At 53.2% G+C, this 278,063-nt stretch overlaps 10 protein-coding genes, 1 long non-coding RNA gene and 1 pseudogene across 36 annotated transcripts in view; 7 read left to right on the top strand and 5 right to left on the bottom strand.

Moving 5' to 3' along the window:
* The window catches only part of ESPN (espin), a 32,777-nt gene extending 183 nt beyond the window's left edge, over positions 1-32,594 (top strand). Inside the window, exons 1-15 of one of the 4 annotated variants that reach the window (XM_033844084.2) lie at positions 1-1,495; positions 4,549-4,742; positions 14,927-15,113; positions 15,239-15,421; positions 15,570-15,701; positions 18,149-18,350; positions 19,544-19,815; positions 22,440-22,601; positions 22,692-22,887; positions 24,221-24,247; positions 25,359-25,504; positions 25,581-25,844; positions 30,397-30,476; positions 30,567-30,578; positions 31,688-32,594. The exon at positions 1-1,495 is cut by the window's left edge and continues 183 nt beyond it. In XM_033844084.2, coding sequence (XP_033699975.1) covers positions 1,202-1,495; positions 4,549-4,742; positions 14,927-15,113; positions 15,239-15,421; positions 15,570-15,701; positions 18,149-18,350; positions 19,544-19,815; positions 22,440-22,601; positions 22,692-22,887; positions 24,221-24,247; positions 25,359-25,504; positions 25,581-25,844; positions 30,397-30,476; positions 30,567-30,578; positions 31,688-31,835 — 2,499 coding nt within the window. In that variant the 5' untranslated portion in view covers positions 1-1,201 and the 3' untranslated portion in view covers positions 31,836-32,594. Of the gene's footprint in view, positions 1,496-4,548; positions 4,743-14,926; positions 15,114-15,238; positions 15,422-15,569; positions 15,702-18,148; positions 18,351-19,543; positions 19,816-22,439; positions 22,888-24,220; positions 24,248-25,358; positions 25,505-25,580; positions 25,845-27,650; positions 29,891-30,396; positions 30,477-30,566; positions 30,579-31,687 lie in introns of those variants that run through there. The other 3 variants (XM_073796790.1, XM_073796786.1, XM_033844081.2) reach the window with 3 other exon arrangements.
* A 203-nt stretch (positions 32,595-32,797) lies between these two features.
* Positions 32,798-37,752, bottom strand: TNFRSF25 (TNF receptor superfamily member 25). 2 transcript variants are annotated; one of them, XM_073796829.1, is made up of 10 exons: positions 37,086-37,752; positions 36,450-36,567; positions 36,129-36,263; positions 35,615-35,782; positions 35,443-35,521; positions 34,637-34,692; positions 34,431-34,550; positions 34,207-34,244; positions 33,558-33,738; positions 32,798-33,386 (listed from the first exon to the last, which is right to left on the bottom strand). In XM_073796829.1, the coding sequence occupies exons 1-10, from the start codon at positions 37,125-37,127 to the stop codon at positions 33,064-33,066; spliced, it is 1,260 nt and encodes a 419-aa protein (XP_073652930.1). In that variant the 5' UTR covers positions 37,128-37,752; the 3' UTR covers positions 32,798-33,063. The 2 variants fall into 2 exon arrangements, with proteins under 2 accessions (XP_073652930.1, XP_033699984.1); XM_033844093.2 differs by having other exon boundaries at positions 34,431-34,538.
* Positions 37,753-37,904: 152 nt separating this feature from the next.
* Positions 37,905-66,553, bottom strand: PLEKHG5 (pleckstrin homology and RhoGEF domain containing G5). 11 transcript variants are annotated; one of them, XM_033844065.2, is made up of 23 exons: positions 66,395-66,534; positions 65,415-65,491; positions 64,656-64,740; positions 48,051-48,180; positions 47,043-47,145; positions 46,598-46,658; positions 46,148-46,239; positions 45,563-45,699; positions 45,137-45,282; positions 44,346-44,558; positions 44,076-44,267; positions 43,677-43,772; positions 42,933-42,983; positions 42,428-42,577; positions 41,965-42,075; positions 41,673-41,822; positions 41,452-41,589; positions 41,166-41,285; positions 40,427-40,559; positions 40,218-40,333; positions 39,945-40,126; positions 38,699-39,475; positions 37,905-38,449 (listed from the first exon to the last, which is right to left on the bottom strand). In XM_033844065.2, the coding sequence occupies exons 4-23, from the start codon at positions 48,091-48,093 to the stop codon at positions 38,440-38,442; spliced, it is 3,021 nt and encodes a 1,006-aa protein (XP_033699956.1). In that variant the 5' UTR covers positions 48,094-48,180; positions 64,656-64,740; positions 65,415-65,491; positions 66,395-66,534; the 3' UTR covers positions 37,905-38,439. The 11 variants fall into 11 exon arrangements, with proteins under 11 accessions (XP_033699956.1, XP_033699946.1, XP_073652928.1 ...); XM_033844055.2 differs by lacking the exon at positions 64,656-64,740 and having other exon boundaries at positions 66,395-66,553; XM_073796827.1 differs by lacking the exon at positions 47,043-47,145 and having other exon boundaries at positions 66,395-66,533.
* Positions 66,554-89,539: 22,986 nt separating this feature from the next.
* On the bottom strand, positions 89,540-110,511 carry NOL9 (nucleolar protein 9). The gene is made up of 12 exons (XM_004317737.4): positions 110,115-110,511; positions 109,075-109,294; positions 108,426-108,553; positions 105,009-105,144; positions 104,789-104,885; positions 104,153-104,250; positions 97,912-98,073; positions 97,426-97,723; positions 96,945-97,056; positions 94,561-94,738; positions 93,115-93,248; positions 89,540-92,512 (listed from the first exon to the last, which is right to left on the bottom strand). The coding sequence occupies exons 1-12, from the start codon at positions 110,472-110,474 to the stop codon at positions 92,363-92,365; spliced, it is 2,073 nt and encodes a 690-aa protein (XP_004317785.1). The 5' UTR covers positions 110,475-110,511; the 3' UTR covers positions 89,540-92,362.
* On the top strand, positions 110,484-120,486 carry TAS1R1 (taste 1 receptor member 1). Its single transcript, XM_033844031.2, is given in 8 exon segments — positions 110,484-111,653; positions 113,609-113,914; positions 115,933-116,689; positions 117,148-117,236; positions 117,238-117,355; positions 117,883-118,003; positions 119,260-119,692; positions 119,694-120,486. Coding segments are annotated over 8 exon segments (2,511 nt in total). The 5' UTR covers positions 110,484-111,462; the 3' UTR covers positions 120,190-120,486.
* Positions 120,487-120,673: 187 nt separating this feature from the next.
* Positions 120,674-128,224, top strand: ZBTB48 (zinc finger and BTB domain containing 48). Of its 4 annotated transcripts, none has more exons than XM_033843995.2 (11): positions 120,674-120,769; positions 121,362-122,058; positions 122,544-122,785; positions 124,958-125,069; positions 125,694-125,786; positions 126,131-126,217; positions 126,418-126,572; positions 127,043-127,179; positions 127,250-127,414; positions 127,665-127,753; positions 127,852-128,224. In XM_033843995.2, the coding sequence occupies exons 2-11, from the start codon at positions 121,369-121,371 to the stop codon at positions 128,146-128,148; spliced, it is 2,067 nt and encodes a 688-aa protein (XP_033699886.1). In that variant the 5' UTR covers positions 120,674-120,769; positions 121,362-121,368; the 3' UTR covers positions 128,149-128,224. The 4 variants fall into 4 exon arrangements, with proteins under 4 accessions (XP_033699886.1, XP_033699879.1, XP_033699867.1 ...); XM_033843988.2 differs by having other exon boundaries at positions 124,955-125,069; XM_033843976.2 differs by having other exon boundaries at positions 127,250-127,753.
* A 1,902-nt stretch (positions 128,225-130,126) lies between these two features.
* On the bottom strand, positions 130,127-142,845 carry KLHL21 (kelch like family member 21). The gene is made up of 4 exons (XM_033844008.2): positions 141,695-142,845; positions 138,821-139,226; positions 135,404-135,476; positions 130,127-133,404 (listed from the first exon to the last, which is right to left on the bottom strand). The coding sequence occupies exons 1-4, from the start codon at positions 142,713-142,715 to the stop codon at positions 133,111-133,113; spliced, it is 1,794 nt and encodes a 597-aa protein (XP_033699899.1). The 5' UTR covers positions 142,716-142,845; the 3' UTR covers positions 130,127-133,110.
* Positions 142,846-143,045: 200 nt separating this feature from the next.
* LOC109549271 (uncharacterized) lies at positions 143,046-145,668 on the top strand. The gene is made up of 2 exons (XR_002175510.3): positions 143,046-143,244; positions 144,138-145,668. It is a non-coding gene; the product is annotated as an uncharacterized lncRNA (long non-coding RNA).
* Positions 145,669-149,373: 3,705 nt separating this feature from the next.
* PHF13 (PHD finger protein 13) lies at positions 149,374-157,135 on the top strand. Its single transcript, XM_033843968.2, has 4 exons — positions 149,374-149,552; positions 151,947-152,048; positions 153,463-153,997; positions 154,423-157,135. Exons 1-4 carry the CDS (start codon positions 149,514-149,516, stop codon positions 154,647-154,649), a joined length of 903 nt encoding a protein of 300 aa, XP_033699859.1. The 5' UTR covers positions 149,374-149,513; the 3' UTR covers positions 154,650-157,135.
* Positions 157,136-158,005: 870 nt separating this feature from the next.
* THAP3 (THAP domain containing 3) lies at positions 158,006-164,497 on the top strand. Of its 9 annotated transcripts, XR_012328254.1 has the most exons (6): positions 158,007-158,139; positions 160,693-160,885; positions 161,083-161,335; positions 163,066-163,128; positions 163,461-163,565; positions 163,800-163,831. XR_012328254.1 is itself a non-coding variant. In XM_019930944.2 (5 exons), exons 2-5 carry the CDS (start codon positions 158,598-158,600, stop codon positions 164,058-164,060), a joined length of 873 nt encoding a protein of 290 aa, XP_019786503.1. In that variant the 5' UTR covers positions 158,006-158,139; positions 158,549-158,597; the 3' UTR covers positions 164,061-164,497. The 9 variants fall into 9 exon arrangements, 8 of the variants coding, with proteins under 8 accessions (XP_019786503.1, XP_004317784.2, XP_073652857.1 ...); XM_019930944.2 differs by lacking the exon at positions 161,083-161,335 and adding an exon at positions 158,549-158,614 and having other exon boundaries at positions 158,006-158,139; positions 163,461-164,497; XM_004317736.4 differs by lacking the exon at positions 161,083-161,335 and having other exon boundaries at positions 163,800-164,497.
* Positions 164,498-164,857: 360 nt separating this feature from the next.
* DNAJC11 (DnaJ heat shock protein family (Hsp40) member C11) lies at positions 164,858-236,022 on the bottom strand. Its single transcript, XM_033843914.2, has 16 exons — positions 235,867-236,022; positions 211,179-211,308; positions 208,836-208,909; positions 200,538-200,639; positions 180,953-181,081; positions 179,880-180,002; positions 178,941-179,014; positions 175,843-176,032; positions 175,234-175,319; positions 174,813-174,929; positions 169,702-169,857; positions 168,553-168,622; positions 167,716-167,773; positions 167,443-167,585; positions 166,612-166,741; positions 164,858-166,198 (listed from the first exon to the last, which is right to left on the bottom strand). The coding sequence occupies exons 1-16, from the start codon at positions 235,936-235,938 to the stop codon at positions 166,173-166,175; spliced, it is 1,680 nt and encodes a 559-aa protein (XP_033699805.1). The 5' UTR covers positions 235,939-236,022; the 3' UTR covers positions 164,858-166,172.
* On the top strand, positions 205,154-205,684 carry LOC101333192 (protein tyrosine phosphatase type IVA 1 pseudogene; annotated as a pseudogene).
* Positions 236,023-278,063: the final 42,041 nt, after the last annotated feature.

Below are 278,063 nucleotides of genomic sequence, written 5' to 3'. Positions count from 1 at the left end.
CCTGTCCCCTTGGGGAGGGGTCCTGGCCCTGCTCTCCGGGCAGCTGCTCTGGCGCACCTCCCCATTGCCCCCCAGCCCTTGCTTTCCCGTCTCTCTCCATTCGGCAGCCCCGGGCCCTCGAGCTCACGATTGACTCCCCCACCTCAGACAGACAGCCAGCGGCAGCTCTGGGTGCTCTCTGAGGCCAGGGTCTCTAGATCCGGAAACCGGAGCCCACCAGGCATTACTGTCCTTTTCCCCTTCTCTCCCTCCCTGCCTCGGGGAGGATACGTGGGCAGTTCTTGGGGGTCTGGAGGGACCGAGGAGAGCTGAGCGCCCAGCACCCATGGCCACCTGCCAGGGCATAGACCCAGAGCCCCAGAGCCCCTGAGGGACTTGTTAGGCCTGTTCCTAGCACACGGCCTTTGCCCTTGAAGTCTCGCACGCCTGGAATGCGCCTACGTACGCACCTTTGAATAAAGCCCAGCCCACCGCACCTCCCCTTTCCCCGACTGCCCACGTAGCCCCTACAACTTACTAAGTCCCCGTTTTCCTGCTCTGATCACACTTGTCACTCTCTGGAACTGCGGTCATCGTTTGCTGGCTCGTGTCCCCCAGCGCCTAGGAACTGGCACTGAGTGGATGAATCAGTTCGTCTGGGGGCTCTGCCCGCCAGCGCATGGACGGCTCTGATCACCGGGGTCTGCTTTTTTTTTTTAATATTTTGGCTGCACGGCGCGGCCTGTGGGATCTTATTTCTCCGAGTAGGGATCGAACCCGCGCCCCACGCATTGGGAGCGCCGATTCTTGACCACTGTACGAGCAAGGGAAGTCCCGGGGTCTGCTTTTCGACCGGAGGTAAATATGGAGAGAAGTCCCTGGGCGCACCGCCTCTGTCACCGGAGTCCGGCCCTCGGCGCTGCTGCGGCTGGCGGGCGGGCGGGGGACTCGGACCGCGGCGGGCGGGGCCGGGCGGAGGCGGCGCGGGGGGCGGGCCCGAGGCTTAGGCTGGGCGCCGCGGGGGCCCCCAGCCCCAGAGCGCGGCGGAGGCGGAGCGGAGCGGGCGAGGCAGCGCGGGGCCGAGGCCGGGCCGGCAGCCGCTCCGCCTCCCCACTCGCAGGCCCCGACGGTCGCGCCGCGGGCTCTCCCGGTGCCCGAGGACAGACGCATGGCGCCCCGGGAGCCGCGCTGAGCCCCGGGTCGCGGCGCCGCGGGCGGCACCATGGCCCTGGAGCGGACGCTTCAGGCGGCGCGCCAGGGCGACCTGGACGTGCTGAGGTCCCTGCACGCCGCCCGCCTGCTGGGGCCCTCGCTGCGCGACCCGCTGGACGCGTTGCCAGTGCACCACGCGGCCCGCGCCGGCAAGCTGCATTGTCTGCGCTTCCTGGTGGAGGAGGCCGGTCTGCCCGCAGCGGCCAGCGCGCGCAACGGCGCCACGCCGGCCCACGACGCCGCCGCCACCGGCCACCTCAGCTGCCTAATGTGGCTGCTCTCTCAGGGCGGCTGCAGAGTGCAGGTGAGTCCGCGCCGCGCACGGGGCACCCGGGGGGGCTTTCTCCCCAGGAGAGAGTTCTGGTCTGGAGCCCTCGGGTCTTAAGGGGGGTGGGCTTGGGAGCTCCCTCCAGAGGGCTTGGGGCGGGGTGGGCTCCCCGGGTTGAGAGTACCCGGGCAGATGCCCTGGCAATCCCTGGCCACTGCCTAGAAGAGCATCTGGGTGATAGGAAACCAGAATGGAATGGGGCTCAACTGGGGGGTGGGGGAAACACAGTGATCCAGGGAGTCCTGGAGAGTGGGCAGGGGAGGGGGACAAAGGGCCTGGAGTCAGAAGCCCATGTCCTCCAGGATCAGGTCTGGGAAGTGGCAGGGGGCCGGGGTGGGGTGGGGGCGGTTTGCACAAAATCCTACAGCCCACCCCAGGCTGAGGTGCGTGTGCCCCTAAGGCGAGGGGAGGGTGGAGGCTGGTAATGGGGGGGGCCTCCCAAGGACCTGAGCTGATCCCAGGACATCGGCACCTTCTGGCCTCCCACCTGCTTCAGCCCAGCCCGAGTCTTCCTGCCCTGAGACCCCAGTGGGTCTCAGTCAATGGCCACCAGGCTGGTGTTAGCCAACCTGGCCTCTCCTGATCTGGAGAAGGCAGCTCAGGCCCTCACGTGTAGCTCTCCTGCTGAATCCTGCTGGACGCAGAGCATCCAGCAGGTTCCAGGCCCGGGGATTCAGGTGCGCCCCTGATCTCCGGGAGCCGCCAGTCCACGGGGGCAGTGAACAGCAAGCACACAGTCTAGAAAGTAAACCAGGTAACGCCAGGTACTGCTAGGCCACGTGGTGGGGAGCGACGGGAGCTGCGTGGGCAAGGTGGCCAGGGAAGGCCCCTCCGTGGAGTGACCTCTGAAGGGAGTCTCGGCTGATGGGAGGGAAGTGGCCAGGTGATGACCAGAGAACTCCAAGCCCAAGGAGCAGGGAGTACAAAGCCCTGAGGGGGACGCATCTTGTCCTGTAGCAGGGACGGCAGGGAGGCGAGCGTGTTTGCAGCGGGGTGAGGGAGGGAGAAAACCGCAGGGCCGGGTCCCAGAGGGTCTCATAGGCTGGCGTTAGGAATTTGCCCGATACTGTGGTTGCAGGGCAAAGCCAGTGGAGGGAGGAACAGAACTGATTTCCCACTTACAAGGACCACTGTGTTAACTCGATACAGAAGGAGAGGAAGCAGGGCCGACTCTGAGCTGGCTGGCTGTGTCCTGGCAGTGCCCAGACCCCATCCCCCCACCTCCTGGCCTCAGGATGGCCAGGCCTCCCATCCCACCCTTCCTGGGAGATGGCCTGGCCCCTTATCTCTGGGCTAGCTCTGTTATCAGGAGTTCCTGGCACATGGTCCCTGCCCACTCTTTTGGGAGGTGGCATGCCTTCCCGATCCCGGTGTCCGACCTTGGCCAGAAGCCTCCCCAGCACAAGGAGCAGGCGGCCTTGTGCCCGGCTTATCAAGTCTCCCACCCTCTTGCCCCAGCGGCTTGGGTGCTGGGGGCGAAGTGTGTGTGTAGGGGGAGGATGACCTAGATCCGGGGCCCTGCTCAGCTCAGGGAGATAAGCAGCTTTAGGGTACGGGCCATAGCACGTGAGGCTCCTGGGGCCTACGTAGCTGTTGGAGCTTGGAGACAGGTCAGAGGCCTGTGATTCTCTCCTTACTGCCACCCTCACCCAGAGGCCCAGAGCCATCAGGACCCCCTGGAGCCTCAGACCCACAATCCCCAAGGCCAGTGGGAAGTGAGGGCCTTTCTCAAGAGCTGGGGCGCAGGGCATACTTCACTATGGGCCTGTCTGGGTCACCCCTAGCCAGCCTTTTCCCCTGGGCTCAGGAGGACAGACTGCACCTGTCTCTGGTTTTCCCCAGGCATTCCACACACAGAGGAGTCTCAGCATCGTCCTCCGCTTCCTCTGGACTGTTTTCTCTGCCCCCCCTTCCTCCCTGCCTCTCTTCTTGCCCAACAGCCGGTCTGTTTGCCCCCCACCCCGTAGCCCCTAACTGTGACCTCCCCGTCGTGCCCCTGGGCCCTGTTCCCTCTGTCCCCTCTTTTCCCTGCATTTCTTAGAGGAGCTTCAGAGGTTCTCATGCTACTGAGATTCACCTTCCTTAAGCTCAGGGTCTCTCCAGCACCCCCTGCCTCGGCCACACCTGTTCCCAAATGCCCTCTCTCGGGGCGGGGGCGGAGGTCCACGGCTGCCCCACCCCCTTCCCCGAGCCCCTGCCCAGCTCCCTGCCCACCTCTCCGTCCCCCCACGTGCTTAGTGCTGGGAGCTCATTCTGTTCTAGAACCGGTGCCCACTGTCCCAAACTCCCAGCCTCTGAGTCCAGCCTTCTGGGTGTCTGTCCGTCTTGGCCTGCAGGTCACATAAGCAGCGTTTGCCAACCCCCTCCCGCAAGAGACACGCACACCTGGATGTTCACGGAAGACGCATTCAACACTCCTGGGCCTAAACCATCAGCCCCTTTGGGGTGCCTGGGAGGGGTCTTGCCCAAGCCCTTCCCAGGGGCTGCCTCTATCCCACACGTACCACCACTGGCTGACTGCCCCGGCACTGCCCACCAGTAGCCAGCGGCAAGGACAGGGGGCTGTTCGGGGCAGGGGGCTGGGAGCAGGGAGTCCGCTGGTGATGGGGCAGTTCTCTGCACTGAGGTTGGGTCGTTGGACATGCGTCAACCCGGAGGCCTCTCCCCTTGTGAGACCTGGGGACGAAGAGAGGGAGCAGGCAGGGGTTGGGCGCAGGGGCTGCTCCCCCGACCCCTGACAGCAGGGCCCAACAGCCCACTCTTCCTGGCCCAGCGGCTCCCTCAGGTGTCCCCTGAGCACCTGGGTGACAGGCAGGTGCTCCTGCTGGGGCGATGACAGCGTGCCCTGCGGGCCTCAGAAAGCCCAGCATGGATGGCATCGTGCTGCCGCTATGGACTGAGCTTCAAAGAGGGCCAGTCAGGTGCCTGAGGACAGAACTGCCCCAGTGGCTGGTGGGATGCAGGACGCGGTCCGAGCGGGGGGTGGGGGCAGGGCCAGGCCTTAGGACTAACGGGCTCTCCTCCCACAGGACAGAGACAACTCTGGTGCCACAGTCCTGCACCTGGCTGCCCGCTTCGGCCACCCCGAGGTGGTGAACTGGCTGCTGCGTCACGGCGGTGGGGACCCCACCGTGGCCACAGACACAGGCGCCCTGCCTCTTCACTACGCCGCCGCCAAAGGAGACTTCCCCTCCCTGAGGCTCCTCGTCGGCCACCACCCTGAGTAAGGACCCTCCGCTTCAGGGGGCCTCTGGGTGGGGCGGGCCAGGGCTCTGGGGGGTGCCTGTAGTCGGCCCTGCCCCTCCAGCACGCCGGGGGAATTAGTGCTTCTGGGCCATCCCCGTGGCCAGGGGCCTGGCCAGAGACAGCTCCCACCGAAGCTGAAAGTTCTCCCCTCCTGGTGGGCAGACACAGGCCCCAGAGCCCTGCAAGCAGACACTCCCCCGGTACGAGCTGCACTCGAGCCGCAGCGGCTGTGCACGCAGACCCCTTGTGCGTCTCCAGGGTGCTTCCAGCCTGCAGCAGGCGGCTCTCCGGCTCTGACCTGTGCTAATCTGCAAGACTGTCCTAAGGGGGACGTAGGGGTGAAGAGCGTCTCCTCGACCCCCAGTCAAGAAGGAGGGGGAGCCACGTCAGTTACCCAGCAGTGATGGGAGACTCCTGGGCCCTCAGCCCCCGCCTGTCAGAGGGCAGCTTGTCCTCTCCTGTGGCCGGTCAGCTCATTCCCACTCGCCAGGGGGATGGGGCTCCCGAACCTCCCCGGCCCTCGCGAGGAGAGCGGCTGGTCTGAGAACGCAGCTGAGCAGTGGGCTGGGCACGCCCCAGGGTGGGATGGGGTGTGCAGAAGAATGGGGTTCACTGAAGAGCACGGGAGTCGTGGGGACGGGGTCCTGGGGGAGGGAGGGAGCCAGGTGCACCCAGAGGGAGGCAGGGGTCCTGGGGGAAAGCCACCCAGACCCTGTCTGAGGGAGTGGGACATCAGTGGCCCTGGGGCTCTGCCTGGTGACCTTCGTCAGTTCAAGGGGGTACCTGGGAAATAAGTGGTGACAGAGGACCCAGCCTCAGGAGGAGAGCAGTCACAGGGCGGGAGGGTCTGTCCTTACCCCTGGCTCCACTCCTAAGGGTGCCTGCCCGGCCACTGGGCACCAGGGAGCAGCAGGAGGCCAGCCTGGCCCCGTGGCCCGCTGGCAGGGTGGCTGCGTCTGGCAGCCCCTGGGGTGCAGGCATGCCGGTGTGGATCCAGAGCAGCTCAAAGCCCCCAGGCCGGGACCAGGACGGCTGAGCCTGGCTCATTCTTGCTAAGCAAGGGGTTCCCTGGTTTGATTCGTGCAAGACCAGCCGGGGGTCTCCTCACAGCCATCCCTGCCAGAGGCCACTGGGCACCACTCTGGCGTGAACCCTCTGCTCCTGGACGAGCTAAGGTCTGGGTCACACCCAAATCAGTGGGATTTCAAGGAGGAGGCCCCAAACACCCTCGAGTGCAGGCTCCCAACCTGCAGCCAGCAGCACCCTGGGGGTCTGGTCGCAGACTCGACATAGACTCCCCAGGTAGGGGCTGGGGCGCTGCCCCGTGCATGTCCCCACCCCCCACCCAGGTGGTTCTGACACCACCCCCTCACTTATCACTTATCACGGAGGACACTGGGGCCCTAAGAGGAGAGAGGCAGCCTCCTCTCGCACCCGCCGGCCTCCCCCATCACGCATGATGGGCCCCAGGAAGTCAGGCTGGTGGCCATGCCAACTTAGCTCCAATGGTGTGAACTGAGGGGGCTCTGCCCCGCCCCGGGAAGTGCTGGTGGGGGGCAGGGGTGAAGCCCCAGCCTGGCCCCTGAGCCCCTCCTCCCTGAGAAGTCTGGGGCCTACGATGAGCCTCCATGGGCTGGGGTTCCAGCCTTAGGAAGCCTCTGGCTGTGCTGGGGACACCCTCGAAGGCTCAGGGCCCGGGGGACCCTGGTGCTCCCAGGCCAGGCTGTGGTGCTGGCCGTGATTGGGCCCTGGCACCAGCTCTGTGGCCACCAGCCCCCCATGAATCTCAGGGAAGCGGACAGAGGCCTGGGGCTCCATTCCCACAGTGACGACGCGTGACCTGGCTGATAAGGAGGCACTTTTGTGTGATTGCCAGGCTGGGCTCAGGCAGGAGGGGGTGCTGGGCATTGAGGTAGGGCCTGCTGGCGGGGGGCTTTGGGGGCCAGTGCCCACACCCTAACTCGGAAGTAGAGACTCATGCCCTCCAAGGCGGGGGACCCCAGGGCTGGGAGCTGGGGAGGGGCACAGGTGCAGGCTGCCCCAGGCCACAGGGTGCAGTCAGGGGACCCAGGCAGCCTAGCTGTAGAGGCCTCCGTTGCCCTGCTCTCCTGAGCCTCCCTGGCCTGCTGTGAAACACTGTGAATTATTCACAAGGGCTCAGCTCTCCCTGGCGGCAGGTGATGGAGGGAGAGCTCCTACCGGTGGGAAACCCGATCCTGCCCGGGAGGCTGTGGGCAGCCATGAGCCACGGCCATGACAAGCTGCAGAGGCGCAGGAGGGCTGGGCGGCCTCGGGGGAGGGCCCAGCTAATGCTGGGCGGCACCTTGGGGAATTAGAAAGGACTGCAGGAACGGCCTGTACCCACTCACCCCTCCTCCAGTCTCTCCCAGTCCACTGGGCAAGTCTTCCCAGAGGCAGAGGAATTGCCACCGTGACCTCGGGGCTGCTGCCCCATGGGACCCTCCCTCTGAGCCCCCTGGGGAAAAGAGTCCTTCAGCTAGAAACACGGGGCTGGCAGGAGCTGGGCTGGGGCTGTTTCAGGCCCTGGGTCTGAGGGAGGTAGAGTCAGGAGGGTCAGCCCTCCTGGCCAGGGGCACTAGTGGCCGGTGGAGCAGAGCCACGAGTCCACGTCCCCATTTGGGGCTCAGAAGGGACAGGAGCAGGTAGCCCTCAGAGCTCCTGACCATCCTGCCAGCAGGGTCCTGGGGCCCAGGAACTATCTCACGCCTTGACCATGTGCTTGCTGGGGGCCTCAGTAAGCAGAGGGGAGCCCTGGGCTCAGCTGGGACCCTTAGGCCTGAGCACTGAGGCTGGGAGGGCTGGGGGCAGGGCCCACCGTGGTCTACCAGTCATAGAGAGCTGGAAAACCAGTCTGCGCAAAGGTTTCGGACCAGCTCCCACCTGCTGAATGCCTCCTAGGGGTCTGACACCAAGCAGTAGTCTGAGCCTCACCTGCTACTAGGCAGTAGCTCTGTAATCAGCCCATTTTACAGATTGACTCATCTAACTAATGTTTCTTGAGCACCTGTTCTGGGCCAGGCAATATTCCAAGTGTCAGGGATACATCGGTGAACCAAACAGACAAATGTCCCTGCCTCACGGTGCTGCAGATACAGAAATGGTGTCTCCGAGAGGCTAACTGACCACCCGGGGTCCCACCAGCTCCCTGTGTGGCCTTGGCCAAACTGCACCTCCTCTCTGGGTCTGTCTCCCATTCCTGGGCCAGGCGCTCACCTCTGAGGGCCTTTTCAAGTTCACCTGGGTGGCCCCCTTTTCCTTCCTTACTGCCAAGCTTCATGGAGCCTGGCTCCTCCTGGGGTCCTGTCCAGCTGGAAGGGTTCAGGCAGCCCCTGCCTTGAACAGGAAACCTTAGCTGCTCACCTATTAGGGAGCCCCAGGCCTATGGCTCAGCTCCCCCTTAGAAGGCCTGGGCCTGGGGCTGCCCTTCCCTGCCGGGCACTTGTTGGTGTTCTGGGCAGCGGGGCCTGGGGGGAGCCACACTGGCACACTGGGGACCCTAACCCAGGTGGAGGCTCTGAGAAAGGAGGGGCCTGGTGGAGTCATGAGAAGCCCCTCTCAGTGGGGACAGCCTTCACCTCCCCCGGTGACTCCTGGTCCAAGCCTGTCATGTCACTGGGGCCCCAGCTGGCCTCTCTGCCCTCCCCCTGCCTGCTTCCTGTCTGGCTGTGCCCACCTTGGAGACCACAAGTCAGATCCCCAGACCGGCCACAGGCTTCTCTCTCACGGACAGGGAAAGCTGCTTCCTCACAGCAGCCCAGAGGCCCTCCTCGCTCTGGCACCCCCGTACCTGACCTCCACCTCCTCTATTGCTACCTCCTGGGCTTCCTGTTGCTCCTGCCCTCCGACCTTTGGCCTTTGCACAGGCCAGTCCCACTGCCTCACTCTCTTCCCCAGAGAGCCCACAGCCGCTCCCTTCTCCCCTTCAAGGCTTTGCTCCGACTCCGCTTCTCAGTAAGGCCGGCCCCAGGCCTCCTTCAGATCAGCACCTGCCCCAGAAGACACACGCCCTCCCTCCCAGGCTTCCTCTCCCGCCTCCTCTCCCCCACACCGCACCCTCCTCGTTACCTGGCATTACTTTCTGTGCATCTCAGCACATCCTCTTACCGTCTGTCTCCCCGGGCAATGAGAACATCTCTTCTTCCACATCCTGTATGCCCAGTGCCTGATACTCAGTAAATACTCACTGAAGGACTGAGGAGTCTGGGATCCCTGGGTCTTGTCCGGCCCTGCAAGCAGCTCACTGCCCGTGACCTCAGAGAGAACTCCCTTCTGGGCCTCCCAGGGCCCGCCTGGCAAACGGACCAGCTGAGGCCACGTGCGAGGAGGCATCACAGAGCTCCGGGCCTGGCTGCCCGTCTCGCTCACTCCCACATTTATCCAGTCAACGATTAGCATCCACATGTACCCTAAGTGCCCAGCCCCGCTAGCGTTAGGGATGTAGTGAGTCCTCACGACTTCATGGAGACAACTTGGGGGGCTCCCAGGGGCAAAGAAGGAGCCAGGTCAAGGGCACGTGTGCACGCAGAGACGTTCTTGCTTATTTTCCAGTGTGTCGGGGTGTGTCCGGCAGCCCTGGTGGAACCAAGCTTGAGTGGGCAGGTCTCCACTGTGTTCAAGCTCTGCCCCGCCCTGGCGTGTGGCAGCCTCGTGATGTGTGTCCCTGGAATGCATGAAAAAAGTGCCAAGGCAATTCAAAGGGGACAAGTGCTAGGAAGTGAAACGGGGTATTCGTAGGAAGTGGTTGGGGGTTTCTTTAAATTGAGGGGGTCCAGGAAGGCCCCACTGAGGAGGCGAGAGCTGAATGGGAGAGGACCAGCCATGCCAAGACCTGGCCTGGGAGCGTTGCAGGTGGAACTGGCCGGGGCAGAGGCCTGAGGGGGGGTCCCGCTTGGCCTCATCGCGAGCCAGGAGGGCCTGGAAGGCTGGGAGAATTGCAGACCAGAGTGAAGGCTTCTGGGGATAGTCCAGGCTGGCTGATGGATTGGGTGTAAAGCTGGCTGTTCTAGAATCTTCCTCAAATCAGGGCTGCATTGCTTCACTGGGCCAGGCCTCATTTGGGTTCATTTCAAATAAGTCAGGAGGCGTGATTAGAGGATAAGGGAGGTAGAAACGCCAAAGGCTCCGAGTCTTTGTTCAGGGCGGACTCACCTCACAGCCAGATCTAATCCTTGTGGAGATCATCCCCTAGCAGACCTCCCTTGGGGCAGAAATGATTGCCAGTGGGGAGGGCCACTGGAAATGCTGTTCTTTGACCGGAGTCTGCTTCTGTGGGCAGGTCAGTCCTTGTTCCTAGTGGCAACGGTCACAGTAAGGTGGCAGCAATCTTGGACGGAGATTTCTATCAAACCTTTACAAGCATTCCATGTTTCTTTTGTGTCATCAGGGTGACTTGCTTAATAGTTACAGTTTGTCCATATCATCTTTGTTCCCAAGAGGAAGAAAAGTATCATTATGTGATGGTTGCTAGGGAGACGCAGACTTGTAAAAACTCAAGGGTCCAGTGTTGCCAAAGACTCAGGGGAGGGTGGCCTGGTGTCCTTCACTGAAATGGGGACAGTAAGGGGGGAAGGTGGTTTGAGGGAGAGTGTGGAGAGATTTGCTCCATGTAAAGGCAGGTAAAGGGGAAATTCCCTGGCGGTCCAGTGGTTAGGACGCCTTGCTTTCACTGCCAAGGGCGCAGGTTGATCCCTGGTCGGGGAACTAAGACCCCGAAAGCTGGGTGGCATGGTCAAAAAGTTTTTTTGTTTTTTGTGGTACACGGGCCTCTCACTGTTGTGGCCTCTCCCGTTGCGGAGCACAGGCTCTGGACTCACAGGCTCAGCGGCCATGGCTCGCGGGCCCAGCCGCTCCGCGGCATGTGGGATCTTCCCGAACTGGGACATGAACCCGTGTCCCCTGCATCGGTAGGCGGACTCTCAACCACTGCGCCACCAGGGAAGCCCCAAAAAGTTTTTTTAATTTAAAAAAAAAAAGGCAGGTGAAATTCAAGAAGCTGCTCAATGCATAGATGGCTGAGTGAGCTGCGCGCTGGTGCAGGGGCCGCAGGTGCTCCAGGTCCAAGCTGGGGGGAGCGGCACTGGGGCAGGTGACCTATACCCCTGGGAAGTAGATGACCTCACCAGGGGCAGAGTGTGTTTAGAAAGGAGGTCCTGGGGCACCCCAACATTTGGAGATTGGGCAAGGGTCGAGGGCCCATCCAGGGAGGCTGAGAAGGCCTGGTGTGTGCTTGTCCGTAGCCAAGAGGAGCAGGTGTTCGGTGGGGTGAGGGGCGCCTTTTAGGGCGTGGCCACGTCAGTCTCGAGGCCGGTAGTTTGGAGGTGACGGTGTGAGGGGGCTGGCGGGTCAGGCTGTGGCAGCGGTACCAGGAAGCCAAGCCCTGCTTTCCCTGGGAGGAACCTTGCAATTTTCAAAGATTCCTCTTCTGTCTCTCACAAGAGGCTTGGAGAGGCAACAGCTGTGATGCCCATTGGCCATATGTGGAAACTGAGGCTGGGGGGGGGGGTGCTAGAGAACGCCCCAGGGCCCTGCACAGTGAGCCACAGAGTTGGGGTGGTGGGTGGAGGCCAGGGCCAAGAGTAGGGGCTGGGGCTGGACCGGTCACCCATGGCGTCACTATGGCTAGAACTCGATGGGTTGGAGCCGGGCGGGTCCTGAGGCCAGAGGTCTCCCGAGACCCCATCCCTCTGCTCTAGGCAGCGACTCCGCAGCAGAAATGCTGCCCGGCCTGACCCATGCTTGTCGGGGCCTGGACACCCCAGGTCAGCAGTGCTCCCACAGAGGCACAGGGAGGAGGGATCCTAAAATACAGCGACGGCGCCAGGCCTTGCTGAGGGCTCTGCAAGCGTGTCTCAGCAACGATCATTATCCCCACGCGTGGACGGCTTTGTGAACAGAGATGGGAGGCGAGACACCACTTGTGGGTGGCACACACGCCAGGTCCTTCTCACACTGGGTCCCCCTCTGCCTCTCAAGGGATCCTAGCCCTCTGTGCCTCAGTTTCCTCATCTGTAAAAGGGGAACGATTCTGACACCTACCGGGTACGGTCTTTAGGAGGAGTAGATAGAGACCATGTGTACTTCGCGCATCCCAGTGCTTGGCACAGAGCAGTTTGTTCAGTAGATGGTGCCCACTGTCACTGTTATCCGTCATCGTCATCTCTACTACTATATAAATTCACTCTCTCTCCATCTAAATTCATTAATTTAAAGACTAGTGTTGGGAATTGCCTGGCGGTCCAGTGGTTAGGACTTGGCGCTTTCACAGCCGGGGCCCGGGTTCGATCCCTGGTCAGGGAACTAGGATCCCACAAGCGCTGCCAAAAAAAAAGAAAAAAAAGGACGAAATTCATTAATTTACTTTGTTCCTGTGTGTGTATATATATATATATATATATATATATATATATATGTTTTTTATCTTTTGGCCACGCTGCACAGCATATGGGATCTTAGTTCCCCAACCAGGGATTGAACCTGCACTCCCTGCATTGGAAGCATGGAGTCTTAACCCCTGGACCGCCAAGGAAGTCCCTCCTCCATATTTTTAGAGTTTACCCCAGTGCGTATGAGGGTGCCCATTCTTCTTGCCTCCAGGTCGACACAGAAGAAAGGAACAAGACCAGGACCCCCTTTCCCACCCCGGCTCATCAGCAAATCTGCCCCGTATTCTGGGGTCTCCCAGGCTGGGGGCTGTGACTCCCGTATGGGTTACTGAGCGCTCCCTCCGTACCAGGGATGCCAGCTGGGGTTGTCAGCCAGGGGCCTGGCAGGAGGCTGTGAGCACAGCTTCCCCCTCCTGCCCGGCTCCTGCTCTGTGCCAGCTTATCAGACCTTCTGAGACCTCCTCAGGCTGGCTGGGCACCCGTGGGTCATGGATCCCAGCCAGGCGGGGTGGACTGGGAGAACAGGGCTGCCGGCAGATCCGGCGCCCTGAGCTGCGTACACTGCCTCAGGCCTCCCCCGAGACAGCCCGGTGGGCCCTGGGCGGTGGCCCCTCCAGTCTCCAAGCCCCAGGACCCCAGCACTCGCTGCACCTTGGTTACGGGGTGAATAATTCAGGCCATCGAGTGTCGGTCATGAAATATTAAACGGGCCGTTCCTGACGCACCAGCTTGTGAAAGTGGGAGCGGGGCAGTGCTGGCACCGGGGCGTGGAGGCCGGTGGCCGAGAGCCAGCGCGTTCCTGAGGTGCGGCGTGTGGGCGCGACGCTGTCTGCCCCTGTGCGCTGTGCTCGGCGCACCACTGCGCCCCCGACACGGGTGGGGTATTGGCAGGCAGCCGGGCACCGTCCCAGACTCGGTGTCAGCCCCGAAGTGGCAGCTCTGTGCCTGAGGAGGGGCTGTTCCCACGTCAGGAGGACGAAGAGAGCTGGGGCTGCGTGCCTGGTGGGCGCTGCAAGCCTCCTGGGGTCAGGGGTCAGGGGTCAGGCAAGTGGAAAGGGATGGGGTTTTAGGGACAGGGAGAGGTCAGACAGGAGGGTCCGAGGGGTGTGTCAGAGCGAGGGGCCGAGTCGTGGGTGGCTGACAAGAGGGTGGGTGAGGGGGCAGATGGAGGAGGAGTGGGTGGCCTGGTGCCCACGTTACCTACACGCGGCTGACACTTAGATGAGGGAGGGAGGGCATGGGTGGTGGGGGTGGAGCGTGTGATCGAGGTCGTGAGCAAATAGATGGGAGAGGCGGGTGGGTGGGAGGATATGAAGTCGGACGAAGAACTGCGCTTCCTGGGGCCCAGAGGGCTGATCCAGCCCAGAGGGACTCAGCTCCGACTCCCTACCCCCGCACCCTCTGTGTCCCAGACCCGCTGCGAGCTCCTCTGCCTGGGCCTAGATTGTGGCTCCACCTAGTGTCTAGATCTGGTAACTGCACCCTGGCGTCCACACACATTGTGAAGTCAGAAAAACTGAGGCTGAGCCAGTGGCAGGGACAGCTTCCCTATTTCCCAGCAGCACTCCACTTCATGGGACTGATTCCCCAGTTAGGACCCTTCTGTGGGAGCTGGGGAGCAGGGATGGGGGGCAGTGACAGCTGCAAGCTAGGCCCGAGGGAAGGCTGAGGGAGTGAAGACATGGATGGCCCTTCCCCCAATCCCTCTCCTCCATCCCTTCGTACCTGCTGTGCGTCCGGGCCTGCATCACACAGACGGATTGTGCTCCGGTGCCACTTACCAGCCGTGTGACCTTTGGCAAGTCACAGCCCCTGGGCCTCAATTGTCCCACTGCAAAATAGGGATGACAGTAGGACCTAAGTTAGGACATGCAGTGAGGACCTGCGTGCTAGTGTCGTAACGCAGGGGAGGTGCTCAGTGGCCAGTGGCACCCGTCGTGTTGCCAGGCTGATGGCAACCACAACCAGAATATTCCACTGAATTTTAATTTCAGATAAACAACGAATAACGGTTTAGTGTATGCACATCCCGTGCCACATTGGGGGTAGACTTACACTAGAAAATTATTTGTTGTTTATCTGAAATTCAGATCGTAACTGGGCATCTTGTGTTTTACCTGGTGACACTACCACTCTGCCTTCTGGGAATTCAGTCTTCTGGGGGTGGCAGAGGCCAAAATAAGTTACGATCGAGCATGACAGGTGGCCCATGGAGTGAGCCCAGGGCAGAGTATGAGGCACAGAGGTGGGAAAGGCCTGTTCTGCTGGAGAAATCAGGGCAGGCCTCATGAAGGAGGGATCTGTACCGAGTCTTCAAGAGAGACGGGAAGGGCATTCCAGACAGAGGGGGGACATGATCAAAGGTACAGAGGTCCGACAGCAGGTGTGAGGACGCACACTGACTGTGGGTCAGTGTGGCTGAAAAGGTAGGGGGAGGCCAGGTCACCGCATCCCTGTAGACCTTGGTAAAAAGGTGGGCTATTTACTGAGGGCAGAGACTAGCTCAGTCAAATGTGCATTGCAGAAAGAAGGCTGCCGGGGGGAGGCGGGGAGCAAGCCAGAGGGCCTCCCCCACACCCAGGGAGGCTGGCACAAGACTGAGTCCAGAGGGAGTTGGGCAGCCGGGTCCAGCCACTAGGTTTTTCTCCAACCCACCCTCCCAGCCCTCCAGACCTCCCCGGAAGCGGGTGAGGGGTGAAGAAAGCTTTGGAGGGGGACGGGCACTGAGAGCCCGCGGTGGGTGCTGCGTCTTCCGCAGGGGAGTGAATGCCCAAACCAAGAACGGTGCCACGCCCCTGTACCTGGCGTGCCAGGAGGGCCACCTGGAGGTGACGCAGTACCTGGTGCAGGAGTGCGGCGCGGACCCGCACCTGAGCGCCCACGACGGCATGACCCCTCTGCACGCCGCGGCGCAGATGGGCCACAGCCCGGTCATCGTGTGGCTGGTGAGCTCGGGGACAGGTCGGGGTTGGGGCCTGGGAGAGGCGGGGCCTGTACGGGATGGGGGCGGGGCCAAGAGGGGCCTGGCGCCCAGCCCCCGCCCCTCTGTGCTCCGTCCCCTCCCCCCCAGGTGAGCTGCACCGACGTAAGCCTGTCGGAGCAGGACAAGGACGGCGCCACGGCCATGCATTTCGCGGCGAGCCGCGGTCACGCCAAAGTGCTCAGCTGGCTCCTGCTGCACGGCGGCGAGATCTCGGCCGACCTGTGGGGCGGGACCCCGCTGCATGACGCCGCCGAGAACGGGGAGCTGGAGGTGAGGGCGGGCCGGGGGCGTGGCCGGGAGGCCGGGCGAGCGCGGGAGGGGCGGGCGTCCTCTGCTGGCGCCGCGCTCTCAGCACAGCGCTGCCCAAGCGCCGGGGTCCCGGCTGTCGGCCGGGGGTCCTCACTGCGCGCCCCTGCAGTGCTGCCAGATCCTGGTAGTGAACGGCGCGGAGCTGGACGTCCGCGACCGAGACGGGTACACGGCCGCCGACCTCGCGGACTACAACGGCCACAGCCACTGCACCCGCTACCTGCGCACCGTGGAGAACCTGGTACGCCCCGGGCTCTGCTCCCCCGCGTTACTGCATTTCCCCCCACAGCTTGCCCCCACCTCCCCGCAGGGGTAGGTGTTGTTACTCTTTTTACCACGGAGGAAGCTGCGGTTCAGGGAAGTGAGGCCCCTTGCCCGGGGTCACAGGAGTAAGTGCCCTAGACCACTACCCCACGTGACCTCTCAGGCCAGAACCACTGACCATTGGGGAGTGAGGGTGTGCGGGCAGAAATATCGAGGGAAGGAGGACCAGCCTCGTCCTGATGAGAACCAAGGCTCGGAGAAACAACGACACTTACACACCAGTGGGAACAGTAAAGTGCATTCACCTGCCCACAGGTATTAACTAGCTCCTTTAACTCTCACCACCACACTCTGAGGTAGGGAGTGCTCGTAGCCCCATTTCACAGGTGAGTAAACTGAGTCTTGGGGAGACCCAATCACCCAATCATTAAATGGTGGAGCCCTGGTGTCCAGGCCTGGAGCTACCGCTCTTCACCACTACTCTGTATGTTTGCTCACTGCGTGGCTACTTCATAATTGAAAACCTGTGTTAGTGTTTTCAGATTATTTTATTATGGTTACAAAGCCACGAAGGAACCCACTGGGACTTGAGCGCAGATGTGGGTGGCTCCCAGTCCTGGGCTCTGGCTCCTCTGGTGCAACGTCTGCTTTGGCGCAGGAGGGAGGAAAGAGGGCTGGCTTCACAGGCATCTTCAGAAGGGGGGCAGCCTGGCCACGAGAGGGGCTGCGGAATGAGGCTGGAGGAGAGAAGGCCGATGACCCCCTGCCCAGAGCATTGTCTGCCCTGTCGTCGAGCATATGGGGGCACCCTGGTTCTGGGGACTCCAGAGCACAGCAAGGCCCAGGGGTCAGAGATGGCATCCGGCCCCAAGGAAGAACTCCCCCCAGAAAGGGCCATCCGGAGAAAGTAGTGGTCCACAGAGCCCCAGCGCCCTCTGGCGCCCCCTGATGGAGGCTTTAGCTTCAGGCAATGAGCAAACAAGCACCACTCCTTGAATTCTGACCCCGGTAAGGTACCCTACCCTGCCTAGTGCTTTACGATGTAATCTCAGTTCATCTTCACAGCGAATTAGTACTAACAGCTGACACATATGGCGTTTACTGGCTACCACGCCCTGGTACTTCACTAACTTCTAAAATCTTTGTTATAACATAATGGGGCAGGCAGTGCTGTTATACCCACCTACAGATGAAGAAACTCAGGTACAGACAGAGAGGACAAGTGATGGAAAGGTCATGTAGCTAGTAAGTGGAGGAGATGAAATTTGAAGCCGTCCCCCCAGGCTGCAAAGCCTTTGCCCCTAACCTTTGTCAGGGCTGGGCAAGTACCCACCTCAGCCAGCCAAGCAAAGAGCATGTTCGGGCTGCCCTCCCCAAGCCCAGCTCCTATGGCTCCCCTTGTCTCAGGGGTTAAGGCAGCAGGGCCTGGCCCCCCCGAACTGGGTGGAGTGTGGAGGACCTGGCCCCCTCACAAGGCGGGCCCAGCTGCGGCAGTGACGGTTCAAGCCATGGAGGATACTGGCCCAGAAAAGGCAAACACTCCCGCAGAGCCCCTAATTACGGGGCCAATGAGCATGGCCGCTTACCAGCCGTTACCTGGTGCCAGGCCGGCCTCCCGTTCCCGGGGGACCTGTGACAGTTCTCAGGCAGGGAGGAGCTGGCCTGGGCCGGAGGCAGCCAGCAAGCGAGCCGCAGCCTTGCCGGCAGCAGGGCCAGCATGGGCAACGTAAGCAGGGCCCCCACCCCAGCCCGCTCCCTGGAGGGAGGGTCAGGCCTGTGGGCAGGGGAGAGGCAGTGGTGGGGGGTGGCTAAGCTCAGGTTGCCCCCCCAGCTCAGCTGGGCCACCCCAGGCCCCGTCCTTTCCCCAAAGACCCCATCAGGAGACAGGGGCTAGGCTCATGTTGGGATTCGTCCCAGTCCGGCAAGGAGAGACAGGGTGGTTGCTGGCCAGGTCGGGAGTTCAGTCTTTCCTGCACGTTGGAGGTGCCGTGCACCCCTCCCCTATCCCCAGCTACTGCAAATGCTCCCACCCGCTGCAGCAGCGCCGGTGCCTCCTCGCCACGCTGGAGCCTGGCCCTCTGCCCACTGATGAGAAAGGAGTAAGGCTGGTGCCGTGGCCGCCCTCGCTTGGGGTCCAGCCCAGCGTCCTCCCTCTCTTCTGAGCAGAGCCTCTCAACCCCCCTGAGCAGAGACCAGCCAGGGCTGGGAGTTTTCCAGGAATCCGTGGTCCTGCCACTGCGGGGGTGGGTTTGAATCTTAGCCTGGGAAGAACCTGAGAGATGATGGGGAAGGGAGCCCAGAGAGGGAAGTGGCTTGACCGAGGTCACACAGCGAGGGTGTGTGAGGGTGCCCGAGCAGGACCCTGGCCCAGGGTGCGCTGGTCTTTGGAGCGGGGTTGCCCTCACAGCCCCCTCTCCCGCTCAGAGCGTGGAGCACCGTGTGCTGTCACGGGATCCATCCGCTGACCTGGAGACCAAGCAGCCTGACTCGGGCATGTCCTCACCCAACACCACCACGTCGGTCCAGCCACCAAACTTTGACCTCAGCTCGCCGGCCAGCACCCTGTCCAACTACGGGTCCTGCTCCTCCGGCCACTCCAGCATCAAGGGCCGGCGCCCCCCACGTGGTGAGTGGGCCTGGGGAGAGGGGGGAGGGAGAGCCAACTGGAGCCAGACCACTGCGCCCTGAGGACCATCCCTGAGCCCACTCTGCCCGCAGCTGACACTGGAGGCTGCCCAGGTCACCAGGAGGGCTGGTTCTGGGGAGGACAGGTGACACTCACGCTTGTGGGTGTCCATCACAGACATGCCTGTACATCCACAGGTACCCTCCCGCCAACAAAAGCCGCAAGCAGCCCGCACGCAGTTCAGTGTCGTCACTCACACGCACACACAATGTTCCCCAGACGCTACACACACCTACCCACACTCAAGAGTGCACACCTACACGTGTACACACAGCATACAGGTGTGAATGCACAACCACACGTACAGAACCACACAGACACCTACGCTACATGTGTGCACTCATGCACCCCAGGTCCACAGACCAGTGCAAACACATTCACAAGTACAAAGAAGGGCTTCCCTGGTGGCGCAGTGGTTGAGAGTCCGCCTGCCGATGCAGGGGACACGGGTTCATGCCCCGGTCCGGGAGGATCCCACGTGCCGCGGAGCGGCTGGGCCCGTGAGCCATGGCCGCTGCGCCTGCGCATCCGGAGCCTGTGCTCCGCAACGGGAGAGGCCACAACAGTGAGAGGCCCGCGTACCGCAAAAAAAAAAAAAAAATAAGTACAAAGAAGCACGTACACACATTCAGGAACATACACGAATGCACACTCAGGCAGAAGCCAGGCACACATGCTCACATATGCTGACCACGCCCTGAGCTTAGGTGTCTGTCCACCTGCGATGCCGGCTTTACGCCGCCAGGTGGTGGCCTGCAGAGCTGCTGGGGCCCCCTGCAAAGATGCGGTGTGGCCGTTGGTACCGCGCCGCCTGCCCGGCCACATCTGCCCCGAGGAGCCACCCCTCCACCCTCCAGGTGGCTGTGCTCCGCAGCCCTGTCTTGGAGCCCGCGGCCTCCTGCCAGTTCCGCTCAAACCTGAGCACAGGCCTTTCCCCAACGAGTGCAGGGCTGCAGGTGGGCAGGGCCAGGGCGAAGGTGGGCCCGGCCCTGCGGGGCCCACGGTGGGGCCGTGTCAGGCTGCACCTGGAGCCTGCCTACTCCCGTGGCACGTTGTTTCCAGGCAGGAGGGGGTCTTGGGCCTGGGGGCAGCCTCTTTGCAAACTCCCAAACCCAGCCTTCCCTCTGTCCCAGGGCTTCCCAGCACGAGAGCTGCAGACATACAGAGCTACATGGACATGCTGAGCCCAGAGCCGGGCCTGCCCCGGAGCAGGATGGAGAGACCCAAAGCACCACCGCCACCACCCAGCTTCCCTCCACCATTCTCACCCCCAGGCACCCAGATGCCCCCACCCCCGCCAGGCTACCCAGCTCCCAAGCCCCCCGCGGGGCTACAAGCAGCTGACATCTACACGCAGACGAAGAACAAACTCCGCCATGTGGAGACCGAGGCCTTCAAGAAGGAGGTAGTGAACCCTCCCCAACCTGCCTGCCCTCCGGCCCCGGGAGTGGGCGGATGGGGGGGCAGCAGAGGCCAACAGGTGGCCCGGCTCCTGGGTACAGGGCGGGCGGCGGGGGCGGGGGGAGGTGGTCCCTGGTCCAATGGCCTGTTCAGGAGTCAAAGCTTCCGGTCAGCCCCATGGCGGCTCAGGGCTGAGCACTGGGGACAGAGAGATGAGGAAGACAAAGCCAGCACCCTCTGGGGACTTGGGGGGCAGGGCGGGGGGAAGGAACACATACCCAGACAGCCATGCCTCCCCGGGAGCTGGGTCCGCACCACCCCTTGCACAGGTGGCAGGGAGCTCACGGAGTCGGCAGAGCACACGTGCAAACTGCTCCCCCACGGGCGTTCTCGCGCCCAGCTCCGGGCTCAGGTGGGGAGAGGGCCCCAGGGAGTGTCTGCAGGTGGGAGATGCAGGCAGTGTGAAGGTGAGGGCTAGGAGGAGGGTGGAGGCCAGGGGAGGGGGCACCCGCAGGGCTCAGCACCCTCTCAGCATCGGGGGCTGGACGCGGGGGTAGCATGGAGGCTGGCTCCCCAGTTTGGGGCTTCAGCTCCCAGGTGGGTAGACAAGCCAGTCCTGAGATGGGCGCCCTGGGAGAAGCAGGCTTGTAAGAAGGGGCCGAATCCGGTGCGGGCACTTTGAGTGTGGGGTGCCCGCCTGTGGGTGCAGGGCCTGTGGGTTCCTGGCCGAGGCTTTGGAGCAGGGGAGGGAGCAGAGGGCTGGTCTGCACAGCTCTGAGAGTCCTGGGCAAGGAGGCCCAGAGGAAGCCCTGGGGTTCTAGTCAAGAGGACAGAGGGAGGCTGGTCTGAGGCCGCAGGGGAGGGCAGCCTGAGCCCCCCTAGGGTCCTGTGGGAACCCTGACCTTGTAGTTCTCTCTCGAGCCCAAGGCAGGCTGCCCCAGGGCCGAGCTCAGTACACAGTTCCCACAGGTGACCCACATCGCAGGGCCACCGGCTGGGGGAAGGGGAGGACACAGCTCCACTGCAGGTCTTCTTGCTACCTCAGACCAGGCTCTCAGTGGGTTCCTCTTTCATCTCCAGAAGGTGAAGGTGGCCCAGGAGAGGCCTGCAGGGGGCCTAGGGCCAGCAGACTTTGCAGGCCAGGCGTGTGGGCCCTGCCCCAAGCCACAGGACAGGCGGCCCCTCCCCTGAGCCAGAACACCAGGACTGCGAGGTGCCGTGCCTCTCCCGTTGTGTGCGTGCCCGGCGGCAGGCGCTGGGCCGCTCCACAAGGGCCCTTTGTGTGCCCCGCGCCCCCCTCCACTCCCCGGCTTTTTCCGGACCGCGGGCAGGAGCAGGGTCGTGGTGTCCGCGCCTCGGGGATGCAGGGGGCGCCGAGGGGGCAGGCTGGCCCAGAAAACAAATCCCGCGGTGTCGCGTTTCCTTGCAACGTGAGCCCGGCCGGGTGGGGCTTGGAGGGTCCGGGGCCACCGTGGGGACGCTCGGACTGGGGGTGGGGCAGGGGACAGCCCCTGCCAGGTGACTTGGCCTTTGGCCCTTGCGCCTCCTGTCTTTCTTCCCGGGCTGGGCTTAGTGGGGGGCAGATGCGACGGAGTGGGCGGCCCGCGCTGTCACCCGAGCCCGGCCTGCCGCCCCTGAAACCTGAGGCTTGGGCGCGGGTGTCGGTGTCCCTTACGCAGCCGGCGATGGTTTCCAGATGCGGGAGGGAAAGGGCGGGGGCGTGACCCGGAACCCGGGGGGCCAGACGTGGGGGGCTCCACTGCCCATGGTGAGGCGCAAATTCTGTCTCTGGCGGATGGAGGGGGTGAGTGGGGGGATGAAGCCTTGGGTGCTCAGCCCAGAACGGAGGGAGAGAGGCGCAGGGGGGTGGGGCCACATCTGGCCTGTGGGGTAGGCGCGGCGCAGCAGCCAGGTGTTGGCGGAGCAGGGGGCGCCCCCGTGGCATTCCCGGCTGCTGGGGGTTTCGGCCCGGGATTGGCAGGCCCTGGGTGATGTCAGGCCGACAGAGCTCTCAGGCGCTCATAGGCGCGGGCGGGCGGGCTGGGCTGTAACCTGAGAGGAAGGATCAGGTAGCGCAGGTGTCGAGTCCATGCCGCCCCCGCTGCCAGGTGCACAGCGGGGGCCACCAGCACGGTCGCAGGTAGGAGCAGCCCCAGGCCGGGGCCGGGCGACTGAGGGCCCTGGGCGAGCAGTGGACTTCCTCGGGGCGGAACTCCCCAAAGGAGTGTTGCGCGAAGCCTTGGTTTCGCGTGGGACCGTCTGGTCGCCGGGAGTGGGGTACGGCTGAGGCCTTAGCGCTGCCTAAGCTGGGAGCTACCCCTTCTCCAGCTCCCCCTGGCGTTTGGGCTGGGCCACCCCGCCCCTCGGCCCGCCCCTTCTAGCCACAGTGGGGGCCCCTGCGCCCCTTGGCCCGCGCCCAGAGCCCCTCCCTGTGGGGCCGACCGAGAGTGCCCTTTCACCGAGGCCCGCAGGACCCTCGCCCCATCCCCGCTCTGAGAACAGAAGGGTCTGGGACCGCGGCTGGCCACGAGCCCCCGGAAGGTTAAGAGTTGGGGAGGCGGGGAGAGGGATGTGGGAGGCGGAAAAGACAAGTGCCTGAAGCTCACTTCGCCCGCTGTCTTCCCGCAGCTGAGCTCCCGCGACGGCCGCAACGGGCTGCGGAGGCAGGACTCCAGCCGCAAGCCCCGCGCCTTCAGCAAGCAGCCCAGCACGGGGGACTACTACCGCCAGCTGGGCCGCTACCCCGGGGAGCCGCTGGCCGCGCGCCCGGGCATGGCGCACAGCGAGGAGGTGCGTGCCCGCCAGCCCGCACCCGCAGGCCGCCCGGGACCCGGCCGGGCCGCCCGCGTCTCACTCGCTGGCCCCTCCGCTCCCCCGCAGGCGGCGCTGCTCCCCGGGAACCACGTGCACAACGGCTGCGGCGCGGACCCCAAGACGTCCAGGGAGCTGCCCCCGCCGCCCCCGCCGCCGCCGCCCCTGCCCGAGGCCCTGAGCTCGCCGCCGCCCGCTCCTCCTCTGCCCTTCGAGGGCTCTGGCCCTGGCTGCGGGCAGCGTCGCTCCTCCTCGTCTACTGGCAGTGAGTAGGGGCGGGTTGATGGGTGGGGGGCGGCGCTAGCCCTGAAGGGGGAGGGAAACCAAGACCCCCCCCCTCCCGCCACCGCCCCGGGCAGCTGCCACTGCCCTGGTGCTTCCTCTTTTGCTCTTTGATCTTTCTGCAGCCCCACCCCAATGAGGACTTGACCCTAAGGGGAGGCTTGGGGTTGCTTTAGGTCCTGCCAGAGCAGGACAGGGCTGTGTGACCTGGGGCAAGTCCCCTTCCCTCTCTGGCCCTGCCTTCCACCCAGTAGGGAAGGCCTCCCAGCTCTGGTGGCTGCTGTTTCTGATGAGCTGGTGGTGCTAGAGGGAAACTCAGAGAAGTAGAATTAGCTTCAAGGAGGCAGGGTTGCTGGCCAACCTTCTTCCTGCCCCACATCTATCCTGAGTCACTCTTCCACTCCTGGCTGCTTTCCCTTGTTCTCCCAAGCTAGCTACGGCCCCGGGCCTGGCTATAGGGTCAAGGCCAGTAACCCGTCATACTCTGCCCTCCCCCTCCTGGTGAATCCCCGAGCATCCTTTTTTAAGAGCTAGACTGGTGACCAGGATTCCTGGGCTTCTCTTCTGAAATGCGGGACAGTCTCCTGCACGCCGGGGCTCCTGGAAGGCCCAGGAGGTGGTATCTGGGTGCTGATGCTTCCATTCCAGCCCGGCAGGGGGTGGCCAAGCTGCTCTCCTCACGCAGCCACTCGGTTCGGGGACCATGCTTACTGGTAGCATCCAAAGCTTCATTTCCCTGGCTAGGGATGCAAGGCTGCAGTAGCGTCCAGGGTAGGGCCAGCCTGGGCTCCTTGGGGTACCTGTGGAGCCGCAGCCCCTGCAGACCACAGCCCATGGTAGCATGTCCACTGTCAGCTGAGCGTCCAGAAAGGCCCCCAGCTTTGAGGTCAGTGCCTTCCCGTGGCAGCCTGGAGCAAGGCTGAAACTAGGAACAGAAGAAAAATAGACTCTGGGCTTCTCCAGACAGCCCTTCGCAGCAGAGCCTGGGCTGGGTGCCCTATCCCATCCCAATGCCAAGATTGAGGCCCTTGCTAGGGGGTCCAGGGCCAATGGCAGCCCAGCCCAGTCCTCAGGGGCACCAACAAAGCTGGGAACTGAGCGGACCACCCTTGTGGAGCCCCAGAGCAGCCTGAGCCAGGGTCAGACGGACCGGAAAGTTCCTCCTCTCACCACCACCACCCCGCCCCGCCCACCCCCGCGCATCTCCCCTCCTCCTGTCCTCCCTGGCCCTCTCTTGCTCTCTGTGATGTCCTAGCCTCACCCCAGCCCCCTCCCTCTCCTAACTTCGCTGTCACTTCTCTCCTCTCGGCCCCTAGAAGTGAGAGTGCTGAGACACAGGAAGAGTGAGTAGCTGCGTGCGCGGCTCCTGGCTGAGGCGCGGGGGCGGGACACAGGGCATGCTCAGGAAAAGCCAGGCTGACGGGCTGGAGTCTTGAGGAAAGGACGGGACCAGGGGCCGGCAGGCGAGGGGTCCTGGACACTACAGGTTCTACCCGCATTCTGTGCCGGGCAGACGGTTTTGCCTAAAGAAATGAGCCCGCAGCCGGCGCCCACCGGCACTTTTCCCTTTCTCCCCTCCCACTACCGCGCTCTGGGATCCCCAGCCCGGGGAACCCAGAAGCTGTTGGCCCCCTTTTTCCCCCTCACCCAGCCCTGACCCCTTCCTCAGTCTCTAAAGACAACCCTCCCCCAACTCCATTCGCCTCCGCCGGCCTCGTCGGAAAATGCAAACTCCGCGCCGTGCATTTGCATGTCGTCCGCCTGGCCCCTCGTCCTGAGTGCCCCGACCCTATATCCTTAGTAAGGTCTCGGCTTCCCCGGGTCCGCCAGAGCTGCGCTGTGCTTGCCATAAGTGTGCTCCGTCTGGGCTTTTGCAACCAGTGCGTCTGCGCGTGTGTCTGTCTGTGGGTGTGTGGGGGGGAGGGGGCCGGCTGGCTTCTGGCATCCAGGGTCCCGAGTCTATAGCCATGGAAGCCCCAGGTGACTCAGTCCAAGGGTCGCTGGGGTTTGCTGGTGCAGAGAGATGGCCAGGGGGAGACTCCACCCTGGCGGGGCAGGGCCGGGGAAGCCGGGACAAAGGTCGGGTGGCTGGCCCCAGGTAGTGTTCTGGAGCTCGGCAGTCAGTGCGCTGGGCTGGGCGAAGATATACGCTAGAGGCCCCAGGGCCGGCCCAGGAGCCATCATGAACTCCCAGGGGCCTCCAGGCGGGGGCTCCACACCCCGTGAGTAGGGCCGGGAGGATGGAGGGGCTGCGCGGGCTGCCAGCTGAGGACCCGCCTCTGGGGTCCCAGAGAGCTGCCTGCGGGACCCGGAACCTGGAGAGCTGCCCTCTGAGCCCAAGGGAAGGCCCCGGCCTGCGCTGACTTGGGGAAGGGGGCAGCGATGGGCAGGTAGGGGGTGGCGGGGACGCGGGCCTCACACCAGGCCAACGTCTCCTCTCCTGCCTCCGCGCAGGCACCAAGTCTTTCAACATGATGTCCCCGACGGGCGACAACTCAGAGCTACTGGCTGAGATCAAGGCGGGCAAGAGTCTGAAGCCGACGCCGCAGAGCAAGGGGCTGACCACGGTGTTCTCGGGCAGTGGGCAGCCGGCCTCCCAGGTAGGCGATGCGACAGACGCCCCAGCCCCTCGACCCCGCCCACCCGGCACTCAGCCCCGCCGCTTCTCCCCCGCAGCCCGACTCGCCGCTGCCGCCGGCCTCGCCGGCACCGTCACGGGCCCGGAGCCCCACCCCGCCGGCCGCGGGGTCCCAGCCACTGCTCAACGGCAGCGTGGCGCCGGCGCCGCCTGCCACCCCTGCGCCGGGCGTGCAGCTCGACGTGGAGGCGCTCATCCCCACGCACGACGAGCAGGGCCGGCCCATCCCCGAGTGGAAGCGCCAGGTCATGGTGCGCAAGCTGCAGCTGAAGATGCAGGAGGAGGAGGAACAGAGGCGGAAGGTGGGCGGGGTTGGGCTTCCAGAGGGCCCTGGGGTCCGCACCTGGGTCCACAGCCCATGTCCCACAGCATCCCCCAATCTGCCCGGGACCTTTCAGCCTCAGACGGCTCCCATTACCTTTGGGAAAAAGCACGATTGGACCACCACCCCTCTCCTGGGCTGGTTCCCAGTCTCCACCACCAGCACCACCCCACAACAGCCTGTCCTTTAATGCGATGGCAGTGTTAATCAAAGTCTAAGATGCCCCCAAATCGCCCGTGATCTTATTAAAATGCTTTTTCTGATTCAGGTGCTCTGGGTGGGGATGGGATTCTGCGCTTCTGACAAGCTCCCGGGTGAGGTTGACTCATCCAAGGGACCACATGAGTAACCGAGAGGCTTTTGGTTGTAGTCAGACTGGCGTGGGCTCTTTCCCTGAACTACCACTTTCCACTGATACTGAGCCTCGTCCAGCCTCGGGTTTCTCATCTGTCGGATGGGTTGATCATCCCTGGCTGGCAGGATAGTTTGCCATTGATCTGCTCAACAGACATCCCCCTGGCGCCGTCTATGTGTTACACACTGTTGTCGCCTCTGGGGATTCACGGTGAATATGTCAGGGCCGGTGGGGGTGGGGGGTGTCAACCAACAAGCAAGTACAGCACCTTAGTCGAGTGATAAGTGGCCCCAAGGAGACAAAACAGGGCAATGTGAGAGAGTGAGCAAGTGGGCAGGTGCTCTGATGGGGAGGGCAGAGGACTGGGGCAGCCCTGAACCGACCATCCTGTTTGGGTTTGGGGTGGTGGTAGGGGAGGAGAAAGTGATGTCTCAGGTAGACTTGAAAGATGAGGAAGAAGTGGACAGGGGAAGAAGTGGGTCAAAGAGTGAGCAGGAAGGACCGGGGAGGCCTGACGGTCAGAGTGGGTGTGGCAGCTCCAAGACATTACCACTGAAGGGGGTGGAGTGGAGACGTCAGGAGTGGCCAGATAACTAAGGCCTGGCCTTGAAGACAATGGACTTTCTCCTGGAGTAGTGGGGAGCCTGGGAGTGGGGTTAAGCAGAGAAGTTGGCATCGTCATGTTTGTATTTGGGAAACATCTTTGTGTGGGGGGCGGTGGTGGGCCGGGATGAACTGGGAGGCCAGTGAGGGGGTGATGGCAGCCCCTCCCCCCCACCTGGGCTGGAAAAACCCGGCACTAAAATGAGGAACAGATGAGACTATGAGTGCCTGGCAAGCCTAGCTCTGTAAGTTGTGTTATTATTCCAGGAGTCAGAGAGGGTGGGAAGAGGGGTGAAAGCCACAGCTTCAGCCACTTTAAGGACCTCTCATTCAGCAGTAAAACTGACAGCACGGACAGGGAGGTCTTGGGCCTCAGGGGAGTTTGATTAGGGGTCATCCGCCTGGGGTGAGGCGCGGCCTTGCTGGGATCTGGCCTCGAAATCGCAGACCTTGGATGGGGAGGGAGAGGGCTGCCGTCCGTCGCAGCTTCAACGCCTTTTGCATGTTCCTTTGGTGGTGTAATGAGCGAGCAAGCCAGGTGTGGAGACCCCATCTGCCGGCCCTGCCTCTGCAACAGCGCCCAACGACCGGCTCTGTCCCTGCCAGCGACCAGAGTGGACACTGCCCAGCGCCTGGAGCGGCGGCCTGGGCCGAAGCCTCGTCCCACTGTAATTGCCCGCCGGCCAGGCGCGGCCCGTCCCTGCAAACGCAGCCCCGCGGAGCCATTACACCACCCGGGACATGCAAAAGGCGCCCCCGGCGGCCGCTGCGGGAGCCGGGCCAGAGGGAGACGCGCCTCCCTCCCCTCTCTTGTCTTCCCCGCCTTAGCTGACGGCCGCCAGCTCGTGCTGCTACCCCCGCGAGGGCTGGAGGTACTCCCGCGAGTACAACGGCATCCTCGGGCCCTTCGGCGAGCTCATGACCGAGGCCGACATCCTCCGCATCGAGCAGCAAATCGAGAACCTGCAAGTGTTGCACAAGGCGCAGAAGCTGGAGGCGCGCCTGGAGCAGCTGGAGTTGGAGCTGGAGCAGCTGCTGCCCATCTCGGCCGCCCTGTCGGCGCCGCGCTTCACCGTCGACCCGCGCCGCATGCACGGCCGCGCCGCCAGCCTGCCTGCCTGGTGCAGCAAGATCTCCAAGCTGCTCAAGAGCATGGCCACGCTGCTGGCCGCGCTGGGGGGACGGCCCGCGCACCTGGCCGAGCTACTTGCCGCCGACACAGGCCAGCCACTGCCGCCGCTGACCGACGCCCCCTGGCGGCCGGGCCCGCTCTGCTTGGGCCGCTCGCATTCGCTCAGCTGGTGCCGTGAGGCCGTGGCGCGCGAGATCCTCGAGTGCGGCGTCTCGGTGCGGCACCTCCGCGCCACCTACGAGCGGCGCGCCCAGGGCTCGGCGCCGGCGCGCGGCCCGCCCCGAAAGCTCTCTCTGCCCGCCGGCGCCCCGCGCCGCGAGCCCATCCTCGAGGAGGACTACGTGGTGGCCGGTACCGGCGAGCCAAGCGCCGCCGCCGCCAACGGCCTGCTGGCCGCGGGGGAGCCCCTGAGCGTCCTGGGCCCACCCGAGGCGCCAGGACGCCAGGCGGCGCTGCCCGAGCCCGAGCAGTTGGCGCGCAGGCCGCCACCCTCCACTGAGCTGCGAGGCGTCCAGGACTACATCGACATGCGCAAGGAGCGCATCGTCTACCTTTTCCTGGAGCACTGGCGCAAGTGGACCTTCCGCGGCCCCGGGCGCCACGCCCAGGTGCGCCTGCGCAGACTGCTGCCCCGCGTGGTGGCCGCCGGCGCCGACCCCGGCCCGGAGGCAGCCGACGCCTCCCAACCGCCGGCGGGCGATGGCCCGGACGAGCGGCTGCTGCGCCTGCTGAAGCAGCGGCAGGTGGTGGGCAAGCTGCTGGGCCACTGGCGGAGCCTGCTGCGGCAGGTGCCGGCGCGCCCGCCTCGCGGCCCGGGCCTGTCACACGGCTTATACTGGCCCGAGCACTTCTTGCCGCCCCTCGACGGCGGCGCGCCCCGGCGCTACGACAGCCTCACGCTCGACCTCTTCATGCTCGGCTACTTCCAGCTGCTCGAAATGGGCCTGAGCCGCGAGGAGCGCAAGTTTCGCCACCTGCTGTGCTACGAGATGTTCGACCGGCTGGGCAGCCACCCTTGGGAGCTCATCCGTCTCTTCCACCGCGTGGTACTCGAGGAGGTGGAGGCCGGCCGGCGCGGCTGGAGCGACGGCTTCGAGGACCTCAGGCGCCAGTTCTTCGGAGACACCCCGGAGGCTGAGCCGGCCCGGGAAGAAAAGGTGGAGAAAGAGCAAAAGGAAGGGACAGAGAAGGAAGAGAGGGAGCCGACCGAAGAGGCCGCTCCAGCTCAGACGGGCGACTGGCCAGAAGGGCAGCCAGAGGCGCCGGCCCCTGAGCCGCAGCCCCCGTCCCCACCCCCGCCAGCCGCGCCTCCCCCGACGTCGGCCCCTCCTAGTTCCGAAGCCCCCGCCGAAGAACCCCTGGAGCTGGTATCTGAGATGGGCGAGTTCAGCAATGAGGACATCTGCCGGTACATCGACCGCAGCTTCTCCTTCTGGAAGGAGAAGGAGGCAGAGCTTTTTGACATCTGAGCCGCAGAATTCGGAATTTACCCTCAAGCGTCTTAACCCGGGCCTGGATGCCTGTCTGATGCCCTCCAGAGGTCAGAATACGGCAGGAAGAAACCAGGACAGGACGAGTGGCCTTGGAAAAGCCCGAGTGCCCAGAACCAGGCTGCCTCAGCCTTTGAGATCCCACGGTGGCCGGTTGTGGGGTGTTGGCCGGAATGGGCTGGGCACGGCACAGAGCCAACCAGGTGTCCCCCTCTGGCTCTCCAGCGATGCCTGGCTCCGTGTGGAGCCAGGTGGAAGCAGCAGCCCCTCTGAGTGTGGGACTGTGGGTCCCCCTTGGGGCAGTGTGGCTCTCTTTCTTTCTTTGGTTTTTCACTGGAGTTCATAGCTACCTCTTTGGCTGAGGTCAAGGGAGCCACACGTGCAGTGTTCGTGTGACGTGTCCAGACCCTTTCTCCTCTGTAACATGCAAGTAATAAAACACTTTGCTGTAAGCTGCCTGTGTTGGATGCCCCCACCCCCATGTCATTGCAGCCACACGATTGTAGAGCTAGCGTCTACCCGCTCTCAGAATAGGACAGGCATGGAAGAGAAAGTCCTTCACAGTGGAACCAGGGACCGGCCTGAGCCTCTCTGAGCAGGCAGGATCTGTGGAGGCCCACGTATGAGTCTGCCCAGAGATTCTGGGCCAGGGGCCTGGAGCCATCTATCCACCCCACCCTGCCCCCCGCCCCCCACCCTGGGGAGTCTCCCCCTCTGCTGCTCTCCTACGCCTCCTACACTCAGCTCTGACCTCTCTGGTGCCGCCTCTGGGACACGGGGGCCTGAGTCCCCATCCATTTGCCCTATAGAAGGGCATCAAAAGAGTCTCTTGTTGCGACCCCATCTGTGTCCCGTTGTCCCTGACTCAGGCAGCTCCCCTGGGTGGGGGAACACCCCCGCTGACCCCGTGTCCCAGCCCATGCTGGCCCTGAAGCCTTGTGCTGTGTTTCAGGAGAAGGAGGAGGAGGCCTGGCTGGCCAGCATGCCCGCCTGGAGGCGGGACATCCTGCGGAAGAAGCTGGAAGAGGAGAGGTGAGCTGAGGAAGATGCGGGGCTTGGCAGGGTGTCTTGAGCGTGTCCCTGAGGTGGTGGTGCCAACTAACGCCATCTCTTTTCTTCCAGGGAGCAGAAGCGGTGAGTGTGGGGCTGGGCCCAACCTGTGTCCCCTCCCCCCACCCAGTCACAGTCCTTTGGCCCCTTCCTCCAGCCCCAATCTTGAGCGCATCCCCTTGTCACTCAGCCCTGTTAGCACAGTGTCTTTGCTCCCAGTAATGCCGCCAGACCCCTCTTCCCCAGCAACTTACCCACTGCACCTCAAAGTCTTGCTCTTACGCTGTAATGACCTGTCGCCAGTTACCCAGCCCCCATCTCCCGTTAACCTAGCCTTTCTGCCTTGCAGTTAACCCAGCCTCAGTATCGATAACCTAGAGCATCTGCCCCTCAGATCTTCAGTTTCTGCCCTCAGTAATCTAGCCGAGTGCTGTCTGATAGATGTATCAGTTGAGCCACATATATGATATTAAATTCCGCCGCCACTGAAAAAATAAAAAGATGAGTGAACTTAATAGTCTATCTTACTGAACCCAATAATAATAATTATGAAAATCATTGAGACGTCTTACACTCTTTTTTAAAACTAAGTCTGCGAGATGCGATGAGCATTTGCACCTACAGTGCATCTCAGTCCCAACATTTCGTATGCTCAAACAGCCACACGTACTGAGCGGCTACCTCATCAGCAGTGCAGATCGAGCCATGGTCTAATAACCTGTCCCTAATCACCCACCCCTGTCTCCCAATGATGTGGCCCCTCTGTTCCCCAGCAGCCCAACCCCAGTCCCCGGGAACTTGGGTCCTAGCCCCTGCACCACGCCCTCCTCACTCTCTGTCACACTGTGACCCAGCACCTCTGTTTCCAGTAACACCCCCAGCCAGCAATAACCCAGCTACAGCCTCTCGCTTTCCCAGCTCCTGTGCGTCCCCCAGTGACCCCAGTCTGCCCCCAGTCAAGCTCCTCTGTCCCCAGCAATCCTGCCCACATGCCTCCTAACCCACCCCCTGTCCCCAGTCACCTTCTACCCCTACAACCCATTGCCCTGCCCACCATTCATGAGTGCCTCTGTCCCCAGCAACCCAGCCCCTGCCCTCAGTAACCCACTCCTTGCCACCGGTGACCCCCCCAAATGGGGCCTGGCCCACCCTCTCACCCTTGCCCGGGACTGTGCCCCCCACCCCATGCCCAGGAAAGAGGAGGAACGACAGAAGCAGGAGGAGATGCAGCGGGAGAAAGAGCAGTCGGAGAAGCTGCGGACGCTCGGCTACGACGAGAGCAAGCTGGCGCCCTGGCAGCGACAGATCATCCTGAAGAAGGGGGACATCGCTAAGTACTAGACGCCGCCCTCCTGCTCGCAGCCTCGCGAGCTTGGGGCCGCCCCCAGACCCCGCCCCAGCCTGCCAGGCCCGGGCCGAAGGGCTGGGAGCCGCGCCGCCCTCCCCTCCCGCGCTGGAACCCCTCCTTGACCCCTACCCCGGGCACCCCCCTTCCCCCGCACCCGCATCCCCAGCCCCGGGCGACGCTGGAGCGCGCCCGCCGCCGCAGTCGCCCAGAAAAAGTGCCCAAGCTGTTGACGCAAAAAGACGCTGCTTATTTGCATGCCTACTTACGTATATTTGCATGTTCGTTGAATGTCAAAGTGTGCAGAGCTCTCCCTAGCCCCGTGGGTGGTGACCTTGGTTTCCTGCGGGTCGCGCGCCCTGCTGCCGCCCCCTCCCCTGCACCCCGGAACCCGCGTCGCTGGCGCATCCTGGGCGGAGGCAGGCCCCGCGCTCGGGGAAGGGGTTTTCCTCTCTCCCTGACCCAGATCAGCGCCCGGCCTAGCCCCGGCCGCATTTCCCATCCCCGCCGAGGGTTTCCTCTCAGTCATTTGTTTACCAGAAACGATGAAAACTGCAAACTGCCCGTCGGGACAGCGTTGCCGCTCCCGGCGCCCCACCTCCAAGTCTGCGCGCCGTCCCCAGCCAGGCCCCGCACTCCCCGGACGCTTTCACGGTCCTGGTGGAGTGAGTGGAGGACGAGGGATCCTGAAGCTGTGTCTCCAACTGCTGCCTCCCCGGTCCCTGCCATCTCACACCCGCATTAAAGCTCTCTCAGCCGCCCGGGGCTCATGCTCACTCTAACTCGTCGTCACCGCGACTTCCTCTCCTCGGGGTAACTGGGCCACGGCGGAGCTGGAGGGGCAGGCTTGGGCTAAGGGCCACACTGGCCTCCGCCGTGGGTGGCAAGACTTCCGGCCCTTTCGACGCCCCTGGGAAAACCAAGCCTGGGCCACTTAACACCCCCAGTCCCGCGGAAACACCAAGCAGCAGCTTTTCTTCATAGATTTTTAATAATACCAAGGCCTCAGCCAAACACAGGCCGAAAAACAGCTGATGGTCGTTGGTGCTTCCTCGCCTTAACTGGAACCTTGGGGGCGCACAGGGGTGAGGCTGGCTGGTGCTGCTACGCAGGGCCGTGCCAGGGGCTTAATAAGTGACATTAAATGTCTACACGCATAAGTAACCGTACTTAGGGCTTCTGCAAGGGCCACCAGAGCCTCGCAGTGGCGGGTGGGCCCCGGCGTCACGGGCCACGCTGCAGGCGGCTCCGCAGGTCCTCGGCGCAGCCGTCCAGCCCCATGCGCTCCAGGGCGGCGTAGACGGCGCCCAAGCCCGCGGGCTGCTGCTGGCGCCAGCGCTTGAGCATCTCGTACTGCTGGTCGCGGAAGCGCCCGACCTCCACCTCCACCGCCTCGATCTCCGCCTCGCGCAGCCCCAGCGTGCGCACGAACTCCTTCCAGCGCCGCGCGGGCACCGCGTCCATCACGTCGTAGAGCTGCGGGCCCGGCTGGAGCATGGCGGCCGCCGAGCCTGCAGGGCGCGCCGGCGAGGGCGGGGGCGGCGGGCCTGCGGCCAGAGAGAGCCAATGGGGAATGCGGGCAGGGGCCCCGCCGGGCAGGGAGGTCCGCCTGGTCAGTTAGGGGACGGGAAGTGGGCAAGTGGCCTCAGGAAAGCACAGCTTATCACCGCGGACTCAGGAGAATGGGGTCAAGGCCTCAGGCCCCTGAAATCCCTTACCAAGAGCTCTGCTGGGCAGCTGGTCCCAGGACCACGTCACCTCTGGGCAGGGTGCCTCCTGGGCCTGGGGAGAGCCAGAGGTCCAGCTGCTGCCTATCAGCTGGACGGTGCAGACCTTCTCGCCGCTGCTGGGTGTTACCAGAAGGGTGGAGCTGCTGTCCGGGGGTGAGAGGTGGGCGGCCTGGAAGCCAAGAGAGGCCCCAGGTCAGCCTCGCTTGCCTGACTCTGGGGTCTCTGGCCGGGGGTGGGCATCCCTGGCTCAGTCAGCAAACATCCCGTGGTGCCACCTCCCCCGGTGGCCATGCTCTCTCACTGTGACCCAGTAGAAGAGCTATCCTGCCTGGAACGCCCTGCCCCTGCTGCCCTCTCCTTGTTCCGCCAGCCCTGGTAGAGGCCTCACCGTGGTGACACTCCTCCTACTGAGCTGTTCGCTCCTGTTTACCTGTCTGGACCCCCGTAGACTCAGAGCCACCTGAGGACGGGCCCTGAGCTGCTCTCACTCGCTGATAACTCAGCACATGTGTTCGTGAGGTCTACTCCGTGCCAGCTACCAGGCGCCGCGCTGGGATCACGAGTTATAATAAGGCCCAATCGCTCAGCTCCGGAAGGCTTGTTCACGCTCATCCTAGAACACTACTGAGAATCTTACCTGCAGCGAGGTCAGGGCCTCCACCCCAGCTTCACCTGCTGAGAGACACCAAGAGAGTTTAATCAGCAACCAGGCAAGGCTCCGGAACCTGCGTCCCTCAGCACCCACTCCCAGCGCTCCCTGCCTCAGTTTTCCCCCACTGGATCAGGCTGAATGGGCTCTGGGCTACCCACCCTGACCCCAGGCCTCTAGGAACGTGGGCGCGCGCGCGCACGTGCGCTTACCAGGAACTATGGCCTTGCAAAGCTGGCAGCGGCGGTATGTGTAGGTCAGGGTGGCACCAAGCAGGAGTGGGACCACCAGGGCTGCCAGGAGCACCTGGACCCAGAACACTGAAAGAGCAGCTGGTGGGTGGCGGGTGGTAGCCGTCCCCCACCCTCCCCTCGGCCCATCCCAGCTCTCCCACTGGCATCTCCATTTCACCACCTACCCTGCCTCCAGCCACAGACAGCCACACAGGGCCCAGGACAGCCCCCAAGGGTGCTCCTGCAAGGGGAGGGGATGCGGTGGAGGGTGAGGGAGTACACACCGGGGGGAGGGGGTGGGACTGCTCAGGACCACCTGACATCTTCTCCATCCTGGAGGCCCTTCCCTGCTGAAAGCCTCACTCTACCCAAGAATGTTCCCCAAGTACTGCTGAAACGTCACTGGTGTCCATAACAGTAACAACAAACACTACTTACTGAGCTTCTTCTAGACTAGACTGAGGGTCACCAGAATGTCAACTCTGGGATTTGCCTGTTTTGTTCCCTGTTGTTTCCCCAGCACCTAGAACGGTGTCTGGAAATGATAGAAGCTCAAGAAACACTTGTGGAGCAGATGCGTGAATAAAGTTAGTCACCCCTTAATCAGAGCCCTGGGGAGAGCCACTAACACTCCCACGTTCAGATGGGGAGCCCACAGATTGGAGAGGTGAAGTAACTCGCCCAAGATCCCTCTGAGAACAAGGGGCAGATCTTGAGTCTCAGCCCAAGCTTTGAAACATATTAACGCGACTCTCTCTGTAAGTGACACATCCTATCCTTAACGTAGGGCTGGAAGGAAAGTATGACATAAAGGGAAGATATGCCCCCTTATTTATCTGACATAAGGTGAATTCAAATTTCTCTTTACCATCCAGTGTTTGCCTGAGGTGGGACCCACTTACCATAGGGTCAAGCCCCCTCCTCCCTGACCCTCGATCCCCACTCTGCTCCCAGCCTCCCTTCCCCCAGCCCAGGGCAGCCAGGAAGTTACGTGGGACAGGACACGCAGCTGTTGCCGTATTCATAGAAGCCGGGCAGGCAGGTCCCACAGTGAGTGTCTCCGCTGGAACCTGTGGTCCGGGAGGTGGTGCGGGTCAGGACGGGAGAGAAGGAGGCAGGGGAAGGGGGTGTGGGAGTAGACGGCCCGGATCGGGGGTACCCACAGGGGGCCCGCGTGCGGCGGTGCACGGCCTCACAGTCTGGGCACGGGTGGCAGCGAAAGGGAGAGCTGTGGGGACACTGGCTGACGACGCAGTCCATGAACCAGCCTGGCTTGCAGCCACAGTGGGTGTCCGCCACCGCAGAGCAGTTCTTCAGGGCCACCTGGGAGGCTGGCAGGGGAGACGGGGGAGAGCAGAGGCTGTCAGAGCCAAAGAGCCCCACAGAGAGGCAGCACAGGTCCCCTGGAGAATGGAGATGAGGAGACCAGAGACAGGGCCACCCCCAACGTGAGAGAAATGTGGAGATCACCACAGAGCAGAAGCTGGAAGGTCACCAGGATGAGAGGGCACAAAGGCATCCTGAGGCAGGACCAGGGTAGAGGGCCCCAGGGTGGGGTGCGCACAGGGCTCTCCCAGCCAAAGGCTGGGCTCGAGCCAGCCACTTTCTTCAGAAGGACCCCAGCCAGGGCTTGTCCTCCAGAGCCGCCCTGCCCCCAAGCACCAGGCAGCCCCGCACCTTCCTCATCACAGGCCTGGCAGCGGGCACAGCGGGTCTTGTGGTGGTTCTCCCAGGCCAGGAAGGTGCCCCGGGGGCACGGGAGACAGGTGGAGATGCCACAGGGCTTTGTGCAGGGGGCCTTCAAGTAGTGCCCTGTGGAACCCAGCCTGGGGTCAAAGAGGGCTGCCACCTCCCTATCCCGGGCTCCCTACTTCCCTCCCAGCCTCCCCTCGCCCCATCCCTGGCCTGCCTACCACCACTCCCCAGCCCTCCTGACCCCCGCCTGCCCCATCGGCCCTCACTTCCTGCCACGTCCCTCCCACTCCTTCAGCCGCTCACCTGCTGGGCAGCCCCCGCAGCAGACCAGACCACTCCTCATCTGGAAGCTGTGCACACAGTCACACCTGGGGCTGGGAGCGCTGCCCTGGCCCTGGGCACCCAGCAGCAGGAGGAGGGCCTGGGGGACAGGGGCTGCTGGCTCCCAGCCTGGCTGCCCAGGCCGGGGGCTCTCTCTACCCGGTCTCCCCAGCCTTCAGGGGCCCCAGCACTTGCCCACAGAGCAGCCCACTTCTCAGGTTCTTGCCCCAAAGGGGTGCCCATCGGTGGGGCTCTGGACTAACTTCCTTCCCCTGTGCACAGACCAGGCTTGGCAGGGGCAGAGAAGAGGGTTCCCGCCAGCCCCTCCCTCAAGACTGGGCAGCAGGTGGTCCCCACCCCCACCCACGCCCTTGCTAAGGTGGGGGGCCCTGATCTTTCTCTGCCTGGGGACCCCAGATCCCTCCCGCCCCGAGAGGGTGTTTCCTCCCGGCTGAACCTCTAACTTAGGTCGGAAGAGGGGCCGGCCCAGCCCCCAGCGAGGCAGGATCGGAGGCTCCTATCCCCATCCCCACCCCATCCCCGCGTCCCCTTCCTCCGCCGCCTCGGGGACTCAGGCCCCGGCCAGGCTCGAGGTCGTGCCCCCGCGACCCCACTCACCGCAGCCAGCGCCGCCGCACACGCCCCGGGCCGCGGCTCCATGGCCCTGGGCGCCACGCTGGGCCCTCGACCCGACCCGGTCTTCCCCGCTCCGCCCGCCACGGGTAGGGCCCAGGCCGGCGCCCGCAGGCCCGCCCCGCCCACCCCGCGCCGCCCGAAGAGCCCGCCTAGGGGGAGGGGAGGGGGAGGGGGAGGGGGAGGGCGCAGGGCGGGGCCGCCGGTACCAGGAAGCGAGCCCCCAGGCCGAAGCCCGCACCTGAGCTCACCTGAGGCGGTTGGTGGGCAAGGTGCACACAGCACAGGGCTGCAGCCAGGCCCCACGCCTGGGTGCTAGCTTCAACCCTGAGACCACCGCTTCCTAGGGAGGCGACCTCCCCTCTCTGGGCCTCAGAGCCCGCCCTCAGCCATGAGGGGTTGGGCCAGAAGTACCCAGGTGGGAGACCCACCCTCCCCACGTACTGCGTGGCGTCCCCCCGCCCTGGAGGGGAGTCCTAGGGGGCACTTTCAGCAGAGCCTGAGACCACGGCCCACCCTGGCATAAGCTCAGAGGGGTGGCTCAGGGCGGGGCTCTCTAAGGTACCACGTGGGGGAGGGCACCTCGTGGGGGGCTCTAGTGGTGGGCCTCATGTCTGCGGCAGGGGACAGGGGTTGATCTTGGGAGTACTAGTCAGGCGATCTCCGCCCGACTAATTCACTTCTGCTCCCACAGTCTCTTCCAGCGGGGCCCCACCAGAGGGAGGGGGCGGGAGCCCAGGGAGGCACCCAAGTGCACCTGAGTCCAGAAAGGGGGGCGTTCCAAAAGCAAAGGACTCTTTCCGGTGGAGTATATACAAGTCTTTATAAAAGAATCAAAAGCTCAATAAATATGCAACTTTACACAGAGCCCAGCCCAGGTCTGGGTGGGTGGGTGGGTGGGAGGGAGGGAGGGGGGGAGGGAGGGAGGGAGGCGAGGGCAGGGGAACCGTCCCATTGGGGCCAGATGAGGGTGGAGGTGGGAAGGGCTGCCTGGGATCCCAGCCCTGGAGCCCAGCCCAGAGGCTTGGAGCTGGTGACTCCGGGGGTATTGGGCAGGGGACCCTGCCTAGGCTGGGGGGCGGAGGCACAGGCAGGTTAGTGACAGTGGTGGCTGTAACAGGGCCCTGCAGCCTGGGCCTGGGCCTCTGCTGAGCCCTCCTCCACTTCCAGCCAGTCTGGCAAAGTGCAAATTGGGCCCTGGGGGCGGTGGCAGGGGTCCTGCCCAGCACTCTGGCTGGGGCACACATAAGGCAGCAGCTGGAGCAGGGGCCGGCACACCCCAGGAGGCGTGCTGTCTGCTGTCCCTTGGTCAGTGGCACCCCTGGGAGCCTCCCTCTGCTCAGACCTCCCTGCAGTGGAGAGGAGGGGAGAGATGGGCCTTCCTTGGCTGAAGGCATCCGGAGGGGCTCCAGCCACCCTGTCCTCCCGACCGGAATCCTCAGGCCTCTTCTTCACCACTGCCCACTGTTTCCTCCTCACTAGGTGCTGAGGCTGGTCTCAGGCTCCCTCTCCCCCACCCGTCCCCAAATGCCATCTGCTCCCCGCCATGATAGTGCCCCCAGCACACTGGGCCACCTGTCCCAGGCCAGGCCACTCACGAGGCAGTGAGGGTGGAGTTAAGCAGCAGGGTGGTCCTGATTCGGTAGAGCTGGGCCAACGTCAGCTTCCTGTGCTGGGCAGAGGTCCCTGGGGGGGGCTCAGGCTGGACCCTGGGTGAGGCCCCCGAGGACAGCTCTCTGCTCCTCCTGATGGGTCCTTTGGGCTCCCCAGCTGGGCAGCCGGCTCCACCCTCCAGCTCTGACAGCTCGTGGCCACTGCCAGGGCCTGGTGCCCCCTGGCAATCCCAGCTGGGCCCAGCTTCCTGAGGGGAGCCCTGAGTCCTGGTGCCAGGGACGGTAGCAGCCAAGCAGAGTTCCGACAGGCTGCGGCTAGGGGCTGGGGGCGCTCCACGGGTGGTGGCCCCCGACAGCAGCTGGAGGAGACTGGCCTCAGATTTGGACTTGAGCAGGTGGGGCAGACAGGGCAGCAGCTGGACAGGAGTGCGTCGGCGGAGGCGGGGCGAGGGTGGGGGTGAAGGGGCTCGCGATGACTCTGGGGGCCGGAGTGCTGGCTCCACCGTAGGGGCTGGGGCCATAAAGTCTTGCAGGGAGGTCGGGGAGAGGGTGCCGTAGGCGGAGTCTATAGAGCAGGAGCGGCCATCCACTGGGCCCAGGGGCAGCAGCTCGCTGGTGGGTGTGACAGACGAGGCAGTGGTGCCGAGAGAGGTCTCGTCTGATTGGGAGCTGAAGGGGCCGCCCTCGAACTCGGGAGAGGACAGCATCCCCCCAGGCTCCACCACCACCATGGCCAGGGTCTCCGTGGAGCCATCCGAGACACTGTGGAGCCGAGAGGAGAGTCAGCCCAGCCCAAGGAAACCGCGATGGCCTGGTGCAGCCCATGCTGGGCACTGCAGAAGTCTACAGCCTCTGCCCTCCTGGAGCTCAAGGCTCAAGAGATGGCAAGCAGGTGGCACCTGAGCCCGCAACACAGGTATCAGTAATGGTGTCTGTCGCGACCACAGCATCTCCTGTTGGATACGGTCTAAGAATCTTGAGCTCAGCTCCAGGCAGCTACCACTAATGTATCAGATTTGGCACTCAAGTTGAAAACCGTTTGCCATCCTCCCCTGGACTCTGGTGGGAGACAGAGCCCCCGTCCCCACCCCCACTGGGTTCACATCATAAAGCCATTCAGAGGAAAGGGGTGTGACCAAGCCCTGTCCAGTGCTAATGGCCTCGGGGTCCAGAGTCCTGGCTGGAGTACCTGCCCTGCTCTGGCTTGCTGGGGGGTCCTGGGCGAACGTACCAGCGCTGCGAGTCGAGGCTGCTGCTGCTTTTGCGCAGGGCGGTAGGGGAACTGGCAGCCGACGCGCTGCTCTCCCCTCCTTCCTCGTCCTCGTCCTCCGGCCCGTCCTCCTCCTCTTCCAGGCTCTGCAGGTGCTGCTGGCTGCCTGGGTGCTCCTGCACACGCAGCTGCTGAAGCTGGCTCTGCGGGGGTGGGTGCGCAGGGCCCCAGCGGGCTGTAAGCAGCGGTCCCCACCAGGCTGCCCTGCCAGCCTGCCCACCGCTCTGCTCTCACCTGGGCATCGTAGATGGCGTCCACCCAGCCACGGCACAAAGCCTGGCCGCTGGCCTGGAACGTGTAGGCCCCCACAGCACTGTGGAACTCGTTCAGGTAGATGAGAAGGAAGGACCCTGGTTAGGAAGGGCTCGCCTCAGTGCTGGCTGAGACCACGGCCCCCGCCCGTCCCAGGCCCTGCCCAGGGCCGGCGGGGCCGGGCTCCTCACCAGGGTCCCGAAGCTCCCGGCACACGATCTTTTCCACCAGCAGTGGTGGCCTGATCACCTTGGTCCTCTCTGCCTTCTTCACTGCCTTGGTCACCAAGAGCAGGTCGGTGAAGAGGAAGCAGTACACGTCCATCTGGGGGATGGGAGGCCGTGGGATCAGAAGCCAGAGGTCAGGGCCAGGGCAGGGACCCTCAGCCTGTCTGCGGCCACACCCTCTCCTGGGGGTACTGGTGTCAAACACCTCCCTTCCCCCACTCCCCACGAATCTGAGAGTAAACTTCAAATGAAGGGCGAGCCGAGTTTCTTTCATCAAGCTATATACTTCTGATTTATGCCCATTAAAAGTTTACATTAAAGAGGAAAAGGAAGGTGGTTTTAAAATCACGCTTTGTAGGCTCCGGGTTACACAGTGCCTGAAACATTCCTAGCTCAGTAGCAAGACGCTGGGCTGTTCCTGTCCTGCTCACGGAAGGTGCCCCCTCCTTCCCACCAGGAACACATGTGGCACTGGCAAGTGGGCAAGAATGGCACCTGAGGGGCTGCGACCCGGCTGCTGTATTTGTAAAGAGTAAACTGCAGCCAGATAATCCCTCAGACGATCACAAAAGTCACCAGTTCTTAACTTGCCACCCAGGTGACTGGGCCCCTAAGAATCACAAGCGGTCCCAAGGAAGGGGTGTTCGAAACCCACAGGGTGAGAGGGGGTGGGGCGAGGGCCCTGGGTGTGGGGTGGAGTCACCTTGCTGTCCTTCCCCTCCTTCATCCTCAGGCTCCCTTCCAGCAGCAGCTGGCGTGTCTCCTCAGGGGAGGCGCCAGGGATGGGTGCTGTCAGGTCCAGATGTAGAAATTCCTTCAGGAGCTGGGGGTTTGGGGGGGCAGGTGCAGGAGAGGTCAGAGTCTGCCTCCTCATCTCAGCGGGGAGTCCTCCAGAGAGATTCCCAGCGTAGCCTCCCGTCTGTCTGCCAGTTTGGCCCTTCCTCGCTCCCAGCAGGGCCAGCGACCCCCGCACAGACGGAGGCGCCCACCTTGTCCACCTCGTCGTTGCTGCCCTCCACCACCTCATAGGCGTCGATGCGGCTCACCACGGCCGCCAGCCGCTGCCTCTCCTGTCGCTGCCGCATGCACGCGTTCACGTGGTGGATGAAGCGCTCCACCGAGCCGATCTACGGGTGGGCCAGGGCAGTTCAGGTACAGGGCCGGGAGGGGCCGCAAGCCAGGGAAGGCCCCTGCCCGCCGCTCCAGTTACCATGGTGACGACGGCCTCCTTGGCGCGCGGCTCGTCGGTCTTCCTTAGCACCGACTTGAGCAGCAGCGGGTACTTGGTGAGCCGCTGGTGGGGCTTGGCCAGCATGTCGCTCAGCTTCAGCCGCTGGCACTGCTGGTGCTTCTCGGCCCACTGCGGCGGAGAGGGGGAGGCGGGGGCGGGGCTCATGGCAGGCCACGCCCAGCGCCAGCCCCCCCCCCCCCCCCGCACCTGCCGCCCAGGTGGGCCCACCGTCCTGTGCCCGGGCCCAGCAGCGAGCCCCACCCGCCCTCACCGTGACGTAGGCCCGGAAGAGGTCGTTGTCGCGTAGTAGGCCCCGCATGTACTCCATGCAGCCCTCCTCCTCCATACAGTATCGGATGTAGGGCTTGAAGAGGGAGCCGAACTGGCGCAGGGCGAACAAGCACAGCACCCGTTACCGCGCACTCCCCGAGGGCTGGGCCCGACAGGCACTCGCTCTTCCTTACTGCCTTTCGCGACCACCGCAGGGGGCAAGCTTATCCTTGTTTTCCACGTGAGGAAACTGAGCCTCAGCGAAAGCGATCACCCTCGGCCAGGTAGCAACGGTACACGGCCAGGTGGAGTTCACACCAGGGCAACCGATTCTGAATTCCACGCCTCTGACCACTAAGGGTCATTCGGGCCATCGGTCAGGGGGAGGCTAGGGTGGTGGGCAGACAGCATCGACGCCCCAGCCCCGCCTCAGTGTCCCTGCCTGCGTCCGACCCGGCCCGTACCATCTTAAAGCCTTTGAGGAAATCCCCGGGCTGCAGCAGCGCCCGCGTGCGCCGCGCCTTCTCCAGCACTGGCGCCATCACGCTGCCCCACAGCCCGCGGTGCAGCCGCGCGATCTCCGGGACGTTGCTGAACAGGCGCTCCGCCTCCACCTGTGGGTGGGCGGGAGGTGCGTTCGGCCCCGCCCCTCTACCGGGCCCCGCCCCTAACCATCCCTCTCCCCTCCCCTCCCACCATCCGTAGGCCCCGCTCCCACCTTTCTTCAGCACGCCCCCATCCCCACCCCCTGGTTCCAGGCCCCGCCCCCTCACACACGCCGTCGTTGGCTCCGCCCCCGGCCGCCCCACTCTTTCTGCAGCCCCAGCCCCACCCCCTGAGGCCAGGCCCCACCCCTCACCTACTCCACCAGTCAGCCCCCGCCCCTGTCTGTCCCCTCCCTTGCTCCAGCCCCTCCCCCTCCCCGCTACTTTCTGGTACTGTCCCCCCCACCCCCAGGCCCTGTCGCACCTCACACAGCAGCCCTGACTCTTGCAGATTCAGGAGGCAGCACAGGAACAGCTGTGGGGGGCAGGGAGCACTGCAGCTGGTGGGGGGGGTCCCAGTCCCGACGCCCCACCCAGACTCTTAGGCTCCCCTCTACCCCTTCCCCATCCTGGGAGTGCCTGAGGCAGCCTGGGACAGAGAGGGTTCACGCTTTGAGAAAAGACGTTCCCCATGGCCCACCTGGGGGTGCCCCTGCCCAGGCCCCTCCTGGAGGGAAGCTCTGGGACACTGCCCTTGCAGCCACACCTGGAACTCTCTCCTCCACCTGTGCCCTGGCTCAGTCCGGAGTTTCTGCCCGGAGGGTGCCTTCCTTGAACCCACAAGCCCAGGACAGGTGCTCCCCCAAGGTCGAAGTCCCTACACACAGCCCCCAGTGCCTACCCATTCTGCCTCCTCGTCTAGGGTGTGGGCTGCTGGGCACCTGGCACATAGCAGGTGTTTAGAAACAGCCGATGAAAGGATGAGTCAAAGGATGAGGTCTGTATTACTCAGCTCAACCTGGCAAACTCGCCCCAAGCCCCCTCGCAGGTTCCCCGGGACCTCTGGGAATCACCTCCACCCCAGGGTGTGGCCCTTCTCCCACTTCCCTTCCCCTCTGTTGCTTGGCACCTCCTTCTTCTGCAAAGGCCCAAACTCTGCTCAGGGGCACCCAGAGGAGGCCACGGGGGGCGGGTAGGCGGGGTGGCTCTGGGCCCACCCCATACTCACGTTGGTGATCACCCTCAGTTTCTTAATGTAGGAGGCCTCTGTGTGCAGAAGCTCCCACACCGCCTCCTGCTGGTGGCACTGCCGCCGGGTCAGCTTCTGTGGGAAGGGCAGGGTATCTCCAGGAACCCCCACGTGTGCCGGGATGGCCGGAGCAGGGGGAGAAGGGTGAACGGCCCTGCACGCAACCTTTTTCCCAGCTGAGACACAGAGGTCCCCCAAGTTCTGGGCCAGGCACAGTTTCACCTTGCCTGAGTTCCTCCAAAGCGGGTTAACGGTGAGAGCAGCCTGGCAGGGCTGTCCCATGGAACATCCCGTCGCCCTAGGAAGGGCCCCGTGGAGCAGGGGGATAACGTGCCCCTTTCCCTGAGGAGGGAGGGGAAGGCCTCGGGCGGCACCCACCTCGTGGCCATCGATGAGCTCCCGCCAGCTGTCCTCCAGCCGCAGGCAGGCGTCGTCCTCGTACTCCTCTTCTTCGTCACCTTCTTCCTCCCATGAGTCATGGTCAAAGCACAGCCTCCGGGGCAGCCTGGGCAGCCCGAAGAGGCTGTAGGCGTGCAGCTTGCCCTCCAGCTGCTCCAGCTTGGCCACCTCCTGAAAGGAGGCCTGTGGTCAGGGTCGGGGGTCAAGGCCAGCCAGCTGCCCTGCCCCAGGGCCCACGGGCCCACATACCCGGCCGAAGGCGCTGGTGCTGGGGCCTGAGCTGAAGAAGCCGCTGAAGCGACTGGCCGCCCGGTTCTTCCAGCTGTCACTGCCGCCACTGCTGCTGCTGCCGCTACTGCTGCCGCTGGGCAGAGAGCAGCTGGAGGGCGCTGGGGGCTCCTGCCCAGGGATGCTCGCCTCCCCCAGAAACTCCGACATGTTCTTGCGTCGGCGGCCAGGGGCCTGGTCAGGGAGCGGGCGTCAGGGCCAGACCCCCACAGCCCCACCCCATGCTGGGTTTCCAGGACCTCAGCCAGCCTGGGAGGCAGGAGGGTCTCTGCACACCCCCGCACCCTGGGGCGCCGCCTCTCCTGAGACCTACACGTGCTCTGGGGGCCGGAAGGTCCAGACAGACACAGCTGGATCCCCCTCCCGCCTGCCGCCCCAGCCAGCAGCATGAAGCAGGTGGGGAGAACACACAGAGGCACACACACACACTCAGACGCACTCAGCAGCCCAGGTCCAAGTGGATCCCCGACACACACTCATGAACACAACCAGTGACACACAAAAGTCGCGCTCCCCACGCGATGTCTGCTTAGACACACACACACACACAGACTCCTCGGGCACAAGCAGACTCTCAGAGACGAGGCCCATCACCGTGGGGTATGGTTAGATCCAGGGAGGGCCCCGTATCCTCAAAGCCAGCCCCATTTCCCAGAAGCGGAAAGTAAAGCCCCCAGAGGGAGCAGCGAGGCGCCCAGGTGACCTCCCCCTGGCCCCTCGCCGTCCCCAGGCCTGACACAGCCCCTCCTCACCAGGATGTCCAGGCTCTCCCGGCGGCTCTGCGGGTCCACACGCTCCTGGGTGGGGGGCCCGGCCCCGGCTGGCCGCAGGATTGGCAGACTCAGGGACTTGGAGTCCTTCACCCCCTGCTCCACCTTCCCCTCGTCCCCTGGCTTGGCTGGGGTGGCATTAGGGACAAGTAGAGGTCCTCAACGCCCAGGCCCAGTGGAGAAGGGGGCCCCAGTACCCTCTCCCCCAAGGATCCAAACAAGGCCTGGCTGCCCTCCCCTGAAGCCCCGCCCTGCCAACGCCTGGCACTGCCGCCCAGCAGAGACACCTGTATGGTAATGAGCTTGCTCAAGGCCATGGCCAATGGGAACCTGAGCCTGGGAAGAAGCACCCTCCCCAAGGGCCCCAGCCATGCCCCAGCTACCTGGCCCATCTAGTCATCTGCTCACCTTTGACCCGCAGGTAGTGTCCCCCGAACCTGTAGGCCTCAAAGGTGAGGGACAGGGGCGTGTTGGACTGGTCCAGGTAGATATCCACTTTGCCCAGCGCAATGCCCTTCCTTTCAAATACTGGCAGCAGCACCTCCCTGCCCGGGACAGGAGGTGCGCGTGTGCTGGGGGCAGTCACGCGAACCTCCACCCTGTCCACAGCCCCAGCGCCACCCTGCCCGCCCAAAGGGAAAAGGAGACACCCAGGGGATCACACACAGGTCCGTGCGCACACACACACCTGTCCACAGAGGTTCACGCTCCTGTATGCGTCTACACATGAGACAACACGCCCCTGCCCTCACACGTTCACGTCTGCACACCAGGGCAGACAGACACCATTGCGTGTCCGTCGACACCCGTTCACCCCCGCAGGACTAGGCCACGCGCAGGGGCTGGGACACAAACACGGCACCCAGGCCCTCACTGCACATGGGTGGGGTGCCCACAGGTGGGGGACATGCTTGTTCACAGGCCACCACACACAGTCACACCTGCAGGAGGCCACATCTGCCCCCCAGCCCCGTTCTCCCCACCAAGCCCTACCCCAGCGACTTCTTCTTCATGGCTGGTACGATCTCTGTCTCGATATCCACGTTCAGGTCAAATTTCAGCGTGAAGCACTCCTTGCTTGGGTCCTGACAGGACAGGGGGTCTCAGTTCTGCACCCCTCGCCCCCTAGCCTCCCCACCCCAGGGTTCCGGATGGGAGCCCCAGCAGGGAAGTGAACGCAGGGATCTCCCAGCCCTCTCCGTCCCAGGGAGGCACCCGGCATCCCTCCGTGGAGGCAGGGGCTGCTGGAGCATCCCCCACCCGGGCTAAGGTAAGCAGGGCTGGGCTACAGGGCTGGGTGGCAAGGGAGGGACACGTTCACTCCAGGCCCCCTCCCTGGTCCTGGAACTTAGAGCAGACGGGCCCAGCCTCGGGAATGGAGGAAAGGGCCCGGGAGGGGCAGAGGCTGTGGGCGCCTGCTCTGCCGGCCTGGGGGCTCCTTACATCTGTGTGTCTCCTCCAGGCTTTCTTCTTGGAGAGCTTCAGGCCTGTGCTCTTCCGGTCCCTGCAAGGAAGCCGGTGAGGGCAGAGGTTGGAGGCATGGGTGGGCGCTCACCAGGCTGGGATATGGGCGGGCCCCAGCTGGCTGCCCACCCCTTGCTGGTCCTAGGAGACCAGGTAACTCAGGTTCGCTCAGGCACGCCAGGACTCACGAGGGGCTGTTCGCCCTCTGGTGGCCGACCTGGGAGTCACACCCAGCGGTACCTCGTCAGGTAGAGTCTGATCCCAGAAGCCCTGGAGGCTCACCCTCCAGGAATCCGGGCAGCAGCAGGGGCCAGGCGGGGTCTCCAGTCAGCTCTGCTGAAGCCTCTGGTCCCTGGCTCTGTGATCTGAGACCCAGCCTTGGGACCCCCCGGGTGTCTGCCGTGCCCACCAACCCCTCACCTACCCCTTGCCATCCACAGAGCTCTCTTCCTCCTCCTCTATGTCCACTGCAGGGCTGGTGCGCGGGGGGCATGACCGGGTGGACACATTCCGAGCCAGGACAGAGCCTTCGGTGTAAAGTGGGAGTGGGGTTGTGCCCGCTCCCTCCCTGGCCCCCTCCTTAGCCTCCCAACACGGCCGACTCCAGAGGGACCAGGGCCTGCTACCGACCTTCGGACCCCACCCCAAACTAGCCAGGGCCCCTCAGTTCTGTGAGGGGAGGGACTCAGTCACCGCTTATCATCATCCACCCCCAGACTCAAAAAGACACAAGGGCCCTGGGATGACACCCCAGGTGATGCCCTGCCCCCAGTACAAGTCTGCCTCAGTTTACCCATCTATTAAATAGGGATAAAGAAGCCCTGCCTCTGGGATTGTTGCAGGAAGGAACCAAAGTCCATGGCTCTTTCTTGCAGGCGTCCCCTCCCCCACCACGGTGACCACACCCAAAGTCCCAGGAGGCCCTGGCAGAGGGGACGAGTCCTTTGGTCCCTCTGACCAGCTGGGAAAGTAGACCAGAGCCACCCCAGCACAGCCAGTTGGCAGTAGGCCGGGGCCAGGTCCCTTTTCAGCAGGAGGGGTTTCTTGTTTCCTGCTGCAAGTTCCTTCCGACCTGCGCATCCCCACCCCACCCTCTGCTCACTGGCTGCCTGGCAGGAGAATCTGCCCAGAGATCCCCTGCCCTGAGGACAAGAGGGCAGGGACAGAGGCGGGGGCAGCTGTGGGAGGTGCAGACCCATCGAGAAGGACCCGGCACCTGGTGGAGACAGACCCGCCTTCGAGCTGGGCCGGTCCCCAACTTTTTCTCCTGTTAAAAAACTTGTGGAACAAAAGGGACGGCAGTGGACTTGGGTTTCATCGTTTACAGTCAACTCGTGTCCTTCTGATGGCCCTGTCGTGATGCCGACAGTTAGCAGGCCACTGTGCCCCCAGGCAGGGAGCTCTAGGGGCTGGGCGCCCTCCCCGTGCTCACCTTGGGGGGGCAGGTCAAAGCGGACGTGCCCATCATAATGCATGGCACCGTGGAACTTGCTGTCACAGGCCTCGCAGAGGCTGAGGGGGCCCCGGCGGTGCAGCTGCTGGCAGTCGGCGTGGTGGCATATCTGTGAGGGGAAGGATGGGGGGGTGGGGTGGACCCAGACCACTGCAGTACGCGGGGCTCCTGGCCCCTATGGGGGCGACTCTTCAGGTCCGACCATCCACGCCCCACAGAGTGCCCGTCAAATGCTTCCCGAGCGCCTGCTAGGTGTCCATTCTGGGAGATGCAGAGAAAGCAAAGCCCTGCCCGCAAGGAACGCGATGCCGAAGGGGAGACTTCAAGTAGGTAACCACGGGCGGGTGCTCCCAGGCCTCTTCCGGAGCGCACGCAGAAAGGGCACCAAAAAGTGGAGCTGGGGCTGGCAGCTGGTTTGCCCAACGCAGTGTCTGAAACAGAATACCTCCCCCTCCTCCCTGCCCGGGGCCTCTGCCCTCGATTCTATGACCTGTGTGGCCCCCGAACAGCTGACCCCGCCTGGATTTGTAAGTTAGGGTGTGAAGGGGACTATGGAGGATTCAGGGAATGGTGTTGGCTTCTGGGTGCCTATGTGGTACCCAAGGCCCGTTGCTTAGTGACAGGATCCCAGACTTACCCAATCGCCCCAGGCTACTCTCATCCCCACCACCATGGATGACTGTCCTATCTTCTCCATCCCCCAGCCCTCCCTAACTCACTCCCCACCAACCCGACTGCCTACTTTTCTAGGGAAACAGAAGCCATCAGAAGGCGGTCCATGAGCTCCTACCACCACGTCCACCCCCCTGCCCCGGGCTGCAGGGGCTTTGCCCTGCTCCAATCCCAGGCCAGTTTTCCACCGAAACCCCCCTCTCCAGCCTAAGAACCAGGACCCCGCTCAGCATTCATCCCTCTCACTGGATCATTCCCACGGGCAAACCACGCTGTTTCTCTCCTTCCCTTTACAGCTAAACTCACCCCTTCCTGTTCTTTCCTCCCATTACCCTCTATTTTCTTTCTCCCTGAATTTTTGTTTCAAAATATTTCAAACCTACAGAAAGTTATAAGAATAGTACAATGACATCCATACACCCTTCTGGCTTCCCCAGTTGTTCACATTTGCCACACTGGCTCATGACCCCCTTCCCCTGGGGAGGAAATCATGACACCACCTGAGAACACAGACCTGCTCATGCAGAACCACAACACAACTGTCACACTCGGGAAACTGAGCAATGATACTTAGTCCACCTAGAGTCTACCATGGCATTTTCCCCACTGTCTAAATAATGTCCTTTATAGATTTTTTTTCCCACATGGGATCCAATCAAGGTTCACACGTACATTTGGTTTTGTCTGTTTATCCCTTTAAGAATGAATGCCCAGGGACTTCCCCGGTGGCGCAGTGGATAAGACTCCACGCTCCCAATGCAGGGGGCCCGGGCTTGATCCCTGGTCAGGGAACTAGATCCCACATGCATGCCTCACCTAGGACTTCGCATGCCACAACTAAAGAGCCTGTATGCCGCAACTAAGGAGCCTGCCCACCACAACTAAGGAGCCCACATGCTGCAACTAAGGAGCTGGCAAGCCGCAACTAAAGAGTCCACCTGCCACAACTAAGCCCCGGTGCAAAATAAATAAACATTAAAAAAAAAAAAAAAAGAATGAATGCCCAGGACTTCCCTGGTAGTCTAGTGGTTGAGAATCCCCCTTCCAATGCAGGGGACGCGGGTTCGATCCCTGGTCAGGGAACTAAGATCCCACATGCTGCGGGGCAACTAAGCCGGCATGCCATAACTGAGACCCGATGAGCCAAAAATAAATAAATAAATAAATATTAAAAAAAAAGAATGAACGCCCTAGTTTTTCCCCCCCATCTTTCATGACACTGATATATTTGAAGCAGCCAGGCCAGCTGGCAGAAAGGTCCTCCACGTGGACTTGTCTGGAGGTCTGGGGTAGTTTCAGGCTGAGTATTTGGGCCAGGACGCCAGAGGGTGGACTGTGTCCTCCTCAGCGTGCCCTGGTGTCAGGTCACCTGGGGATCTCGCTGTACTTTGTAAAGTCGCATTCTCTCTTTGTAATGAGGAAGTCATCTTGGGGTGACACTTTGAGATACCCTGCTCCCCAGCAGTCGCACACTCCAGGGCTTTAGCCCTTGTTGATGGCTTTTGCCTAAATCAATTATTACTACGATGGCTGCAATTGGAGATTTTCTAATTCTTCCATTTTCCCTCAGACCCTCTCCCATCAAGCTTTGGCCCCCTCCCCAACTCACTCTTCTCAGGTCCCCAGTGATGTCCACGTTTCTGAGTCCTCTCATCTGTTCTCCCAGGACCCAGCATTTGACACAGGTGGTCTCTTGGGAACCATTTCTTCCTCGTCCCCCAGGACCCGTGCTCTGCTGGTTCCCTCCCCTTTCAGTCCCCTTGCCTCCTTCCTGCTCTCGCACCATCCGTGGACCCCTTCTCATTTTATCCACATCCACCCTCCAGTGACTCAGTCACTCTCATGGGGAGGGCTCCCACAGTGAACTCTCCAGTCGGGACCAAGCAGCTCAAACTTAAAACGTCTGCACAGGGACTTCCCTAGTGGCGCAGTGGTTAAGAATCCACCTGCCAATGGAGACCCGGTCCAGGAGGATCCCACGTGCCTCGGAGCAACTAAGCCCATGCGCCACAACTACCGAGCCTGCGCTCTAGAGCCCACGAGCCACAACTACTGAGCCCGCGAGCCACAACTACTGAAGCCCACACGCCTAGAGCCCGTGCTCCGCAACAAGAGAAACCACCGCGATGAGAAGCTCGCACACTGCAACGAGGAGTAGCCCCCGCTCGTGCAGAACTAGAGAAAGCCCATGCACAGCAATGAAAACCCAACCCAGACAAAAATAAATACATTTATAAAAAAAATAAAACGTCTGCATGAGCTCCTGAACTTTTCCACGCAGCACCGTCCATCTCAGTTACTAGCAACGCCTTCCGGGGGTGGTGATGTTATGGGTTGAATTGTGTCCCTCAGAAAGACAGGTTCAGTCCTAACCCCCAGCGCCACAGAACGTGACCTTATTGGAAAGATGGGCATTGCAGATGTCATTCGTTAAGTTGAGGTCATACTGGGGTCTGCAATCATACAGCATAGAGTATGGAGTAACCGTATGACTACTGTCCTTAAAAGAAGAGGAGAAGAGACACAGAGATGGGACACCCAGGGAGGAGGCCATGTGACAATGGAGGCAGCAACGAGACTGATGCACCTACAAGCCAAGGAACACTGAGGAGCTCCTAGACGTGCCAGAAGCTGTGAGAAGCAAGGGAGGATCCTACGCTGGAGGCTTCAGCGGGAGCACGGCCGGCCCACACCTTAATTGCAGACTTCTGGCCTCAGAACTGAGAGAACAAGCTTCTGTTGCTCTAAAGCCACCCTGATGTGTGACGGCAGCCCCAGGACAAGAATACGTTAGGCCAAACACCTTGGGGACACCCATGATCTTTCTGTTACTCCCCCACTCAGGCAAACACTTCTGCGGGCTCCACCCGCAGACATTAAATCCTTAGCTTCAACCCGGCCACCCTCTCCAGGCTACCTCGGGCCCGGCCCCGGCCCCCTGGGCCTCTCAGCGGGGTGACAAGGCCTCAGAGCCGGTCTCCCTGCTTCCGCCCTTGACCCCAGTCTGCTCTCCGTGAGCGGCCACAGGGGACCCAGGTCAAAGAGGAGTCACACGTACCTCCTCAAAACCCCACAGCGGCTGCCCATCTCCTGCCGAGGCTGGTGACCTCAGGGGCCTCCGCTCCTGCTCTCCCATCCTGGCTCTGTCCACCGCGCCCACCAGCCTCCCGCCTTCCGATGTGCTTCTTCGGACGTGCTCCACCGCTGAGCCTGGGCTTCTGCTAATCCCCCAGCCTGAAATGCTTTTCCTCAGACGCTAAGATAACCAACCAGCCGCCTCCCTTCCTGCAGACCTTCACTCACAAGTCCTCGTCTCACCCTTCTAAGGTTTCATTCCTCTGCGCTCCCGGTCACCTCCTCCACCCCGCCGCCCTTCTCTCCTGCAGGCTTCCCACTGGTGGACAGTCCGTGCGCTTCACTTTGTTGCCTCCACACCGCCAGCACTACAAGGACAGCAATTTTGGCCCGTCGGGCTGGCTGCCTGGTGGCCAGTCCTAGCCGCTCAATAAATACTGGTTCAATTATTAAGTAGCGTGATGGAGGATCACTGGAGATCTTGGCTGGAGAGAGTCCGATCAGAGATTTTCAAGATGACAGACAGGGTGAGGATGGGTTAGACAGCAGAGAAAGTGGCCCGAGAGAGGAGGAAAGAGGGAGCTGAAAAAGTCTGATCATTGATAACATGGTCCTCATGTGCCTGGGGCTGCACTGGGGGAATCCTCATCCCAGAAGGTGGGGGCTACGATTGTCTGTACTTTACAGATGAGGAAAGTGAGGCTCAGAGTGCTTAAGTAACTTGTCTAAGGTCACACAGCCAGTGGAGTCAGGACTTGAACCCAGGGTATGTAGCTTCAGAGCCCACATTTTCACCACATTCACACCATCTCTTGGGCAGTGGAGAAGGGAGCGAGGAGTGGGGGAGGCTGGCTTCGGGCCAGCCTGGGGGGCTAAGGAGACAAGAGGAAATCAGTTACATTGAATAGTTTTATGGTTGGTGTTTTGGCTCTTGTGTCCCTTCCACTCCTCCATCACACAGAAAGGGGACACGGACACAGAAATGACAGCTGGCAGGAGGCAGACTACAGAAGCCACTTGCTCCAGGGGGGTCTGGCTTCTGGGGGGCTGGGCCCTGGGCATTATGGCCCATATTCCCGATGGCAGCCAGAGCACCAGGCGCCCCACACTTCCACACCCTTCTTGAGGGGTCTTCAAGTGTGTTCTCGGCGCTGGAGGCAAGGGTGAGGGGCACTCCAAGCAGAGCAGCTGTTTCTATCTTCACTTGATCTACTGCTAAAGTGTGAGGACTCCCCTGGCGATCCAGCGATTAAGACTCCGCGCTTCCACTGCCGGGGGCACGGGTTCAATCCCTGGTCGGGGAACTAAGATCCTGCACGCCGCGTGGTGTGGCCAAAAGACTAAACAAACAAACCAACCTAAACTTTTTTTTTTTTTTTGCGGTACACGGGCCTCTCACTGTTGTGGCCTCTCCCGTTGCGCAGCACAGGCTCCGGACGCGCAGGTCCAGCGGCCATGGCTCACGGGCCCAGCCGCTCCGCGGCATGTGGGATCCTCCCGGACCGGGGCACGAACCCGCGTCCCCTGCATCGGCAGGCAGACTCTCAACCACTGCGCCACCAGGGAAGCCCCCAAAACATTTTTTAAAAAGTGTGAAAACCCCTATTCTCCTCCATGGCTCTGCCCCCCACCCTGTGGCATCCCCGGGGCACTTCTGACAGAGGGCCTAGCTTTGCAGATGCTGGGACCCACGGCCGTGAGCATCACCTCTTGACAACAAATCTGGGGAAAGCACTTGTCTTTTCCTCCCAGGAGTCCCACAGCCTGCCAGCTCGGCCAGCCCTCTTACCCTCTGTGTCCAGCCTGGCAGCCAGGCTGGCACAGGTGCCCCCCTGACCCCTTCCAGGCCTCTCGCCATTTCCCTGACAGCTTCATTTTTCTGGTTCTAGGCTTGGCATTGGGCAGTGGGACTGCGGACCTACCAGCTGCCCAGGCCCTGGTCTCCTGCCTGGACATGGCAGGAGCCATGCTAGGTTGTAAAGGTTTGGGTGGGGGCGGTCTCTGGGACCCTTCCAGCCCAAGTCCCTGGTTCTGTGCCACAATTTCGTTTTTAAACCAATCCAGTATATAGATGGCAGATTTCACAGAGATTCACTCTTTAAGGCAGATTTAGCATTCAACAAATATTTATCAAGCACCTTTTATGTACCCTGCCCTGCAAAGACACTGGGCTGGAGAGACTCGGGAATATTCATTTCCCAGCACCGTGCTGGGCCTTGTTTAACTCCGCCACAGCTTCTCCTTCTCCTCTTGCTACTACTATTACTACCAGACACTAATGCTAATAATAATGACGGGAACCCAGCTGGTGGCTGACCCCCTCTGCTCCCATCCTCCCAGCAGCCCCCAGGCTCAGGGACACCAGGGGCGATGTGAGTCAGGCCCAGGATCTGAAGCAGGTGAGTATTCAGCAGGTTTGGTTGAGGATGAAGTTCCGAGAAGCCCCCTCGGGCGGGCAGAGCCCACACTGTTTGCTCCCCACCCCTTCTCTCACCTCCATCCCCTCCGGGGTTGGGGGTCTCCCCAGCACTATAGCAGGGCAGCCCCTTCCCAAAGCCAGATTCTTGGGCCTCTTCTCTCAGACCCAGGGTCTACTCCCCACCTCCTTGCTGCCCACCACGCCCACCCTCTGAGGGTAACAGCACCCCAGCCAGCCAGAGACAGACAGCAGGGTCCAGGACCAAAGGTCCCCAGGACTCAGCCAGAGAGGGGCGAGCCCACCAGATAGAACAGCCAGGTCACGCTGCATCTCCACAGCCAAAGAATGGACCACAATTTTACAAATAACGGGGGGCCGGGCCCTTTGGGGATCATGGTCTAGGCTGATCCCCACAGGGATGGGGGCACAAGAAGTCAGTCTTCCCTGTCACACCAGGGTGTTGGCCAGAGGCAGGAGTAGGAGGGGTGTGGGCAGGGCCTGCAGAGGAAGGAAAGGGGGAGGGGTGGCCCAGTCCAGGGCCTGGGACCCACAGGTGTGTCCGGAGTCAGCCCCAGACACAAAAGGCCAGGCGCTGGCGGTCTCCTCCGCTGCCTGGCACCCTTGGTGCCGGGGTGGGGGACACATCCCAGGCCCCCAGGCCCTCATCGCCCCCCACACCCCCGCGGTGTGCACCCGGGGCAGGGGTCTCGGCCGCCGCCTGTCCATCCGCTTAGAGACGCGCGCGGACGAGGGCGCGCGCACCCGCCCCGGCCTCCCCGCCCGGCCCCCCGCTCCCCTACCTGGTCTTCCCCGTGGCGGCCACGACCCCCCACCCAGCCGGGCTCGGAGTCCCGGGAGGGCAGCCCGGGGCTCGGCCTGGAGGCCGCGCGGCGCCCGGAGACGCCGGGTCCCGTCCCCATGGCGGCCGGAGGAAGCGGCGGTCTGCGCCGCCCGCCGGACAAAGCGCGGAGCCCCGCTTCCTGCCATTGTGCGGCCGCGCCCGCCCGCTGAGCGCGCCGGGACCCCGGGGGCGGGGAACACCCACCCTCCCGCCCGCAGCCCGGCTCTGACCCCCGGCCCAAAGGTCCTGGGCTCAGAGGGTCCCTCCCGGACCTCCTCCTTCCTCCAGGGGAACTCCTTGGATGCTGGGGGCAGGGGGCCCGCCGGTGACAAACGCCCTCGCCTTGACTGCGGAATCCCGGCCCCCGCCCAGTCCCGCGGGCGCCCCACTCTGCTCAGACCTCCATCCCGACCCCAACGCAAACGGCTGGGGCACAGGAGATCCCTCCCGGCCGAAAGGGCATCTCAGTCCCTTCCCCCAGCCCTGGGGACCCCCGCCCCAGAGCCTCAGCCCGGGGGACCTCTATCCCCTCCCCTGAGGGAGCTCCCTTAATGCTGGCGGCAGAAAAGGGGGGACCAGACCAGGGACACATCCCTCTCTGGGTCCTCAGACCCCCGCTCCCTGTCCAGCCCCGAGGACATCTGTCTCTGCTCTGACCACCGACTTCCCCGCCTCAGCCACAGCCGGCGCTCAGAGGCCCTCCTGGGGGTCCTCTTAGTGCCCGCCCACAATCCAAGCGACCCCCGGCTCAGAGCCTGAGCCCGGGGGACCCCCGCTCCCACTGCCCAGGCCAGTGGTGCTGGCAGAGGAGCAGAGGGGCGCCGGTGACCACAGGTGGAGGCGGCGGGCAGAAGGCAGGCGCGCGGGGCGGAGAGGGTAGTCCTTGGGGAGCCTCCAGGAGCACAGTGAGACGGGGGTGTCGCGGAAAACCCCGCAGCCCAACTCAGCTTTCTGTGAGGCCCCTGCTGCTGCGGGCTGGTCCCTCCGGCCCAGGGGCCACGCGGGAGCTTCCGGGTGCCCTACCGCCAGGGGGCGCTCATCAGAGACTGGCGAGGACGCAGACCAGGATTGGGGTGCCGGGGTCCCCACTGTAGGTTGTCAAAGCGCTTTTATACTCATTCCCGGGAGGCGGAGGCGGGCACTGTTATCTTCATTCATCGCGTGGCGGATAAAGTGAGGGAAAAGTCCACAGGCAGGACTGACACCCAGACTTTTGACTCTGAGGTTCTGGAATGGCCTCCCTGGGGAACTCCTCAGGACCCATGGGGGAGGGGGACATGCTGTCATCAGCCCCCCCCCCCATCCCCTAGTCAGCTCCCCCTCAATCTGGTTCTGGGTGGAAAGAGGGTGGGAGAGCAGCAATTTATTCGGGCCAGGAGCTTTCCAGGACCCCCTCTGCTCCCAAATCCTGGGCCATCCCCCTGTCCACACCACTGGCAGATCTCTTGTAAACTAAAGCCTGATCATGTCACTCCTCCACAAACCCTCCTGTGGCTTCCCATCTTGCTTAAAATAAAATCCCAACTGTGGCCTGGCTCCTACCGTGCCGTCTGGCCAGTTCCACAGGGTGGTCCACCGTGCTGGATTCCTTCATCCCTACAACTCACCAAGCTCAGAGCCTGCACCTCTGCATTCTCTGTCTGGGACACAATGTGCCCCTGATCTTCCAACAGCTGGCACTGGGCCCCACCTTAACTGCTACCTCCCAAGGAGGCCTTCACCCGTCTCTCAAAATAAATAGCCCCTTATCCTGGAACTCTCAAACCCCTTACATTGAATTATTTCCTCCGAAGCAGCTATTACTACCTGAAATTATTTTATTTCTTTGTTCATTTCTTGATTATCACTTTTCCCTGCTAGACTATCCTCTCCAGTGGCCAGGAGTCTTGGCTGTCTGGCCCACGCTTCATCCTCGGCACTTAGAATAGTCCTGGCCACCGTAGATGCTCTGTGCAGACTAGATGATAAATGGATGAATGAAAGCAGAGGAAGGGGCTTCGTGCCAGAGGAGGCCACTGGGGCCTGAAAGGTCTTGGCCAGGATGTCCCTTTCTGTGGCCAACAGTCAACAAAGCGTTCCCCACTGCCTGTCCACAGGTTCTCTCCTTCCTCCTAGCATCCACGACCTTGGCTTGCTGGCCCCAGGCAGGTCCGTTTCCACCTCAAAGCTTGGAGGTGTTGCGCATGCCCCCTGCCCCTACTGCTGCCCCCCGTGGCCAGCCGCTGAGCAGTCCCAAGTGCCCAGGCCTGTGCCAAGTCCTGTTCACTCTTCTAAAAGACCATAAGGAGGAAACACTGGTACTACCCCCATTCAACAGACAAAGAAACTGAGGTTCGGAAAGGTAAAGTGACTTGTACTAACAGCAGATGCCCACTGGACCACTACCCATGTGCCTCAGGCACAGGGAAGGCATGGGGACATGAAGGCCAGCCAAGTGGTGGTTTGGGCAGCAGGGCCTTGAGGTCCACCCCCTTGGGGACAGGGCAGATCCCCAAGCCCACTGGCCTAGGGTAACCAGGTTGCATCAAGTGGAGACCATCAGGGCTGGGCCAGGGCAGGTCACCAGAGGTCACCTGAGTGACCAGGTTCTGGCCACCCTGAATCATGCTCCTGCCTGGGTCCTCCATCCAGGGCTGGGGCTGCTCCTTAGAAAGCCAGAGCCAAGAGTGCAGGGTCAAGGAACCTGCAGAGCAGGGGAGGAAAGGCACCCCAGGCCCCTGCACCAGGGGAGGGAGGAGGCCTCATCAGGCTCTGAGGTTCCCACCTCCTCTCTACACAAGAGAGCTGAAATGGCCCATGCGCAGGCCCAAAAGGTCCCGGCCCCTGACTCCCTGGGGAGGGGGCCCCTCCCCAGCCCAGCCGCAGCTCCAGGCTCATGAGTCAGGACTGGCTTGTTGAAACTGATACCGAGAAACCAGATGCTGGGGCTGATGAATAATGGAGTCACCAAGGCAGGAGCCCCCCTCCCACTCCCGCCCAGCACCACCTCCCCAGCCCCAGAAAAGCAGAGGCCTGTGGGCATCCCCTCCCCCACAGTGGGCTGGGGCCCCAGCCTGGTCTGCAGTGGGAGAGGGAGCTCCTTGTCTAGGAGAGGTCACAGGTCTGGGCCAACGTCTGGAGCCAGTTCTGTGCTCTGTCCACAGAAGACTGGCCTAGAACCAGGAGTTGGGGCTCCCTAGCCAGGGGGATACCCCTGCCCAGGGGCTCCCTATCCGAGCTAAGCTCCCCTGGGAGACTACCAGCCCCAGGGCCCCATCTGGTACCTTGGAAATCCAGGGGTGGAGGCCGCACGCGTGGGCACGTCGGCCGGTGGGGAGCCAGCTCTGCCAGGCTGCTCTCCTGCTCCCAGCGGCCCACCTGGCTCCTCCCTGCCCCTAGGCCTCGGCCTCACCCCTCATCCTGGGGTCCACCCGGGCGCAGAGCCTGCCCTAAGGCCCTGCCCTGTGCAGGGCAGATGGCAGGGGTGTAGCGCCTCTCTGCAGGCCAGCCCTACTGCACCAGCTGCAGAAGCCAGCAAGGCCCCTTCCTCCCCAGGGAGCCGAACAGCTGGGACTGGTCGGTGCTAGGGGGAGAAGGAAAGGCTGTGGTTCATGAACTTCACCTCCTGCCCAGTCCCTGCACAGGACCCCGGCGTGGCAGCCTGTGCCCTTCTCCTGGCGCCTCTTTCTTCAGAGCCACACAAAAGGCTCCTTGGGAGGGAGTGGGGCAGAGAGCACAGGCCTGGGCTGCGGGAGACCTGCTTCTGGGGCCCATCTACCCCTCTGCCCTTCCCCACCTGTGTGAAGAGGGCACTGGCCAGTTCTCTAGAATTTTCTATCTAGGGATGGCTGCTGGGTCCCATTGTGTGCCTGGACTCTGGCAAAGGGGCAGAGAAATAGTGAGATCCTCCTAGAGCCCCCCAAACCTGGGGAAGGCAATGGAGGAATCTGTGGGGCCCTGGGCCCCCTGGGCCTCCAAGTCCTCAGTCTTTCATCAAGGTGGGCCAGGGCCTCTCCTGGCTTCGTGGGTCCTGTCCCTCTGCCCTTCCCCCTAGCGGGGGCCAGGCTTGGCCCAGGCTGCCTGAGGTGCAGACTCTCGCGCCCCCTACCGGCCTCGAGAGGGCTTTCCGCCTGGGACCGACTCGGACGCCCAGATGGGGCAAGGTCGCCGAAACCACCCAACCAAGCCGCGCCAAAGCCCCTTCAGATGCCCTCGCCCCACCAGCAGCCCTCACACCAGGGCTGGGGCCCTGCAGACTCCTCACGACCATGTCTCCCAGCCGACCGCACCCTAGAGTCACTGTGGAGGCGGGCGCTGGAGCCCATTCCACCCTCAAGTAAGCGGAGGCAAGGCCAGTGGCGCCCATCGACACCCACCTGCTGGCCTAGGACTGTGCGGGACCCTCCACCCAGGGTTCTATCCATTCATTCAGGGAGAGTCTTGGCGCCCGGACCCACCCCCGTCCGGACCCCAGCTTCCCCGTGAGACTCACCTAGGGACAAGGTTCTCCTCCCCAGTGGCTGGGGCTCGGGCCAAGGCTGCCAGAGTCCGACGGGGCCGCGGGGAGAGGGGGACCGGAGCCGCCCGGCGGGCTCGGTCCGCTCTGCGCCGGCTAGGGGCGCTGGGCGTAGGGGAATTACGGTAGGCCGGCGCGGGCGCTACCACCTGGGCGGGCCGGGACGTACCATCGGCGCGCCCGGCTGGGACGGGGGAGGGTCTGCGGTCCCGGGAAGGGCCCGGCGCTCCACCCGGCGGCCCAGGGGGGTGGCAGGAGGGCCGGCCGGCGCTTGGAGCGAATCTAGGGTCCGCGCTGTGGACAGAGGGGAGGAGGCGCTTGTCACTGTTTCCGAGGGGGCTGCCCTTTACAGACCTGCGAAAAGTTCAAAGTCTGTAGTCTTTAACCTGGGCTTGAAGACCCGAGCTCGCCCGCCCCCGCCTAGGGCCCGCGGCGGGACGCTGCCCCCGGGGTCCAGGCGGGGTGGGGGGGAACCCGCAGGCCCAGCCCGTCCCGGGAATCGCCCCAAGCCAGGCTCGCTTCCGCTGGATTCTGAACGGCGCCCTCCGCGGCGCCTGAGAAACGGGCCCGCCTTGCTCCGTGCCTCCCTCTTTTTTCCTGGCCCACGCCTAGCAGGTCCTGAAAAAGGGGGCCATTCCGCCCTTTGGTGGTTCCCAGCATCTTGAGTTTAGAATAACTCTGCCCTCAGGACTGGAGGTGGAGATAGTGTCTGGGGACACAGGGATCCCACTGAGAAGGCAGGCCACCCAGCCCCAGGCACACCTCCCCGCTTCCCTAATTACCGAAGCTAGCAGGTGGGCGTGGTTGGACTGGGACCCCCGCGGGAGCCTCCGGGTTCAGGCCTACCTGCATTTTGCCAATTCTAGACCACCTCCGTCAGGCCCCTCACCAGGCCTGGGCCTCCAGGCTGCTGGAGCCCCCTCCTAATGGGAGCTACCCTCCTTGTCAGCACTGACCTTCCTGGGGCTGGTCCACACCAGAGCAGCTCATCTCCGCCAGGCAGCATGAGGTGGGTCCTCTGTCTCTGCCTCTTGGGCACCCCAGGCCTTCACCTTCTCCCCTCCAAATTACTTAGCCAAAGCCCCCAAATTCCCCTTGCATTGCTCCTCTGGTCCTGCCCCATTCTCCAGCTGCACACTGGACTGCCCCCTGTCTACAGCTGACTAGCATCTCCACAGACCAGCCACCTCCAGAGATCCCCAGAATCTGGCCATTCTCTAGGGCACCCTGGCTGGCCTCCTACCTCTTACCCCCAAAGCATTGCCCAGGAGAATAGGTCACTCCCTCTCCCATTATTCACTACATCCTGCCCATTCTTTCTCCACAGGGACCTCAGATCCACCCCTTCCTCTGCCCTGTGGCCACTGGTCTTCATCTGACAACCCCTCCCCTAGACACACACACCACCCTCCCGACTCATCCCTGCCACCTCACAGCCCACTGTTAAGCTGGAAGAGAGCTCTGAAGTCATCAAATTGAATCTCCACTCTCTCCGCTTAAATACTTCTAGGGGTGGGGTACTCACTATCTATACATCAGGGAACAGCTTCAGCTGTTGGAAACTCTTGCCTATACTGAACAAAAGCTCACCTCCCTGCCAGGCCCCTTGGGACCCATGCAGAAAAACCCACCTCCCTTTCCTCCTGACAGTTCCTTAGAAATGATAGGCTCTGAGGACAGACAGACCTGGTTGAGTTCTGGCCTTGCCTGGGCAAGTCATCGCACCTCCCTGTTTCTCAGTGTCTTGTCTCTAAAATGGAGATGGGGTGGTCCCTACTGCACAGGGTGCGGGTGAGGACTAGATGAGGTCCCTGTGGTGAGGCACTAAAGCAGGGCCTGGCACACAGTAGGTGCTGAGTAAACGGCGGCTGCTAGAACTAATACCTTTAAGGATGGTGTCCTAGCGTCCCATCTCCAGGATAAACACCCCCAAGTCTTCTGCCCCCTCAAATGTGGTCCCCTAGGCCAGTGTCAGCCCTCCTCCATGTCCCCTTGTGACCCGAGGTGCCCTGTACAGACTTTCATCGGAGTGCCCAGCTCAAGGGAGCCCAGACTCTGCCCCGTGGTTAACTTGCAGCAGGGCGGGGCCACCCACCGTGTCACCACCCGGCACCCTGGGAGAGAGGGAGCAAACACTTCCTCCGTCTCCCCGACAGGACACCTGCCCTGGGAACCGGACAGATGTGCAATAAACATTTGTCTGGCTGGGTGGGGTTGGCTGGGGTCTGGGATGGAGCCCAAGGAGGTCTCAGATCTCAGGGAGGGGAAGGAGGACACGCACGAAGTCTAGGGGTTTCTCTCCCCCTGCAAGGAAGATGGACACGTGGTTGCAGATAGCATCCTCTTGAGCACCTGCAGCAAGCCACACTGTGCTAAGCAGTTCACACGTAAACCCTCTTTTTCACCCTTGTTGCAACTTGAGAAAACTCAGTTTCCAGATGAGGAAACTGAGGCTCAAAGAGGTGTAGTGACTTGCCCAGGGTCATGCAGCGGGAAAGGGGTGGGCTGTGACCCTGGAGCTCCCAGGTGTGGGCTACTCTATACATCTTCATCCTGGGGAAGGGTAGGGACACACCTTCCCTCCGGTCATCCCCAAGGCAGGTAATCCAGACGCCTCACCTGGACATCAGGGTGTTCCCTCTTCAGCTTTGCCTCCCTTTCCCCAGCCCCTCCTCAGCCCTGCTCGCTCCTTACATCCTCAGAAAGCCTCCTGGCTCACTCAGCTTTCTTCCAGCTCAATACCCCCTCATTTCTCTGGACACCAGCAGCCTCCTCCAGGAAGCCCATCCTGGTTATCCCCATCCTTCTAGAGTGAACTCCAGGGACAGGAGGTAGGGGTGAGGTGGCTGATTTATCTCAAAAGCCCCAGCACCCAGGAGAGGCTCAAATAAAACCTCAAGGGTGGGGCTTCCCTGGTGGTGCAGTGGTTAAGAATCCGCCTGCCAACGCGGGGGACACGGGTTTGAGCCCTGGTCCGGGAAGATCCTACATGCCATGGAGCAACTAAGCCCGTGCGCCACAGCTACTGAGCCTGAGTTCTAGAGCCCATGAGCCACAACTACTGAGCCCATGTGCCACAACTACTGAAGCCCACGCACCTAGAGCCCAGGTTCCGCAACAAGAGAAGCTACTGCAATAAGAAGCCTGCGCACCGCAATGAGGAGTAGCCCCCGCTCACCTCAACTAGAGAAGGCTGGTGCTCGAGCAACAAAGACCAACGCAGCCAAAAATATAAACAAATAAATAAATAAACAAACAAACAAAAAAAACCCTCAAGGGTGGGCCAGGAAGTGGAAGGGTCCAGCCCTGTTGGAAGATGGCCCTTCAGGGTAGCCTGGGGGGCCAGTTTGACAAACCCTAGTCCTCACTTCCCTCCTCCTCCCAGTGGGGCTGGGATGCAGCTCCAGGAGGGCAGAACCTTTGCTCCCTGGAGATCTCCAGGGCCTAGAACCAGGTGTGGCACAGCAGGTGCTTAAAGCTGATTTGGTGACTGAATAAATGACGTCATCTCCTTCAGAAAGCTAGTCACATCCTGCTAGCCGTTCCTCGAATGGCTGGGGAGGAGAGGGAGAACGATGCTCTCCGTCTCACTCCAGGCCAAGCTGTGCCAGTCATGCTGTGGGATGTGGGCAAGTTCTTTCGTCTCTCTGAGCCTCAGTTTCCTTATGTTTCACATGGGAATAATAATAATGCATTTCTTCTGAGGTTCCCTCGAGGGTTCAGTGAGACAAGCATGAGGGCCCAACAACCTGCCTGCTGGTTATTATTATCACCAACAATAGGATATTCTGGAACTTCCCTGGTGGTCCAGTGGTTGCGACCCACGCTTCCACTGCAGGGGGCACCGGTTCGATCTCTGGTCGGGGAACTAAGATCCTACGTGCCACACGGTACGGCCAGAAAATAGAAAACAACAATAGGATATTCTTCGCTCCTCCTTCTCACCAGACCTGGGTGTCATTCACCTCCTCTCACCCTCTGCTCCAGCCTGCTCATACCCTTGGCAAGACCTGCCTCCCACCCCTTCTTTCCTGCCTCTGTACTTCTGCCTGTGGCAGTCCCCCCTTCCTGGAGGGCCCTTGCCTTCTGCTCTGCCTATCTATGTTTTCACTTCCACCAGAGGTCACCTCCTCCGGGATGTCCTCCCTGACTAGCCCTTCTCCCTCTGATGGCTCAGGCATCCTTGTCCCCCAGGTCTGTGTCATTTGTCCCAGAGTGGGTCCCACCAGTGACAGGACTTGGGCTCTCCCCCTGCAGGCTGGGTGACCCTCTGGCTGCTGGTGCCAATGTCAGCCATGCTGAGTTGCAGGCAGCCCAGGGCTGGGACCTGGAAGCTGCAGAGGGCCCACACATGCTCTGACACCAGCTCTCATCTCACAGGCCTCACCCCTGGCCCTTCCTGCGGCAGCTTGTGGGCCCGCCCCAGGAGGAGCAGCTGCCCACAGGAGAGGCTGGGACAGTGTGGCCTGGCCCCCTTTGTCATCCCTGCGGGTCAGGCAGAGGGCCCAAGGCTTTGCAGGCCCCTGGCAGGATGTAACTGAGGATAACTGAGGCCAGTTTGTTGCCAGGAGCCCCCATATGGGGGAGAGGCAACCAGCCAACACCAGAGCCCCGATGCCAGGCACCAACCGTGCCAGCAGATTGCATCTGACATCACAGCCACCCCCTTGCCTGGTGACCACGGCAACTGGAAGCCTCCCCCTCCTCTCCCCGCCCGCGGAACAGTCCTCCACGTTCCTTCTAACCGTGGTCTTCCTGTGCAGAATGTAAGCGCGTGTGTCTGGATGGAGGGGGGTAACAGGGTGGCATTTTTAATTTCCTGCAGCTGGCAGAGCTGAGCTACACAGTGGTTAGGAACAGGGCTCTGGCACCATACAGATCTGGGTTCTGGGTTCCAATCTCAGCTCTACCACATCCTAGCGATGTGTTCTTAGATGGGCTGCTACCTCTCAACTATAAATGAGAATAATGACAGGACAGATGTCAGAAGGCTAGAGGGAAGAGACAGAGTCCTCAGTGCCCACAGTGAGTTGTGGCAGTTACAACTATTGTCACTCAAATGCGTGCTGGGAAGGGCCAAACCTGGGTTCAAACCCTTGCTCGGTCTCTCCTGAGCTGTGGGGCCTCCTCCAAGTCACAGGACCTCTCTGAACCTTGGTATCTTCATCTGGAAAACAGGGCAATGACCGACACCTTCCCAGCAGAGCTGCCACAGCACAGAAGGCACAGAGCCCAGCACGAACCAGGCAGAAGTGCCCCGCCGTCACTGCTATCCTTATCCCTCTTGTTTTGTCCACTCGTAGCTCCCAAGTCCTGACACTCCACGACCAGTTGGTCCCTTCTTCCCTTTGTCATCCCCAGGCCCATAGTCACTATCACAAAGTCCCAAAGTGTCCCTGACCCATGCCCAGGCCTGAAGAGTGGCCTGGTGCCCCAGGAAGAGTGCCCGTTGGGCACTGGAATGGAACCTTGGTGGGGGGTGGGAGGGGGGGTGTCCCTTCTTGCTGATTCTCAGTTTCCTCATCTGTGACATAGAGCGGCAGCTCCCGTCACCTCAGGGCTGTAAGGACTGCAGTGCAGGAAAGGGCTCTGGGGCACCCCTGCTCCAGCTGCCCTTGCAGAAGTCCCCCCCGCTCCACTGTTTCTGAACTGGGGTCAGCCCCTCTGCCTCCTAAGCCAGCCACCCTGCGGCCCTGCCCACCCCTGAACCCACACGACCCTGTAGCCAGGCCAGCTGCACCCCTGCCAGGGCCCTGTGGATTTCCGGGCCTGGACAGCAAGTGCGGTTAGAGCCCTGTCCCCTCTGCCCCCAGCTGCTCCCCGGCCCTCCGGCCACCCTACCTTAGCCGCCCGCCCCTTGTCCATGCAGTCGGGGTTCTCACAGCACAGCCCCTTCTCTTCAGCCAGGCTCCGGTCTTCTGAAAAGGAGAGAAGAGGGTTACTAGTCGGGCGGGGCCCAGGGAGGGTGCGCCCAGGCTGGGGCACCCAGGCTCCCCGGGGCCCCAGGAGCCTCCCGACCAGAGGATGGGTGGGGCCGTCTCCTCAATGCACCCTTCAAAGGAGGGCAGTGTCCCTTTCTCTTTTAAATGCCAACTTATCTGCACTGGAATCTGTTAGCAGAGCCCTTTTCTTGTAGCAGCTCCCCAGGGAAAGTATCCAGATTCCAGGGGGAGAAAACGTCTTTGGAAATGAGCAGCTCCCTCTCTCTGTACCACTAGTCTGGGGAGGGGGGTGGCTCAGTGACCTTGGGGCCCCAGGGTTCCTGGGGGATCCCTGCAAGACTACGGGGGGAAGGGGGATGCCAGGGGCCCAAGATCCCTTCCTATCCCTGTCCTCCACATCGCTGCCTCTATTGATGGTCTCCCCCGCAAAATCCTGGGGTGGTCCCCCTCACCCGCTGTCCGTCTTTGACCCAGCATTTGGTCCCCTCCAAGCTAGCTGCCTCTCCTCCTGGGGCACAGCAGCGGAGGGGACAAGGAAGGGGGGAAAGAGGCTGCCCGCCCCGGTCAGCTTGCAGGGCCAGGGGAAGGGGTGATGAAGCGCGCCCCGACACGGGGCACAGTTTGGACCCCCGCATCCCTGATTCCGAGACCGGCGTCTACCTCCCACCGCGAGCAGGCCTTCCCCAAAGGAGGCGGCAGGCTGAGCCCCCGCCTGCCGAGGGGAAGGAGCTGGCCCTGCCCTCCCATTGATCCTCCCCCGCCCCAAACTCCCCGGCCTGCCCGCGATGCCCCTCGCCCGCGCCCCTCCCCGAGCCGACGCGGAGGCGGCCAGGCCCGCCGGCCTGCATGGCGAGGCCCGGCCGGGGGCCCCGCACTCACCCATGGAAGAGGCGCCGGGAGGCCGGGAACGCGGGCGGTGCGGGGGGGCGCCGCGGGCCAGGGGCGAGCGCAACGGCGGCGTGGGGCGGACGCCGGCCGAGCGCCGGGGGAGAGGCCGGAGCGCCGCGGCCGCGGGACCCTCTGCGGCTAGAGGCGGGGCGGGGCAGGTGGGCGGTGGGAGGAGCCGAGCGGCGGCCCCGCCTGCGGAGGGCGGGACTCCGTGCCCCGCCCCCTGCGCCCCTCAGCCTGGACCCCCGCTGGGCAGAGCCTGCCCCCGGGCAAGGGGTATCTGCCGGGAGGACGCGACCCATCCTCCCTCCCCACAACTGGAGCCTTCCCCTCCTCTCTGAAAAGTCGTGGGTGTGACCAAAGGCCATCCCTCCGCCCCTCAACTCCCTCAGCCTCCCAGCCACCTCAAAAGAAAACACCTCTGTTTTTGATGTGGTCTGGAGACATTTTCTCAATCTCCTGGAAAGTGGGAATGAAGGCATTTTAGACAACTCTGCTATTTCTCCTGGCCCCAAAGGTACCGTCTAAGTGGAAACGGTGCCTTCTTGTAGATAGGCATGCAGGTCAGGACAGATCTCTGCACCCTCTGTCCTCCACCCGCAGCAGAGGACCCTCTCCTCCTTTAGAGATGCTGTCGGCTGTGGGGGTAAGGGTTCCGTAAATGGAGCGGGCTTGGTGGCTACTGTTGTTTTATTACTATCATCTCTGTGTTGGTTAGCATTTTAAAAACTTTATGGAAGTATAAAATAAATATGTACAGAACAGTGCAGCTCTCATGGGTACACAGCTCAGAAAATTTTCACAAAACGTATTTTTACAAAATAACCAGCCCGCAGGTTAAGAAGCAGAGCACCGCCAGCCCCCCTGCAGGAGGCTCCCTCATGGGAGCTGCCAGCCACTCCCCACCCCCCAGGGGGTGCTGTCCTGACCTCTGTCTCAATTAGTTTTGCCTGGTCTTGTACTTTCATTCAATTAGTTTTGCCTGGTCTTGTACTTTATGTAAATAGCACCACGAGATACTTGGACAACATTTTAGTGTTTACAAAACACTTTTCACTTCAGAAATGGAGCCTGGGGGAGGTGGCCAAGACTCTCCCAAGGGACTCAGAGTTCTCCTGAGCCTGCGTAGACCCCATCCCACCTGCAGGTTGGTGCTGGGAGGCTCTGGGTAGATGAGATCCAGGTATGGAAGACCCAGTTTCCCATGGGACCCGGGTCTCTCTCCCAAAGTCTCCCCTGGCCCCTTCCCCAACCAGAGTAGGGTGCCTGCCTTTCTACGCGCATCTATTTCATGGGCTGGCCCTGGGGACTCAGGGGTGACCAGGACCCCATCCCTGCCCTCAGGGACTTGTGACAGAGGGCACTGTGATGGATCCCAAGTCTTCTGGGTTCTCTGGATTCACTCAGCAAACATACAGCAAGGGTCCTCTGAGGGCTCACCATGTATCTAGCCCCAAGCTGGGCACTGGGGACCCATTGGTGACCCTGACAAGTCTTGGGGGCCTAATGTGGGGCCCGGCACGGCCGGGGCGAGGAGGCTGAGGGAGCAGCTGCACAAGAGGCCTTGCTCGGTGTTCCGAAGCTTCCAGGCTGAGAGGGAAGCGACAGCACAGGGTCCCCCAGTGTCCCCCAGTCTGCTGTTTGTGCAGTGGGAACCTGGCGTTCTGAGAAGGGCCCCTGCTAGTTCTCAGGACTCTCAGGCGGGCCCTGCCTCACTCAGTTCACAGAATCACACAGTTCTGATTTCCCTCTCGGAATCTCAGCTGTCTGAAGGGCTAGAGATGCCTGTCCTGCCTCTAGCCCGGAGGCAGGGGCAGCTGAGCGGGGAAACAGCCCTGTGAGGACCCTGACGGGGTCCCTGGGGTCAGCGATCCTGCTGGCCCTGCCCCAGCCCTGCCTGTCAAGCCGTAGCTGGCTCAAGGGTCGGGTGGGAAGCAGGGCTCTTCTCCACCACCCGGCAGCAGCTCCTCTGCCATCTGGATTTCCAGGGACCTGGAGACCGCAGCCAGCTTTGGGGGAGTTGCCCATGCACCCTACCTGAATCTGGGGAACTCAGCCAAATGAGGTCTGCTTGTAACCCTGAGTCCCTGGGTTCTCACAACTCAGGGCCTGGGGTTGGGTTCTAACCCCCTTTGTCCCAAGACTTCTGGATTCTGGTCCTAAATTCAGCAGGCTCTGGGCTACTTACGCCACCACAGGGTCCTGGAGCTGCCTTGCCAGCCCTCTGGGTCCTGCCATGACCGCCCCAGGCCACAGCCACTCCAGGGCCAGACTCCCCTCGGCCACTGTGGGGTGGTCGTGGGGTCTGGAGTCCTTTGTCCTGGTTCTTCCAAGCACTGGAGTTCTACCTGGCTAACCTCTCTGGCCTCTAGCATCCCCCCAACCCCGCCGCCCTCCCACCCTCCCCCAGCCCCCCCTCCATTTTCAGTTCCCTCAAGGTGCTCAGTCTGCTTTCTAGACGCCCCCTCTGCGGACTGCTCAGGCCCGGCCCCTCTGGAATCTAGTTTCCCCGCACTCCACATGAAAGCTACAGCCTCCTAGAGCCCCTAGGTGTGCTTCTCTCCCCAGAGACTCCAAACACAGGAACGTCGCTGAGGACCCTGCTAGCTCTCAGGGCCCAGAGACGGGCCTCTGGGGGCCAGGGAGGAATCAGGCATCGGGACGGGCTGTCCCCACCCCAGGCCTGCCATGGGCTCCCCTCTGACAAGTTGCCCGGTTTGCAGCCCTGCAGAATGGGTGGGTGTGGTAAGGGGGAGATGTCGTACCAGGTGGTACATACCCTGGACATAGTTGATTGGGCCAGAGGTGGCCGCCTGGGCCAGCCTGTTCAATTAGACTTGCTCTCTTGAGAATTTGAATTGAGACGGGCAACTCCTATTGGGCCCTGGAGCCCTGAGGTCACAGAAAGTCAGTCTGAGTGGGTACGCTCCCAGGGGCCGCCTCCACCACCTGCCCTCGCTCCCCCCAGGGTCCCCGCCCCGGAGTACCCCTCTGGCTGCTGGCCCTTGGCCAGCCCCAGGCAGACCTGGAACCTGGAAATTGCCCACCCCCAGGGTGCCAGATGTCGTCTCTCTGGGTCTGAAACAGCCCAGCTGCCCTCCTGGCCTCCTCGGGCCCCTGCGGCTCCCAGCATCCTGGGGAAAGCCAGGGCCCCTCAGCCAGGCAGACAAGCCCACATGCCAGCGTCCCCCACCCTCTATCTTAGTCACACGATGCCGCTTTTCCTTCTCCAACACGATCTCTACGACAACTGGCCGGCAGGGCGCCTGGGCAGAAGCCGGCCGGCAGACATGTTTTGCTTGGCGAAGCGCAGTGCTTCAAAAGAATTTGAATTGGTTGCCAACTTTGAAAAGTCAGATTTCACATAAAAATCCAGATTTCTGGCTTCCATGGACAAACCAGAGGAGCCTGGCAGCTCTGGACCCATATTCCTGATGGCTCCAGCTCCCCAGTTGTGTCTGCCTTAGACTGGCACACACCCTTCCACCCTCCACAGTCCCCACCACTCCCTATCGCCTCACTCCAGCCCCCTCCCTCTGTTACTCACTACCTCCCCTGGGACGGAACTGAGCTTCTGACCGCGGCCCAGCCCTTCCTGGTTCTGTTCCTCTGCCTCTGCCACATCCTTCCCATCGCTGTCTACTGTCAACTGACATCCTGCCCACTCTCTAAGGCCCAAGTTGAATGCAGCGACCTTCCGGAAGGCCTCTCGATCTCAGAATATCCAAATTCCAGATGAATCGCTCCCTCCGAGATCCCACTGTCCTGGGATGGGCCTTTGAATTGACCTGTTATTTTGGACCTCTCTTCCCCACCAGATTGCTCCAGAAACACCTGCCTATAACCATAGCTCTGACCTACCCAGCACCTGCTGGGCGCTCTGTGCTTTTCACACATGGTCTCATTTCACTGTCAAACCCTCTGCAGCATGGGCTAACCCCAGAGGACAGCTGCTGGCCACTGTAGCTACTGAGCATGTGCAATGGGGCTCATCCAAACTGAGATGCTATACATGTGAAATACACAGCAGATTTTGAAGATTTCGTGCAAGAAAAAAAAAAAAACAATGTAAAATCACATTGATGCGGACTTCCTGACGGTCCAGTGGTTAAGACTCCGTGCTTCCACTGCAAGGGGCGTGGGTTCGATCCCTGGTTGGGGAATTAAGATCTCACATGCCGTGCGGCACAGCCAAAAAGCAAAATAAAATCAAATCTCATTGAGGATTTTTTTATACGGATTACAAGTTGAAATGATAATGTTTTTGAAATAGACTGGGTTGATTAAATATACTCTTAAAATTCATTTCACTTGCTTGTTTTTAGGTTTTTTGTTTTTTTGCTTTTTGTTTTTAATGTGGCTAGTAAAAAAATTTAAATGATGAAAGTTCTAGGGGATAGCACTGTTCTAAACAACTGAGAGAAGAAAGTGTGTTGATTGTTGCCCATTTTGCAGATGAGGAAACTGAGGCCCAGAGGGCTGGGCGACTTGCCCAAGGTCATGCAGCTAGTGTGTGATGAGCCTGGGACTTGAGCCTAGGACTGGAAGACTCCAAGTCTGTGCTCCTAACCAACAGGCCACACTGCCCCTAAGGTGCCCCCATGGTTCCTGACATGGTTAGGTGCTTGGCACACATAAAATGATCCCCCCATTGTCACATAAGACCCCTTTTCCCAGCTGGCTGCAGGCTGAGACAAGCGTACCACCCTTGTCATTCCTCAGGGGAGCCCCTCACCTCTGAGCACCCCCTGGCATAATGAACCTCAAGAAGACAGAGCTTCCCTGCCCATCACCTGCCAACCCCAGGCCTGGCCTGGCAAAGGCTGCCCCTCCCAGGAAGCAGCTGTGGCCTTGAATGCCCCCTCCCACGCAAACCCAGCCCTCCTGGGAGCCTATCTATCGTTGGGCAGCTGCTGCGGGCTGTGCTAGGACTGAACCCCGTCATCAGGGCAGCTTGCAGAAGGGCAAGATTTGACCCAAACCTGCCCGAGAGCCAGAGGGGTGTGTCCTGGGCAAATGGCTGCTGACCCCAGGAACCATCCGCCTCTCCCTACCCCAGACTCTGGTCAGAGCATCACAGGTGGCCTGGGAAAGAAATGTGGTCCCCTTCCCAAAGCCCCATGTAGCATTGTGGGGTAGGGCCGTCAAGTGGGGACCCAGCTGGAGGAAGGAGCCCGGACCATGGTCTCTGATGCTGTCCCTGCCTGCAGCCCAGACTGAAGATGTCATCGTCCCCTGGAGCCTAGAGACCCCCAAGCACTGCCCCGCCCGCCCACACGCCTCGGACTCAGTAAGAAGAGGTGGGAGGACACATTCAGAATCCCTTTCTGGGGCCCAAGAAACCATCCACACAGTTCCTGCCCACAGGCCTGGAGCCCGCCTGCCACTTCCTCTGGCCGAGGCTGTTGTGGGCACCTGCCCATTTGCCCACTGCCACGGGCTTCCCCCCAGGCTCCTCGGAGGAACAGAGAGTGGCTGCGAGAAAAGCAAGAGCAGGACTGCGGAAAGGGGCGTGATTCCCGTTCGGGACAATCACGCTCCGGGCACGAGCCCCACCCCATCGCGCTGGGACCCACCACCCACCCATACTGGGCCCAGGCCAGGGGCTGGCAGGGTGCAGAGGACAGAGCCCACATAGACAGCTGTGTGCCCGCTCTCCCACCCGCCTGCCTCAGCTCGCCCCCGAGGCCGGCTCACGCGCCGTGACCCACGCACCGTGTGCTGGGACCTCTTTCCCAGCCGGGGCCAAGAGGCACGGGGTCGTGATGGTGGGCCTGGTCCTGCGGCTCTGAGGCGGAGGGCGGGAACTGTGGATCTGGGTACCACCACTCACCACCCCACTGAGCCTTGCCTTCCCTTCCAGAGCAAAGGAAGGGGCCACCAAGAATGGTCCCTGCCTCCAAAGGTGGGCGTGAAGACTCTAGGAGCCAAGGGAAGTCTTGGCACGGGGCAAGTGCCCGCTAACTGTGAGCTGTGAGGCCCCACAGATGGCAGGGACTGCTTGCCTGGAGTGGCTGGGGGCAGGGGAGCAGGAGCGCACTTCACAGGGGCTGCCCCAAAGCCCCGGGAATGGGTGAGGGCCCAGCAGCAGGAAAGCTTGGCACTTTGCAGTGACTGAGATGAAGAGGATACATAGCAAGAGGGGGACAGACCCCTGCTTGGCCTCCCTGGCTTGTGTCTGGGACTCGCTGTGTGACCTCATGCCGGACCTCAGCCACCTTCCCTGCCTCAGTAGACAGGAACCTGCCAGGTGAAGCCGTACAAGCAGACAGGACTCAGTCTGCCCCCCAGGCCACTTTCCCAACCCACCCTCTGGTTCCAGAACAGTGCCCGGCTGAAAGAGACGGGGAGCTTTCTGCCAGGCTGGCCCGCGCCTGCCCCGTGCGGTCCTCGTGCTTCCCCCTGCTCCATGCCCTGCCCAGCCTCCTGCACAGGTGGGCGCTGTGCCCACCCCACCCCTCCAAGCAGCCACATCCCTCCGTCCACTTTGGCCAACGGGACAGGTTGCCCAGAGGGGCCCCCTCTCAGGTTCGACAGCTGTCGTTTATGCCCACCAGGCATCCATTCTCCCCCTTGAGAGCAGCATTGCCTGCCCTGCTTTGTGGAACCCGTGCCCCACGTGGTCTCTTTCTGTGGTGGATCCCAGGCCTAGCCATCACTTTCCGTGCCCTCTGGCTGCAGGGAGGGGTCAGGGAAGGACCACGCCAGGCTGGGAAGTTGTGTCCCTGAGAGGCTCCTGCTTCTCCAGGCCTGTGGCCTGGGGTGGGGGCGTGCCAGAGCCTGGGGCCCCAGATGAGGCCAACAGAGGAGATAAATGAGGCCCGAGACACCGCACCCTGCTGGCTTCTGCCAGCCAGACCTGGGCTTCCATCACTGGCACTGGTGTCCTGACAGAAGCGGAGTCGCCAACCCAAGGCTGAACGTTCTGCTGGGCCACTCATTAGCGGAGCTATGATAAAACAGCAATGATAACAGCCAGCGTGGACCATGCCCTTGTTCTGTGGCGTGCGGGGTTTGAAGGGCTCCATGTGTCACCCCAGCAAGTCCTCTCAGCCACCGCACGACACCACCTGTATCTTTATCCCCACTGACACGGCCAGCTCAGCCTCCAAACACCGGTCGCCGGGCTCAGCACCCCGCACCACCCGTGCTGCCTCTCGGGGGGCTTAATCTCTCTGTGTTTCTGTTCCCTTACCTGCAATGGGGATAATACGAGAAAGGGCACATGTCCTGGGGCCTCGAACATGAGCATTCCAGAAAGACTCGTCCCACCACCTGGCCCTGATCTTGGAGGCAGAGGACCGAGGCAGAGACCAGGCCTGAAGCCCAGAGCCAGGCCCAGCTGCCCTGCTCCCAGCCCAGCTGCCGGGCCCACGCTGCCTGGCTTGGCCTGCCCTGTCTGCCCCCGAGGCCCCCAGGGTCCTCGTGCTCAGGCCCCTCTCCTCCACCAGCAGCGGCTCTCAGGAGGGCCTTGTCCCCCCACCGCTGCTGATGTGACGGGCAGCAGCATGTGCATGGTGAGCAGGCCGCAGGCTCCGGCCAGAGGGCGGCGGCAGGGTAGACCAGCTGTCCGGACCTCCTGCGCGCCCTTCTGGGAAAGTGGAACTGCACCTACCCCCGAGGTCCTCAATGATGTCCAGGGTGGAACTCCAGGAGAAGCGCTCCACGGCCCCCAGCTCCAGCTCGGCCAGGGAACCGGGCAGGGCCTCCAGCGCATAGGCACCCCGCTTCTTCCAGTAGAGAAACATGCTGAGGCCCGGGGAGGCCTCCCCGCCGGGCCCGTGCCCTCAGAGGCTGGGCGGCCCCGGGGACCCGGGTCCCCGAGGCCTGGACACAGTGGGTGCAGGGTCTGCAGAGGGGCTGTAGAGACCCTGGGGCTGGCCACAGGCCGGCGAGCACGACCCTCCCTGGGGAGGGGAGCATGCTGGGAGCGGCCGGGGGCCTCAGAGCTGACCAATGGCCAGGGCCCCAGCCCCACACAAAGCGCCTTTCTTCCCCTCCTACAGACATTTTACAAATTTCAACTTCCCGGCCCCCTCGGAGCCCCCCCCAAGGGGATGGGCTGGCCGTCTGGGGACGGCAGAGGCCCGGAAAAGAGTCCGATTGTTCCGTGATCTCTGTGCTAAGATAAGTTTTCAGAGGAGAAAAATGTGCTGCTCCAGGAGCAGTTCCAGCCCCCCACTCCTGACCTCTGACCCCAGCCCCCAGCCCCAGCGGGGCCCTGCAGGATTTCTCAGTGGGGAGTGGAAGCACCCATGGGGTGCTGTGGAATGACCCCAGAGCTGTTTTCAGCTGCCTGGCTGGGCCCCCTCCCCAGGAAGCACGAGGCGTGGCTCCCAGCTCCCCAGAGCAAAGGCCCCAGGGAGGCCTCCAAGGGTCAGAGGGCAGGAGCTGCGGGCCAGGCCTCAGCCTCAGCCTCAGCTGCCAATGAGGCCCCGCATCTGCCCTCTGGGCTCTCACCAAGGGCCCTCCCTCGCCGGGGTGGCCAAGCTTCCTCAGGCTGCCCACCCACCCCGCCTCCCTCCCCAGACTGTGTCACCTACACCAACGGCTGCACCACACATGAAGCCCTGGGCAGGCCTCAAAGGCCTCGGGCATCGTCACAGAGCTTCACAGCCCCCTGCTCAGTGGGCAGAGGGTGGGGTGCGGGCAGGGAGGTCAGAAGGCCGGTGGCTGGAGGAACCAGCTGGTGCAGAGCACAGATGAGGCGCAGAGGAAGACACTGGCTCAGCTGATAAGCAGCAGGGCTTGAATTTGAACCCAGGACTATCTAGTCTCAAAGCCAGCTTGGGGGCCCAGACAGCTACCTGGGGGAGAAGGTCTGGTGGTCGGAGGGCAAAGGGGTGGCCCTGTGGGAATCCAGCCCGGATGGGGGAAGGGCACCTTGCTTGTCCCCCCAGCCAGCCTCTGCCACGTTGCTGAGCGCCCTCTGTGTGACCCTGCCACGGCTCCCCAACCTTCCGGGGTCCCGAAGGAGCTAGCCTGGGTGGGGGCAGAGCTGGCCGCCCCCAACCCTGGCCCGACCAGTTGCCTGGCGACAGAGAGGCACGAGGCCCAGACAAGGGGAATTGGCAGCAGAAGGCTCGACTTTCCGGGTGGGGGGCACCCCAGGGCTGTGGCGGGGTGGAGGCTGGTAGGGGTAGCCGACCAGGCAGCCTGCACACCCCCAGCTGAGGGCTAAGGTGCCAAGAGGCAGCTCAAGTGATTCAAACCAGATGCCTGCCTGCCTGCCCGCCTGCCCACCCTCCTCCTCCGGCCCAGGGCCAGGGCCAGGGCCAGGCCCAGACGAATGCGGCCAGGCCCTCTGGTCCTTAATCACTGGCACCCACGTAGCCTGGGCCCACACGAGGTGGGGGGCACCCTGGCTCGTGTTTACAGGCAAGTGGCCAGTGTGTGGGTGCCAGACCAATGTCGGGGGAGCGAGATGATTTGTCCCCGGCAGCCATGGCTGGTCTCGGCGCCCACCGGGAGGGGCCGGGGCTGCACAGTGAGCAGTGCTCCCCGAGCGTTACCTAGTCCAGATGCCTCTGTGTCTAGGCCTGGAGGGACTACACTTGGCTGTGGTTTCAAAACTGCAAGCCCCAAACCCACCCCGCCCGGAGGCTGGTGGGAGATGCTTCCTAACCCCTGCTTTGGGTGAACACAAGAAGCCCCCCGACCACACACACACACCTGCGGAAGCCCTACTCCGTGTCTGCTTGTGCTCAAGCCCGGGATGCTGCACAGCTGGGCCTGGCTGTGCCCCTCCCCCTCCCCACCCGGGGCACATACAGCCTCCTCCCAGAGGTTCTCTCTGTCCCCACATGTGCCTTCTGCCTCCTACCACCCTGCCTTGGCTTGTGGCAGGCCTGCTGCCTGGTGTCCTCCTCTGGCTCCACGGAGAGTCACCCACCCTCCTCCTGTCCAGGCTAGAGGCCTGCATCCCCGACCTTGCCTCCATCCTCCCTGTGCAGGAGAGCAGGGGGGTCCGGGCAGGCCCACCCGGGCTGGTAAAAGGGCCCCCAGGGTGTCCCAGGGGGGCCCAGCAGCCCTCATCACCATGCTGCAGGTGTCAAAGGCAGGTGGACACACCTGGGCCTTTTACTGGGTCTGGGGGAAACCAGGAAGCTAGCCAACTAGTGATGCCGCTTACAAACGTGGGGAGAGGGCTCTTCACCGCCTCTGAGGGAGCTGGGGTGCGGCATGGCCGTCGTGTATGCTGCTGTGCTCCCAGCCCCAGGTGGACAGAGTGATGACAGTTACTGTGGACCAGATGCCACACTGAGCATCATTCCTACGTTAGCTCCTTTAAGCCTCACATCAGCCCCATGAGGCCTCACATCAGCCCCATGTCTGAGATGGAGAAGCTGAGGCCAGGGGCCACTTACTTGTCCAGGGCCACCCAGAGTGGGCAGGGGGCAAACCAGGGTGAACTCCAGAGCTGTGCTCTCACTGCTAGGCTGCACTCTCTGGCCCTTGATGACGAGTCACCGGGTACAGATGGGGACGCAGTCACCGGGTACAGATGGGGGCCCAGGGTCCAGAGGGAGGCAGGGCGGCCCCGAGCTGGAAGCACATCCTCCCACAGTCCCAGGCCCACCTCTCCTGCCTGGCTCCTCCTGGAAGCTCATGACCTCTGCACGGGACGATCCCAGGGAGCCAGGAGACCAATGGCTCGTGCCCTCCTCTCGGCATGCCCGACCCCAAACCCAAAGGTTTGTCCCCACTGCCGTGAGCTCCCACTGGCCAGGGACCAGGGCTAGGACGGGCAGAGGGCCGGGGAGCTGGAGACCCGAGGCAGCTTCATCCAGTTCCTGGCAATGGCCTTGGACATGGGGAGGGGGTCGAGCCCTCCGCAAACTGCAGCTGTTTCCTTGAGAGTGGAAGTGCCGTGTGGAGGCCAAGCAGGAGCCCCGAGAGGCCCACGGAGTGAGGGGCTAAGAGAGGAAGAGGGGCAGGTGGCCCAAGCCGGCCATCAACCCCCACGCCAGCTGCCTCCCAGCCAGCCACGGCCGACAGAGACCTTGGCCTTGGGGGGAACCTTCCCTTCCTGAGTTCACCAACCAGGGGTCCCTGGGCCCCCTAGATGCCCCTTCCCCCTTCAGCCCTGGCTGACCCCTTTCCCACCAGGATGACTGAGGGCAGCTCCCTGAGGAGTAGACTGGTCCAGGTTCCTGCCTCTGGCTCACTAGCTGGGTAGCCCTGGGCTTGACACTTCCTGAAGCCTCAGTTTCCACATCTGTGAAACGGGGTAAGGAGAGAGGCCGCCCCCACCCCCCGACCACTGTATTGTCTCCAAAAGATCCCACTCACCTGGGGCTAAGCAGAGAGCAAGTGCTTGCCCCACGGGGATGAAGACCTGGGGGGGTCCCTGCCTTCTGCTAAGAGGCCCTGCCCCTCCCCCGCACCAGGTAAGGTCCTCCGTGACCCTCTGTGGTGCCCTGAGCTCCCCCAGTAGCAGGTGACCACATCTTTCCTCCACCTTCCGGAGTCTGGGGAGGACTGTCTGGACCCCCAGGGCAGACTGGGAGCACCATCTTTGGGGGGGGGAGGGGGTGGCCTGTAACAGAGCCGACACGGCAGGGCGGTGCCCAGTGCCAGCTGTGCAGCTTGCGTGAGAAGCGGCCGCACGGGCTGTGCTGTGCTTAAGTGCTCCCAGGTCAGACTGCAGAGCCTGTTAGGAATTATGTCTGGCCGGCCAGCCAGAGGCCCGTTATATAAGGTGGCGCAGGGCAGGCCCTAGCCACCCCTAACCCCCGGCTCCCCAGCTCCCCAGCCGCTGCTCCACTGGCCAAGCCTGAGAGGAGACGTGTCCCACTGACCCCCTTCCACCCGCCCCACGCACATAGCACGCCAGACCTCCGGCTCCAGGTGAAAAGGATCTGCTCCCACCTGCCAGAGCACGCGGCAAGGACCTTCCAGGGCCACAGCCCGGTAGGGGCCCCTGTGGGGTGGAGGCCACCCCCAGGCAGCAGGCACGCACCTGGGGCTGGCACCTGCAAGAGGGGTGAACAGTGGGGCCTGGCATGGGCGGCACAGACCCCCAGCCCCCTGACACACACACACAGACCAAACCGTTCTGAAGGCTGGATACACAGGCCTGAAGCCTCGGCCGCCTGCGGGTCCGTCAGTTTGGAAGGTGCCGAGGTCACCTGGTTGAGAGCCAGCCTGGCCCTTAAGCCGCTGCCAGGCCGCTGCCCCAGGCCCTCTCCCATGACACCTCCCCACGGCCCCCAGCTACTGCGGCCCACCGCCCACCAGAGCAGGCTGCGTGCACCACGCCCGGAGGGGCCTGGCACAGCGTGGGTCTCCCCACACCCCTGCGGGGCCCACACAGCCCTTTCTCAAACCCTCGGGGGCCCCAGGGGCTGGGACTGAGACTTGTGAGGTGTTGGACATAACAGGGCCCAGGACTCAGGATGGGGTTGCAGAGCCCGGGACTGAGGCGGGCAGGGCCCCACGGTGGGCTTCTTCCCCATCCCCAGGGTGGGCACCACGGGTAGCTCCTCGGCAGCGCCCCCCACAGCTGGGCTGTGCCAGCACTCGGAGTGTGGACGTGTGTGAGCCAACACCGTCACCACCGCCAGGGGACAGAGCTGTGCCGGCAGGGAGCCCTGTGCCCGGCACTGAAGAGGCTGGGCCCCTGCGGCCCTGGGCGGGGACCCTGTGCTGCTTACACCCTGGCACTCCAACACGAACCCCTCAGAAGCAGAGGCTCCCGCTCGGCCAGGGACCCTGTCTCAGTCCTGGTTCTCCAGCTGCTGGCTGGGCACACAGTAGGGACACTGACATTAGCCAAGTCCCCTTGTGTGCCAGGCCCGGGACCCAGAGCCTTCAACATGGAGCTCCTTCAAGTTGCCTAATGATGCTGTCATCGTGTTACTATCCCCGCATCGTCCAGAGCAGGAAGCTGAGGCGCGGGGGGGCCTGCAGACCTGACCAGGTCAGCCGGGAAGTGGGCGGGTGGTACTGCCAGAGTCCCCTCGCCACCCCCCAACTCCATGCCACCCTCGGTTCCCTCTGTGGCCAAGATATTCAAGTTCCACGTGCCACGAGGATCCAGTCAACAAACAGCCCTCCCTGCCCATCGCCGCCAGCATCCCGAGCTGAGCGCAGGGGCTCGGGGGCCCCATCTCGGGGGCCCATCACAGTGACCCTCCCTTCCCCAAATGCACCCCTGCTTCAGGACTCTGGGGGCCCTTCAGGCTTAGACAAGCCTCCCTGACCTTTTCTTTTTTTTTTTTTTTGCGGTACGCGGGCCTCTCACTGTCGTGGCCTCTCCCGTTGCGGAGCACAGGCTCTGGACGCGCAGGCTCAGTGGCCATGGCTCACGGGCTTAGTTGCTCCGCGGCATGTGGGATCCACCCAGACCGGGGCACAAACCCATGTCCCCTGCATCGGCAGGTGGACTCTCAACCACTGCGCCACCAGGGAAGCCCCTCCCTGACCTTTGAGCCCACTGATCACGATCCTGGAAGTAAATGGGCCCCCTCCTGGGCTCCCCTGCGTGTGTATGTGGCGGGGGAGGGGGGACAGCCAGACAACAGGCCCCTCAGACCCAGGCAACTCCCCAGAGGCAAAGGGGTGGGAGGCCTAGTCACTGCCCAGCATCTGGCCTGGCCATCCTCACCCACCCATCTACCCACCATGGCCTGGGGACAAGCACACCCTGGGGCGGGCTGGCCACAGACCAGCCGCCCACGCCATTCTCAGCTCTGCGGCTAGAATGCCCTGGCCCCCGCTCAGGCGACCACCACCATGTCTGGGGCCCCTGCCTCGCTCCTGTCCCTCCAAGTAAGCCTCCAGAATGCAGCCTGGCACCTGGGTTCAGATCCCAGCTCCTGCTGGCTGTGCAGCCTTGGGCAAGTTGCTTAGCCTCTCTGGGCCTCAGTTCCCTCGTCTATCCAGTGAGGGTACTCACAGGACTACCTCCCAGGGTTGCTGTGGGGATTAAACGCCTTAATCCGGAAGAGCGGCCTCCACACTCAGGCCCCGGGTGGGAGCTCCACGGACGGTGACAGCAAGAATACAAAGCACGGGGACCTCCCTGGTGGTCCAGTGGTAAAGAACCCGCCTTCCAACGCAGGGGACGTGGGTTCAATCCCCGATCAGGGAACTAAGATCCCACATGCCACGGGGCAACTAAGCCCGTGTGGCACAACTACTGAGCTCATGTGCCTCAACAAGAGAGCCCGTGTGCCACAAACTACAGAGCCCATGCACCCTGGAACCCTCACGCCACAACTAAAGAGAGAAAAGCCGTATGCCACAACTCGAGAGAAGCCCGCTCACTGCAACAAACACCCAATGCAGCCAAAAAATAAATAAATAAATAAATAAAATTAAAAAAAAAAAGAGTACAAAGCAAGGGACTTCCCTGGTAGTCCAGTGGTTAGGGTTCCGCGCTTTCACTGCTGAGGGCCTGGCTTCGATCCCTGGGTCGGGGAGCTAGGATCCCGCAAACCACGTGGCATGGCCAAAAAAAAAAAAAAAAAAGCAAATCTGAAAATGTCCCCGCTGTAATTAAAAATCTGCTCCCCACCCCCTGTGGGGCAAGGCCACCCGCCCTGTCATGGCTGCTCAGGCCTTCCCGGACCTGCCTCCACCCACAGCTCCCTGGCGGACTGATGGCGTCATCCCCCAGCCACAGAGCCAGGCCGCCCTTTGGTTCTGCCTCTGTTGCAGGTGACCACACGGAAAGGTGCAGTCTGGATCCATCAGGACTGGGAGCCCCTTGAAGCAGCTACTGGCTTAATTCTCCCCTGAACACAGGGCCCAGGCCAGCCTCGCCCAGAGCAGGTGCCAGGAGAATGCTCATTGACTTGAACTTGGATCCGTCCATAACCAACCATCTCTCGCAGGGTCAACTTCTGAATACCTCAAAACTCAGTCCAGTAAAGGTGGCAGGGAGGATTCCAGCTCAGAGGGCAGCCCACAGGCCTGGACACCTGGCCTGGGGTCAGATCTGACCACCCCACGGGAGGAGCAGAGACCCTGCTAGACCCAGGCACTCTTCAGCTGGTGCGCCAGGGTTTTCCCAGCCTGGGGAGGGGGGAGAGGAGGAAGTGGGGGCTTGCCTGTATCCCCAGGACTGTCTGTGGTGATGGCAGGATGGCCACATTCCAGTCTTGCTGCCAGCTGCTGGCCACTGCAGACTTTTAAACCTGGCCAGACAGTCTGAGAGGCTGGGCCTTCTTGAGGGCCAAGTCTGTCCAAGGAACAAAGGCTTCTGAGCCAGGCTCCCAACCACAGAAAAGACTGGCCAGCCTTCCAGGACAGCTGGAATTTCAAAATATCTAACCTATTGTTGGAACACCAATCCCAATGGTTGGAAACTATTGTTGCTGTCCCCTTGGACACCCCCAGCAGAGACCCAGGTTGCCTGGGACAGGTTTTGTCTCCCTGTTGGCCCTTGGAGGCCAGAGACCCCTCCTTCTCCCAAGCCCAGGATGTAGGCCCAGCCTACAGAGGCAGTTTCTGGGCAGGGCAGCAGCTGGGTCTTAGCCTGTCATGGCTTTGTAGTAGATGCTGGTGAGCCTCCCATTGGGCCTGGAGAGGTGTTGCCTGGGTCCTGTTCATTTGTATCTCAGAAAAATAGAGCAGGTAATGGACAGAGAGTGACCACGCGTGTGTGCGTGCGTGTATGTGTGCACACGCGGGCACATTATTTTAGATACTTCTCTCTGAGGAAGGTGACTTTCAGCAGAGACTGGAATGATGTGAGGGAGCTCGCCATGCAGATATTTGAGAAAACAACAAGTGCAAAGGCCCCGAGGTAGGGACATATATTGTGTTCTAGTTAAGGTGACCAACTGATGCAATTTGCCTCGCCCAGACTAAGAGGATTTCCGGGACACAGGACTGTTAGTTTTAAAACCAGGATAAGTCGGTCACCCTAGCGAAGAGACTTCAAGGAGGCGACTGTGGCTGGCGCAGGGTAAGCACGGGGCGGAGATAAAGTCAGAGAGGTGACAGAGCATCGGGTCCTGCACAGTCCTGTGAGGACTTTGCCTTTCTTCATTCTGAGGGAGACGGGACCATCAGATTTGTGAGGGTTTTGTTTTTGTTTTTGTTTTATTTACTTTTGGCTGCGTCGGGTCTTAGCTGCGGCACATGGGATCTTCGCTGAGGCGCTCGGGCTTCTCTCTAGTTGTGGCGTGCCGGTTTTCTCTCTCTAGTTGTGGCGTGTGGGTTCCATAGCACGTGGGCTCTGTGGTTTGCAGCAAGCAGGCTCAGTTGCCCCGCGGCATGTGGGATCTTAGTTCACCAGCCAGGGATCGAACCTGCGTCCCCTGCATTGTAAGGTGGATTCTTTACCACTGGACCACCAGGGAAGTCCCATCGGAGTTTTTTTTTTAAACAGAGGAGGAACATGATCTGACTTAGATTTTAAGAGGCTATTATCACAGAAGTAATTACAGGTGAAATGCGAGGAGCTTATGACCATGAGGGGATTCTACGAGGGTACAAGGGACCTCCCGACCCTGTTGTGGCTCTGAGTTGGCCACAGAAAGCCTCTGCCTTACCTCATTATGATTCTAACAAACTTTAGTTTCCTGTGCTTTAAAAACACACAATGGGGACTTCCCTGGTGGCGCAGTGGGTAAGGCTCCACACTCCCGATGCAGGGGGCCTGGATTCGATCCTTGGTCAGGGAACTAGATCCCACATGCGTGCTGCAACTAAGAGTTTGCCTGCCACAACTAAGGAGCCCGCATGCCGCAACAAAGACCTGGCGCAACCAAATAAATAAACAAATATTTAAAAACACATCACGGGGAATTCCCTGGCGGTCCAGTGGTTAGGACTCCATGCTTGCACTGTAGTGGAGACGGGTTCGATCCCTGGTCAGGGAACTGAGATCCTGCATACCAGGTGGCATGGCCAAAAGAAAAAAAAAAAAGATATAGTTCATACAAATAGTTTACAAAAAAACTCATAAAAACACACCATTGGGCTTCCCTGGTGGCGCAGTGGTTGAGAGTCCACCTGCCGATGCAGGGGACACGGGTTCGTGCCCCGGTCCGGGAGGATCCCACATGCCACGGAGCGGCTGGGCCCGTGAGCCATGGCCACTGAGCCTGCGCGTCCGGAGCCTGTGCTCTGCAACGGGAGAGGCCACAACAGTGAGAGGCCCGTGTACCGCAAAAAAAAAAAACAACAAAAAAAACACCATGGTTTTGGAAACAACAGGTATAAAGAGACAATATGCTAAATGCTTTGAACATTTTGCTCCTTCAGTGGAGACTCTCCTTCCTACAATTGTGGATTAGGTAAATCAGACCAAACTTCCCTCTTGGGCCAACCAAAAAAGCTGGGTGAAAAAAAATTGTTTTTAATCTTAAAAACATCAAACCCCACGAAACACAAAAGAGGAGGATCTAGGGAGATAAACAGACAGTTTTGCTCTCAGGGTATTTATGCATTCTGAAGAAAGAGGTGGGAAACAGCTTCACTTCTAAAAGCTTTATGGAGCTAGGGGAAAAAATCAAAGTCCAGGGAACCTCAGGCCTGAGTTTGGATCAAAGTTATCCCAGACTGGTAGTGTTTCCAAGCATACGGCAGAAGCATATGAACATCCTGTGTCATCCTAGGCCTCAAATTTTTCTTGCAAATAAGTTTAAAAATACAATGTCCAACACACAGTCAAAGATAACCAGGCACACAAGTAACTAAGACCCCGTGTCTGAGAACCAACAGAAACACAAAAACTTGAGGTACTGGAATTACCAGACACAGACTCAAACACTGCCTCCTCTGAGCTCCACAAAACCCTGGGTGGTAGATACGGCTGTTGACTCCACTTGAAAGATAATGAAATTAAAGCTCAGAAGGCTAGTGACTTGCCATCATCCAGCTAGTAAGTAGGAGAGTTGTGATTGAATATAGGTCAGTTGCTTCTGTAATCTGTGCTGTTAAAAACTTACTACATAAGAGGGTCCTTAGGAGGACCGTGGAGTGCTGTCCCATGGAAGTTCTAGAGGCATGATGTCAGAGCCTGCAGCTGCCCTTGCACCTTGGCCAAGAGCCACAGCATTTCAGTAATAGGGGTGGACAGAGAAGAGAAGTGCCTGAGACCATGTAAGGGGACACCTGCCCAGCCACCCACCCTTATGTGTCAGGGATGGGCTCATGGAAAATGATGACCAGGAGACATAGAAAGAAGGACTGAAATACTCTGCTGATGGGGGAATAATTGGCTTTTCTGGATGACAACTTGGAAATGGGCATTAAAATGCAAAATGCTCAGCCCCTTCCACCCAACAATTCTACTTCCAGAAATTTATTCTATAGATACTCTTTCACAAGTCCACAGAGATACAGGTGTAAGAATGCTCACTACAGCATCATTTGCAGGAGTAAAAAACCGGAAACAACCCCAAATGTCCACTCATAGAGAGCTGGTTTATTTATTTATTTTTTATTAAAAAATTTTTTTGGATTAAGTGCACCTTTTATTTTATTTATTTTATTTATTTATTTTTGCCATGCGGCTTGTGGGATCTTAATTCCCTTAATTTCACTGTTGAACCCGTGCCCTCAGCAGTGAAAGCAGCGAGCCCTAACCACTGGACTGGAGGGAATTATCTAAAGAGATAGTCTTTTTTTTTTTTTGGCCTCGCCATGTGGCTTGCAGGATAGATTCCTGACCAGCGATTGAACCCAGGCCGCAGCAGTGAAAGCCCGGAATCCTAACCACTAGGCAACCAGGAAACTCAAGGGCTAGTTTAAAAATTAAGGTATAGGGACTTCTCTGGCAGTGCAGTGGTTAAGAATCCGCCTGCCAATGCAGGGGACATGGGTCCGAGCCCTGGTCCGGGAAGATCCCACATGCCACGGAGCAACTAAGCCAGTGCGCGACAACTACTGAGTCTGTGCTCTAGAGCCCACGAGCCACAACTACTGAGCCCATGTGCTACAACTACTGAAGCCAGCACTCCTAGAGCCTCTGCTCTGCAGCAAAGAGTAGCCCCCGCTCACCACAACTAGAGAAAGCCCGTGCACCTCAACGAAGACCCAACGTAGCCAATAAATAAATAAATTTATTAAAAAAAAAAAAAGTAAGGTATATCCATATGAACCATGAAGCCATTAAAAAGAATGAGGTAGATTTTCATGTATTGGCATTTTTAATGTCCAAAATATAGTATTAATTGGCAAAAGCAATTGCAAAAATGCATATTTTCTTCAATTTCATTTCAACATTTTTACATAGACACATATTTAGGTATGTGCACTGTGTACATATTCATAGAAAAAAATCTGAAATGCAACTGGAAATAACAGAAAATCAGGACTTGTATCTTCATTATTTGTGTACTGTTTGAGAATGACAATGTATTATTTGTATAAGCAGAACAAAGTAAACACAGGCATACATGTGTGTGCATATGTATATATATTCATATGCTAATTTAAAGGCCTTAAACAATCACCTTTCACCTGCAATGTTGTAAAAGCCTCCTGATTCTTCGGCTCTTTATTTGCCACGTTCTCCTTCTCAAACTCCCCCAAACCCACTCTCCAAACTGCTATCGAAAAGGATTTTCTTAAAATGCAAGTCAGAAAACGCTACCTACCCTGCTAAAAATGCTTAAACGCTCATCACGCCAAGGATGAAATCTGAAGTCCGCAAGACGCTCGACCGTCCTCTCTACGGATTGACCTCTGCCCCGTCTCTTTAGAGCTCTCCCCTCCAGCAGCCCCTACAACGCTCTCCCACCCCTCAGTCATCCCACTGACTGTCCCAGTCAGGCTGCACGCAATGCCGTTTCTAGCCCCTGTTTTCCTCTCTTCCTGAAATGACCTGTCTACCCCGACTCTTTACCCAGCTGACTCCAGTTTATCCTTCAGGTGATGTCACTTCAGGAAATCCCCAAGATTGGTGGTGTCGTAAGAGGAATCTTACGTGTGAACCTGTTAACCCGCAATTGCTCTATTTAACACACATCAAACTACTTTTCAATTTCCTGCTGACACATCCGCGTCACTCATTAGTGAGATTCTAGAAGGACGGGCGTGTATCTTGCTCCCGGCCATCTCCCCAGCCCCTGGCACAATGCCCAGTGATTAACGTGTTCAGTAACTATTTGGACATTGATTACATGAGGAACTATGACACACTGAAGCTTATTAAACTTTAAAACTTGGAAATACAGCAAAAGCAAAACTAGTTTTTTTTGTTTTTTTTTTTCTTTTTCGGCTGAGCAGCGAGGCTTGTGGAATCTTAGTCCCCCGACCAGGGATTGAACCTGGTCCCTCAGCAGTGAAAGTGCAGAGTCTTAGCCACTGCACCGCCAGGGAATTCCCACTAGCTGTCCTTTTACTGTCAAAGAAAAGAAAAAAAGAAAGGCAGAAAGAAAGAAAACTAATAATAAAGGGCTTAAAGACACAATCAGGGAATTCCCCGGTTGTCCAGTGGTGAGGACTCCGCACTTCCACTGCCATGGGCCAGGGTTCGATCCCTGGTCAGGGAACTAAGGTCCCACAAGCCGCATGGTGTGGCCTCCCCCAAATTTTTTAAATGACACAATCAGGCTGAAGCAGCACAGATGGCCATTCTCTGATGTCCATGTGGCAGCCATGATTTTGGGGACCCCCCCAGAAGGCCTAGAGCCTATATTTCACCCAAGCCTGGAAACAATCTCCCCAGGGCGAGTGAGCAGTGAGGGACCTTGAGTTAACTGGACATCGGTCACTGGGGTTCGTGTATGAGGGTGACAGGCCCGCTAAGGTGAATGGCACACGTTCGTCTTACTCTCTGGCCACTCAAGGCGGAGACCCCAGCGTGGTAGTTAAGCTTCACTTGGGGGTGTGAGCCAGAGGAGGGCTACATCAGCAGCTCAGACCCTTCCCGGGGTGGAGACAACCCTGCAGTGAGGCCTGGGTGGGTGCTAGGAGTTCTGTGTGACTCACTGTCTGCTTCCTAAATCTGTCTTGGGCCAACCGTGGGGCTGGGGGGGAGGGGGAGACAGATGAAGGTCGGAATGAGGGCTCTTATGGGAGCGCAGAGGGGTCAGTGACTAACACACCCTCAGGCCCTTTCTCTCTGGCCAGGAATGGGGTGTTTTCCAGGCCAGGTCTCTGATTCTGGGGCGCTGGAAGGCTGTTTGATTCCATGAACGCCATTCCTGACCCCCTCTGCCAAAACGCGTCATGGCACGAATCAAAAGTGAACTTACAAATATTGACGGTTTAGGAGGCATTTCACAGCCCTTCTTGAGAGACGTACAAACACGGTTGGGAACCTATCCCTGACCATCCTGGCAAGGGGGACACAACTTTAATGCACAAAACTGAAGGTTTCAAGGTCTGGGGACCCCTTTCCCCACCCCGACCTTCCACCTCCCAGGAGAGGAAGCTGGGGAGCAGCTTCCCCCCACCCCCGACCCCGCCACTGGCCCCTCCGCGGCAGCTGCCAGTGGAATCTCTCTTCACTCGGGACCCTGTTCTTTCTTCTTTCAGGGCTTGGAAGGCTGAAACCAAAAGCCTCCTTCCTCTGCCTTCTCAGAAGACAGGACACTATCTGCACCTAGATCAGAGATGATGGCTAACGCTCACCGGGCGACCCCTGTCTTCCACGCTCTCAAATTCATTAAATCACTGTGAAGGAGAAAATGTGGCCAGCCTGCAGGAGGGGTTCTTAAAGGGCCCAGGCGAATTCACCAAGCAGCCCCTCCAAGACCCACAAAATCTCTTCTCACTCTGCCGTCCACCCTCCTTTCTGGACCGAAGAGGAAGAAAACACACTCACCGCTTCCTGGACGAAGGCTGAGCCAGCCGCGAGGTGGAGACCCATATTTTGTCAGGACTGAATTCATGTTTGACCTCTGGGGTGGTGGCACCTTGCCTGGCCCTTGAGCCACGTGCTCGACCCACAGTCCCTGTCCCTCTCTGCCCAGCTGCAGTCCCAACACTGGAGGGCTTCTCCCAGACTCAGCCCCAACCTTAATTTCTCCAGCTGAATCGTCTGCACAGAAAACCACCGAGCTCTCAGCCCTGCCAATTCTCTTCTCCGACACAGGCCCCCTGGGCGCTGTATATTTGAACGTATGGACTCTGTGGCCGCGGTTTGCACTGTTTCCTTGCCGGTGGTTTCCTCCCCTTGGATTTTCCATCCCCAAGTACCCATATGCTCCCTGGCACGCACTCCTCACACCGCTGGCTGCCTCAGAGGGTGCCTTCCCTCCTTTCCCAGAAAGCAGTGCCACGAAGACCCTCGTCTCTGCAATGCCAACAGCCAGCAGCAGCCCCCCGCTGGATTCCTCGGTCAGGAGGAAGGCCTGCAAGTGTGGTGGCTTCTTCCTGCCCGGCCGACATGCACAGCCCGGAGACAAGCCCAGGTCCGAAGCATTAGAAAAACCCAAGCCACAGTCCGCTGAGCAGCACAGCAGCATCGGGGCCAGTCGCCATGGCAACCCTTGGCTTCCCAGCCCAACACATTGTCTGCCTGGCTCGGCTGTTTGCCGATTCCCAAGACTGCTTACTCAGCTCCCGGGATCTCCAGATTGGACCTGCTGCCCCTCAACTCCAAGTGCGGCTCCTTTCAGACTGCTCCCTCACCCCGCGGCCCACCCTCTGCCCCATTCTTTTCCTGGCAAAGCCCTGGAAATAACTTTAACGCAGCCAAGGCTTTCTGGAGGCCCTACCTCACGTGGCTCTTCCCCTACTGCACAGATGGCCCCCATATTTATTTTAGCCACTGTTCAGGCTTGGCCTGTCAGCCAAGTCTCGTTGCCTCTACCAGGCCCCACCCTGGGAGCGAGGGCCGAGGGGCTGAGCTCTCGCTCTCGGAGAGGCGGTTACAGACACAGACCCCCGGCTGGCTGGCTAGCTTTCTTTCTATTTGAACTCTTCTGGGAGCAAAATTCTTTTCCCTGCTAATATACTCTCAAAGATAGTCCAGAAACCATTTAACTTACATACATGGGCCCCAAAGGAAAAATGACGATGAACTCCCACTGGAGTTTATCCCGCTCAATACTGAAACAGAGAAAAGGTGCCGGGCACTTGCTGGGGTTTCCTGTCTTCCCCACTATGGCGCCCAGATTTCACTACCCCCTTTCGATGTTTTCCCCATAATTTCTACTAAACATTTAAATAATTTCCGAGAATAAAATGGTCTATCTATGTACGTAAGAAAATCACACAATTAAATTCACATTCTCAAAAATATTTAATGATACAGAAGTTCACATATTAAGTGAAAAGAGCTGGATAGAAACCACACATACAGTTGGACACCAGTTTTATAAAACAAACACACACGTGCATTTTAGAAAAACACTGGACGAGACAGCATCCCAGCATCCACAGGGAGTCCGTGGTGGGGACTTCAGGATCATTTCCTACATGGTGAACTGGTCACACAATTTTAAAAGCAGTTAGCAGGGTTTATGAGAAACTCCCAGGAGCGGGTGATCGGTGGAAGCCCTGGGACCTTCCTCTCCGGAGCCCTGGGCAGGACCCACAGCAGGAAGAATGCTGTTAAGGGAAACCTGCCCGGGGACCGCCAGGTAAGGTGGTTTCCGGTGCCGACAGTTTCTGCTTTGTCCCAGTGTGACTGTGAGGGATACGATCGTGGTCCTGCCTTCTGGATTTACAACCCTTAGAGACAGGCCGCATGCTAAGAGTTACTGCTTCGCCTGCTGTAGACACGCCTCTCGCCCTCCTCACGCAGGGGCCCCGAGGGAAGTGCTATCCGCCCATCTTAGAGGACACAGGCTCAGGTTAAATACGCCCTCAGAGCTACACTGCTAGCCAGTGGCCCAGCCAGAAGGTGAACTCAGAGCTCCAACATCAAAGCCTGCTGCCTTAACCACGACATGGCCTCAACCAAATCTAAGGGAAACAACTACCAGACGCTTTAATAATCACCGTCCCACGTCCCTTGGTCCTCTCGCCGTCTGTCGGGCAGAAACTTGAGTGCCCAGAAGGGTGAGGACCCGCCTGTCACAGGGACCCCAGGAGCGGCAGCGGCAGCTTAATTTTCTTAAAATAAGCATGTACTGCTTTAAAAATCACACACAGAAATGACTGAGTTTTTGTTAAGAGCATCTCCAACGCAGAACTCTCACTACCCGTCCTGAGCCATCACAGACAGTGGAAATGCCAGAAAGCCCAAACCATCGCCACTGATAATCCAACACACCAGGTGGCTGCGCCGTTGCCAGTCTGACTGGCACACCTGGAGCTGACCACAGCGCCCTGTCTCCAGCATCTCTGGATGCTGACAGAGGCCTAGGTGGGCTCCTCGGCCAGGCCATCTCCAGCCTCCGTAAGGCCAGCTGACCAATGGCTGACAGCTCCCTCTAGCGGCAACGTTTGTTTTCTTTACCGATGGGGACTGAAGCCCGCAGCCTTAATGGCCAGCAGGAAACAGGCTAAAAGCGAGCCTGGATTTAATGAAAACGCAAATGACGGGCCACCACTTGCTGCTAAAGACCTACAGTATTATTGTAAAGGTACAGGAACTTGGGAAGGAGGCAAAAAGTTGATGGTGGATTGTCTGTTAATAGTCTTTGCAAGGCCAAGAAAGAAAACCATGTACAAGTTAAATTTAGATATAAATAAGAAGCAACTAAGAAGCTAGACATTAGGGTGGGGGGGTGGGATGAACTGGGCGATTGGGATTGACATGTATACACTAATATGTATAAAATGGATAACTAATGAGAACCTGCTGTATAAAAAAATAAATAAATTTTTTTTAAAAAAGAAGCCCTTCCTGCAGGGCCCCCTTTGTTCCTCTGGTAGAAAGAATCACAGTAAATACAAGTCTCCGTATGCAAATTAAATGGTTCCCACCGCAAAAAAAAGGAAGCTAGACATTAAATGGTCTCTAGGGTATCACACCTGATCCTGGATGGTGACAAGGGCTCTACAAGATGAGATGAGAAGCCATGTGAGTACTTAAGACAATGACAGTCAACGGTTTAAATGAACATAAACATTAAAACCCACACATCATAATAGCTGTCCTTCAACACATTCTGCTAGGAAGTTGGAATTCACACCACCAGTTTGAAAGGCTACCTCAATGTCCTAAACGCAGAAATGGTGACCTGACCTGGCTGTCCGGATTGTTTACCAAAACCACTTCCAACCTGGGAGGTTAAAGAATCCTGACCACCAGGAAGAAGATGGAGTTCCATCGTTGGCCCCAAAGCCCCCTGGGAGAACAGCACCATCACTGACACAGAGTTCAGGTCCAGCCACCGAGCCCAAGAGCATGAGCTGCTCCCCCGGTCCTTCTTCCGAACAGCCTAGTGTCCGGCTCTGCCCACTGTGCGTTTTTAATCTCAGATGTGAAGTCAATTAGGACAAATCTGGTTTTAAAGAGGCCCCAAGACAGGCTTCCTGGATTTGAGAGCATTTTTTCAGCATCAGATTTTAAAAAGGAAGAAGAAGAAGGGCTCTGGAGTCAAACTTTTATCTCTGAAACATTGATTAACTTTAACAGACCAAACAGAGGCTTAACCCTTGGCCCACACGCATGGACGGGGTTGGAGAGCATCCAACGCGCAGGGATGGGAACGCCCCCCGCCCCGGGGGAAGGACCACAGGGCGCCACCACATTCCGCTACGCCCTCCATCCTGCTGGCCAGACTGCCTTCCTCCTTAGGACGTTTCTGTGGCTCCCATTACTCTATTTTTATCCAGATGCCAACAACCAGGTCCGGCAAAAACTTTATGAGGAATCTACCATGTTCTTTCTGTTTCAATGGCGCACAAACTTTCCCCTGCTGCTTTATTCCCTTAGAAAATAAAACAGAAGACCAGGGCAAACCTCTAGGTCATGTCGACTTAAGAACAGACTTAAATGTACTCTAAACATATCCATGAGTTATGCAGCGTTGTGCTACGTCAGCACACCGTTCCGTTCGTGGCCACAGAACCCCATCGGTCCGCTGGCGCCGGCCTGGAGACAGAGTCAAGCTCTCAGAAGAAAAGGTCCTTCCCTGATTAAGAACATCAGGATCAGTTTGTTTTTCGATAGAATTTAGGTTTGGGGTGTAATTTCTCTTTACGTGTTTCCTCAACTTCTCTTGCTCCAATTTTCTCTGATGCTCCAGGAAGTTTAAAATTATAATCTGTTGTGATGTAAGGTATTGTCCCTTCGAGCCCACGCTGAAATGGAAACACAGAGAAAATACTTCAAATCCAGCGAAGATGGAAGGAAGACAGTGTTAAAAGTGAGAGTCTGAGGAAGGTCCTCTCACTCCTAAGACACTCGGCTCCGCTCCCCTGGAAGGGCCCACTTACAATTCAACCCCACAAACACATCAAACAGCATGAGAATGGGGGTGGGGACTTCTCTCTCAAACAGGCAGAACGAGCCGGTGGGGAGGGGGACACTGGTGCCTCCCCAGCTGCCTGCAGGTCCTGCCATTTGGTTTGGGGCCACACGGATGCCCTTGGCCAACGTGACCCTCCATGGCCTTCCCACGGGGACCCCTGAAGACTGTCTTCAGGGAGGGCTCATCATGGGGACGCCACCTCTGCTCTTTTCTCCCACACGCACGTCTGCAATGTCGGCTCCACCACGGGGCTCCTGGCCGTGCGTGATGGCGACTCTGGGCCCCAGACCTTTAGGCCACGCTGACACACCACCATGGGGTGTGAGCTCCCCAGACAATAACCTGCTCCCCCGTGACTCTCGCCCCGACTTCAGGCCCCCACTGTGGACACGGCCAGCGAGCTCCAGGGCTGCCCCCGGGGGCCGTACTCACCTGGCTCTTGAGAACACACTGTGGAATGGAAATGGTTCCAACCAGCAGACAGTTCACGTTTCTTAGCTCTTCCGGGGGCACAGGAGTGAGGATGTGGTAAAGCCTCTTCTCCATGTCGATCCCTCTACAAATTCCTTGAAAGCACACAAAACACACAAAAATCACCCTTTCTGGAAGATATCAAACTTCCCCACCACTCAGAATTGTAGAATGGCTTTTAAAATAAGAGTTTCAAGTTCAACTGTGTTTTGCTTTAAAAATACCAAGTGGCATATGTGAATATCTGAAGACTGTTGGTACCCTTCTCCTAGTTCAGCTGTGAGAAACCCAAGTCCTACACTGTCTTAACTAAGGCGCACCTGGGCCAGGGAGAAAGCCACCAGTGGGGAATGCAAAGATGACTCAGCCTCTCCCCACCACCAATCCCTTCTTTACGGTCTGTACTAAAGCATACGAGTTCTGTGGAAATGCTTTCGAGAAGTTCAGTGTTGTATAAATCAAGAACACATATTAACTGAGGGTTCTGCTAATCTTGAGGTGTGTAGGCCCAGCCCCCTTCCAGAAGTATACACTGACAGTTACTGATCTCAGTGAGCCGGGGGACGATCACGTGAGGCAGGTTTGGTGAGGGACGCAGGGACCCAAGGCTGCCAGGCACCATGAGGCTGGGTCCACATGCTGGACCTGTGCGAAGGGACGCACCAGGATGCAGTGTGATCTCGTATGTGCTCAGATCACCCCTAACCGTGGGGAGTCCAGTTACACAGCTTTTCCACTAGTTCAGGGCAAGAAATGAGACGGGCGTGGTGAGAAGAGGTGAGATGGAGGAGTCTGACTTTCTGAAAACGAAACCACCAGGCCTGCGAGTGGGCTGGATGTGGAGAATGAAAGCAAGGGGGTGCCAAGGAGGACCCAGGGGCCTGACCCAAACACCAGAGTACATCTTCAAAGGACTGTTCATGGCCTGGGAACTGGGGATGGTGTGGGCTGGGAGGAGATCTGGGGAGAACATCAGGGAAGGGGTAGAAGGACCTATCAGGACTCAGTTTGGGACCCAAGTCTTAGGTGCCAGCGAGACATCCAAGCGGAGAAGTGCCGCGCTCACACGGGCTTGGAGCTCTGATGCGCCGCTGTGCTGGAGAGGCCCCACGGACGTCAGCCTAAGATGGACTCAGAGCCCCAGCAGTGGGTGGGAGGGCCCACGGAAAACATGTCAGATGAGAAGGAGGCCGTGACCAGGCCCTTAGGAATCTTGGAGGAGAAGCAGAGAAAGGACCGCTTCTTTCCTGCCCTCCAGCCCGCAGAGCCCGCTATACAGAAGACAGAGAAGCTAAGCTCGCTGGCCACGCCAGCCAAGTGACGGCGACAAGGTCAAGCCCAGCCATCGACAGTTAAGAAGCGGGTCAGTTTCAGTAGGTTTACAGACAGTGTCCCTCTCAGACTCACCAAACCCCAAACAATCACAGATGGGCGTCTGGGCAAGCAGGATGGGCCCACTTGCATATCCTCTGACATCATCCAGGATCTTGCAAAGCCCAACCCAGCTGGCGTTCACAGCGTATAATATGTGGGTAGGAGCGACATCAGCGTGGATAATCCGGAGTGCCACGGCATTGAAAGGGACCTGAAAGATACATGCGCATCCCCCTCTATGAATTCTACTTGAAAGACTACTTTTAATTTTTACAAGTCGACTCACCAGCTATCTGACGTTCTATCTGCCAAACCACCTACCAAGAAATATCTAAACAGAATGCGAACACCAACCAGCATCTGTTCAGTGCTTCACCGTTCTAATACAGAGAACCTAGGAAACTTAAACAAAGCTCCTGTATACCAGCAATACCTGCTAGAAATCTAAACTGAATGCCTGGAACTTTGTCTACAGAGACACAATGAGATGCAAGTTTGGAGACATCCTACATGAGCCGAAGTTGACGGAGGGAGACTATGGAAACCCCTCACTGAGGTCTCCTGATGGGAGAAAGTAAAAATCCATTCAGCGAGAAAAAGCCTCCATTCACTCCCTAATTTAATTATTGCAATAAGAAAAATGGATTGCATTCCCGGAGCATGAGGTAAATAATTACTTTTAACATGTAACTTTCTGGGTAATTTCAAACTTTTAAAGTAGAAAAACTTTTTTTTTTTTAATTTTATTTTTGGCTGCGTTGGGTCTTTGTTGCTGCACATGGGCTTTCTCTAGTTGCAAGGAGTGGGGGCTACTCTTCGTTGCGGTGCGCGGGCTCTAGGCACTTGGGCTTCAGTAGTTGTGGCGCGCGGGTTCAGTAGTTGTGGCTCGCGGGCTTAGTTGCTCTGCGGCATGTGGGATCTACCTGGACCAGGGCTCAAACTTGTGTCCCCTGCATTGGCAGGCGGATTCTTAACCACTGTGCCACCAGGGAAGTCCCCCTCACATTTGTTTTTGAAGCCTAAATAATATGTATAACAAAATGCTTTTCTGGGGACTTCCCTGGTGGCGCAGTCATTAAGAATGACTGCCACAACTACTGAAGTCAGTGCACCTAGAGCCTGTGCTCTGCAACAAAAGAAGCCACCACAACGAGAAGCCCACACACGGCAATGAAGAGTAGCCCCCACTCACCGCAAGCAGAGAAAAGCCTGCGCAGCAACGAAGACCTAATACAGCCAAATAAATAGAATTTAAAAAAAATTGTTTAAAAAACAAATGTGAATTTGTAACAAAAGGCAGTTTAAATTACTGGCAGCTAAGTTTCACGTTCAGTTATAGAGCATCGTCAAGTGAGTAAATTGCAGTAAATCAACCAAAACTCCATTAAACCAACTGCCTTAGGTTGTTCAGTGGAGATGACATGGAAGCCTGGAGCCAATCTCTCCATCAGGCTCAGGAATCGCATCCTTGCCCCCCAGGTCACAGCCCCTGCCTGTGCAACCTCAGGCCAGTGTGTCTGCCTGGCTGTGCCCGGTTTTCTACACTGTAAGCGGGGTCTATAACAGCACCTCCCCGGCAGGCTGCCACCCCAGGTAATGTGCTCGGCAGAGCGCGCGGCACAGCGGGTGCTCAGCGCTGCACAGGCCACGCAGCAGAGCTGAGTACCCTGGGCTCTAGAGTCAGGCCGCCTGGGCGCCAGTCCCAGCCCAGACTTTTCCTATGGGCCTTTGGGCAAGCTGACTCAGTGCCCCCGGTCTCAGTTCTGCCGTCTGTAAAGTGCGGATAATAACAGCGCCTCGGTGAGTAAAGGAGTTAACCCAGGCTTAGGAGAGAGCACAGCACAGGGTGAGCACTTAGAAATGCTACCTGTTGCTGTTTCATTCTGTCATCATTTGGAATCCTAACGTTATGGTGGTTTCTTCCCAAATGAACTTCTTCAGAGGTTGGAATCCAAGATGCATATACCCTCGTGCCAGAATCTACGTGCGACGATGTGTGAAACAGCTTAGGAGTGTTCTCCGGGCGCCAGGCCCTGCTGTGAGCACTCGTGAAGCCCGCACAAGCGTTCTGCGAGGTCTGGCACCGCTGTTCCCAGCTGAGAGCCCAAGCTGCACCCAGCCCGTCAGTGCAAGGGCGGAGATGGGCTGCCAGGGCGTAATCCCAGTGCCAGGCCCAGCACAGCAGTGAAGAGCTCGGCTCTGGAGCTGGGCTGCCTGGCTCTGTGGCCAGCTGTGCCACTCACACTGGATCACTCAGCTCCCTCTGTAAAGCGGGGACAGTCACCAAATCTACACCACAGGGCTGCCCTGAGGACTAAATGAGTGAGGCGCTATGAAGTGGTCCAGGTGCTCTTGGCACACAGGCACGGGCGTGTTTAAGTAACCCAAATAAAGACAATTCCAAGCGTTCAGATCACCTGATAGGGTGTCAGACCATGTAAGGGACACAGTGGCTTTGGCACTGGGGGCTGCAGCTGGCCAAGGTAACTCAGCACTGCCAACTCGCGAAGGACTTTGTTATGTGATTCTCTGAAAAGGAAATCACAACGAGGTAAACAGAGATTTAACCTTCCAGGCCCACCTCCCACTAGAGACATCACACAGATTCTACGCACACAGCCCATGTTCCAACCTTAGCATCTGCAGACCCTGCCCTTCCATAACCCCCCTGGAAATCCTTCAAGTCAAAGGCCCTGGCAAGCAGACCTGGAAGCCAATTCTGGATGTTTCCACTGGCAAAGTAACCATTCAGAAAATAACTTGACTCTCTTTCATAAATAGATAGCTGTGACAGAGATCTGAAAAATTTTAGAGGACTATTCCTTTGAAGGAATTGAGGACAGAAGGCCTTGTAAGACTGAAGAAAACTAACTTCTCCAGCCATGACGCTTTGCTTACCTATTTCTTGGAGTTTTTCCAGACACAAACTCCGACTTAACGGACATCAGTTTGAATCCAGTAAACAGAAGTGGATTCTCCTTTTCTTCGTCAGCAAATTCTAAACTGTCTGCAAATTCTGCCAGGTGGAATCCTCTGTTTCTGACTTTGGACGTGCTCTTTGTGTACAAGCCGTCCATGTTGTCCACGTAGCTTGGGCTGAGGTCTGGCATGTACCTACCCCGGTCGGAGCTGAACTGAACGACGTGGCTGGGCGACAGCAGTCGGATCAGGTCAATAAGAAGCAAGAGACCCTCGTCTACGAGGAAGGAGACCACGGGAGCACAGTTAGCGCACAGAGAGGCGATGCACTCCTGCAAAAAGCTGGACTGCTTCTGAGACAAGGAATTGCCCCAAAACCGGGCTTCGGCACTAATGTCTGGAAACCACACACTTATCCCCACTGCCCAACCCTCCCGTCCAACCCATGCGCCTCGGCGGGCTTACCTGCCACCCAGCCCATCGTGTTGACGATAAGAGGGGACTCTCTCTTGTAGGAGCTGAACACATACTTTATTATCTCAATATAATTTTCAAAGCTGTTTTTACAAGAAGGCTTCCCATAATAGACCATTTTCTGGGGTGTCCTCTGGTGGGTGAAAGGTGGTCCTAAGACGATAAAGATGAGCGTCATCGATCTGGGAGAACCTAAGAGGCGGCGAGGGTTTTGGTCCAGCCATCGTCACTGACGAAGCTCCTCAGGAAATCCGAGCCCGTCCTACCACTAGGAATAGCTTTCGAAGTCTAAGCTTTCAACTTCATACAAAGACACGCTCACGATTACGTACACAGTTAACCCCAACTAAGTCCTAATACAGCCACTCACTCAACAAACATTTACTGGACACCTACTGAATGCTGGGCATTGTCCTAGATACTTAGGACATTTCTGTGAACTGAAGAAACATCCCTACAGGGCTTACACACTAAGGAAACGACGATTAGTAACAGCAGCAGTCACCTGTTGGACTACAGTACTGTGTCCTACGTATGCTAGACACACAGTCTCTAGTTTTCATAAACACCCTGTGAGACAGGAAGCATTACTTTCCCCCATTTTTACAGACAAGGAAATTGAGAAAGAGATTAACCTGACCAAGGTCGCACAGCTAGTAGAAATCAGCTGGACTTGAACTCAGGTGGTCCAGCTCCAGAGCTGATACTCCCTAATCACAACAGCAGTCTGTCCATCCCCTCTGGCTGGGGCCAGCGCCCACAGCAGACAGGTGGCCAGGACGACATCGCAACACAGTTGGCGGGGCAAGGGCCTTGGTCAATGCGGTTGGGGCGAGGCCGCCTGGGAAAGAGCTGGCGAGGCTCCCCTCCAGGTCGGGGCCAGGGGATTCGGGGCAGCCCACAACAGAGAGGGTGGCCTGCGTAGTCGAGGGACTGAGCCAATACAAGGGGACTGAGCAAATATGTGAATATACTGCAAATAATGGCAGCCAGGGTTCTTACCATCAGAGAAGGAACTTACAAATACGGAAGGGGGAAGGCTACCTAGAATGAACCCTGGGTGCTAGATTAGAATCGCAATGATCAGTGCAGGGAACTCCCTGGCGGTCCAGGGGTTAGGACTCCACGCTTCCACTGCAGGGGGCCCAGGTTTGATCCCTGGTCAGGGAACTAAGATCCCGCAAGCCACGTGGTATGGCCAAAAAAAAAAAAAAAAAAGATCAGTGCAAACTCATGGCTCTTAATAAACAGACAGATAGAGATAGACACAGAAATATGTGCACACACACACATATATACGTACATACATGACATGCGTGGGTTTAAGCATATGCGTATTCCCTAACTCTGTCCACGGAGAGGATCTAGAAGAAATGACACCCAGAAGAAGATAAAAATAGCACACCTAGTGAGAGTGGAAAACCCTGGCAAACACTATCTTAACCAACTGATCAAAGCTAACATGTCTGGCAACAGGACAAACTGACAGCATGTTGATATGACACACGGAGAACAGCGTCACTTCTAAATCGAACCACAGCGGAGCCTACAAACGTACCCTTCGAATTGTCAAGGTCATAAAAGATAAGAAAAGCCGGAGGAACTGTTCCAGACTAAAGGGGACTAAAGATTTGTAAGTACACACTGGGCCTACACAGATGATTGGAACAGTGGACAAAATCGAGTAACCACACTGTAGCAAATGTTACTACCCTGATTCTGGTGGTTGTACTATGATTACACAGCAGTGTCCTTGTTTTTAGAAATACCCACTGAAATACTAAGGGATAAAAAAGGAAAAAAAATTAAATTAAGTAGAGAAAATGTAAAAGAGGAACAACGAAAACAGCTAAAGAGCTAAGTCTAAACAATTTTTCTTTTTTGGCTGCGCTGTGTGGCTTGCAGGATCTCAGTTCCCAGACCAGGGACTGAACCCAGGCCATGGCAGTGAAAGCCTGGAATCCTAAACATTAGGTCACTAGGGGCCTCCCCTAAACATTTTTTTTTTTTTAACATCTTTATTGGAGCATAATTGCTTTATAATGGTGTGTTAGTTTCTGCTTTATAACAAAGTGAATCAGCTATACATATACAGATATTCCCATATCTCCTCCCTCTTGCGTCTCCCTCCCACCCTCCCTATCCCAACCTAAACACGTATTTTTTAGAAAGCTGTTAAAATAAAGTAAATGTATTTAAAAATTCTTACTGACTAAAAGCGTGTTAAATCGCTAATATATCTAGCAACCTAATGTGATACCGTCTGCTTCCTTTAAAAATCAACTTAACAAAAGTCACACAATTACCTGAACAGGAACAGAAAAAGCATTTGACAAAATCCAACATCCTTCCATGATAAAAAACATTTCACAGACTAGGAATAGAAGACAACTTCTTCAACCTGACAGAGGTAAAGTGAAAAAGCCACAGCTAACATTTTGCTTAATGGTAAAAGACTGTACGCATTACCTCCAAGATCAGGAACAAGAAAATGATGTTTACTTTCTATTCAACACTGTATTAAAGGTTCTAGCCAGAGGTACCAGACAAGAAAAAGAAATAAAAGGCATCCAACTTGGAAATGAAGAGATAAAACTATCTCTATTCACAGATGACATGACCTTATATATAGAAAATCCCAAAGAATTCACAAGAATGCTACTAGAGGTAATAAAGGAATTCAGTAAAGTTACAGGGCATAAGATCAAAACACAGAAGTCAGTTATGCTTCTATACACCAGCAATTAGCAATATGAAAAGGAAATTAGAATAGCAATTCCACTTACAATAACTAAAAGAATTAAATCCTTAGGAATAAATCTAACCAAGGAGGTAAAATACTGCTTAAAGAAATTAAAAAGGGAGTTTCCCTGGTGGCGCAGTGGTTAAGAATCTGCCTGTCAATGCAGGGGACACGGGTTCGAGCCCTGGTCCGGGAAGATCCCACATGCCGCGGAGCAACTAAGCCCGTGCGCCACAACTACTGAGCCTGCGCTCTAGAGCCCGCAAGCCCCAACTACTGAAGCCTGTGTGCCACAACTACTGAAGCCCGCATGCCTAGAGCCTGTGCTCTGCAACAAGAGAAGCCACCGCAATGAGAAGCCCGCGCACCGCAACAAAGAGTAGCCCCCGCTCTCAGCAACTAGAGAAAAACGGCATGCAAGCAAAGACACAATGCAGCCAAAAAAAAAATTAAATTAAATTAAATGAATGAATAAATAAATTTATTTTTTAAAAAAAAGGGACTTCCCTAGTGGTCCAGTGGGTAAGACTCTGTGCTCCCAATGCAGGGGGTCCGGGTTCAATCCCTGGTCGGGGAACTAGATCTCGCATGCCACAACTAAAAGTCTGCATGCCGCAACTAAAGATACCCTATGCTGCAAGGAAGATCCCGTGTGCCGCAACTAAGACCTATGACCTGGCGCAGCCAAAATAAATAAACAAATATGAAAAAAAAAAGAAAAGAAATTAAAGAAGACCTAAAAAATTACAGACTGAAAACAATCCCTATCAAAATTCTAATAGCCTTTTCCCCAGAAATGGAAAAGCCTATTCTCAAATTCATATGGAATTGCAAAGGGTCCCAAAAGGCCAAACAATCTTGAAAAAGAATAAAGTTGGAGCACTCCCATTTCCCAACTTTTAACCTACTACAAAGGTACAGTAATTAAAAGTGTGGTGCTGGCCTAAGGGCAGACATAAACCAAAGGAATAGAATAAAGAGTCCAGAATGATTTTCAACATGGGTGCCAAGATCACTCAGTGGGGGAAGGACAACAAACGGATATTGGAAAACTGGACATGCACGTGCAAAAGAACAAAGTTGGACCCTCCCTTGTATCATACACAAAAATTAACTCAAAATGGATCAAAGACCTAAGTGTTAGAGCAAAAACTGACAAAATTCCTAGAAGTAAGGAATTAACATCCAGAATATATAAAGAACTCTTAAATTCAACAAAAACAAAGAACCCAATTCAAAAATGGGCAAAGGGGGACTTCCCTGGTGGCGCAGTGGTTAAGAATCCACCTGCCAATGCAGAGGACACAGGTTTGAGCCCTGGTCCGGGAAGATCTCACATGCCACAGAGCAACTAAGCCCATGCGCCACAGCTACTGAGCCCCCGTGCCACAACTACCGAAGTCCGCGCACCTAGAGCCCGCACTCCGCAACAAGAGAAGCCACTGCAATGAGACGCCCGTGCACTGCCCACCCTCGCCGCAACTAGAGAAAGCCCACGTGCAGCAACGAAGACACAACGCAGCCAAAAATAAACAAATTAATTAATTAATTAAAAAGATGGGCAAAGGACTAAACTAGACATTTCTCCAAAGCAGATGTACAAATGGCCAATAAGCACATGAAAAGATGCTCAACTCCATTAGTCATTAGGGAAATGCAAATCAAGACCAAAAAGAGATATCACTTCGCATCCACAAGAAAGGTCATAATTAAAATAACAAAAATTGGGACTTCCCTGGTGGTCCAGTAGTTAAGAATCCGCCTTCCAATGCAGGACACGGGTTCCATCCCTGGCTGGAGAACTAAGATCCCACATGCCCTGGGGCAACTAAGCCCGCACGCTCCACAGCCTGCACACCACAACTACTTTGTTCAAGATCACAATAGGCAGAAAATGAAAACAATCCAAGTGTCCATCAACAGTTAAAAGGATAAACAAAATGTGACATAATGGAATAATTTTCAGCCATAAAGAGGAATTACTTTTGACATATGCTACAATACGAACAGACCTTAAAACCTTTATGCTTAGTGAAAAAAGCCTGACACAGAAGGACAAATATTGCATGATTCCACTTATATGAGGTGCCTAAATTAGGCAAATTCATAGGAACCGAAAGTAGGCTGGCGGTACCTAAGGGCTGTGGGGGACTGGGGTGGGGAATGGGCTACTGTTTAACAGGTATAGCATTTCAGTTTGGGACAGTGAAAAAGTTTTGGAGGTAGATAGCGGTGGTGGTTACACAACACTAGGAATGTATTTAATGCCACCGAACTGTACACATGAATAGTTAAAATGATAAATCTCATATTATGTATATTTTTGTATTAAAAAAAAGCAGTGTGGGAGTTCCCTGGTGGCCTAGTGGTTAGGATTCCAGGCTTTCACTGCCGTGGCCAGAGTTCAATCCCTGGTTGGGGAACTGAGACCTTGCAAAGCCTCAAGGCAAAGCCAAAAAAAAAAAAAAGGCAATGTGGGACTCTGATTTGGATTCTGAAATATAAAAAGGATATTAGTAGGATAACTGATGAATTCTGAAAAAAGACCTATAGATTAGTTAATAGTATTATATCAATAGTTAACAGTATTAAATCAATGTCAATTTTTTTTTTTTTTTTTTGTGGTACGTGGGCCTCTCACCGCTGCAGCCTCTCCCATTGCGGAGCACAGGCTCCAGACACGCAGGCTCAGCGGTCATGGCTCACGGGCCCAGCTGCTCCGCGGCATGTGGGATCCTCCCAGACCGGGGCACGAACCCGTGTCCCCTGCATCGGCAGGCGGACTCTTAACCACTGCGCCACCAGGGAAGCCCCAATGTCAATTTCTTGATTTAGATCATTGTATAGGGTTATATAAGATGTTAATATTACTGAAAACTGTTTCCAATTTACATAAAATAAAATGGATGGGAATTCCACTTACTAAAATGGAACCCTAGAAAGGTCTTATTGGGTTTTTGTTTTTGTTTTTTTGAGGCTAGAGGAATAGTTATGGGAAGACCATGAGTTTGGGAGTGGGGGAGAATGTTCTTTTTTTTATATTTTATACTTTTGTATGCTTTGAAATTTTTTTTTAAACAATACTTTTTTTTATTATTTATTTTATTTATCTATCCTTGGCTGCTTGGCCATGTTGGGTCTTCATTGCTATGCGCGGGCTTTCTCCAGTTGCCGCGAGCGGGGGCTACTCTTCGTTGCGGTGCACGGACTTCTCATTGCGGTGGCTTCTCTTGTTGCGGAGCACAGGCTCTAGGTGCGCGGGCTTCAACAGTTGTGGCTCGTGGGCTCTAGAGCGCAGGCTCAGTAGTTGTGGCGCACAGGCTCCGTGGTATGTGGGATCTTCCCGGACCAGGGCTCGAACCCGTGTCCCCTGCATTGGCAGGCGGATTCTTATCCACTGCGCCACCAGGGAAGCCCTCTTTGAACTTTCTGTATCATTACTTTCGCACTGTATAAAACCAAGACATTTAAAAAGTATATAATACATACCTAGAACCGGTTCTGTAACATTAAGTAGAGAAATGCAACCTGGTGGAGTAAATTCTGTCTGTCCCAGATCACATTCCAAATAGTCAATGCAGGATATACTGAAAATTTAAAAGAAAGAAAGAAAATCTTAACAAGTTTCACTGTGCCCAAAGGGTAAATCAGATTGTAAAGATTCTAAGTGAGGCACAGGCATAATCCACCCCATGCAGCCTCATAGGCAGGACGCTCCGAAGACGACAACCAACACAGCAGAAGGACGGTAAAGAGAAAATGGGACGCAGGCAAGGCCACAGTGTCCACTCAACAGGTGGATAAAATTTTGCCTTTCTTAACATTTTATTTTTAAAATACAACAGAATTTATCCCTACCCTGACTCTCTGGATTTGGACAAATACATTTTCAGAGAGCAAGTGACAACTCCCACGAGCTCACCGACAGGGAAGGTGGGTATACCTGAGAGCGCCATCACTTCACCCCAAAACCTGGTATAACCAGACGGCCTCACTCAGCTGAGTGGCTTTGCAGGGTTGTATATAATCTCTACTTAGGAGTCAGGATGCATTCCCATCTAGTTTCTCAAATCAAAAATCCTACTTCCTGACAAAAATCTAGCAATATGTCAAAAATACGCTTACCTATTTAACAACTGGTTAATCAGGTATCTAATAAATGTTGACTTTCCAATGTCCTGAGAGCCACAAACCAGAATGACAGGGCAGCCGTCTGCTTCTTCTGGAGGTGAAACAAACATTGACCCCTAAAATTAGCCATCTTCTTTAGGACGCTAATCATCAACAGTAACCCCCTGAGGCTTTGGTGGATAAACGCTAGACTGTATCGGTACCTATTACTCACCACAAGAAATGCTGACTAACTCTTCCATGACTGAAAAGGCACTCTCGGTTAAACGAAGGCCGTTTTTTTTCCTCTCTCTTCTAATGCCGACAGATTTCAAGGCGAAATACTCAGAGTTAATCTGGAAAGTTGGAATCTGAAAGTAACAATGTAAACTTTAAGAAAAGATGAAAACAAGCACACTTCTTTTTCTCCAGTTCTAAATTAATAAGACTTATGTAGTTGTGAGCTACAAAAGATAAATTTGATCCCTCCCTTTCTCTCACCCCCCCAAATCCAACCCTCCGGTAAGTCTTGTTGACTCCCAAAGCTGTCCATGTCTCTATTTTCATAGCTTACGCTTACTACCAAGCTGCCACCACCTCTGCAGGAGACTCCAGAGAAAAAGAAAATGCATGAAAATTTAAAAGTGATGGCCACAAGGGGCTTCCCTGGTGGCGCAGTGGTTGAGAGTCCGCCTGCCGATGCAGGGGACGCGGGTTCCTGCCCCGGTCTGGGAGGATCCCACATGCCGCGGAGCAGCTGGGCCCGTGAGCCATGGCCGCTAAGCCTGCGCGTCCGGAGCCTGTGCTCCGCGGCGGGAGAGGCCACAACAGTGAGAGGCCCGCGTACCGAAAAAAAAAAAAAAAAAAAAAAAAAAAGTGATGGCCACAAGAAAAATTCAACCGAAGATGCCAGCTGTAGAACAGGTTAGTGATTTGGAATAAAGTCAAGACAGTCTCCAAAAACATCAAGCAAAAAGACAAAGAGTTGAAAGGAGGGACTCCCCTGGTGGTCCAGCAGTAAAGAATCTGCTCTCCAATGCAGGTGATGGGCGTTCGAGCCCTGGTCGGGGAACTGAGAGCCCACATGCTGTGGGACAACTAAGCCAGCACGCCACAACTACTGAGCTCACGTGCCTCAACTAGAGCCCGCGTGCTGCAAACTACAGAGCCCATGCACTCTGGAGCCTGCGTGCCACAACTAGAGAGCGAGAGGAAAAGAAAAACCCACCGCCACTAGATAGAAGCCCGCGCACCGCAACGAACCACCCACGTGCCGCAACTAAGACCCGACGCAGCAAAAAACAAATAAATAATAAATAAATCTTTAAAAAAAGAGAGTTGAAAGGATGTGGAAGGTGGAGACATGAAGTCCGATGGCATTCTGGCAGAAGTAGCAGGAAACCACAGGAAAGCCACTGGAGGAATGAGAGCAGGGCCCTGGCAGAAGCAAGTGGGTCTCAGATGGAATAAGGGAGGACCCAGGAAGAGACCCCACCCATGATCACATCCGCATGCAATTCATCAACCCTGAGGAGAAGGACCTCATAAAAGGAGCAAGGGGCTTCCCTGGTGGCGCAGTGGTTGAGAGTCCACCTGCCGATGCAGGGGACACAGACGGGTTCGTGCCCCGGTCCGGGAGGATCCCACATGCCGCGGAGCGGCTAGCCCCGTGAGCCATGGCTGCCGAGCCTGCGCGTCTGGAGCCTGTGCTAGGCAACGGGAGAGGCCACAACAGTGAGAGGCCTGCGTGCCGCAAAAAAAAAAAGGAGCAAGAATCAGCCTGGGGTGAGGATTCCTAGCAGGTATTCTGGATTCTAGAAAACAGTGGAGCAAGTCCTTCAAGGTTTCTAGGAAAACTTCTGTGAACCTGTAATTCTACACTCCGCTCAACTATCAATCACTGAGGGAAGAACAAGTACATCTTATAAAATGAGATAAGCGAAAGTTTACTATTTGCCTTATATGAAAATATAATTCCAGAATGTGTTAACGCGTAAGTGTGGAAAGGAAAGTTATCCAACAAAGATCATAAGGAGGATAAACAGTGCTGGTTGGGAAAGTCGCAGGGACAAAACAAAAGCTGAAAATAAATGAAAAAAGAATGAGTTTGATCGTGGCATCTGAAACATTCACTTGGTAACAAGGGATTTCCATTCCCTTCTCTATGGCTCCGACCAAGCTGCTGGATTCTGTACTAGATTAAATTTACATGACACAAGAGCTCATTCATTGTCCTGCCCTTGTTTCATATCTTCCAGCCTCCAACCCCCTCCTACTCCCTAGGTGATAACCTTGAACCATTTCACAGCATAAGGGGAAGCAATCAGAAGAGACCTTCCCCTTGCCTCTGGCTCTGTCCCAGGCACTGCCTTCGGCCACTCTGAAGGAACTGCCTCTGCTCCTAAGGCCAACCCTCCACACAGACACCAGAACCCGTCCCTCGCGGTCCAACCCCCCACCTCGCTCCAGCCATCCTCTCCCTCATGCACCAGCGCGCTCTCCCGGGGATCTTTCCCACCTGCCGTGTTCAATCACGAGGTTGTTTTCCATCCACCTGCACAAAAACCAGAACTCTCTAGTTCGTGTTCACTCCTCCCACCACTGTTTCATTTCTTTCTTCCCTTTAACAGCTAAACTCTCTAAAAGCAAAATCCCTTACTACTAAACCCTTGAGTTCCGCTCTTCCCCAGGTCTTGACCCCATTCCAGTCAGGCCAGCCCCCTCAGCAATGCAGTGAAACCACTCTTGTCCAGATGGTGATTCTGCACCCAAGTTCCCTTCTCAGGCCTCATCTCACCATCAGCTGCAGCAGGGCCTCCAGTCCTCCAGCGGCTCCCCGACCACGCCCACCTGCTGTGCTCAGTCTTTGTTGCTCTGGGCTCAGACCCTGAACCTTCTCGTTTTTACCTGTATCAACTCCTTGGCGTTACTATCCTGTCTCATGGGCTCCAGAACCCTCTTCTGCTGAAAGCTCCCAAATTTACATTCCCAACCTCCTCTCTGAACTTGACTCTCACACTGAACCTCCCACTTGACATCTCCAGCTGAATGTCTAAGAGGCATCTTTAAGCTGCAGATTTAAGTCTCCTCCCACAGCGCCCCGTCTCCGTGCACCCAAGCACTCACACCTCACACCCAGTCTGTCTGATTTCCTATAGAGTTGACTCGGTCTACTGGCTCGTGGGAGATAATTATAGTGACCGACCCGACTTCAGGAAATTAATACTAAGGGCAGCAAAAATTTGGAGGTGAAGAGAGAGATGGGATAAAGTGTAAGTACACTGAAATTACTCATTCTCATTCAGAGTTTAGAGAAAATTCATACTGTCTCAAGTTAGTAAATCAAAATATAAAGATAACCAGTTAAAAAAATATAAAGATAACCACTGAAGAAATATCAAAAGGCATTTAACCAACTATAGTAGAAAACGATGACTTTCTCTGGGGAATGAAGCTAAGGGGGGTAGGAGAGACAATTTTCACGATATAGCCTTCTATACTGACTACTTTTACTTTACACACATGTCACATTCTGTACGACTTACAGCACAATGTGACAGACAGACTGATCTTCCAAAGGGGCATCCTACATAGTCATCTGACTGTTTTGGTGAAAGTAATTAGCAAAACTCTGAATGAAAACTGGTTCTACCTCTTGTACGAAAACGTAAGATAAACCTGGATGGCTGATTATGAAGTTCACAGTGGAGGTTTTCAGACGTTCCAGCAACAGAATGGAACACAGAGGAGAAAAATTCTTCATCAAACAGTATCTGTCATCTGTAAAGAGAGATATAAACTACCTTAGAAATAGCACACCATTAAACTCTATGCCCTTTAGGACCTCCCTCTCCTCTGCTAAATTCCAAACTTTTGGAGACTAGGAATTATGTTTGAGAGACTTTTCCAGGAGGCCATATTGCATGATAGGAGCACACCTGGGTGGAGAAGTCAATCCAGGTTGGCTACCTAAATGCTGTGTGGCCTTGGGCAACTTTTCTCATCTGTAAAATCGTGAAAACAATAGCTTCACTCTCAAGACCCTGGTGAGAGTTTAAATAGATACAGTAAAGAGTACAAGTTGTAGGCCATAGTAAGCATCTGAAAATTATTCGCCTTGGGATTTCCCCGGCCGTCCAGGGGTTTAGACTCTGCGCTTCCAATGCAGGGGGCACGGGTTCAATCCCTGGTCGGGGAACTAAGATCCCACATGCCGGGCAGCGCAGCCAAAAAAAAAAAAAAAAAAATTATTCACGTTATTATGATACATCCTTAGTAAATCACGCAGTTTTTTTCATTACCTTGGTTCAGATAAGATCTGAGCAAACTTCGGGCTTCCCTTTTCATCTCCTTCTTGCTTTTCTCATGCACTGAGTAATGAACTGCATTGATAGTCAGGCGACAGTGGGTATAGGTAGAGAAGACGTTTTGGGCAGGTTGGCCTTGGCTGATGGTAAAACCAAACACCTGCACCTGGCCATAGAGGCAGGTCACACGACAGATCCCGCTAAAAGTAAAGCCCTAGAGGGAAAGAAAAAATAAAGGAAGAAATAAGGTTACAGATTCTGTTACCAATGACAGAAAACTTCTAAGATCTTAACTGGCTACTCAGACATCAAAAGGAGACTGATTTCCAAGTAACAGAATACCTTGTAGGTGACTATCTAGTATTTTAAACTAATAGATTAAAATATTAATTTTTTTAACCTAAGATCATATCCTATGGCAGCTACAGGGACAGAGAGTCTGGTGAACACTGACCCGGGGGGGCCCCCTGAACTCAGCTCTGCTGTACTCCTGGCTCCCTGTTCTTACAAATGTCCAGCGCCTGCCGAGTCTCTCCCGTTCTGGGGTTTTCATCTCCCTCCTGTATTGCGGGGGACCTCCCAGACCAACGTTCAGGTGAACGTCAGGGGCCCTGCAATCAGGCTGCCAGGGTTTGACTGCTGGCTCTACCTACCTCTGCTGTATAGCTTTCTGGCAAGTTACCTAAGCTATATTCTTTCTTTCTGTAAACATTCCTAGCGGTAATGACTCCATAGAGCATGCATGGGTACTAAATGGGTTCACATGCCCCAAATACTTAGAACACTTAGAGCCTGACATTTCTAAGCACTCGGTAAATGCTACCTATTATTATCATTACTATTAAAGTCCCTCCAGCCCCGAAGACTTAGAATTCCCTCGGGAGGGTCCTTGTTACGCTCTGCCCAGCACCACCGCCCGAGGAATGCGTCCAAAGAACCCGCAGGGGGACACGGGCCTCTCCCAGCCTGCAGCTCCCGGGGCTGCGTCCCTACCCTCCCCGCTCCGCCCTGCCGGCTCCCCGGGCGCGACCTACCTGCCCCAGCGGCAGCAGCAACACGGCGCGGCCCGAGCCGGCCGACCGCACAGGCGGGATGGGGAGGATCGCGGAACAACTCGGGGCCGGATCCTCGGGCGGGCGGGGGCTGGGGGCCGCGGTCTTGTGCCTCCGGGGCGCCGCCGCACGCGACACCAGACAGCCGCCCTCCCGCCAGTCCACGCCGGCCGCCTGGGCCTGCAGCAGTCGCCGCCGAAAGCGCCTTCGGCTGCGCCAGCGCAGCCTCCCGAGCCGGCGGCGGGGCCGGTAGCTGAGGATGAGGTGCTGCCGGGCCTTGCGGGCCCGCAGCCACGTGGAGCGAGAAGGACCCCTCTTAAACAGCAGCAGCGAGTCTGCCATGCTGCCCACCGGCGCCTGCTCCTCGACAATCTCGCGAGATCCCGTCGCTCCGCCCCCGCGGCCCGTCCAGCGACCTGGGAGTCGCTGGCGTCCTCTGCCGGCGGCCTCGGCAGCGCCCCCGGGCCTCACCCGGCCCCTTGGAGGCTCTGGCCCTCTCGCGGTGCGGTGCGGGGCGGGGTGGGGGGGGGGCGCGGATCTGGGGGCCGCCTGGGGCGACACCCGGGCCGGGTGTCCCAACGAAGGCTCCATTTACATTATGCAAAAGCCCCACCCCGGCTGCCTGGAGAGGGAAAGTCAGATACCCTGAGTCCAAGGCCACCTCTCCGGAAATCCACCTAGGATTTTTTTTTCCTGCAGAGAAAGCGCCAGGATTGACGTTTTAAACAAAACCAGTCTATTTGCATGCATTTGTCTTTGAGCTGAAGGGAGCAACCCTGTTTATAACAAGGCGAAATCGGGATGATTTACTCAGAATTTCAATTTCAGGATACTGAGGACTGGGGTGGGTGTGTGGAGTTGCAAGTTTAACTCAAAGCCTTGTCTCACTGGGTCAACTGAGGCCCAGGTAAAAGGTTTTAAAATCCTCAGCTCCCAGAGAGCAACTTTCCACACCCTGTTCCTCAAGGCCCCCAGAGAAGATGTGTTCCAGCCTTCCTCTGCCCGCCCCCAAATACCAGGGCTCTCTTTCTGAGCCAGGTGAAGCCACAGGCAGCAGTGCAAGGACAGAACCCACAACCATCCAGAGGAAGGGCCAGTGGGTGCCACCTGGTTTGCACCTGTGCCTTTACCCTGCCCGGTTCCTGAGGAGGACTGCAGCCCCAGACGCTGGAGGCAAACAGCCCGCTTCCTATAACTGGGTTCCAGTCCCACCCCTTTCAAAGGCATGAAACTGGGAAGCATGGGCAGCTGCCGACCATTCTAGTTAAACGGCCCGGCCTGGTCCCAGGGCGCGGCGCGGCCATGCCAGGTGCAGGGAGGTCTGGCCAGCATGTTACTCTGGGGGGCGCGCTTCATCGGCCTGCAGCTTTTCCTCTCCTGCTGCTGGGCTTTCAGCTGCCACGGCACCGCGTCCTCCTCTGACTTCAGCCTCCCTGGGGATTACCTGCTTGCGGGCCAGTTTCCTCTCCACAGTGACCATCTAGGGGTGAGATGCAGACCCACAGTGACCTTCTGTGACAGGTGAGTGAGGGGTCAGCAGAACTGTCACCTAGGGGGGGCCCATGCCTAGGGGCCCTCTGCCAGCCCCCCTCAGCAAGACCCTGCCCGTTCTGCCTCTGGGGTGACCGTCTGAGCTGCCTCCAGTCCCTACCCAACCTGCAGGCGCCACCTTCAAGTGCTAGCTAGCCCCTTCCCTGGCACCTTGTAATACAGTTTCCACTTTGTAATATGTCCTTTTGCCCTGGCTGTTAGAGTCCTTTGTCTTTTAATTCCATGCCAGTTGTTTCCTGGCTTTGTGATGTAACTAGATGGCAAGGATTAAGCAAGCATGGCCTTTCCCCTCCTCCGTCTCCTCCCCCACCCCATTCCTCCCCAAGTTCACACTCCTTAGTCTCCCAGATGGCAAGTACAGTCCTCCAGGGGAGGCTTCCCCCCATGTGGGAACACACAGCAGTAGATGCTTCAGGAGCTTAGCAAAGATAAATTAGGTTGGTGTCTTCATGAAGTCAACAGTCTAGGTAGAAAAAACAACGGCTTTTCTTATAAAGAAGATAGTTTCTTGCCATCCATACAAGTGTTAGATTTGGGCAGCTTGAAGGTATCATGGCTCAGCAGTAGGATGCCCGAAACATGAAGCACACCTGACAGCCAGCCCAGGAGGAAGGTTCTGGAAAGCCTGGCGCAGGAGGACTGGTCCAGAGAGCTACAGGTGGGAGCCTGGGAAGAAAAGACTTGAGGAGGAGACATATGAAAACCGGCTTCAGGTAACTGAAGGGCTGTCACGGGCAGGAGGTACTGCATTTCCTTCCAGTGACTCAAGGACAGAAGTGATAGGAACGATGGGAGAGCCTAGCAACAAGCAGAGAGGCTGGGAAATGGAACAGGCTGGCACACTTTCCAAGGAGGGCTGAATCATGTCCCCAGTGCGCCCTTGTCGGTGTTTCCCAGAGAGGCCATGAGGAACACAGGCCCTCATCACAGGCATGAGTGTCCCAGTGAAAAGTACTAGTTAAACAAGGTTAAGCATGGACCGTGGTTAATTCCATGTGTCAACTTGGCTAGGGCCTGGTGCCCAGTTGTTTGGTTAAACACCAGTCTAGATGTGGCTGTGAAGGTATTTTTAGACGTGGTTAATATTTGTCTATTTTTAAGATTTTTTTGATGTGGACCATTTTTAAGGTCTTTACTGAATTTGTTACAATATTGCTTCTGTTTTACGTTTTGGTTTTTTTGGCCGTGAGGCATGTGGCACATTAGCTCCCAGCCAGGGATTGAACCCACACCCACTGCACTGGAAGGTGAAGTCTTAACCACTGGACCACCAGAGAATTCCCATAGATGTGGTTAATGTTTAAATCAATAGACTGAGTAAAGCAGATTGCCCTCCATCATGTAGGTGGGCCTCATCCAAACAGTTGGAGACCTTAAAAGATGGAGGTCCCTGGAAAAAGAAAGAACTCCACCTTCAGCCTCAGCCTCGACTGCAAAATAAAGTCTCGTGGGAATTTCTAGCCTGCCCTGCAAATCCCAGACTAGCCAGCCCCCATAATCCCATGAGCTAACTCCTTAAAACAAACCTCTCTTGTTTGCTCTCTCTCTCACTCTGTCTCCCTCTCCCTCTCTCTCTCTGTGTATGTATGTATGCATCTCATCTTGGTTCTGTTTCTCTGGAGCACCCTGACTCATATAGCAGGTTTCTCTCCTACAGGACTTGGGAGCCTTTCAGTGCTAACATGCTTGTTTGGGGGGAGGTGGGCATGGTATGTGTATTTCTCCAATTTGCCCCCTACCTCTCCGAAGGCCTGTCAACAGAACCATGTGTGCCACAGGGTCCACACTGAGGTCATGGTTGTAGGGGGCTGAACAGATGACCTCAGAGGTTCTTTTCTACCCCCCAAGCCTGGGGTTCCAGGAGACCAGAGGGTCTCAGCTGGGCCTTTTGCCCTTTTCAGCTCTCAGCCTGGCTTTCCCTACAGGCCTAGCACCTTCAATGGCCACGGCTACCACCTCTTCCAGGCCATGCAGTTTGGCATCGAGGAGATAAACAACTCCACCGCCCTGCTGCCCAACGTCACCCTGGGGTACAAGCCGTACGACGGGTGCTCGGAGTCAGCCAACGTGTTTGCCACGCTGAGCCCGCCAGGGACGCGCTACGTGGAGAGCCAAGGAGACCCTGCCCACTACTCCCCTGCGATTGTGGCGGTGATTGGGCCCGACGCCAGCAACTATGTTGCCACCACTGCAGCCCTGCTGAGCCCCTTCCTGATGCCCCTGATAAGCTGGCGCCCTGGCAGTTCGCTCATCTCCCCTCCTGCCAAGTCCAATGTGGGCTGGGGTGGGTGGGCAGGAGCTGCCATGCCTGAGGCCAGCCTGGACTTCCTGGGCGGTCACTGCTGGTTAGTCACCTGCCTGGCATTCCTTCCTGTCCAAGCGCCGCTTCCAGGTCTCCCTGCCTCAGTGCTCACTGGAAAATCCATTCTCCTCGGAAACTTCTGCCCTTCTTTCTCCTCCCGCTGTCCTATCACCTTTGTGCAGAACTGAACACCCTTTGTTTCCCAGCCCCCCAGACTCAGGCTCAGAGGTGTGGCATCTGTCCCTGTGCAGGCCAGCCCCGTCCTTCCCCTACTCTGCTCATCCATCGACCTCTCCCTGGGCCTCCTCCCCCACCCACACGCTTGCCCGTCTGTCTGTCCTCCTCCTCTTCCCTCCAGGCGCTTCTCCTCTCAGACCTGGCTGACCCTGCCCTGCTTCCATGCAGGCTTCTCCGAAGAGTCCTCTGTTCCTCTTTGCTTCTCCCTCTTTGCCTTGACTCCTCCCTCCGCTGCCCTGGACTCTGCCCTTCTAGCCGGTGCTGGAAGGTGCAGCTGGGTAGGGACTGGACGTGGTTCAGGTGGCTAGGACCGTCTTGCTCAGGTGGGCTGGTGCAGGGCCCAGTAGGTGGCCTTTAATCCATTTGATCTTTTTTTTTTTTTTTTTTTGGCCCCATGCTGCTCAGCATGCGGGATCTTAGCTCCCCGACCAGGGATCGAACCCATGCCCCCTGCATTGAGAGCTTCCAGTCTTAACCACTGGACAGCCAGGGAAGTCCCTCCATTTGGCCATTTTGACACTTTCCCTTAGCATTTATGACCCTTTCACTTGGGGCACTTCTTTCTTGGTCTCCTTTAGAGAATTCTGCCCCCACCACCGGCCCCCATCTCCTCTGAGAAGGCGGTGACTCCCTAGGGCAGACCCCTCCCCTTCCCAGGCAGGCCGAGGACAGGGCTGAACTTCCTGTCTCCACCTTCCTTCTGACCCCTGAGCACCAGCCTGATTTCCAGACGCTCGCCCAGCGCCCAGCGTCTCCACTTCATGGACCCAGCAGGCCCCCAGATGAACTTCCCTCCCCACGTAACGCAAGCCTCTTGTCTTCCTGCATCCCCTGCCTGGCCCGTGTGGCAGAGTGTCTGTCTCTAGGGAAGCCAGAAACCCTGCAGTCCCACCTTCACTCCCTTCCCTGCCCCTACATTTAGCTCATCTCCACGGCCTCTGCCGGGGTCGGTGGGGGAGGGGGCCCTCACCGCTGCCAGCTGTCCCTTCTTCTCTATGGCCACTGATGCAGCTTTAACTGACCGCCCTCCCCTCTCATCTAGATGATTCCATCAGGTCCTAGGAGTTCTCTGTGACTCTGGCCTTGAGTTTTTTTGTTGTTGTTGTTAGTTCCCTGACCAGGGATGGAACTTGCGCCCTTAGCAGTGAAAGCTTGGAGTTCTAACCACTGGATAGCCAGGGAATTCGCCTGGCCTTGAGCCTTTTTAAACACGTTCCTCACTGATCAGAGATCAGAGATTCCTCACAGATCCTAAAACACAAGTCTGATGTCACTTCCCTGCCTAAACCCTGAGGCCTTGGGATAAAGCCCCAGCCCCCCAGCAGGGGGCTAAGGCTTCCCACCCTGACCAGACACACCTGCTCAGGCTCTCTTTCTTCCTGGATCTGAACTCCAGCCGAGTGGAAGTCCCTGAAGGGAGAACACACACACACACACACACCCATTTCACTCCCTGAGTGCGGCTGTGGTCCCTTTGTCCACAGGACAGATTCCCATTCTTCTCCCAGAAGTCCCCCTGGGGACCTGCTCCCTACCTGACTTGTAACCTGTTAGCCTCGTGTGTCAAGTGGTGCTCTGCTTGAGACCCTGGGCCAGGACCTTGTCTCCATCCTCCCCGTGTCCCCGCGCCCAGCACAGGGCTGGCACTGGGGGGGGCCCTCATTCGAGGCTGATGCCACAGAACTTGCTGAACTGAACCCCACAGGTCAGCTCTGATGCCAGCAGCGTGATGCTCAGCGTGAAGCGGCTCTGCCCCTCTTTCCTGCGCACCATCCCAAGTGATGAGCGCCAGGTAGAGATCTTGATGCTGCCGTCTCGGAGGTTCGGGTGGGTCTGGATCTCCATGGTGGGCAGTGAAGGTGACTACGGGCAGCTAGGGGTGCAGGCGCTGGAGGACCAGGCCACCCAGCAGGGCATCTGCGTTGCCTTCAAGGACACTGTGCCTTTCTCTACCCAGCCAGGCGATGAGAGGATGCAGAGCGTGATACGCTGCCTGGCCCGAGCGAGGACCGCGGTCGTGGTCGTTTTCTCCGGCAGGCAGCTGGCCAGGGTGTTCTTTGAGTCCGTGGTGCTGGCCAAGCTGACTGCCGAGGTGTGGATCGCCTCAGAAGACTGGGCCATCTCCAGACACATCAGCAACGTGCCTGGGATCTGGGGCAACGGCACAGTGCTGGGTGTGGCCATCCCACAGAGGCGTGTCCCCGGCCTGAAGGAGTTTGAAGAGCCCTATGTCTGGGCAGACAAAGGAGCCCTTGGGCCTTGCCTCAGGGGCTCCTGGTGCAGCAGCAACCAGCTCTGTAGAGAGTGCTGGGCTTTCACGGCACAGAAGATGCCCACACTTGGAGCATTCTCCATGAGCTCCGCCTACAACACGTACCAGGCTGTCTAGGCCGTGGCTCACAGCCTCCACCAGCTCCTGGGCTGCGCCTCTGGAGTCTGTTCCAGAGGCTGGGTCTACCCCTGGCAGGTAAGGCACTTAACCTGCCGCTGGCACCCTATATCAGGGTGCTTTCCTGAGGCAAGCAGAGCGGTTCCTCTTCGGCTACGCTAAATGCAAGGGGTCGGGGACAAAGGCCCCCGACTGGAGGCCGATTCCTTCTCTGAGGCTCGCGTTAGTCTTCTGTTCTCTGAACTGGGGCCCCTCCCACCCACCATGCCTCAGACCCAGGGCTTGAAACCTCTGCAAAGGGCTCCTTTGTTAGAGACTTCCTCTCACTCAGGAGGCTGGATAGGAGGGTGAAGGGGCCTCCTAGGAGGGGAGAGAGCCTGAGCAAGGGGCCAGAACTCCCAGATGGGCTGAAACCACCCAGATGGAAGCTCAGCAAGGCCCCACGCACTTGCTCCCTGGGCCGTCTGGGTCCCAGCGGGTCCTGGAGGAGCAGCCTGTGCCAGCTACGGCAGCGCCGTTATCCCTGTTTGTTTCAGCTTCTGGAGCAGATCCTCAAGGTGAATTTCCTTTTACACAAGGACATTGTGACATTTAAGGACAATGGCGACCCCCTCAGCAGTTATAACTGCCTGGGACTGGAGTGGCCCCAACTGGACCTTCAGGGTCGTCGGCTCCTCCTTTTGGTCTCCAGTTTGGCTAGACATAAATACGATCAAAATCCGGTGGCATGGAAAGGACAACTGGGTAATGGGGACATATTCACTCACCAGGTGATTGCCTGACAGGCAGCCTGGAGCACAGGGACAATGTTGACACAGAGCAGGAGAGGGGATCCCAGGTATCAGGCCACTATGATTCTCCCCAGCCCTGCCAGGGAAGCTCCACAGGCTCACGGACAGACGCCCGGTCGTCACTGGTTCACACAACCAGGGGCTCTGCCCTGGGAGTAATCCGCGAAGGCAGATGCCCAGAGATCTAGTTTTCCATCCTAAGAACGAGTGTCCCTTGAGCTGGGCCCCTCCGCATGGTTGCAGAACACCTGTGGCTTCTTTTTTTTTGTGGTACGCGGGCCTCTCACTGTTGTGGCCTCTCCCGTTGCGGAGCACAGGCTCCGGACGCGCAGGCTCAGCGGCCATGGCTCACGGGCCCAGCCGCTCCGCGGCATGCGGGATTCTCCTGGACCGGGGCACGAACCCGCATCCCCTGCATCGGCAGGCGGACTCTCAACCACTGCGCCACCAGGGAAGCCCCTAGCCTGTGGCTTCTTGCAGGTGCCTCAGTCTGTGTGTTCCAGCGACTGTCCTGAAGGGGACCAGAGAGTGATCATGGGCTTCCACCACTGCTGCTTCGAGTGTGTGCTCTGTGAGTCCGGGACCTTCCTCAACAAGAGTGGTGAGTGACCCAGTGATGAGTGGGCGAGCCACCCAGCACTCCTAGGGTCTGTAGAGCAGATGAAAGGACCTCCCTTGGGCCACACATGTGCAGAACCAGGGCCCTGGTCACTTTGCTGCCAGTTAGGGACAGGTTGGGGGACACCTTCCATCAGACTGAATTCTGATCAAGCAGAAAGAAACAAGCAGTTGAAGCCCTCATATGTAGCTGAGTTTCCTTCTTTTCTTTCTTTCTTTCTTTCTTCCTTCCTTCCTGCCTGCCTTCCTTCCTTCCTGCCTGCCTTCCTTCCTTTCTTTCGTTTTTGGCTGCATTGGGTCTTAGTTGTGGCATGCCGGATCTTTCGTTGTGGCCCATGGGCTTCTCTCTAGTTGTGGCATGTGGGCTCAGTGGTTGCAGCATGTGAGCTTAGTTGCCCCGCAGCATGTGGGATCTTAGTTCCCTGACCAGGGATCAAACCCGTGTTCCCTGCATTGGAAGGCAGATTCTTAACCACTGGACCACCAGGGAAGTCCCCCTAAATTCAACCTCTTTATCCAAACAGATGTGGCTATCATTCCCTTTGTGCCCTCCCATGTTATCTGTATGAAGTCCCTTCTGTTGTCTATGCCAGTGACAGCTGACACCTTGAAGAGCTTGGCCTGAATGCAGATACTAGCATGTCTGCAGCAGGACAAAAAGCATACTCTACCCAGTGATGCAAGGTCAAGACCAGAGAGCAAACAGAGGTAGCTAAGGGCTCAGCCCAGAGATGGACTCCAGGGGCCACGTGCCTTCCTTTTACTGTCTCTGCGGGCGTGGGAATGTATCTCTTCTTTCCTGAGAGAGTCAACTCAGAGAAACCACAGAGCGGCAGCTCAGGCAGGTGGATTTGGCTAGTGGGAGTGCTGGGGAGAGACGAAAAGACCCTTCCTTTGGGGCTGGCTGCTCACATTGGATCATAGCCTCAAGGTTATGTGGGTTAAGGCCCTCTCTACGACCTCTTGGTTTGCAAACCCCTTCTGGGTTTCATGGGACCATGAGCCACACAGAACCGATCCAGGTGTCTCCACAATCTGTAATTAACACAGGCATGTTGAGGAAACACTTGGCCTGGGGGCCCTCACCCAGGGCTACCCCCATCTTGCTGTGCCTGGCAGAGCCCAGCTCCTGTGCTACAGCCCTCCCAGAACCTTGGGGGCTTGCACGGCCTCCCTTCCCCTCCCCATTCCTGCTATGCTCACCCGGCTCTCAGGAACCCTCTCTGCCTTCCCTTCCAGACCCCTACAGCTGCCAACCTTGTGGGAAAGAAGAGTGGGCACCTGAGAGAAGCCAGACCTGCTTCCCATGCACCGTGGTGTTTCTGACTTGGCATGAGCCCATCTCTTGGGTGCTCCTGGCAGCTAATACGCTGCTGCTGCTGCTCGTGGCTGGGACTGCTGGCCTGTTTGCCTGGCACCTAGACATGCCTGTGGTGAGGTCGGCTGGAGGCCGGCTGTGCATCCTCATGCTGGGCTCCCTGGCGGGGGGCAGCTGCGGCCACTATGGCTTCTTTGGGGAGCCCACTCTGCCCACATGCCTGCTGCGCGAAGGCCTCTTTGCCCTTGGTTTTGCCATCTTCCTGTCCTGCCTGACGATCCGCTCCTTCCAACTTGTGTTCATCTTCAAGTTTTCTGCCAAGGTACCCACCTTCTTCCGTGCGTGGGTCCAAAACCAGTGCTGGCCCGTTGGTGGTGATCAGCTCAACAACCCAGCTGCTTATCTGTCTAACGTGGCTTGCGGTGTGGACCCCACTGCCCCCCAGGGAATACCAGCCCTTCCCTCAGCTGGCGGTGCTTGACTGCACAGAGGCTAACCCACCGGGCTTCATGCTGGCTTTTGCCTACAATGGCCTCCTCTAGGTCAGCGCCTCTGCCTGCAGCTACCTGGGCAAGGACCTGCCAGAGAACTACAGCGAGGTCAAATGTGTCACCTTCAGCCTGCTCCTCAACTTCATGTCCTGGATCGCCTCCTTCACCATGGCCAGTGTCTACCAGGGCAAGCACCTGCCTACGGTCAACATGCTGGCCAAGACGAGCAGCCTGAGTGGCGGCTTCAGCGGTTATTTCCTCCCCAAGTGCTATGCGATCCTGTGCCGCCCAGATCTCAACAGCACCGAGCACTTCCAGGCCTCCACCCAGGACCACACCAGGCGCTGTGGCTCCACCTGACCAGTGGATCCGGCAGGGTCAAGCCGGGGCAGGGTGGACTGGAAGTCTCCACTGCTCTCAGGGTTGAAGGTGGAATGGGGCGCCCAGGACCTGGGGTGTCCGGGAGGCCTCTGGGCTCCTCAGCCTTGGCTTGGGAAGTGTAAGCCCACGGGAGAGCTCAGTCCGGGCTGCGCTGGCTGCCAATAAAGAGGTGAAAGGTGCGTCTTGGCTGTGCTTCCTTTCTAGGGCGAGGGTAGGGCGCTGTCTCTTCAAGCCTGAGGGCGCTGCGCGGCCGGGCTAACCGCAGCCGGAACCTCGGGACTCCGAGCGGGGAGTAGACTCAACGTGCAGCTTGGCGTTGCTAGGCAACCCCAGGAGGCGGGCCCAGCGCCGAGGGAACGGAGCTGGCCCCGCCTTTCCCTGCACCCCATTGGCTGTTATCTACGTGGTACCGCCTCCAGGGGCCGGAGGTAAAGGCTAGCGCCTCCGAGGCATCCAGCCCCGACCGGCGCGCTCTGACGTCACGTCCGGCGGCGGTGGCGGCGGCGGCGGCGTCGTCGTCTCCGTACGGTCGGCCCGGCACTTAACGCCGGGGCAGTTGGTCAGTTGGGCTATTAGGGCGACCTGGCTTGGGGCCGGAGGGGTTGGCTTAGGGAGGACCGGCCCGGGTGAGGAGGTCGGGAGGAACGGGTCGAGGGAGGGGCGCTGTGGGCCGCGGTGTCTGTTGACGGTGTGTGACCGCGGCCGCCTTCCGCCCGGCCGTTCCGGACGTGTGGGCGCGGCGTGGGCCCCGTTCACCTGTCTGCCGCCGCCACCCTCCCCTGCGTCGGGCCCTCTCGCTGTGCCAGGCTGATGAGTTCGCGCTGGTCCCCCGCCTCTTTTCTCAAACTTTTGATTTCCTCCCACCAGCACCCTTCCCGACTCTGTCCCCACCTAGTCCGCCTGCGCCTTCGCCACCACACTCTCTGGCCACCCCCGATATGTGCTGCTTACTTGGCCCCGGCCCCCAGGGAGGCTTTCAGTCCGTTCCTGTGTCAGCTTACACCTTCTAACCTTGATCTAAGCCCTGGTTATAATAAATGTGACTGAATAGAGTGTGCCTCCGCTTACCCTCTTCTCAGATCCAGGGGCTTTCTCTTACTACTGATCGGTTGGACTGGGCAGGGGGTCACTGTTGCCTTTCTCCCTTTCAGACGGACCATGGACGGCTCCTTCGTCCAGCACAGTGTAAGGGTTCTGCAGGAGCTCAACAAGCAGCGGGAGCGGGGCCAGTACTGCGACGCCACCCTGGACGTGGGGGGTCTGGTGTTCAAGGCGCACTGGAGTGTCCTCGCCTGCTGCAGCCGCTTCTTCCAGAGCCTCTACGGGGATGGCTCAGGGGGCAGTGTCGTCCTCCCTGCCGGCTTCGCGGAGATCTTTGGCCTCCTGCTGGACTTTTTCTACACTGGCCACCTCGCCCTCACCTCGGGGAACCGGGATCAGGTGCTCCTGGCAGCCAGGGAGTTGCGGGTGCCAGAGGCTGTAGAGCTGTGCCAGAGCTTCAAGCCCAAAGCCTCAGTGGGACAGGCACCAAGTGGCCAGAGCGGGCTGGGGAAGCCCGCCCCTCGGGATGTGAACAGCCACCTCAAGGAGCCAGCAAGCTTGGAGGAAGAGGAAGTTTCGAGGACGCTGGGTCAAACCCCCAGGGATCAGGAGCTCAGCGGTAGTCCCAGCCTCCAGAGGCCCCAGCTTGGTCTCCCTCCTCAGAGTGAGAACCCCTCCTTCCTCCGTGGGAAACTCAAGCAGGCTCTGAAGCTTAGTCCCCCTGAGAACAAGGAGCCTGAGGATGGCAGAGTGCCCCCAAGGCCCTTTGAGGCTGAAGGTGTCCAGCTGCAGGGCGGGAGTAACGAGGTACTGTGCCCAGGATGCTGGAGCAGGGGAGGCAGGAGTGGGGAGGAGAGACTGACGCTTTTCCGGGATAATCTGGACCCTAAGGTAGAATCTGTTTTGTGGGTTTAGAACAGATTTCCTCCAGATGTAGGAAGCCAGCTCCACCCTGCTTCCTCAGGCTGACCTTTCTGCAAGTCGTGTTCGTGGCTGCCAGCTTCTTGGGGTCGAGTGGGCAGCATCAGGTGTCTCCCAGGGTAGTGAAATCCAGGCAGACTTCCAAGTTACCCACAAATAGAGCTCCTGCTCTCCAAACCCGAGATTCGGATGCTGCCTGCCCTGGGACCCTGAAGGGAAGAGTCACTGGTGAAGGGACCTGTCTGGGGATGTGCCTGGGTTGGGACTTGGGATGGAACTGGATGGAGCTGGCTGCCCCGTAGATCCGTCCCCAGCACCCCTGCCGATTAATTTGGTGACCTCGCTCCCTCCTGCTGCCTCTTCTGCTCTAGTGGGAAGTGGTGGTTCAAGTTGAGGATGATGGGGATGGCGATTATGTTTCTGAGACTGAGACTGTGCCGACCAGGAGGAAATCAAACGTAATCAGAAAGCCCTGTGCTGCCGAGCCAGCCCTGAGTGCAGGTTCCCGGGCAGCCGAGCCTGCTGAGAACAGAAAAGGGACAGCGGTGCCGGTTGAATGCCCCACATGTCGTAAAAAGTTCCTCAGCAAATATTACCTAAAAGTTCACAACAGGTAAACGTTCTGTTTTTCTATTTTCTTTTCCCATCTGCTGTTCCCGTGTTGGGGGAGGGGGCCTGCATCCCCACTTCTGGGCCGCGTAGGGGCCCGGGGCTCCACCTCAGACCCACAGAGTGCCTGGCATTGGCGACCTCTGGCCTTCGGGGAGTGAGCACCTGACCTTGGTTGGCTTCCTTCTTCGTCGCCCTCCTGCGAGCCCTCTGCTCGGAGTGGGTCTGTGGACACCTTAGTAACAGGTTCCACATGCTGTGAACATGGACCTCCAGCTGGCTTTTCCCAAGGGGGTGAGAGAAGCCTGTGGCCCCGTGCTGTGGCTGTGGCCTGACTGTAGGTGTTTCTAAAGCCTGGCAGTGTGGGCTTTGGGCCAAGATGTCGATCTTTAGGGTTGGTGCCACCCACATTTCTGGGGACAGGTTAGCTCTGAGGTGTCAGCAGAGCATGAGAGACCATTCGTCTAAAACTGCCGTGTCCCATAAGGTAATCAGATGCCACACGAAGGTATTTTAATTTAAAATCAAAGTAATTAAAATTAAGTAAGTTCATTTCCTCAGTCACACTAGCTGCATTTCAAGGGCTCAGCAGCCACATGTGGTCCCGGCTGCCGAATCGACAGGACGGACATGGAACATTTCCATCACCCCAGAGCATCCTCTTGGAAGGCGCTGCTCCAGGGGCCTTGCTCTCTGCGGGGCCTGCAGGGACGGCAACTAGGTGACACGCCTTCTGGTCTTGCCCCTCCTTAGCCCAAGACATCACTTGGCACGATTTCTTGCCAAGCCAGGCTGGGCCATACATGTTTTCTCAGTATGACCCTCTCAGAAGCCACTAGCGACCGAATGGAGTTGGAACTGGGGCTGAAGCCCATTTGCTGTCCCTGCTCTGGGGGCAGCTGCTGCCAGGGGAGCATTTGGGGAAGTCACCCTGGGGTGATCTGTGTCTGCCTGGACGCCCTCCCAGTGTAAGACTTGGGTACAGGCACCGACCCCATCCTTACCTTGGGCTGCAGGCTGCTAGACCGGCCCTGAGAACTGGGAAGGGGTGATGGCCTCCTGAGGTCTTTGGGGCAGGGGACAAGGACAGTCAGTATCGCAGCAGAGGATGAGAGGAGTGTATGGCCTCTGGCAGGTTGTCGGAGCTCTCTCCACGCCACTCCCGGCTCTGAAGTCAGGGTTCATTTAGCTCATTCAGTGAAATGTCTGCCTGGTGGCTGGGCGCACCGGATACCTTAGTGGGCAGAACAAAGAGGCCTTGTGGAGCTTGCCTTCCAGCAGGGCGATGAGACCCTGAACTACCAGATAAGAGACTCTGCAGTGCGATGAAGGCCGTGGGAAAAAAGAAAGGGACAGCAGTGCCAGGGGGCTGGGGAGTTCAGGGTGGGGTCAGGTTGCGATTGTAAAGAAAGGAGATAATCCAGCAGACTCGAAGTGCAGAAGTTTGCCTAATGGATGGCTGGGGAGAGCGCTCTGGGCCAGAGAGGGGCCAGAGCAGAGGCTCTGGGGTGGGAGGGGGCCAGCAAGGTAAGGGGCAGGCCAGCAGTGCCCTCACAGGCCCCCAGGCCTTTCTCAGGGTGAGATGCCCAACGTTAGAGGGTTCTGAGCAAAGAGGCGATGCGATCTGGTTGTACTTGAGGGCCCGTCTGGCTCCTGAAATGGAAACCCCACGGGAGGTAGGCGTGGAGCACGGGATGGGTAGGAGGCCCAGGCAGCGGCCCAGGGATGGCGTGGCCGCACTAGATGGTAGCATGGAGGCCAGGTGAGGTGGTCAGATTCTGGCTGTGGTTTTGAAGGCTGAGCCCATGGAAGCTCCAGGCAGACTGCGTGGTTTCTCCAGGGAGTCAGGGCCCCGGGATCATTTCTGTCTTCGGAGAGATGCTGGCGGCTGGGCCTCCCCATCGGCCTGTGGCTCTGGGGCAGCCCCTCCGGCATGGAGCTGTGCCGTGCCCTCCCTTGCAGAGTCTCCAGGAGGGAGGAGGGTTTCTGGGCTCACCCCTGCAGCTTCACCAGCTGTGTCTGGCCGAGCCTCGTGGAGAGCCTCAGGCGTCGGCCCAAGTCCAGTCTTCCTCTGCCGCGGAGCACAGCACTGTCAGCAGAGGTGCTGGAGGGGGCCTGGGTGAGGGAGGGCGGCAGGTGCGCTCAGCCCCGACACCCCCGTGGCTTCTCCCAGCAGGAAACACACTGGGGAGAAACCCTTCGAGTGTCCCAAATGTGGGAAATGTTACTTTCGGAAGGAGAACCTCCTGGAGCACGAAGCCCGGAACTGCATGAACCGCTCGGAACAGGTACTTGGGGGCCGGCCCGGGTCCTGGCGGGCAGGGCATGCTGGCCTCTGTCTCTCTGCCACCTGGGAGGGGCCCCCAGGGGACTGGCCTAGACGGGACTGTAAACTCAAGTACTGCAGGGTCCTTGGATATCATCGGGTCCACTTCCTGGCACATGTGGCGGGGACACAGGTCCCAAGGGCGGGCGGCACAAGCCCAGGAGGGACTCTGTAGGAGGCATTTTGGGTTTGCCTGCCTGGGCCCCTGGGCTTTGGAGAAGGGGTACTTCGGTGGGGGATGGCTGCTGAGAAAGGCCACCTGGCCACCTCCCCCCACGCCCCTGGCTGGCCCGTGTGACTCGGCGGCTAACCCCCACCTCTTCCTAGAGGCCTGTCACCTGCAGGCTGCGGCCCCGTCCCCGGCCTGGCCCCCAGCCTGGCGTGGTGGGCTTGCAGCGTTCTGCGAGGGTCAGCGTCAGGGCAAGCAGGTTACGTGTTGCCCTCTCCCACCCTAGCGCCCCCCCCCCGGCCCCCCCCCCCACCCCGGGCAGACTCTTCCCAGCAGCGAGTGGAAGCCCCGGCCGAGGCTGTCGTCGAGGCAGAGGCCCCCGCTGACGCCGGTCCCGCTTGCCCCTCACACTGCCAGGTCTTCACGTGTTCCGTGTGCCAGGAGACATTCCGCCGGAGGATGGAGCTGCGGGTGCACATGGTGTCCCACACGGGGGAGATGCCCTACAAGGTCAGGCTCGGCTTGTCCCCATGGCTGGGGGCCAAGGGGCGGCCCCAGGGGCCCTCCCGCCTAGCCCTTTACCTGGGATGGTGTCGGGGGGCCTCCCCCTCACCAGCCGTCGAGGAGCCCTGCCCTCCCTCCCCGTGTCCCCGTGTCCGGTGCTCCCGCATCTTTGGGCAGGGCTGCCGTTTCTCTCCGCGGAGGGCAGCCTCAGCCTCGGCGTGGGCGTAGCACCAGAGGCCCTCCCCAGTGTGGCCTTCACGCCCGGTCGGGAGCATCTCGGGCTGTGCCCTGCCTTTGGGTTCCCGCCCTGGCAGCCTGGGGGCCTCAGGCGACCGCGGCCTGTCTTCCAGTGCGCCTCCTGCTCGCAGCAGTTCATGCAGAAGAAGGACCTGCAGAGCCACATGATCAAGCTGCATGGAGCGCCCAAGCCCCACGCGGTGCGTGCCAGGCCGTCCTGAGGGCCCTGAGGACCGGGGCCGCGCACTCCGATGCCGGGCACTAGCACGGTGAAGGCGGCCGTGGCCGCGTCCAGAGTGGGCGGGCAGTGTGGCTTCCGCCATAAGGGGTCCAGGGGGTTCTGTGGGGCTCCCGGGCGGCCCTCCCTCCTGACCCTCGCCCTGCTCACCCTGTCCCTTAGTGTCCCACCTGTGCCAAGTGCTTCTTGTCCCGGACGGAACTGCAGCTGCACGAGGCTTTCAAGCACCGTGGGGAGAAGCTCTTTGTGTGTGAGGAGTGCGGCCACCGGGCGTCGAGCCGAAACGGCCTGCAGATGCACATCAAGGCCAAGCACAGGTGGCGTGGCCCGTCTTCCCCAGGGCCTGGCCCCGCTGCTGCCTCCAGGCCCGCGGGCCGCCTGGGAAGGCAGAGTCTGCTGCCGCTCCCCCAGAGTGCCCCCCACCCTGAGTCTGGTGCCTGTAGCCTTTCTGGGTGGGGACGCCTGCGGGATGAGCAAGCCTGCTGGGCCATGGAGGCTGCGGGGGAGGGGATTTCAGGCAAGACCAGGCTCCCCTACCCCCGCCCTGGGCAGCTTCTCAGTTTCCTGTGGCTCCCAGGATGGGGCTCGTGCTCCTCTCCCAGCCCTGCCCAAGCCCTTTCTCCACCAGGCAGCTCGCAGCAGCCCGGGCCCATTCCCAAGGCTCAGGCCGGCTGGCTTCAGCCTTGCCTGTTTCCGTGGCTCGGGCCGGCCTGTGTTCCCAGCTGCAGTGGCGCCAAGGGGGCCGCTTCCCTCGGTGACGCCTCTTCCCGTGTCCCCACCTGGACAGGAACGAGAGGCCGTACGTCTGTGAGTTCTGCAGCCACGCTTTCACCCAGAAGGCCAATCTCAACATGCACCTGCGCACGCACACAGGCGAGAAGCCCTTCCAGTGCCACCTCTGCGGCAAGACCTTCCGCACCCAAGGTGAGGCAGGCCGTCCCCTCCCTGTCCTGGGGCTAAGGCCCGGTGGCTGAGCCCTCACCTTGTCCCGCAGCCAGCCTCGACAAGCACAACCGCACCCACACCGGCGAGAGGCCCTTCAGCTGTGAGTTCTGCGAGCAGCGCTTCACGGAGAAGGGGCCCCTGCTGAGGCACGTGGCCAGCCGCCACCAGGAGGGCCGGCCCCACTTCTGCCAGATCTGTGGCAAGACCTTCAAAGGTGCCTTGGCCCTGCCCCGGGTGAGCCCCGGGTTGGGGAGAGAGGGCCACAGGGGCTGTCACAGGCTCCTCCACTGTGGAAGCTTCTGGCCCGCAGGCAGGGGCGGAGGCTCCCCAGGGCCTTGGGCAGTAGTGACCTCAGGGTGGCGCCGGAGAGCCTGGCAGGGCCCAGAACCACCGCCGCAGGCTGTGTCTCCTCTCCGGGCTGGAGCCCTGCTCCCGCCCCGACACTGGGCCCTTCCCTCCTGCAGCCGTGGAGCAGCTGCGCGTGCACGTGAGGAGGCACAAGGGGGTCAGGAAGTTCGAGTGCACCGAATGCGGCTACAAGTTCACCCGGCAGGTAGGCCTGGGGCCAGCCTCCTCCTGCCCCCGCCCCCCGGCCCCTGAGCCCCTCCCCCAGACGCCTCTGTGCCCAGCCTGAGCGCCCGTCCCCGCTAGGCCCACCTGCGGAGGCACATGGAGATCCACGACCGGGTGGAGAACTACAACCCACGGCAGCGCAAGCTCCGGAACCTGGTCATCGAGGACGAGAAGATGGTGGTGGTGGCGCTCCAGCCGCCCACCGAGCTGGAGGTGGGCTCGGCTGAGGTCATCGTGGAGTCGCTGGCCCAGGGTGGCCTGGCCTCCCAGCTCCCTGGCCAGAGACTGTGTGCGGAGGAGACCTTCTCGGGCCCGGGCGTCATGGAGCCCTCGCTCATCATCACGGCCGCCATCCCCGAGGACTGTGACACGTAATCCTCCCCGCCTCGCCGACACCCCCCGGCCCCCAGCCCACTTGGCCCCATCCCCCAATAAACCACATGGCTTTGGACTCGATTGTTCTGGCCCATCCAGCGGCCTGTTCCCCGGGAACCTGGGCTCCAGGGAGGTGCTGCTTTCCCACCGTGTCGTCTAGAAGAAACGGTGTCCTGCCTGACCCTCCGTGCACCCCAGAGCTCGGCCAGTGTTGGGAGACCCCAGCCAAATGAAACTTGGGCAGGCAGCTTTGGGGGACAAGCCTCTGGCCAAGGGCGCTCTCATCTTTCTCCATGTGGCTTTTAGAACCGGGACCAGTGGCCAGGGCCCTGGCGGCGGTGGCTGGCCCAAGACAGGGGCCCCGTTACTCTGCAGCCAAGTGGATCTGGGGGCCTGAGGACAGGCAGGCTTGTGGCCAAGCGCGCTCTGGACCCTGGCTGGCGGCATGACCACGGACAGGACCTTCCCCTGGGGCAGAAGCTTGGTTTGCTTGTCCAGGAGGCTGGCTTGGCACATAGGCAGGGCCAGGCCTAGAACAGCAAGCGGCCCTGGTGGTACCCAGGTTCTGCAGCCTTGGGAAGAATAGCGTGTGGGCTCGGGAGGCCACTGCCTGCATCCAGATTCCTTCCCAGCTCGTTTAGAGCTGTGACCCGGGGCAAGTGACTGAATGCTTCACTTGCTTACTTTTTAATGGAATTAGTAACAGTGCTCGAGAATTAAATGAGAAAGCCTGCTGTTCCAGTCCACTGCCGGGTAACAGACGACCCCAGAGTCGCCCTCGGGGCCAGGGGGCAGATCCGCTCTCAAGATGGCTCACTCGTGCGCCTGGCAAGTTGGCACTGGCCGTGGGCCGGGGTGCCTCCCATGGGCTGCCTGGGCTCCCTCACAGCATGGTGGCTGGGTGCCGGGAGGAACGTCGCAGCAGGCCGAAGCTGCAAGGCCTTTCTGTGACCTGGCCCTGGAGGTCAACAGTGCCACCCCTGCCGCGTTGTATTGGTCCAGGCAGTCACCAAAACGTCATTCCTTAGGTTCAAGGGGAGGAGTGTCAAAGAATCCGCACACGTTTATGGCTGCCCCCCGCCCCAGACAGTAAGTGCTTATGCTTCTGCTCAGCGCTTGGCACGGGGTGAGCATAGAATCAGGGGTGGTGACAGTTGTGACCCCAAGAGCTCGCGTCAGCCATCACTTAACGCCTCATCACTGGAGGATTCCAGAGGCACCGGCCCCACGCTATGCTAAATACCTCCCAGGGTTTGAGGAGGAAAACTCCACTTTAGACCCAGAAGCCCTCCAACCATCTTTCCTTTTACTCCTTGCCCACTAGGGAGCTCAGACGTAAAGACAGTTAAGTATCCTAGTGTGGTAACTGCCAGCCAGGTCATGAGCCACCTCAGATCTGGTAAGGCGACCAAGGTAAACCATGGCCTCCCGATGCCCCCTTCCCGGCATTGGCCGCTTCCTCGGGTTCTGTGGGCTCGCAGATGTGAGGAATGTTCTGCACTTCACGACCTCTTCCGGGAGGGACGCTGCTCTATTTTAAGGGTTCAGCCCCTCCTGCCAGGTCCAAGAGACGGGGATCTCATCACCTTTTAGCACCACACCTTCAGGAGGTGGGGGGGGGGAGCAAGGTATTGGGCACAGTGCCCAGGGGTGGAGTCTGAGGAGGTTGAAGCAGCTTTTGGGCAGGTGAGCCATGGCCTCAGCCACCCACGTTTCTCCCACCTCCCACCTCCGGCCTCCTCTTTCCACTACCTCATGCCTTGTAATGACTGAGACAAGAAAGGGCCTCAAAGGGTTTGCCCCCAAAGCCATTTAGCGTGAGCCCTGGACGCTCTGAACCCCGCCCCTTTCCCCATTAGTTAAGCGACATCAAGTATGCTCCTCAATACTACTTTGCCTCCCTTGGCCCACGCGCTTGGCCTCAGCCCAAAGGTTCCAAGACCCGGCAGCAGCAGGACAGAGGCAATGACACCAAATATATAGGAAATATTTTTATTTCAAAAAGTGTACTGAAGGCATCCTAAAACCTTAAAGAGGATCCTGGACACGTAAGCCTACCGAACGGACAAATAAATACACAAATCTGCCCCACGCTCTGGGGCTGGCACTGGATGTCGGACGCTGGAGGGAGACTGTCCTAGTCCAGAAGAGTCTCTGAGGTCATATAAATATAGAATACTTTATAGCAGTAGGTCAGCATTAAATACAAGTCACTGAACTTTCATAACTCGTCTCATAGGCTGAAAAAGTTGTGTACATCTGACGTGTAGAGACAGTCCCTCCCAGGCTGGCCCAGGCCGTCAGTGCACAGACCTGTGTGCGTGATGGGAACCCATGCCTACAGGAGCGGGCAGGGCAGGGAAGGGAGGAGACGTTTCTCAAGGGTCATCCCCAATCCCGGACCCCCAGCAGGAGCCTGCTGTTGCCCAGGCTGCTGCGTCCCCTTCCCGTCTTTGGTCTTTTAACCCAAAGACTGGGTCTGGGGGGTGGGGACCTGGGTAGTTCTAGAGTGAACATCACTGGCCCCCTGCCCCCCCAAACCATCATCTGAGCAGCCGCCAGAGAGTGGGGTGGTCAGTCACACAGTGAAGTACCAAAAATGCAGGAAAGACCAGACAAAGGCCCGGGCCCAGGCACCGGCCCTCACTGCTGACCAGAAGTGCTGCGGCGGGTGACAAAGGCTGGTTTCTATGAGAACATGAGCGTCTGCAGCCCCCCGGTCCCAGCAAAAGCCTGCCCCCCACTGCCTGCCCTGCCTTCTGGGGCTGCCAGGGCCCTTTACAGAGCCAGCCCCAGGAAAGGCACCAGGAGGGAGTCTCCCGTGAGATCGAGCTCCCCCCACCCCTGCCCATGACCTGCCACAGAAGTTGTCACCACATCTCTCTGCGTGGCCTGTCACACCCACTGGGCAGGGCACAGTCTGACACCGAGCTTGGTGACTGGCATATAATCGGGGCTCCATCAGTCCTGTGCAGCCCTGCCTTGTCGTCCCCCTACCACGGACAGGAGACAAGCCATCACGCCTGGGCAGCACCTGGCTGCAGGGAACCCAAGTCGGCCACCCCATGGAGCCTGGCGCCTCTGCGTGGGCTCAGCTCGCCAGGCAGGCACCTGGGCTAGAAAAAAGGTCTCAGTAACCCCTGGGAAGTGAAGTGAGGGCTGTGGAGAGGGAGCAACTAGGGCTGCGACCACCCTGGGGGGAGGGGCAGGCGAGCCCCAACTCACCAAGGGAGGACACTCAGACCAGGATGGGTGACCTGGGGGAGGGTCCCCAAGGGAGCAGAGGGCCAAGCATCCACCCTGGCTAAGGCCTGAGGCAGGAAGTACCAACCAAGCCCACAACCCCTGCCTTCCCACCGTGCCTGCCACACCGGGGGCTTGGAGTGGCCAGCTGAGCCACAGCGCAAGGCGAATGGAAGGGCTGGCTGGGAGCCGTGGCCACTCCAGCAGGGGTTCCAGAGCAAGACGGCTGACCTGACAGCGGTGGCCCCCCACCAGGGCTCCTCGAGGGACGCAGGAGGGAAGGCAGGGTCCCGCCCGACAGCCCCAAAGCTTCTGGCCAACAAAAGGGCTTTAAGTGTCACTTGTGAAGCGATGGTGAGAAAACTTTTTTTTCTTGTGAAAACACACTGTTGAACATTTACCTAACGAGGAAAACGTAACCGCCCTCCCCTCTGGAAGGGAAGGAGGACAAATTCAAGCAAAGGCTACTTTGGAAACCATGAGAGTACAAGACCACCAATCCACCGTTCGCACTCCTCAGAAAACCAGGGACGCGACACCAGCTACGGGGGTTCCCAGGAGCTGCTTCTGCCACCCTCCTGGAGAAGCCTGGGCTTCTGAGGGGCTTAAGGCACCCTCCCACCCTGCAGAAAGCTTCGGCAATGGGACGGGGAGAGGTTAAAGATCAAACCAACCGGACCCCGTTTCTAGCTGCCTGCCCCCCTTCTAAGGAAGGGCCAACTGTGTTTGAAAGCTTGTGACCACCTGCTGAGGCTGCCCCACCCCGGGCTTCCTTGAGAAGCAACAGGATCCTCCGCTCACAGGCCGCAGGGGCAAGGGCGCCTGCAGCTGTCTGCCTGGCTGGGCTTCAGCGACAAAGTCCCAGGGCCTCCCAGTGAGGAGCTATGACCTTGCACTTTCGTCCTCTGCCGAACTGGCCTGGGACGAAGGGCCCGGAGGCCCCCAAGCCAGGTGGGGCTACACCAACTGGTGGGTGTGTGGACAGGGACCCCCAGCACCTGCGTCGGCCCAGGTCCACTGGAGACAGAAACTCAGCAGGTCTCTCTGGGCCCCCTTCAAGGCCACACGCCAGTCCATTCCCACTGCCCTGTGCCCCTAGGTCTGAGCTCACCTCCAGGAGGCGTACCCACGAGGGGTGTTTTGGTGCAAGACCCCAGCAGGGCCGAGGAGCTGGTCAGGCAGACCCCCTGCATCTGGGGAGCTGGCTCGCTGGGTGTCCAGCACTGGCCATGGAGGGTGGGACCCCACTGCAGCCATTGTCTGCCTGATTCTCGATGCTCTGGGACAGCAGGGCCTGCAGGGAGGCCACTCTCACACTCTCCTGGAAGGACCCCTGCCCCTCCACTCATACCCAGAAGTGGCCCTCCTCTCCCAAGGGGGGAGCAAGTAGGCACAGGTGGTGGCTGCAGGAGGTGCACGTGCCTTCATTGGTGAGGTGGGCCTGCAGCGGGGGTGACTTACTGGAACCAGAGACGTGGTGGCGGAGGCAGCTCTTCCTGGACCAAGGGAGCGACATTCACAACGGGCCTTGGCCCCAGCAGCTGTGACTCGCACAGACTCTCCAGCTGTCAGATCCTGAGGCTCGCTCGCTCACTCGCTTGCTCGGCAGCCCCTGAGCCCACGCTCCAGCCAACCTGTCCCGGTGCACGAAGGATGGGGGTGCTACCCCCTGAGGTGCTGGGTTACCTGCACCAAGGCCCTCCCCGGGCCGGGCCGGGGCTAGTGCAGCTCGGCGGGGTTCTGTGGCGGCCGGGGCCGGCCCACACCCATGTCACTGCTGCCACTGTCCAGCTCAAAGCCACGGCCCCCCAAGGGCGTCTGGGGCATGAACTGTCGGAAAATGCTGACGCTGCCGTGCCAGAAAGTGGGCTCTGGGAGCCGTCCCACCACGCTCCACGCCCGGGTCTCTGGGTCGTAGGCCTCCACCACGTCGGAGAGTTCAAAGGTATTGTCGTAGCCCCCAGAGACGTAGAGCTTCCCTCCAAGGACGGCCAGGCTGCCCCCTACATGCACCTGTGGGCCAAGGGGGGCGGTGAGTAGAGGCTGGCAGTCAGGGCAGGGGCAAGCCCCAGAGCGCCTCTCCATGGGGAAGGTGCCTGGGGCCCTTGGGAGGGGCAGCCTTGGCACTTCCTACACCCCAGCTAGGACATAGGGGCTCCATGCCCAGGGGTCACATGCCACAGCGGGTCCCTATGGTGGTCAAGGGGCCATGGAGGCACTCTCCCCGTGAGCAGCATCAGCCCTGCAAAGCAGGCATGACTGTCTCCCCATCTCCTCCCACCGCAATTACTGATTTGTTTATTTATGGCTGCGATGGGTTGCTGCACACGGGCTTTCTCTAGTTGCAGCGAGCGGGGGCTACTCTTCCTTGCGGTGCGCCGGCTTCTCATTGCGGTGGCTTCTCTCATTGCGGAGCACAGGCTCTAGGCCTGCGGGCTTCGGTAGTTGTGGCACGCGGGCTCAATAGTTGTGGCTCGCGGGCTCTAGAGCGCAGGCTCAGTAGTTGTGGCGCACGGCCTTAGTTGTTCCACGGCATGTGGGATCTTCCCGGACCAGGGATCGAACCCGTTTCCCCTGCCAATGCAGGCGGATTCTTAACCACTGCGCCAGCAGGGAAGCCCTGTTCTCCCCCATCTTACAGATGGGAAAACTGAGCCTCATACAGCCGACAGCAGCAGAGCTGGGACTTGATCCAAAGTCTGAGCTTTGAACCACGAGGCTGGACTATCCCATCTTGCCCAAGACCTGCTATAATGAGTACGTGTAGCTCACTATGGGGAAAACCAAAGTTATATTTCCTAACTGTAAAGATGTTATTTATTTAAAAATATATATATATATTTTTTGGCGGCTGTGCTGCGTGGCTTGTGGGATCTTAGTCCCCTGACTAGGAATTGAATCTGGGCCCTCGGCAGTGAAAGTGAGGAGTCCTAACCACTGGACTGACAAGGAATTCCCCTAAAGATGTTAAATAAGCTGTAGAGGTATCAGGAGAGCAGGTTTGGAAATTTTTTTTTTTTTTGGTCACGCTGCACGGCTTGCTTGCAGGATCTTAGTTCCCCGACCAGAGGTCAAACCCATGCCCCCTGCGGTGGATGTGCTAACCACTGGACCGCCAGAGAACTCCCAGGTTTGGAAATTTTAAGGAAGACAGAAAATAAAGATATAGGCAGGGGCTTCCCTGGTGGCGCAGTGGTTGAGAGTCTGCCTGCCGATGCAGGGGACACGGGTTTGTGCCCCAGTCCGGGAAGATCCCACATGCCGCGGAGCGGCTGGGCCCGTGAGCCGTGGCCGCTGAGCCTGCACGTCCGGAGCCTGTGCTCCGCAATGGGAGAGGCCACAACAGTGAGAGGCCCGCGTACTGCAAAAAAAAAATAAAAGATATAGGCGGGTGTAGATGTGTATCTGAGACTAAGGAGATTGCTCGTGTAGCCAAAAGCCACCCAGCCTTCCCGGCTCTATCACATTGTGAAACTCAGCACCCTCTTCTCAATAAGCAAAGAGAGGTGAGACCCCACTAGGCAGCAAAAGTGTGGGTACACAGCAGGTGCTCAACAAGTGGACTCCCAAGGTCAATCCCCAAAGACCTCCTTGTCTGACCTCACCCCTCTGTTGCCCCCTTGTTCACTCTTCTCCAGCCACACCAGGCTGAGGGCTTGTTCCATGAACACACCAGGCATGCTCTACCCCAGGGCCTTTGCACTTGCTGTCCCTCTGTGGAACACTTCCCCAGCGTGCTCTCTGGCTCGTGGCAGGTACTCAATGAACACTGGTCCGAATGGATGAACTCACTAAGCTGTGTGACCGTGGCATCTTATTTAAGGTCTCTGTTTCAGTGACCCTCGAGTACAAGTCGAGGACAACGGCAGCCCTCTGTGCATGAAGGTAACACCAGGAAAGGGCCCAACACAGGGCCCTGCCCACCAGGACTGCATCCCAAACTTACGTTGACACTTTGGTTGGAAACCAGAACCAGCTTGTGCTCCCACTGCTGGCGTGTCTGCAAACTTACCTGATTCATCGATGGGATCTTATCCCATTCGTTCTTGGTGGGGTTATATACGTCCACCTCAGCAGAGTCGTCCCTGGGGAGTGGAGGGGGGAAGGAGGAGGAAGAACGGGTCAGAGTGACTAGGCAGCGCCTGAGTGTGAAGGGCTGGAGAGGAGGGTCCTCCGGGCCCATCTCCTTTGGGGACCTCTGTGATGCTATTTGGCAGCCCACCGGCCAGTGGGACCCTATCCCTGGTTCGCAGGGGCTGACTTCACCTATCTGGCCTGGGCTCTGAGGCCGGAACCCAGCCACACTCCACAAACCCAAAGATCGTGCTCTCGGGTGCTACAACGCTTCCCCGCAGCCCAGCACCAACACAGCTGCCCCTCCCCTTCGCTGCGGTCACCCAGCCTGGCCTCAGATCTTGAACTGGTAGTGGCCCTTCCCGCCAGTCTCCACTCACCCTTCCTCAGCTCACTTGGGCCACCTCTCAGGACAGCCTTCCGTGGCTGACCAGTCTAGGCCAGGCCTCCTGGCCCACTGCACAGCCCCCGTGCCCTGGACCACTGCTCGGCCACTGCCCTCCCACCGCTGTCAGTCCCTCGATCCCACCCCATTCACTGCTGCATCCTAAGTGCCCGGCAGGGTGACCAGAGTCCCAGGAATAAGGACACCAGCACTGCCCTCCCCTTTGGGCTCAGGCTCCTTCAATCCTGTCTGACAGGCTCCTGATACCTGCAATACAAGGCTCAAAGGCATAGCCTCGAAAAACAGACACTACCCCCCAAATAGGAGTATTGACGGTAACGACGGTCACAGGTCAGGGATCAGCAGAAAGGCCAGAGAGTAAATACTTCAGGGCTTGCCAAGCAGACAGTCTCTGTAGCAGGTCCCCAGCGCTGCAGCTGAGAACAAATGCAGCCACAGTCGTATAAACAAAGGGGCTGGCTGCATTCCCATAAAACCTTATTTATGGACACAAATTTGAATTTCACATAACTTTTCACACGTCACGAAGTATTACTCACAAAGTATTACTCACTTGGATTTTTTCCTCCAGCCACAGAATGTAAAAACCACCCTTAGTTTGTGGCACATAAGATGATGATAATTGATATGGGAACCCGCTGGGCTGCCCCCCGACCCCTGCAGAGACACAGGAGCTGCAGCCAGAAGGTGCCAGGCTGGACAACGCTCTCGGCTTCTGCCTCTGTGGGCGCTGGGACAGCCCAGCCCGGGAGCCACGGTAAGTGGGGACTGAGGCAGAGCACTGCTGGAGGCGCGGGCGGGGGCCACCGGCCACTGCTCAGAGCCCAGGGCAGCAGCAGCCCACAGGCTGCGGCCTCCACGCAGCGTGGACCCTTCCTGTGGACCGGAGCTACCCCGACAGGTGGCATTCTGAGCAGTGAGATGCGGCTGAGGCACCGAAGTGCGTGGACAGAGCGCAGGAACGCTCGAGCACCCGAGACCCAGGCCCCTGGCCTCGCCCACACTCTCAGGTGAGGCCAGGCCCGCACTACTCAACAGGCTGCCCTTCTAGACCACTCACCCTCTTGGCCGGTTTGGCAGTGGCAGTGTGCAGTGAGCAGAGTTGAGCCCACCTCCCGGGCCCCCCATGGCTCAGGCGACCCTGTACCAAGGCTAACAGAGGACCTGGGGGGCACCCTAATGCTCACACGTGGGGCAGTTTAGCAGCTGACCAGTGACCCCGACGAGGAGGAGGCAGGCACAGGGGCCTTCCCTCCAAAGACCGGTCCTTGGGCACCTCTCGTTCTAGGACCACGGCAGACGGGGTTGGGGATGAGGGGAGGACATTCTCAAAGTTGCGCAGCCTGGAACTGCCACGAGGGGCTGAAGCCAAGGTTCTGGCACCCTCACGAGTTGTATTTATAGCCATCTCCACCCCCATCTTTGAAGACATGACTTGGGGGAGGGAGAGCTGGGCGAAGGGTCAGATGATGTTTTGTAACAGGACCGGGAGCTGGCTGGGATTCTGGGGCTTTCTCAGAGCAGATCTTCACTTCCTAGGATACGGGGAGGCCTGGCCCCTTGGCCACCTGCGTGACAAGCAACACCACCTCAGTTCCAGATGTGTTCTCCCTGAAAGCCTGGGAAGGCACCTGGAGTCTGGGGGAGGGGCAGCTCAGACAGTGCGGGGGTGTGGGCCGAGCAGCACAGTGTCCCTGTCCTCAGAGGCTCCCAATTCAAAGTCGCAGGCAGAAAGGGGACAGAGGGGATGGCCGTTCACACCTTACCCTTTCCTTCTGATCTCGTACCTTCAGGCAGGCTCTAGGCCAGGGAGGGGAGCGGCAGGTACACACACCTGTAGCACGTATGTACGTGCACATGTACGCAGAAGCTGTGAGCAGTGGCTGGGAGCTCCTAGTTGCTTGGACGCCTACTGGCCCATCAGGAGGGGGCATGTCGCTGTGCCAAGTCATCAAGACTCACAGATGCACGGTGACCCACCGGCTGCCCAGCTCCGCTGCAGGCTGCCAAGGCCACAGCCTGGCCCAGGGAGGCTGTGATGTGGTGACGGTACACGGGACCTGCGCTGGATGTCCTTGGTCCTAACCCTGTGCCACCACGTAAAGCCTGTGGTTGTGAGCAAGTCCCTTACCCCTCTAAGTCTCTGTTTTGCCACCTGTGAAATGGGGATGACAGTGGTGCCCATCTCAGCAGACAGTCATGGGGATCAGCTGTGAAAATGCCCATGAAACAGGCAACCGGAGCTCGGACCCCAACACGCTAACTACTGTCATCGTTCCCACAGGCAGCTCTGGGCCTGGTCAGTATCAGGCTCCTCCCTGGTCCTGGGTGGCTGCGGGATCTTTGGAGAACAGCATTCTTTCAGCAAGACTCACCAGCCCTCCCTGTGCCAGGCCAGGCGGGAAGGGATAGACAGAATGTGCGGAAACGCACTGAACACACAAGTGCTGCTTTCCGCAGAGGGGGCAGGGCTGATCCCTCCGCCTGGCACCAGCCCGCTGGTGAGCAAAGGGTCCCTCTATCAAGGCCACCCCACCCCAAAGACTCAAGTGTCCAGAAAGCTCTCCTCTGGTCTTTTTAAGATGCAAAGTCCCTCTCAGGTAGGACAGGTGGTTCCTTTTAGTAAAGGCCACATGAGACCAACAAGGGCTTTTAGTGGGACCCAGCAAGCAAAGTCCAGCCAAAGAGACACAACTGATTTAGCTTCTATGAATCTCAAAAAGTTCTCTGCGAGGACCTAGCTCCATCCCACTTGGGATCCTCAGAGGCCACAGAAACCGTTCTAAAGAATGGGGGCAGAACAAAGGCGCCAGGTCAGAAAGACCCAGCCCCAGAGCCCAGTGTGGCCTCAGTTTCCTCATCCGTGAAATGGGGAGAACAGTAAAGATGAGCTTAGCATAGGACCTGGTAAAAAAGATCACGCAGTGGCCTTGGCCCCTAGGGACTCACCTGATGAAGTACATGAGTCCATTCAGAGTCACTGTCTTGGGGGCAAAGGACCAGGGTGGGAGCTGGCCGCAGTCCACCAGCGACCATAGGTCCATGTCTGGGTTGTAGCACTGCATCACCATGGTCTCTTTGCCGGCCAGGGAGCCGATGGCGTAGAGCCGGCCTCGGCAGGCCGTGGTGGAACAATTGTCCATGGGGTAGGTCATGGGCTGCAAGGCCTCCCAGGAGTCAGTGGTGTGGTCGTAGCGCTCCGTGCTGTCTGCGGCCACCACGTACAGCAGCCCATCCAGCACGGAGGAGCTGTGGTACTCCCGGGCCTTCAGCATGGGCGCCACCTCCGTCCACTCGTTCACGCTTGAGTTGTACCTCCACACGCAGTCGTAGAGCCGGGAGCCATCGGACCCGCCTGCCGGGGCAGACAACGTGCAGATGGTCAGCCCACACTGACTCAGGGTGATTCACCCACCCGCGACTCCCTGAATTTCTCAGAGGGGGAAAGACAACCCTCTCATCTTGGGGGAGGGATAACCCTCACCTGCCTCCAGGTAAACACACATCCTCTCTCACCAAGGCCGGGCCAGGGGCCCCGGCAATGCGTAGGCTGACCGCTGCCCAGGAGGATGGCCGTGAAATCACCACCAGGGCTTCCCTGGTGGCGCAGGGGTTGAGAGTCCGCCTGCCGATGCAGGGGACGCGGGTTCGTGCCCCGGTCTGGGAAGATCCCACGTGCCGTGGAGCGGCTGGGCCCGTGAGCCACGGCCGCTGAGCCTGCGCGTCCGGAGCCTGGGCTCCGCAACGGGAGAGGCCACAATGGTGAGAGGCCCGCATGCCGCAAAAAACAAACAAACAAAAAACACCACCAAATCTCTGCGGGCCAAGCCAAGGCTCAGGGGCCGCAATTCTAAGTAAACAGCAATCTCAGTCTGGACTCCCCGCACAAGCAGTCAAACACCTCAGCTGACTGGGGCATCAGCCCGTAGAGTCCACGCTCCTGGAGAGCCACAAAGCATGTGGGTGGGGGGCCCAGGGTCTTGTCCACCAAATTCTAGGCTTCCCGGGCGGCCCCTAACCAGGGCTGTGCCAGGATGAGTTGAGCGGAAATCTACAGAAACCTAACACACAAAGTGATGCTACGCGGACTTCCCTGGCGGTCCAGCGGTTAAGACTCCGCACTTCCACTGCAGGGGGCCCAGGTTCAATCCCTGGTTGGGAACTAAGACCCTGCATGGTGAGGCCAAGAAAAAAAAGAAAGTGATGCTATGAGTGGACTTCTGGGGTTGTATTTCTTGATTTATATGCAAGTTACTGACACGTTTTGTTTGGAAAAAACTCATCGAGCTGTACAAGTATGATGTACACTTTTCCGTCTATATTTCAAAAAAAAGGCTTAAAACCAACCAAACAAAGTCCAGTGGTACTGGCTATAGCCACAAATTAAACCAGGTTCACCTAAGACATTAGAATTCCCACAGTATGAAGGGACCCCAAGAAGCCTGGGGGTTGCATTCCTCTATTGCCCCAAGGCTGGGGCCACAGGGCAGAGCAGAGCCGGCCTGACATTCTATCCGGCTCATAGCCCTGAGCTTTTAGAGGGAGAAGGCAGGGTTCTTGTAAAGTCCTCTCTGCCTCTTTCCTTCTAAAGGAGAACTGTATCAAAGGCAGCTGAAGCCTTCTTCCTTCCAAAGGAGAACCGTGTCAAAGGCAGCTGAAGTCGCTTTCTCATCCCCCCCGCCCCGTGAAATTCCCTAGAGGCAGCTGTAGGGACCCACTCAGCCACCTGTCTAAACCCAAAGGATTAGCTGCTCAGCTGAGACATTTATGGAAAGGTGTGCAAAGTTGGGGCGAGTCTCACCAGTTCTGGGAATTCACCGGCCAGACTTCTGTGGTGGGGGAGTGGGAATGGTGGTCCCCAAACAACACAGGGCCAACCTCAGGTTGGAAAGGGACTGATTCCCGCAGAGGCTGGACCTGGAGCTGCAGGCCAAGGAAGCTGTGGCCACAGGGCCGAGCCGGTGCTTAGGCCGGGATGCGCCCCACTTGTCAGCTCAGAGTCGGCTTTCTCCGGACCGTGCCAGGCTGGACACAGCGCTGTGATGGCATAGCCGGGGCCTCCCAGCCTGATCCAGCCCTCTGCTGGCCCCAAGTGCAGGCCTGGTCGGTTCTTTCCTTATATAGCCGTCACACAGACCGCCCCTCCTCACCCCACTCAAGGAGGTAGACTCATGTTTGAACTGGGATTTAACTTTAACGAAAAATGTGGGAGATGCCCAGGACGAGGGCGGGCTGGGACACGCCCAGCATGACTCGGCAGTGTTTTGGGGTTTGAGCCAAGTCACTGGAAGAAAGCCTCTTAGCATGTGACTCTGTTTACAGTCGCTGGGCAGGGAGCAGCCTAAACACCACGTGACCCAAGCGCAGGGCCTAGGTCCAAGCCCCCGTGGGGGGTGGGGGGGGAATGGATGTATCCCAGGGCGTCAGTCCCTGGCCCGTCCCCAGATTCCTTAGGGAGAAAAAGAAAGCACTCATTGTGCAGGGTGACTGCCCCAGTATCTTGCAACCTAATGGGGGCATCACCCGGGCAAGGAGGAGGCTGCCCAGGCAGGTCCTGCGTGCTGGGAAGAGACCCACGAACAGCTACTTGTCCCACTCACACAAGGGGTTCTTCTTCTAGATCTTAAGTATCAACCCTAGAAACGTACGTGCGTGCCAGCCTGGGGGAGAAGGAGGGGGAAGGGAAGTGGCCACTTGCACCCAGGGGCGGTCCCGGCATTCCAGGTATTGCGGGTTCTCCTGCAGGTGGATGTATTCCCCCAGCGGGGCGGGGGTCCAGGCGGCCCAGGGTCCTCCTGACCAGCCCCCAGCCCACTCACTCACCCGTCACGTAGATGTCGTTGCCCAGCGCCACGATGCTGTAGCCCCCGCCCAGGTGGTCGGGGAACTCGGCCAAGTAGCGCCACTGGCCCGTCTGTGGATTGTAGCAGTCGACGGTGACCAGCTCGTCGCAGTCCTGGTCGCAACCGCCCACCAGCACGAGGATCTCCGCGAGGCCGGTTGAGGGGCGCGGGCGCATCCGGGGACAGGGCCCGCGGTCGTGGCGGTCGTAACGCGCTGCCTGGAAGTCGCGCGCCTCGCGCAGTAGGCGCAGGCAGGGCGGGCAGCGGGCCACCAGCGGCTCGGCCTCGACGTGCGCCAGCAGGTAGAAGCGGCGCACGAAAGGCAGGCGCACGGCCTCGAGCAGCTGCGGCCAGTGCGCGGCGCGCCGCGGCGGGTCGGCGCGCACCCAGCGCAGCGCCAGCTGGTAGGCGGCCTCCTCCTTGGGCACGCACAGCCCGTCGTCGCGCAGGTAGCGCAGCAGCCGCGCCAGGGGCAGCCGCTCCAGCTGCTCGGCGCCCAGCTCGCCCACGTGGCGCAGGATGAAGCGCTGCGCCGCGCTCGCCAGCCCCGCGCAGCTGAAGGCCTCGGCGAAGTCCTGCATGTCCAGGCAGTTGGTCAGGTCGAGCTGCTGCTGTAGGAAGGCGCCGCACGCCTCCTTCACGGCCGGGAACTGCAGCAGGTCGGCGGCGCGCAGCAGCGGCTCGGCGTTGTCGCCGCTCACCGCCACGCGGCCCGTGTAGCTGAAGTCGAGCAGCAGCTGCAGCATGTCGGGCGGCACGCCATGCAGGCGCACCCGCTCGGCGCGGCTCTCGCGCAGCTGCCCGGCGAACATGGCGCGGAAGTAGGGGCTGGCGGCCGCCAGCACGGCGCGGTGCGCCGGGAAGTCGCGCCCTCCCGCTGCCTCCAGGGTCACGTCCAGGAACTTGCGCTCGGCGCGGAGCTGGCTCAGGCCGCGCAGCAGGCTTAGCGCGTGCGCAGGGTCCGAGAAGGGTAGCACGGCTAGGGGCGCCGGCCGCTCCATGGCGCCTTGGCTGGGGGCGCGGGGCCGCTGCGCGCGCGCGCCACTCGGAAAATCCGCCGCCGGGGCCAGCGGGAGAGACACTAGGAGCTGGTCGCCCCGGCTATAAATAGGGCCGGGCGCCTCGGCCTCCGGGGGGGCGGGGGCCGGGCGAGGGCGGGGCGTCACCGGCACCGCCCACTTAACCCCTCCGGGCCCGGCGCCGCCGCCCGTCCTGCCACCCGGCTGAGCTCGCTGACTCGCCTCCCCTCGCGTGCTCCCGCCCCCGCGCTCCAGGCTGAGTCACCGCCGCCCGCGCCCGTTCCCTCTCTCCGCCCTTCCGGGGCTTCCTGCAGCCTCCCGCCGACGCCCGAGACGGGGACACCGGGTGACAAGGGTCCTCTCCGAGGGGCGGCCCTGCCGTGCGCTGGGATCGGGGGCCTCCAGGGCCTGCCCACCACCTACTCGGGCCCGGCTGCTGAACAAAACCCGGTGGTGGCGGAGGAAGCCACCCCTTTCGCGCCAGACTTCCCAACTGCTCCCGGGCGACTCGGTACAATGGCTTTTTTTTTTTTTTTTTTGAATTCCACTAGTTCCAAGGGTTGCTAGTTAACCCTATCTCGGGACAGGTTTCAAACGACAGAATTTCTTTCTTTTCTTTTTTCTTTTTTTTTTTTTTTTACAATTCAGGAACAGAGCAGGAACAATTATAAGTTTTTTAGGTGACTTTTTTTCTTGGCGCATCCGTAAGGGACACGGGGCCAGATGCCAGGAATCTGCTCCACTGTGTTCCTGCAGGAGTTTCAAACTTGACTAACGCGGTCGTTAACTTTCGTCAGCGCAGAAGGCGCAATTTTAGTTTCCGAGTCATAGAGACTCTTTCAGGCTCCTGAGCTACCCTCTGAAGGGGTCATCCTGGCCTCCTCGCCCTTCCTCTCCTGGAAATGGAAGTGGGAAAGGCAGAAATCAGGGTAGGAAAAATCCATGATAATTCGTAAGAATATACTGTTAAGCTGAACAAAAAGCTGAAGCATCAGAAAATAATTCCAGGGAAAAAATAGTTTTTCCTATTCCATGAGAGGGGCACTAGGTACCTGGGGGTCAGGGCCCTCAGCTCAAGGTCAGACAGGGGACTGCCTTAAAAACCAGGGGATGTGGCTGTTCAGAGATGTCACAGTCAGGTGTGGGGTGACCGTGAAGAAAGAAATCTTCCTTACTTTGGTTCCAATAGATACAATGCCAGGACTGTGTTTTCACTGAAACCATATGAAAAAGTTCCCTCACTTGAAAGCCATTTTTTTCTTTAGTTTAATGTATGTTTTGCTCAGTTTTAGAAAAGACCCTTAAATGTATTGTTTGTAATGATAAAAATAAAGTTATATCTAACTGTCTAAAAAAAAAAAAAGAAAGAAAGAAAAGACCTTTATTCCACTTCTTGTGTTGCAGATGAAACCTGAGTTTCTGTTATTGGATAGCAACCCCCATGCCCTGTGGGCTTGGCAAAGACATTCCAGACAGCAGCCTCATTCTGCCCACGTGTGTCCCAGGGCAGGCCAGGCGCACCAGGAGTTGCTGTCATTTCTTGGTTCCAGCTCAGTCGGCACAGCCTTTGGAGAAGACATCTTGGTTTTATTCCATCTCTGACATGCAAACTGTAGGCTTTCTCTTCTACTTGTGAATCTCCCATCATCTTGCCGTGAAAAGGTATCTACTCTAAATGTCAGTATGGGAAGCACAGGCCTAAGTCAGAAAGCATTCAGGTACCCAGGCGGGCTGCCTGTTGCCCATAGATGGACTGTTCACACAGCTATTAACGGCAGCAGCAGCATTCCTGGGCCCAGGAGCCCGGCCAATAAGCTTACTTGCTCAGGCTTTGTGACAAGAAAGTCTAAGTAGCCAGGAAGTGGGATGTTTGTAGGGAAAAGTACTACAGTCCCTCTGGGTCAGAACTCATCCACCTGGTATAAATCAAATCTTTTAAATGTTTCTGTAGTTAAGAACCGAGTCCAGTTTTATGTATTCCTAACAACAGGGGGTTATTTAACTCATGTTTCAGCCTTACTCTGAAGAATAATGATGCAATATTGATTGAAATGGAAAGATGTTCATGTTATAATGTCCAGCAAACAATCTGATTACCCACAGTATGACCCCATTTGTTAATTAATTTATTTTTATTTTGGCCACGCGGTGCATGCAGGATCTTAGCATGCGGGATCTTAGTTTCCTGACCGGGGATCAAACCCGTGCCCCATTTGTTATATGTGTTCGTATGCCTACCAAAAAACTGTGAAGGTAACATTTTCTCTAGGTGGCTAGGTTTGTTTTGTTGTTTTTTCTTGCCTGCATTTTCTGTCTTTCTGTACTAAACATATATACCCTGTGTATTAAAGAAATACTAAAAGTTCAAAATAAAAAGTTCAGTTCTTGAGGAAAAAAAGTATATTATTAATAGCCCAGACCTAACAGATTATTTGAAGCCATGTGTATATATCTAAGTCAATAAAGGAATGTGGTTAGAAAAGAAAGGAACAGATTTAGACTTATCAGCTGTGTTTGGAATTTTGAATAACCTGCTAACCCAAGCATGCTATTTAGTTCCCCCTTTTTTTTTTTTTGCTCATTAATCTCATGTGTTCAAAATGGGAATGTGCGAAATTCATTCACTGCGGTATGACAATGTGATGGATACAGTCAGCAAACTGTATTAACTAAGGGGATTTAAACTTCTCAAATATCATCCAACACCCTGGCATGGTGGAAACACCATTGTTTGGTGAGGAAGGTGTTAACTCTGGCCAACAAGCAATAGTTTGTGAGAAAATGGATTTAAAGACTAAACTTGAGCCATGAGAGTTTTAGAAGTGTACCTCTTCTAAAATCATGAAAATGGTCTTTGTCTAAGTAACTTTATGATAATGTAATACAACGTGAATTAACAAATAATGGTACTGTTTCATTAAAAAAATGAAAACTACTTAATTTTGATATTTGAATTCTGATTTTAGGCAGACAGGACAAGAGGTAACTGAGATAATTTTAAAAGCTGCTGTTACATCCTTTTTCCTTTCTTTGAGAGCATATAGGAACACATACCATAGCATTTATAGAGTCAAAAAGAGATTGCATCTTTTTCATATTACACACTGATTTTTTCTGATTCTGGGCTGCCTAAGGTGTGGTTTGTAATGCGCTTACCACATATAAACTTCTTCCTTTAAGGAATGTTACAGTATTCTCTATTAAGAGCATTATTATATGTAAATGATATACTGCAAGTAAACACATTTAAATAGTTTGGCGCATAGGGTTAGCTATTAATCTTTATATTTTACCTGTATAAACCATAACACGAGAAATTCATTTGACTCTTCTATGCACAGGTAATTTTCCTCACTATATGAAAAGTTGACAATACTTAGTTTAGAAATTTATTAATGATTTAAAATTATTCACACATATATTCTTTTTTTTGTTATTTTTTATTAAAAAATTTTTTTTATTCACACATATGTATATTCATACAGCAGTCAAGGTACTAAAAATTAAAAACAATACAGTTTTGAGGAATTTTCACTTATTTTCCTCTCCTGGAAATGGGAGTGAGAAAGGCAGAAACCTGAAGATAGGAAAAATCCATAAGAATATCCTATTAAGCCGAACAAAAAGCTGAAGCACTAAAAAATAATCTCAGGAGAAGTAAACCTTTGGTTATGTTTATAACTACACTCGAGCACAGGGAATTAAAACGGAGGCAGAAGGCATTCCTGAATTTTCCCCAAGTGACTGCAGTGTAGCTGGTGAGATTTAGGAAGGTGAAACTATATTTGGTAACCCAATTAAAAGAACTACATTCTCAAGCTACTTACTGGGAAACCATTCTTAGTATTTTGAAACTTGTCATAACCTGTGCTAATGTTGGCTTTTGTCTTCCTCTTTCCTGAGTAACTATAATCATCTGACAGTTAGCATTCAGCAGCAGGTGTTTTTTGTTTTTTGCTTTTTAAAGCAGAAAACAAGGATCTGGCTACTGTGGCTAATGCTCTTGCATTGGTCTTGGGATTCTAGATTTGCCCCCTGGAGCCCAGGAGTGGTACAGTATACCTGAGAAATAAACTAAATATGTTGAAGAAACCTAAGCCTGTCATACAGAGAAAACTAGCTTTATTATCCCCACAGCTACACATTATGCTGTTGAATTTGGGTCAATTATTGGTGTTACAGTCCTTTCTCAGGCTAGGGAAGGGATGATAGATATTAACATCTAAACCAAAAGGCCAAATTTCTAAGGGAAATCAAAGGAAGGAGAGACAAAGGGCTTCCTCCGTGAAGTTTTCTATTTCACCTGAGTGGCAGGCAGGGAGACAAGCAGAGTACACCGGGTGTATTGGTCGCCTCTGTGTACTAAGAACTTATTCAAGAGATAACTATTGGATACCTATTCTGAGCAAGAGTTATCACTGTCACATGACAGAATCCAAGTTTGGTATTTTCTTAGTGTGACTGAGTGGTCCAATATAGGTCCCTGAATTCTAGGCTCTTTTGTCATCAAGCCCATTATGACTATGAACAAGTTCTTTATTTCAGTTTCTTAATTGGGTGGGTGGGTGGGGGAATTTAATGTTTACTACATGCAAAATTATACCAGAGGGAATAATGATCAATTTAAAAAAATTCCTCTTTATTCATTTGGACTTTGCCTCCAATAATTATTGTTTTTTTTGGTATTTACACCTTTAAACTACCAATAGGATAATGTCCTTCTTGGCCCTTTCAGTATTCAGGCGAAACAAGCTGCCCTGGGTGAGTCTGACCCTGGGCAGCATTGGCCTACCTCAGGACATTTGCTCTGGCCTCACCGATCAGATAACATCCCAAATCTGGCAAAAGCATCTGAATGTGACAAGTCTGCAAGAAGATGTTAATGATGTTTCCACAGGCTAAATCCAATGTCTGTTTTTATCTTACCAGCTTTGTAAAGCACCTCAATTTGCTGTCACCTCTGGGGAGCCCTCCAATCTTTGAAGATCTTGCTAAAATAATATTTTGAAAAAAGTGGCAACAGTCATAAAAGTAAACTACTACTTATTGAGGCAAGTTACACATTTTATAGCTAAGGTAACTGAGGCTTAGAGAAGTATTTCTAAGATAAGTCAGTCTCGTAACCACTAAGTGTTTCCATCAGAATTATCTTAACCGCAGAAATAGCAAGAGCCAACCAATGTAGCACTCACTACCTCTGAAAGAATCTCATCTTTTCGGGGTTCTTCCGGTCATCGCTCTGATGTATATGCAGATGAGTCACTTTTCTGATTTGAATTTAAAATTTTATGTCACTCCTCTTTAACAGTTTCTTTGTCTTCGAAGCTACCAAATATGTGATTGAATCATTTGCATTTCGTATACAGAATTTTTTTTCCTTTCAAATGGTTATTAAAAATAATTTAAGTACGTGAGGCCTCCTCATGGGAAGTTTATCAGAGCAGTTAATTTTCAACTAAGTGTTCAGAGTCAATCAACCTTCAACATATAAAGTTGTAAAATACTCTGCGGCGCAGCATTTCAACACTGCCAACTCCTCAATTAAATATCAGTAAACAAAGTCAATGTCAACACCAAATATCTCTATCAGGTTTTCGCCTCACCCACTGTTGTAATCCTGTGAGGAATATATTCAGGAAATAATTCAAGGCAAAGTGAGAAAACAGGAGTGGTCTCAAGGTCAGGCGAAGAGGGGAAAAACGTATTTAAAGCAAACATCTTCTCAAACACCAGCCACACTGGTGTAGTTTTTAAAAATGCGGTGGTAACCCGACACCTCGCAGTGTTTCCTACTGGGGAGACTAGGGCGGTCCCACCCCGCCTGGTCTCGGACCGCCGTCCCGGACCCCCAGGGCAAGGAGGAGCCGGCCAGAAAAGCCACAGCCGCGAAAACAAGTTCGCTCCGCCCGGTCCAGGGCGCGGGGATTCAGCCGTGGGGCGGCTGCGACGTCAGCGCCCAGCGCCCCGGCATGGGCCGTGGGGACCCCAGCCCCACAAAGGTGCACAGACCTCAAATCCCGAAGGCGAAAGAGGAGGCGCCAGCCGCCGCCTCCCGTCGCTACCAAGGCCGTCAGCCCCTCCCCCATTCGCCGGGGCGACCCCTGACCTCCCCCGCCCCCGCGGAGACCGAGGCGCTACCGCTCGCGCCGCCCCTCCCCCATCGCCGAGCCGGCCCGAGCCCCCGCACCTCCCCCGCTCCGGAGGTCTCAGGTCCCGGAGCCACCGCCTCCGTAGACCGGGCAGCCGCCGCGGGGCTCCCTGGGGGTTGGAGTCCTCGAGGGGACCTTTGTGCGCCTCAGCCGCGGAACGGGGGACTACGACTCCCACAATGCCCTGCTCCCACTCCCGCGCCACGCCCCCTCACCGTCGGTTTCACGTCACCCCAGACTACATTTCCCGACAGCCCTCGCGGCTCTCCCGCCCTCCCTCCGGAGACACGAGCCGAACTGGGCGTCAGGTCGGGGAGCCGGTCGGGTTCCCGCTCGCCGCCGCCGCCGCCGCCGCCGCCGCCCCCTCCGCAGCGACTCTCCCGCCTCTCCAGTCGCGCTGGTCGCGGGAGCTGCATCGACAACTCTGCTCGGCTGTGGAGCCGCCGGCCCGAGAGTACAGTGCCCGGGACGCGACACACCGAGCCCCTCATCATCTCCAGTCGGGGCGACCCCTCCCGGGTCCGCCCTCGCCCTACGCGGCCGCCGGAGCCCCCGGCCCCGAGCGGCCCCGCGGCCCGGCGCCCGCAGCTCGGCCCCAGCACTCCCGCTGTCGCCGCCCCCCACCCTGAACATGGACTCCGACTCCTGCGCCGCCGCTTTCCACCCGGAGGTGAGTGAGAGCTGCGTCCCGATAGCCCCTAACCGCCTCCACCCCGATCCTATGCTTCCGGAGCTGGACCCCCGCCGGCCGAGCGCCGCCCTCCCCTCCCCCAGCTATCCTTCGTCGCCCCCCGGGTGCCCAACCCCGCCCCCCACTCGGGCCCGCGCCCGGTCTTCCCCGCCCGCTCTCTCCTTGGTGTCCCTTCCGCGGGTGTCCGCGTCCTCCCGGCGCCGCTTCTCTCGGGTTGCCGCGATCACCTCTCCCGGCCTGGCGTAGCCCGGGGACCTGTCTGCGCCCCCGGCCCCTCCCCGCCGGCCTGGCTTACCCTTTCCCCGCCCCCGGGGAGTCAGTCCGAGCTGCCTCCGCCCCGCGCTTCCGCTTCTCGGAGGAATCCCCCACCTCCTCCCGGAGGGGCTCGCGGCCCCCTCGGACGGGGACTCCGTTCCTCGCGCCCCCGCCTTCTCCCCTAATCCCCCGGGCCCGGTGGCCCGCGCCCCGCCCCCTAATTCCCGCTCGGCCCCCGCCCCCTCCGGCTGGGGTGGGGGAGGCTCGTCCTTCGGGGTCCCCACCCCCGCGGCGGCCCGAGCCTTGCTCCCACCCCGGGCACGCTCGAGTCCCCCTCCGGGGCCCCCTCCCCCGAGCTTGACTCGCCCCGCCCCAGTTCTCCCTCTTTCCGGGGATCGGCCCTCGGTTCTCCCGGCCGACCCCCGCCCCGCCGCGGTCCCCTCCCCTTCCCCCTCCCGAGGCCCGCCGAGTCCGGGGTGCGGGTCTGGCCGCGGGCGGGTGGGGGAGGGGAGGCGGCGCCGGTCGGGCTCGCTCGCCGCGCTGCCGCCTCGGGGGCTCGCGGGGCCTGCCAGTACTGGAGCCCGAATCGTGCTCGGCTACTCGCGCCCCCTCCCCCGCGGGATGGGCCCCGCACTTTCCGGGGCCGAGTGTCGGCGGGGGGCGGCTTCCGCGGGAGGGCGGGGAGGGGGCCGCACCGCCATCTGCTTTTCCTACAGGCGGCGGGGCCAGGGCGGCGGGCGCGGTAAGGGGCGGCGCGGCTTCCCCGCCCCGGGCCCGAGGCCCCCGCCGCCTCCCACTCTGCGTCCGTCCCGGCTGCTGACCCACTTCTGCACGTTCCCCGCCGAAATAAAACTTCTCCCCGAGAGTTTGAGGGCCGCGGCCCTCCCACCCGGCCGGAGGGAGGGCGGTCAGTTCTTCCCGGGGAGGGGTTAGGCTCTCCCCCTCGCAGGAAGGGCTGGGCACCGCGCGGACTCCGGCGCTCCGCTGACCTGCGCGGCCCTCAGGGTCCGGGCGGCCGAGGGGTGGGGTCAGAAGCGGTTTGCTAGCACCGAGTTGAGAAAATCAAAAGAAGTGTAGCCTTTGGAAGGAGACCTGCGGGTGGCAGGCCTGGGCCGCGCAGTTTTCCGGGCGCGCTGGGCTGGGGCGGGTCCAGGAGCCCACCGCCTCGTTTCCTCCCCCACTTTCACTCTATCGTGGAGCGGGCCCTTAGGCTCTGGAGGTGTTAGCCGAGCTCCTAAGGATGGGCTTGGGGTGGGTGATGAAATGCTTGCAGAAAATCTAAGTGCGCTAGTCGAATGAACCTAAGTGAAACACAGTTGCTTTGCTTAGGAGCAAATAAGAGCTTTTTCATCTGGAGCTCCTCTCTTCCTCTGGAGGAAATCTGTTCTTGTCGAGGGCGTTTCTTGATTGAATGGGGATGGGACACACAAGCCAAAAATTCTAGTATTTCATCTTTAGCGTGCAAATGGTAGTAGCAGGATTGTTTCTGGTTTATCCTCTGAGTTGGGGAATATTTATTTGGGTGCCTGGCCCCCGGATGTTGAAGCAGTGGAGGGACCATCCGAGGAAGTGTCTCCTCTGGAGGAGAGAGCCTGGTAGGAGGAAGGGGTCCTCACGCAGCCCTGGCTCGGTGCGGGGGGGGGGGGGGGGTCAGGCGAGATTCAGGTCCAGGGTCCCAGGTCTGAGTTCTGAATGTTACGGAGTAGTTGACTTTTGAAGTCACTTAAAAGACTTTAGTTACAGCTGCAGCAGGAGCTTATTTTCAAAGTGGAAAATTTGTGGCAAAAAAGGCTCTTGATAGGCCTGTAGAAACTAACAGATAATGTCAAAAAAAGAGCCACATGACTGCTAAGAAATAGACTTTTGTGCAAGCTTTTATCTCCTAACCAGTTTCCCAGTGTTCTTGGCATAACATCATAATACCCCCCCTTTCAACTTCTGAACACAGTGTTATTTCTTGACCCAAACTTCCCTTATCTTGTTCTAGAGTGTCTGTAAATCTAGGGTATATTTGTGACTGGCAGCTCCTAAAAGCCCCAGCTTGCCTAGTTTTGTTTCTGCGACCCCCCCTGTACGTGTCTGCTTTCAAACGCCCTCCCTTTCCTCGCTTGTTAACAGGAGTACTCCCCCAGTTCCAAGAGGCGCAGGACCGTGGAGGATTTCAACAAGTTCTGCACCTTTGTCTTGGCCTACGCAGGCTACATCCCTTATCCAAAGGAGGTAATTTTCAGCACTTTTGACTTCTTGCCGGCAGCAAAACCAGAGTGTTTGACACGGTGGTGGCTCTGGAAGGGGTTCCCTGGGATGACTTGAGTCAATAGTCGGGCAGAACTCTATCTTACAAAGTTGGACCAGCCTGGGAAGTGGTGCAGGCTTGTCTCGAAACAGTTTGATAAACTTTCAAAGTTTGCTTACAAATAATGTTTTTGATATCTGCTTGCTCTTAACGGCCCATACTTATCAGGGGCTTCCTACGGCCAGGCGCTCATTTTTGGCCGTTACAGTGATACGCGGTGGGAGCTATTATTTATCTCCATTTTATTTTATTTGTTGTTTGTTTATTTTGGCTGCACTGCGCTGTGTGGCTTGCGGGATCATAGTTCCCCCGACCCAGGATCGAACCCGGGCCCCGGCAATGAAAGTGCCGAGTGCTAACCACTGGACCGCCAGGGAATTCTCTATGTATCTCCATTTTAAAGATGAGGACACTGGGGCACAGAGAGGGAACTCCTTATCCTGGGTCACAGGCTAATCGGTGGTGGAGCCTGGGGTTCAAGCTGATCAGATGGTCAGGCCCAGTCCACCCTGCCCTGCCTGGTGGGTGGCTTCCTGGTTGCTATGCACACCACATTGCAGAATCTTCAGGGACTCGTGGCCAAAATCCCATGTAAATGAAGGCATTTTTCTTTTCTTGCTGAGAAATGGGCAGAACTGTGGACCAGCGCTGCCATGGTGCGCAAACTTCAGGGGCTTCGTCATATTATGTAAGGCTAAAGAGAAAGGAATCCAGTATTTCTAGGAGGCCAGACCCAGCACTGGCTTATTGTTTCTGCCACCAGCTAGGTGGATAATGCTTGCATCGTGCCATGCAGAACGTTGCCACTATTTGCAAATAAAAGTGCTTGACTGATCTGAAGGAACCATAGAGTTGAACTCACTGCTTTGGGGCAGTAATTACCTACTTGGACTTTGCAATATTTTGAGACGTCAGAAAATCCTCACAATTATTTTACATTCACTTAATTTAAAACGTACATCCTTTGGGAGGACAGATTGAGGGGAGATTGTACAATCAGGAAAGATAAGAGTGTGAGGGCATTTTCAGCACTCCTTTCACAGATACGTATTGAGTATCAACTAAGTTCCTGACTCGGGCAGGGGGGAGGGTTGAGCAAGGGCTGGAGGGCCCTCTGTGTGGGTTCATGTTCTAGCTGGAAGGTCACACTAAAGAACTAATGACACTGTTCCTAAAGAATAATGCTGGTGAGAGCCGGGAAGCTCCAGCTTGTGCATCTCCCACGTTTGCAGCCCGACCTGGCCGGGGGCCCTGGGGAGCTCTGCTCTGGGCCAGCTCTTGGTGCTGGGGGCTGTTTGGGATAATCAGAACCCGCCACCTTTGTCTCTGTCCTTTCAGGAACTCCCTTTGAGGAGCAGCCCCAGCCCTGCTAATAGCACTGCTGGTACCATTGACAGTGATGGCTGGGAGGCTGGTTTCAGCGACATCTCGTCCACCGTGCCCTTGCCAGTCTCTGACCGCTGCTTTGGCCACCTGCAGCCCACCCTCCTGCAGCGAGCCAAGCCCAGTAATTTCCTGCTGGACAGAAAGAAGACCGACAAGCTGAAGAAGAAGAAGAAGAGGAAGCGAAGGGACAGTGACGTGCCCGGGAAGGAGGGCTACATGGGGGGTTTGCTGCAGCTGGAAGCCGCCGACCCATATGCAGAGACCCCCACAAGCCCTACCCTGCAGGATATCCCCCAGGCCCCCGGCGACCCTTGTTCGGGCTGGGACTCCGACACTCCTTCCAGTGGGTCTTGTGCCACGGTGTCACCAGATCAGGTCAAAGAGATAAAAACTGAAGGCAAACGGACTATCGTCCGGCAGGGCAAGCAGGTGGTGTTCCGGGACGAGGACAGCACCGGCAACGATGAGGACATCATGGTGGATTCAGGTGAGTGGCCCCTGAAGGACGGCGTGCCACGGGCGGGTGGTCAGACGAGGGGATGGTAAGAGGGGTCTCAGCGCGGTCCCTTCCTTGGAGTGTGACAGTGGAGCGTGCCCTACCACCTCCAGGGGAAAAGGTGCAAGAAAGTGGATGCCGAGATGTTTAGGAAGGGGTGATCGCAGCTGAGGACAGCTGAGATTCCAGAACAGACCTCGAAATGTAAAAATAACGCAGCTCGTAAGTAAACACCTCGCAGGTAATTCCTGGTGCCACGTGTTTCAGTGCGCTTTTTGTGCATTTGCTGCATTTTAAGAGGGAAGTATCGGTTTCACCGCAGCTCAGCTGCTCTGTCCTATTGGAGAGCGGCTTTCCTGACGGAGAGGGGTTGTGAGAAGTTTTCTCCCTCCTCTTATGTGGTTCTCTCCTTTCAGACGACGACTCCTGGGACCTCGTCACCTGCTTCTGCATGAAGCCATTTGCTGGCCGCCCCATGATAGAGTGTAATGAGTGCCATACCTGGATTCACCTGTCCTGTGCGAAAATCCGGAAGTCCAACGTTCCGGAAGTGTTTGTCTGCCAAAAGTGCCGGGACTCCAAGTTTGACATCCGCCGTTCCAACCGGTCCCGAATGGGCTCCCGGAAGCTGTTTCTGGACTGACTGCTGGAGAGCAAGCAGACTGTGGGCGAGGAATCGGAAGGGACGATGGGCCTGCTGGCCCTGGTCTTAGTTGAGCACAGAACTCTCAGCTCTGGTGCGGGCAGACCCCTGCCATTCAGGTGCCTAAGCGAAAGGACCAGCTGTCCAAGGTATAAACTGTACATAGCCAGTGACTGAATAAAATCCTCGTTGGCCAAAGCTGCTGCTAGAGCTGTGTTCTCTGCAGTGGAGGTGGACTACACACCCAAGCGCAGTGGGTTTGGTCCAGCTGAAGATGAGGGTACGTGGTAGTTGTGAATTCTTACTCTCATTGTTAACAAACTCCCGCCAATTGGAACAAGTGCTAGCTGTTACTCCTGCTTCCGCTGTGTTGGCGAGAGGAGATGTTCAGTTTCCCCGGCCTGTTTATGAACAGCCATACCTGTAAGCTTCTTCTCGAGTGTAAGTCTTTTATCATAGGTGTCTGTACAGCAACCATCAAAGCTGCCCCTCCCTTAGTGGTCTGCCCTCTCCCCTGCCTTGGGCGCTGCCCGCTGGAGTCCTCTGGTCTCACCCTGAGAGGAGCCGGGGGGTGGGCTAGCTAGTGACCCCCAGGTTTCCTTCTGTTTGTTAAAAGGGACAGTATGCAGCTGCTTCTCTGTGGAAAGGGGGGTCGGTTCGGGGGGCGGTCAAGGTGGCCCGTGTTCATAACTCAGTTTCCTGTTTTGCACGATGTAAAAAAAACCTGTCTTTTTGCACGAAATAGCCAAAAGTATTGGTATACTTCTGCCTGGGTTCCCTTTCTCTCCAGTTGGCTTCTGAGGGCCTTGGGGGTGCCCAGCAAGCTGTTTTCAAGAGAGGGGGCACTCGGATTCTCTCCTTGTCTCTCTCCCTCACTTTTTTCTAGTAGCAGCATTAAAGGTTAGGCAGTCACTGGGGAACCATGTTCCTCTACGTAGAGGGGTAAGGGAAAATTGGGAGGAAGGCCTCTCCCACGCGTTTTTCTTAGTATGCCCCTCATACAGGCTGGCCTGTTGGTTGCATGGGGCAAGGTTAGGACTTCGAAGCCTTTCTTTTGGTTTGAAGTGGTGAGTGAGTGATATGGTAACATCAGTCTCCAGGAATGTACCACTGAACTGTGCAGAGTTCCTTAGGTCTAAACTAGGACCCTGGACTGGGGAGACCCCTGTGCAGGTCAGCTCTGGAGAAGCCTGGGAGTTTGGAGCCCCTGCAGGCCTTTGCTTGAGGGCAGTGTGGTCCGGGACACTGGTGGTTCTGGGGCTCGAGGGAGAGGGAGGGCTTCAGCTTTCTCTGAAGTTGACATTGCTCTTTAGCAGTTCAAATACTTGTTCTCAAAAATGTTTTTTTGTGTTAAAAAAAAAAAGTTTTTTTATAAATCGATCCGGTATGTTTTCATAAACATTGTTTCCTATAAAGCGTGAAAAGGGAAGGATGCCCAAGTCAGTCATATTTATTTACATCTAGATGGACTCTCAAAAAAAGGAAGTAGGAAAAAAAAAAAAGAAAAAAAAAAAAAGATGGACCCTCAGCCTCTCTGCTGGGGGCTTCTCCACGTGGTCCCCTTGTGCAGGGCCACCAGGTGAACTTGGTCCACATTCTCACACTGAAGCACCAGGGGGGTTGAACTGTAACTGGCTAATCAGAGCCTATATTTTGTCCTAGTATCTTTCATGGTTGACCAGCCAACTGCCTTTTTGTTTTATTTTTAATTCTGTTGCTTCTATTAACACAAAAATAGAGAGAGATAGTTTCTGAAACCCATTTTATTGTGTAGATCCCCAAGGGAGAAGTTCTGCTGTAGAGAAAAATAGTAAGAAGGTGGCTTAGAAACATCCTTCTCCTCAGACAACTGTCTGGCTCTGACTAGGGCAAACGTCCAGGAAAAGCTGGAGAGGAATTTGCCAAAGATCTGCCCCATGACATTGCCTGTCCCGTGTCTTCACCATGAGAGTAGCCAAAGTTTCAAAGTGTTTCTCTCTTTAAAGAAAAAAACAAAACTCCGCAAAGTTTTGAAAGTGTGTTTAAGAATAGGTGTGATTTTAGAGTGGAACTGCCAACCCTGGCAATTGCTGTATTGCTCTTAGAAGATTCAATTCCTGGTGACGCCTCTGGAAGGCATTTAATATTCATCTCCATTTCTGTTTCCTTCATTTCCTTTTTGTTCTTTTGACATGTTTACCCCTGTGGCTGGTGTCTAAGAAGTCAAGACACCTTGGTTTTCCTGTTAGAGTGAGCTGGGCAGCTGCAATCAGCATTATGCAAATTAGATACGGCCCATCTAGGGGCTCCTGGTTGGAGGCTAATGGAGTAGGGGGAGGGAAAGTTGTCACCCCAAAAGTAGGCCCCTCCCGTTGGCTTTGGCCAGGCCAGACACTTAACATCGTTTACATGGTTCTGCGTAATTATAAAGCTTATGTGTATAAAGCGAAGCTGTTTCTGTGAAACTGTATATTTTGTAAATAAATATATTGCTACTTTGAGGTTCATGTCTAGCTTCAGGTGTTTCTGTTGAAAGACTGTTCATCACCACCCCCAAACCATGATTAGTGAAGTGAAGACTTGGGAAGTCAGAGTCTGAGTTTGGTTTAGCAGGATGGAAAATGCTCACAGCCCTTAATATACTTTTCTAGTAAATTCTCCAGAAACAAACCGCAGTAGGAATGACAGGAATAGCTTTCACAGTTTCTTCATCCCATTGTGCATTAGCTTAAATCCCAGTGAGTGGTTACCCTGCATTGTAAAAGCTGCCGCCTCCTCAGGTTCTGCAAGCGGGATTAGCGTATCCCCCGCCCCCCGCCCCGGGTGCTCCTCCTGCCCTTTACATTTGGGGGTCCCAAGTGGCTGAGCCTGTTCTGTCAATCAGCTCTGTCTGCCTAACTGATATGGTGCCAGCTAGTGGTCAGCCAGTACTTCCTCCTGTGACGTTGCAGCTGCCAAAATGTGTGAATCAACACCTCTTAAAATCTTGAAAATAGTGGCCCAAGTGGGTGGTGAGCCTTGTCCAAGACTGTGGGTGGGTGTGAGGCTCCAAAGCAAGGAGGTGAAGGTGACGGGCTTCAGCGAACCGGGGTGAAACCTGCACCGGCCAGCCCAGTTGGGGGTGTTGGGCCTGAGTTGGGCCCAGAAGCACCCCTTGACGCGGGTCGCGGACACTGCGCGAGATGCTGGCCGCGGAGCAGAGCCCGGCTCGCCTTCACTTGCCAACCTCCTTGCTGGCCCCGCCCCTCCCCGCCCCTCCCGCAGGCCCCTCCTCTCCTACTGGCCGCGCCCCATTCGCTCCGCCTCCACTCGCCAGTCCCGCCCCGTCCCATGACCCCGCCCCGTCCCATGACCCCGCCCCTCCTGGTGTCCCTGCCCCTCCCTCAAGCCCCGCCGCCGCCATCTTTATTAGGGGCAGCCGGGCCTGGTGTCTGGAGATGCCAAAGTCGTGCGCGGCCCGGCAGTGCTGCAACCGCTACAGCAATCGCAGGAAGCAGCTCACCTTCCACCGGTGAGGGGTGGGGGCGCCGGGGGGCGCGAGGGCTCGCCTCGCCCGGGCCGGCGGCCGCGGCCCCCGCCGGAGCCCCAGGCCTGGCGCGCGGGGGGTGGGGACGCCGGGGCCGCTGCCCGGTCCCTGGGAGGCCCGAGGGCGTGCGGCCAAGCCCTTCGCGGAGGGGCGGCGGCCCGGGGACCGGCGAGGTCCCAGCCCGGGAAGCCCGGCGCCGCCTCGGCCGCCTGGGCGCGCGGGGAGACGGTCGGAGAGGCTGAGTAACCTGCCCTCCGGCGCACAGCCTCCCGCCGGTCCGGGGAGCCGCGCGCGGGGGAGGCCGTGGCGGGCCTGGGGCGCGCTCAGCGCTGCGCCCTTGCGGTTACTTGGTGTGCGTCCCCTCCGCGGCCCGGGGACTGTATCTCGTTCTCAGATGCTGCCCGGAACGTAGTAGGTGTTCAGTATCTGCTGCGTGATGAGCGATGCTGACGTCTCTCAGGTGTGCGGTGCTCACATCTCCGGGCCTCATGCCGGGAAGGAAGGGTGGGGAGGAGGAATGAGTACGTTCCAGCGGGTGGGCGCGCGGGGCCGGGACCTAGGGCTCTGCGGGAGCCCCGGGAGGACGGCGGAGCTTTTGGAGTCGGTCCCTGCGCGCCCCGCCTGCCGGACCGGCCGAGTGAACGGCCGCCTGCCCATCGGTCGAGTGTCGCACGCTTTCTTTCAGGTTCCAGCCAGGGCTCCTTCCTCTGCCCTGTTCAGAGCGGGACTCCAAAGGGCTGCCGCTCTCCTGTCTCCACTTCCTCTCCTCCTATTAAGGGTTTTCTTTTTCGAAGTGAATGTGTTTCTTGAGATGTAACACACAGACGGAAAAGTGCACAAATCATGAGCACACAGCCCAACCAGTTTAACAAAGCGAACAGCCCGTGTGACTGCCGTGAATTTAGAACATCACAGCCCCCAGGAGACCCCGACCGCTCCCCCTTCCAGCCCCTCATCCTCCCAGTGCCCAAGGGTAAGGCGGACTGCTTTGGCCTGTCTGGAACCTCACTGAATGGAATCACAGGCGGTACTTTTTCCTGTGCTTTGCTTACATTGTGCCTGTGAGCCCTCCATGTTGCTGGCAGCAGCAGCTCATCCTTTTCATTGCTGCATAGTGTTTTAGGAAGGTGTTTGCCAGAATTGACTTGTTCTACAGTTGAAGGGCATTTGGGTGCCTCTCTTCTTTGGCCATTACGGGCACATGGCTCTGCGCATTGTTGCTGGGTCTTGCCTTGCAGCACCTGTATCCATAGGTGTCAGTCGGGTATGTACCTGGGGGTGGCGTTGCCTCTGGTTTTCTCCCGTTCCAGTCAGACTCTCACCCCCACCATTCCCACAAATGAGCTCTGTCATGTCCCCAGCGGCCCTTATGATGCCACGTGCAGTGGTGCATCCTCATCTGAATTGATCTCTCTGCAGCCTGTGACACAACTGACTGCTGACGCCTTGAGACCCCCTCCCACCTGGCTTCTAGGACACTTCTCGGCCTCTTCCTTTGTCACAGTGTCCCTTCTGAGTCCCCTTGGCTGGATCCTGCTCATTTCCAACACCAGACAGACGCTGGAGCACTTCAGGGCTCGGGCCATGCCCCTGCCTTGTCCCTGTCCATGCTCGCTTCCCAGGGTGCCCATCTCAGTCAGGCTCATGGCTCTGCCACCCTTACCTGGGCACGGGCCCACAGTGACATCTCCAGACACGCATGTCCACCTGCCACTCGTTCAGCACTCAGACATGTAAAATGCACCTCAAATTTAACATCTGACATAGAAAACCAAGCTGCTGACCCCCCAGAGCTGCCCCTCGCACTCCCCCGCAGTCTTAGTACATGAAACTCCCTCCTTTGCTGCACGGCCCACAGGCAAACCTTACTGCCTGGTTTCCACAGTACATCCCAGATCTGCCCGCTCATCACCCCCTCCTGCTGACACCCTGATCCCAGCCACCGGGGGCCCTCCTACAACAGCCAAGGCGGACTCACCTGCCACCCTCTGCCAGAGCCTCTGGGAAAGCCCTCCTGCCCGAGGCGAGGCCCGCAACCCCCTCGCGCCTGCGGGGCCTTCGTGCTTGCTTCTCCTCCTGATACCGCACGGCTCTCTGTCCCACTTCCTGCAGCCTCTGCTCCGATGTCACCTCTCAGGTGGCCTTCCCCACGTCCTACTCTTTCTTCCTGCACGGTCCGTGTCTGTCTGGTGGACCGGCTGTCTCCCTGTTCTAGAATGTAGGCTCCGTGAGGGCGGGGCTGTCTCTCCCACTCCTGCTTCCCCAGCACCGGAGCCGGAATGGAGGCCCACCTGGTGGCCTACCTGGCAGATGTGGCTCGGGGAGCAGGTTGCTTGGGCTCTTTGGCCACGTTCACGGTCTCAGGATGCCGCCTACAGCCACGACGGCAAAGTAGATGTGGTTTAACAGAACGAGGCTACTGAAGTTTCCAGGCTGTCCAGTAAAATGCCGTGTGGGGATGTGAAAGGCCCCTGGGACCCTGAAGTGCTGCTGCGTTCAGTGCCGCGAATCCCTCGCGCTTCCTTGCTGTGCCCCCAGGTTCCCGTTCAGCCGCCCAGAGCTGCTGAAGGAATGGGTGCTGAACATCGGCCGGGGCGACTTCGAGCCCAAGCAGCACACGGTCATCTGCTCCGAGCACTTCCGGCCCGAGTGCTTCAGCGCCTTTGGGAACCGCAAGAACCTGAAGCACAACGCGGTGCCCACGGTGTTCGCCTTCCAGGGCCCCCCACAGGTGCGCGCGGCCGCGGGGCCCCGGCGGTGGGTTGGGCGCAGGGCACAGGTGGCATTTGCGGGGACAGCAGAGGCCGAGGACTGCAGCCAGGGCAGCGCTGGCAGGCCTCGGCGTCTGGAGCCCAGCAGGCCTTGCCCTGCGCTGTAGGGAATTCGCAATTTAAAGCTGCTTTAAAAATAAGTCACGCTTCATGACAGATGCCGTGGAAGCAGCTGATGGGCGAGGGTGCCGAGAGCTCCGTCCTTCCGTGGGCTCGAGGGCGGCGGAGACCTTCCTTGCCGCACCACACTCAGACCTCGTCCGCCTCTTGCTCGTTGCCAGCCCGGGCTCGGGGGCCTGTGGCTGAGGACCTGCCACCCGCCAGGTCCCCGTTAAGGTCCTCCTGTGGCTGCTCCGCGCCGGCTCGGAGCCCTGTCCGGGGCGCAGGAGGACGATGCAGGCGGAGCGCTGGTGGGGACGGGGACAGCGGGGCAGAGGCTTGGCGGTGGCGGGGGTTTGGGTGCACTCAGCAGCAGCAGCAGCGGCTCAGGCTGGTTGGAGGGCGCTGGGGCCAGTTGGTGACGGGCGTGGACAGGTGGTAGGTTTTTGGGCGAGGCCCGTGGGCAGGGACATGGCTTTGGAAGGTCCCTCTGGCTGGCAGCTGGTTCGGAGTTCACTGTGGCCTCGCAGGTGAGGGCAGTCACAGTGGCCTGAGCCAAAGGTGGGTGCTGCGATGAGAGGGGGATGGAGCGGGCCGACTCTGCAGCCCTGGTGGGCTGAGAGGGAGGTGGTCCAGGAGAGCAGGGCTCTGGGCCCCCGGGGACCAGGGGTCCCAGATTCCCTGAGGAAACGGTCCTGTGCACGTTGAGTTTGGCTTCCCGATGGGACGCCGAGGAGGACGTGTCTGGTGGGGCAGGATGTGCGGGTTTGGCTCAGGAGGGCTCACGGCAGGACAGTTGGGGCTCGAAGCTGTGAGGGGATCATAGCGAATCATAGTAAACCCTTGCCGTGCACCCAGTTTCAGAGGGAGGGCCCGAGCCGGCGCCCACTGGAGCCGGGGAGGCAGAGTAGCAGTAGAACACACACGTACCGTGCTGGTTTGTTTTTATTGGGAACGAGAGGGAGGGAGCTGATGGGAACCCTGAGTTCTAGGGTGCAGGGAAGGGCAGGCGCGGCCGTCTGCCACTTGCCAGCAAACACGCCCGGAGCGCCCTGCCCTCGATCTTCCCTTTGCCCGGTCTCTCGGCCTCCCCCTCCCCAAGTCCAGGCTCCCAGTGCCTGCAGGAGCCCCCGCTGCTGTCCTTCCTGTCCTGCCCCTCGCTCTCTCTGGCCCCTGTGAGCACCTGCCCCAGTCGAGGCTCCGTGCGGGCCGGGCTCTGCTCCGCTGCTTTTATTGCCAACGTCCAGAACGTTGCCTGGCACCGACTAGGCGCTTAATGCAGGAGTTTTTGGTTTTTTCTTTTAAACATGGAAGGCCTTTCATTTTATACACACATTTCATTGTGGTAAGAACACTCAACATGAGATCTGTTCTCTTAACTCACTTTGAGGTGCACAACACAGTGCACTACAGTATCGTTGACTGTAGGCACAGATGTCGTACCACGGGGCTCTAGGACTTACTCATTTTGCTGACCTGAAACTTATGTCCGCTGTTTAGGAACCCCACACCCCATCCCATTCAATCAGTGTGGTTACTGTCACGCATCTGTGGTAAACTGCTCGCCCTGAAGTCAGCCATTACAGGTTAACAGCTGGGGGGGCGTCGGTGGCCCTGCTCCTTGGCGCCTCCGGTGCCTAGGGGTGGGGAGAGTTGTTTCTGGCGCCCGCGGCCCCAGCTCAGCTCTGATGAGGTCTGGGGGCTGCAGGCTCTGAGCTGGATGTTTCCCACTATGTGGCTGCCACTTTGAGTCACCTACTGTGCACCTTGAAGAGTGCCAGGCCCTGGGGCAACACGTACAAATCAGACAGGTCCCTGGCTTCACCGGGCCTCTGACCCGAGATTGGGAACACCTTCGGAGAAGGAAGGGAGCCGGGGATGGTGAGAGGAGAGCTGGGCTGGGTTCTGGGCGCAGTTTACTTGAGCCTCAGCCGGCGGAGCGTGAGGACAAAGGCGCACGAGGCCTGGCGCGGGCTCTTGGCGCGCGGACCTCCTGCCCGTACCCCGGGGCCCGTCTGCAGCAGCTCCGTGTCTTTTGCAGCTGGTGAGGGAGAACACAGACCCTGCCGGCCCGAGTGGAGATGCTGCCTCTGAGAAGGGAAAGGTGAGTCTGCCCTGCTGGTCACCGAGCGCTCGGACTGCCCTCCAGGCTGGCCTGCTGGGTTTGGATTCTCTCGTTTCCTAGAAAAGGGAAAGCCAAAGCCTTCTGTGCCGCCTTCTTCCTGTTCAGTATCAAGCAGTGGCAGCTGGTCACGTCTGGCTTCTGCTTCGTGTCTAAGGGTCTGACCCCAGGCCGTGGAGGAGGGTGGCTGTTCTGCAGGCGCCCCGGCTGCCCCCGGGTGGTGTGCGGGGACCACTGGCGGGACAGACAAGTAACAGCTGGGGAGGATCCGCTTCTGTGTCAGTCAGTGGCCTCCTCTGCCCTGTCATTCCCAGGTCCTCCCTGAGACGGGGGCCGGGGAGGGTGGCCCAGGGAGGAAGGTGGACACGATGCTTGAAGCGCCGCAGCTGCCCCCGGACGCTGGAGGCCCCGGAGCACAGGTGAGGCCGGGCCAGGTGCGAAGGCAGCGCATGGCTGGTCTCAGCTCGAGGGGATTTGCTTCAAACAGAAGGAAGAAAACGTGCCTGAACCAGAGCACCACGACGTGTAGCCTGGACTCAGACCTCACCCGTGAACTTAGCTGCGACTGGGCAGCTCTGGGCTTCGGGAGGGCTTGGGGAAGTGCGTCCTGCCGCCCTGGCCGCTGCTTGTCTCTCACTGACCTCTGTCCTCAGGTCCCGCTACACAGACCGGAAGCCACTGGGGTCCCTGGTCAGCCGGCCAGCCCCACGCAGCCGTCCGATCACAGCTACGCCCTTTTGGACTTAGACGCTCTGAAAAAAAAACTCTTCCTGACGCTAAAGGAAAATGAAAAGCTCCGCAGGCGCCTGAAGGCCCAGAGGATGGTGATGAGGAAGATGTCCAGTCGCCTGCGTGCCTGCGGCGTGGGGCAGCCGGGACTCCAGGCCAGGCTGTGGCCGGGGCAGCAGAGCTGAGCCCGCCAGATGGGCCTTCTCCGCGGAGGCGCCGGGAGGAGGGGCAGTGGTCTCGGGGCTCTGGCTGTGGGCGGACCTTTCAGTCCTGCCCTGACATTCGCTGGGCTCCACCTATTGTGAACGGTAGTGGCCTCAGGCTGGGAGGGGCGGGGCCGTGAGCACAAGCTGGGCGAGCATCCTTGGAACCAACAGCCTGAGGAGCCATCCTGGGCCAGTGTGGCTGACCCTCCCCAAAGGGGAGGAAACGCGTTTCCTTGAGGGGCAGCTGGGCCCAGGGGGGCCGTAGGGCGCTGGCAGTCTCCAAGGCAGCGAGTGGGCCCCCTGTCGCCTGGACGGCCGGCTCTCTAAGTGGCTGAGGCTGGCTTCTGTCCTGGGAGCGCCTCCTTGCCCCGCCAGGTGTGAGTGAGCAACGTAATAAAGTGTCTTCCTACACCGCGCTGCGCGTTTCCTCCTTTATTTAAAAACAAGGGAGCGCTGGCTTGAGGTTCCCTCTCCTGCCGCGCCTGGCTGCTTCTGACACTGCCTGCCCGTTTCCTGTTGAAGAGCCAGCAGGGCGTGACCAGCTCTGACTACCAAAAAAAAGGTGCCTTTAAAGAAAACAGGAATCCTGGCCTATGTGATCTCCTAACTTGGACTCTGTTTCTCAGGCAAATGTGTGACACAGAAAACTGATCCCCGTGGCTCAAACCATGGTTTGAACGTAGGCGTAAAGGGCGGCACGAGGCTTGTGAGGCGGGGGCACATCCCTCATTTCGCTCACTCCTGAAGCGAACACAGACGCACCGAAACACTGCCCCTGGCTTTCAGGAAAGGTTTATTGTGGTAAGAGAGTGTCCCCTGTACAGTGACCCGCCCGCCGGGCAGGGACACAGGCTGCGGCCGAGGTCGCACTCCGCTAACGCGACGGTTATTGCATGACGTACATTCAGAGCGGCAGCTCGCAGGAAACCTTTTTAAAGTGGAGATAAATAGTACAGAACTGGACAACCTGAACTGAGTTTTAAAAGTGGAGGAAGGGGGTTATGAGTGATTTCTCCGGTACCAACGTCAGGAGTGAAGCCTGATTTTGACAGTAGCTGCAGAGAGGCTGTCAGAACCACCACCAGCCAGGCCTCTGCTCCTCCGGTAACTGTTCACAGGCCAGGCTGTGCAGGAGGCTCCTGGTCCTGAAATATTATGCATCCACAAAAGAGGCAAGTGAAGGAGGGGGGTCCTGGGAGCAGACACCCAAAAAGGGGTCCCGGTGAGGAAGAGCTGGACTGGCCAGGCGTGGGAGCAGCTGCGCCGCCTGGTGGCGGCGAGCGGGAGCGGCGCCCGCCGGAGCCCTGCGTCCCCTTCTCCTCCTGAACCCCGCGCTCTAGTGGGGCTGAGCTGTGTGGGGCGGGGCGGGAGGCATCGCGTTTTCCCGCGAGGACACGGGTGGCTCCTGGGATCCGGAGTTCCACCCTCTGTCCCAAGCCAGGCGCCAGTGGAATGGCTTGAGTTCTGGGAGGGGAAAAAAAGAGACTAATTTCCAAAACCATTTGTTCTCAGATAAAAAGCAGATTTATAAACCCACACAATCCTCTCCAGATTCACTTAGTGATATTTCAGCAGGAAAAGGTGGTTTTCAGGAAGTTGACCGAACAGATGCTCACTTGATTTGGAGATTCTGCTCGTGGGGACTCCTTCCTTCCATTTCATTTTCCACGTTCAGTGTGGATTTCAGGAAAAGTAGTTCACAGTCCTATGCGTGAGGGCAAGGTGTTCATAAGTACCTCACGGCAGACCAAGAGCTACTGGGGGGTTGCAGCCGGCACACGTGCTGAGGAACCTGGGGAGGGACCTGGAGGCTCCAGGGGCCCAGGGCCCTTCCTGGCAGGACATGATCCTTGGGAACAGACACGGGCCGTGCTGTGGTTCCGGTCCAGGTGGGGCTGCCTCAGTCCTACCTACAGCACCCGGAAAGCGGGGTGCCTGCGGGTCCCTTCACATAATTGATACAGTGCCACCTTCTACAGAAATATAAAATAAACACATCTGACGTCTGGAGTTTTTTCCTGTTTCCAAATTTGTAGACTCCCAGGGAAAGGTTTTTTTGTAGCCTCGTTTAAATCTGGTTTCTCAAGCAGTTTATCCATCGGTATCAATTCTGTGAGCTGTAAAAGAAAAGACAAACTCAGGGCGTCCAAAGGCAACTGCTTCCACGCCTTCTTTCCACTTCGGGGGTTTGGCCATCACCAGACCAGAGGCTGCCGGCCTGCAGCTGAGCAGAGTACAAGCTGCTGACAATCGTCTGGTTCAGCACACAAACGAGCAGCTGCGTCTGCTTCCCACGCAGCCGCCCGAGCTGCAGTTTCCAAGCACAGAGCTCACTCTAATTCCACCTGGGAGAGGGCTGACCCCTCCCTCGGGGCGTCGCTTCCCGGCTCCGAGCAGGTTGCGAGGCCCAAGCCTGCTGCTCCCCGGCAGAGGACAGGGGGAAGGCGCTTGTCGCCCCTCACTCGGAGCTCCCCGAGGGCCTCCCGAGGCCCGGGCACAGGGCGGGTGACGGCCAGGGGCAGCTACTCACACTGCTTTGGTATCCGGAGCGTCTCGCTGTCGAGCGCCATCACCTGATGCAGGACACCTCGGAACTGGTAAAGCACTTTCAGGTTCTTCTCTTCGCCCACACACGGGTCATAGAACCCAGGCAGCCCGGCCTGTAACAAGCAGACAGAGCAGACAGATTCTCACTCGAGGCAGTGGTTTAAAGCCCAGCAGCACTGCCGTCTGCCGCCACCTGGAGGAGCAGCGTGGAAGGGCCTGGACTTGCCCTAGGGAGCGGCCCACAGAAGATGCAAACTTGGGAGCTTGAGGAAAAGAAACGAGAATTTCAAAAAGCTGCCTGTTGAGTCCTAGACGTCGCCCTCCCAATAGGCCCCTTCTGCCACACTAACGGCACCTCTGTCTTCACAGAAGCCATGCCGAGGTGGGGGGCTAGCAGCCTGTTCAGGGAACGAGGGCTCTTTGGCCTGAGCTCCTCTGCGCTGTAACTCGCCTCCATCACCCACGCCCCGGGCCCCACCGCGAGCCTCAAACGTGCTACGGGCGACCTCATGCTCCTTCTGGAACGAGGCAAGGCATAAGCAGAGTGTGTGCTCCTGGGGGCAGGAGGTATGCTTTGCTTGCTGGTGTACCTGGCGCACGGTAGGGGCTCAGTGATACCTGGCAACGAACAGATGAACAGATGAAGTCAACGGCTCCAGTGTAGCTGTAACTTGGGTGCTGGGCAGCACCCGGCAGTGAGTGTGGCAGCACGCGAGGTTCTGCTGCAGTGAAACGGCCCCTTCGAGGGGCCGCCGTCCGTCCCTCTTCCCCAGACGCCCTTCCTGTCTGAACCCCAGGGCCCCCGAGCGCCCACCTTGGAGGCCTCCGTGAGGATGAGCTTGGAGTCCTTCACCAGGCACTGCAGGGGCACAGTCACATCAATCACCTTCACCTTCTCGCTCTTCTTGCTCTTGTCGTTGACAAATTTCCCGTACCAGGCGTTGACGATGATGAGCCCTGAGGATGGGCCCGGTCAGGGTGGGGCGGCCGTGGCGGGCGGCCCCCTGTGCAGCTGGGCTGCAGGGACCACACGCTCCTGTGAGACCCCAGCACCCACCCCGTCCCCAAAGGGGCCAGGCCTCCTTACCCATTCTGGACTCTTCGGCCTCGATTATTCTTCGGACAGATTCCTGCATCAGCTGAACCTGCAAAGAACAAGGATGCCACCCTCAGGGCCTCCCTGGGCTCCACCTCTGTTGAGAGCCACGGCTGCGTGCCCAGTGCCTGTCAGCCCTGCCCCATCCACTGTCCGTTTCTCCTGGACATCACTGCTATCATAGGTCATGGAAAAACAATTCACTCAAAGGGAAGGAAGAGGACAATCCCCACCACTTAAAAAAACCCTCTTATGGGACTTCCCTGGTGGGGCAGTGGTGAAGAACCCGCCTGCCAATGCAGGGGACACGGGTTCCAGCCCTGGTCCGGGAAGATCCCACACGCCATGGAGCAACTAAGCCCGTGTGCCACAACTACTGAAGCCCGTGCACCACAACTACTGAGCCCACGAGCCACAACTACTGAAGCCCGTGCACCACAACTGCTGAGTCCGCGAGCCACAACTACTGAAGCCTGCGTGCCTAGAGCCCGTGCTCTGCAACAAGAGAAGCCACGGCAATGAGAAGCTCGTGCACCACAACGAAGAGCAGCCCTCGCTCTCTGCAAGTAGAGAAAGCCGGCGCGCAGCAACCAAGACCCAATGCAGCCAAAAAAAAAGATGAAATGACCAAGGAAGTTGTTGGGGAAGAAAAGCCTGAGACCTGAGGCCCCTGAGACCAGCATACAGGGTGTGAAGCACTTCCCCCCACAGCCCTGGCTTAAGAAGCATGGGCTCGAAAAGAGCGGCCTGTGCCCTGCACGACAGGCAGAACAGTCCCAGAAGCCACGGAGCAAAGGACCTGCAGGGTGACGGTGATGCAGCACTTACAGCAGCTTCTGCCTCTTGTTTCTTCTGCAGGATGTCGGTGGCTGTGCTTTCCCTTTGCTTCTCCAGCTCCCTAATGCGAGAAAAAGAAGCTGCACGTGAGGAGCGCGGCGTTAGCGGCAGGGAGACAACAGGGCCCCTGGCTGGGCCTGCGCCTGCAAACAGCTTGTGATCTTACTGAGCTCCCCGTTCTAGAACTTTAAACAGTATTTCCAAGGCGAGCTCAAGTAAATCTGTTCATCCCAGACCTGTGTGGCTTCCCTGTTGTCCCCAGATGGCTCTTCCCGACCTCTTCCGCAGAGCACATGGGAAACCCAGCACTGTGGGAGGAGGGCTCCACACGGCAAGAATCGCAGGAAAGGGGTCAGCGGAGAAGGTGAGAATCACAGGAGATGCCACCAACCTGGCATCATCACATGACCCTTTTGACAGGGACACTGCATACTACCTTAGACACATTCATGTACTTTGCCAGGGAAGCACACGCCTGTCCCATCAGACTTGACCCAGCACATTCTCTGCTCCAAGCCTGAAGTCTCCTGAGGCATTAGGACCCTGAGCTCTAATGAGTCAAAGGCTAGAGGGGCCCCAAGAGGAGAGTCATGCCTTTCTCCCAGATTCTCTAAGCTCAACGAGTTATTAAATTAGATCATTATAAAGTAACAAATCTAAACCACCTCTCAGATTTAATGTTATGCTAATGGCTTATCTATAAGAAACTGCAAAATAAATTATATCTCGATGACTTCTAAGACTATAGTTAACGCATGCCTTGTATGTAAGAACTCAGAACCCAATCCTCCTGAATTCAGTGCCAGGAAAAGAAATGGTTAGAATGAGAAAAAGGAACACTTGTCATTTCTGTGGTCATGGTTTATAGTCCCAACAGTTTTGTAAACTAACTCCAATTCTTTTTGAAAGTAGGAAATGTGGGTTAACAGTAGTAGTACTATGAACTAACGACAAGAACTAGTTAACATTTATCGAGGACGTGTTGTGGACCAGACACCGTGGTAATAAGCACTGTACACGGACCAACGCGTGTAGTTTCCCTAACAGCCCTGCGGGGTAGCTTCCGTCACCTCCAGTTACAGATGAGGAAGCTGAGCACAGTGCGGTGCAGTGGTGCCCCGCCCCGTGCTGTGAACTCACTTCTCCTTCTGAGCCCTGAGGTAGGGTCTGATGACCAGGCGGTGCAGAGCGAAGTAGAGCACGAGGGGCCCCACGGTGGCGTAGAACACGGCGCTGGGGAGCAGCTGGTCCGTCAGGTGGATGGGGAAGAAGTAGGTCTGACTGGCCCTGTTCAACCTGAAAACAGAACAAAGCCGAGCGCCCACATGAGCCAGGTTCCCAGGGAAGGGAATGGGGTCTCAGCCCCAGGAAGAGAACCTCTCAATACACGGGACTCCAGGAGGAGGAGGAGAGCCTGAGGCTTCGAAGTCCACTCCCGGGTGGTCCCCTGTCCCAAGGTTTAGCCGCTGGATCTGTGTAAGTGACGGAAGAAAGGTGTCACGACTTGCTGACCACAAGCAACAGACTAACGCCCGACCAAAGTAACTGTGGCCTGAGGAGACAGGAGTGGCCACTCCTCCAGGGGTCCTTTCTGCTTTCAGCGATGGCTGAGTAGTTCCTACTGGACCAATCATCCCACAGACATCAACTGTAAACTCTGGATCACACATAACAAACACCTTCAGGGACTGGATAGCAACCAAGGGCAGAAGAACTGAACGGCACTGGTGAATTTCCTGATACTTTTTAAAAACAGCTTTTAGCCTGAGGGCAATTCTCAGTCTGTACCATATGGATGATTAAAACTGGAAAGAAATCTGCAGTCCTATTGGACTGAAGGACCAGACCTCAGAGTTTGGGGCAACCATTGCAGCTGGGAAGAGGGGGTCCCCCAAAAGGAAAGTCCCAGGTGGGGAGTCCCAGGTTCTGTGTATAAATGTGCCACAGGTCTCCAGCTGACCCCTGGTCTACCAGTGGCCGCCACACAGGTGAGTCCGAGTTTGCAGTCTGACTTCAGTCAAGTTAACGACCTTCTAAAAGGAAAAAAAGACCATGCTCTTTGGGAAAACATAACAGAAAATAGAATTTCTACAATATATTGTTTGCAATACCCAGAATACAATACCGACTACTCTACGTACCCAGATACAACGAGAGAAAAAGAAAACGAACAGAGACCGACCCCAGATGACCCAGATGTTGGAACCAGCAGATAGGATTTTAAAGCAACTATTTTAACTCTGCTCGAAGACATAAAGTATTCACTGATGATTTAACAGCAGACTGGATATGAGACAAGAGTCAGTGAATTTATAGATTAATATAAACGATCCAATATGAAGAACAAAGAGAAAAAGGACTGACAGCAAATGGGCAGAGCCTCAGAAACGTGTGAGACGACATCCAGAGGTTTAGCACACGAGTAATTAGGGCCCCAGAGAGGAGAGGATGGGGCAGATATTTAATATTAAATATTTAAAGAATTAAATGGCCTAAAAGGTGCAAATTTGATAATTTTACAAAAATACATACATAGATTTACAGATGCAAGAAATTTAGCAAACCCCAAGCAGCATAAATACAACAAAACCACATGTAGGTCAGCAGTCAAAGTGCCGAGAAACAGAAGTGAACAAGTTGAGTAGCCAGGAAAAAAACCAAAAAAACCACACACATTACATGCAGGGTATGTTTCAAATGACCAACAACTTGTAAGGAACAAAGGGAACCGGAAGACAGCAGAACACCTTGAGAGTACGGAGAGAGAACTCTGTTAACCCTGAATTCTATACCCAGGGATGGGACACTTCAATAATAATGAAAGCAACTCCAGAACTGATAGACACTCAAAACTAAAACAAGAAATCAAACAACCCAATAATAAAACAGACAAAAGATGTGAATAGAGATGTCACTAAAAAAAAAGATACGGATGTCAAATAAGCACATGAAAAGATGCTCAGTATCTTAGACATGAGGGAAATGCAAATCAAAACCACAATGATCTGCTAAAACAGCCGACACTAAAAAAAACGACCCTACCGAGGGCTGGGGAGGATGTGAAGCAACGAATTCTCGGAGCTGCTGGTGGGAAAGTGAGATGAAGCTGCTACTCTGGAACACAGCTTGGTGCTTTCTTATAAAGATCATGAGTCAATGAAATAGAAAACAGATAAACAGGGGCTTCCCTGGCGGCACAGTGGTGGAGAATCCACATGCCAATGCAGGTGACACGAGTTCGAGCCCTGGTCTGGGAAGATCCCACACGCCGCGGAGCAACTAAGCCCGTGTGCCACAGCTACGGAGCCTGCGCGCCACAACTACTGAGCCCACGTGCCACAACTACTGAAGCCTACGAACCTAGAGCCCGTGTTCTGCAACAAGAGAAGCCACCGCAATGAGAAGCCTGCACACCGCAATGAAGAGAAGCCCCCGCTCGCCGTGACTAGGGAAAGCCTGCACAGCAACGAAGACCCAAATAAATAAATCATTTATTTATTTAAAAAAAGAAAACAGAGAAAATGAAAGAAACCAAAAGCTGGTTCTTTGACACGTGAAGTGCCTTAGCTAGACTGATTAAGAAAAACGTAGAAAGAACACAAATTAGCAACGTTAGGAATGAAGAGACATCATCTATAAATAACTACTGACATCAAAAGGATAAGGGGGTATAAGAGCAACTTCATGCTAACAAATTTGACACAGATGAAATGGACAAATCCCTTGAAAAACACAAATTAACAACACTGACATAGGATGAAACAGAGAGAGTAAATCCTAAGAGTTCTCATCACAAGGAAAAATAATTGTTTTTTCTATTTAATTCTGTATCTATATGAGATGGTAAATGTTCACTAAACGTACTGTGATAATCATTTCATGACGTATGTAAGTCAAATCATTATACTGTGCACCTTAAATTTATATAATGCTGTATTGTCAGTTATATCTCAATAAACTGGAAGAAAAAAAAGATGAAACAGAAAATTAGAAGAGCCCTATATTTATAAAATAAATTGAATTCATTATCAAAAATACTCCTACAAAGAAAATTCAGGCTCAGTTGATTTCACTGGTAAATTCTATGAAACATAGGGAAAAAAAAACCATTCTTACACAAATTCTTTCAGAAAATAGAGGAGGGAACAATTCCTAACTCATTTTATCAGGCTGGCATAATTCAGTCCAAAACCTGACAAATATACGATAAAAAGAAAATTATAATCAGCATCCCTTAAAAATATAGATTCAAAAATTCTTAGTAAGAGAACAGCAAATCAAATCAAGCAACATATAAAAAGTATTATATGTCACAATCCAGTGGAATTTTCCTCCACAATTTTCCTGTAAGGTTGGTTGAACGTTCAGCAATTACCGTGATTCATCAAATAAACAGAACATAAAAGTTAGCAATTGCTGACCTGAGGTGCCTTCTAGTAAAACTTTCATTTATTTACCAATACAATTTGGACAATTCAGCCTGTTGATAACAGGAAACTTGGCTGAAGTGAAAATGTTTCTTTCCAAAGAGGCAGGGTGGCATCCTTGGGATAAGAATTCAATTCAGATCATGTCACGTAACATCTGCAGTGGAGGAGTGTTTAAGGCAGATACAGAGTCGCAGAGAACTGTGCCTCGTCGGTGGTCCCGATGTGGGGGTGGGGAGGAGAAGGGACTGGGACGCAGGGGACCAGACGGCTCCCTGCACCCTTCATTAAATCTCGGGCGTCCTCAAATCTCATCTGAGAGGAGAGGTGCCTGATGCCAGCTCTGGCCTCGGCTCCACGGTTGAGACATGGTCTGCTTCCTCTCGCTCACCGAGTCCCTCTTCAGTGCCAGGTTGTGTTCCAGGTGGCAGGAGTACAGAGAATAACTAAACAGACTAAGTTAAAGCGCTTCTGATGAGGGGCAGCGGGGGATGGACGGCCTGTCTGGGGTGAGGTGAGGGCCGCTAAGTTTTCACAGGGCAATGAGGGCAATCGGGTGACACGTGCAGAGACCGGAGGGCACTGAAGGAACCAGCCATGTGGTTACCGGGGACTGAGGAACGGCACATGTTAAGCCCAGAAGCAGAAGCAGGCTCGGTGTGGTCCCAGGGCAGCCAGTGTGGCTGGAGTGGGGCGACCAGGGGGCAGAGAGGACAGTGAGAGGCCAGGTCGCAGAGGGTCCTGAGGACTCTGGCTTTTGCCCTGAGTCGAGGGAGTCGCTGAGGGCTTTAAGCAGAAGGCTGACATACACTGGCTTCGATTTTAAAAGACTGTCTGTGTGGAGAAAAGTATCCCAAGGGTGAAGGAGATCGGTCAGGAGGACACTAGTAATTTCACGAGACGGTGGCCGCAGAGGTTGTGAGAAATGGTCAGATTGAGGATGTGCTTTCAGACGAGAGCCAAGAGGATTCCGAGATACACTCAGTTCAGAGTGTGCGGGGGGAAAGGGTGGTGAAGGTGAGCTCCAGGGTTCTGGACAGAACCCACGGAAAGATGGAGCACTGAGCACTGAGATGGGGAGACTCCAGACACGGCAGGCTTTGAAGGGCACATGTGACCGAGGGCAGGGGGAGGACCGGGGCTGCAGATGTGACATGGGGATGCTGTGAGGTATCTGAGGAGAGATTCGGGAAAGGACGAGGGATCTATGAGCTGGAGGCCTGTGGGGAGCGCCAAGCTGGAGCTAGAACTGTGAGCGTCCCCGGAGCCCGTTGCTACTGAAGCCAGGATGCCGGATCAGACCGCCGGGGGGTAAGTCTAGGCCGACCAGGGCCCGACAGTGGGGCCTCCGCTTACAGGCAACCAGCCAGTCAGGTGAAGCCAGAGGCAGCTCGGTGAGGCCGGCAGGCGGGGGAGACAGGGTCCGTGTGCAGGCGGGAAGGATCTGGTAGAGAGAACCCGAAGCTGCTGTGCCGATGACCATGCAGTACACGTCACACTGTGAGGGCCGCAGCCGGGTGGGAGAGCGGGCGTGCGGGGCCCGCACCCGGGCCAGCGGGGAGGCAGAGGGTGGTAAGAGACAGGCGGGGCGGAAGACGGGCCGGGGGGCACAGGGAGGTTCTCTGAGGCAGAGACTCAGACCTCACTGAGTGAACGTCGGGCTTCTGGACTCCTTGACATTTGCTTACACACCCAGACAGAAGCAACCGCATCTCTAAGAACAGAATCACAAAGCAAAGTCTCCTCCTTTCTTAATGTAGGTAAAGCCCAGGTGAGTTACAAGGTACCAGATAATCCCTGGCCAGAAGGACGAGTTCAACATACTTGACTTTGAGAGAAACTCCCTGCGGGACTCCAACGCTGACAGCTGCACCCAAAACGCTGTGCCTGGAGATCTTCCTCTCTGCTCCGTACTCCACCACCGTCCCGAAGAAGCCTGCCCTGCAGGAGCAGACCCCAGTGAGCGAGCAAGGGCCCCTCCGCTTCTGATCCCTCCTGGGTCCCTCCCGGTCACCACGGGCAACTGTCACTCGGGCCAGAGGCCGGGGCCCCTACCCCCAATTCTCTCTTGCCCTGCCAACCACCCACAGGGAGGACGTTCACCACTGACCCCTGGTCAATGAAAGGAAGAGTCAGGACACCGGACCCTGGGCGCGACCGCAGGCAGCTTACTGCAACCAGCGCCACTGCCAGAAACCCCTACACAGATCAAGCGTGCTCCCGCGTCAGCCCGGCCAGGACTCACTTGAGGGATCCTTTCACGCGAGTCTGGTCGTCATCCTGGAATTTGTGCTGATAGCTGATGAGCGCGAAGGAGTGAGGGATTCCAAGCTGGGGAGACGCAGAGGGAAGAAGGGAGGCAGCTGAGACTGAAGTGAGCAGGGTCGCCCTGTCCCACGAAGTGTGTGGAAATTTGCCAGGAGCCAATACTTAAAAACTGGGAGATTTCAAATACTTCCCATGAAAAACAGAAACTCCTGCACACCGAGCCTGTGCTCTCACAAGGGTAGCGGCTGCCCGCCAAAGGGTGGCTGCTGACTCCCCGCGCTCCTGCCCGGCCACCGTGGCCCCTGCACGCACGACTCTGCTGGGGCGCCACTTACTGACCACGGCTCTCTCCCACCCCAATTCTGTGGGCTTCTCTCACCAGAAAGGTGAAAAAGGCCTTTTGCTTTAGGGCAGTTGGAACACAGCTCCCGTGGGGGCCTGAGAACAACAGCGTTCAACTCCTGAGTGTGGGTGGACAGAACTCGCCCTTCGGCCATGTGGGCGCTGGATTTGGGGGTGAGCAGGGGGAGGGTGGTCAGGGGCCCACAGAGGGGCTGGAGGAGGGTCCCCCTGGAGGTGTCCTCACCTGCAGGGCCACGGTGAAGTGGCTGGTCTTGGTGTCCCGGACGATGCTGGTGTTCATGGCCGACTGGATGCCCCAGCGCCACTGCAGGTAGCCCACCGTGTTCTTGTCCAGGTTCCGGGCCAGGACAGTGGTGAGGCCAGGCCGGATGCCACGGGATGAAAACTGTAGAGCACAGTTTGTCGTCACAAAGCTGGGGGGACACACAGAGAGAAAGGGTCCTGGATGACAGTGGCCACAGCCGTGCTAGGCCCCGTCCTCTCCGCCAGCCCACACCCTGCTCGCCATCACTCCCACGGCTCCCCGCCCGCGATCCAGGGAATCTCTCCAGTTACCCACCCGCCAAATGGCACTCCCCACCTCCATCCCATTCCAACTTCAGCTACAGCCAAAGAGGCACCTGCATGTCTGCGCTCCTAAACCAGCAGATCCAATCCTGTCGCAAGTCAGAGCCACCTGCGGAGGTTCCCAAGCTTGGCTGCACGCTGGACTCACCTGGTGACTCTGAAAACACCGATGGTTGGCTCCTGCCCCCAGGTGTGCTGATTTATAGACCTGGTGTGGGAAAAGCTAGCCAGGTGACGCAAACGTGCAGCCAGTCTTGAGAAGCCCTTATCCAGGGCCCACCCCAGACCAATGAAGTCATTCTTTTTGGGTGGGGGCCCAGGCATCAGTGCAGTTTTCAAAGCTGCCCTTCCATCCTGATGTGCACCCAGGGCTGCAAAGTATTGACCAAAAGCTACTTGAGAAGCTAGCAAACCATCCCCCGAAAGGTCTCTGAAGTTGATTTCCGAGGGAGTCAGCCCCATCTTCTGGATAAAAAGGGGTATTTCACTTCAACAGCAAAGGAACTCACAGCACTTCACTCAAGCCGCTCAAAGACGAGCAAGCAGCTTGCCTCCAGCGAACAGCCGTCATACACTAGATGCCTGTTTCCTTCCTATGCTCTGGAGGCCTCGCTTGTGCCCCTAAAATAATAATACACGTGGTAACTCTGATGACATTTGCTCCTGTGCTCACAGACCTCTTCCCAAGGCCACACGAATGAGGAATCAACTCCTTGCTCTGCAAAGGCCCCCAACCCAACCTTGCCCCCTTTATCTGACACTCCAGCCACACCGGACAGCAGCCACATTCTTCCCCTCTAGCCACACTTGGGCCATTCGGGGGAGGCAAGCAGGGAGAGGAGAGATAAAAGGCACCCTGTGACTTTTAAAGCAATCAAAACATAAACAATGAGATCTCTGTTTAATCAAAGTAATACGATTTCGTATTTTTCTGGAGCGTGTCCTAGAGAGAGAGAGAGAGAAAGAGAGAGAGAGAGAGAGAGAGAGATAGATAGACAGACAGACAGACAGACAGACTCTGGGGCCAGAGCAGCAAGTCAGGCACTGCCCTGGGAGACGGAGAACTTCCCACCGGCCGCCTGCCTTTCTCCAGGCTCACCCACACCCACCAACTAATATCCTTCTCGTCACCAGTTTGGACTTGAAAGTAACTTGACCCAGGGCCTAGGGCACCCGGAGGAGGAGACACTGCACATTACCAAGCTGGCGCCCTTCTATAATCTGCATTCTCAAGTCTGATAAGCCGGGTACTACGCTGAAATCAATCTCCAGACCTGCAGAAGCTGATGACCGGCCGCACCCAGACTCGGGCGACCACTTAACGGACAGACACTTGGAGGCCCGACCAGAACGAACAGCCCACAGATTCTCCTCAGTGAGTGCCTCCTAAATGTGTCTAGTCTTCAGAATGACCTGGGGCGCTTGATAAAACTGTGGATTCCGGCCCCCATCTCAGAGGACCTGAGAGAGGTCTGGGGTGGGGGCAGGAACCTGTGCTTTCCGTCGGCAGCATCGGAGGGGACGATCCCAAGCAGACAAGCTTAGGACAATGCTGACACGTACATGTACTGCCCACCTCGAGTTCTGGTTAAAAGCCTTACCCCTTGCCCCTCTCCCAGAACTGTCGGGTCCGAGTCCCAGAGCAGAGGCCCGAGAAGCCGTGTTCTAACCACGTGGGTGACCCCCGTGCTGGGGTGTCTAGTCTACCCCTCGCTCTCTGCCTGGAAGCCCCGCTCTCGGAGTTCTGCTCGGGCTGTGCTCATCTGCACCCGTCGAGAAGCCACAGCTTCTTCTCTCTCTCACGACACTTCTTACTCTGCATGGGACGGCCCTGCACACTGGCCTTTACCAGTCTTGCCCTGCAGGCATGCAGACGCACATCGAGCTGGAGGCGAAACACCTTTCTTTGCAAACGCGTGCTCCGTTCCAGAATTCCTTTAGCTGTATTTTATCCCCCAGAGGAAAGAGTTGTTTACCTCCCACCCAATTCTTTTATCTGAGCTCAGTGGGGAATAAGGACACCTCTGTTTTCTATATATATATATATTTTTTGCAGTACGCGGACCTCTCACTGTTGTGGCCTCTCCCGTTGCGGAGCACAGGCTCCAGACGCGCAGGCTCAGCGGCCACGGCTCACGGGCCCAGCCGCTCCACGGCATGTGGGGTCTTCCCGGACCGGGGCACGAACCCATGATCCCTGCATTGGCAGGCGGACTCTCAACCACTGCGCCACCAGGGAAGCCCTCACCTCTGTTTTCTAGAAGGGACAGTCCTTCAGCACTGCCAAAGCAAAGACGAAGGAGAGCAGAGGGGGTGGGGTTTACAGCTCTGGCGTAACACGAATGTGCCTAATAATCAGGCTGCCTCACTGCTTACTAAAGCCCCTCTCGAACCTAAAACGCATTCTCTGTGACAAAGAAATGAGCCGCAACCCGTAAGTATTTCAGACCCTGACCCACTTCCCTATGAAGTGCTTCCCCTCCCGTGTATCATGGTCTTCACAGCCCACGGTGACCAGGCAGGGCAGGAGCCTGGCCCTGGGCTGGGACGAGAAGCAGACCTCCCTCACCCCCGATCCAGTGCTCTCTGCAACGAGCACAGGGCCTAGGCCCCACGCCAGCTGCAGGGTCTGCCCTCAGTGACCTTGCAGGACAGACGACGTAACTGCAGATGATTCTGACAAAAAGAATACACAGGTTCTGGTCTCCTAAATCCACAAGGACCACCAAAGGGCATTTATCTCTTTATATTTACCATCTTGGTGTGAGATTACGGAACAACTTTAGGCCAAATAAAGGCCCCTGCAGGTCCCCAGCTCCAAATTCTAACTGTTCAAAAAAGAAAAAGAAAAAGAATTAATGGTGTTTTATCTCACAGCACAGTAAGCTCCTCTGGTTATAATTCCCTCATTTAATTCAATGCCATCGGCCCTCAGGGCTTTAAAAGTAGGGGTGGAAGAGTCTTAATATCTCATCTTAACCTTTGCGAAAGGGAGATTACTGTCTCCATGACCCAAGGAGGCCTGAGCCCCTCCAAAGAGAGCGCTGCTGGCCCCGGGTCCCTGTCTCCCTAGCTCAGGCCATCCACACGGTGCCCGCTGCAGTCAGGGGTGGCCGCCCTCGTGCTGCACAGGAGCACTTCCACCTGCTCCGCTGCACCACCTGCAGGTCCCACAGGTGAGCGGCGATGGCTCTCAGGGGGCTGATGTTAAACCCACCAGCAGTTCTGCACTCGCAGTTGTGAAGCCCAGCCGCTCTGGCTGCCTCATTACTATTTTGGGTGACTTTCAAGGCAACTCTTCAATGTTAATTTGATGCAGTTCAATTTGCTCGGCAGAGCTGGCTGCTTAATGACTGCCAAGCAGTGGACCGGAGCGCTGAGACGGAGGCGCCGGCCTTCTGCACTGTGCAGGAGGAGGGAACAGCCTACAGGTGTTTGCTTAAGGGAACAGAGATGCTGAGTTTCTAGACGTGGGATTTCCGGAGGTTGGCATCAGGGGGATATCTTCTTGTTCTATCCTAACTTTGAGCTGCCCGGCAGACTGAGAGCAATCCTCAGATATGAGACACAGTTTTCTCTTGGGGACAGCCAACTTATGCAAGTGTGACAGCTGGCACTCTTACACAGTGATGTGGCCAACTGAGGTCATTCTGTTGCAGTGGACAACATGATCTCCCCCGTTGGCATTCTTACCTCTCCCCAGCCCTTCGCAGAAGTGACTCGTCTGAGCGCGAAGTTAATGGAACCCCCTCCGTTCCCATTCTGGGTTGAGAGGCTTCCAGAGAGGATGGCTGTGTCTGAAGCTGTCAAGGGTGCCTAGGAAATGACACCTGCTGGTAATAAATTAATCAAAGCAACAGGAAGCGCCAAGGACAGAGCCTGACGAATACACCCCAAGTGCAAGGCCACAAGTATAGGTGAGTCCATGGTTCAAGCATGCAGGGATGCAGAACTGCCTCACCTGCCTCACTTCTCTCTCACCCTGGCATCTGAACTGCACGTGGCCACCAAGGTCAGGTTTTGCAAAAGCTTTAATGGGCAAATTTCAAAAATCCAGGGGAGACGCAGGGCTAGATGCTGGTTCTCGGTGTCCCAGTGCCATCAGACTGCACGGTAACTTCACCCCGTGCCTCCCCACGCAGGACATCTGGGACTTCCCAGTCCTTGCCATGGCTGCAGTGACTGACTCTGGAAGCCCCAAGAGGGGGCAGGTTTCCCTGAGTTAGGACTTCACGCTCTAGGCTGATGCACTGGAGAATAAGTGCATGAGTCTGGGGGGCAGAGACCCACCCTGTCAGCAGGATGGCCTCACACTGCCACACCCAAACAGCGGGCAGAAAGATGACATTCAGTGACCCCAGGGCTCAGCACACAGGAGAGTGCGCCTTAAAACTAAGGCCGGTTCTTGGAATTTCCCACGGAGGGCTGCTTTCTCTCCTAAAATCGTCACGACCTTGGCTCCCCCTTCTAGAGCATGAGCGAAAGTTTCCTGCTGCTGCTGGAGAGCGAAAGTTTCCTCTCCTGCTGGAGAGCCCTGAGACTCTGAAGCTACGCACCCCTGGCACTCTTGCTGCTGACATGCTGGCAAAGCAGTATGAACAAGGTCGTGACTGGAGCTCTTCTTTTTTTAAGCGGCTAACTGCATCCTTTCATAAATAAAGATGAGAAAACCCCGAGCAGACTCTCTCATCCCAGCTGCACATCTCGTGAATCCGAGTGCCCTCGCTGAGCCCCCTTGCCCTGGGGGAGGCATCTGTGTGCTTTACCTCGATGGACTGGGATATGTGCATCTTGTTAATTTCAATCTGCGGAAAGCCACTTCCAGACACATCTTCGTACTCCTCCTCGTAGCGATCAAAAAGGTCAGTGGCGTCGATGCCAACGCTGATGGTCCCCTGGGGCAGAAAAACAAGCAGTCAGCACCAGGCTTGGGATTTGTGGGATGAAAGACAACACTCTGTATTTCAGCAGCCGTGTGGTTCACTGGGTGCGCGGGACTCCATGAGCCCACGGAGCACAAATGTCACGGTTCAAACCCGAACAATGGTCGAGCACCACTGACTCGTAGGGTCAGAAAGCCAGGCATGTCCACAGGCGGATGACTCCCCAAGGACAAGTGGTAGGAAAAGAAGATTGACCTCTATCATGCCTCTGAATTGCTCCTCTCCGGATGTAACCCACAAACGCAGAAAACCACCTAGAAACTAGCTACATGGATTAAAAACTTTTAACGTTCAATTCTAAACACTCTATGTCACCAAAGTACCTTAAGAGTCTTTAAAATATAGAAATACCTTCAAAGACAAAGAAGTGCAAACCAAATAAAGAATGGCAGATTTAAAAATTGTTCCACCTCCTAAAATTAATTTGAGACTTAAATTATGAGAAACAGAACCCCATTCTCTCAAGAAATAATAAGCTAAAATTTTGCTGATAAAAAAGCTCTTTACTCACAAAATCAATGTTTATTATTTTTTTTTTACCGTCGTAAGACCTTACAAATGGGCAGATACCTTAATCTAACATATAAAGACATGACCCCACACACATTTTTATTAAATTCTCTGCAGCCCATTAAAAAAAAAAAAAAACTTCATTGAGGTTTAATTTACATGTAACAATATAAACCACTCCCGTTTGACGTGTACAATTTAATGAGTTTTGACAGGTGTGTCCACTTGTGAAACCACATCCAAAATCACGATACAGGACACTTCTATCACCCCAAAAGGAGCTTGGGAGAACGTGTTCCCTCCCCGAGAAGGGGACACGTGAGCTGGGTATGAGAGGGAAACAAGGGATGAGCCTGCGGGACTCCCGTGGAGGAGCGTGGAGGCCACTGGGGCTGGAGCGGAGGGAGGGAGGCGGGACTGGGGGGTGCTGGGTGTGGCTGTTCACATAGCAGAACATTACGGGTGGGGTTCATCTGGGATAATACCGGTTTAACCTTGATGTTTTGGTTGGTTTAGCAGTTATCCCAGATGTTCATATTTAAACAAAGTGACATCACCACCAATAGTATTTTCATCACCAACAGTATTATCATCATCAATAGTTGTCTGAATCTACGCAGCCAGAGTGGGTTTGGTGGCAGCCTTCACTCTGTGCTTCTAGCATTGGCCACCGTCTCAGCTAGGTGTGTGGGATGCAGGGAGAATCTAGGAGGTGACAAGGCTAACCCATCACTGCTCCTGTCTCCTTCCAGGAGGCGTGAACAGCACCTCCCACTCCAGGACTGCACGCACGTGCTCACTGAGACGGTGGCTAGACACAGCCCTCGCGGCCGCAGCTGGCGGCGGCAGAACTATTAGAAGCTGCTGCCCGTTAGGCACATCAGGCAGGTGGCCAGTGCCTGGGCCTGTGACATGTGTGAAGCTGTCAAGCCCCCGGTCGGCTATGTCCAGGGGCAACTCCAGGTGTATGTGAACGCGTGGGAAACAGAGGTGGGCCAGTCCTGCAAGAGAAGGTACTAGAGAGCAGTGTCAGCACTGCTGCTGGTGTTTCTCCCCATCTCCTGAATGGTGTAAACCAGAAGCCGGCACGCTGGCTGTGAAGGGCCACAGGACATACTTCAGGCGTCGTGGGCCACACGGTCTCTGCTGCAATTCACGTCTGCTGTGGGGAAAGCAGTCAGACTATCCAGCAAAGCACTGGGCCTGACTGTGTTCCAGTAAAACTTTGTTTATTGACACTGACATCTGAATTTCAGATAATTTTCACATCTCAAAACACTATTCTTCTTTTGATTTTTTTCCCCCGACCATTTAAAAATATAAAAACCATTCTTATCTCATAGGTCACACAAAAAGAAGCAGTGGGCCAAACTTGGCAACTTCTGATATAAATCTGCAAGGTTTCTTTCTTTTCTTTTTTTTTTTCTGGGGGTGGGACAGGGGTAATGCTTTCATTTTTGATAAACGCTTCAAGCAGGAATGAGATTAAACATAGTGTATGTTCAATGAAAAAAAAATTAGGACTAAATTTCCACTTTCTCAGAAAGTTAATGAACACTGACCATCCACACCAACCATATGAAAATCAAGCCTTAGCATCTTCTTCAACTGTGAGTCATTCTTTAAAGACTGTGACCCAAAGTGAGGCTGTAGCGGCAGGTGTACTTACATATAGCTGTGAAAAATGACTTTTCATTTAGATCAAATGGTAGTTCCTCTATGTTAATATTACTCATTTTTCCATTCTAAGGTTTGTAACGCACGCACGAAGGCAAAGCAATAGCCATTTATAAGTTAGTTCTATTAGCAGAAGAACCTCACAACTAATGATACCACTTTTTTTTTTTTTTTTGCGCGGTACACGGGCCTCTCACTGTCGTGGCCTCTCCCGTTGCGGAGCACAGGCTCCGGACGCGCAGGCTCAGCGGCCATGGCTCACGGGCCCAGCCGCTCTGCGGCATGTGGGATCCTCCCGGACCGGGGCACGAACCCGCGTCCCCTGCATCGGCAGGCGGACTCTCAACCACTGCGTCACCAGGGAAGCCCTGTCATTTTTAATTGGTTAAATTTATATCCTCTCCTGGAATGGAATGAAATTGACAAGGTCTTCCTATAGTTTTGTGACATCTAAACTTGAAGCATTCAGAAGATCATAAATGGATGTGGAGAAAAGGGAACCCTGGTACACTGTTGGTGGGAATGTAAACTGGTGCAGCCACTGTGGAGAACAGTATGGAGGCTCCTCAAAAAACTAAAAATAGAGCTACCATATGATCCAGCAATCCCACTCTTGGTTATATATCCAAAGAAAACGAAAACACTAATTCAAAAAGATACATGCACCCCGATGTTCATAGCAGCATTCAGGTGGCCCAGGTTCGATACCTGGTCAGAGAACTAGATCCCACATGCTGCAACTAAGACCTGGCACAGCCAAATAAATAAATAAATGTTAAAAAAAAAAAAAGAATGAAAGTTTGCCATTTGCAACAACACAGATAGACCTGGAGGGTATTATCCCTAGTGAAATAATTCAGAGAAAGAGAAATACAGTATGTTATCACTTATATGTGGGATAAAAAAATCAAACAATCTAGCGAATATAACAAAAAAGAAACAGACTCATAGAGAACAAACTAGTGGTTAGCAGTAGGGAGGGGGAAGGAGGAAGGGGAATGATAAGGATAGGGGATTAAGAGTTACAAACTACTATGTATAAAATAAATAAGCTACAAGGACACACAGGAATCATAGCCAATATTTTATACTAACTATAAATAGAGCAGTCTATAAAAATTTTCAATCATTAAGTTGTACACCTGAAGCTCATATAATATTGTAAATTAATTATACCTCAAATTAAAAAAAAGGATGCTAAGTGAAATAAGTCAAAGAAAGACAAAAAAAAGAATACTACAGTATACAGAGAAGAATCAAATATGCCAAAAATTTCAAATTTACTAAATAAATTTTCTCCTTGTATGAATATGGTAGGCAATGTTATGAAGGAATAAAAAACAGAGACACTGAAAGGACATTCTTCAGAAAAACAGCGGTGGGGGACTTCCCTGGTGGCGCAGTGGTTGAGAATCCGCCTGCCAAAGCAGGGGACACAGGTTCAAGTCCTGGGCTGGGAAGATCCCACATGCTGCGGGGCAACTAAGCCTGTGCGCCACAACTACCGAGCCTGCGCTCTAGAGCCCACGAGCCACAACTACTGAGTCCACACGCCTAGAGCCCGTGCTCCGCAATGAGAAGCCACCGCAATGAGAAGCCCGCACACTGCAATGAAGAGTAGTCCCCGCTCGCTGCAACTAGAGAAAGCCCGTGTGCAGCAGCAAAGACCCAACACAGCCAAAAATAAATAAATTTATTTAAAAAAAAAGAAAAACAGCGGTGACAGAGCGTGGACTCGAGAATCCCAGGAAAGCCTCCCACAAAGGCATGCCTACTGGGATCGCAGCCTGCACAGAGCCCCCTCCTCGATTTGCAGTGACCCAGGACTTGCTTTTGCCCAAGAGGATGCAGGGGATGGGATGGCGCAGACTCCAAGGCTAGGTCACAAGGAACCTTGCAGCTTCGTCTAGGCCCCGGGGAAAGCTAGCTACCGTGAAACAACCCAACTACCCTGAGACGGCCAGGCTGGGATTCAAGGTAGCCGGGGTAGAGGCCGCCTGCGAGAGATGGCAGGCCACCCTTGGCCACCACAGCTGCAGCGTAGGAGAGGCACAGGCGTGCAGATGCCATCTTCAACATGACCCAGCTACCACTGGGCTGCATGGGGAGACCCCAGGCAAGAACCATCCGCCGAGTCCAGTCACTCCACAGGAGCGAGAAAATCAAATCGTCTCGCAAGCCGCTAAGCTTTGGAGAGGTTCGTCATGCAGCAGCATGTAACCAGACACAAAATATCAGAGAAGAATATAAACCAATTCAAGTATGTAAGTGTATGCCAAAACAAGGATTCCACTTCTGCGACTTTCTTCTGAACACCCCTTTTCACTCTCAGAAATGTCCTGATTTGGATGTTGAATGACACGGTCTCCCCGCCTACAGGTCACCATAAGGATGCTGGCTGACCATGAATGACGTAAGCCACCAGAGAGCAGAGCAGAGCCACCGGTCTGACCTGCAGGCTCCCCCTGGCTCTGTGCTCGGGTGAGGAGGGAAGCAGGGTCACGATGGCAGCAGTATCACGAGCCACTGACTTACGTGTGTGGGTTTCGTCCTCAGCCACTTCATTCAACTCACAAGCCCCGACAGTTTTCAGTTGGTTCTTTAAAAGACAGGCAATGATACCATATGCAAACAATGAAAACCCTTTCAATATTTTTCTCTCTCTTGTTATTTGTCTAATTGTATTGGCTAAAACTTCCAGAATAACGTTAAATACGGTTTTCTTTCCTTTCCCAAATAAAACCTTTGAAATGATAAACATTTGTGTTAACTCCACACTGACAATCAATCGATTCACCAGAGGGTAGAGGAGACTTTAGAGGTTTAAAAATAGTGCTGAAGGCACTATTTCTCAGCTATTTTGTTGTTTCTTTAAACAAGGCCAAAACAGTGGAAAACTTCAATGAGTCAGTGACTTCTGTGACTCGGTGGCCTTTGGTGTTGATCCAAGTCTATGGAAAATGACCCCCCCGACCCCCAAAAAGAAAGAGAATGACCCAGAGAATGTAAGGCTCAAACGCCAGCCACACCTGAAGAGCCACCCAGAGAGGGACTGATTGTCATCTTCTACTATTTCCGAGAGTGGTTCAGATGCCTGCCATCTGCTCTTCTACCAATTCCAGGAAACGACCTTTTGAAAATGGACTGGTCACAGCACCAGAACTAGATAGACTTCTTCTCTATGAGCCAAACAGGGGTTTGGCTGCCACTTACAATTCATTTTCAGTTTCAGCATAATATGCTTTTCATACAATGAGATGTCATGACTTAGGAATGAGAGTTGGATCTGAATTTTAACAGAGGATCAAAAAGGATCGAGAAAAAGAAAAAAGAGAAAAGATAAACTCTAACTCTGGATAAATTAATGGGTTAGACTTCTTCCAACAGCTTCTAGCTCAATATATGCAGGTTTATGTCTTTTTTTTTTTTGCGGTACGCGGGCCTCTCACTGCCATGGCCTCTCCCGTTGCGGAGCACAGGCTCCGGATGCGCAGGCTCAGCGGCCATCGCTCACGGGCCCAGCCGCTCCGCAGCACGCGGGATCTTCCCAGACCGGGGCACGAACCTGCGTCCCCTGCATCGGCAGGCGGACTCTCAACCACTGCGCCACCTGGGAAGCCCTTTATGTCCTTTTATTATTAAATCGTTATTAAATCACATTTTTTCATATAAAGAGTTTACAGAGGAAAATACTTTTAGATAATCTTTGCTATTAAGTGCAAATCACAAAACTTTTAAAGCATTTTGTTTATTTTTTTCCCCTGCTACAAGCACATCTCACCTTATTTTTCTAGAGCAGGGTAGTCGAACTTTTTCTGTAAAGAGCCAGGTAGTACTTAAGGCTTTGTGGGCAACTGCTGTGGAAACTGCTCAACTCTGCTGCTGTAGTGCAAAACAGCCACAGGTAATCTGTAAATGAATAAGCTTTGCTATGTTCTGATAAAACTTTATTTATGGACACTGAAATTTGAGTTTCATATCATCTAGCTCCACACAACGATGATACTGCTGAAAAACTGTCAGTGGGACAGCCGGCAGCTGCAGATTTCAACTGAGACCTTTGAGACTTTTTTTGGAGCTCAAAGATTCAATCTATAGCATGGGACAGTCACCCCTCCCACCAATTAGCAGAGCTAACAGACTCCACGGGGAACACACCCCACAGTTTCATACTATCTTCAATCAGGTCACAGTCATTCGAGTATAACACAGGTTGTAAAAAGAATCTACTAGTTTCTCAAGTTTTCAGCTACTCAATGAAAATCACAAACTGATAAGATTCAAAGGTTTAAGGAGCTAAACACAAGAGGAAGTAGCTGAATGCTACCTGTAAGAGCCCATTGTAACCTGTAAACTACAACCCCACTGGATCACCATCTTCCCGGACTGCCGAATATGCCATTCATAAGTCAACCCTTTTTTTCTTTAACTGATACCAAAACAATGTAAAAAAGATACCTGTTTGTTCTCTCATCTGCAGACTACTGCAATACTTCTCAAATTCAGCCACGCATCTGAATTCCTGGGGTGGGGACTTGTATAAATGCAGATTCCCAGGTAGCAGACTGATAGACTCCTATTTATTTGCTCTGAGGCAGAGCCTGAGAATCTGAATTTTTAGTAGGTGAACATATTGGGATGTAGCTGAGTTAACTTACTAGCTTTGGGGTCTTTATTTATGACTGAATATTTTATTTAGATCATTGTAGATTCACATGCAGTTATAAGAAATAATAAGAGACCCTGAGTACTGCCTTCCACAGCGGTAAACTTGCAAAACTACAGCAAACTATCACCAATCGGAGAGTCACATTGATACAGTCCACCAACCTAATTCGGAGCGCCTCAGTTTTATTTATTTTTATTTTTTCATCTGTGGTTGTATATTTAATTCTATACCACTTAATTGCCTATGTGGGTTCATGTATCCAGCACTACAGTCAAGACACAGAACACTCCCATTGCCACAAGGATCCCTCTGGTGGCCCTTCTGCAATGGCTCCTACCTCCTCCCCACCCCCCTCCCCTTACCCCAACCTCTGGCTACCGGATCATTTTTTTAAATAAAGAAGCTGCAGCTGACAGAATTTTTGTTCCTCTATTTCATTCATGATTATGGATAAATAACACAGTCTTTTCTAATGAAATTATCTCCAATACATAAATTTGGATGGGTTAGATCAACGGGATTAAAAACACATACACGTTTATCTCAGTGTCCTCCTGAAACCCTCCTCCCTCCCAAAATAACAATAAAGGAATGACAAAGCCAAAGACAAAAAGAATAGGATAACTAAAGGTGACAGGTAAGAGGTGTTAACCAAATTTTAGAAACTGGAAAAGGATGAAGAGATGGTAACTGATTCTGCAGAGAAAACTGAAAACTAAGTGTTGCTGGTCAGGAGGTGGAGGGACCACGCACCCCAGGAGTCGCGGAAACGTGGACCCCTGCCCACTCCCCCAAGGAGCCAAGTGACAGAGGCTTGTTCTTTGGAGAAGTCACATGAAGGGATTCCAGGCACAGCAGTGGGGGAGTGGGGCCCGTACTGGATATAGGCTGAGGTGGACTACACGCTGAATGGTCCCAGCCTCCACTTCCTACCCCACTCAGCTATGAGACTGCTGGCAGCCAGGCGGGAGACTGGAGGTTTCTTCTCAAGAGAAAAACCACCTGCTAATGAGAGGAAGCCTTTGGACGCTAACCTTTGGCGGGGTTGGGTGGGGTGTGTGTGCGTGGGTGCTCCACCCAAACACCCCAGAGTTAAGCCCATCGGGGACGAGCCCGGCCAAGTAACATGCAGTGTCTACTCAGCCTCACCGCCTCACTCTTCATGGCAGACAGCCAAGGACTACCAGACATTTGAGGGAAACCTCCAACACCAAAGTCTGAAACCAAGTAAAGATCAGAAAGAACCAGAAAGAAGCACAGAATACAGATGCCAAAGAAAATAGCGAGAAATCTGTAGGTAATATCCTTAGAAAAATAAGAGGTATTGCACTGATAATAAAAAAATTTATGAACGCTTACTATGTGCCAGGAACTCTTCCATGTAACCTTCTTATCAACAGTGAGTAGGCACCATTTTCTCCATTTCAGATAAAGAAACTGAGGAGCACAGAGCTGCAGTCCCTTGCGCAAGGTCACAGGTGATAAGTGTCAGAGACAGGATTTGAACCTGGGGCATCTTCAAATGCCAAATTCCTACCCCGTTACTTCCCATGAAAAGAACAACAAATCTGAGAATAAGAAAGTCTAAGATATTAAAAATATTATAGACAAATTAAAAAATTTTCTATATTCCTTAAATAGAAAGGCTGGAAAATAATCTAGGAAAAAAAATCTCCAAAAAAGTAGAACTAAATGAAAAATATGCAAAATGGAGACGGAGGGCTTCCCTGGTGGCGCAGTGGTTGAGAGTCCGCCTGCCGATGCAGGGGACACGGGTTCGTGCCCCGGTCCGGGAAGATCCCACGTGCCGCGGAGCGGCTGGGCCCGTGAGCCATGGCCGCTGGGCCTGCGCGTCCGGAGCCTGTGCTCCGCAATGGAAAAGGCCACAACAGTGAGAGGCCCGCGTACCAGAAAAAAAAAAAAAAAAAAATGGAGACGGAGAAAAAAGAAGATGAAATTATTAGCCCAAAGGATCCAATATGTGAATAAAAGGAATCTGGAAAGAGAGAAAGGAGGGGAAAAAAATACTAGAAAATGTCTCCGAACTGAAGACCACTCAATTTTCCAGGTGGGAGGGTCTGCTATAACTATCAGCACAAGTGAGAAAGTCACCCCGAGATTCTCCGTCGTGAAAACCCAGAGAGAAAGACCCTAAGGGTTATCAAAGGGGGAAAAGAACATCACACACAAGAATAAGGAATTAGAACTAGTCTTCTCAACAGCAACCCTGTAAGCTAGAAGCCTTGGAACAAGGTCTTCTGAGGCCTCGGAGGAAAAATGATTTCCAAACCGGAATTTAATATCCAGTCAAATTATATAAAACTGCCAATTTTTAGGCCTAAATAGACAAAAATAAGCAATACCTATTATTAAATATAGAGAAATAACCAAATATTAAGTTACAGATACACACACTTTACAAGTGTATCTATCTACACACACATATATATCACAAGAGTATAAAGATATACGCTTTATAGTACTTAGCGTCAAGTGTAAACTTGATTTTGAGTTATGCAAAGTCAATGTTTTACCTCTGGGAAATAATATGGCAACATCTGCATATATTATGACCCATAAATTTCACATCTAGGTATGTGTGGTATATGGGTGTACGTGCAAACACATGCACACACACACACTTAAGAGACAGCCTTGCACATGTGCACCAGGAAACATGCAAAGGAACGTTCACAGCAGCAACGTTCGTAACAGCAAAAACCTGGAAACAACTGAAATCTCCACCAGCAGGAGAACGGATAAGCCGTGGTACCCAGCAATGAAAACAAGTAAGCCACAGCTTCATGAAACATACACAATTTTGGAAGAGTATGAGTGGTGGGGAGAAAGCAAGTCCCAAAAGAATGCCTATAGCATGGTACCATTTTTACAAAGCTCAAAAACAATAAAAATGAAACACTATATTGCTTAAGCATACTTCCAATTTGTAACAAAATTTAAAAAGCAACAGAATGAGGACCGTGTGGGTTTCTTGCTTGTGCTGGGAGCGGAGTGGACCCTTCCCACCTGGAAAGTTGAGTCGTTCAATTCTGGGAAATTTCTCATATTATTTCTTTTATATTCGTCCTCCCTTTCTTTCTATTGATACATTCCTTTTATTGGACCCTTTCGGATCGTGTTTCCTTCTGGCAGGGAGATGGAAAAGGAGAGAAATGTGGAAGTGAATGCAAGTTATGGGCAATATTCTTGTTTTTGGGTCAGGCAGTGGGTACTAGGCGTTTATTACTATGTTATAGTTTATAATATTACACATATCTTTTCTATGTATGTATGTATATATAATTACATACATAAATACGGTTATATATAAATTATCTTTTTTTTTAAAAGACACTCGAATGGGAATGAAACGGAAAAGAAATTCGACTTTTAGGCATCTTGTGTAAAGGAGCAACTGGAGAATGTGCTTCCTCCACAAAGAGATAAACCAAAAAGGGGAAGGTGTGGGAGCCGACCAAGGAAAGGGTTGGAGGGAATCCAAACTCCACGAGGGAAGGGGCTGCTCTGCCGAGTGTCTAACAGTGCCTCTCTCGGCCGGCACTCAAGGCCAATTTGTTGAACGAATGAACACAAAGGCAGTCCTAGGAAGTTGGCGAGGAAAGTCCTGAGGTCACAGCTGGACAGCAGGCCTAGAAAGCAGAGTCTAGTCTGGACTGGGATGGGGGATGATGGAGGAGAGCTACAGAGGGATGCTACCAGGAGCAAAAGGAGAGAGACATAACACACAAGGTGTCTGACAGATTTATAGGAAACTAATCAAAGGAGCCAAATGGGATAACTACTAACACCATGGAGTAAAAAGCATATTAAGAGAAGTCAGGTAATCATAGTATACTATCAGGCTCAACTGAGTATTCGTACAGTGAATATTCATTTAACCCTAAAGGGTATTATAATTACACTGGATGAACTGAAACAAATGTGTTGCTTGGGAGAACTATATCCTTATCTTTTCTGGCAAGAGGTCAACAGATAATTACTGAAACTGAAAAAAACAGAACAGAGTAAACATGCAACTTAGAAGTAGTAGGAAATGTCAGAGAAAAGAGCTCAGAAGGGAGGAGTGAGGAACAAGAGTCAGCAACCCACAAGGTGGGGGCAACATTAAAAAAAAAATAAGCCTAGTAACTATCTGACTTTCTAACCTACTTACACATGTTATTTAGATACACACACACACACACACACACACACGAAAAAAAAACTGCCACACTTTAGACTTCGAAACTAGGGGCTACTTAAAAATGATTAATACCTCACAAAGGTCTGATATGCATATTTAAAAACTAGTAGAGGACTTCCCTGGTGGCTCAGTGGTTAAGAATCCGCCTGCCAATGCAGGGGACACGGATTTGACCCCTGGTCTGGAAAGATCCCACATGCCGTGGAGCAACTAAGCCCGCATGCCACAACTACTGAAGCCTGAGCGCCTAGAGCCTGTGCTCTGCCACAAGAGAAGCCACGGCAATGAGAAGCCCGCGCATCTCAACGAAGAGTAGCCCCCAACTGCCGCAACTGGAGAAAGCGCGCGCACCAATGAAGCCCCAACGCAGCAAAAAAAAAAAAAAAGTTTAAAAAAAATTTTAAAAATTATTTAAAAAAAACCCCAAAAACCTAATAGACCTCTTGTGCCCATAAGTCTCAGATGTTCCTTGATCAGGAGGGCCCAACATAACCAAATGACACCATCGCCCACAGGCTGGGCCTGGAGTTGGAGAGATGGGGCCCAGCCCTTTCCTAGAGGCCATCAGATGGCATCAGCATCAGAGGCTCAGCCACTCTTGACCCAGAGGAACTCATGCCGAGACGGGAGCACTACCTGCCGGATCGGGATCCACTCCCACACCGGCTCTGTGAACAGCCTGGATAACTTACTGGGTTGACCAAAAAGTTCCTTCGGTTTTAAGTAAAAATATGACACATTTTTCATTTTCACCAAGAACGTTATTGAACAACGTATTCACCGTTCTGTTTCACTACCTTCTGCCATTTTTCAGGCAACTTCATAATTCCATCTCCCCAAAACTTTTTATCTGTTTGAGCAAAGATGTGTTCCAGGTGCCTTTTACAGTCTTCTAGGGAATTTTGTAAAGACCAAAATAAATGGAAATCCGAAAACAAATGGAAATCTGAACGTGCAATGTCTGGTGAATATGACAGAGAAATCGGAACTTCCCAGCCAAGCTTTTCTGCCTGGTCATCAAAGAAACATGCAGTCTTGCATTATCCTGATGGAAGATTATACATTTTCTGTTGACTAATTCCGGATGCTTTTTGTCAAGTGCTGCTTTCAGTTGGTCTAATCGGGAGCAGTGCTTGTCGGAATTAATCGTTTGGCTTTCCAGAAGGAGCTCATAATAAGAGGACTCCCTTCCAGTCCCACCATATACACAACATCACCTTCTTTGGATGAAGACCAGCCTTTGGTGTGGTTGGTGGTGGTCCATTTCGCTTGCCCCATGATCTCTTCTGTTCCACATTATTGCACAGTATCCACTTTTCACCGCCCGTCACAATTTGTTTTAAAAATGCAATGTTTTCGTTACGTTTTAATAGAGAATCACATGCGGAAATACAATCAAGGTTTTTTTCGCTTAACTTACGTGGAACCCAAACATCAAAACAATTAACATAACCAAGCTGGTGCCAATGATTTTCAACGCTTGATTGGGATATTTTGAGTATGTCGGCTATTTCTCACGTGGTGTGACATTGATTCTTCTCAATTAATGTCTCGATTTGATCGCTATCAACTTCAACTGGTCTAGCGACTGTGGAGCACTGTCCAGCGAGAAATCTCCAGCACAAACTTCGCAAACCACTTATGACACATTTGATCAGTCACAGCACCTTCTCCATACACTGCACAAATCTTTTTTTTTGCATTTCAGTTGTGTTTTTACCTTTCTTGAAATAATAAAGCATAATATGCTGAAAATGTTGCTTTTTTAAATATTAAAATGGCTCCATAAAAATTCAACAATTTTGATACGTTTTTTTAAAAATGCACGCTGATATGACAGCTGTCACAATACAATCTAACAAAATTGTTTTGAATGAAGTTAAAGACAACTAAGCGCTACTAGAGCCCTCTTACGGAACACCAAATGAACCTTTTGGCCAACCCAATATTTTTATCTTCATTATATACCCCACCCAGCCCACTGGCACACTGTGTGGATAAAAGTGCAGTCTCCATTAATCCCCAGCAGGCTGCCTTGTTCAATGCTCCTTATACCAAGCCCAAATCATCTTCCCGCTGTCGGCTCTGTTCCTTGTTGCTGATCTTAAGCCAGGGAGTCAATTAAAGGCCATCATTTCCCTGTCTCCCCTTCTCTGAGCCAGCACATTTATCCCTTCCACTCTAGTTTACTGGGATCTTTTAGAATCTTGGCTTTGTCCTTCCACCTTGGGTCACCTGTGAATGTGACACACACATCCTCACTGACATCATTCCCAGAAATTCTGAGTGTGTCAAGTTAGAGCCTTTCTCCCACAATGAGAAGCTTGTCACCAGGTTGGAAACGATATCTTAATCAACCCTCTGAGTAGAATCAGTTGTTCATTCGGCCAGGAATGTTCCATCCTGAATATTTTTATTTATTTTAATTAAAAAAAAAGTTGTTATTGGAGTATACTTGCTTTACAATGTTGTGTTAGTTTCTGCTGTACAGCAAAGTGAATCAGCTCTAGGTATACATATCTCCTCTCCTTTTTGGATTTCCTTCCCATCTAGGTCACCACAGACCATCAAGGAGAGTTCCCTGTGCTATCAATTGGTTCTCATTAGTTATCTATTTTATACATAGTATCAACAGTGTATATATGTCAATCCCAATCTCCCAATTCATCCCATCCCCCCCATCCCCCCTCGATGTCCATATGTTTGTTCTCTACGTCTATGCCTCTATTTTTTAAAATTAATTAATTAATTAATTTACATTTCTTTTTGGCTACGCTGGGTCTTCGTTGCTGCACGTGGGCTATCTCTAGTTGTGGCGAGTGGGGGCTACTCTTCTTGTGGTGTGCGGGGTTTCTCATTGTGGTGGTTTTTCTTATTGCAGAGCACAGGCTCTAGGCACACGGGTTTCAGTAGCTGTGGCACACGGGCTCAGTAGTTGTGGCTCACGGGCTCTAGAGTGCATATGCCTCTGTTTCTGCTTTGCAAATAGATTCATCTGTACCATTTTTCTAGATCTCACATATATGCGTTACTATATGATATTTTTCTCTTTCTGACTTGCTTCACTCTGTATGACAGTCTCTACGTCCATCCACATCTCTGCGAACGGCACAATTTCATTCCTTCTTATGGCTGAGTAATATTCCATTGTGTATATGTACCACATCTTCTTTATCCATTCCTCTATTGATGGACATTCAGGTTGTTTCCATGTCCTGGCTATTGTAAATAGTGCTGCAATGAACATTGGAGTGCATGTATCTTTTTGAATTATGGTTTTCTCTGGGTATATGCCCAGGAGTGGGATTGCTGGGTCATACGGTAGTTCATTCTGAATATTTCTGTGTTTATATTTCTTTATCTGGCCACAAGGATAATGTGAGAAATTTCTGTCAAATGCAGTCTCGATAGTAACTATTTACTAATTGAAAATTCCACCAGAAGAGGCTATCACAGTAAGAGGCGAGGTGAAATTTGCCCTTTTTATTGCCGATGAACCCGTGGTGGCTCTTGTGAGACTGTCTCCACGGGACCGTTTTGTCTGAGATCGAAGTTGGAGCCTGTACTCTCCACTGTTACGGAGAAGCCAACTCAAATTTACCAGGGCTTCTAAGAGCGATTCGGCCCCAGCCACTCCCCCTGCCCCAGACCTCTGCCCCATGGACTTTATCCTGACACCCTGCTTATGTAAGTGGTCATGCTGGCAGGATGCGGGTGCAGCTGCGACCCACTCAAGTAGCTTCCTCTGTGCCTCGCCACAGTCGGCCACCTCCCTCCTCTCCTCCAAAGACCTGCTTTCTAGCTCAGCGCTTTCCCAGACTTGGTCCCTCCTCCTTAAGGGACAACGTCCAACTTCTTCAATTTCAATAGCAGCCCCTTTCTGCCACCGAGCATGACAAACATATGGGTTCCAACAGCTTTTCTTCTGCACGATTATCCTGTCAGCGCAGCCGATTCAGTTTATGACATCAGAATCACCTCCACGGAACAGACTGAAGCCGTAACCACGGGCTCATTCCGACGGCTATGATCATTAGCCATGGCAACCAAAACAAACCTTTTAAAAAAATCCTTTAATAATAATTGAGTAACGTACTCATACATCTTTTTTTAAAAAAATAAATTTACCTATCTATCTTTCTATTTATTTACGGCTGTGTTGGGTCTTCATTGCTGTACGTGCGCTTTCTCTAGTTGCGCCGAGCGGGGGCTACTCTTTGTTGAGGTGCGTGGGCTTCTCATCGCAGTGGCTTCTCTTGTTGCGGAGCACAGGCTCTAGGTGTGTGGGCTTCAGTAGCTGTGGCTCGCGGGCTCTAGAGCGCAGGTTCAGTAGTTGTGGCGCATGGGCTTAGTTGCTCCGCAGCATGTGGGATCTTCCCGGACCAGGGCTTGAACCCGTGTCCCCTGCACTGGCAGGTGGATTCTTAACCACTACACCACCAGGGAAGCCCTGTACTCATACATCTTCATGTAAAGATGTACTCCTATATCTTTACATCTTTTTGGGATTAAGGTTACATGTCTTCCTTGATATATTATTTAACATTTTTTTCCTGATAAAGCTAAATTTTGTTTTTCAGCTATTATAGGAACCACTGATAAGATGGCCTTTCTAAAACCAGAAAGAAGGTCTTACCAGGGAGTTTATGTCAACCTCTGTAATAGCAGAAGGAGAAAGGAAAATGAATGGTCCAGGGAATACAGTAACAATCTCCACGAAACTCTTATGTAACAGCGTTCAAAAGAAACGAGTTGATACTCTCAGAGTCAGACAATGAAGCCCCCTAAACAATCCTTGACTTAATGCCCTTGCTTCCTATGGGGTCTGGACAAGCTCATTAGGAAGGCAGTGAAAAGTCCGATTCCCAAACTGGCTGCTGTCCACAGAGAGAGAAGATTTATGGGTATTAAAAGAAAGGAATGACAATAATCAATATGATGTGAACATGGCACAGAACGAGCCTATCGTATGATCTTAAGTCTCTAAAAGGCAAGAAATAGAGGTGGATTATGCAAGTAAAACAGGGGTCTTCAAGACGCAGGGAGGAAGGCCAGGGGCGTCCAGTCAAGACTCCAGTCACACACAGCCCTTGATGCAGACGAACCTCATCGTCTGTCTGGTCATAAACTCCCCTCACCCCGGCTCAATGTGCAGGGCCCTGGAGGCCCCAGGGCCCCAGCAACCTGAGCTTGGTGTTTTCCAGCAGGAAATACAGACAGAGGAATTTATTCCCACGTGGCCCTAAAGACAGAAAACAGAAGCAATTAAGCTAAGGACTCTGGGGTCTGAGGATTTGACCCCAAGCACTGGGCCTCATGGCAAACCTCTCATTTCACACAGGGAGAAACTGAGCTAAGACTGGAGAAGTGGCTGGACCCGGGGTGCAGAACTGGGGCTGGGGGTGGAATCCGAAGCCAGAGCTCTTGACGCCAAGTGCAAGGTTCTCCCACGCTGCCCCCAGCATACGTGGAGCCCGCGTGCCCTGTTGGCTGGAGGGTGGGGAGGGAAAGGGGATACACACTGGAGCTGGGCACGGCACTCACTCCTTCCGGCCCCGCAGTGCTGTCCAGGGCACCTTCACGCAAGCCAAGACTCACAGGTGACTGGCCACACTGAAGCCACTGGGCCTCGGCCACAGGAGCAGGTGGATGGTATCAGCAGAGGGCCATTTCCAGAACCCAACTAACAGACCCCACCCAAACGCAGCCAGCCACCAGGGGCAATGAACTACCCGACCAAGCCAAGTGTTTCCCACACGGTGCCGAATGAGATGTTGAAGCAAAATTTAGTCCTTAAGCTCACCTTGGTACAAGACAAGACAAGCAGGCTTGTCTTTCCCTAATAAATTAACATCTATTTCATATTTTTTCAATCATTTAACAACTTGGTGTGGTGGTTAGGGGACGTATCCTCATTTTCCAAATGAGAAAACTGCACATAGGTCACAGGGTGAGCTCTGCGTCCTGTATCACTGTGTCAGAGCCAGTATTTCCAACCTACGGGTTTCCCCACTTGACCTTTTTGTCTGTTCTTGGTACACACTCCTCCTGGAAAATTCCTACCCAATGAACCCTTATTGGTGAAAATGGAAAAATACCCATGCAAGTTTCAGACAGCAGCACCACGAACGTCACCCAGTCTGTCCATGCCCTACAAGCTGTGATCCTCAGTGCAGGTCTGGGTGACAGGCCGTACCAAGCCCCAAGGTCATCAAAGGTGTCCTTCTCCTGCGGTCTTCTTCTTTTTTAAAAAATTAATTAATTAACTTATTTATTTATTTATTTATGGCCGCGTTGGGTCTTCGTTGCTGCGCGCGGGCTTTCTCTAGTTGCGGCGAGCGGGGGCTACTCTTCGTTGTGGTGTGCGGGCTTCTCACTGCGATGGCTTCTCTTGTTGCACAGCACAGGCTCTAGGCACGTGGGCTCAGTAGTTGTGGCCCACGAGCTCTAGAGCGCAGGCTCAGTAGTTGTGGCACACGGGCTTCGTTGCTCCACAGACTGTGGGATCTTCCTGGACCAGGGCTCGAACCCATGTCTGCTGCACTGGCAGGTGGATTCTTAACCACTGCGCCACCAGGGAAGACCTCCCTGTGGTCTTCTTAAAAGAGATCACCCCTTTCGTCTCAGGATGAGAACATTCTAAATCTTTCTGCTCATCTTGCAAAGCAAAAACACTCAGAAGTGGAATAAAAGATCCAGCTAAACCTCTCCTCAGAATGCCAGAGCCGGCATCTGGTTTCCGCTCAGTATTTCCGGTTAGAAAATGTCTTATTTCTTTGGCAGCACTTTCTAGAAGCAGCAAAGTATTGGGAATCATACAATATCTTGCAGGCATGTGTGAAATGGTCACAGCTGTGCTCCCTCATTTCACAGAAACATGGCCTGGAGACACATTTCCATACAATCCCAGTGAGCAATCACCGCGCACACCCAGACGGCCCATTTTATCACGGGACAGAGGCTCGGGCTACTGTGATGCGGTCTTTCCCCCTCATTGTTCCGAATGCAGCAAAACTTCAGCCAGCAAATCGAAGACAGCACAGCATCAGACTGCCCCTGCCAGGCTCCACCCCGGCTCCCCGACCCTGAGCCCCACATGCCAAGGCTGACCTGTACGCAGACCTCCTCCAGTGCACTGGCTGGGATACCTGAGAAGGGAACCCGTTAGCACACTTCAGGGCACCTCGAAGATTTTCAGCTCTCTCAGCATCTCACACCCCGACTTGGTTCAACCGGTGTTTCAAGTCTCTACCTCCACTGACCCAAAGTTAACTACATTCCTGAAGCTGTCCTCCACTAAAGGGGACGGCAGGAGGGAAGGAGAGGCGCTGGCGTTTACAAGTATACTTTGAAATGTAGGATTCAAAGAGATGGGAGTCTTCTGAGTATCTGGACCTTTAAATGCGGTAGGGGTCTTAGAAAACTCCATTTTCTAGAATGTATTTGATCGGAAGCTCGTAACATCACGTTTCCCAGTTGTAAGCTAGCACTGGTTCTTTTTCCTTAGAAGATTTTCAGCTGCCTGCCGGGCTATCCCGGCCGCAAAGACAGCGTCTGGATGCTGCGCCCCTCGTTAAACACCGTGGAACAGGAACACCGGGCCACGTGCAGTTAGCCCTTCAGCGTGACAGGCACCTCAAACTGACCGAGCTCTCCTTTTGCCACAGGACCGTGGCATGCACGCAGAACAATTTGCCTCCCCAACACATCCAAGCAAAAGGAGATCACACAGGACTGAAAAGTAACCTTCAGACTCAGGTGTGTCCCGGGGGTACACGACTCCAACTTCATCGGGGGCTTGACTGATGGTTAAAGGTGGTCACCCTGTTGCTGTGGAAACAGCCTGGTGACTGCTATTCACGGCACCGTCGTCCTGGGGTGGTGAAAGCACGCCCCTCACTTCACGCAGTCTGGAAACACCCCCAGCCCTCTGCGTTCTCTGGCTCTCTGTCTCGTAAGTGGTCTGCAAGGAATCCTGTTGCCTCAGTGCATGGGTAGGTGGCTGTCCTTTCCTGACACAGACCTCTGATTCATTTTCACGTGTCAAGGGCTTGGGCAGCAGGATTACAGGGAAAGGTCTCAGACAGCTAGCCTGCGTTTCCGCTCAAGAAGTCTCCTGGCTTCCGGGAAAACCAGGGGATTGGTTTTGCCTTCACTCTGGCTCATCACCAGCAGCTCTGCTGAGCGCTTTCCAGGCAGATCCTACTCTTGAGACGCAGTAAGCAAAATGCTGTCCCACCCGATTCTGTACGTTATTACGATAAAAGGCCACCAGCACTGACTATTTTAGATCTGCTGTCTGGTAATCGAGCCTTGCAACCCTTCCCTCCAGAACTGGCCCGGCTCACCTTGGGGTTGGTTCGCTGCTGCAGCCGCCTCTCTTCCCTTTCTCTCTGCAGCCGCTCAAACTCTTCTCTGATTTCGGCTGGTGTCCTCCTCCTTTCCACAACCTGCAGGCAGAATTGGGGGGAGAGTCAGCAAAGGGCCCAGAAAGCGAGGAAAACACACAAGAGACGGCGTCATTAACCGTGTCCCGCCGTTCCTTTCCCTCAGGATGGTTAAGAGCCGCCAGTGAGACTGTGGGGATTTTCCCTTCCGACAGCCCGGTCCCTGGTGAAGCCAGGTTCACCGTCACACCCGCTCAGTCCCAAGGTTGTGCTTTCCCTCAGCTCTTCAGAGACTGAAGCATTATTGTCTTCATTTTAGTCACTTATCTCCAAGGCTGCAGGAATCTTACAAAGAAAACATCACCTTAAGTGTCACAGTTTAGATTTCCTAATGAGCCCCAGGTAACACATGCTGAAAAGTGTCAAGATGGAGGCGAGGCCATCCACAACGGCACTGGCACGTCTCCCTCATGTGCTGGGGCCACCACCAGAGGTGCCCCTTGAGCATCCTGGACCAAGGGACCTTAAGCCATGAGGTCTGGGTGTTTCAGAATCAGGGGACTCTTCCAGTACTCAGGTGCAAATCGGCAGACCATGCTAGCCCTCGGGGATGCACAGGGATGTCAGATCTGTGAGGAGGTAAGGCATCCCACATCAGCCTTTCTGAGCTCATCACGAAAGCAAGACAGCCCAGCTGAGGTTTCAAACAGGCAGGGAAGCGCCACGGGGGCCTCGGGTACCATGCCCGTGAGAGAGGAAAGCAGACCACGTCATTTCCAAGGGTCCCGAACGCTATGGCCTATGAGAAACAGAGAGCGGGAGCGGGACAAACATGACCAAAGTCACTGGACGCATGACGGGGGGAAAAGGCCCAACAGCACTGACCCTGTATTAGTGGCAGAAATACCGCGGAGTCCTGAGGCTGCTCAGAGAACACCTACAAAGGTAGGTGAGGTGAGAAAAAGCTATCTTGGAAATCAGAAGTTTTAAAAATTATTCAAAAAAAAAGCATGCTTATAGCAAAAAGTCAAAATAGTACAGAAAGATATGAAGCAAAAAGTACAATTCCCCCTCACCCACACTCCTCCTCCTCACAGGCTAACATTTAATTTTTTATGTGTCTTCCTAAAAGCATATGTATGTATGTATATATATTACAATAAATGGGGTTTTGTGCAACTTGATTTTATTATTCAGCAATACAGAAAAATAAATACAAGAACTGGCCTACCCAAAAGAACTGAGAAATTTGTTCACTATCACTTTTAGCAAGTACGCAGAAAAAAATAACAAAAACATTTTCTCCTCTCCCATATAAATTGTTAATTACCAAAAAGGGGGAGGTGTTTCTTTTAAAGGAAGTTTTAAAATAAAAACACTTAAAATAATCCAAGAACAAACTGAAAATCCAAATGGCACGACAATGATTGCTCTGTGACCTCACAAAAACATTCTCAGTTATATTTAACCAATGTGGCACGCTCACTCTCCTAGTTCTTATTTCGCTTCCCCAAAGTTACCCCATCTTGGGCTGATGGCGTGCTTCCTCCATGGGGCCCAGAGCAGAACAAGATTTGCTTTCAGGAATTCTAGTTGTTGGACCTTTGCAAATGACTTTCTCTCTGCCACGCTCTGTGACAGATGAAGAGGCAAATATTCCAAAGGTGTTAAGTCATCCCATTTCTAGTCGTATTTTACAGAAGTTCTGCAAACAGCTGGTACATAATCAGAGCTAACTGTAAAGTCAAAATGGCTGGTCCCTCTGAAGCCGTGAAGAACTTGGCCAGGCATCTCATTCTAGCTCCCACAGGCCCTGATGGCCTTTACTATTTATACTTCCTTTACACAGGGTACATCACGGTGGAGAATGGAAGAAAGCTAAGCCAGCTGCAAGTCACTTTTTCTCCCTTCGGTAACCCTCAGACATTTGCACCCCAAAACTGCATCATTACAGTTGGAAAGTACTAGACATTTTCTTTTTTTTTAATTTAATTTTTTTATACAGTAGGTTCTTATTAGTTATCCATTTTATACACATCAGTGTATGTATGTCAATCCCAATCTCCCAATTCATCACACCCCCACCCCCATCCCCCTGCCGCTTTCCCCCCTTGGTGTCCATATGTTTTTTCTCTACTTCTGTGTCTCAATTTCTGCTCTGCAAACCGGTTCATCTGTACCATTTTCTAGGTTCCACATATATGCGTTAATATACGATATTTATTTTTCTCTTTCTGACTTACTTCACTCTGTATGACAGTCTCTAGATTCATCCACGTCTCTACAAATGACCCAATTTCATTCCTTTTTATGGCTGAGTAATATTCCATTGTATATATGTACCACAACTTCTTTATCCATTCATCTGCTGATGGGCATTTACGTGTCTTCTATGACCTGGCTATTGTAAATAGTGCTGCAGTGAACATTGGGGTGCATGTGTCTTTTTGAATTATGGTTTTCTCTGGGTATATGCCCAGTAGTGGGATTGCTGGGTCATATGTTAATTCTATTTTTAGTTTTTTAAGTAACCTCCATACTGTTCTCCATAGTGGCTGTATCAATTTACATTCCCACCAACAGTGCAAGAGGGTTCCCTTTTCTCCACACCCTCTCCAGCATTTATTGTTTGTAGATTTTCTGATGATGCCCGTTCTAACTGGTGTGAGGGGATACCTCATTGTAGTTTTGATTCGCATTTCTCTAATAATTAGTGATGTTGAGCAGCTTTTCATGTGTCTCTTGGCCATCTGTATGTCTTCTTTGGAGAAATGTCTATTTAGGTCTTCTGCCCATTTTTGGATTGGGTTGTTTGTTTTCTTAATATTGAGCTGCATGAGATGTTTATATATTTTGGACATTAATCCTTTGTCCGTTGATTCGTTTGCAAATATTTTCTCCCATTCTGAGGGTTGTCTTTTCGTCTTGTTTATGGTTTCCTTTGCTGTGCAAAAGCTTTTAAGTTTCATGAGGTCCCATTTCTTTGTTTTTATTTCCATTACTCTAGGAGATGGATCAAAAAAGATCTTGCTGTGATTTATGTCAAAGAGTGTTCTTCCTATGTTTCCCTCTAAGAGTTTTATAGTGCCTGGTCTTACATTTAGGTCTCTAATCCACTTTGAGTTTATTTTTGTGTATGGTGTTAGGGAGTGTTTTCATTTCATTCTTTTACATGTAGCTGTCCAGTTTTCCCAGCACCACTTATTGAAGAGACCGTCTTTTCTCCACTGTATATCCTTGCCTCCTTTGTCATAGATTAGTTGCCCATAGACATTTTCAATGTTTTCCGTCAAGAGTGTATCATATGCCACCCATGTATCCATATACCTGTACTGTGCACCTTGATCATTTACCAACTAGGTCTACCCTGTGCTAGTCAGGGTGACTTATTCTGTAGATGAGGCCTCTGTAGAGAGACCTGTAAAACCAGGTGGCACAGTGGGAAGAGGACAGAGACCTAGGCTCTCCAATACCACCTGAAACTCCTGGGAGACCTCAGGTGAGTCACTTCACTCTCTAAGCTTCAGTTTCCTCCTATAAATGAGGGGGATTAAAACTACACGATTCCTGAGGTGCTGTCTGGTTTGAAAATTCTATGATTCTAGTGAGTCAATTTTTTATTTTGGAATAATTTTAGAAAATTATTTAGAACTTTAGAGAAGTTACAAAGATAGTACAGAAAGTTCTCGACTACCCTTCACCAAGCCTCCCTCAAATGTTAACGTCTAACAGAACCATGGAACAAACATCTGTCAAATCTAGTAAACCAAGATTAGTACATTACCACTAACTAAACGCAGACTTCTGGGATTTCCCGAGTCTTTCCGCGAACGTCGCTGTTATGCCCTAGGAGCTGATCCAGGACCCAGGACCCGGGATTGTACTTAGTCACATGTCTTGTTAGTCTCCTCCCAGCTGCGGGAGTTTCTGTCTTCGTTTTCATGACCTTGACCATATTACAGCTCTTAATGCAGGGTGACTTTCCTAGACACTATAAGAATGATGTCAGGCAGATAGAGTCCGGTTCCCCCGCCGCGGCCCGCAAAGTTGCCGCCCCTGCCCTGCCGCCGCTGCCCATGTCACCGCCGCCTCGGGACCGGCTGTATGATAGGCCACAATCTTCAATGAGTAGACATATTCCTCAGTTCTGTGGTGTTCTTGGTCACACATTTATGGAGTTTCTGAAGGGCGGTGGAGATTACTGCCAGGCACAGCACGACCTCTATGCAGACAAGTGAACTGTAGAACTTCATTACTACTCCACCAAGAAGCCCCCATAAGAGTGGTGAACCTGGCCACAGAAGTGTTGAATTGAAATCCACAGAGCATTTTTTACAAGAGTTCTGACCTAGATGGGGTAAACCTCAGTGTACTTCCTTTCTCTTGCCTCAGTATTACTGCATTGAAGAATTGCTGCTTCTTGTCAGGAGGTTCATTTCATTTCCCATTACTCCCAGCTTCATATTCAAAACCACTGAGAATTTCAAGTGGAGTATATTGAAGTAGACTCAGTTTCTTTGCACCATTTCTGTATTCAATTTTAAAAATTCTTTCATAACCCTACTGAGTGTTTTTTAACTAAATTAACATGGATCAAATGAACCGCCCAGCTCCTGTGGAAATCACTTACGAGAACATGAGATTTCTTATGACACACAATCCAACTAATGCGACCTTAAACAAATTTATAGAGGAACTTAAGAAGTATGGAGTTATCACAATAGTAAGAGTATGTGAAGCAACTTATGACACTACTCTTGTGGAGAAAGAAGGCATCCATGTTCTCGACTGGCCTTTTGATGACGGCGCACCACCATCTAACCAGATTGTTGATGATTGGTTAAGTCTTGTGAAAATTAAGTTTTGTGAAGACCCTGGTTGTTGCAATTGCTGTTCATTGTGTTGCAGGCCTTGGGAGACCTCCAGCGTTTATCGCCCTAGCGTTAATTGAAGGTGGAATAAAATATGAAGATGCACTACAGTTCATAAGACAAAAGCGGCATGGAGCTTTTAACAGCAAGCTTTTGTATTTGGAGAAGTATTGTCCTAAAATGCGGCTGCACTCTGAAGATTCCAATGGTCATAGAAACAGCTGTTGCATTCCGTAAAACTGGGGTGCCTGATGCCATCGCTTGGAAGTGGAACCTAGACAGGACAGAATTTGTTGTACGTGTCAGCCAGCACGTTGGCTTGGTGAAGTCTGATGAAGCTTCCACAGGAGTGATGAAAAGCAGTTTTACCAGGCCACAAAGCTGGCAGAATTGCAACCTCTATGTTTGGGTTATGATCAACCTACTTGGACACTTAGCAAAGGATTCTTGCTGTTCAGCATTTAAAATGTGCTTATCGTTTGTACCGACTGACCTTTCCTGGGGGGAAAAAAAAAAAGAATGATGTCAAAGAGGCAGGGAAAAGTGAGATATGGATAAAGGTAAAGGACTGCAGACAAAAAATAAAGTGTGGATGATCCGGGCCAAAGGCTGCTCCTCTAAATGTAATCTGACGTCTGCAAGCCCCCTCCGACTTGTATGGTTTTCCACTCCACTTGCCAGCTGTTACCAGACTCAATACTGTCTGAACATTCACAGCTCAAAGCTGGATTTTTGCCATTCTGAAGAGGCCAACTTCATTTGAAACATGGGTATCTGCACAAACACTGCGACTTTAAGAACTCAAATGGCTGGTGTTACGAGCTGGGAATGGTTGCATCTCACTCCTTTGGAATCCTGGCAGAGCATGACGAAGTCCCTTGAAGGTTAAAAAAAAGAGAATAGACAAAGACTAAAAACCTACCTAGTGCCTGAAAACAGGGTCAACATTTGATGCAACCTATAAACGCCCAATTTCATCCCCAGCCTCCACCAGCAGAAAGCGGATGATGCCAGAGCTGGGACAGGAGTGACTGCCACATCTGTGGCTGCTTTGGCATTTTGGGCTTAAAGGCGTCCCAAACACTACGGGCTTTGCCCGTGTCCTCCATCCCTCCCTGACTACCCGTGGGTTTAGACTGACAGACACATGGCAGACCGACACCGGTCAGTAGTCTAAAAATACTAGCAACAGCGTGAAGGGAACACAGCCTCCTCCCTGGGGTGGAGGCTGTGACTGAAATGGGAGAACCCTCATACTGAGAAAGCCACCAGCTGCAGAATTCCTCAAGGGAACGGTGACGCCAGCTCCATAAAGCGCTCGAGTTCAGCGAGACTCTTCCTTCACAGTATGAACAGCGGGCTCAGTTTTCCTACTATACGTTAGGCACCCATACATCTCTTCTCAGTAAGTATCTGAGGAGGTACCTTCCTGTAGTTTTCCTTCAAGGCATTTTTATCATCAGTGAAGGCTTAGTATTGAGGCAAAAAAAAAAAAAAAAGCCAATTCTGATCGATGAGAACTTGATTCCCTTAAAGTTATCTACTAAAAAACATGAATATAAAAGCTTATCCAGTCACTGTCTATGACTGCCTGCATACTTTTATAATCACGACAGTGTGTATGGTTTTTCTCTGTTTCTAATGGGGAGATAATTTGGTTTGGTGATAGGAAACCACGCGATATTCTGCCAGGAAGACGTCACCCTGCTGCTCCACTGAGTGGGAATAATGCTGCTGGGAATGAACCCTAGACTCTGAGGAGGGGATACACAAGAGAGGCCTGCAGCTTTTCAGTGGCCCTGACTGCTGCCGTGAAGAACTGCAACCAACCCACGGCTTCAAAACACAAGGGCGCTTTAACCTGGGGCATGAGGAGAAACTTAGTAAATTCAACAGGATTCTACTTTCTTTTTTTGATGAAAAAAATTCTAAGCCACTAGACCCAACACTTTGCTACCATGAACTAATGTGACATGATGCACTGCTATTTCCACTGAGCCAAAGGCCAGAAGCCAAACGCCCACTGGGAGCCAGGCGGGGCGTGGGACGGGTGGAGGGAGCGGCAGGGGCTGGGGCAAACTGGGCAGCACGGTCCAGTCCCACGGCAGGGGCTCCTCAGACCTGGGTGACTGTTGCCTCAGAGGGGAATTTAGGCACAGCGTTATCAGGTCTTCTGATTTTTCCAAAGAAGATAAGAGACTGGATTTTCCTGCAAAGCCTCCTAAGTTTCAAATGTCAGCAACTACAATTCACTCTGTGGGCAACCAAAACATGGCTATAGGTGGGAAATGGCCCATAAGCCACCAATATCAAGCAGTGGTGAAAACGGCAACAGAATCCCATTTCACTTCTGCTCCAGTCCGTATCCAAAGGCCTTTAGAAGGTTTTCACCCTAAAATTAGAATAGACAGTCATGCATGCGTGAGAGCAAATACCAAAAGAACTTCAAGGGAAAGCTTACATGACGATGAAAAAATAACTCAATGATAGTTAATTTAACGTTAACAGCCTACCAGAATTTCTTGGGCATCAGAACCGAGTTTCTGTAATGAAATTAAGTAATAACACCTATATGTTCTTACAGCAATACAGAGGTTTACAACAAATTTTCATATTAATTTTTCTACTTGATATCACTATTTTTTAGGTTATAACACGGAAGTACAAAGCAGTCAAACGACTTGCCCAAGGCTCTAAGACTACTCAGTGAGAGAGTGAAAGAAAACAGAACGTTCCGAATTTTAGTGGTAGTTCCCACATGGTATGGCTGTCCAGGTAACCTATTTCATAGATACTTGCTATTTATTTTGTTTTACTCACTATATTTATAACATTCTAGTAGTACAGCCCATTAGAGCTGGAAGGGTCATTATAGACAATTTAATCCAGTAGTTCTCAACTTTTCCGTGCTTCCATTTTGTTCACACGCACAACACAGCACCGACAAACACTTCCTAGATTCAGCTGTAACCTCGGGTAGAAAGAGGGGCTCAGGGCCGTGGAGGGTGGAAGGAAGTACACGTGTGAAAGGAGGGTATGTGTAGGAACTGTGCCCTTTCAGAAACCATCTACCATCACCCCCTGAGCGGCCTGCTCCCTCCCCTGGGTTAAAACTTACTGGCCTAGACCATCCCTCCTACTATTCACCTGATGGGTTAGGAAACGGAGGACAAGTTGGATGACTAACTGTCCCAAGTTCACAGAGTTACAAAGTGGCAAAGCCAAGTGTAGAACCCAATTCCTTAAACCAAGATATAAAGGCGAGAAGAGGACTCTGATGTCTTCAAATATTCTCAAAGGCATCACTGCAGGGTGCGGGATTTGGGGGTTGTCGTTCTGTAGCTGTTGAGTGATGTTCCTGGGACACCGGACACAAAGCTTCTCTTACCTCCCATCCTTCCATTTCCAGTCCTCTCTTGCCATAGATATCGTAGATGGCCCTGGTTTGGGGGTCACTGAGCACTGCAAGTTAAAAACCAAACATGTTTACAAAGCACAAAATTCACCTTTCAGTCCTGACCACAATACCACCAGGCAAGGCCACCTCTTTTTGTTCTTCTCCTTCCAGCCACAATCTTCCCAGAGACCCCATCATTCCCAATGTGTCTTTCCTCCTAATTGCTCCCTAGATCCAAGTGAGGACATGTTTAAAGGTGGCTACAACGAGAAACACTGGATTTTTCATGTCCAAGCTACTCTTCGCTTCGTTGTGAGGTGCACTGACCCTGCATCTCTAAAGGACAGTTTTTTTGTTTTGTTTTGTTTTTGTTTTTATTTCCTTTTTGCGGTACGCGGGCTTCTCACTGCTGTGTCTTCTCCCGTTGCGGAGCACAGGCTCCAGACGCACAGGCTCAGCGGCCACGGCTACAGGCCCAGCCGCTCCGCGGCACGTGGGATCTTCCCGGACCGGGGCATGAACCCGTGTCCCCTGCATCGGCAGGCGGACTCCCAACCACTGCGCCACCAGCGAAGCCCAAGGACAGTTGTTTTTAAAAGCACCTAGTGAGCTTCTGCCACAATCTATAAAGTATTTTGCCTTGAGAGAGTGAATTCCAGTTTCTAACAGAGCCTAATATAAAACTAGGGACAGGCTCTGACCAGAAAAATCTGACTTATTATTATGTAGGGGTTGGTTTGTTTGCTTTTGGATGCCTCTCTTCTTTATTTGTAAATCATTTTTAAAAGACACAAACACCTCTCACTATGGTGTCGGCCATGGCACCTAAAGTACATCAGAAAAGGACTGTTCAGTGAGGGTGAGAGCTGTTCAAAGGACCTCCAAACCGAACCTGAACATCCGTACAGCAAACAGTCGTTACCTCCCTCCTCTGCTGGGCCAACTTCTGTTCAAGACCTTTGAATCTTTCCCCGCCTGAGATTTCCCATATATTTTTAGGTCTAATTAAAATATGATGTAAATGACTCTATCCATACTCAAATCTAATGAGGAAGAAAGAAATGCGGACCACCGGAAAACTTGGGAGCCAAACTTCTTGAGCTGATCTCTAGGATTTAATAAGGAATTATTTATTTACCATCTCAGTCTCCCTTTAGGCCAAACACTGGGGCCAGGTCTGCTGCTGCAGCATTTTCACAAGCACTGGTAGGGATTTTCTGTTAACTCTTCCCCAAATCTCCAAAACAATACAATCCAGTATGTGGGTAATTCAGACAACCAAATACAATAAAAGGAACGAGTTTTTGGTCAAGCTTTATTCAGACCAGGTAAGTAGCCTGAAAAGTTACATTTGGTGAAGACACAGGCTGACTGTATACACATATGTGCCACAGTCTCAGTTTTACTGGTCATTTGAAATCTAACCTTCTGGTAAAACTATAGTGAATACAGCAATACGCTTTTATGTCCACAATGAGAAGTCTTTATTTTGTAAAGAAAATCTAATTTTCGGTCTACCTAATTAAGGAGCAAATCACCAAATGGCTCTGGAATGAATAACTTACTTTACTCGGCATAGATCCTAAGAGTGATTTCATATTTTTTTAATTTTAATTTTAAAAATCGTGTTATAATACACACAACATAAAATTGATCATTTTAACCATGTTTAAGTGTACAATTCAGTGGTGTTAAATAAATTTGCAATGTTGTGTAACCATCACAATCTATTTCTAGAACTTTTGCATCATCTCAAAGAGAAACTGTACCTATTAGTGATTTTAGTATTTTATAAACAAATATATTACAAAACTTTTTCTGAAATACATAAGATATAAATATAAAAATCTGAATTACTTGACTCTATTTCCTGTTAGGCTCCTTAACACCATCTTCTTGCTTTTGTTAGTACCTTTCCTTAACTGAATGATACAGAACCAATAAAATCACTTTCAGATGGAAAAAATGTTCTTTGCATCTTCTCACAAAAAAAAGAGAACAAAGAGAGCTTCTCTGTAGTGATCAGCCTTTTACCTCTAAGAGTTCCCTTTAGAAGAAAACTAGTAAATGATTTAAAGCTGGAGTACTCCCTTGCAATTCAGACTATGGGCTATTACTTCACCTGCAGCCTCATTTTCTACTTACTGGACACGTATTGATTTCCAAAGCAAAATACTACTCTTTCAAAGGTCCCTGTCAGTAAAAAGCACTAAACTAACCACCTCTTTTATACACCTCTAAGGACTCTCTTTTTCTGTCCTCTACAAATCAAGCCTCTTAAAAATTGAGTGTCTGCTACCAGGGTGTTTCTATAGAGCCAAGCCCCGCTCTGACCTTCATAAGCCTGGTGAACGAGGTTAAACAGTCGCTCCGCCTGCAATTTGAGCTCCGGGTCTCTGTGCTTGTCAGGATGGTAAAGCATACACAGCCTGCGGTAGGCCGCTTTCAGCTCTTCGGAAGAGGCCTACGGAAGGAAAAATCCAATTAGAGAGCAATCAATGCTACTTGAATATTATCATGACCAGAATCAGCCTTGAAATGGGAAGCTGTCAGCCACTTTCCAACATGCTTGCTCTCTACATATAGGACATAATGAAGTTATGCTTTATTACTTCAATAAGGCCCCTTTTTTCCACAGTTAATAAAGTGATCAATTATGTACATCGATAGCAACTGTGTTTTGCTGGGAAATGCTGCTATCAGATGAAATGAAAGCTTGTGTCCCTACCCTGGTTCTCTGTGCTCTGAGCGGAAATGAGAAACGTCACAGAGACCTGCTTGCTCTTTAACCTGAGTTATTTAAAGTCAATCCTGCCAAGGTACTCTCAACAAAGAATTTGTTCAGAAAGGAAAAAAGCTATATACCATTAGACAGAAATGCCATGCATTTAATCCATTTTCTGACAAAGGAAACTCAATGAATATTCACCCTTAAAAAATCAAAGACATGGGCTTCCTTGGTGGCGCAGTGGTTGAGAATCTGCCTGCTAATGCAGGGGACACGGGTTCGAGCCCTGGTCTGGGAGGATCCCACATGCCACGGAGCAACTAGGCCCGTGAGCCACAACTACTGAGCCTGCGCGTCTGGAGCCTGTGCTCCGCAACAAGAGAGGCCGCGATAGTGAGAGGCCTGCGCACCGCGATGAAGAGTGGCCCCCGCTTGCCACAACTAGAGAAAGCCCTCGCACAGAAACGAAGACCCAACACAGCAAAAATAAATAAATAAACTCCTACCCCCAACACCTTCTTAAAAAAAAAAAATCAAAGACATAAAATTGTCAAATCAACACACATTTCTATTCAACCTCTAATACTAAAAGGTAGCACATAAAGAGGCAAAAATGCTTTACTATCCTACAGTAAAAAGCCTTCCCACCCCAGCACCCAAAGGGTCACTACCCAACACATACATCTCTCCAATTCTTGTAAGTAATCAATTTGAGGGGAAAATGCACCATAAGAAGAGCACAGATGACACAAAGAGTGAAATGGGCTCTGGGTGTGTTTTAACTGCACAGAAGGGAGGAAGGAAGAGGGATGACAGAAATCCACTTTCTACTTCGCCTGCCTCTCAGCGGCCAAGTTCTCAGAAGCAGACTTCGTCAGAGGCTCTAGCAACACTGTGCCATCTCCCTGGCAGGGCCCTCAGGTGTGTTTTGGGGAAGTATTATGTCTGATATTATACCAACCCCAGGGACCATTTTGGTCTGTCAGAGGTGATGCCAAATGGACAGCTCTGTCCAGATGATTTGTCAAGTAAATAACATTTTACTTTGCGAGGCAACCCCATCGTTTTGACAACAGAAGCAAATTCTGGGTCACTGACAACATGCCAGAGGGGCCTGAAAAGCCAGCTCCCTGGGTAGAGGAATGGGACCAGGTCCCCACTGAGGAAGCTGAGGATGGATGGTGCTCTGGGATCAGGTCCGGGAACACGGGTACACAGGAGAGCGGTCACAGGGACACGATTACTCAAGACATCAAGGTTACGAGGGAAGACGTTAAACTGTATTTTTCTGTAATGTCCACAATTTTTCAATATCTTCCAATTCCAGGAGTAATGAATGCTTTACCAATGAAAAAAGGCAAAACCTTACTTCAGTGATAATTTTTGGTCTGAAATTTAGATATTTTCTATAGGGCTAAGTTATTCTGATGCCAGGAAATCTGTGCAAGTTTACCAGAGATCTTAAACAAGGAATTCTGCAGAACCCCCAACAGGAAGACAATAACCGTTACTGGAACGGTACGTGTGTCAGTCCCACGTGCCCGGGAGGACAGGCTGTGAGGACCCAGGTGCCACTCTTGGGCCACTTTCTCCGTCCAAGGAGTGGGTGGTTGGGTGGATGACCTCTGTGGGCCTTCCCAGCTCTAACTGGACGTGGTTCTGTAATGAGAAAAGCTCTGCTAGACCCGGGCCACTCAGCTGTCCTTTAACGCAGACAGGACCCTCACAGTTCGACTATAGGCACAGGCACATCAGTGTTTTTAATCAGCAGCTTCTTGACGGTTTCCATTAACTACTTCACTGGAAAATGGTCAAGGACCTTGCTGACTGAGCATCCTTTTGCCTCCAAGGATTAGGCAGACGTCTGCCCCGTGCCAGCACTATTCTCTTTCTCCATCTCCTCTTTGGTGTAGCCTTTGGGAATCACACTCCTGAATGATTTGTAGATGGCCATCCTCCCCCTTTCTCTGCCTCTGGCCGTCTGTGGGATTTCCTCTGGGGTCACACACCAACCTTCCAGGGGTGAAGAACGCAGGCTTCGGGCTAACGAGCTTTCTGACCCTCAGCTTTCTCAGCTGTTAAAGGGGATGACAAGTATGCTCAGGGGCGGTGTGGAAATGAAATGAGACAGTGACCACACAGTGCTTCATACAGCGCCCAGCACACAGCAAAAACCTACTCATTGCTGCTCTTCTAAAACCTTTTCTTTGTTTTCTCATCTTGAAACTGTAGACAACTGTACCCCTATCACACTTACTTTGAGGAGTAAATGAGCTAATACGCATACAATCTCTTAACAATGCCTTGCACACATGAGGAATTTAATCACTGTAGCTATCATCACTGTCACAATTCAATTTTGATATCCTTTTGGCAGCATGAATACTGAAACTGGGACAATTCAGAGAGAAGGCACAGCCCTGGTGTGAGGATGATAGGAACATTCATTCATGAAGGGGCCCACATTTGTGAAAATTCACTGACCTGCATGCTTATGACGTGCACTTTTCTATACATGTATTCTATTTCAATAAAAACACAAGACCAAACGTTCCCATCTCTGTGATCTCTGTGGTTCCCTTTTCTTTCTCCTACCGTAGGCTTCTTCCCACGTTAACGTCAATTATGCAACGCATTCCCTGCCACACTTACCAATATGCCACCTGTGCCAAACCCCATTGGTTTAAGCAAATAAAGAATAGTTAACTAATGGCAAATTAAATGTGTCTTCTCCAGATAGGTTTACTTATGTAACCATGTAAAAGGGGGTTGTTCCTTCCTGAGTAGCCATTACAAATTATTCCCTTTCTGCAAATTTTAATTGCTCTTTCCAGCATCTCATAAAAATTACAAGTGCAGGATTAGATAGACTTGACTGACTTTAGGTTAGACTGCTATTTCCTGGTTGTTAAAAGTAAACCAGATGACAAGGGAGTACAGTGCCTAGGCTGCAATACCTTCTTTAATCATATTAATAAATGGCTTAACGTGCTACTGATTAAATAACAGAAACAAGAAATTTCATTTTTAATAAATATCACATTCAATAAAAGGTTAGATTGGGCCTTTTATCGTAACTGAATAGCTAAGGTCACTGGTTCGATATTTCATAAATGATAAACTCTTTCACTATCGTAAAAACACTGGTATCATTTCAAAATAGGTGATATCATTAAAAACGATGCCTAAAGTTACGTACTTATTTCTAAAATTCATTATAAAATTAAGAGATGTATTGTGCTTTAAGTGTGAAAAGTTTCATCATCTCAATCATCTGGTTATAATTTCAATGGAAAGTAAATCTATCATAAATTCAACCTTTATGTATCATAAGGTTCATAGTGAAGAGGCCCCTAGAGACCTGTAGAGTCTAGTGGTCTGTTAAAGCTGTTGGATTACATGCTATACAATACAAAAGTACAATAAAGCACAAAAAAGAAATTCAACGCAAACATTTTAAAAAATAAAAATATCTGTATATGCAGATGTTGTCTATGTAGAAAATCATAAAGAATCTACAAAAAAAACGTACTAAGTGATTTTAGCAAGGTCATGGGATACAGGATCAACAGGCAAACATCAATTTATTTCTATATACTAAAAACTGAAACTTAAAACGACAATACCATTTAAACTATCATTAACAAACGTGAACTACTTAGGGATAAATTTAACAACTGCAAGACCCATACACTGAAAACTACAATGCACTGCTGAAAGAAATTAAAGAAGACCAAAAATAATGGACAGAGAAGCTGCCTTCATGCATCAGCAGACTCAGTATTGTTCAGATGTCAGATTGCCCCAAAGCAACCTACAGATTCAATGCAATCCAGTGAAAATCCTAGTTTTTTTTTTGGTAGAAACTGACAAGCTAATTCTAAAATTTATATGGAAAAATGATATGGAGCAAAAATAAATTTTACTTTCTTAGTTATTTTACTAACCAAAATAACTTCAAAGAACTGGAGGACTCACATTACTGGACTTTAAGATTTATCATACGGGGGCCTCCCTGGTGGTGCAGTGGTTAAGAATTTGCCTGCCAATGCAAGGGACAGGGCTTTGAGTCCTGGTCCAGGAAGATCCCACATGCTGCAGAGCAACTAAGCCCGTGCACCACAACTACTGAGCCTGTGCTCTAGAGCCCACAAGTCACAACTACTGAGCCCGCGTGCCACAAGTACTGAAGCCCACATGCGAAGAGCCCGTGCTCCTCAACAAAGAGAAGCCACTACAATGAGAAGCCCACGCACTGCAACGAAGACTAGCTCCTGCTCGCTGCAACTAGAGAAAGCCTGAGTGCAGCAACAAAGACCCAATGCAGCCAAAATAAATAAATAAATTTTAAAAAGGTTATAAGACACAAAGAAAGACATTACATATTAATAAAAGGTTCATACAGCAAGAAGATAGAATAACTATAAACTTATATACCTAATGACAGACCATCAAATACATAAAGCAAAAATTGACAGAACTGAAGGGGGAGAAATAGTTTCACAGTAATAGGTGGAGACTTCAACATCCTATGAATAACCAGACAAAAGATACGTAAGGCAATAGAGGACTTGAACAACACAATGAACCAACTAGATCTAACAGACACATACAGAATATTCTACACAACAACAGAAACACATTCTTCTCAAGTGTACATGGGACATTTTCCAGGACTGACCATTTGGTAGGCCACAATTTAAGTCTCAATAGAATTTAAGATAGATATCATACAAAGGGGCTTCCCTGGTGGCACAGTGGTTAAGAATTCGCCTGCCAATGCAGGGGACACAGGTTTGAGCCCTGGTCCAGGAAGATCCCACATGCCACGGAGCAACTAAGCCTGTGTGCCACAACTACTGAGCCTCCGCTCTAGAGCCCGTGTGCCACAACTACTGAAGCCCGCATGCCTAGAGCCCGTGCTCCACAACAAGAGAAGCCAGTGCAATGAGAAGCCCGCGCACCGCAACGAAGAGTAGCCCCCGCTTACCGCAACTAGAGAAAGCCTGCGTGCAGCAACGAAGACCCAACGCAGCCAAATATAAATAAATAAAATAAATAAATTTATTTAAAAAAAAAGATATCATATGAAGTATCCTCTCCAACCACAAAGGGATGAGATTAGAAATCAATTACATAAGGAAAACTGGAAAAGACACAAATTTGTGACAAACAATACACTCTTAAACGACCAATAGATCAAAGAAAAAAATCACAAGGGAAATTAGAAAATACTTAGAGATGAATGAAAACGAAACACAACATACCAAAACTTATGGGATGCAGTGCTAAGGGGGAAATTTATAGCTATAAACGTTTACATTAAAAAATGGGAAATCTCAATTCCCTGGCAGTCCAGTGGTTAGGACTCTACACTCTCACTGCCAAGGGCCCGGTTTCAACCCCTGGTCGGGGAACTAAAATCCCACAAGCTGCGTGGCATGGAAAAAGGAGATAACAAATCAACAACTAACTTTCCAACTTTTTTTTTTTTTTTGCCACGTTGGGTCTTTGTTGCTGCGTGCGGGCTTTCGCTAGTTGTGGCGAGCGGAGGCTACTCTTCATTGTGGTGGCTTCTCTTGTTGCGAAGCATGGGCTCTAGGTGCACAGGCTTCAGTAGTTGTGGCACGTGGGCTCAGCAGTTGTGGCTCGCGGGCTCTAGAACGCAGGCTCAGTAGCTGTGGTGCAGGGGCTTAGCTGCTCTGTGGCATGTGGGATCTTTCTGGACCAGGGCTTGAACCCGTATCCCCTGAACTGGCAGGTGGATTCTTAACCACTGCACCACCAGGGAAGTCCCTAACTTTACAACTTTTAAGAAACTAGAAAAGAACGAAATAATGTCATTTGCAGCGACATGGATGGACCTAGAGATTGTCATACCGAGTGAAGTAAGTCAGACAGAGAAAGATAAATATATTTTGTTTATATGTGGAATCTAAAAAAAATGGTACAAATGAACCTATTTACGAAACAGAAATAGAGCCACGGATGTAGAGAACAAAATTATGGTTACCAAGAGGCAAAGGGGTGAGGGGGAGGGATAAATTGGGAGATTGGGATTGACATATACACACTACTATATATAAAATAGATAGTCAACAAGAACCTACTGTGTATCACAGGGAACTCTTCAATATTCTGTAATGAGTTATATGAGAATAGAATCTACAAAAGTGTGGATATATGTAAATGCATGACTGATTCACTTTGCTGTACAGCAGAAACTAATCCAACATTGTAAATCAACTATAATAAAAATTAGTTTAAAAATAAATAAAAGAAAAAAAAAGAAACTAGAAAAAGAAGAAAAACTAAACTCGAAGCTGGCAGGAGAAGGAAATCATAAAGATTAGAGCAGAGATAAATAGAGAACAGATAAACAATAGAAGGAATTATTGAAAAAAAGGTTGACTCTTCAAAAAGACAACACAATCGACAAACCTTTGGCTAGACTAACTATGGAAAAAAAAGAAAGAAGACTCAAATTACTAAAATCAGAAATAAGGGCTTCCCTGGTGGCACAGTGGTTGAGAGTCTGCCTGCCGATGCAGGGGACATGGGTTCGTACCCTGGTCCAGGAAGATCCCACATGCCACGGAGCGGCTGCGCCCGTGAGCCATGGCCGCTGAGCCTGCGCATCCGGAGCCTGTGCTCCGCAATGGGAGAGGCCACAACAGTGAGAGGCCCGCGTACCGCAAAAAAAAAAAAAAAAAAAAAAGAAATGGAAGTGGAGATATTACTACTGATTCTACAGAAATAAAAAATTGGAAAACTTAGATGAAATGGACAAATTACTAGAAAGACAAAATCTACCAAGACTGAATCATGATCTAATAGGAAATCTGAATAGACCTATAACTAGTAAAGAGATTGAATTAGTAATCAAAAACCTCTTGACAAAGAAATGCCCTGGACCTGATGGATTCACTGGTGAATTCTTCCAGACATTTAAAGAAGAACTAATATCAATCCTCAAACTTCTCCAAAATATTGAAGAGGGAACATTTCCAAACTCATCCTATGAGACCACTATTACCCTGATGCCAAAGCCAGACAAAGACACCACACAAAAAAGAAAACTATAGACCAATATCCCTTATGAACATGGATGCAAAAATCCTCAACAAAATATCAGCAGAGTTCAGAAGCATATTAAAAGGATACACATTACGACCAAGCGGGATTTATTCTTGGAATGCAACGATAGTTCCATGTATGAAAATTGATCAATATAATATACCATGTTCATAGAAACCATGATCATCTCAACTGTTGCAGAAAAAGCACTGACAAAGTTCAACACACTTTCATCATAAAAACACTCAGCAAACTAGCAACAGAAGGAGACTAAAAGAAACTAAAAGCCATAAAGAGCTCTTACAACTGAAGAAGACAAATTCAGAGCAAACATCATACTCAGGGGTGAAAGACTGAAAGCTTCTCCTCTAAGATCAGGAACAAGGCAAGAATGTCTGTTCTCACCACTTCTATTCAACATAGCACTGGAAGTCCTAGCCAGAGCAATTAGGTAAAAAAAGAAATAAAAGGTATCCAAACTGGAAAAGAAAGAAAATTATCTCTGTTTGCAGATGATACTATCTTATATGTAGAAAACTCTATAAAAATTCCACACATACACAAAACCTTGTTAGGACTAACAAATGAGTTCAGCAAAGTTGCAAGATACAAAGTCAACACACAAAAATTAGCTGCATTTCTATACATGAACAATAAACAATCTGAAAAGGAAATGAAGAAAACAGTTCCATTTCCAATAGCATCAAAAACAAAGAAACAAAAAACTTAAGAATTAACTTAAACTTAAAAGACTAACATAAGGAAATTAAGATGACAAAAATAAACAGAAAGATACTTTATATCAATGGATTGGAAGATTTAATATTATTAAAATGTCACTACTATGCAAAGCAACTAACAGAATCAATTCAATCCCTATTAAAATCCCAATGACATTTTTCACAGAAATAGAAAAGTCCCTTCTAAAATTCACATGGAATCTCAAGGGATCCCAAAAGCCAAAACAATCTTGAAAAAGGACAAAGATGGGGGACTCACACTTCTGTATTTTAAAATTTACAACAAAGCTACAGTAATCAAAACAGATTGATATCGGCATACAGACATATAGACCAATGGAATAGAATAGAGAGCCCAGAACTAAACCCTCACACAAACTGTCAAATTATTTTTGACAAGCATGCCAAGACTATTCAATAGGGAAGGGATAGTCTTTTCAACAAATGGTACTGGGATAACTGAATATCCCCATGAAAAGAATGAAGACCCTTACCTAACACCATATACAAAAAATAATGCGACTGATTTTTGTGTGTTGACTTTGTATCCTGCAACTTTTGCTGAATCCGTTTATTAGTTTATCCACCCAAAATGGATCAAAGACCTAAACATAAGAGCTAAAACTATAAAACTCTTAGAAGAAAATATAGAGCAAAAGCTTCATGACATTGGATTTGGCAATGATTTCTTGGATACACCACCAAAGGCACATACAACAAAAGAAAAAATGGACAAATTGGACTTCACCAAAATCAAGAACTTTTATGAATCAAAGGATACCATCAAGAAAGTGAAAAAACAACCTACAGAATGGGAGAAGATATTTGCAAATAGTATATCTGACAGGAGATTAATATCTAGAATATATAAAGAATTCCTAAAACTCAACAAAAACAATCTGATTCAAATATGGCAAAGGACTTAAACAGACATTCATATATCAAAGAACATATACGAATGGCCAAAAGCACATGGAAAGATGCTCCATATCACTAACCATTAGGGAAATACAAGTCAAAGCCACAGTGAGATACCACTCCACACCCATTAGGCTGGCTACTATAAACAAAAAAACAAGCAAGTGTTGGCAAAGATGTGGAGAAACGGGAACTCATGTGCATTGTTGGTAGGAATGTAAAATGGTAGAGCTTTTATGGGAAATAGTATGGCAGTTCCTCAAAAAAATTAAAAACAGATTTACCATACAATCCAGCAATTCCACTTCTGGGTAAATACCCAAAAGAATTGAAAGCAGGGTTTTGAACAGATATTTGTACACTCATATTCACAGCAGCATTATTCACAACAGCTAAAATGTGGAAGCAGCCCGAGTACCCATCAACAGATGAATGGATAAGCAAAATATGGTATATAAATACAACTGAATATTATTCAGCCTTAAAAAGGCAGGGAATTCTGACATGTGCTGCAACATGGATGAACCTTGAGAACATTATATTAAGTGAAATAAGCCAGTCATAAAAAGAGAAATACCGTATAATTTTACTTACTGTTTAACAGGTATACACTGTTTAACAGGTATAGAGTTTGGGTTTTACAAAATGAAACGAGTTCAGGAGATATAAATGGTGGTGGCAGAGGCACAACAGTATGTAAGCAGCCTTTAATATCACTGAACGGTATACTTTAAAACGGCTAAAATGGCAAATTTTATGTTATATGTATCTTACAAGTTAAAAATTTGAAAAAACCAAAAACCCAACAAAACCTGAGAATGGAAAAAAAGATACAAATGTGAAAGCTAAAACCGTAAAGCTTCTAAAAGACAACACAGGAGATAATCTTTGTAACTTCGAGTTAAAGATTTCCTATATAGGATAATAAAAGAAAAATATTTGCAAAATATCTGTCTCATAGATTTGTATTTGGAATATACAATGAGCTCTCACAACTGAAGAAGATAAACAACCTGATAAGATAACGACTAAAAGATGTAAACAGAAACGTCAACAAAAGATGATACAGGAATGGTGCACAAGTACACGAAAAGACATTCAACATTGTTAGTCATTAGGGAAATGCAAATTAAAAACACTTAACAACCACTAGAATGACTAAAATGAAAAAGACTGAGAATATTAAGTGTGGGTGAGGATGTGGAGCAAAAATAAACTTCATTTTCAAAAATATGAAGAGCAACTTTGTCGTAAGCATAGATTATAAAAATGGCATCAGGGGCTTCCCTGGTGGCGCAGTGGTTGAGAGTCCGCCTGCCGTTGCAGGGGACACGGGTTCGTGCCCCGGTCCGGGAGGATCCCACATGCCGCGGGGCGGCTGGGCCCGTGAGCCATGGTTGCTGAGCCTGCGCGTCCGGAGCCTGTTGCTCTGCAACAGGAGAGGCCACGATAGTGAGAGGCCCGCGCACCGCGATGATGAGTGGCCCCCGCTTGCCGCAACTAGAGAAAGCCCTTGCACAGAAACGAAGACCCAACACAGCAAAAAATAAATAAATAAAAAATAAAAATAAAGGAATTCCCTTAAAAAAATTTCAAAAATAAATAAATAAATAAAATTGGGGCTTTCCTGGTGGCGCAGTGGTTGAGAGTCCGCCTGCCGATGCAGGGCACACGGGTTTGTGCCCTGGTCTGGGAAGATCCCACATGCCGCAGAGCGGCTGGGCCTGTGAGCCATGGCCACTGAGCCTGCGCGTCTGGAGCCTGTGCTCCGCAACGGGAGAGGCCACAACAGTGAGAGGCCAGTGTACCGCAAAAAAAAAAAAAAAAGTATTTCTTCTACAATATAATTGTATAACTTGTTTTTTCAGTTAAAGGTCTTGTGGAGTTTTGGTTTTTCAGGTATTATTGGTCATTAAGTGTTTTCTACACCATTTTAAATGCCGTTATTACAGTTTATATAACAATCTTCTATTAATAACTTTCATTTGTTTTAAAAAGGCTGCAGTGGACATCCCTATAGCTAAAACTTTGTGTGTATGCATGATTATCTTTTTGAAAATAAGTTTCTAAAATTGTTGGGTATAAGACTTCCATTTTAGTCTTCTGAACTGATCTCCAGAAAGTATTTACCATTTAATTATTTTAAATTTAAAAATTTAATTTTATCCAAGGACTACATAAACAGTTTATAAATAAAACTACTAGACTTATAACCCCAAACAGCATTCACTCCCACTCCTCAGATGCAAGCACTTTTAAATCTTTTAGCATTTTTCTCATTTTATTTCTAAATATACTCATATCCTTAATTGTAAAATTTTAGACTTAAGAGAATTTAGTTCTTTTCCACTTCCTTGTGCTTATCTTTCCCCTCCTTTCTATGTAATTATCACAACTTTCGTTCAAATCAATGCAGTTTTTCTTTTTAATTAGTTTAGTTTTAATTATGACTGTAAATATAGTTCAAAGCTGAATCAAACAGTATACTATGATTACATTTCTTTTCTTGAACTACTTTTTATTTTTCCTGGAGTTAACAATTGCCTCATCTTTTTCATTTGCTTTAGCTTTCTATGGCTCTGTTACGATTCTTCTCCAACTCTTCACAGGATACTTCTTATAGTAAAGACTTCTAATATTCCTCTCAATATCAAACAGCACATCACTTTCATTTTTTTTTTCCCTCTAAGAGGCACTCCTCCAAGAGCTCTCTGCCCTGTTCTTGTTGTTGGGCTTGCTAAACAAACTTCATCTTAGGATTTCCTGTCACCATCTTCCTGGGTATCTTTCCTGGGTTGGTACCTCTTTTCTGTATCCTATGCCTTTCTCTTTCTTGGTTTTCTTCTTCATTTTGATGGAGCTCAATCCCCAGTAGTTTCCTTTACAGATATTCTCAAAGGAAGGAGGAGCTCTCGGAAATCAAAAATTAGATAACAGAAGTAAAAGACTGGTTGGGAGGAAAAATTTTTTAGGCTTTGTATATCTCAAAATGTTCTTATAATCTGCCTTTATACTTAATGAATAGTTGGCTGGGTATAGAATTCTAGCTTGGAAATAACTTTCCCTCAGGATTTTTATTACATTGCTCCACTGTCTTCTAGTTTACAGTACTACTGGTGAGATACCTAATGTCTTTCCAATTCCAGCCCTCTGTTTGTGACCTGTTTGGAAACTTTTAGGACTCTCTCTTTAATCTATGATTTCCTTTAGTATGGGGGTCCTTTTCTCCCCCATCCACTATGCTAGTTATCTGAATGGCCCTTTTTAACCTATAGTCTCCTATCTTTTGAGAAATATTCTCATATTCATTGTTTCATAATGTCTTCCCCTCATTTTACTTTACTTCATGGCTAAGAACTGATCTTCTAGTTTTTAAGTTTTACTTTTGTGCATATTTCCTCATCTTTATCTTCCAACCCTTCCACAGAATTTCTGTTATCTTATTTTTAATTTCCAAGAGCTCCTCCTCTTTTTATACAGTATTGCTCTTTGATATATCACCTTGTTCTTATTTCTTACATGTAGTATCTTATCTATCTGAAGATGATCTAGCTTCCAAACTCCCTGCATTGTCTGCTTCCTTCTAGTTTCTCCTTGCTGTCTGCATGATATCAGAGTTTCACGTTGGAGCCTTCCCTCAAACATCTGACATTCTTTGGCAATTGACTTACACTTCATAGTAAGATACTAAGAAGCTGTTTGGAAGCTCTGTATGTGTGAACGGGTCTTGTCAACTGATGAGCTTCTCTGTGAAATGCCTGGGAGGGAACCTAGAAGTTTCATTTGGCAGTCTTTTCTTTCTGATGGGCTAGCTCCTTCAGGGGAGAGACCAGAGAATAAAGGAAGAAAAGCCAGAAGTCTCGCCATGCAAACACTAACGCACCCCCCTGCCTTTGTTAGCGTGCCACTCTCACCCTTTACTGTCTATGTCCAGGCTCCAGAGACCCTCTGGCTCAACTTCTCCAGAGGAGAATCCTCCTGCCTCCTGGCTGGGTTGGCTAACAGATTTTCATCTTATCAGAGCTCAATACTATCATTAAAAAGAAAAAAAAAAAAAAACTTTGTCTGGTAGAGAAAAAACAAAACAAAACAAACAAAAAAAGCCTTGTTTTAACTTGCATTTGTTTTTTTACTAGTGAGGGTGACATTTTTTCCATACACTTATTTGCATTTTATTTTATTTTTTTAGATTTTTTTTTTCTGATGTGGACCATTTTTAAGGCCTTTATTGAATTTGTTACAACATTGCTTCTGCTTTGGTTTTTTGGCCACGAGGCATGTGGGATCTTAGCTCCCTGACCAGGGATCAAACCCTCACCCCCTGTATTGGAAGGCGAAGTCTTAACCACTGGACCACCAGGGAAGTCCCTTATTTGCATTTTAGATTTCTTCTATTTGTTTCCTTTGTATTGTTTTCTATTAGGGTATTAATCTTTTTCTTTTTGATTCCAAGAGTTCCTTATATATATTAAAAATATGAATTTTTATCAAATATATTAGATTCCTTTTGAGTCTTTTAACTGGGTTTATAATTGTTTTTAGGCTTTATTTTCCTTTAATAAACACAGATATTTCTCATTTTTACAAAATCAAACCTATCAATTCTCTCTGATTTCTGCTCTGGTATCATGCTTAGAAAAGTCTCCTGACGACAATTTCATTGTGTTTGCTTCCCTTAGATAATTAGGCAATTGAAGACACTGCTACATTTTCACTTATTTAATTTCTAGTTGATGGAGACCATCTCTGCAATCAATGTGCACATATTCAGAGTATACAGCCACTCTGCTTTTATTTTCTACCTTCGTTTAGCAAAGTAAGCTACAGCATGTGAGGAACATCAGTATGTCTGAACCATGACTGTATCCGTCAGGATGGGCTGGGTCAATGGTTCTTAAGTGTGGTGTGGGGCCCCCTGGGAGTCCCTGAGACCCTTTCGGGGGTCCACAGGTCAAAACTATTTTCATTATAATACTAAGATTTTATTTGCCTTTTTCTCATTCTCTCATGAGAGTATAGTGGGATTTTCTTGAGGCTACATGATGTATATCATTGTTCTGATGGTTAATGAATTGTGTACTTGTATACTTTCCTGTTTTCTAGAAATTTCTAAGGTGGTAACTTTATGGTATAAACACGTGAGTTTTCAGAGATTAACTCAACTGATTTTAAGTTCTTTTGCTGCACACTTACTATCTTTCGTTATATCTGCTATGCTATCTGTGTATCTGTAACCTCATTGTTGTGGAATACGTAGTTATTTTGAAATCCTTAAGTCTTCCTTGTGCCTGTACTGAAATACAAGAAGTAAGTACACTCTGTGTCTTATTATTAAATATTGATAGTTATAACCCACATAAACAAAAGCTCTTTGGGAACCTCAATAATTTAAGAATGTAAAGAGGCCCTGACAGCAAAAAGTTTGAGAACTGCTGGGTTGGTGATACCGTGGTAACAAACCATCCAAAAATTCCAAAGGTTTACCTCTCCCTCACATTACATGTCCATCTCAGGTCAGCTAGTTCTCTGCTTGGAAATGTCCTCAGGTCCCAGGTGGACTAAACAGACACCCTTTGGAACCCTGCCAGTCATGGAGGCAGAGGGAAGAGCATGAGACTCTCCGGCTGGCCTGGCCTTGAAGTACCTCAGCCTGAGCAGGACACACATCACTTCCACTTACACCACTGGTTAGAAAGGGTCATGTGATCCCACCCAACTGCTAGGGGACTAGGAAGTGCAGCCCCCTCGCTAGTTAAGAGCCAATAATGTTTGGTGTAGAGCACATCTAACTACTACAATGATATTTATTTATTTATTTATTTATTTATTTAAAATTTATTTATTTGGCTGCGCCGGGGTCTTAGTTGTGGCATGCGGAATCTTTAGTTGTGGCATGCGGGATCTAGTTCCCTGAGCAGGGATCGAACCTGGGCCCCCTGCATTGGGAGCACAGAGTCTTAGCCACTGGACCACCAGGGAAGTCCCTACAATGATATTTAATTCAGTATTTTGAAGACCTAATAAGAGTATGCAAATAACAGCTAAATTATAACATACCTTCACTTTAAGAAAAGTAAAGCCACAGGCTTTTTATTGCTGAAGCCTGTAAGTTTCAAGTTCAAACTTCCAGGCTGTATCTATATATTGGTGCATCTCAGCAACAAAGTCTCAACAAACTATATTCTACTGGATTTTGGGGGGTTTGCCTAATTACCACAATTGAAGATTCATGACTGTCCATATGTTCCACGACAATCTGATTGAAATAAACTGCATTAGCTAATAAAAGGCTGTAATTTTTTATGATACTTGGTGCTCATACGATTTAAAGGAAAAAGCAGATTTCAGAGCTAATTAACACCAAGACAGCATGGGTACTTAGTGCTGAGCAAGAGCTGCTTCATGAAGAGAAAGGGTGTCACAGATTACTCGGTGTCACTGAGTAGATACTGATTATACTAAGAGACCAGTTTTTGTAAAGGTTCCTGCTACACAGTCTGAAGCTTCAGACAATAAAGCTGCTCTCATACACAGCCCTACCCTCTTCTGATGCCATTTTCCCTGCTCAACACAGTCTTCTATCCTTTTCATTTACGTGTGGAAAAATCTTTGGAGGATGTGGAAATAAGTTCCTGCACATGGGGTTCATGCACAAACATAACAGACCCCCACAACGTGTGTGGACTCACCCTCAACGTCAAGTATGCTGCAGACTGTACTAAATCATTCTGCCTGACTCATCTTTGTAAGGTGCTTCACAAATGGAACAGGATTTCAACGGAAACTAACCTGTGCCAACTGTAAAAATTCAGCTCCATTTAACTGACAAAAGGAAAAAGAACTGTACCAAAATAAATCTAATCCATCTGAAGCTACTTACTTTTACAAATATTATTGGTGCTAGTATAAAACATGATAAACAAGTAAGCTTTTCTCACTGCAAAAAAGAAACATAAGAGGAAGATAATCAATATCTGCCAGATGAGAAAGGACAAGGGAAGGGCGTTCTTTCCTCTTCTCACGTGGTAGTCAGCCTGGAACTTAGTCTGCACGGGCCTTGGCTTACGCTGGGGCCCGAGCGTACAGGCATGCGTCTGAATTTGCTCTCATCTTCTGGTACCTGACTTTAAACAATTGTCATAAGTGACAATTTAGATTTACCAAACTGATAGTTGATAAACTCCTTTCAGTAAATTCCTCTAGAATGATTTATTGCCAAAAGTGCAATGTGTTCCTCAATACAGGTATTCCACAAAGTAAAATGCACCTGGACCAGGTGAGTATGGTGTTAGCAAATATTCATCATTTCAAGCCAGAATGTCAACCCTACTCTAAGTACCACAGGAGGTACAAAAGAAATATGTCATCCCAGCCCTCAAGGAGATTATAAACTAGAGGGAGGTGTGTGTGTGTGTGTGTGTGTGTGTGTGTGTGTGTTCCCTAAAACCCCAGACACATGGATTTAACTAAACAATATATAACAAAAATGCTAATATTAATGATAAAGACATAAGTTCAGGGCTGTCAGAATGCAGAGAAAACTTCGTGGAGGCAGTGGGGTCTGAATGGGAATGCAAAAGGTGGATTCAATTTGCTTTGGTACCAACAACAGGCTGGGGCATTTCAGGGGAAGAGAATGCCCTGAGGAACCAGGAGAGACAGAACACTGACAAACTGGCCAGAGTAGAGGCCAGAAGAAGGCAGGAAGTAGGTAACAAATCAATGCGGACATCCACCCCACCTGCTCATTCATGCAGCAAACATCTGGTAAGTACCTGTCATGTGCCCACACTGTTAGGGACCTGATGGCGAACCAGACAACAATGGTCCCTGACCACATGGAGCTTGCTTTGCAGTGGAAGAAAGCAGAACATCACCACAAAGGAGGCAGAAAATAGAGAAAACATCTAATTTGTAAGGGGCTTTAAAAAGGGAGCCAAGAGTTTGACCCTTCCTTACCCAATAAACAATAGGAAGCCAAAAGGTTTCTGGCTAGAGAAATGTGATCAGTACCGTGCGTTAATATTAACTTGTACGGCTTGACTAAAGCTGACAGAAGGCAAACCAGAGAGACCTGAAGAAAACTACAGCAGAAATGTAAGGCTGAGCTTATGAGGGCTGGTTGGCTGGCTGGCAGCCTAGAAGTTGAAACAGAAATGAAGGGGTCAAAGTCGGCTGGAGTCGAGGGGGTTCATGGACTGAGTGGCTTACAGGACAGTCGAGAAGGGGCTCAATACTATGCGGCGAAGAAAAGCCAAAGCGCATCCGGGGCTTTGACTGGGATGCATGGGTCAGGAGGACCTGGGAGGCAGACAGGCTTGAGAGGCAGGTAAAACACGTAAGCAATAATGGGCAGAAGGCAGAGATGCGGGGCCCAAGCAGAGCACTTTAAACCAGCCGAGCTGGTGAGGACTGAACCTGGGGAAATTCTAAGGGAGACAGGAAATGAGCAACTGGCAACGTGAGAAAGGAGGGCAAGGAGAGCATCGCAAAAGCTGAAGGGGATTTCGAGGCTGTCAGTGGTGTCACAAACGCATCTGTACAGACTTAAAGCTAATAAAGTACTTTCACCAATATTTCCTCATTTAACACTTGAAGACTCATAAAATGTCTTGAGATTGGTATTAGAACCCCCATTTTACAGATAAAAACAGTGAAGATCAAAAAGGTTAACTAAATGACTTGTCTGAGATGGAGAAGTTTATCTGATTACGTACCCCTGACCCAAAAGCTGGCTAGAAATTGTAACTTGTGTGGCCTGGCTCAAACCGATCTTCGGTTCGTGAACATTTACGTAAGAGTGAAAGGCAAACTACAGAGAGGGGACGGATATTTATACTAATCTATCAGACAAAGGACTCACCCAAATTCTATAAAGAACTCCTACAAATCAGTAAGAGCATTCCTTATTAACTTTTATGCTCATGATACTAATAAAAATATACTGGCATTTACTTTACATAATAATATGCCCATTACTGTGCTAAGCACTTACGTGCATTCTCGCTTAATTCTCCCAACAGCCCTATGACAGTAAAATTACTGTCTGGATTTTATGAATGAAGAAAGTCTCAGAGAGGTTAAGTAACTTGCCCCGTATCAGGGGCTAGAGAGTCAAACTTGGACTTGACTTCAAAGGCTTTGCTCTTTAAGCCACTGACCTCTTCTGAAGCTCCACCTCCATCTTTGGCCTTTTTACGCCATCATCAACACGCTCATAGGTGCCCAAAATGCCAGGTACTGGGCTAAGTGATCTCAGCTGTCCTTCCCTAAAACCCGCCTGTGTTAAGTATAGAGGTCAGATGCACACACTATATTTCTCATGATTTTGGAGGTTGGCCTTCTACCACCACTTTAGGACTCTTCATTTTGAAAAGGTGGGCTTAAGAGAGAAACAATCAAATCGTGAATATGTCAGAAAAGCTAAACAGGAGATTGATCAAACAATTCCAAGTTTCTACAGCTAGGAATAACCTTAGAACACTTAAGTTCTACTTAACATAGAAGGAAAAAAACTTACAAAATTTATAGAACGCATTATCCCCAAGATGGCATTATAAGTTCAAGAAAGAACTAGGTGGGACTTCCCTGGTGGTCCAGTGGTTAGGACTCTGCGCTCCCAATGCAGGGGGCCTGGGTTCGATCCCTGGTCAGGGTGCTGGATCCTGCAGGCCGCAACTAAAGATACCGCATGCCACAGCTAAGACCAGGCGCAGCCAAATAAATAAATAAATACCAAAAAAAAAAAAAAAAAAAAGGACTAGGCAATCGGTAAGGACAGAACTCTATAAATACTAAAAAAGAAAAAAAGCAGGGCCCACATCACCTTTAAGGTTTGCGGGGCCGATGGGGAGTCCCATCCTCCAGGCACACCCCTTGCTGACAACAACACACGAGAACAAACGGGCCAAAGGAGCAGAAATTCTGATTCCTGATTAGAGGTCATTCCAAGGGCTTAGAAAAGACTTTCCTACCATTGTACAACTTTTTCATTTCTCTTCCTAGTCATGTCCATGTTTATTTGGGGCCTTTGAGACAGGACAGTAAATAAAAAGGCCAGCATCTGAGTGACATGAACTCAAGTTCCTTTCTGGGTCAAAAATGATGGTTCGGATCCTCTCTTTACATCCAGAGTTTGGCTTATTTTTTCCTTCTCGTCCGTCTGCATCTGTTACATCCTGCCCACTCGTGCAGGATTCTTGTGGTTTGATGTCTGTTGGCATTTTACTGCTGAAGAATGTTCTGGCTCCAGCAAACCCAGGAGGGAACACTGTGCACTCACTGCAAGCAGAAGTGGTTCCAAATGTCCAAGAGCCAAGCAGGATGCAGCCATCAGGCCACGAGTTTCTCCAAGGGAGTGCGATCTGTATAACCCATGGGCCACGATGGTGGCAATAAAGCAGCAATATTCCCAGTGGCCTTTTTGTTTGTTTGTTTTTGGTGCCCCCTTTTAAACATTTATGCTATTTTATTTTTTCATCTCTGTTAGCTGTCTTAAATCCTCTCTTGAACAAAGTAGGGTATAAATAAAACACATAAGTAAAATTAAAATGAAAGTTTAATAGAAGTGAACACTAAAATTCCACAGCCAAGCAAAACGTGCGGCTTGCGTATCCCATATTCTCTTCTCCAGGGTTTTATTACTGAACTCACAGCAAATATAAAAGCTTTCAATTGAATTCTCTTTAAGAAAGAAAGAAAAAAGAAGAAGAAAGAGGTATTTTGGTAGATAATGCAGAACTGGAGTATTAAAATTTCAAGATGCAATTGTTTGAAACGTCCAAAGCAGAAAGGTAATAACTAGCTTACGGTTTACTGAAGAAAACAATTTGAAAATTCAACCTCCTGGTGTTTGCTAATCCCATTATGAGATGACACTGGAACTAGCGGGACACCATGACGGCCCCCTCCCCACCCACAGGGAGACCCCCAGAAGCCTCTCTGAGCTCCACCCAGGAACCCTCCTGACCGCCAGTGCTGTCTTGCTGTCGCTGGAGCAGAACCTCTGCCTCTGCCAGGTCCTCCCCTCTCTGCCTGGCCTCTTCAAAGCTGATAGCTCACAACAAGTTTATCTGTGGGTCCCACTCTGCCTCTACTCCAGACACTGTCTTTCTGGATCATCCCTTGGCTCTGCACTCCACTCCCATGCTTAACCCCAGCTTCCGGGAACCACCGCGCCCGCCACCCAAGTCACACTCATGACCCTGCAGGAAGAGTTCAGAGGGAAGATCGTCTTTTGAAGAGAATAAACTCAGAATTTTGAACAGAAAGAACGAAGAAAGCTTTGGGAATTCATAACCTAATTCATAAATTCTGGCACTATGTTTTTTTATTATTACAGTAGCAGATTTAGCCAGGATGAGGCATACCAAAGCCTTCCATGTACATGTATGTCTTTTTAAAATTAGCGAAACCTCATGTTTATCAAAATCCAAGAAGTAGCAACAATAAATATTATTAACCGAATACCTGCTTTCGCCAGGTACTCTATACATACCCTCATGCTCCACTATCCAACATCTTGGCTCAGAGTGAGTACGTAATACATTTTCACCTGTTACCTACATTTCAACATCCAGGGAAACAGGGAGCAAAAAGGTTCAGCTCCTAGCCTAGAGGCACAAACCTCCCAGGGGTAAAACTGGGCTTTGAACACGGGCCTTCTGGCTGCAGAGCCCCACAGTGAGCCTCCTCCGTGACTTCGCTGCAGGTCAGCACAGGAGACTCTGAGGCTGAATGACGTGCTCAAGCTCACCTGGGTGGCAGGGCGGCCTGAGGTCCTGCTCCTAAGGCATGCTCGCTGACAGGACACCTTACCAGACAACCAAGGCTCACACTACTTGCCCAGCACCTCGTTTTAAGCAGGGTCACTGTTGTGAACATCCAACCTAATGCAGCAGATGGGAAACTCATTGAAGGAATGACCTTCTTAGACCCACCTTTACATCCCTCATTAAGACTAAATTACCTGCCCATAAGGTTAGATAGCAACGAAAGAACAAACACACAGCACCTCACTGCCTTAGGCACCCAAGTGTGCACCTGGCTTAGCCAACGCTTTTACATTCAGTTCCTGCGGATGGCCCCGCCATCCTGGTTGGGGGGCTGGGTGACTGTCCCCCAGGTCAATCCTGGCTGTGACCAGCAGACCTTCCTCTAGTGCTCTAGCCTGTTCCTCCCATCTGCAGTCCAAACTTGAAGTTTTAGCCCCACTGTGTGACTGTAACCTACAGCCAGAGAAACCCAGGCAACCAAAATCTGTGGAAAGAACAACAGACCCTATACCAGGGAAGGAATGAAAATGCATTTTTTATTTAGGTTTTGATTTTACGCTTCTAGTTTCACAGCTGTCATGGAAGGATAAAGATCCCAGAACACTGACCTCCATATGTGGACTACAAGAAAATACATTTTTACTTAAGTTCATTTCTTATTTAACGACTGTTTTATTTCAAAAGTGTTTAAAAGCTGAAAAGGAGACTGGCTCCTTTAAGGCTCAATCCACTGGGAACGGAGATCTTAAAACAGGTTATAAACATTGCAGACATGCATAAAAATGAAACTCTTTCAACTACAACAATGGTTAAGTAGGAATTAAACTCAAGTATTTAGGAATAAATCAGGTTTAAAATGTGTCAATCATAATGTCTACAAAGAGCATAGAGATCAAGAAAATTTCACTCTTACTCTTCAGGAATCCTTTCTCCAAATAAATTTTGGCAAATCACCTCAGAAATCTCAAATCAGTTAGATTTCAGGCCCCTGATGATGCATCTGACTACCTAAACCAGAGATGCCAATCTGGTTTCAATGTGCCCAGTTAATGATAAACTATTCCTTCCCCTCAGTGTGTGGCAGGCAGACAACGGCTCCATTCCGCAAACAGGAAATCCAGAACGCTAGAGAAAGGGAATTTTTTTTTTTCTCTTTTAAGAGAAAGGGAATTATTAAAGGTCATGGAACTCCTGTCTAGCTGCCTGCTTCACTCCCTGGGATACAATTTAAGGGGATATTTTAAAGTTTGAAACATGGGCATGGGAGATTCTTAACCTGATTTTTGACATTTCTGTATCACTCCATTGTTATTATCATGTATTATGCCTGTAAATCTGAACCTTTTAAACAGAGTTCCCTGGTTTTGTGTCAGCTTGCTTCCATCTGAGACTCCTGGTGGAAAGTCTCTGAACTTTCTAACACGAGAGTTCTGAAGGTGCTCTGGAGCGCTGGTGGGAAGAGGACCTCGCCTCCTAGTTACGCTTCAGTGTCATCAAGCCGCAGACCCGAATGCGAACACATCAACAGGGGTTATGACCTCCTTTTGACCACACAGGTAAAAATAAAGATTACTTCTATTTTTTCTTTCATTCTTCAGCTAAATCATGGTATTTCAACTTCAGGCTGATTTCTAATTTCACAAAAAATCCTAGTAAATATCAAGTCCAGAGATCACCTTCAGAGCTTCTCTTCTAGTGGAACCCTGAGAGAGGAAATCTCCACACCAGAGGGGATGGTGTTTTACACTGTTTGTTGACAACGGCAACACAAGATGATGAGCAAGAGGACATGTTTCATAAGGATTTCACCTACAGTCATAAATGTGGAGGTGCCTTCACTCATCTCGAGAAGTAAAAATTTTTTTTTTTTTAAAGAAATATTTCTTTGGCTTCCACCCATCAGTCCAATAACAATGACGGGTCCTAACACTCTGGTAGTTTTATACCTGACAAATGTTTACCTAGGACTCTAGCCAAGCCTATTATTTTATATCATTTGCAGCGGCCTAAGACTCAGTAAGCCTGGTAAACAGGTGAACAAATGGCTGCTCAATTACTGATAACCAGACTAACTATAAATGCGTGGAAAAAAAGGCTGGTTTCAGAAAAGCCGGTTTTATTTACCGCTTTGCTTCTAAGAACTGGAGAAAAAGAATAGCCCAGGGAATTCCCTGGCAGTCCAGTGGTTGGGACTCTGTGCTTCCACCGCAGGGGGCACGAGTTTGATCCCTGGTATGGGAACTAAGATCCCAGAAGCCGCACGGCACAGCCAAACAAAACAAAACAAAACACAAAACAAAAAGAATAACTAGCCCAATAGCTCCATTCAAAGGGGAAAAAAATGAAGGCCAAAGGTTACCGTTGATTAGTTACAAGAATCTCCAGGTGGCCCTATGGCAGCCTAACAAGATCTGCAATTCCCCAAAATATTTCTATGGGCGTTTCCATAGTAAGTAGTGACTAACACACTTAAGGGATTCTTATGAGGGGTGCCCAAGGAGTCCGGCAGCTCTGTAGTCTGAGGACTGGTAAGCTAGGGTGACAGTACAGCACAGAGATCAAGAACTGGGATTCCAGAGTCAGACTGCCCAGGGCTGAATCCAGACTCTTGATTTCTAGTGGTGTGGCTTTGGGCAAGTTACTTAATCCCCCTATGCTTCATTTCCTCGGTTTTAAATCAAGAATTATCTGAATGCCTACTTTAAGGTCTGATACGAGAATTAAGTGCAAAAACATAAAGTGTCCATTCAGCACCCTGCCCCTGCACAAAGTAAGCCCTCACAAAACGTTAGCTATTATTAACATCACGCAGACCTACTGACAACACAGACTTGACCAGCCCTAGTCTAGTCAACACAAGCTTGACTAGACCAGACTTGGCTACTTCGGATCACTGGAAAATCTAAGCCCAAATTAGAGGTTCTCTGGCAGGGCTGGGAAGACCCAACCCAGCAGTTTAGAAAGAAATAATCCACCTCGTGACCTGACCTTGGAAGCCTCCCTGACCTTCACGCTGACCTCAAATGGAGAATCAACAAGAAAGGAAAGTTACTGGGCCCCTACTAAGTGCCAGACACAGTGTGAGACTCTCTCGTGTTATCTTTCATCCGGTGAGGAAACGGGCGCACATGTCGAGGACGTGCTTGGGGCATCACTTGTTTCCTAGCTTATTCCTAACCTGGGCCTCCGAAATGAGGCTATTTGTCCGGGAGACTCTTCCTTGAATTTCTGGACAGCTGCACAAAAGGAGGACACAAGACACCTGCCTCTGAGCCTGGACTCACTTCAGAGGCGGGATGTCCCCATGGAAGACGCAGGGACCGGACAGAGTCCTGGGGAGGTTCCCGGGTAGCCTTGACCTTGGTGCCTAAGACTCGGTTTCCCACCCTGCGGGCTGGGGGCGATGACACAGCACCTGGGCGGGTGTGTGAGCCGAGCGTGGCACCGGGTCCCGGAGGACTTGGACCCCCACTCCACGTCCACCTCGGGGGCCCTGTTCCCTCCTGGGGGCGCGGGGGCCTCTGGCCTTGCCCTGACACAGCGCACGCGGCGCACCAACCGCGGAGAGTTGGGGCAGAGGCCGGCCAGGACATCCCCGGCGCAAGGGTCGGGGCGGTGGGGACAGTCCGGCCGGCCGGCGATCGCGCACGTCAGCCGGGGTCACGCGGCCTCCCCGCCAGGCTCCGGCCGCCCGAGGCGGGAACGGGGCGGTCGCCGCCAGCTCGGTCCCCCCTGAGCGACCCGGCCTAGCCTCAGCCCCGACAGCGGCCCATCGCAGGCCTCACCTCCCTGCGCACGTTCAGCAACGAGTAATAGTCTTCATTGTCCAGCTCCTCCTCGCTCAAGGCCGTCGCCATCTTCGCAACCTTTCACCCCGCCAAACGGGCAAGGCCGTGCTCAAGAGGGACGGCCGTTCGCGGTCCAGACGGCGTGGGCCCGTGAGGTCGCTCCACAGCGGCCCCTGGCGGCCCGGAGTCGCGCCGCCGCCGCCCAGCCCTGAAGAAGCGCGCCTGCGCCCTGCTCCCCCGCGCGGCCGGGGGCGGGACGCGGCGCTTCCGGCCCTTGCACGTGCTGCGCTGGATCTAAAGCCCAGCCGGGGCGCCCAGGGGCTGTGCCCGGGCTGGAGAGGACGACTTTGCGGTCACACCCGGGGGTCGTCACTGTCTGGGCACTGGGGAGATAGGCCCCTGCTACACCCCCTGTATCCCCCGCCGGCCACCAGGGCGGGGCGCATCCGGATCCCAAATATAGCCCCACCTGGGCCGCTTCGCCAGCACCGCCCCCCAACCCCCCGCGGGAGGCTACTCCCGGCCCCACTTGCTGACTTGTCACAGGAAACTTACAGAATGTCATGTGTTCCTGCCTCAGTGGTCTTCGCCTTTTCTTTTGACCACCCGGAACCCTGCCCAGAGTACGGGCCTCCTCATTTTCATTTTTTATCATTGCCCTATATTTAGGGGCACCTGGCCATTTTTCTGCTGCTTAAATGAGGAGGCAGTAGCCATTGGGTTCCCGCTATAATTGTCTCTGGCCTGCTTGTATACCTACAGACCCTATCACAGAGCTGTTCTCTTGGAAATTTGTATCATAATTTAGCGTCGGAGCCTGATTGGTTTCAGTCTGCTGCCTGCTGCTCGGTGCGTTGTTAAAGATGTCTTGGTTACATGATGCAGTTATCAAGAGGAGGTGGACAGGAGAGCTCCCATGATCTTGTCACCGGTTTGGTTCCTGCTGCCCTGTACCGATTCTTCATTAATTCTCAGTAAGGTTTGTAAACCATCGATTTAGAACCATCCATTGCTGCCCTTCCTAAGCAGGCCTCCTGGGAAGCCCCAAACACCTGTCTGTGGATTTGAGAAGTTGATTTCTTTCTCTTGCTAATTTTTGACCAGATGTGCACCATCTGGGCCTGTGTATGGTCCCTTCCAAGTTGCCCAGCCCTGTTAAGAATCTTCTGGCATGAGACCCTTAGGTGTGCTGAGACTGGTTATTCAAGACTGTTGAGTCAGTGTGGAACAGACTGTCAGCCCAGGTTGTAAATTAAGAGCTTTTTCTTTAACTGCGTGAGGTTTCCTCACAACAGCTTTCTTTCACAGACACTCATATTCCATCAGCTATTCCAGCAATTTTTTATGGTTTTTCCTTTTTTCTCCATTGCAGAGCAGTGATGAGGGCTGAACTGCACGCTGACATTTGCTGGTTTTTAAGAATTTCTTACCGAGAGGCTGGGGGGAAAACTACAACGTTATGATACTCCTTTTTTCCTCGGGTTTGTAGACATTAATTGGGCTATAATGCTCAGCTGGGTAGAGAAGTCCTTTGCCATCTTCCCTCTGCTTTGGAAAACACTGCCTCTAGGAATTACGTGAACGGAACGTAACATATGTCTCAGAACGCCCAGGTCTGTGTTGCTATGATTGAGAATGACCTGGTTTTCATCACCACTCTAACAAAATAAATAGTGACTCAGGGATGCTCTGCGTTTTTGTCCTCTCTTGGGCCCGCAGTATTTTGTATTATGGTTACTTGCAAAGTGGTTGTGAAAAATGGGAAATAAACTTAGATACACCACAGGCTTGAGAATATATTTACTTGGGAGGTTGGCTCTCTTGTTTCTCCCTTCCAAAACCCTAATCTATGGTGGGCAAGATAATGAAAACCAGGAGCAGTACAAATTTCGAAGTTAACACTCACGTCCAACAAACTACTCACACCAGAGCAAGTGACAAAACTCAGCCACGTTCACTCCCTTGCACTTTTGTTTTCTTTTTATTGGGTAAAGCCGCAAAGCAATTTGTCACTTAGCTGCAAAGCCTAATATGGAATACATTCATATAAGTATATGTACGTGTGTATGTATTATATATGTATATATAATTGAAACAGGAGGGAAGGGGGCAGGGCACAACCTTTAAAAGAATAACACAGTCGTTGAGGATATCACAAAAATTGGTTGGAACCGATTAGGTCCAAGATGGCGGAAGATTCAACTTCCAGTGGACCTGGAGCCTCATTATCTGCTCATTATAATACCTTAGCATATGCTAAATGACACACCCACAGGTGCCATGACAGTTCCGAGGCCAACCATAAAAGGCCAAAAGTGGGCAATACCCAATTCCTGGAAATCCCCACCCCTTCCCCAAAATAGTTGGAATAATCCTTCCACTCATTAGCCTGTGAAATTACCCAGCTCATAAAAACTAACTACCCCATATTTGGGGGACTCTCGCCTTCTGAGATGGCTCAGACTCTGTAGAGCGTGTTTCTCTCAGGGCTGCTCTTGCCTTTTGAGATGGACTGCATTGTTTCTGGAATGTGTATGTCTCTTACCTACCACTTTACCTTTCACTGAATTCCTTCTGCTCTGAGACATAAAGAACCTGAGCTTCATTAAGTCCTGACACCAGGTGTGTGATCTTACTTGAAAGACAGTGGGTTCAAGTCCCAAATCTGAGTTTTGCCTGGGTTCAAGTCCCAACCCGAGTTGTGCAGTTTCATAATTGTTATTGAATTCTCTCATTGTTAAACAGTAAATGTAAGGACGTTCACCTCTACCGTCATCATGTTCAGAATGACCCCAGAACATCTGGCCTCTCAGCATAGCCACTCAAGAAGTTTCCTTCGTTTAAGGACCCGACCCTGGGCCCTCCCGTCTAGCATGTAGGGTTAGGGTTCCCAGATTAAATACAGGATGCCCATTAAATTTGAATTCCAGATAAACAATGAGTAATTGCTAGTAATATTGCATGGGGCGTACACATATACTAAAAAAAAATTCATTGTTTATCTGAAGTTCAAGTTGAACTGAGTGTCCTGCATTTTTATATGTCCTGCGTCTGGCAGCCTCAACTAGAAACCCTACAATCCTTCCCCTTTTCTGGAGTGATGTTACGGAGAGATGAGGTGAGCAGCCTGAATCCACACCCCCTTCTCTGTAATTCAGGAGGAAAAGTCACCTATAATCTTTTTCTTATTCTCTTGTCACTGAGCCCAGATTGGACTGTCATGCTGGCCTGCCAGCCATTCATAGCCTTGCTCTCCCTCTCCCCTCGTGAACTCTGATAACCCTGTTAAGAGGAGTTAAGAAAAAAAAAAAAAAACCTTAGCTAAAGAAAAGAAGGGAGAATCCGCAGGCACTCAAGAATTAAATTTTCTTGATGTTATCTCTTCCCTTAGCATTTCAGTGACTCGTCATCGTACTCTTTAGCCAAGATGATAATTGCAGGAGGGTCGAGTCACCCAGAGGAAGAGCCACACCTGCTTGAGTGACATAGGGCAGCCTTGGCAGCGGTGGCAGGAGGCGCAGGCAGCAGTTCAGGGATGGACTGGAGGCCTCGGGACTCACCCGTTTTAGACCTTGCCATTCTGTCGAAGTATGCGCCTCCAAAATCTTCAGGTCACACCTTCTGCCTTTGGAGCTCAGCATTCCGCCTACGACGTCAATGTCATCCATCTGTTGTGCCCGTGGTACTTACTGGTTTTCCCTGCTGTTTGCAACTTCACGTCCGTGGTCCCTCTGTGTTCATCTATCCTAATCCATCAGCTCCCAGCTGGGGTCCCATTCCAATCTGCTTTCTCGGCAGTTCAGTGATGTCATAATCCTTTGGCCTTTGGCTCTGTCCATCACATCCATTCCCAGTTTGGTTTGTCTCTCTTATCTACCTTTCCACACTCCTCCCAGGCTGTGGAGAGTAGCTGAGGAAAGTCTTGGAAGGTGCAAAGTTGATGCTTATTGATGCCGAAAGCTCGACCTCTGTGCACCGGTGTCGAATCAAATCTTGGAGACAGAGTTTTGGGTGAAGTAGCAAAGAACAGCTTTATTGCTTTGCCAGGCAAAGGGGGACACAGCGGGCTTGTGCCTCTCAAAACTGTGTGTCCCAACCTGGGAGGATTTGGTGAGGAGTTTTTTTTTTTTTTAAAGAATTTACTAAATCTTTATTTCCCTAATTGCGGTATTAACAAAAATTTCTCACAAAATGTATAAAACAGCATAAACATTTGATAGATACACTAGTATTAGTCATACTTATTCTTTCACTTGATTAGCATTTGTTAAGAAAACAAATGGCCAAAGTGCTTAATTTTCATTTAGAATGGAATAGTCTGGCCTAACTCTGACCAATAATTAAAGAAAATAGTAGAGGATACAAGTATTCACAATTTTACATGAATAAGGAGGGTTTGCTATTTTGTCTGCTAAAGATTTTTACCTCAACTTTAGATCTTCCTAAAATGCCAACATCCCAAAATAAAATTTAGTATCACCTGACTGTAGACCGAATAAACCTTCAACATCAATCCTTAGCACCACAAAGTCAAAACATGTTTTTTTTCATGTGAGGACCAAGCAGTTTTAAAAACAATCTAAATGACCTCAAAGCATTCTTGGTGTGAAGTTTTATAGCAATGGTTCAAGGCTGGGGTTACTGATAAGGATTAGGGTGTGTGCAGGACCTGTACTCCTTTAATCTGGCCTCAGGGAATCTCTTGATAAACTTCTCTGGTTCCTTTAATCTGGCCTCAGGTGGTCTACTCTGGAATGAAGAATTGCAGACATTTTCCATTTGTTGGGGGTTTTAGTTCTATAAAGGGTTCAAAGAGGGTTTCCCTGGTGGCACAGTGGTTGAGAGTCCGCCTGCTGATGCAGGGGACACGGGTTCGTGCCCTGGTCCGGGAAGATCCCACATGCCGCGGAGCGGCTGGGCCCGTGAGCCAGTGCTCCGCAACGGGAGAGGCCACAACAGTGAGAGGCCCTCGTACCACAAAAACAAACAAACAAACAAACAAAAAAAGGGTTCAAAGATATTGTCTTGTGCATCCCTTGAGGTGGAACCAGGACCTGCCCCAAGGCTGCACCATTGTTTCTTGGCTGCCTCTCCCTTGTCTCTGCATCCCCTCCCTTCCCTGATTAGCAACTGTCTGAATTTGCCTTTTGGAACTCAGGGAAGGTCATCGAGGCTGAACAGAAAGGCTCCCGTGCCCAGGAGCCCCGTGGGGTCCTGCTCGGTTTCATTATCTGACTTTAACTGGCCCCCAGTGTTACTTGGCAGTCCTATTATACTCGTCTCTTATACCCTGTACATTCCCCCACAGTGTCTATTCAGCTTATCTTCCCCCCCCCCCCCCCCCCCGGTATGGGCCTCTCACTGTTGTGGCCTCTCCCGTTGCGGAGTACAGGCTCCGGACGCACTGGCTCAGCGGCCATGGCTCACGGGGCCAGCCGCTCTGCGGCATGTGGGATCCTCCCGGACCGGGGCACGAACCCGTGTCCCCTGCATCAGCAGGCAGACTCTCAACCCCTGCGCCACCAGGGAAGCCCTCAGCTTATCTTTAAGTTTGAGATAATATGCAGGAATGGGCATTGGCCTTTCAGCAATTTGCAAGAGGGAAGTGATTTCTGTTCTAGTGGAATTAACACTCCAATGTGTGGGGGAGGGGCGCAGACAATAAACAAGTTAGTTAATAAGCAAGATAACTACAGATGCTAAGTACTATGAGTAAAATAAAACACAGTGCTGTGATACCGGAACGTCTCAGATGGAGGGAGGTCATGTGAAGTGGGCTGGTTATGGAAGATTTATCTGGGGAGGTAATTTTGAACCAAATGACAAGGAGGATCTGGCTTTGCAATATCCAGAGGAAGAAACTTCCAGTGCAAAGGCCTGGAGACAAGAACAAGTTTGGTGTGCTCCAGGGATGGGAGAGAGAGCCAGCGAGCACGAACCTGGTGCAGGTGGGGGAGGACAGTTGGAAGAGATGGAGAGGCTCAGTCGGGCGGCGTTGGGGGGGGCTCATGGAGGGGAGGGTGGTGGTCAGGAATTTAAGTTTTATTCTGACCACAGTGGGGGGCATTGAAGGATTTTAAGCAGGGAAGAGACATGGTCTGATTTTTCCTCCCAAAGGGTCACTTCAGGGAGGCTGGGTTAGAGGGGGCAGGAATGGAAGCATCCCCTCACCCCTATCCTGTTCAAGGTTATTCCGGGAAGAGAGGACGGTAGACTCGGACTTGGACTAAGCAATGGGATGGTCAGGTATAGAATGCAGGTTGGACTTCAGTCAGTAGGAATTGCTGATTGGTTGGGTCTGGGGTATGGAGAAAAGAGAGGAGTGTACGGTTATGCCTGCATTTTGGCTTGAGCTACTGGGTAGTAAGGCCATGTATGGAAGACTATGGAAGAGGCAGGCTTGGGAGGGGAGTAACCAGGCGTTCTATGTTGGAGAAGTAGGTCTTTGTTAGGTCTCCCTGTGGAAGTGGCGCCTGCCGTTTCTGCTTCCTTTACTGCTCACTCTTTCATTTATGCCGTCAGGCTCTCATCCCCATCATTTCCTTAAAATTCTCTTCTCAGAGATTCCTATGGCTTCTTGAACCCCAGACCCAATGGCTTTTGTTGAATCACCGTCTGTCTGGACTCTAGCTAGTATTTCAATGTTACTCACCTCCTTCGTTGTAACTTTTCCATCCGTCCTTGAAGGCTTGCCTTTTCCTCTCGCTTAACTTCCGTATTTCTGTGTTGCTCTCCCTCCTTCCTCCCGCCTGGGATTCAGGACCTTTGTGCTCTGGGTTCATGGATCTTTCAGCCTCTCACCTCCTGACTTTCCTTCATGGATCCTTGGTTCTCGCCAGAAAAAAAAAAAAAATTGAACTTCTTTGCGCTTTGTCTTTTGCTGCATCTCTGAGCTTCCATGTAGGGTCAATGACCCTCAGTCTAAAAAACACCCTGTGGAATAGCTTTTTTTTTTTAAATTTTAAAATTTATTTATTTATTTAAAATTTATTTTTGGCTGTGTTGGGTCTTCGTTGCTGCACGCGGGCTTTCTCTAGTTGTGGCAAGCGGGGGCTGCTGTTCATTGCGGTGCGCCGGCTTCTCATTGTGGTGGCTTCTCTTGTTGTGGAGCATGTGGGCTCTAGGCGTGTGGGCTTCAGTAGTTGTGGCTCGTGGGCTAAGTAGTTGTGGCACACAGGCTTAGTTGCTCCGCGACATGTGGGACCCTCCCAGACCAGGGCTCGAACCTGTGTCTCCTGCATTGGCAGGCAGATGCTTAACCACTGCGCCACCAGGGAAGTCCCTACGGAATTGCTTTTAGTGTGGGTTTGTTGTTGAGAACTCTCTTGGCGTTTGTTTTTCTGAAAATCTCTATCTGACGTCATTAATATTGAAGGATATTTTCTCAGGGTAGAGGAGTTTCGTTTGGTAGTTATTTTGATTTCCAGCACTTTGGCAATACCACTTCACTTCCTTTAGGCTTTCGCTATTGCTGTTGTGAAGTGTTTCTCTTTTCTCTTTTGGGGACTCCAATCACACCGTCTCAGTGTATTCCTTCTTTTCTGTCTTCCTTCTTTTTTTTTTTTTTTTTTGCGTTACGCGGACCTCTCACTGTTGTGGCCTCTCCCATTGCGGAGCACAGGCTCCGGACGCACAGGCTCAGTGGCCATGGCTCACGGGCCCAGCCGCTCCGCGGCATGTGGGATCTTCCCGGACCGGGACACGAACCCGTGTCCCCTGCATCGGCAGGCGGACTCTCAACCGCTGCGCCACCAGGGAAGCCCTGTGTTCCTTCTTTTTATCGCTATGGTTTCTTTGTGGATAGCTCCCTCTGACCAATCTTCCACTTCACTAATTCTCTCATTTTCTTAAATTTTTTTCCTAAATTTTTAAAACTACTTTATTGAGTATAGTTTAGGTCCAGTATAATGTATATACTTATTCTTTTTAAATTAAAGTATAGTTGATTTACAATGTTGTGTTAGTTTCAAGTGTTCAGCAAAGTGATTCAGTTATACATCTATTCTTTTTCAGATTCTTTTCCCTTATAGGTTATTACAAAATATTGAGTACAGTTCCTTGTGCTATACAGTAGGTCCTTGTTGGTTATATATTTTATGTATAGTAGTGTGTATCTGTTAATCCCAAACTCCTAATTTATCCCTTCCCCTCCTTTCCCCTTTGGTAACCATAAGTTTGTTTTCTATGTCTCTGGGTCTACTTCTGTTTCATATATAAGTTCATTTGTATCACGTTTTGTGTGTTTTTTTTTTAGATTCCACATATAAATGATATCATATGATATTTGTCTTTCTTTGTCTGGCTTACTTCACTTAGTATGATAATCTCTAGGTTCATCCATGTTGTTGCAGATGTAATGCATATATTTAAAATGAATAATTTAATGAGTTTTTACACATATATACACAGATAAATCCATTACTATAATTAAAATACTGAATATTTTCATCACCTCCAAAGTTTCCTCATACCCTTTTATAATCTATCCCTCTCTTTACTCCTATCTCCAGGCAAACACAAATCCACTATCTATCATTATAGATTAGTTTGCATTTTCTAGAATTTTATATGTGGAATCATACAGTCTGCTCCGAAGCTATCATCCTATATCTTCCCTATACTATCACTGCAGGAAGACCTTTTTCCTCTCTTCAGTGTTGGTACCCCTGTTTCCCAATGCCCTCTTTCCTATTTTTGTTTTATTCCATTGTTTTGATGCAGCAAATCTTGCTCCCACAGTTTTTTTTGAGAACTTGGATGCCCTTATCTTACCTTTATATTTGATGGCTAATTTGATAGGCAGATAGCATGGCTGGGTATAAAAATCTATGTTGTAAAAATGTTTCCTCAGAATTTTGAAGGCATTGTTATACCATCTTCAGTTCCCAGTATTGCTGGCAACAGGACTGATTCTTTTTAATTCCTGAGGCTTTGTAACTCTCTTTTTTTTCCTTTGGATATATTGTTTTTATTCCTGGTCTTCTGAAATTCCATGATGATATACCTTGTCTGGGTCTTTAAAAAATTATTGTGCCACACACTCAGTGGGCTGTTTTAACCAGGAAACGTCTATCCATCACTTCTGGAAATTTTTATTTGATTATTTGATAACTTAATTCCATTGATTTTCTTGGCTTGTTCTTACTGGAACTCAGTTTATTGTGATGTTGGACCTCTTGGACTGATTTCCTAATGTACTTTTCTTTTTCTAATCTCCATTCTTTCCCTTTTTAGTCTTTATTGGAGATCTCAATAATACCATTCCTTTCATTGATTTTTTTTAAAATGTCTGTAATAACATTTTTTGATTTTCTAGAGTTCTTTCTTGTTCTCTGATTTTTTTCTTTACAATAGTTTCATGGATACAATAGTTGTCTCCTCATATCTCTGAGGATGTACCTAGTTTTATTCCATTCCCTCACTGTTTCTATCTCCTCCCAGTTATTTTTTTCCTGTTTTTTGGGGGGAGTGGGGTGGGGAGGGGGTGTTTCCCTCATAGCTCTGATGATCCTTGCTTGTCTATTGATGGGAGCTCCATTTACATGTTCAAGGCTAGTCTTCTGGTGGGCCTATTGGAGAGTTGTCAGGTAAGGTCCCCCAGATGTCAGATCTGTAGGCTTTCTCTCTTAGGTGGATTGGTTTTCCCAGAGAGGAGTCCTCCTTTCTCCTACCTGGGGTAGGTAAAAGCCCTGCAGAGGAAGGGGCCAGGAATAGCATTTCAATACCTAGACATTCACAAAATTTCCATTTTTTAGTATAAAATCTGGTGTCTACTTGTGCTCCGGTATCTAGACTCCAAAGCCTTTTCTTACCAGATAATAAACCTCCAATAGGGGTGGGGGTGCTGTCGTTGCCTGGCTGGGTAGATTGGGGAGGGGGATCTGGAGTTATTAACTATTCTTTATGTACACTATCAACAGCCCCGTCCAGTCTCCAATTCCTGAACCACTTCTGGATCCTTTCCAGCACAAACCAGCCCACTTTCCCGTTGTCTTCCCATACCCCATGGGCATTTAGCAGAGTGGAGACAGCTGTAGCCGAAGTCATTTCCAAGGGTCCCTCCAGGTTCCATTTTCCAAAATTTTGTTGACTTCTTTTGTCTGATGTCACCTTCTCTCCCATTCATTTTTTTTTTTTTTTGCTGTACGCTGGCCTCTCACTGTTGTGGCCTCTCCCGTTGTGGAGCACAGGCTCCACACGCGCAGGCTCAGCGGCCATGGCTCACGGGCCCAGCCGCTCTGCGGCATGTGGGATCTTCCCGGACCGGGGCACAAACCCGTGTACCCTAGCATCGGCAGGCGGACTCTCAACCACTGCGCCACCAGGGAAGCCCCTCTCCCATTCATTTTGTCCATATGCATTTGTACCTGTTAAATTCCTTTATTATCATTTTACTGGGATTTCTGGAGGGAGCAAAGACAGACTTCTATATGTGTTCTGTCAGTTTTCATCTAAGTCCCCTTGTACGAAAAAATGTTATGGTACTTCCCCATGTGTACCACTTATATTCCACTGACAAATTTCCATTATTTACACATTTATTTCCTCTATAGACTCTAAGCTCCTCAAGGCAAGTGTATTTTGTGTCTGCATCTCCAACAGTATTCTGTGCTTGGCATATAAGAAGTGCTTCAGGGGCTTCCCTGCTGGCGCAGTGGTTGAGAGTCCGCCTGACGATTCAGGGGACATGGGTTCATGCCCTGGTCGAGGAAGATCCCACATGTTGCGGAGCGGCTGGGCCTGTGAGCCATGGCCGCTGAGCCTGCGCGTCCGGAGCCTGTGCTCCGCAATGGGAGAGGCCACAACAGTGAAAGACCCGCATACTGCAAAAAAAAAAGTGCTTCAGGCACATGCATGTATTTAAGGTTTGCTAAAACTAGGAGGAGTGGGGGCTTCCCTGGTGGCGCAGTGGTTGAGAGTCCGCCTGCCGATGTAGCGGAGACAGGTTCGTGCCCCGGCCCAGGAAGATCCCACGTGCCGCGGAGCGGCTGGGCCCGTGAGCCATGGCTGCTGAGCCTGCACGTCCGGAGCCTGTGCTCGGCAACGGAAGAGGCCACAACAGTGAGAGGCCCGTGAACCACCCCCACCCCCCCAAAAAAACAAAAAAAACTAGGAGGAGTGGGGGCTTCCCTGGTGGCGCAGTGGTTGAGAGTCCGCCTGCCGATGTAGCGGAGACAGGTTCGTGCCCCGGCCCAGGAAGATCCCACGTGCCGCGGAGCGGCTGGGCCCGTGAGCCATGGCTGCTGAGCCTGCACGTCCGGAGCCTGTGCTCGGCAACGGAAGAGGCCACAACAGTGACAGGCCCGTGAACCACCCCCACCCCCCCCAAAAAACAAAAAAAACTAGGAGGAGTGGAGGAGCTGGAAACAAAAGGTGATGGAGATGGAGAAGCAGAGCGATGTTTTCATCCACTGAGAGGCAGAGGAACAGAGTTCATGTGGGAGTGCCAAGGACCCCCGGGAGCAGAACTATGCCAAGGAAAGCCCTCAGTCCCTCTCAGTTGGGGTAGACCAGCCCTGTCCCCAGCATCCCTGATCTCAGGAAGTGCATGGCTCTGCAATTCGGTCGCTGTCCATCTCCCTTCCCATCCAGTGGGAATCCTAAGAAGAGACAGGCCAGAGCGGCTTTGTCACCGAGGGTGGTTAAGTGGGCACCGGCCTTGACTGCAGGGTCAGGTCAGGATTGAAAAAATGGCTCCTTTTTGTTTTTTGCGGTACGCGGGCCTCTCACTGCTGTGGCCTCTCCCGTTGTGGAGCACAGGCTCTGGACGCGCAGGCTCAGCGGCCATGGCTCACGGGTCCAGCCGCTCCGCGGCATGTGGGATCTTCCTGGACCGGGGCACAAACCCGTGTTCCCTGCATCGGCAGGCGGGCTCTCAACCGCTGCGCCACCAGGGAAGCCCAGAAATGGCTCCTTTTAAATGAAGTGCCAACTTCAAAGCAAAACCTCTGGGGTTTTTTGTCAGTTTTTTGTTTTGTTTTCATTTGTTTTTACATTCCCCCCCCCCCCTCCCAGTGGTAAGGAGTTTATTATCCTACATAACAGGCAGCCCCAAGCCAGGCAGTTCAAGAAGGAGATGGGCCAGCCACTCCACTACATCATCAAGGAGGGAGGTTGTTTCCTCGTTGCCTCTCCGTTCTTGGGAAATGTGTCTGCTTAGACTGGATGCCCTTATGGTACCTAGATGGCTGCCAAAGGTCAGTTTAAAAAAATGAGTATTTTGTCTTACAAAAATACGGGAAGTCCTTGGAGGGAGGGGAATGAGGAATTGTTTATTGAAGAGAGAGTTTCAGGGTCACTAGATGGAAAGGGTTCTCAAGATGGGTCGCACACCATGTGAATATACTTAACACTACGGAACAATACACTTAAACGTGGTTAAGGTGGTAAATTGTATGTTATGCATATTTATCACAACTTTTTTTTTTATGTTGGGGGTAAGAGTTTATTAAGTAATTTATTTATTTTTGCTGCGTTGGGTCTTCGTTTCTGTGCGTGGACTTTCTCTAGTTGTGGCAAGCAGGGGCCACTCTTCATCGCGGTGCGCGGGCCTCTCACTATCGCGGCCTCTCTTGTTGCAGAGCACAGGCTCCAGACGCGCAGGCTCAGTAGTTGTGGCACACGGGCCCAGTTGCTCCGCGGCATGTGGGATCCTCCCAACCCAGGGCTCGAACCCGTGTCCCCTGCATTAGCAGGCAGACTCTCAACCACTGCACCACCAGGGAAGCCCAATTTATCACAATTTTTTAAAGTAAAAAAAATATGTATATATTGGGAGTCTTGACCTCTTGACTTTGGGTGGCTTTTGAATCCAGAGGCCTTGCTCCTGATCTCAGTGTCATCCAGGAAGCTGAGCGGTAAGCAGAAATACTACCCATCCATTAGGTATTGAAAGTTCCAGAACTCAGCAGAGTCACCTCTGCTTGAGCACACCGACACATAGTGAGGGCTTGTAGCTGACATCTCTGAATGAGTTTTCAACTTGAGCTTCAGTTGTAGACAGTGGCTGGCTGAGGCCTTAGTTCTTCCGTGTTAAAGCTAAGGACACTTCTAGAAAGGCTGGAGCAGCTTCCAACCTCAGTGCTAATAACATTTGCTTCTGGCTAAGTGTTTGCTGTGGGTCTGTCCTGTGCACTGTGGGAGGCTTAGCAGCCTCCTGGCCTCCACCCACCAGATGCCAGTGGTACCTATTCCCCAGTTGGGACAACCAAAAACATCTCCAGACATTGCCGAAAATCCCCTGGGGAACACGACCACCCAGGTGGAGAACTATTAGGCCGGAGGTGACGATGTTATTCACAAACCACAAGGATCTCAATGCCCACTTTTCTTCTCTGACATTGGCTTCTACTGCAGAGAAAAGAAAAATATTTACGTTACCATTTATGGAATAGTGACTGTGTTCCAGACGCTATGGCAACCAATTCATTATCTCATTGAATCTTTTGGAAAACTCTCTGATGTAAGTATTAGTAGCCTCACTTTACAGATAAGGAAACTGGGTCTAGAGAAGTGAGGTGCTTTTTCCCAACTCATGGAGCAAGTAAATAGCGAAACCAGGGTTCCAACGAAGGTCTGACTCCTTTTATGACTGCCTTTACGTTTGTTTGTTTGTTTCTCTTTCAGATTAATTTATATAATGATGTTTCAGATATGTGGTGTGTAAAGATGTTATCAGTCACCCACAAAGGCGGGGAATATTCAATTGCCCACTCAATAGCTCTGACTCCGAGATAAAGTCTCTATGAATTTGAGGGGGAGGGGTAAATTGGGAGATTGGGATTGACATAAACACTCTACTATATACAAAATAAATGTTAAGAACCTGCTGTAAAGCACAGGGGACTCTACTCAATACTCTGTAATGGCCTATATGGGAAAAGAATCTAAAAGAGTGGATATATGTGTATATATAATTGATTCATTTTGCTGTACACCTGAAACTAACACAGCACTGTAAATCAACTATTCTGCAATAAAAATTATATTTTAAAAAGTCTCTATGAATTAGGACATTAAGTACATTTCTGCATCCGTGGCAAGGCAGCTGGTGAAGGGACCCAACATCCATCCCCTTCCCGGTTGTAATAATGCTCAAATGTCCCTTAGCCAGCAGAGGGCAGACCTGTGGTCCCAATCGACAGAAGTGGGCAAAGCAAATTGTTCTTGAAGGTTTGGAACAGAGAGGCGAAAAGGTTTCGGGAAAATGGTACCTGCATCACTTCCTTGTCCAGAGGTGGGGTCTTTTTTATATTTTTGTAGATAATATAGTTAATTGTCCTATTCTTTTAAAAATGCACAACCTCCTTCCATAAAGAGAACCTGAAGTTTGAAGACCACCTTAGCTTTGTTTTCCTATTCCTGACGTTTCATTTTAAAGCTGATCTCAGTCTGTAAGGTGATAGGAGCAAAAACTGTTTCTGCTCTGAAATACTATTAAGAAGGAGGGGGTTTCCTCTTCATCTTCCTTTTGGGCAGGTTCTCGGGGCTCCGTGCCGTGACTGCCGTGTAGGGCCATGTGTTCAGGCCCCAGCACGCTCCCAAGGCAGGGCGCTGAGTCCACAAGGTGATGGATGTGTCGAAAGAGAGCAGTCACAGCTGTCTTTATTCATGGAGCAGGAAATCACCCACAGAACCTTTAGCCAAAATTCTGTTTAGGCTGAAACTCTGATGCATTTACTAAAATCTTCCCTTTTACATGCTTATCTGCATGAAAATCCCAGGAAGGTGAACGAAAGCCAGGGTTTCTCCAAGTTTGTTAAGTATCCTGGAGAACTAGGCTTTCACCTGCTGCCTGGCCCTTCTGCCAGCTCCTTGTAACGAGTTCTGTGCCTGGCAGAGCCGTATCCATCATGATAAGCTATTTATACAGAGGCTTTTCCTTTCCTGTCTGTGTTACCACCAGCATTTCTGTAGGGACCAGCATTTTCAAAATCTCTTCTGACTCGGAGTGGTGGAGGGAGGTGAGTATTGGAAGCACTTCTTTCCCCTTCTACCAAATGTGTCTGATTACGTTTGAGTTTAAGGTTGTTGCTAAGTCTAGGACACTGGTCATTTGGGAAAAAAATCCAAAGAATGTCACAGATTCTGTTTGTTCGATGAAGACGAAATTTCCCACTCTGAGCAACGATTTTCCTCCAGAAACAGCCCACTTATTTGATTCATGAGTGCCATGTGATGTTAGAGCAATTAGTTCCTTGCAAACAATACAAAAGGACAAAAGTTTCAAGGTTTGGAATCACCATGGCAACACTTCAGGTTCCCTGCCGTGCCCCCATCTCAGAATGAGAGGAACTGGTCTTGCCATTCCTCTGAAACTGGCCAAAGCCTCAAGACTCACAGCGTCACCCAGCTGGTGCACAGAATGCATTTTTGCAGCACCCCGGGCAAAGTTTCCTGGGATGTGGGCGTAGTGGGTAGAATAGTGGTCCCCCAAAAAGGTGTGCTCAAGTCCTAATCTCTGGAACCTGTGCATGTGACCTTATCTGGGAAAGGGTCTTTGCGTATATAATTAAGGATCTCAAGGTGATATTATCCTGGATTTTGGTTGGGGCCTAAGTCCAATGAGAAGAAGGCAGAGGGAGATTTGAGATTTGAGACACAGACACAGAGGGAAGGCATCCATGTGAACACAGAGGCAGAGGTTGGAGTGATGCTGCCGTAAGCCAATGGATGCCGGGAGACAACCAGAAGTTGGCAGAGCCCAGGGAGGACCCTTCCCTAGACCTTCAGAGGGAGTGTGGTTCTGCTGACGCTCAGATTTCAGACTTCTGGCTTGCAGAACTGTGAGAGCATAAATGTCTGCTTTTAAAACCACCCTGTTTGTGACACTTTGTACGGCAGTCACAGGAAAGTAATACCATGGGTGACTTCTGTTCTCCCATCCTATGACTTTCCATGCTGGAGTTATAGCAGAGAGCTCCTTGCCATTGAATGAAGAACATATTTTTTTCTTAAGAAAAGGAAACAAAAATATAAAGCAGTTTTGGAAGAACCACCAAACCACCTAGATCATCAGAATCAATTCTGGGGTCTGCGGGCTCTGCTTGGGCTACAAGTTCTCATCCTGGGTGTCTTGAGACCATCATTCTCCCTAACAATAGCTTTAGGTACAGCTCCTTGGTTTTTTCCTGTCCTTCCGTTTACCAGAAGCTTATCTGAAAGCTAGTTTCATTGCTACTGCTCCTTTCTCACTCTGGTCAGAATCCTCTTTTTGTAGCATCATAAATGGTTTCCATGGAAATGAAAGGTTGAGATAGAATGGTGCCAATGTGCATGTAAACTTCAGAATTAAACAAGGGCTATTGTTTTTTTTTTTTTTTTTTTTTTTTTTTTTGCGGTATGCAGGCCCCTCACCACCGTGGCCTCTCCCGCCGCGGAGCCGCGCAGGCCCAGCAGCCACGGCCCATGGGCCCGGCCGCTCCGAGGCATGCGGGATCCCCCTGGACCAGGGCACGAACCCGCGTCCCCTGCATCGGCAGGCGGACTCCCAACCACTGCACCACCAGGGAAGCCCAGGCTGTTGTTTTGGCCTACCATGGAGTTTCATTCATTCTGAAGATGTCTTAGGGGGGTTTGGAATGCATACCCCTAACTTCCTGCTTTTCTACCATATTCCAGCCCATGTAGCTAAGGAAGCATGGAGCGGCATGGAAACACCTCAGATCTTCATCGCCCTCATTCTTCAGGCTTTCTTTTAGTTTTGGTGTGTGTGTGTAAATGTCAACAGGTGAGGTGAGATTTGCTGTAAATAAGCAGATGATCCCCCCCAGGGTAGGCTGTGGGTGAGATGAAAATTCTAGCAGGAGATATCAGAGGCAAAGCCTTTACCAGTCTAAACTCATCCTGTGTCAGTGCATCAGAACCAGTGAGCAGAAGAGGAAAGTGGACCCAAGGCTATGGGCTTGCCCTCGTAACCCTGAGGACAGGGGCCCAGAGTTCACACCCACTTCTTGCAGCACCAAAGGCACAGCCTTTTTTTTTAATATAAATTTATTTTATTTATTTACTTTTGGCTGCACTGGGTCTTCATTGCTGCTCGCGGGCTTTCTCTGGTTGCGGCGAGCGGGGGGCTACTCTTTGTTGTGGTGCGTGGGCTTCTCACTGTGGTGGCTTTTCTTGTTGAAGAGCACAGGCTCTAGGCGTGCGAACTTCAGTAGTTGCGGTGCGTGGGCTCAGTAGTTGTGGCGCACGGACTTAGTTGCTCTGCGGCATGTGAGATCTTCCCAGACCAGGGCTCGAACCCGTGTCTCCTGCATTGGCAGGCGGATTCTTAACCACTGCGCCACCAGGGAAGTCCAAGGCACAGCCTTTGACGTGCACAGATTTCTCCAAGATGGTTTAGTCATAGGGAGAAGCAGACCTTAACCAACCCTCTAAATAGCTCCCAGTAATGAGATGAGCACCTGGTGGGGCAGCCCAGGTGGGGATTCTGAGTCACTGCAGCTCTGCATCCTTCCTGTACAGGAGACACCACCTGGTAATTCTTACTTCAGAGTAGGTGGGGTGACCGTATTATCACCCACACTGGAGAACTTTTCAGAGTGAAAGGAGCCACTATTAATTATACCAGCACCATGAGCACAGCTTGGACCGACACGGCTCGAACCCGTGTCTCCTGCATTGGCAGGCAAACTCTCAATCTCTGCGCCACCAGGGAAGCCTTCCACTGACTTTTCACATCACTCGGAGTGACAGCATGTGTTTACTATGAACCGCAAACACTGCATCATCTGTCGCCCACCGTTACCTCCCTGAAGTTATCTCCCACCACTCTCTCTGTTGTCCACGGGCCTCCTGTTGTCCAGACACCTCAGGAACGTCCCTGCCTCAGGGCCTTTGCCCCTGCTGTTCCCTCTGCCTGCAATGATCCTCATGCAGATCTGCATGGCTGGCCCCCCATTTCTAAGGCTCGCATCCATGACTCAGTGAGCCCTTCCCAGGCCATTCTGGAAATTTCAGCATCCTCCCAACACTTCCTATCTTCCTTGCCAGCTTTCGTTTTTTTTTGCACTCACATGAATCACTATCTACGATACTACATTTGACCCTTGAAAAGTGTAGGGGTTGGGGGGTGCCAACCCTCCTCGCAAATTCCACATGTAACTTATGGTTGGCCCTCTGGTACACACCGTCCCTCTGTATCCCCACTTGGGCATCCACAGATTCAACTGACTGGGACTCGTGTAGTGCTGTAGTATTTACTATTGAAGAAATCTGCATGTAGTTGGATGCAGTTCAAACCTGTGTTGCTCAAGGGTCAACTGTGTATATTTTATTTACCTTGTTTATTTTCGGTCTTCCCCACTGAAATAGACCGATAGCTTGTGAGATCTTAGTTCTCCTACCAGGAATCAAACCCGTGCCCCCTGCAGTGGAAGCAAGCATGAAGTCCTAACCACTGGACCACCAGGGAATTCCCTGAAATACATGATGTTTAAGGCAGAGGTTTCAGATCAATGTGGTTCTCTGCTTTTCTCACAGTGCTCAGATCAGCACCCAACATATAGTTGGTATGCAATAAATATTTGTTAACTTAATGAAAGAATCCAGACATTAAGCGACTTACTCAGGGTCCATCTCTTTAAGGAAACCTTCTTTGATTGATGCATAACCAACCCAACCCCTTTACACGTGTTCAGTCTACTTGCAGTGCCTTTATGAGTTTGGCTTTCATTTCATTTAAGCCAGTAATTCTCAACCAGGGGCAATTTTGCCCACTCAGGGGACTTTTGGGAATATCTAGAGACACAAGGGGGAGGAGGGGTGTTCTGGCATCCCTAGTTAGTAGAGGCCAGAGAGCTTGCTAAACGTCCTCCCCACAGTGAAGACTTATCCCAACAAAATGTCATTTACGCCAAGGTTGAGAAACCCTGATTCAACCTAACCATGTTAGGAGTTATCTAGTCTGCATTTATTAAGAGGTAAGTTCCTTGAAGGCTGTTACAGCTTGAATAGTGTGCTCTAAAAAAGATATGTTAAAGTCCTAAACCCTAGTATCTCACAAGGTGACCTTCCTTGGAAATGTGATGCAGCTACACGTCAAGGAATGGAATGCCAGGGATTGTCGCAGCCTCCCAAGGTGGAAGAGGCCCGGAAGGATCCTCCCACAGGGGGTCATGGCCCTGCTGACACCTTGGGTTTGGAGTTCTAGCCTCCACCCAAATTTCTGTTGTTTTGAAATATCCAGTTTTGGTACTTTGTTAGGGCAACCCTAGGAAACTACTACAAGGGCAGACCCAATGCTAAATCCAAACTTGATGTGAGTGGGGTCTATACCCTGTGACAATCAAATTAGTTTCTGGAAAAATGAGAGTCTTTGCCAGGATGGGGGTTACATCCTCCTGAGGGAGGAGAGACAAGGATGTCCAGTCTCTTGGGTAGTATGAGATGCCTGACCAAGGGCGTGTATAATACGTGTTCAAACCCACCAGCCACCAAAGCCTTTCCTGGGAAAATTACCCCAGCACAAATTGTTTTTTGTTAATATTAACTTAGGTTCTCTTGGAGGCAAAAGCCAGGAGATCCCATAAATCCCACCGTGCTTGGGGCATAGCTGCCACATTACACCCTGATAAAACTTCTAGTGGCTAATGTTACGGCTCTTCACCTGGCATGGACGTGGGCGGGAGGGGGCTTTCTGGCAAGCATCTGGCCCACTGTGGAGACACTTATGGGGTGTGATCTAAAGGCTCTTTGGCTCTAAGGAAGGGTAAGGCTTTGGATATGATTATTTCTAAAAAAAAAAAAGAAAAAAAATGGGGAGAATTATTAAATAAACAAAGATCTGGATTTAAAAGCTACTTACTATCCCAGGACCAAGATTAATGGTGAGTGGCAAGCTTTTGTGAAGATCTTCTGTAGCCCGATTAACCAGGCTGGGATTCCAGAGAGATAATGTCTTTTCACATATAAAAGATCCTATTGATTTCCTGTTAGTATTATCCCGAAAATGTGCAGTGTGTATCTATACAGCAGAGACAATCTTCCATCACTTGCTTTATGGGAAGAGAATGGTTATTGTATCTCTTCCCATAAAACATAATCTCTTTTTCTCTTCCAAAATCTACCTGTCCCTCTGGGAACTACCAGTTGTAATCTGTGGAAGTGAATTGATTTTTCTTTTCTTTTCTTCTACGTGTGCCGGTGTTGTTATATTTGGTTTCTCTACATTTTCTCATTGTTCTCTAGAGTCTGAATTTTTGAGATTATTTGAGCTTGTCTAAAAATTCTTTTATAAAAATCAGTCCCACCGAAACACACACATGATGGGGGATGTTAGGCTCTGTGTAACTTGATCAGATGGGAGGTGCCTCTCCCCCATCCTCTGTTGGGGGTTGCTGTTTGTGCCTAGCTGGGATTTGGAGGCCCTGAGAGGTCGCCTAGTATATTCCAACAGGAAAAAAAAGGCAAAAACCCAAATCACTGAAGGAAGCAAGTTCTCTTTCAGCATTAACTCTGGGCGTCTCTTCAGGATCAGTTAAGATGCAAGGGCAAAGTCCTTCATATTTAAATATCATGCTCTGAGCAGCAGCTTCCTAATGTAATAAATCTGGCCGAGAAGCCCCCAGCAATGCAGTCTTGTCCAGACCTTACAGATGGAGGTCTACAAGCTGGTTCCAGCTGCAAAGGCCGTACCTGTGGTTCTGCCTTCACCTCCTTTTTAAGGCAGACCCTCCCTCAATTCTCCTCTCCGAAACCCACCCACCCTTCGAGGTGTGAGCCCTCCATAAGCCCCCTGCCACATTTTCTGCCCTCCCCTGAACTCCTGTGGTACTTATGGATCGGACTGCACCATCCCAGGCCGCGTTTAATTACAACTGCCTTTTATTCCTTACTTACTGCATGTGCACTATCTTACAGCTCTGCAGAGGTCCGTGTCTTCAAGCTTCACTGTTTTCTCACTCTCTCCACTTCTGCACTGTACCTGGAGCCAACCAATTTATTGTGCCCTATTGCCAGATGATTTTTTAAAAAGCCCCCAAATATGTATTTATACATACATAATACAGATATAAATCTCATTGTTATGGGCTGAAATGTGTCTCTTCCAAATTCGTATGTTGAAGTCTTAACCCCTTGTACCTAAGAATGTGACTGTATTTAAGATGGGGTCTTTAAAGGGGTAATTAACCTAAAAGAGGTCATTGGGGTGGGCACTAATCCAATATGATTGGTGTCCTTAAGAAGAGGAGATTAGGACACACACACGCGCGCACACACACACACACACACACACACACACAGAGTCACACACACAGAGGGAAGACCACGTGGAGACATAGGGAGAAGACGGCCATCTATAAGCCAAGGAGAGAAGCCTCAGAAGAAATCAACCTGCCAACATCTTGATCTTGGACTTCCAGCTTCCAGAAATGTGGCAAAATAAATTTCTGTGGTTTAAGTCACCCAGTCTGTGGTCTTTGTTATGGCGGCCCAAGCAAAGCAATACAATCAACTCGTCACAAGACAAAGACCAAAGTTCTTGATATTTGAGACCCTCTGTGTCCTTGTCCCATCCCATTTCCCAGTCTGTCTTCTTCCTGTCCTGTCCCTATCCTCCTGTTCCCCCATCTGGTCGACTCCCAGGCTCCTCCCATCCCAGATTCCCTCCCATCCCTGCCCCTTGCCTAAGCGTGTTCTCTTCCTGGGCAGTGGTCACCTCCTCCTCCAGCCATGCAGAACCAAACCAAGGCCAACCCAAGTCCAACCCTTCCCCAAAGCTTCAGTGACATTCTATGAACTAAGAAAGAGACATGAGGTTTATCGTGGGTCGTGCAGTGGTTTTCAAACTGTGCCCCCCAGGACCCTCTCTCAGGGGCTACTCTGTGTGTAAGGGGGGATGACAAAGGGATAAAGGCCAGGCTCTACTTGGCATCCACTGAACAGAGCTGGCTGACTTCTTCCTGTGTGATTTGTTTGTTTTTCCATATATTATTCAAAAACCATTCTGTGGGGTGGAAAAGATGCTGGAGAGCTCTGCTGAAAATTGTATCCAGGATGTAATGACAATAAAACGTCCAGAAAAGTCATAGGAAGCTAGAGGTCCTTGCTCAGGAAACACTTAAGCGAACAAAGCCTGTGACGCTTTTATCTAGATTTCCTAGAACTGTACTCATTGCCAGGGATAAACTCAATGATCAAAACTCATTGACTCCGAAAATGTAACTTCCATATATACTACTGCCCGTTGAAATTCATCAGACAGGCAGCTGTGACACCGTTAATGCAATCACGGCTTGCAGTGTTATTAATCTATTTTCTAAGTACGAAAGGAGGGCAGTTTGGATTCTCTGATACAGATGTGGACACTGGCCAGGTCACATCTGGCCAGGGGTTTGTGGCATGATGACTTCATGAAGAAATCAATTTCTGTTCCCTTCAGCTGACCTTAGGGCCCTCTTCTTAGCCTTGCTTTTCTCTGCTGTAATATAAAAATTAAATTTCAGTCTTTATGATTTATCCAGTGCTATTCCTTTCAGAAGTTGTGGCACGTCTTGTATGTTAACGAGGTCCCAATGAGGCAGGGAGGGGATGGTCTATAATTATTTCTCTCTGAGCATTAAGCTAAGGTCCTTCTCCAAAGTTTAGAGCAAATTTCCTTTGACCTTTTTTTTTTTTGCTTTAAAAAAAATTATTGAAGTATAGTTGATTTACAATGTTGTGTTAATTTCTGCTGTACAGAAAAGTGATTCAGTTATACTTATACATATATACTTTTTCCTATTCTTTTCCATTCTGGTTTATCACAGGGTATTGAATATAACTCCCTTTGCTATACAGTAGGACCTTGTTGGGAGCTTGGGATTAGCAGATGCAAACTAGTATATATAGGATGGTTAAACAACAAGGTCCTTGAACCTTTTTGCTTCAGAGACCTGGCCAGAAGACTTCCCACCCATAGGACTTAATGCTTTTTTTTTTTAAAATTTAATTTAATTTAATTTAATTTTTTGGCCACGCCGCATGGCACGTGGGATCTTAGTTCCCCGACCAGGGATTGAACTCACGCCCCCTGCAGTGGAAGCGTGGCGCCTTAACCACTGGACGGCCAGGGAAGTCCTGGACTTAATGCTTTCTTAAAGTAGCCTTTTAACATGAAGTGTCAATCTGTGAATCTGCAGTAGATTTATTGAATGCCCATGGAATGAGTCAGGAAAATGTGGCTGTATCTTCTCCCTCCCCCCAGAGAAATACACAAGTTTTCCCTTGTTCTCTGCTCGCCTACCCCACCCTACCAATCAACACACAGCTTTTGAGTCTCAGATCCCTGGACTTTTTCAGAGAAAAGGACAGTTCCCTTGGAATCAAGGTGAAGTTATTTGTTCTGACGCAGATGGATGTTATGTTGATATGTGAACCCCTTCCTTCTCTCTGCAGATATAATTCTTTTCCTCATAAAATTCCATAGCTAGATTTATGTCAGTATCATCTATTCCGATTACTCTGCTTCATCAGGGATTCCTATGCCATAGATTTCCTACGTTTCTGATCAGTTACCATGAATATGGCTCTGGTTATCACAGTTCTTAGTAACTACAAGCTATACTTCTGTGGGCTTCAACCCACTGTAAGAACGAATCTGTGCAAACCTCTCAGGATAAACCTGGTTTCTTTGTTTTTCTTTTTCATGGGAGTGGAAGGATTACAGATCCAGGGGAAACAGTGGGGAGGGGAACTGAAACAAATCTGCCATATGCTTGTTTATTATCAGACATTTACATCTTGGACTTCCCCGCTGGTCCGGTGGTTAAGAATCCGCCTGCCAATGCAGGGAACAAGGGTTCGATCCCTGGTCCGGGAAGATCCCACGTGCCGCCGAGCAACTAAGCCCGCGAGCCACAACTACTGAGCCCGCGAGCCACAACTACTGAAGCCCGTGTGCCTAGAGCCTCTGCTCCACAACAAGAGAAGCCACTGCAATGAGAAGCCCGCGCACTGCAATTAAGAGTAGCCTCCGCTCGCCGCAACTAGAGAAAGCTGGCTCGCAGCAACGAAGACCCAACGCAGCCCAAAATAAATAAATTTCAAAAACAAACAAATAAAACAAAGACATTTACATCTCATCTTCACTCAGAGCATAAATTTCGAATGTGGTTTAAGCTTTGGACACACTTCCCTCTGAGGTGGCTGAGTTTTCGGGACCATTTCCATCATTTCCTTCCTCTCCCGATCATGCCCATCACATCACAGCATAATTACTTGTTTACCTGTCTGCCTTCTTCTCCCTTCCCCCAACCCGACTGTGATGTCCCTGAGAAGGATCGCAGTTCATTGCCGATGTCCTCAAAGTCTGGTGGAGTAGCTTGGAGTATAGGGTTCTCAGTATGAAAGAAAGAAAGAAAGAAAGAATGAATGAATGAATGAATGGCTATTTTCATGTATTTCTTGCCTCTCACTCAGCTGACAAGTGCAGTTAAATCTAAGATTTCTTGTTTGAGACAGGACTCCTTTGGTGGTAAGAAAAAACAAAAACACTCAAAGAATGGGTGTGGGAGAGGAAGGAGACGGCTATGCCCGGGCAAGGAGCCCAGGAAAAGCTAGGCACGCAGACTCAAGAATTCCAGCAGCGAGCGGGCCGTTCTGACCCAGGGCTGCCCTAGGGATCTCAGGAGCAGGAGTTTGTAGGTTTTACTCTGGTTACTGCCACTAACGTGAGCCAGCCAGGCCACGCAGGGCCTCTCTGTTCCCCTCTCGTGCTTCTCACCCTTTAGTCAACATCTTTTCTCTCCTCTATGGTTTCTGCTTATCCACACTTTCTTTTCCCTCATCCCTTCATTTGCACAAGACCCACTGTGGCCTCTCTGACTTTTTTCTCTGTTGCTATGTTTAAACTTCAACTTCGCACATTACCGGCCCTCTTCTCACAGCCCTATAGTTTCTCTTTCTTTAAATAGCAAAATATAGTTGATTTACAATGTTGTCTTAATTTCTGCTGTACAGCAAAGTGATTCACTTATACATTCTTCTTCATATCCTTTTCCATTATGCTTTATCACAGGATATTGAATATAGTTCCCTGTGCTATACACTAGGACCTTGTTGTTTATCCATTCTATATACAGTAGTTTGCATCTTCTGATCCCAAACTCCCAGCTCATCCCTGCCCCACTCCCCTCCCCCTTGGCACCCACAAGTCTGTTCTCTATGTCTGTGAGTCTGTTTCTGTTTCCTGGATAGGTTCATTTGTGTCATATTTTAGATTCCACATAAAAGTGATATCATACGGTATTTCTCTTTCTGACTTACTTCACTTAGTATGATAATCTCTAGTTCTCTCCATGTTGCTGCAAATGGCATCATTTCATTCTTTTTTACAGCTGAGTAGTATTCCATTGTATATATGGAATATATAATACATCTTCTTTATCCATTCATCTGTCAATGGATCAGTCCTAGAGTTTCTACCTTCAGATGCCCAGAGCAACCATCTAGCCTAATTCATCTTTCCCTACAGGGCAATGTATAGCCAATGGATTGGTGGTCTCCAGGTCAGGGTACCCATGGTCCAATCAGATATAGCTAGAGGTCAATGTCATGCGCTAGAACACATGGCTGCCCATGGCCGCTTTCACCAAGGGATGTGGGCAGGGTCTCTGCAACTCCCTCCACTGTGGAGCAGCCATGTGGTTCAGAGGCTGGACCTCAGCTGGACCGGGAAGGGGCTGCTGAAGCCAATAGAGGTAATTTCATTACCCTGACCCTTGCCATTTCTTGATCAAAGGATCCAAAGTTGGGTCAGCACACGGCATTCCTCTGTGCAGGGATTGGTCCAGGGGTGGGTTTATAAATCAGGGGAGATAAGCAGAGCACTGCTGGGGTGGAAATGTCCTTGTTCTCAGCAGAGAGGCATGGAGGAAGGTGGTTTCTCTTCCTTGGGACACTGTGGCGCACAGTCGGGGGGGCGGTCGCCCAGAGCTGCTGCAGCCATTCTTGCTTCCAGTTGGAGGATGATGTCACCGCCGAAGTGGGCAGAACCCAGAGCAAACCAGGGAAATAGCCAGAGCCCCGTGGACTGGGCAGATCCTGAAGCCCAACCTTTCTCTTGACCGCCAGTCACGTGATCCAATACGTTTCCTTGTTATTTGAGCCAGTTTGCGTTGTGTGTTTGTAATTTGCTGCTGCTTTACGGAGGTGGAGGGGCGAGAGGGGAGCATCTTCGGTGTAGGAGGCAATGGGGGGTACATATGTTTCAAACGGTCGTTTCTGAATGTCAGCGGGAGCAGGGCCAGTTTTACAGGCAGCCGCCTAGGCCGTCACACAGTGCCCTGTGCTAGGCTTAATACTCCGCTGTTGCCATCCTGAGCTTCCTAAACGTTTGTAAATGAGGGATTGCCTTTTCATCTTGCCCCGGCCCCACAGATTACACAGCCAGTTCCAGGCAGGTGATACAGTGTATGGAAAAGGACTTGTAAACTGTAAAGCACTCTACAAAGCATTGATCGTTATTTAAAATGACCCGTTCACACACTCCGACTGTCTGCCACCTGAACCCCGGAACCCGCACAGATCGCAGGGGAGCTCAGACCCTCTGGGCTCCCATAGGAATAGGGAGAGATGGATGGAGAATCCACCGCTCATAGAAGTTTTCTTCCATCTCCAGGAGTTTGGGGAAGTATGTAGCCAAAGTTAAACTGTTCATTTATCTGTTAAACAAGCAAAGCAAACGCACACACACACAGACTACTTTTTTTTTTTTTTTTGGAGTACAGCTGATTTACAACGTTGTGTTAGTTTCAGGTGTAGAGCAAAGTGATTCAGGTATTCATATATCTATTCTTTTCCAGATTCTTTTCCCATATAGGTTATTACAGAACATTGAGTAGAATTCCCTATGCTGTACGGTAGGTCCTTGTTAATTATCTGTTGTACATACAGTGGTGTGTATATGTTAATTCCAAACTCCTACATTATCCTTCTCCACATGAACTACTTTGCCTGAGTTAAATCTACTACCCTGTTTGTGGTCTTCCTCTGCCCTTCAGGGACCTGTCTTCAACCCATGGGCCAAATTGTCCTACCTTTATCCTGCTTGCATGTGCGTGTGCGTGTGTGTGCGTGTCTCAGGTGGAAACAACGACTGTCTGGTTTGGCCTGTCCTTTCATCCTGCTAATATTGTTACTGAGTGAGTGTTACTTTGGAAATAATGTGTACAGTTTTGGTGCAAAACTATACCTTGTCCCGGGCTTCCCTGGTGGCGCAGTGGTTGAGAGTCCGCCTGCCAATGCAGGGGACACGGGTTCATGCCCTGGTCCGGGAAGATCCCACATGCCGCGGAGCGGCTGGGCCCATGAGCCATGGCCGCTGAACCTGCGCGTCCGGAGCCTGTGCTCCGCAACAGGAGGGGCCACAGCAGTGAGAGACCCGCGTACAACAAAAAAAACCCCAAAAAACCCTTGTCCCCGGTCACATGATGAATGTAACCATAAAAAGTTTAAAATGCTATTATTTAAAATTTATTTTCTCATAAAAAATGGTTCCTGAAATGACCATAATTTGAATAACTTACTCTATAGTTATAATATATTATGCCCTGGTCCCGGGCCAGGTCCGGCAGTCCCGGAGCCTCGCGAGATCTCTGTCAGAGCCAGCGCCCTGCAGCTGCCGTCTCTGTTAGCAAGTCCTTCTTGGGCAGCTCAGTTCCGTGTCTGTTCCAGTTTGCATAAACCTGAAACTCTGCCTGCAGATCATCCATTTTATATTCTTTCTTCTCTGCTCCTAAAACTGCATTTCTTTGTGAAGCTATTATGGAGGTATCAAGGTTTTTAAAAAGTGGACTTATTTTTTAGCTAAAGGAAAGTGCCTGATGCGGCTGGAATCCTCCATCTAATGTCTTTTCGTGCTTCATCAGTGAGTTTTTTCTTTTCTTTTCTTTTCGTTTTTTGGCCGCGCAGCTTGTGGGATCTTAGTTCCCCGGCCAGGGATCGAACCTGGGTTCCCTGCGGTGGAAGTGCAGAGCCCTAACCACTGGACCTCCAGGGAATACCGTCATCAGTGATTCTAAATCTTCTTTGGGGTCCCCTCTCCCCCAAGCATGTCTGACCTCAGAGTCGTCCAGAGTGCTCGGAGGCAGGATGTCTTGGTCATAATTTACTGACGAGCGTTGATCCTAGAGACCTCCAGTGTTCCTGGCACAGGGTGAGGGTGGAGGTCACCACCTGACAGGACTGCAACTCTGCTAATGACAGCGGGAAAGCATGGGGGTCCCTGCTGCGCACGCTGCTAACCAGTGGGCCTTACCAGGTGCCAGGCACTGTGCTGGGAGCTGCACCTATCCATTGTTTCATGAACTTTTACAACCGTCCCGTGGGCAAGAAAGCGTGTTTGTTTCCGAAGCCTGCCGTAACAGATTACCACAAATTTAGTGGTCGCAAAGACAGACTCATTATCTTACAATTCTGGAGGAAATGGGTCATCTGGGGTTAAAACCAAGGTGTGGGAAGATTTGTGTTCCTTCCATTCTTCCCAAGGCTCTAGGGGAGAATCCATTTCCTTGCGTTTTCCAGCTTCTCGAGGCCACCCACTTTCCTTGGTTTGTGACCCCTTCCTCCGTTTCCCAAAGGCAGGAGCAAAGCATCTTCAAATCTCTCTCCCTGGCCTGTGCTTCATCCTAACACCTCCTTGCCTGGTTCCAATCCTCCTGTCTCCCTCTTGTAAAGATTACATTGGGCTCCCCTGGATAATCCAGGCTAAGCTCCCTAATTCAGGGTCTTTAATCACCCCTGCAAAGACCCTTTTGCCATGTAAGGACACATAGTCTCAGGTTCTGGGGATAAGAATATGTACTTCTCCGGGGGCCGTTATTCTGTCTACCATCGAAAGTACCATTATTAGTCTCACTTTACAAATAAAGAAACTGAGGCGCAGAATGACTTATCCAAGGCCACGCAGCTGGTGTGGAACATTTGGAACTCGAACCCCATTTGTCAGTGTTTGGTGTGTCAGACTCCCTCCCTGGCTTACCCGTTTGGGTCAACGTGTTCCCTTTCTACAATGACTCACTGTCCCCTAGTGGTGAGTGGGTACCTGTACCTCCCAAACTCACAGGGGTCCTGGGCAGTGCCTACACTGAGTAAAATTCTCCCACGTGGTGGGTTCAAAACCATGGGCTGTCGGCTTCAGTGCTGAGCTGCGTGGCAGGGCCAGGATTCAGAAAACGTTCTCCATCCTTCAAACCAGGAGCTTACCGCACCGGAGCTGCCATTAGCCTCCCCCCCAATCCCCATCCCTATTTGCTCTGTGCACCTGGTGGGGTTTTGTTTCCTTCTTGGTCCATGGACCAGCAGTATCAGCCTACCCGGGCACTTGTTAGAAATGCAGAGTCTCTGACCCCACCCAGGCCTGCTGAACCTGAAACCCGGTGATTCACCTGCACTTTAAAGTTTGAGAAGCAGGGTCTGGAGGACCGCACTCCATCTGGGCTGTTCTCTCCCACCTGCCCCGCAGGTGCCTGGGGCTCTGATGCCAGCAGCTTGGGAGGAAGCATCAGGGAAATGTCTATGCTGCTCTTTCTGTCTTGGCTTCCGTGAGTTGGCAGCGGAAGAGCCATCGCCTGGCAGGACTTGGTGAACCCTGCAGCTAGGTGGGGGCAGTGTCCATGGCTGGCATGTCTGGGGGCCCTGCCAGTGCCTCCTGCTGCCGCCCCTCTCCTGGGCAGTGGCTGGACAGCTGGCCGGGGCAGCGCTGGGAGCCTGGTCCCTCCTCTGTGCACCAGCCTCGGCGAGAGGCAAGGGTGTGTGTGTGTGAAATGACTTTGACCTTGGTGTTTGGTCTGATTCCTCTCACAATGAAAGGGCTTCAACACGTTGGCCTGTACGTTCTGAGCGCTGCAGAGTTTTGGCATAGTGGCTGATAAGTATTTTTAGTTCCTTCCTTCTTAATGTTTGCCAGAAAACCACAGTCATTACTCATGAGCAGGGCAAGCTTACCCCTCCCAGCCTCCAGGAGAGTTGGGCTTGCCCTCAGATGCCCACTGAGGGCCCCCTGCCCTGGGCTTCCCAGCCGTCTCTGAAATCAACATAACGCTTACACCTACAGCAAAGCACAATGTGGTATTTTTAAACAGAGTAAGCCCATAGCTTTAAAAAATTTATTTTTAAAATTGTAGTAAAATATACGTAACATAAAATCGATCATTTGAACCATTTTAAGTGAACAGTTCAAAGGCGTTAAGTACATTCTCGTTGTTGTGCAACCGTCACCACCGTCCGTCTCCAGAACTTTCTCATCGTCCCAAACGGAAAGTCTGTCCCGTTAAACGCTAACTCGCTATCCCCCCTCCCCCAGCCCTTGGTAACCACCCTTCTGCTTCCTGTCCCTACGCATCTGACTCCTTTAGGGACCTCATGCGAATGGAATCCTACAATATGTATCCTTTGGCAACTGGCGCGTTTCTCTGGGCATCGTGTTTTCAAGGTTCATCCGCGTTGTAGCATCCTAAGCTTTTAAAAAAAAATCACTCACCTAACTGATAAAAGTAATGCTAAATTGAAGCACAAGTACGCTCTTTGTTTTAGGCCAGTAGCTTTTTTTTCTTCTTTTGGCTGCATCACGCGGCACATTGGATCTTAGTTCCCCAGCCAGGGATAGAATACCGGGCCCCCTGCAGTGGAAGCGCAGAGTCTTGACCACTGGACCGCCGGGGAAGTCCCTTGGCAAGTAGTTTCTGATTAGCCCTAGCCCCTGTCTGCTAAGGTAGGGCTACATCTGCTTAAAAAAAAAAAGGATGGCAAACTAGGAGCGTGCCCAATGCAGCCACCCCTCATCTGCCTCGTAAGAATGGTCTGGGGAAAGCTGGCTTGGTCAGCTCAGGAGAGTGTGAAGTCTGCAGGATTGGGGCTTACACATCTTCCCACAGGATGCCAGTTACCTCTGCCAAGGGGAAAATGCCTGCGTCCTCAGCATCTTCAATTCTGGTTCCCTGTGTGGAGCTTACTTTTAATGGCAGCGCCTTCCAGACCACAAGGGACCAGGCTCCCTCCGAAATATCTCGCCATCGGTGGAAGGATAATGGCCCCGAGGATCTAGTTCAGTAAACACGCTGTTCTTTTGTGATGCTCTTTCCAAATGAAGCTCACACTTTGGGATTAATTAAACTCTCTTCTAGCTGCCTGCCAGCGTAACCTTTCCTTTATGCTTCTTGGGGGGCACACGATCTAAAAAGTCAAATCTATTATGTTCATGACTTGGAGGAAAAGCTCTGGGACAAAATTACCTTACACACTGTTGTTTTTTTTTTTTTTAATGTCTGAAACATTTATATTAACATATTTCCATACAAATAACCCAAAGAAAGTTTAGTTGTTTTTTTGGTTTGTTTGTTTTTTAATTTTATTTTATGAGTATTGGATCAAATGTATGGCTCTCTGAGCTGTACGTTAGCTAAATAACAGATTCAACCCAGAAGAGTGATTTGGAATTAAAGACATAAAAACCACTGAGGACAGAGCGAACCCCCAATTTCTTAGTACACTTCAGGGGCGGGGGCGGGACATTAGAGACATATTTGAAAGTTGGGTGCTGACTGTTGAAGCCACAGCCCCTGTTCTTGTTCCAATCTTGCTGTGATTTTGAGTGCATGACATTTAATTAATTTTGCAGTTAATTCTTTGCAGCCTACCTTTTTTGACAGTGTCGCTAGGCTCTCTCAGCTGGTCAGTCATGACCCTCGCTGGAGCCCAGACAGGGTCATCTGGCTGCAGCAGGAGGCCGCGAGGAGCAGCGGCAGGTGTGGAGCCGAGACAAGATTTCAGCGCGAGGACGGTTCCCTGGAGGAAGCGTGGTCCGGAAGCTCCACCTCGGTGTCCCATGAGTACCGTTTAAAACTTCCCTTTCCCTGGCCTCAGTTCCAGGAGCTTTAAAAAATGCTTGCATTTTCAAGAATTTTAAGAAACTTTGTATTGAAGCAACACACACACACACACACACACACACACACACACACACACGGTAACAAATAAACAAGTAGAAAAGAGATAATGTTGAAACTCCCCGAAGTGACTTTAACTGTTCCTTGCTTTAATTCTTCTGGAGCTTTCTCTGCTGTTCTATGATAATACCTCTATTGTTTGATTTTTTCAATTTTGGGCACTTTTTTTTTTTTTTTGCGGTACGCGGGCCTCTCACTGTTGTGGTCTCTCCCGTTGCGGAGCACAGGCTCCGGACGCGCAGGCTCAGCGGCCATGGCTCACGGGCCCAGCCGCTCCGCGGCATGTGGGATCCTCCCGGACTGGGGCACAAACTCGTGTCCCCTGCATAGGCAGGCGGACTCCCAACCACTGCGCCACCAGGGAAGCCCAGGCACTATCTTTTGACTCCTAAGTAGAAAGATAAAGATTTAGTTCACCTACCCCATCCTTTCCTCCCTGTCGTCGTCTCTCTTTTATTTTTATAACTGCTTTATTGAGCTAGAATTCACATACCATAAAATTCACCCTGTTAAAGTGTACAATTCAGTGGGTTTTGTATGTTCACAAAGTTGTGCAACGATGTCTAAACCCAGTGTGCATCATTCTCTAAATCCAGAGAATTTTCGTCTTGCAGAAGGAAGCCCCACACATGCTAGCAGGTGGTCCTTACGTACCCTCCTCCCAACCTTTAGCAACTACTAATTTCTTCACATCCCCATCAGCACTTGTTATCTGTGTTTTTTCTTACAGTCATTCTAGTGGATGTGAAGTAGTTTCTGATTGTGGTTTTGATTTGCATTTGCCTAATTACTAATGATTTTGAGCATCTTTTCATGAGCTGATTGGTTATTTATAGATCTTCTTTGGAGAAATGTCTATTCAAGTCCTTTGTCTTTTTCAATTGGATTTCTTGTTTATTGTTGAGGTGTAAGAATTCTTTATATATTCTGGAAACTAGATCCTCATCAGATATATAATTTGCAAATATTTTCTCACATTCTATGGGTTGTTCTTTCTCTTTCTTTCTTTTATTTTTATTACTTAATTAATTTATTTTTGGCTGCGTTGAGTCTTCGTTGTGGTGCACAGGCTTCTCATTGCTGTGGCTTGTCTTGTTGCGGAACACAAGCTCTAGGTGCGCGGGCTTCAGTAGTTGCAGCATGCAAGCTCAGTAGTTGCAGCACACGGGCCCTAGAGCACGCAGGCTTCAGTAGTTGTGGCGCATAGGCTCAGTAGTTGTGGCGCATGGGCTTAGTTGCTCCATGGCATGTGGGATTTTCCCGGACCAGGGATTGAACCTGTGTCCCTTGCACTGGCAGGCGGATTCTTTTTTTTTTTAACATCTTTATTGGGGTATAATTGCTTTACAATGGTGTGTTAGTTTCTGCTTTATAACAAAGTGAATCAGTTATACATATACATATGTTCCCATATCTCTTCCCTCTTGTGTCTCCCTCCCTCCCACCCTCCCTATCCCACCCCTCCAGGCGGTCACAAAGCACTGAGCTGTTCTCCCTGTGCTCTGCAGCTGCTTCCCACTAGCTATCTACCTTACGTTTGGTAGTGTATATATGTCCATGCCTCTCTCTCGCTTTGTCACAGCTCACCCTTCCCCCTCCCCGTATCCGCAAGTCCATTCTCTAGTAGGTCTGTGTCTTTATTCCCGTCTTACCCCTAGGTTCTTCATGACATTTTTTTTTTCTTAAATCCCATATATATGTGTTAGCATACGGTATTTGTCTTTCTCTTTCTGACTTACTTCACTCTGTATGACAGACTCTAGGTCTATCCACCTCACTACAAATAGCTCCATTTCATTTCTTTTTATGGCTGAGTAATATTCCATTGTATATATGTGCCACATCATCTTTATCCATTCATCCGATGATGGACACTTAGGTTGTTTCTATCTCCGGGCTATTGTAAATAGAGCTGCAATGAACATTTTGGTACATGACTCTTTTTGAATTATGGTTTTCTCAGGGTATATGCCCAGTAGTGGGATTGCTGGGTCATATGGTAGTTCTATTTGTAGTTTTTTTTTTTTTATTTGTAGTTTTTTAAAGAACCTCCATACTGTTCTCCATAGTGGCTGTACCAATTCACATTCCCACCAGCAGTGCAAGCATGTTCCCTTTTCTCCACACCCTCTCCAGCATTTATTGTTTCTAGATTTTTTGATGATGGCCATTCTGACTGGTGTGAGATGATATCTCATTGGAGTTTTCATTTGCATTTCTCTAATGATTAATGATGTTGAGCATTCTTTCGTGTGTTTGTTGGCAGTCTGTATATCTTCTTTGGAGAAATGTCTATTTAGGTCTTCTGCCCATTTTTGGATTGGGCTCTTTGATTTTTTGTTATTGAGCTGCATGAGCTGCTTATAAATTTTGGAGATTAATCCTTTGTCAGTTGCTTTATTTGCAAATATTTTCTCCCATTCTGAGGGTTGTCTTTTGGTCTTGTTTATGGTTTCCTTTGCTGTGCAAAAGCTTTGAAGTTTCATTAGGTCCCATTTGTTTATTTTTGTTTTTATTTCCATTTCTCTAGGAGGTGGGTCAAAAAGGATCTTGCTGTGATTTATGTCATAGAGTGTTCTGCCTATGTTTTCCTCTAAGAGTTTGATAGTTTCTGGCCTTACATTTAGGTCTTTAATCCATTTTGAGCTTATTTTTGTGTATGGTGTTAGGGAGTGATCTAATCTCATACTTTTACATATACCTGTCCAGTTTTCCAAGCACCACTTATTGAAGAGGTTGTCCTTTCTCCACTGCACATTCCTGCCTCCTTTATCAAAGATAAGGTGACCATATGTGCATGGGTTTATCTCTGGGCTTTCTATCCTGTTCCATTGATCTATATTTCTGTTTTATTGCCAGTGCCATACTGTCTTGATTACTGTAGCTTTGTAGTATAGTCTGAAGTCAGGGCGCCTGATTCCTCCAGCTCCGTTTTTCTTTCTCAAGATTGCTTTGGCTATTCGGGGTCTTTTGTGTTTCCATACAAATTGTGAATTTTTTTGTTCTAGTTCTGTGAAAAATGCATTTGGTAGTTGGATAGGGATTGCACTGAATCTGTAGATTGCTTTGGGTAGTACAGTCATTTTCACAATGTTGATTCTTCCAATCCAAGAACATGGTATATCTCTCCATCTATTTGTATCATCTTTAATTTCTTTCATCAGAGTCTTATAATTTTCTGCATACAGGTCTTTTGTCTCCTTAGGTAGGTTTATTCCTAGATATTTTATTCTTTTTGTCACAATGGTAAATAGGAGTGTTTTCTTGATTTCATTTTCAGATTTTTCATCATTAGTGTATAGGAATGGCAGGCAGATTCTTAACCACTGCACCACCAGGGAAGTCCCTATTCCTGGTTTGTTAAGTGCTATTAATGTGAAAAAGTGTTGTATTTTGTCACATGCTTTTTTTGTGTGTCCCTGACATGATTGTGTAGTTTTTGTCCTTTATTCTGTTATTATAGTGTATTACATTGATTGATTTTCATATGTTAAACCAATGTTGCATTCCTGGAGTAAATCCTACTTGGTCACATAATCCTTTTTATACGTTGCTGGATTTGATTTGCTAGTATTTTGTTGAGGAATTTTGCATCTACTACATTCAAAAGGGATATTGGTATGTGACTTTTTTTGGTGATGTCTTTATTCAGTTTTGGTATCAGGGAACACTGGTCTCATAGAATGAGTCAGGATGTGTTCTCACCTGCTTTATTTTTTTTTATTTTATTTTTTTTTTTCACCTGCTTTATTTTTTGGGAAGAATTTGTGAGGGATTGGTATCAATTCTTCTTTAAACATTTAGCAGGATTCACTAGTGAAGCCATCTAAGCCTGGGCTTTTGTGTGTGTGTGGCGGGGGGCAGGAGGGTAAGTTTTTGGATTACTAATTCAATCTCTTTACTTATTACAGGTCTATTGATATTTCCTGTTTCTTCTTGAGTCCTTTGTTGAGTTTTCCTTCATGTTTGGTATTTATTTATACATTATTATTTAAAATTCTTCTATCAGTCATTTTTCCTAACTTTAAATAACTGGCTTATCTCTTGATTTTTTTGAACATCAGCTCTCCACAATTTCATTTCAACCTCTATTTTATCAGATAAGGATGTTTACATCCCATCCTTTCCTCCCCCTTTCCTTGTTATAATATATTTTAGCTACACTTTTACAACATCAAAGTTTACAAAAGGTAACATTTGTATTCTGTCCTGAAGACACAGATGTCTTGGGCACTATGTCTTCAGTTTGAATGAAAAGTTAAAAACCAATGAATGGCTTTACATTCCAATGACATCCTCAGGAGGGATGATGCCTGTCACAAGAGTGAACTCTGTGCCATTTTTCCAAGTACAAAAAAATTATGATTATCATATTCTGTTGATTGCTTGAAATGATTACACATTTTGTTTGCTTCAATTTTGGACCTTTATTTCTTGTATACTTTTTATTGTTTTTCCTGGAAGGCCTAATTGCCTTTCTTTTTCTTTCTTTTCTTTTTTTTTGGCATGACTTGCCTTAATCCTATTCTCAATTCTTTTTCAAGCTTGCAATTATGCCATCTATTCTCACCAGAGACCATTCTCCTGGAGCTCTCTGGTTTCCTGCTCCAAACTGGACAGTTGTTTGCTAGGTTCCCAGCTGCCTTTTTTTTCCTGCTTTATTTTCTATTGAGATATAATTGATTTATAACATTGTATAATTTTAAGGTGTACAACATATTGATTTGATCCAATTTTTATATATATATATATTTATTTCCAAAACATGTATTACAGAAAAGAAAATCTGTAATCATTAAGCAATAACTCTCCATTCCCCCGGCCCCTGGAACATACCATTCTGCTTTCTATGAATTTGATAACTCCAGGTACCTCATATAGGTGGAATCCCACAGTGTTTGTCTTTTTGTGATTGGCTTATTTCATTTGGCAAAATGTCTTCAGGTTTCTTCCATATGGTACCAGAGGTCAGAGTTTCCTTCCTTTCTGGCTGAATAATATTCCATTGTATGTATACACCACATTTTGTTTATCTGCTCACCTGTGGATGGGTGCGTGGGTTGTTTTCACGTTTTGGCTGCAACGCACATTGGCGTGCAAGTATTTGTTTCAGTCCCTGCTTTAAACTCCTGTGCGTATATGGCCAGGACATTTCTCCCCGCTCCACCACTAGCTGCTTGGTCCTCACTGTGTTCTTGGTTGGGTCATCTCAGCAACTCTGAGCACTGGCTCTCCTCCTCCCCCACCCCCAGTTAGTCTCTTTCTGAATCATTTCTTCCTGTCTTTTTCCTTTCTGTCATCATAAAACTTTGCTTTTCCTCAGTTTTCCCACCTAAAAGGAAAAGTCTAGATCTTCCTGGAATATAACTTCAGCAGAATTAGAAGGCAATGAGCCCATATTGGAAATCTGCCTCAAAATGCCCAGGAGGAAGAGGTGTGACACAAAATCAAGGAATTGATTTCATTGTTAATTCCTTGTGACTTTCCCCCAGTTTTGACTAATTACCCATCCTGCAGGCTAGATTAATTTTTGAATTTAATGTCATTGTATAGCGTTCAATCAGAAAAAGCGATAATCAAGGTTAAAATTGTTATACAATTAAGTCATAGGTTTCCTTTCCTCCTAAAATGGAACTGTTAAGAATTTACTTCTTTAACATTAAAATCAATCCAAATATTGATAGGTCTATTGGCAAGTTTTTGAGGAAGAAAATTTAATGCATAATCCCTGCTGAGCACGTAGTAAACATAAGACCATCTATTTCAATGGGCAGAACTAGGTGCTTTGCTGGAAATTTTTTGGCTAAAGTCAACACATTTTTAAAAAACAGGTTTACTAATTTATTTATTTATATTTATTTATTTATTTATTTGGTTGCGGTGGGTCTTAGTTGCGGCACTCGGGATCTTCGTTGCAGCATGCGGGATCTTTCACTGCGGTGCGTGGGCTCTTCGTTGCAGTGCACAGGCTTCTCTAGTTGTGGCGCGTGGGCTCAGTAGTTGAGGAGTACGGACTTAGTTGCCCTGCGGCATGTGGGATCTTAGTTCCCCAACCAGGGATCAAACCCGTGTCCCCTGCATTGGGAGACAGATTCTTAACCACTGGACCACCAGGGAAGTCCATAAAGTCCACACATGTTTTAAAAGGGAAAAACAAACTGGATGTGCCAAGCTTTGTAAAAAGAGGGAAAAATCAATTTATTATGAGCAGTAAATTGCGAAATCAAGCTTTTATACCTATGAGCGTTAGGGGCAGGCCGAGTGGTTGCTCGGATTCTGACAGATCTTGTGGTATCCCACTTTATATTATGGAGTGAATGGCAGTGATTCAGATTTTAAAATTTGCGTGAAAAATTCAAGCCAGAGATACATTAAGGTAAATTGAAGGATGTCAAAATCATATACAAATTAAGGTGTTTGGCATCACATGTGACTTTTAAGATTTTGAAGAAGTATCTTTGCCTTCATCTACACAAACCTTTGGGCAAATATTAGATCAGATGTGCAAGTAACTACAAGAAAAACTGCCGGCTCCTAAAATGTTTTACTTGTCTGCTGTTCCCTCGTGTGGTAAATAAGGAAGAAAACCTTATTTTTGACCACCTCCCAGGGGAAATAATTAATAGTTTAGGCAAGTGGGCTAGTAGCTATTTGTGAAGCAGAGTTAAACAGATACCATCCCAAAGATAATGCATATCACTTAGAACTTGAAATGGACACATCATAGGTTTCCCCTCTTAATTTATGGTACACTAAAAGCAGTCATAAATGTCGGCACGTTCCACCCTTGCAAAGAGTTACCACTTTTATGATTTTGACAAGCTCACACTCCTGGTTTTACCCTCACACTGTCCTGGGCTCAAGTATTTAATATTTAACAATCTGTATTCTATAAATAATAGATGTGCCTATCTTCACAACCGAAGATCAGCAGCAGATTTTATTGTTGACGAGAGTGATAATGTTCTCTCACCTTCTTTTCTTACCTTTTTATGGTATTGTTAATTTTCCCTTTGTGGTTGAGAGTGGAGGGAGGGGTTTGGGTCATTCCAGAGAGAAACGGGCTGTAATAACCCAATTGGAACAGAGCACTAGGAGAAGCTTGGATAACTCCAGACCGTCTCAGCAGTTTGAGTTTGCAGACTCATTCAAATGCTGGAGCTGGGAAGAACCCCAGCCATCATTCACAGACTTCCTGTTACCGTGAGGCAACACCAAAATCTTCACCCAGCAGAAACGGGGCTCGTGCCTACTAAGTGCAAAGATGAGCATGAAGGAGAGTTGTTGGTGAAGGGATTTGGCCAAGGTCATCTAGCTGGTATTGGCAGAGTGGATGAAAGTCAACTCAATTCAATACATGATTGGAAACTATTGAGAAACAGAGTCCTGGCTCCCCCAAAGTTTTTTTTTAGTTAATTTTTATTGGAGTACAGTTGTTTTACAATGTTGTGTTAGTTTCTGCTGTCCAGCAAAGTGAATCAGCCATATGTATACATATATATGTATATATATATATGTATATATATATATATATATATACGTGTGTGTGTATATATATATATATATATATATATATATATATACACCCTCTTTTTTGGATTTCCTTCCCATTTAGTTCACCACAGAGCATTGAGTAGAGTTCCCTGTGCTCTACAGTAGGTCCTCAAAAGTTTAAATCATGTGATTTCCCCTGCTGAAAACCCTACAAATGGACCTCTATCACGTTTGTAATAAAATCCTAACTTCTTATCTGGGCCAACAAGTCCCCTTGAGTTCTGGCTCTTTTGTTCCCCATCTTGTGGTCATATCAGCTCCTCAGACCGAGCTGATTCCATCCCCAGCGTCATTGCACAGGCCATTCTCTGTGTCTGTTATGAATTTTCCCCAGATATTCCCACAGGTCCCGCTAAAACGGTATCCCAGGTGCCCAGAGAGGGAATTCCTATCCCTTTTCTCTGTTTTGTTGACTTCAGAACCATGGGATGCCCAGATTAAACATTATTTCTGGGTGTGTCTGTGAGGGTGTTTCTGAGTGAGCTTAGCAATGAAATCAGTGGACTCAGCAAAGTAGATGGCCTCTCCTATGTGGGTGGGCATCACCCAAGTCATGGAGGCCTGAATAGAAAAAAAAGGGGGAGGAAGGAGGATTCATTCCTTTTTGCTTCCTGCCTGCCTGCTTCAGTTGGGACCGCTTATCTCACCTTCTCCAGGCCTTGGATGGGATTTAAACCATTGGCTCCCTGGTTCTCAGCCTTTGGCCTCAGTCTGAATTATATCACCAGTTTTCCTGGGTCTCCACCTTGCAGATGGCAGATGGTGGGACTTGTCAGTCTCCATCACTGTGCGAGCCAACTCCTATAGTAAATCTCTCTCTCTCTCTCTCAATATCTCTCTTTCTATCTACCTATTTATATCTATACCTACACCTATACCTATACCTACACGTACACCTACATCTACCACTATATATCTATATCTATATCTATCTCCTACTGGTTCTGTTTCTCTGGAGAACCCTCACTAACATAGTTACCCTTAGGTCTCCCTCTCTGGAGGGCAACTTGGAGTTCCTTCTCTAAGCTTAATGTCCAGCAAAATTCTTAGAGTTTCTGGAAGGTCAGTGAATGAACAAAGGTAGCTGAATGAATGGAGTTGAGTGCTTGGAATTTGTAAAAGGCTCTTCTTACAAATATTGAGCATATCATTGGCTCTAGTTTGAGCTGCCCTTTACCTAAAAGTTAATATGTATGAAGCCTGCATTTCCCCCTTGCTTTCTGTATCCAGCATGAAGGCGGCCTAGTTCTATGAGTTTAGCATGATGGGTTAAATAAACTTTGTAAACACAAACAGGAAATAACATAGAAAAAAACCCACAAACAAACAAAACGTGGTTTGAAAGTCTCCATTGAAGTCTCCAGGGCTTTCTTTCTTAATTCCTACAACCTCAAACAGGGTAGTGCAATTTAAAATGGAGATGATGGGCTTCCCTGGTGGCGCAGTGGTTGAGAGTCTGCCTGCCGATGCAGGGAACACGGGTTCGTGCCCCGGTCCGGGAAGATCCCACGTGCCGTGGAGCAGCTGGGCCCGTGAGCCATGGCCGCTGAGCCTGCACGTCCGGAGCCTGTGCTCCGCAGCGGGAGAGGCCACAATAGTGAGAGGCCCGCGTACTGCAAAAAAAAAAAAAAAAAGAAAGAAATAAAAATAAAATGGAGATGACTGGCTAGACAAATGGAGGGCTGCTGCCAGTGATAAACAGAAAATAGCAATTGTTATGCCTTCCATTTGAGTGTTTTTTGCATTTTCAAGAGAACCTTTGCAGGCGTGCCGACATTCACAACAACTCGCGCTATGCCCCAGGAGGCGGTTTGTACATTTGCAGACCAGGGGGTCAGAGCTCACAGAAGTCACGTGACCTGCCCAATGCTGGCCGCCCCGTGACTTTGGCGGAGGCAGGTGGTAGAATCCAGGCCTGCCCATCAGTCTGGCACTGATGCTCCCAAATTGCAAAGTAAGGCTGGGAACCACAGTGAAGGAAGCCGAGGAGTTTCTGCTGATACCATGACACCGGCAGCCAGATTGATAGGAATTGGGGCGCAGATGTCCTTGGGTTTGCTCTTCACTGCCTTTGCCATCCTTTGTGATGGTTTGGAGAATCAGGCTTGACAGTGGCTTCAGCCTGTCATCATCCTCATGGCCTGAGGATGCCAGAGATGTTAAATAATCCTCTGCAGCGTCTTGTTGTGTCTTTGGGGAAACCTGAGTGTGACCTAGAGGGAGGCACCTGGGGTTGTGCACAGGCAGGGTGGGCACCTCTGGAAATGCTGCACACTGACACCCTCTCTTGCCTGCCGCCCCCATCCTGGCTCTGGCACGGGTCCCCCGTAAAGCCTGCTGCTGGGGGTGGGGAGAGGTTATGTCAGTTGAGCATCATCTTAGGCTTTGGGCGGCTCGTCAACGTTGCCCCTTGGTGTAGACAAAGTCTCTTTTCTATTTATGTTCAAGCTGCCCTTCCCCGACCCTTCGTCCAGGAGCAGACTCGGTTTCTCCCCTGATGAGGAACAGTTCTGCCAGGCTTTCCCTTCCCCTCCCCAGAGCCTGTCATTCTAACTCGGGACTTCTTGCACCCAGAGAAAGTGGCCTCTGAGGAATGGCATGGAAAATGAGGAAATTCTCTCCCTGCCCCTGTGTGCGTGGGGACAGGCAGCTTCTCTTCCTGACCCAGGGTTTGCAGCTCTGGACGGTGGGAAACAGCCTGGTGACCTGTCT

This window comes from Tursiops truncatus, chromosome 1 (genome assembly GCF_011762595.2).
Source record: "Tursiops truncatus isolate mTurTru1 chromosome 1, mTurTru1.mat.Y, whole genome shotgun sequence".
Classification (NCBI taxonomy): domain Eukaryota; kingdom Metazoa; phylum Chordata; class Mammalia; order Artiodactyla; family Delphinidae; genus Tursiops; species Tursiops truncatus.
Note: the sequence above shows the minus strand (reverse complement) of the source record. Positions and strands in the feature narration are given on the sequence as shown.

Coding starts and splice junctions, on each gene's coding strand:
- TNFRSF25 (XM_073796829.1), bottom strand. CDS start 37,127: ATGGAGCCGCGGCCCGGGGCGTGTGCGGCGGCGCTGGCTGCG. Junction 34,551..34,636: donor TGTCTGTGGCTGGAGGCAGG/GTAGGTGGTGAA, acceptor GCCACCCACCAG/CTGCTCTTTCAGTGTTCTGG. Junction 34,245..34,430: donor TTGCAAGGCCATAGTTCCTG/GTAAGCGCACGT, acceptor GGTGTCTCTCAG/CAGGTGAAGCTGGGGTGGAG.
- PLEKHG5 (XM_033844038.2), bottom strand. CDS start 55,157: ATGGGGACGGGACCCGGCGTCTCCGGGCGCCGCGCGGCCTCCAGGCCG. Junction 47,146..48,050: donor CTTTGACCTGCCCCCCCAAG/GTGAGCACGGGG, acceptor TTTACACCGAAG/GCTCTGTCCTGGCTCGGAAT. Junction 45,700..46,147: donor ATGAAGAAGAAGTCGCTGGG/GTAGGGCTTGGT, acceptor TGTCCCGGGCAG/GGAGGTGCTGCTGCCAGTAT.
- NOL9 (XM_004317737.4), bottom strand. CDS start 110,474: ATGGCAGACTCGCTGCTGCTGTTTAAGAGGGGTCCTTCTCGCTCCACG. Junction 105,145..108,425: donor CTTACGTTTTCGTACAAGAG/GTAGAACCAGTT, acceptor TGTTACTTTCAG/ATTCCAACTTTCCAGATTAA. Junction 97,724..97,911: donor CACGATGGGCTGGGTGGCAG/GTAAGCCCGCCG, acceptor CCTTCCTCGTAG/ACGAGGGTCTCTTGCTTCTT.
- ZBTB48 (XM_033843970.2), top strand. CDS start 121,369: ATGGACGGCTCCTTCGTCCAGCACAGTGTAAGGGTTCTGCAGGAGCTC. Junction 126,218..126,417: donor GAGCGCCCAAGCCCCACGCG/GTGCGTGCCAGG, acceptor CCTGTCCCTTAG/TGTCCCACCTGTGCCAAGTG. Junction 126,573..127,042: donor CACATCAAGGCCAAGCACAG/GTGGCGTGGCCC, acceptor CCACCTGGACAG/GAACGAGAGGCCGTACGTCT.
- KLHL21 (XM_033844008.2), bottom strand. CDS start 142,715: ATGGAGCGGCCGGCGCCCCTAGCCGTGCTACCCTTCTCGGACCCTGCG. Junction 135,477..138,820: donor GGACTCATGTACTTCATCAG/GTGAGTCCCTAG, acceptor TCCACTCCCCAG/GGACGACTCTGCTGAGGTGG. Junction 133,405..135,403: donor AGATCCCATCGATGAATCAG/GTAAGTTTGCAG, acceptor CTTGGCCCACAG/GTGCATGTAGGGGGCAGCCT.
- PHF13 (XM_033843968.2), top strand. CDS start 149,514: ATGGACTCCGACTCCTGCGCCGCCGCTTTCCACCCGGAG. Junction 149,553..151,946: donor CCGCCGCTTTCCACCCGGAG/GTGAGTGAGAGC, acceptor GCTTGTTAACAG/GAGTACTCCCCCAGTTCCAA. Junction 153,998..154,422: donor GGACATCATGGTGGATTCAG/GTGAGTGGCCCC, acceptor CTCTCCTTTCAG/ACGACGACTCCTGGGACCTC.
- THAP3 (XM_019930943.3), top strand. CDS start 158,066: ATGCCAAAGTCGTGCGCGGCCCGGCAGTGCTGCAACCGCTACAGCAAT. Junction 160,886..163,065: donor CCTTCCAGGGCCCCCCACAG/GTGCGCGCGGCC, acceptor TGTCTTTTGCAG/CTGGTGAGGGAGAACACAGA. Junction 163,129..163,460: donor CTGCCTCTGAGAAGGGAAAG/GTGAGTCTGCCC, acceptor TGTCATTCCCAG/GTCCTCCCTGAGACGGGGGC.
- DNAJC11 (XM_033843914.2), bottom strand. CDS start 235,938: ATGGCGACGGCCTTGAGCGAGGAGGAGCTGGACAATGAAGACTATTAC. Junction 211,309..235,866: donor TGCTGAACGTGCGCAGGGAG/GTGAGGCCTGCG, acceptor TTCCTTCCGTAG/GCCTCTTCCGAAGAGCTGAA. Junction 174,930..175,233: donor CGCGTGAAAGGATCCCTCAA/GTGAGTCCTGGC, acceptor CTGCTCCTGCAG/GGCAGGCTTCTTCGGGACGG.